This window comes from Balaenoptera physalus, assembly GCF_965194825.1.
Source record: "Balaenoptera physalus genome assembly, chromosome: 16".
In the NCBI taxonomy this organism is placed as follows: Eukaryota; Metazoa; Chordata; class Mammalia; order Artiodactyla; family Balaenopteridae; genus Balaenoptera; species Balaenoptera physalus.
In genome coordinates this window covers 34,102,590-34,390,947 of record NC_138898.1, presented here as the reverse complement: position 1 = coordinate 34,390,947, position 288,358 = coordinate 34,102,590, and the positions used below count along the sequence as shown (strand labels likewise).

The 288,358-nt window shown below is 41.1% G+C and overlaps 4 protein-coding genes across 10 annotated transcripts; 3 read left to right on the top strand and 1 right to left on the bottom strand.

The window, feature by feature from the left end:
* The first annotated feature begins 85,074 nt into the window (after positions 1-85,074).
* PROKR2 (prokineticin receptor 2) lies at positions 85,075-104,571 on the top strand. 2 transcript variants are annotated; one of them, XM_082431767.1, is made up of 3 exons: positions 85,075-85,239; positions 87,353-87,954; positions 94,123-104,571. In XM_082431767.1, exons 2-3 carry the CDS (start codon positions 87,497-87,499, stop codon positions 94,817-94,819), a joined length of 1,155 nt encoding a protein of 384 aa, XP_082287893.1. In that variant the 5' UTR covers positions 85,075-85,239; positions 87,353-87,496; the 3' UTR covers positions 94,820-104,571. The 2 variants fall into 2 exon arrangements, with proteins under 2 accessions (XP_082287893.1, XP_082287894.1); XM_082431768.1 differs by lacking the exon at positions 85,075-85,239 and having other exon boundaries at positions 86,120-87,954.
* A 69,938-nt stretch (positions 104,572-174,509) lies between these two features.
* On the bottom strand, positions 174,510-235,263 carry CDS2 (CDP-diacylglycerol synthase 2). Of its 3 annotated transcripts, XM_082431433.1 has the most exons (14): positions 234,890-235,262; positions 191,886-192,030; positions 191,280-191,416; positions 189,896-189,992; positions 189,044-189,141; positions 186,817-186,956; positions 185,069-185,127; positions 184,368-184,450; positions 181,999-182,086; positions 181,429-181,497; positions 180,388-180,540; positions 178,771-178,890; positions 178,226-178,329; positions 174,510-177,967 (listed from the first exon to the last, which is right to left on the bottom strand). In XM_082431433.1, exons 2-14 carry the CDS (start codon positions 191,982-191,984, stop codon positions 177,835-177,837), a joined length of 1,380 nt encoding a protein of 459 aa, XP_082287559.1. In that variant the 5' UTR covers positions 191,985-192,030; positions 234,890-235,262; the 3' UTR covers positions 174,510-177,834. The 3 variants fall into 3 exon arrangements, with proteins under 3 accessions (XP_082287559.1, XP_082287561.1, XP_082287560.1); XM_082431435.1 differs by lacking the exon at positions 181,429-181,497 and having other exon boundaries at positions 234,890-235,263; XM_082431434.1 differs by lacking the exon at positions 191,886-192,030 and having other exon boundaries at positions 234,890-235,260.
* Positions 235,264-242,898: 7,635 nt separating this feature from the next.
* Positions 242,899-248,727, top strand: PCNA (proliferating cell nuclear antigen). Its single transcript, XM_082431439.1, has 6 exons — positions 242,899-243,358; positions 244,224-244,321; positions 244,484-244,551; positions 245,680-245,874; positions 247,216-247,339; positions 247,427-248,727. The coding sequence occupies exons 1-6, from the start codon at positions 243,138-243,140 to the stop codon at positions 247,504-247,506; spliced, it is 786 nt and encodes a 261-aa protein (XP_082287565.1). The 5' UTR covers positions 242,899-243,137; the 3' UTR covers positions 247,507-248,727.
* Positions 248,728-249,224: 497 nt separating this feature from the next.
* TMEM230 (transmembrane protein 230) lies at positions 249,225-287,645 on the top strand. Of its 4 annotated transcripts, none has more exons than XM_082431471.1 (5): positions 249,225-249,373; positions 251,319-251,439; positions 252,778-252,900; positions 263,089-263,166; positions 277,652-287,645. In XM_082431471.1, exons 2-5 carry the CDS (start codon positions 251,341-251,343, stop codon positions 277,682-277,684), a joined length of 333 nt encoding a protein of 110 aa, XP_082287597.1. In that variant the 5' UTR covers positions 249,225-249,373; positions 251,319-251,340; the 3' UTR covers positions 277,685-287,645. The 4 variants fall into 4 exon arrangements, with proteins under 4 accessions (XP_082287597.1, XP_082287598.1, XP_082287595.1 ...); XM_082431472.1 differs by lacking the exon at positions 277,652-287,645 and adding an exon at positions 263,833-267,991; XM_082431469.1 differs by lacking the exons at positions 263,089-263,166; positions 277,652-287,645 and adding an exon at positions 255,547-257,984.
* Positions 287,646-288,358: the final 713 nt, after the last annotated feature.

Below are 288,358 nucleotides of genomic sequence, written 5' to 3'. Positions count from 1 at the left end.
CTCAAGTCTCTCATATGTAAAATGAGCATTTGAGGTTAGAGAGCTCATTTTTCTCTGAGATGGGATTTTTCCAGCTTTAGAATCTAAAGGGTTTAGAAATACTTAGAGGAATAAATAAGGCTACTGCTTCTAAAAGCCCAATGGTATTTCTTTTTTAAAATATTTATTGGAGTATAGTTGCTTTACAATGTTGTATTGTTTCTACTGTACAGCAAAGTTAATCAGCTATACGTATACATATATCCCCTCTTTTTTGGATTTCCTTCCCATTTAGGTCACCACAAAGCACTGAGTAGATTTCCCTGTGCTATACAGTAGGTTCTCATTAGTTATCTATTTTATTTATAGTATCAATAGTGTATATATGTCAGTCCCAATCAACAAATTCATCCCACTCCCCTTTCCCCCTTGGTATCCATACATTTGTTCTCTATGTCTGTGTCTCTATTTCTGCTTTGTAAATAAGATCATCTATACAAATTTTTTCAGAATCCTCATATATGCATTAATATATGATTTTGTTTTTCTCTTTCTGACTTACTTCACTCTGTATGACAGTCTCTAGGTCCATCACTGTCAGTACAAATGATTCAATTTCATTCCTTTTTATGGCTGAGTAATATTCCATTTATATATATGTACCACATCTTCTTTATACATGCCTCTGTTGATGGACATTTAGGTTGTTTCCATGTCCTGGCTATTGTAAATAGTGCTGCAATGAACATTGGGGTGCATGTGTCTTTTTGCATTATGGTTTTCTCTGGGTATATGCCCAGTAGTGGGGTGGCTGGGTCACGTGGTAGTTCTATTTTTAGTTTTTTAAGGAACCTCCATACTGTTCTCCATGGTGCTGTATCAATTTCCATTCCCACCAACAGTGTAAGAGGGTTCCCTTTTCACCACACCCTCTCCAGCATTTATTGTTTGTAGATTTTATGATGATGGCCATTCTGACTGGTGTGAGGTGATACCTCATTGTAGTTTTGATTTGCATTTCTCTAATGATTAGTGATGCTGAGCATCCTTTCATGTGTTTGTTGGCAATCTGTATATCCTCTATGGAGAAATGTCTATTTAGGTCTTCTGACCATTTTTGGATTGGGTTGTTTGTTTTTATGATATTGAGCTGCATGAGCTGCTTGTATATTTTGGAGATTAATCCTTTGTCAGTTGCTTCATTTGCAAATATTTTCTCCCATTCTGAGGGTTGTCTTTTCATCTTGTTTATGGTTTCCTTTGTTGTGCAAAAGCTTTTAAGTTCAATTAGGTCCCATTTGTTTATTTTTGTTTTAATTCTCATCACTCTATTTCTTAAGTTGGAAAAGGAGAGAACATGGAACGTGTTCTTACAAATAATATTCTAGGCTTGGTACCAATTAGCTATGCAACCTTGGCCAGCTTATGCAACTACTCTGTGCCTTGGTTTCTTTGTCTGTAAAGTAGGGACAATAATAGAATTTTCCTCCCATGGGGTTGTCAGGAGTGAATGGGTTCATATATGCAAAGATACAAAATAGTGTTGGATATATGGTAAGTGTCCAATAAAGGTTAACCATTCGTCATCATCATCTTCATATTTTCCTTCTTAATCATTGAAAGATAAGGGAAGGAGTTTTACTAGTCATATTGTTTGTTTTTTCAATATTGAAAACAGCCTTTATTTTCCAGTAATACAAATAACACACATTCATTGCTTTAAAAATTCAAAAAGTGGAGAAAAGAGTAAGGAAGTATTTAGGAAAAGAAAGAATTCTGAGACTCTCAATACCTGAAGATAACCACCATTTATATTTGATAGCTAACCTTTCATTACTCTCTCTCTCTCTCTGCATATACACATATATACTTTCAAAGATGGGGATTATGCTATACAAGTTGTTTCATCATGACAACTTTTACTTGTTTTTAGTCTTTTTCCTCTTAGCTCCCACTCCCTCTTCTTCACCCTTCCACAATTTTTTCTATGCTCATTTAATCATACACATGTATGTGTTCACAGATAAAAAGTTTTTTAACTGCTTTATACATAAAGGATAATCATACATATATGTATATGTACATGTATTATATAGCTATATACCTGCATGTTTATTTTTCTCACTTTATAACAACAAAAATCATGTAGCTATTGTACACATAATATGTGTATAATAGCCAGGCACTCTTCTAAACATTTACATTTGTTTTATCAATTGATATAATTCTAATACATATGTTTAAAGGCAACATGACCCTCCCTGGAAAGAATGAATTACCATTTATTAAACCAATCACCTATTAATGTGTACTCATGATGTTTAAAATATATTCCCACTTAAAAAAGAGTTAAATGTCAGGAAGTAGGATCCAGTAAAAATATCCTAGGATATTATCCTCTGATATCCTAGGATATTTCTCCTAGAACATTTCTAGGGTGAAAGACATGTGTACTTTCAATTTTACCTGTAGTGGTTTACCCTTCTCCACTGAGAGGGAGACAGAGCAGTCATGCCCCATCATGTCAGGGGTTTCTGTGACCTTCTGCAGACATGACTTCCAGAGTCCCATCACATCATGCAAAAGCACAGTGAATGGACACACAGACAAGGGGGGAAACATGGCACCTTCCAGCTCTAGTAACTCCTAGGGCATCCCAGCCAGGCCCCTGCACAGGAGGACCATCCTCCCAGATTTGCATCTCCCCCTATACAAGGTCCAAATTCAGTATCGTTCTGCAGAGTATAGAACTCAGGCCCAGGTGGAACAGTCACAACTCAATTCAGTGATAATGATTAAATCTTTAAAAATAATCCTGTAAATGTAGATATGTAAGCTATTGAATAATTTAGTGATTTCCAGAGTTTCCAAGACAAACCTTTTAAACAATGCATTCATTGTCTTCCAGGACTCCAGCAAACAAAAGCAGACAACAATAATGACCAGCCAGACACTTTACCTAGGGCAGAAACAGATATCTGATTCTGAAGGACACCCGGTAGGCATGAGGGTATGAACAAGTAGCTCGCTCTGCCCAGAGAATGAAGAACAAGCTAACAAGATAGAGGGGGACCCCTTTAATGATGGCTCATACAAGAAGCCCACGAGTGGCATCTCACACAAGATCACAGAAAATAAGAACTCTCCACTCCCAGGAAGGACTGCTCAACAGCTATGTATTCCCCCAGAAGGCTGAGTGAGCCACAGAAACAGGACTGTGGTAAGAGCTTGGCTGCCCCAGACAGAAACCCCAACATCTACCTCCTGATCTGAAAGATAAAGATGATGCTTAACCCTCTCACCTCCATCACGTCCCAGTTGCTTGACAAGGTGGACCTGCTTTCTGTGGAGTTAAGCAGAACGAAGAAGCTGGTGAGTCCCATGGAGATAAAGCCTAAATCTCAGGCACTCCTTTACCCCCAAAGGCCAAACATGGCTATCAAATTCTAACACATTGTGGACCAGAACTTGTTGCGTGATGTTCCAGTTATCTCTTGCTGTATTAAAAAAAAAAAAAAAAAAAAAAAAAAAAGCTTAGTGGTTTAAAACAACAACTGTCATTTTGCTCACAAATCTGCAATTTGGACAGGGCTTAGAGGGTGCAGCTCATCGCTGTTCAATGTGGTATCGGCAACTCGACTGGGACTGAATATTCACTTTCAGGATGGCTCATTCACTTGGCTGGCAGGTGGTGCCAGCTGTCAGCCTGAAGCTTGGCCAGAGTTGGCATCCTGGGGCTTCAGTTCCTTTACACATGTGCTTCTTTTCAGGTCTTCTTGAGCTTCCTCACAGCACGGCATCTAGGTCAAAGAGTGATTGTTCCAAGAAACCTGGGCAGAAGCCAAAAGCTTTCTTATTACCTGGTCTTGGGAGTCACAGAACATCTCTTCGCTGCGTTCTTTCAGACAAGCCAATCAGTACGTTCAGCTCAGAATCAAGAGGAGGAGAATTAGCACACACCTCACAATGGGGGGAGTATCAAAGAACTCACTGCCGTATCTAATCCACCACTGGTGGTGACTTGCATCAGGCTGTATAGCTCTTTTTACAGAAGTCTCAGTTGTGTTGGAGCTGTGTGTCTCTTTGCCTTATCAGTAGAATGCCAGGCTCACTCTGTTAGGAAAGAACACTGGATGATGATATGAATATATACAGACTTTGAAACCCATATTCACCAATTCATTATCTGAGCTGTGTCTATCCACTGTCCTCGTACCCTTGTAAATCTTTATAAACAATCCTTTAACCTACCTACCTTTTAGGGACTTAACGCCTAAGAAACTCTCTAACCTAAACTAAATACATCATACCAGAAACTTGGAAAAATTAGTGGACTCATGCAAGGAGTTTATAAAATCCTTGTGGTATTTTACAAGTTTAATAACCTAATGTGTAATTTTTTTGCTAACTTAGAATATAGCCACAGTAGAAACAGTCTGGGAATTGTCTTCATCTGGACAACTATACTTCAATTCTACTAGTTATATGTCATAAACTTCCCTCCTGCTCACAGCAGCCACTGTTCATTTGCACAGGATCTGAAATTAGAATACCTCATGTGCAGCATAAATCACTAACTTTGATGGAATTATTTTGGACATTTTGTATGAATTGTTTGTATGGAAACTGTAAGCCCAAGTTATTAAAATTTAGACATGCACAGGGATTTAATGAAGCACTCTTTCTAGCTTCTCTCCCTTACACACACACACACCCTACAACTGCACCACACATTTCTTCTTGATTAAAAAAAAACCCTCAAGTGAAGTAAAGGAGACTGCATTCAAGTTCTTTGGAGCTAGACAGAAGAACGAGCTGGAGCAGCCATGACATTCCCAGTTGGTTTCCCTTTTGGGCCTTCTCTACACTAAGTTCCTCCAACAGAGACACACACAGGCCCGACCCAGGGATGGTTGTGGCACTCTGCACCACGGAAGCAGTGCTTACCTCTCAGAAATGCCCAAAGAGGATTCTAAGCCTAACAAAAATTGTCTTGATTTCCAGAGAAGGAATATGGACCTACCACTCCAAAAGCAAAATTATCTATTAATTTTTAAAAACCAAATCTATGCTTGTCTAGAGAAATCAGGAGGATCTAGGAGTTTAAAAGATCTCTTTGGAACCCAGACAATGCTACAAATTTTCTGAAGCTGTTGCTTAGTTGTTTCCTTAACGCTATTACTGTGTAGGACTTCTCCCTCCAAACTATGAGAGTGCATTCCAGTAAACAATGATGCACCAACAACTCCAGGAGCTGCTCCACCCTCTAGTCCACCCTATTAGGAAATATCTTCAGATCCTCTTCTACCTTCATCCCTATGTCTTTATATCTCTAGAGGTGGCTCCAAGCAATAGTAGAACAGAATATTTACTATTTTTTCAGAATTTAATGTGTTACAGAAAATTTGTTGTTGACCATCATTTTTCCTCTTCTAAATGGTTTAACTTGATTATTTGATGTTTTTGTCTTTCTTTGCTTTTGTTTTTGTGTCACAAAGACAAGAGAAGGGACACAGATGTGTTCTAAGGTTATATAAAAGTACAATAAGTCACCATGAAAGGCATAGCCATTTCCTCTCTCTGTAAGTTTTAAAACGTTGTGTGAAGTTAGTTGTGCACATACTAACTCTTCCCACCATGCTTCAGTTCACTTTAGCCAGTTCTACAGAAACTTTCTGCAAGCCCTTGTGTGTCTTTCCTTGTGTGTCTCATGGGATGTGCAGGCAACAAAGGAAGCCGCATTCAGGACCCCCTTCCCACCTCATCCCAAGACACCCCTTAACCTGGGCCCAGGCTGTTCTGCTCCTCACGGGCAGCCCGACTGCTGTGCATCTGGCCCTTTGTTAAGGGTGACAGCAGCCTAATTGCATACTTCTTTTCTTATCATAGCAAAATTTTGGCATTCCGTGCAAGCTGTTTTGCTGTATAATGCACCATCTGGTCCTCTGTGATAAGGAAATAATTGATTATTTTGAAGACTCTTGACTCATCCTGCCTGCTGCACTGTATGAAGAGAGAGAGGTCTAAACTTGCATGACAGCCCTGCTCTCATTAAAATGAAGTAAGCGGCTGCAGCTTTGGAAGCCACAGTTCCCTTCTAATTAATTTTTTAATAAATAGTGATAAAGTGATTACCATATGCCAGGCACTGTTCTTTTGTTTTTGGTTTTGTTTTTATTTTTCAATATTTCTGAATTTATCTCTAAATAGTAGGATATATATATATTTTTTAATTGAAGTATAGTTGATTTACAATATTGTGTTAGTTTCAGGTATACAGCAAAGTGATTCAGCTATTTTTTTTTCGGATTATATTCCATTAATATAATTCTCTGTGCTATACAGTAAATCCTTGTTGTTTATCTATTTTATGTATAGTAGTTTGTATCTGTTAATTCCACACTCCTGATTTGTCCCCTCCTCCCTCCCTCTCCCCTTTGGTCATTTTTTATGTTTGTGAGTATTTTCCTATTTTGTATATAGATTCATTTGTATTATTTTTTAGATTCCACATATAAGTTATATCACATAGTATTTGTCTTTCTCTGTCTGACTTACTTCACTAAGTATAAGATTCTCTAGGTCCATCCATGTTGCTGCAAATGGCAATATTTCATCCTTTTTTATGGCTGAGTAATATTTCATCATATATATCTATATCTATATACATATATATATGTATGTATGAATGTATGTATGTATGTATATCAATCACATCTTCTTAAGCCAATCTTTTGTTGATGGGCACTTGAGTTGTTTCCATGTCTTGGCTATTGTAAATAGTGCTGCTATGAACACTGGGGTGCACGTATCTTTTCAAATTAAAGTTTTCATTTTTTTCCAGATATATGTCCAGGAGTGGGATTGCTGGATCATATGGTAGCTCTCTTTTTAGTTTTTAAAGGAACCAGCACACTGTTTTCCATAGTGGCTCTACCAATTTACATTCCCACTAACAGTGTAGGAAGGTTCTTTTTTTTCCACACCCTCTCCCACATTTATTATTAAGTAGACTTTTTGATGATGGCCATTCTGACTGGTGTGAGGTGATACCTCATTGTAGTTTTTATTTGCATTTCTCTAATAATTAACATTGTTGAGCATCTTTTCATGTGGCCAGGAACTGTTTTAAGGACTTTACAAATTAGCTCATTTACCCTCAAAATAACCATATACTACAGGGAAGGAGGGAATCAGAAGGCTTAGGAATGTTCTGGCTCTTGATCTAGATGTTGGTTTCCTGGTGTGCTCAGTTTGTGAAAATTTGTCAACTGTATGCTTATAGTGAATGTACTTATGTGTGTTGTTCTTCAAAAGAATTAAAACAAAAATTTTGGTGTAGTAGACGCTATTCATTTTACCCCTTTTACAGATGGGAAGATTGGGGCCTAGAGCTGGCTTATGATCACATAGCTGAAAATGGTACCCCCAGAATTAGAAGCCAGACAGTCTGATGCTGAACTCCAGGCTCTTACCCCTGCCTCATGCTGCTCCCCTGTGTTCAGTGTTCTGGGGGAGAGCTGAGGGTGAGGGAGAGAAATTAGAAGCACCTGTCCTCTCACTGATGAGCCCTACAGTGAAACCTCCTCCTCTGGTCACCAGCCTACTCATTTATTATAGCTTGTTCTCTCAAGAAATAAGTTTCAACACAGGAACCCAAGAAAACAGTGCTGGCTTGACCCAAGTGAAGCTGCCAATACGGTGAGCCTGAAGGATGAGAAGGACATCACAAGGAATGTGGGCAGCATGGGGAGCCAGTTACAGGGTGGAGGGGACTCAAAGTTAAAGATGTGATGGATCACCATGAAGCAGGGAATAAATTTGTCAGGAGTGGACCCCAAGGAGAGCAACAGGAGATGTCAGGTTACTGGACCCCCACACTGGAGCCTTCCACTTACCAGGTTCTTCCCCCTCCTTGCCCCAAGTTGACTTTGAGTGAAATGAGATAGAAGACAAATAGATTAACAGCCTAGAGAGTATTTAGGCAGACACCATACTCACAACACTTCTCTACCCAGCTCAAAAAAAGCCCCACAACCCACCTAAGGGGGGAAATACCAATAAGCAAAGCTTCCAGAGCACATACTGAGATTACTAAGAGCTCAGTGTGGCTTCTTCTACCCTCTCTGATGCATCTTCAGATATGGATCACACATTCCTAGTGTCTTTATCACCGTTTCATCTTCATCAACAAGAACAGCAATGACACTGAAGCCTTGCTCTGTCCCAGGAATTTCACTCATGTTAAAAAAGTCAAAAACAAAAAACCGAAAGCCGACTATCTCCTTAACCATGTGCTTAGGAGCCAAACGAAGCACAAGTATACAGCAATTACAGCACTGGGGGGTAAGTTCTTATAGGGAATGTCTACGATGCTATCTGAGCTGAGATGTGCCCGTTAGACAGAGAAGGCTCTGAAGCCATAATACACTGGACCCTCATGCAGGAGTTTAACCTCTGCTGCTTGTAAAGATTCAAGGGCAAATAATTCCTTGGGAGGTGATCTCAGGAAGCGCTGGTAGGGGAGTGGGGAAGTGAGACAGAGGAGGAACAAGAGTCAGCCCAGGGAGTGTGAGGGTGTCCACTGTGGGCAACTGGAGCTCTGTCATGCTGGGATCCTCTGGGAGGCTGCACAAATCACACTGGAGTTGTCTGTCACTTCACTGAGGATAATTGCCACCACTTGTGACTAGCCCTGCCCATGTGTCAAGCACACTCTAGGTGAAGAGTCAAGAGGTTTGCAGAAGGAAGCCCCAGAAGCAAAGCAACGGACAGTCTCAGCTGCATCTTTAAACCCCAAAAGCCACCTAGATGGGTTTAGAATAAGGCATCAGCCACCAGAGTCTTATTTCATGATCAAGTCATCCAGTCGTGGTGTGTCAACTCCCTCTTCTACTTCCCATTATGGGTGGGTCCAACCGTCCATGTATGGAGGCCACTAGAGCCAGCCTGGCAAGAGCTACCTGGAAGGCTCTGAACCCTGCTTCAGGGCACCAGGGCAGTGACAGGTCTGCATTCTTGATTTCCAGAATTTTCTTTAAAGGGCTGGAGTAGACCAGTCTCTACAAAGTAGATTCAGATCTACGGGTTTATTCTAAGAATAAGGTCAACTGGAAAAGTAAGAAGTCAGCATTTTCCTGAGCAAGCTGACTCAAGGTAACCCTTTATACATAACATATTCTTCCTGTTTGTTATTGTCCTTTCCTGAAGTGTACTCTTCCCAATTTCTTCCCAGATCTTCCTCAGATTGGAGTTCACTGTTACTTCATTCACGTGTTATTTTCTCCTCCCCATACCATTGCCATGAAGGTGGAGAGAGGGCTTATGGCCAAAGCAACTGAGAGTGGGGCATGGGTCAGGCAGTTGCAACAAAGATCTGCCTCAAAAATTTTTTTAAAATTCTGGTTAACCTGAAAATGCAAAGAACAGGAGAACCCCTGAGTACTAAGGTTAAGGTTGTCCCTCAGCTGGGGAGGAGAAATAAACTCTCCTACACCCATACAATAGAGTACTGATACACTGCGACGGAAGTGGATCTCAGATATATTCAAGAAGTTGCATACTGCAGGATTCCATTTATATTACATTTTTGGAAAGGCAAAACTATAGGGACAGAAAATAGATCAGTGGCTGCCAGAGGCTAGAGGGAGAGGGAGGGGCTGACTACAAACAGGACCAGCTTCAGGATCGAGTGGCCTTAGGGCTGTGTGCTCAGAAAGGTCCCGTGCTTAATTTAATGCTCTGCTGTTACTCTCCTGAAATTTTAATCATTTTATCTTTAAACTTATGCTTTGTAAGTGAAGTCTGGTGGATCAATGGAATATGCCCATGAGTAGAGAAGATATATGTGCAATATTCTTTTTTAAAAATATTTATTTATTTGTCTGTGCCGGGTCTTAGTTGCGGCACATGGGATCCTTGCCACCACGTGCAGGATCCTCACTGCAGCATGCGGGATCTTCAGTTGCGGCATACCAGATCTTTAGTTGTGACAGGGGGGATCCCTCAGTTGCGGCATTCATGTAGAATGTTCAAGATGCCTCATGAACACGAAACTTCAGATCCACGACATTATGGGATTACAGCTGTTACTGAAAGGGGGACCCCTTCCAGGGCCCGAGAGTGGGTTCTTGTCTAACAATCTGAAATGAATTGTCTGTGGAGACACACGTACAGACAAAGCAAAAGACTTTATTGGGAAGGGGTACTTGGGTGGAGAGCAGCAGAGTAAAGGAACCCAGGAGAACTGCTCTGCCACGTGGCTTGCAGTCTCAGAGTTTATCGTGGTGGGGCTAGCCTTTTGGGTTATTGATGGCCAATCATCTTACTTGGCCCAGTCTGACTCAGGGTCTTTCCTGGTGGCACGCTCACCTCTCAGCCAAGATGGATTCCAGTGCAAGGGTTTCTGGGAGGCTGGCAGGACATATTTTGGGCTAGCATCTCCTCCCTCGTTCTGGCCCTTCCTGAATTTTCCTGGTTAGTTTTTGGTGACAGCAGTGTGTTCTTTACTGGGACCTCCTGCTGTGAGACAACTCATGCAAAGCAGTTATTATCATGCCTGGCCGAGGTGGCGGTATCAGTCAATGGTTCCCTAACACAGTAAGAATCAAAGCAAATACAAGGAAAGCCTGTTACAGGACCTGCCAGCTCCATAGGGTGTTGGCAGAAAGTGTGTATATCTAGAAGCAAAATTAAAATTATTGAGTTAGTTTTCTTACTTACTGAACCAAACTTGGGTCTGCTTGCTCAGGCGCAGTAAAGCCAGTCTACTGACACTGGATTGTGGTGAAGGAAAGTGCAGTGTTTATTGTAAGGCACCATACAAGGAGTCCAGGGTAGGTAATGCTCCAAAAATCCTGAACTCCCCGATGGGTTTCAGGGAAGTATTTTTAAAACCCAGGTAAAGGAGGGGAGTTGCATGTTATGTGATCAGCTCACGCACAATTCTCTGATTGGTTGATGGTGAGGCAACACGGTGGTGTCATAGGAGTTAACATTATCAATCCTCAGGCTCCAGTAGGTCTGGGGGGTACTGCTCATGGTCATCAAGTAGTTGGAATCCTCCATTTGGTGAGGGTTTAGCATATGTAAAACAGCTCAGGAAATGTGCATCTGATACTGTTATCTAGATACCTCAGAGAGGAGCTAAAGCAGAGGACATGGGGGGAGGGGTCTTTCTCTATGGGGAAGGCCCCTTAGGGTCCTGCTTAGTTACAGTTTTATGCAGCTTTCCATCATTCTATTTAGAACAAAATACATATGCATGCTGAAGCTATGAAACATAAATTGCATAATTTCACTGATACCACATACCACTTAAATGCTCTTATATTTGCACTTAAAACTGGCATCACACAGAATGAAAATGAATGATAAAATTTATACTAATAATGTAAATTTTTAATTTTTCTTTACTTAGTACATTAACTAGCAAATAAAAAACACCAGACAAGTCAAATGAAACTGCAAAAGAAATTTAAAAGATTTATACTTTACTATCTTTACTGCTTCCCCCATTTTTGCACTTTGCAAGGGCCCCCAAAATTGTGGAGCTACCCCTGACTATAAAGGAGCAGCCTTGGGGAACTTGGGGATGTGATAGAATCATTTTATATCTTGACTAAGGTGGTGGCTACACTCACATGAAAAAGGATGAGTTTTACTGGATATAAAGTATACCATAAATTTTTAATGGGAAAAATTGTTTAAATTAAGGGCTGATTGTATATGCCATTTATGGCTTTTACTGATGACTAGAGTTCAATCCAGTGAGCCAGCTTCTGAGTTTGTAATATGTAGAAACCACTGCCCATTATGACAAAATAATGAGTTCTGAATGCCCACTTTTTAAACTTTCGGAGATTCATGCTAACCAAAATTTCCTGCCTTCTCAGAATCCCTGCCTGGCTTTGCTTATTTTCCTCAAACAGAGCAGGCTGCCAAAGAGCAGCTTCCCCAGCAGCAGAGCATCCTGGGATGGGGGACACAGATGGAGGCTTTTTGCAGCGGGGACAAGATGCTTACAGCCTGACATCTGGAAGATTCATGGGACATAGTTCCTCCTGCAGGGGAGGCCAGTGTTCTCTTGAGACCATGTGGGGGACCTCTGAAGGGGCCTGAATACTCTCCTAAGATCTCCTTCTCAGGCTCAACTCTGGCATCACCCTGCAGGGCACAGCAGAAGCTCTGAAGACTGGAGTCTCCTGTCTTTATTTCATACTGTTCTCAGGCATGGAGTTGCATCTCTTCCAAGGTTCCTTTAAAAACTCTCAACCAACTAGTGAATCCCTCTAACAAGATGAGTTCTTGGTAACATTTGTCTCAACAATTAAGGCTCCATCCCATTTCCTTCCTTCTACCTGAGGGGATCTGGGGTCTCAAGAATGGAAGCAACTTGTCAAACATCATATACTTGCCAAAGAGTGAGCCCAGAATTTGAGCCAAGGTCTGAGTGACACCCCCCACTCCCAATGCATATACATCCCCAATCTAGCAGTAGCCAAAGACATCATTAATGTACTAGAGTTGAAAAACTAACATTCTGGGTGGGGGTGTGGCAGGTGGCTGGGCTGCATCATTCACTTGGTGGTTTGGCTCCCACAGAAGCAAGTGCAGCTTGATGTGGGCTCTGAGGAAATTGGGCATGCCTGGGGTCTCAGGTGACTTCCTTCGATATTGGACTTCTGGGAGGAAGGGCTGCATGGATGGGAGGGAAAGGGTAGGGAGGAAGCAGAAGACAGCTCACAAATCCCAGGTTGATGCAAATGTGACACTTTTCTTTCCTTTTAAAGAGCTTCCAACCTTCAAGATGGCAGAGGAGTAAGACGTGGGGATCACCTTCCTCCCCACAAATACATCAGAAACACATCTACATGTGGAACACCTCCTGCAGAACACCTACTGAACACTGGCAGAAGACCTCAGACTTCCCAAAAGGCAAGAAACTCCCCACGTACCTGGGTAGGGCAAAAGAAAAAAGGAAAAAAGAGAGACGAAAGAATAGGGATGGGACCTGCACCTCTGGGAGGGAGCTGTGAAGAAAAATAAGTTTTGACACACTAGGAAGCCCCTTCTCTGGTGGAGACAGCAGGTGGCGGGGGGGAAGCTTCAGAGCCATGGAGGAGAGCACAGCAACAGGGGTGCAGAGGGCACACTGGGGAGATTCCCACACAGAGGATCGGTGCTGACCAACACTCACCAGTCTGAGAGGCTTGTCTGCTCACCTGCAGGGGTGGGTGGGGGCTGGGAGCTGAGGCTCAGGCTTCAGAGGTCAGACCCCAGGGAGGGGACTGGGGTTGGCTGTGTGAACACAGCCTGAAGGGGGCTAATGCACCACAGCTAGCTGAGAGGGAGTCCAGGAAAAAAACTGGACCTGCCTAGGAGGCAAGAGACTATTGTTTTGGGGTGCATGAGGAGAGAGTATTCAGAGCACCGCCTAAACCAGTTCCAGGGAAGGATGCAAGCCACAGCTATCAGCGCAGACACCAGAGACAGGTGTGAAATGCTAAGGCTGCTGCTGCAGCCACCAAGAATCCTGTGTGTAAGCACAGGTCACTAACCACAGCTCCCCTCCCAGGAGCCTGTGCAGCCCACCACTGCCAGGGTCCCATGATTCAGGGACAACTTCCCTGGGAAAATACTGCACAGCACCTCAGGCATGCAACACCATGCTGGCCTCTGCCACCGGAGGCTCGCCCCACATTCCATACCCCTCTCTCCCCCCAGCCTGAGTGAGCCAGAGCCCCCGAAGCAGCTGCTCCTTTAAACCCCTCCTGTCTGAGTGAAGAACAGATGCCAGAGGGCAACCTACATGCAGATGCAGGGCCAAATCCAAAGCCGAACCCCAAGAGCTGTGTGAACAAAGAAGATAAAGGGAAATCTCTCCCAGAAGCCTCACGAGCAGCGGATTAAATCTCCACAATCAACTTGATGTACCCTGCATCTGTGGAATACCTGAATAGACAACGAATCATCCCGAAACTGAGGTGGTGGACTTTGGCAGCAACTGTAGAATTGGGGTTTGCTTTCTGCATCTAATTTGTTTCTAGTTTTATGTTTATCTTAGTTTTGTGTTTAGACCTTATTAGCATTGGTAGATTTGTTTATTGATTTGGTTGCTCTCTTCCTTTTTATATATATTTTTTCTTTTTTCTCTTTTAGTGACTGTGTATGTGTATGCTTCTTTGTGTGATTTTGTCTGTGTAGGTTTGCTTTTACCATTTGTCCTAGGGTTCTGTCTGTCTGGTTTTTTTTTTAATATAGTTTTAAGTGCTTGTTATCATTGGTGGATTTGTTTATTGGTTTGGTTGCTCTCTTCTTTTTTTTAATTACTTTTTTTATAGTATTTTTAAAACTTTTTTTATTTTAATAACTATTTATTTTATTATTATTTTCTTTCTTTCTCTTTTCTCCCTTCTCTTTTTTTTTTTTTTTTAAAGATTTATGGATTGATTGATTGATTGCTACGTTGGGTCTTCGTTTCTGTGCTAGGGCTTTCTCTAGTTGGAGAAGCGGGAGCCACTCTTCATCACGGTGAGCGGGCCTCTCACTATCGTGGCCTCTCTTGTTGCGGAGTACAGGCTCCAGACGTCCAGGCTCAGTAGTTGTGGCTCACGGGCCCAGTTGCTCTGCGGCATGTGGGACCTTCCCAGACCAGGGCTTGAACCCGTGTCCCCTGCATTGGAAGGCAGATTCTCAACCACTGCACCACCAGGGAAGCCCCTCTCCCTTCTCTTTTGAGCCGTGTGCCTGACAGAGTCTTGGTGCTCCAGCCGGGTGTCAGGCCTGAGCCTCTGAGGTGGGAGAGCTGAGTTCAGGACATTGGTACACCAGAGACCTCCTTGCCCCTCATAATATCAATTGGTGAGACCTCTCCCAGAGATCTCCATGTCAATGCTAAGACCAGCTCCACTCAATGACCAGCAAGCTCCAGTGCTGGACACCCCATGCCAAACAACTAGCAAGACAGGAACATAACCCCACTCATTAACAGAGAGGCTGCCTAAAATAATAACTTCACAGACACCCCAAAACACACCACCAGACGTGGCCCTGCCCACCAGATGGACAAGATCCAACCTCATCCACCAGAACACAGGCACTGGTCCACTCCACCAAGAAACCTACACAACCCACTGAACCAACCTTGCCCACAGGGGACAGACACGAAAAACTACAGGAACTATGAACCTGCAGCCTGTGAAAAGCAGACCTCAAACACAATGAGTTAAGCAAAATGAGAAAACAGAGAAATACACAGCAGATGAAGGAGCAAGGTAAAAACCCACCACTCCAAACAAATGAAGAGGAAATAGACAGTTTAACTGAAAGAGAATTCAGAGTAATGATACTAAAGATGATCCAAAATCTTGAAAATAGAATGGAGACAATACAAGAAATGTTTAACAAGGACCTAGAAGAACTAAAGAGCAAACAATGATGAACAACAAAACAAATGAAACTAAAAAGTCTCTAGAAGGAATCAATAGCAAATTAACTGAGGCAGAAGAACGGATAAGCAGCCTGGAAGATAAAATAGTGGAAATAACTACTGCAGAGCAGAATAAAGAAAACAGAATGAGAAGAATTGAGGACAGTATCAGAGACTTCTGCGACAATATTAAATGCACCAACATTTGAATTATAAGGGTTCCAGAAGAAGAAGAGAAAAAGAAATGTACTGAGAAAATATTTGAAGAGATTATAGTTGAAAACTTCCCTAATACGGGAAAGGAAATAGTCAAGTCCAGGAAGGGCAGAGAGTCCCATACAGGATAAATCCAAGCAGAAACACGCCAGGACACATATTAATCAAACTATCAAAAATTAAATACAAAGAAAAAATATTAAAAGCAGCAAGGGAAAATCAACAAATAACATACAAGGGAATCCCCATAAAGTTAACAGCTGATCTTTCAGCAGAATCTCTGCAAGCCAGAAGGGAGTGGCAGGACATATTTAAAGTGATGAAAGGGGAAAACCTACAACCAAGATTACTCTGCCCAACAAGGGTCTCATTCAGGTTCAATGGAGAAATTAAAACCTTTACAGAGAAGGAAAAACTGAGAGAATTCAGCACCACCAAACCATCTTTACAACAAATGCTAAAGGAACTTCTCTAGGCAGGAAACACAAGAGAAGGAAAAGACTTACAAAAACAAACGCAAAACAATTAAGAAAATGATAATAGGAACATACGTATCGATAATTACCTTAAATGTAAATGGATTAAATGCTTCAACCAAAAGACATAGACTGGGGGCTTCCCTGGTGGCGCAGTGGTTGAGAGTCTGCCTGCCAATGCAGGGGACACGGGTTCGAGCCCTGGTCCGGGAGGATCCCACGTGCCGTGGAGCAACTGGACCCGTGAGCCACAACTGCTGGGCCTGCGCGTCTGGATCCTGTGCTCCGCAACAAAAGAGGCCGCGATAGTGAGAGGCCCGCGCACCGCGATGAAGAGCGGCCCCCACTTGCCGCAGCTGGAGAAAGCCCTCGCATAGAAACGGAGACCCAACACAGCCAAAAATAAATAAATAAATTAATTAATTAAAAAAAAAAAAAAAAAAGACATAGACTGGCTGAATGGATACAAAAAAAAAAAAGACCCAAATATATGTTGTCTACAAGAGACCCACTTCAGACCTAGGGACACATACAGACTGAAAGTGAGGGATGGAAAAAGCTATTCAATGCAAATGGAAATCAAAAAACAGCTGGAGTAGCAATTCTCATATCAGAAAAAATAGACTTTAAAATAAAGACTGTTACAAGAGACAAAGAAGCACACTATATAATGTTCAAGGGATCAATCCAAGAAGAATATATACCAATTGTAAATATTTATGAACCCAACATAGGAGCACCTCAATACATAAGGCAAATGCTAACAGCCATGAAAGGGGAAATCAACACTAACACAATAATAGTAGGCGACTTTAACACCCCCTTTCACCAATGGACAGATCAACCAAAATGAAAATAAATAAAGAAACACAAGCTTTAAATGACACATTAAACTAGATGGACATAATTGATACTTATAGGACCTTCCATCCAAAACAACAGAATACACTTTCTTCACAAGTTCTCATGGAACATTCTCCATGATAGATCATATTTTGGGTCACAAATCAAGCCTTCATAAATTTAAGAAAATTGAAATCATATCGAGTATCTTTTCTGATCATAAAACTATGAGAATAGATATCAATTACAGGAAAAAAAACTGTAAAAAGTACAAACACATGGAGGCTAAACAATGCACTACTAAATAACCAAGAGATCACTGAAGAAATCAAAGAGGAAACCAAAAAATACCTAGAAACAAATGACAAAGAAAACACGACAGCCCAACACCTATGGGATGCAGCAAAAGCAACTCTAAGTGGGAAGTTTATAGCAATAAAATCCTACCTCAAGAAACAAGAAAAATCTCAAATAAACAGCCTAACCTTACACCTAAAGCAATTAGAGAAAGAAGAACAAGAAAACAAAAAAACTCCCAAAGGTAGCAGAAGGAAAGAAATCATAAAGATCAGATCAGAAATAAATGAAAAAGAAATGAAGGAAACGATAGCAAATATCAATAAAACTAAAAGCTGGTTTTTTGAGGAGATAAACAAAATGGATAAACCATTAGCCAGACTCATCAAGAAAAAAAGGAACACTCAAATCAACAGAATTAGAAATGAAAAAGGAGAATTAACAACTGACACTGCAGAAATACAAAAGATCATAAGAGATTACTACAACCAACTATATGCCAATAAAATGGACAACCTGGAAGAAATGGACATGTTCTTAGAAAAGCACAACCTTCCAAGACTGAACAAGGAAGATACAGACAATATAAACAGACCAATCACAAGCACCCAAATTGAGACCGTGATTAAAAATCTTCCAACAAACAATAGCCCAGGACCAGGTGGCTTCACAGGCGAATTCTATAAAACACTTAGAGAAGAGCTAACACATGTCCTTCTCAAACTCTTCCAAAATATAGCAGAGGGAGGAACACTCCCAAACTCATTCTATGAGGCCATCATCACCCTGATACCAAAACCAGAAAAAGATGTCACGAAGAAAGACAACTACAGAGCCAAATCACTGATGAACATAGATGCAAAAATTCTCAACACAATACTAGCAAACAGAATCCAACAGCACATTAAAAGGATCATACACCATGATCAAGTGGGGTTTATCCCAGACATGCAAGGATTCTTCAATATATGCAAATGAATCAATGTGATACACCATATTAACAAATTGAAGGAGAAAAACCATATGATCATCCCAAAAGAGATGTAGAGAAAGCCTTTGACAAACTTCAACATTCATTTATGATAAAAACTCCAGAAAGTAGGCATAGAAGGAATTACCTCAACATGATAAATTCCATATATGACAAACCCACAGCCAACATCGTTCTCAATGGGAAAAACTGAAACCATTTCCACTAAGATCAGGAGCAAGATAAGGTTGCCCACTCTCACCACTATTATTCAACATAGTTTTGGAAGTTTTAGCCATGGCAATTAAAGAAGAAAAAGAAATAAAAGGAATGCAAATCGGAAAAGAAGAAGTAAAGCTCTCACTGTTTGGAGATGACATGATACAATACATAGAGAATCCTAAAGATGCTACCAGAAAACTACTAGAGCTAATCAATGAATTTGGTTAAGTAGCAGGATACAAAATTAATGCACAGAAATCTCTTGCATTTGTATACACTAATGATGAAAAATCTGAAAGTGAAATTAAGAAAACACTCCCATTTACCATCGCAACAAAAAGAATAAAATATCTAGAAATAAACCTACCTAAGGAGACAAAAGACCTGTAGGCAGAAAAATATGACACTGATAAAGGAATTAAAGATGATACAAACAGATAGAGAAATATGCCATGTTCTTGGATTGGAAGAATCAACATTGTGAAAATGACTATACTACCCAAAACAATCTACAGATTCAATGCATTCCCTATCAAAGTAAATTGTATTTTTCACAGAACTAGGACAAAAAAATTCACAGTTTCTGTGGAAACACAAAAGACCCCGAATAGCCAAAGCAATCTTAAGAAAGAAAAATGGAGCTGGAGGAACCAGGCTCCCTGATTTCAGACTACACTACAAAGCTACAGTAATCAAGACAGTATGGTACTGGCCCAAAAACAGTAATATAGATCAATGGAACAAGATAGAAAGCCCAGAGATAAACCCATGCACATATGGTCACCTTATCTTTGATAAAGGAGGCAAGAATATACAATGGAGAACAGACAGCCTCTTCAATAAGTGGTGCTGGGAAAACTGGACAGCTACATGCAAAAGAATGAAATTAGAACACTCTCTAACATCATACACAAAAATAAACTCAAAATGGATTAAAGACCTATATGTAAGGCCAGACACTATAAAACTCTTAGAGGAAAACATAGGCAGAACACTCTGACATATATCACAGCAAGATCCTTTTTGACCCACCTGCTAGAGAAATGGAAATAAAAACAAAAATAAACAAATGGGACTTAAGGAAACTTAAATCTTTTGCACAGCAAAGGAAACCATAAACAAGATGAAAAGACAACTTTCAGAATGGGAGAAAATATTTGCAAACAAAGCAGCTGACAAAGGATTAATCTCCAAAATATACAAGCAGCTCATGCAGCTCAATATCAAAAAAACAAACAACCCAATCCAAAAACGGGCAGAAGACCTAAATAGACATTTCTCCAAAGAAGACATACAGATTGCCAACAGACACATGAAAGGATGCTCAACATCACTAATCATTAGATAAATACAAATCAAAACTACAATCAGGTATCACCTCATACTGGTCATCCGATGGTCAGAATGGCCATCTTCAAAAAATCTACAAACAATAAATTCTGGGGAGTGTGTGGAGAAAAGTGAGCCCTCTTGCACTTTTGGTGGGAATGTAAATTGATACAGCCACTATGGAGAACAGTATGGAAGTTCCTTAAAACACTAAAAGTGGAACTACCATACGACCCAGCAATACCACTACTTTGCATATACCCTGAGAAAACCATAATTCAAAAAGAGTCATGTACCACAATGTTCATAGCAGCTCTGTTTACAATAGCCAAGACATGGAAGCCACCTAAGTGTCCATTGACAGATGAATGGATGAAGAAGATGTGGCACATATATACAATGGGATATCACTCAGCCATAAAAAGAACGAAATTGAGTTATTTGTAGTGAGGTGGATGGACCTAGAGTCTGTCATACAGAGTGAAGTAATTCAGAAAGAGAAAAACAAATACCGTATGCTAACACATATATATGGAATCTAAAAAAAAAAAAATCGTTCTGAAGAACCTAGGGGCAGGACAGGAGTAAAGATGCAGATGTAGAGAATGGACCTGAGGACACGGGGAGGGGGAAGGGTAAGCTGGGACGAAGAGAGAGAGTGGCATTGACATATATACACTACCAAATATCAAATACATAGCTAGTGGGAAGCAACCACATAGCACAGGGAGATCAACTTGGTGTTTTGTGACCACCTAGAGGGATGGGATAAGGAGGGTGGGAGGGAGATGCAAGAGGGAGTGGATATGGGGATATATGTATACATATAGCTGATTCACTTTGTTATACAGCATAAATTAACACACCATTGTAAAGCAATTATACTCCAGTAAAGATGTTTAATAAATAAATAAATAAATAAATAATAAATAAATAAATAAATAAACAAAGCTTCCATTCAGACTCTGTTCAGTTTCCCCCAAAGCATATTTCTTATTCCTGGATGTCATGAGTGAGAACTCAGACTCCTGTGTCTTCCTGTCTTGGGGAGATGTTTTTGCCCATAATATTCATGAGCAATTGGAACATAAAAAAGTGAAGTGGAAAAGCCAAATCAAATGCCAGCTTGGTGCAGACAGTTGACTGCTCCATGCCTCTGTCAGAGCAACCCTCCAAAGCCAGACTTCCTGAAGCCAGGTATGCTCCTTGGCCATGGAAAGGAAGGGTACAGAGCTAACAGGGATATAGCCAGTCTACCATAGGAGTGTGGTGCACTAAATACCCAGAAAAGAGATGGGTCCAGTATCTGAGTGAGCCTTGACCACCCAACACATATTAGGAAACAGGTTAGAAAGTCAGGCAGGGGCCTGGCAATGAATACCAAGATAGTTCCTAAAAATGAGTGTTCTCCAGTCATTTCATATACATAATCATGATAGTTATGATTCAAAATCTCAATTGCCCTAGGCTAGAAGCTTTCTATACACTCCTGTTTAGGCCTCAATTCGTACTCTACTCAGGTATCTCCTCAGATCCCTGCTACCATTCCTGAGGGCCCCTCCCCTGACTTCAGGGTGCTTTGCTTCCCATCTTTTGCACCTGTGTCACTTTTTTTTCTTCCAGTTTTACTGAGATATAATTGACATATAGCACAGTATAAGTTTAAGGTGTACTGCATAATGATTTGACTTCCATACATCATGAAATAATTATTGCAAATTTAGTGAACATCCATCATCTCATATAGATAAAAAATTAAAGAAATAGAAAAAAATATTTTTTCCTTGTGATGAGAACTCTTAGGATTTACGCTTTTAACACTTTTGTATATAACATACAGAAGTGTTAATTATATTAATCATGTTGTACATTATATTCCTAGGGCTTATTTATCTTATAAATGGAAATTTGTACATTTGACCACCTTCATTCAATTCCCGCTCCCCCACCCCCACCTCTTGTAACTAAAAATCTGATCTTTTTTTCTATGAGTTTGTTTGTTTGTTTTTAAAGTATAATTGACCTACAACACTATGTTTTTTTGTTTTGTTTTTTTTAATCAGTCATCAATTTTATACACATCAGTGTATACATGTCAATCCCAATAGCCCAATTCAGCACACCACCATCCCCACCCTGCCGAGGTTTTCCGCCCTTGGTGTCCCTACGTTTGTTCTCTATATCTGTGTCTCAACTTCTGCCCTGCAAACTGGTTCATCTGTACCATTTTTCTAGGTTCCACATACATGTGTTAATATACGATATTTGTTTTTCTCTTTCTGATTTACTTCACTCTGTTTGACAGTCTCTAGATCTATCCACGTCTCAACAAATGACTCAATTTCGTTCCTTTTTATGGCTGAGTAATATTCCATTGTATATATGTACAACAACTTCTTTATCCATTCGTCTGTCAGTGGGCATTTAGGTTGCTTCCATGACCTGGCTATTGTAAATAGTGCTGCAATGAACATTGGGGTGCATGTGTCTTTTTTTTTTTTTTGGCTGTGTTGGGTCTTTGTTTCTGTGCAAGGGCTTTCTCTAGCTGTGGCAAGCGGGGGCCAACATGTGTCTTTTTGAATTACGGTTTTCTCTGGGTATATGCCCAGTAGTGGGATTGCTGGATCATATGGTAATTCTATTTTTAGTTTTTTTTTTTTTTTTTTTTTTTTAATGTCTGAAACATTTATATTAACATATTTCCATACAAATACAAATATAAGATTTTTAGAAATTTCATGTAATGTCTGAAACATTTATATTAACATATTTCCATACATATTTCCATGCAAATACAAATATAAGATTTTTAGAAATTTCATGTAATGTCTGAAACATTTATATTAACATATTTCCATACAAATAACCCATTGAAAGTTTAGTATTAGTTGTTTTGTTTGCTTTTTTATACTGCAGGTTCTTATTAGGCATCAATTTTATACACATCAGTGTATACATGTCAATCCCAATCGCCCAATTCAGCACACCACCATCCCCACCTCACCACAGTTTTCCCCCCTTGGTGTCCATATGTCCGTTCTCTACATCTGTGTCTCAACTTCTGCCCTGCAAACTGGCTCATCTGTACCATTTTTCTAGGTTCCACATACATGCATTAATATATGATATTTGTTTTTCTCTTTCTGACTTACTTCACTCTGTATGACAGTCTCTAGATCCATCCACGTCTCAACAAATGACTCAATTTTGTTCCTTTTTATGGCTGAGTAATATTCCATTGTATATATGTACCACAACTTCTTTATCCATTCGTCTGTTGATGGGCATTTAGGTTGCTTCCATGACCTGGCTATTGTAAATAGTGCTGCAATGAACATTCGGGTGCATGTGTCTTTTTGAATTACGGTTTTCTCTGGGTATATGCCCAGTAGTGGGATTGCTGGGTCATATGGTAATTCTATTTTTAGTTTTTTAAGGAACCTCCATATTGTTCTCCATAGTGGCTGTATCAGTTTACATTCCCACCAACAGTGCAAGAGGGTTCCCTTTTCTCCACACCCTCTCCAGCATTTGTTGTTTGTAGATTTTCTGATGATGCCCATTCTAACAGGAGTGAGGTGATACCTCATTGTAGTTTTGATTTGCATTTCTCTAATAATTAGTGATGTTGAGCATCTTTTCATGTGCTTCATGGCCGTCTGTATGTCTTCTTTGGAGAAATGTCTATTTAGGTCTTCTGCCCATTTTTGGATTGGGGTGTTTGTTTCTTTGATATTGAGCTGAATGAGCTGTTTATATATTTTGGAGATTAATCCTTTGTCTGTTGATTCATTTGCAAATATTTTCTCCCATTCTGAGGGTTGTCTTTTCGTCTTGTTTATGGTTTCCTTTGCTGTGCAAAAGCTTTGAAGTTTCATTAGGTCCCATTTGTTTATTTTTGTTTTTATTTCCATTACTCTAGGAGGTGGATCAAAAAAGATCTTGCTGTGATTTATGTCAAAGAGTGTTCTTCCTATGTTTTCCTCTAAGAGTTTTATAGTGTCCGGTCTTACATTTAGGTCTCGAATCCATTTTGAGTTTATTTTTGTGTATGGTGTTAGGGAGTATTCTAATTTCATTCTTTTACATGTAGCTGTCCAGTTTTCCCAGCACCACTTATTGAAGAGACTGTCTTTTCTCCATTGTATATCTTTGCCTCCTTTGTCATAGATTAGTTGACCATAGGTGCGTGGGTTAATCTCTGGGCTTTCTATCTTGTTCCATTGATCTATGTTTCTGTTTTTGTGCCAGTACCATATTGTCTTGATTACTGTAGCTTTGTAGTATAGTCTGAAGTCAGGGAGTCTGATTCCTCCAGCTCCATTTTTTTGCCTCAAGACTGCTTTGGCTATTCGGGGTCTTTTGTGTCTCCATACAAATTTTAAGATGATTTGTTCTAGCTCCGTAAAAAATGCCATTGGTAATTTGATAGGGATTGCATTGAATCTGTAGATTGCTTTGGGTAGTATAGTCATTTTCACAATATTGATTCTTCCAATCCAAGAACATGGTATATCTCTCCATCTGTTGGTATCATCTTTAATTTCTTTCATCAGTGTCTTAGAGTTTTTTGCATACAGGTCTTTTGTCTCCCTAGGTAGGTTTATTCCTAGGTATTTTATTCTTTTTTTTGCAATGGTAAATGGGAGTGTTTCCTTAATTTCACTTTCAGATTTTTCATCATTAGTGTATAGGAATGCAAGAGATTTCTGTGCATTAATTTTGTATCCTGCAACTTTACCAAATTCATTGATTAGCTCTAGTAGTGTTCTGGTGGCATTTTTAGGATTCTCTATGTATAGTATCATGTCATGTGCAAACAGTGACAGTTTTACTTCTTCTTTTCCAATTTGTATTCCTTTTATTTCTTTTTCTTCTCTGATTGCCTTGGCTAGGACTTCCAAAACTAGGTTGAGTAATAGTGGTGAGGGTGGACATCCTTGTCTTGTTCCTGATCTTAGAGGAAATGCTTTCAGTTTTTCACCATTGAGAATGATGTTTGCTGTGGGTTTGTCATATATGGCCTTTATTATGTTGAGGTAGGTTCACTCTATATCCACTTTCTGGAGAGTTTTTATCATAAATGGGTGTTGAATTTTGTCAAAAGCTTTTTCTGCATCTATTGAGATGATCATAGGGTTTTTATTCTTCAATTTGTTAATATGGTGTATCACATTGGTTGATTTGCGTATATTGAAGAATCCTTGCAACCCTGGGATAAATCCCACTTGATTGTAGTGTATGATCCTTTTAATGTGTTGTTGGATTCTGTTTGCTAGTATTTTGTTGAGGATTTTTGCATCTATATTCATCAGTGATATTGGTCTCTAATTTTCTTTTTTATAGTATCTTTGTCTGGTTTTGCTATCAGGGTGATGGTGGCCTCATAGAATGAGTTTGAGAGTGTTCCTTCCTCTCCAACTTTTTGGAAGAGTTTGAGAAGGATGGGTGTTAGCTCTTCTCTAAATGTTTGATAGAATTCACCTGTGAAGCCATCTGGTCCTGGACATTTGTTTGTCAGAAGATTTTTAATCACAGTTTCAATTTCATTACTTGTGATTGGTCTGTTCATATTTTCTATTTCTTCCTGGTTCAGTCTTGGAAGGTTATAGCTTTCTAAGACTTTGTCCATTTCTTCCAGGTTGTCCATTTTATTGGCATAGAGTTGCTTGTAGTAGTCTCTTAGGATGCTTTGTATTTCTGCGGTGTCTGTTGTAACTTCTCCTTTTTCATTTCTAATTTTATTGATTTGAGTCCTCTCCCTCTTTTTCTTGATGAGTCTGGCTAATGGCTTATCAATTTTGTTTATCTTCTCAAAGAACCAGCTTTTAGTTTTATTGATCTTTGCTATTGTTTTCTTTGTTGCTATTTCATTTATTTCTGCTCTGATCTTTATGATTTCTTTCCTTCTGCTAACTTTGGGTTTTGTTTGTTCTTCTTTCTCTAGTTCCTTTAGGTGTAAGGTTAGATTGTTTACTTGAGATTTTTATTGTTTCTTGAGGTAGGCTTGTATAGTTATAAACTCCCCTCTTAGAACTGCTTTTGCTGCATCCCATAGGTTTTGGGTTGTCGTGTTTTCATTGTCATTTGTCTCTAGGTATTTTTTGATTTCCTCTTTGATTTCTTCAGTGATCTCTTGGTTATTTAGTAACATATTGTTTAGCCTCCATGTGTTTGTGCTTCTCACCTTTTTTCCCCTGTAATTCATTTCTAATCTCATAGCATTGTGATCAGAAAAGATGCTTGATATGATTTCAATTTTCTTAAGTTTACTATGGTTTGATTTGTGACCCAAGATGTGATCTATCCTGGAGAATGTTCCGTGTGCACTTGAGAAGAAAGTGTAATCTGCTGTTTTTGGATGGAATGTCCTATAAATAGCAATTAAATCTATCTGGTCTATTGTGTCATTTAAAGCTTCTGTTTCCTTATTTATTTTCTGTTTGGATGATCTGTCCATTGGTGTAAGTGAGGTGTTAAAATCCCCCACTATTATTGTGTTACTGTCGATTTCCTCTTTTATAGCTGTTAGCAGTTGCCTTATGTATTGAGGTGCTCCTATGTTGGGTGCATATATATTTATAATTGTTATATCTTCTTCTTGGATTGATCCCTTGATCATTATGTAGTGTCCTTCCTTGTCTCTTGTAACATTGTTTATTTTAAAGTCTATTTTATCTGATATGAGTATAGCTGCTCCAGCTTTCTTTTGATTTCCATTTGCATGGAATATCTTTTTCCATCCCCTCACTTTCAGTCTGTATGTGTCCCTAGGTCTGAAGTGGGTCTCTTGTAGACAGCATATAGATGGGTCTTGTTTTTGTATCCATTCAGCAAGCCTGTGTCTTTTGGTTGGAGCATTTAATCCATTCACGTTTAAGGTAATTAACGATATGTATGTTCCTATGACCATTTTCTTAATTGTTTTGGGTTTGTTTTTGTAGGTCCTTTTCTTCTCTTGTGTTTCTCACTTAGAGAAGTTCCTTTAGCATTTGTTGTAGAGCTGGTTTGGTGGTGCTCAATTCTCTTAGCTTTTGCTTGTCTGTAAAGCTTTTGATTTCTCCATCAAATCTAAATGAGATGCTTGCCAGGTAGAGTAATCTTGGTTGTAGGTTCTTCCCTTTCATCACTTTAAGTATATCATGCCACTCCCTTCTGGCTTGTAGAGTTTCTGCTGAGAAATCAGCTGTAAACCTTATGGGAGTTCCCTTGTATGTTATTTGTCATTTTTCCCTTGCTGCTTTCAATAATTTTTCTTTGTCTTTAATTTTTGCCAGTTTGATTACTATATGTCTTGGCATGTTTCTCCTTGGGTTTATCCTGTATGAGACTCTCTGTGCTTCCTGGACTTAGGTGGCTATTTCCTTTCCCATGTTAGGGAAGTTTTTGACTATAATCTCTTCAAATATTTTCTCTGGTCCTTTCTCTCTCTCTTCTCCTTCTGGGTCCCCTATAATGTGAATGTTGTTGCATATAATGTTGTCCCAGAGGTCTCTTAGGCTGTCTTCATTTCTTTTCATTTTTATCTTTATTCTGTTCCACAGCAGTGAATTCCACCATTCTGTCTTCCAGGTCACTTATCCGTTTTTCTGCCTCAGTTATTCTGCTATTGATTCCTTCTAGTGTAGTTTTCATTTCAGTTATTGTATTGTTCATCTCTGTTTATTTGTTCTTTCATTCTTCTAGGTCTTTGGTAAACATTTCTTGCATTTTCTTGATCTTTGCCTCCATTCTTATTCCGAGGTCCTGGATCATCTTCACTATCATTATTCTGAATTCTTTTTCTGGAAGGTTGCCTATCTCCACTTCATTTAGTTGTTTTTCAGGGGTTTTATCTTGTTCCTTCATCTGGTATATAGCCCTCTGCCTTTTCATCTTGTCTGTCTTTCTGTGAATGTGGTTTTTGTTCCACAGGCTGCAGGATTGTAGTTTTTGTTGCTTCTGCTGTCTGCCCTCTGGTGGTTGAGGCTATCTAAGAGGCCTGATGGGAGGCTCTGGGGGTAGAGCTGACCGTTGCTGTGGTGGTCAGAGCTCAGTAAAACTTTAATCCACTTGACTGTTGACGGGTGGGACTGGGTTCCTTCCCTGTTGGCTGTTTTGCCTGAGGCAACCCAACACTGGAGCCTACCTGGGCTCTTTGTTGGGGCTAATGACAGACCCTGGGAGGGCTCACGCCAAGGAGTACTTCCCAGAACTTCTGCTTCCAGTTCCCTTGTCCCCACGGTGAAATAGAGCCACCCCCCACCTCTGCAGGAGACCTTCCAACACTAGCAGGTAGGTCTGGTTCAGTCTCCCCCAGGGTCACTGCTCCTTCCCCTGGGTCCCGATGTGCACACTATTTTGTGTGCGCCCTCCAAGAGTGGGGTCTCTTTTTCCCCCAGTCCTGTCAAAGTCCTACAATCAATTCCCACTAGGCTTCAAAGTCTGATTCTCTATGAATTCCTCCTCCCATTGCTGGACCTCCAGGTTGGGAAGACTGACGTGGGGCTCAGAACCTTCACTCCAATGGGTGGACTTCTGTGGTATAAGTGTTCACCAGTCTGTGAGTCACCCACCCACCAGTTATGGGATTTGATTTTACTCTGATTGCGCCCCTCCTACCATCTCATTGTGGCTTCTCCTTTGTCTTTGGATGTGGGGTATCTTTTCTGGTGAGTTCCAGTGTCTTCCTGTCGATGATTGTCCAGCAGCTAGTTGTGATTCTGGTGTTCTCGCAAGAGGGAATGAGAGCACGTCCTTCTACTCCACCATCTTGGTTCCTCTCTCTCCTATAAATTTTTAATATCCTGCTTATATCGCAATCGTTGGTCAGTCAAATCCACAGGGCAATTCTCCTCAAGCAGCAATCAGGGGTCCATGGAAGAGCGTGCCTCAGGCTGGTGCAGCGTCACGCCAGCCTCTGCCGCCCCAGAGGTTTTCTTGATACAGGAATTGTGCAAGTGCCATAAACATAGAGAGGAAATGTGGAGATATTAGCAGTGTTTGTACCAGACGTTTCCTATGTCCTTACCAGGGCTGCATTTCTCTTAATTTCTGCCCAATCTCCAACCCTAATACTGATTTAAAACCAAATCCCCTTTCAATCCGTTTGGCTTAAGATAGCCAGTGGTAGTTTCTGTTGGTTGAAACCAATCTCCCTGACTGGTATAATAAAAATTTTTCCTACCCAAATCACCTCTTCTCAAGACTGTGATACGTTAATATCTCCAGCCTTTCCTAGAATCAGTTGGTTTCCAGATTATTCTCCATCTGAAACTCTGACTACTGTAACATGGATATAATTCATAAATAGCCCTCACACTTTCCCTCTTTAGTAGTGGGGGTGAGGGAAGTGTATGAACACAGAATCCTATATATATTTGACCTTCCTATCACTTGTTCCAGAACATCGTATAGGATGGATCATTTGCATCATGCAAGCAATAGGTATGTCTTTATATTTTAATACTACTTTCAAAACTTGAATATTTTAATCAAACTACACCCAGAGATTCTGTATATGCCTATTGGAGCATGCAGAAGAGGGGACAAAGGCTCTTTAAGAACAGTGACAATTTTTTAAATTTCCCTTGTATTTTTCTGAAAGGAAATTCTTATGTAAATAATTGTGTTTTAGCTTTACTTATCTCCTAAAGTACATTTAATACTGTTTTAAGAGTTTACATATTAAAAAATTTATTGGTTCAAAGTCCTGGGAGTTGAGCAGTTCCTGCCTTGAGGGACAAAGACTCAGCAGTCTCCTTGGTGGGCACACTGTTTCTCTTGAGTCCAGGCTTTGCTCATGCTGTTCCATCTGCCTGGGACATCATCCCAAGCCCAAACTGTCCCCTGTTCTTCCTTGTCTGATGCCGACACATCCTGCCATTCCTGGCTTCAATGAAACTTCTCAGAAGTCTCTCTCTGTCAACCAGTTTTCCATCTGTCAACACCCTGCATTTCTCCCTCACTATGGTTTATTTAATATCTGTCCTTGCTCAGAATCATGAGGGTAAGCACAGTGTTGCTCACTGCCAAGTCTCCAATATCTAGCTAAGTGCCTCGTACATGGCTCTCAAAACATTGTGCACTGAATTGAATTAGTAGAGAAAAATAGAAAGAGGAAGAAAATCCACAGGAGACAGAAGGAATTCAGTCTGAATATGCTCCAGGAAAAACAGTCAGGGCCACAGGGTAGGAATGTCTCCATCTTCCATAGTGGACCCATCCCAGTTCTGAGAATGGCTTGCTCCTGTTTTAGGCTCTTGGGACTCCCATCACTTCTCTTCCCTCTCCACCAGGACCAGCTGTCTGCAGGGCTTTCAGCTTGTCCGTGGAAAAAGCCCAGACAAACAAGTTCACAACCTGAGTCCAGCCAACCACACACTAACCAGGTGTGTGGCCTTGGGCAGGCCACTCAGGCTCTCTGGGCTTCATTTCACTTATCTGTCAAAGAAGATTACCCAAAAGGACCTTGAATGTTCCTTTCACCTCAAACCCCAGGAATCTCATTTGGATAGAGTTGTGACAGGATTTTCCATTAAACCGTAATCTGAGTAATGGAAATAAAACCAAACCTTGCAACTCTCAAAAGGGTTATTCTTTCTTATTATTCTTTCTTCAACTATCTTGTAAACTATAATGGAAGTGGGGCTGCACCATGTCATTTTGGGTTTGAATAATCACTGATTATGCTGATCTGTTTTTCTGTTCCTCCCTCTTTCTGATTACTTATCTAAAATGCAGGTTAGGCTGTGCATTTGTAATAAGTATTTGAACTTTTTGGTAAGAAGCTGTAATGGTTTGTAAATGTCTTCATTATGAGTTTATAACATCTCCTAGATGGTCACCTTACTCAGTAAAATCACTTCCTCAAAAGCTCTGCCCATGTGTTTACTAAATGGGCTTATGGAGAACAAATAATCACACAAAAGTTTTCTCTTCCACAGAATTCCAAAGATGATTTAAAAGCCCCCCGACCACCAGGAAAAAAAAAGGTAAAACCACTATTTCAGAAAAAACAATTGGGTGATGTTCATGGATCAAAAATAATTGTATTGCAGTACTTAGAAACATTAGCAAGCTGTATTTTAGAATACTTTATAAACTTCTAATCATTTTCAAGTGCTAATACTGTTACAAGTGATGTTTTGGAGATTAATTCACACAACCATGTGGGTCACTAACATTCCTGAGTCCATGCATTGAAAACAAGAGATTGGACCCAAACCCCAAATTATAGACTATAAAAAATAGGCTGTAGGAAAATCACATCAGGACTCAAACATCTTACAACACCCACCAGTATTTTTAGAAATTTTTATGGAAGTATAATAACACAGATACAGAAAAGTGCACAAATGCTAAGTGTACAGCTTGACACATCTTTTACAAAATGAACACACCAGCATCATGAGCACTCACTGCAAGAAACAGATCATTACCAGTTCCCCCAAAAGTCCTTGTGCCTTCTTCCAGGCACTTCTCCCTCCACGATGACTTCTGAATGTGGTGACAGAGAAAGGCAACTGAGAAGGTATGGTTAAGCCAAGAATGGCAGGATAAGTAAGATTTAGACAGAGAAGTGTAGGGGGGCAGGCTGGGATGGGGACAGCTTCCCAGGGAGGTGAAGCATCATGTGCAAAGCATCACAACAGAGATTTCTTGAGTCTGTGTTTGTATTTTACATAAATGGAATCATATAATATGTACTCTTTTGTGTCTGGCTTCTGTCATTCAATATTTTGTCTGTAGCTCTAAATCATTCATCCTCATATCTATATTCCAGTGTGGGAATATACCTCAATTTGTTTATCCATTCTGTCATTGTGGGCATTTGAGTCACTTTCAGTTTGGCGTTATCACAAACAGAGCTGCCCCACCAGTATTTTTATTGACGGATTAGATGTGATCTTTGCCCAGTAGTTCTGAAGATGAGCAAATGAGTGTTATAAAACCAGTGAACTCGAGCGACGGTTCTTAACAGCAAGTATGACCAGCATCTGGAGGCTTCTTTAAGCCCAGAGGGCTGGGCCCTACCCACAGTGTGTGCTTCAGTAGGTCTGTGGTGGGGCCTGAGAATCTGTGCTTCTAACACATTCCCAGATGATACAGAAGCTGCTGGTCCAGGGATTACACTTTGAGAGCCACTGAACTAAAGATATTTGTAGAGCTTTGCCTCTATAGGACCAGATATTATTGAGAGCACTGAATGAAGGACACAGGCAGCCTGCAGCAATTCCTAAGCCCAGACTCATTTTCAAAATCTCTCCAACTTTATACAGCTCTTACACAGAAAATTATTTCTCCCTTCCATGGGAGCAGGAGATCTTTCAGTTTGCAAGAAACAGAACCCCATTCAGGTTCCCTCAGGGGATTTGGATTTTTTAAGGAGAAACAGGGAGTAAAGCAGCCCAGGAAATAATTCCAGGAGCTGCTCAACCAGGCCTTACATAGTTGTACTTGACAAAGTTGAGCAAATGAATCACCTGGGTATCTTGGAAAAATGAAGCTCCTGAGTCAGGAGGTCCAGGGTAAGACCCAATATCCTGCATTTCTAAGGAGCTCCTGGGTGATGCTGATGCCAATCCGCAGAGCCACAGAATAACAGGGTGATAAAGAGTGGAGTGTTCTTCACCCCTAATGTAGGCGCTGCAGCTGGTTATCTGCTGGCAGCTCTTAGGACACTACAGGATCTCAGGAAGTCCTCTCAGCTCAGACTCAACATCTCCTTCTCTGCTCTTCTATTTAGCTCCTTCCTCACTCTCCCACCACTGACCTTTCTGCCCCATACCTTCTACTTCCTCATGTCTTCTGTTTAGTGAGACTTCTCCTGCTGCCTGCTCTTCACTTCTGTTTCTAGATCTTACATTTAAATTCCCCAACAGAAGATTTAATTGGGTCAGAACATAAGCTTTTCTGCATAGGCTATTCTTGTAGGGCAGTCCTTGCACTTCAAAGGCCAGGTCATACCTACCTGTGGGTCAGAGGTGCCGATCATTGGCCTCATTAGTAGTAGTCTGAGAAACATGGGTGTGGAGTACAAAGAATGATGACCTTATCGGTGGTTCTTGGCCTTGGCTGCACATTAGAATTACCTGGTGGAAGAGGGGAAAGGAGGAGGGCATATAAAAAATACCCAGGCCAAAGCTAAAACCATGGAAATTCTATTGGCCTGGAAGGGGGCATTTATTATTGCTATTTATGAGCTCCCCAGGTATTTCTAAATACCAGTCAATGCTGAGAGTCACTTACTATATTATGTTACTAAGGCTGTTGTAACAAAGTACCACAAACTGGGTGGCTTAAAATAATAGAAATTTGTTCTCTCACAGTTCTGGAGGCTAGAAGTCCAAGACATTGACAAGGCCATGCTCCCTTGGAAAGCTCTAGGGGAGGATCCTACCTTGCCTCTTCCAGCTTCTGGTGGTCCCAGGTGTTCCTTGCCTGTGGCAACATCACTCCAATCTCTGCCTCCATCTCCTCATGACCATCTATACTCTGTGTGTTTCTGTGTCCAAATTTCCCTCTTCTTATAAGAACAACAGTTATATTGGATTCGGGTCCATCCTAATAGTCTCATCTTAACTTGATGATATCTGCAAAGATCTTGTTTCTGAATAAGGTTACATTTACAGGTACCAGGGGTTAAGATTTCAACGTATCTTTTGGGGAGAAATAATTGACCTATAATATTGAGCTTTATATAAGAACCTCTCAGAAGGGGGTTCCAGCTTAGGCAGGCATGCTAAGAGTGTTCTGGAGGGGGTAGTACAGGTGACTGTCACCTTGCATGACCTGTGCTTCCCACATTCCTTCCTCCCTGTCCAAAAATAAAGCTACCTTGGAAATCAGTAGTCTCAATTTTCCCACCCAATTTTGAGAAAGTCACTCATTCTGCCCACTGTGACCTTGACAATCAAGAAAACAAAGCCCATATTTGATGTCTACATTCGGAAGGTAGTTAGTTGCTCCTACTACCTTAGTTTACTCTCACTTCAGAATCGCAAAGAGAGAGCACTTTGCTAACATAATTAGCATCACATACTTTGTAAGAAAATCACAACTCTTCAAAATACCAAAATATATCAAACCAAAACAAAATTTTTATGATCAGAAAAATCTGGCAGGTTTGTCAGGTGTATTCCATAAATAATGTGGTTTTACAATTTTGCAGGAATTATGGGCTCCCTCCATTATTATAAGGACATGAATGTGGAGAGATTCTTCATATGTCACTAACTTTTTCCCATATTGACATTTAAGACATTTGCAAATTACCTGAGAAGTGTAAGAATGTTTCAATATTCCCTGAGGACTGGGTGAATAATACTTCAAATGTAAATACAATTACTACCTCCCACTCTTAAAAGTCATCAGTTATATAAATAGTGGCCCAGAGCTGATTCCAAAGCCTAAGAGTGATTTTGGTTTAGAGTTGGCTGGGCTACAAGACTACCCAGATACCACAGAAATCACATTTTCCAGAAAAAAGCAAGTTTTAGCTGTGGCATTGGCCAAACAACACATTCAAAATGATGGTCATAAGCAACCTGGTCCTGTGTGCTCCACCAGCGCCCTTCTGGGACCATAGAACACTGGGGTTCTCCAAGCACTCCCTGCAGTCAGCCCAGCAGCGGCTCCAGGCCCCACGGAGCTGCTCCCCTCACCCACTGCGCTCAGCCCCGGTGTCCTCAGCTGGAAAATGAAAATCATACTGCTTGTCTCATCGTACTGTTTTGAGCATGTCAACTGAAAAAAATGCACAGCAAGAGTTGTGAGTAAAGTTTTCTTTGGGGCAAAATGAGGACGATGGCCTGGGAGACAGCATCTCAGATGGCTTTGAGGAACTGCTCTAAAGAGGTAAGAGCAGAGGTCAGTATATATGTGACTTTGGTGAAGGGGGTACGTGCAGTCAAGCACATATTTTGGCAGAAGGTCACTACTAGTCACAAGGAGCAAATGTCTCCATTAATGATTTATGTGTTTGTCTAGATATGAGAAGATGCAAGAAACTGGGCTCATAAAATCTTCTCCTGAAAATATCTAATTGTCTGAAGGCCTGTTCTGCCAGTTTTTCCCTGATCTCCGCCCTGAACTCCTTTCAGGGTGTGTTGAAGGTCAGCAACTGCAGTAGCTAGTGACTTCTTTCTTCCAGAACTAGATGGTGAGCAACAATTTTTAATTGGCAACCATAAATCAAAACAACAGATTAAAGTGCTTAGCACAGTGGCTGTCACACAATGGAAACTATAAGCTATCGTTTCTGAGATCACAGTTGCCATTTGCTTGCATAATTTATGTCTGCATATGTGCAGTGTATTATCCAAGAAGAATGTCCCATGTTCACCACTCTTTCCCCTGAACCAGAGTTCTGTTTTCCTGCTCTATGGTGACCTTCCAACTTTTTCATGTATCAAAATCAGCCAACCACCATGTCATGAATTACCTGTGTCCTGCACTGTACTAGGATTTTGAAAAATACAAAGGAACAGAATGCACCCTCCTGGCCTCAGGCGGTTTACAATTTTATATGATATGAGAACTGGGTACATCTAATTGGGGATCAAAAGAGGTGGGAGAGGAGTTATTTGATTTGGGGGAAAAAGGGAGAGGGCTTGGTGAGAAGTGCATTCCAGACAAATGAAACAGCATACAAAAAGGCCAGGATTAAGGAATGCAGAAACCTAAAGAAAGTAGAAGGAAGATAATAAAAACAGAGAAAATAATGCAAAAATGTTATTGAAGAGAGAATGTCTGTGCCATTCTTGACACTGAATAGACAGGAATCCACAGATTAAAATATTCTAACAAGCACGCAGTAAAATAAGTCTAGTTTTCCACATGGGTTGAGGAGGTGCGGTTTAAATTTACATTCACTTATCACAGTGCAACTTCAAAACAAATGATACCTTAGCAAAGGAAACCATAAACGACAAAAAGACAACCCTCAGGATGGGAGAAAATATTTGCAAATGAAGCAACTGACAAAGTATTAATCTCCAAAATATACAAGCAGCTCATGCAGCTCAATATCAAAAAAACAAACAACCCAATCCAAAAATGGGCAGAAGACCTTTGGAGAAATAGACATTTCTCCAAAGAAGATATACAGATTGCCAACAAACACATGAAAGGATGCTCAGCATCACTAACCATTAGAGAAATGCAAATCAAAACTACAATGAGGTATCACCTCACACCGGTCAGAATGGCCATCATCAAAAAATCTACAAATAATAAATGCTGGAGAGGGTGTGGAGAAAAGGGAACCCTCTTGCACTGTTGGTGGGAATGTAAGTTGATACAGCCACTATGGAGAACAGTATGGAGGTTCCTTAAAAGACTAAAAATAGAACTACCATATGACCCAGCAATCCCACTACTATGCATATACCCTGAGAAAACCATAGTTCAAAAAGAGTCATGTACCACAATGTTCATTGCAGCTCTATTTACAACAGCCAGGACATGGAAGAAACCTAAGTGTCCATTGACAGATGAATGGATAAAGAAGATGTGGCACATATATACAATGGAATATTACTCAGCCAGAAAAAGAAACGAAACTGAGTTACTTGTAGTGAGGTGGATGGACCTAGAGTCTGTCATACAGAGTGAAGTAAGTCAGAAAGAGAAAAACAAATACCGTATGCTAACACATATATATGGAATCTAAAAAAAAAAAAAGGTTCTGAAGAATCTAGGGGCAGGACAGGAATAAAGACGCAGATGTAGAGAATGGACTTGAGGACAAGGGGAGTGGGAAGTGTAAGCTGGGACGAAGTGAGAGAGTAGCATTAACATATAGACACTGCAAAATATAAAATAGATAGCTGGTTGGAAGCAGCTGCATAGCACAGGAAGATCAGCTCTGTGCTTTGTGACCACCTACAGGGGTGGGATAGGGAGGGTGGGAGGGAGATGCACGAGGGAGGGGATATGGGGATATATGTATACATATAGCTGATTCACTTTGTTAAACAGCAGAAACTAGCACAACATTATAAAGCAATTACACTCCAATAAAGATGTTAAAGAAAAAATACATGATACCTTAGTGGTAGGTCAATTGGCCCACTTGTCAATGAAGGATGGAGCATGAGGCAGCTGTGAAATTAATATGCATTGTAGTTGTTTGTGGACACTTCGAAGACACTTACAGCCCCAGGCTCCTCTGAGGGCTTATTAAAAATAAAAATAAAAAAAGGATAAAGATAAAACTCAAAAGCAATCAGAGTGGAAAGCAAGTCAGCTACAAAGGACCAAGAATCATATTGACTCATGTTTGTCTTTTGCAACTTGCCTGCAAAAGTCACATGAATAGTGACTATCTTTGGGGTGCTGAAGAAAAATAACTTTGAAACAAATTGAGATGTTCTACAAATGGCTCAGCTCTTGAGCAGTTTGTTCTTTGCCAATTCTTGATGATTTTCTTTTCTTGTCAGAGAAAGAAATCAATAGTATACTATTATTTGCATTTTAGAAACACGTCCAAATGTTACAATAGAATATGAAGAATACTCTGGAACTGAATTCAAGCAAAGAGTGCATACGAATTCATTCATGGCTCCCTCCCAGGTTGAAACACTTGACTCTCCAGCTTTTGAGTATGGTGCTCTTGGTGACTGCATCCAACAGAGTGCTGAATGTGGTCTTCCAGGAGAATCCTCCATAATTTCTGTCTCTGTTAAATCCAGATATGCAGATCCATCTGAGTGAGCAATCAAGTGTTTGCTGCCATGCTCAGTATATATTGTGAATTAGGAATTTCTTATTTTTTTAATAAATTTATTTATTTATTTATTTATTTATTTTTGGCTGCATTGGGTCTTAGTTTCTGTGCGAGGGCTTTCTCTAGTTGCGGCAAGTGGGGGCCACTCTTCATCACGGTGCACGTGCCCCTCACTATCGTGGCCTGTCTTGTTGCGAAGCACAAGCTCCAGATGCGCAGGCTCAGGAGTTGTGGCTCACGGGCCCAGCCGCTCCACGGCATGTGGGATCCTCCCAGACCAGGGCTCGAACCCGTGTCCTCTGCATTGGCAGGCGGATTCTCAACCACTGCACCACCTGGGAAGCCCCAGGAATTTCTAATTTTAGAAGGACTAAGACAAGAAATTGATGGAATATGATAGCACAACTATTCTATCCTTGAGCTTTGACAAAGGCATAGAAAATACCATCTTGTTGATATGAAATAATTATTTTCATTTCTTTTAAAAAACACATGCTTCATTGTGTTATAAGATTGTGTTGAATTGTTTCTTCCTAATTTACCTATAATCACTAATCCTTTTGAATAATGACATCCAATAAACGATTCACAAATGACAAAAATGGAAAACTACTGACTTAAGAATGAAGTCTAAACTCTTTAATGTACCAGGAAGTGAGCCTGCTTGTGGTCTGTTCCTCAGCCACCTTTTCAGGGTTATCCATCTCTTATTCTACTCTCCAGCCTCACCAGCTAGCCTGTGGTTTCCAGAATGCGCCATGCTGACTCACACCTCCATGCCAATGGTCACCAGCCTGAAACATCTTTCCCTCTCCTTCCCATTTCCTTCCCTCCCTTAAACTACCAAATTTCCATCCAGAACCAGTCCAGAGTCACCTCCCCTACCTAGTTTTTCTAACATGCAAAACCTGATGATTTTCTTTTCTTGTCAGTGAAGAAATCAATAGCATATTATTATTTATATTTTAAAACCACATCCAAATGTTACAATAGAATATTAATACTCAGGAACTGAATTAAGAACAGGGCTCTGTCAGCTCAGGGCCACTGGTGCTCAGACCAGGAACTGCTGGGTTGGGCAGTGAGCACAAATGGGCAGTAACTGCCCAGCTTTGGAAAGTCACCATGAGATATTCGAATGTACAGGGAGAGGAATAACTCACCATCCAGGGCTCAGAAGCCTTGCTGGGGACTTCCCTCGTGGTGCAGTGGTTAAGAATCCACCTGCCAATGCAGGGGACACGGGTTTGAGCCTTGGTCTGGGAAGATCCCACATGCCGTGGAGCAACTAAGCCTATGAGCCACAACTACTGAGCCTGCGCTCTACAGTCCGTGAGCCACAATTACTGAGCCCACGTGCCTAGAGCCTGTGCTCTGCAACAAAAGAAGCCACCACAATGAGAAGCCCATGCACCACAATGAAGAGTAGCCCCTGCTTGCTGCAACTAGAGAAAACTCATGCACAGCAATGAAGACCCAACGCAGACAAAAACTAATTAATTAATTAATTAATTATTTTTTAAAGTTAAAAAAAAAAATGTCAGGTATTGCTTAGGAACAATTTTTAGAAGTAATGCATGCCGGGCCAAAATGGGATACATGAGTCTGGAATCAATCTGAAGTGGAACCAGCCACATTTTCATAGACCAGTATCTTTTTCCTGTTTTCCAACTGAATCTCGGATGAGTGGTTTCAGAAGTGGAGGGATTGATGAGTGATAATGACAGTTCCCATGTTCCCTATGGCTTCTTGGGAGGAAAGCAGAAAGCACCAAAGCAGCATGACACCAGGACATTCCCAGAAAGGGCACTAAAAGGAAGAGCACGACACTTTCTGTGCCAGTTAATTTCAAAAGCCAAAGTGAGCTCTTAGACCTGGTGGTCCACACATGGCAGAGAAGTGCTGACTTTTGCAGAAAGATGCCCCTTGGAGGGACAGGGCAAGAGGCCTGGGCTCTCCCTACACCTGGGCTCTCCCTACCCCTGCCTCAGGCAGACTTGTGTCCAAAGACTCCCTGGCACATAGTATGAGAAAACTTCAAAAACTCTGAGGTTTTTGCTCTTGTTCTTTATTTTTGCCTAAAAGCAAACTCAGAAAATTCAGACCAGGTTAGAAAATGAAATTTTATCATTTCAGTTGTAGTGCAAATATCCAAAACATTTTCTCCGACTTCTTATCTTGGAAGTTCAAACTTATTATAATTTGATAGTACAGAACAATGAACATCCTTATACCATTTGCCCAGAATCACCACATATTATCATTTAGTTACATTTGCTTGCTATTTTTTTTTTTTTTTACTGAAACTAATTGAAAGTAAGTTGCACAATAACAATAGCCCCACAACCCCGGGGGTGCATGTGACCGGCTACTCTTGCCAAATGTCCTGCAACCTGGTGCCAATCACTGTGCCTCCCACCCCAGGATTATGTTCAGCCAGCCACCTCCACTGAGGGACCCACTACTGGGAGCCAACTACTGACCCCGTGTTCATGGGAGTGTGCTCGGGCTGTGAACATGCACACCTCCTATCAAAGGGACAACAGCCAGCACACACTGAGGAAAGAGACAGCAAGCACACAAACCAAAAACAGCCCTCATGTAAAAAAAATATTAAACCCACACAAGCTATGCAGGGATGCTCCCACATATAAATAGCCCTCCAAGACTACAGTGGATAAGTGTTTCTCCTAAACTCACAGAGTAAGAGAAATATAAGCAAAATGAAAAAGCAGAGGAACTACTCTCAGTTAAAAGACCAAGAGAATTCACCTAAAGGAACAAATAATGAAACAGACCTCTTCACTCTAACAGACGGCCAGTGCAAAAAGGAGATAATGAAAATACTGAAGGAATTAAGAAAGGCTATCGAGAGAAATGCAGATTACTGAACTAGAAATGATAAGGAAGAGCCAGGAAAAGTTAGAAAATTCATTTGCTGAGATAAAAGCTGAGCTCAAGGCAATGAATAGCAGAATGAATAATGTAGAAGAAATGAAAAAGAAATGAAGGAAATGATAGCAAAGATCAATAAAACTAAAAGCTGGTTCTTTGAGAAGATAAACAAAATTGATAAACCATTACCCAGACTCATCATGAAAAAAAGGGAAAAGACTCAAACCAATAGAACTAGAAATGAAAAAGAAGAAGTTACAACTGACACTGCAGAAATACAACAGATCAAGAGAGATTACTACAAGCAACTCTATGCCAATAAAATGGACAACCTGCAAGAAATGGACAAACTCTTAGAAAAGCACAACCTTCCAAGACTGAACCAGGAAGAAATAGAAAATATAAACAAACCAATTACAAGAACTGAAATTGAGATTATGATTAAAAATCTTGTCCAGCAAACAAAAGCCCAGGACCAGATGGCTTCACAGGCGACTTGTATCAAACATTTAGAGAAGAGCTAACATCTAGCCTTCTCAAATGCTTCCAAAATATAGCAGAGAGAGGAACATTCCTAAACACATTCTATGAGGTCACCATCACCCAGATACTGAAACCAGACATAGATGTCACAAAGAAAGAAAACTACAGGCCAATATCACTGATGAACATAGATGCAAAAATCCTCAACAAAATACTAGCAAACAGAATCCAAGAGCACATTAAAAGGATCATACACCATGATCAAGTGGGGTTTATCCCAGGAATGCAAGGATTCTTCAATACATGGAAATCAATCAATGTGATAAACCATATTAACAAATTGAAGGGGAAAAACCATATGATCATCTCAATAGATGCAGAAAAAGCTTTCAACAAAATTCAACACCGATTTATGATAAAAACCCTCCAGAAAGTAGGCATAGAGGGAACTTACCTCAACATAATAAAGGTAATGACAAACCCACAGCCAACATCGTTCTCAATGGTAAAAGACTGAAACCATTTCCTCTAAGATCAAGAACAAGACAAGTTTGCCCACTCTCACCACTATTATTCAACATAGTTTTGGAAGTTTTAGCCACAGCAATCAGAGAAGAAAAAGAAATAAAAGGAAGCCAAACTGGAAAAGGAGAAGTAAAGCTGTCACTGTTTGCAGATGACATGATACTATATATAGAGAATCCTAAAGATGCTACTGGAAAACTACTAGAGCTAATCAATGAATTTGGTAAAGTAGCAAGATATAAAATTAATGCACAGAAATCTCTTGCATTCCAATAAACTAATGATGAAAAATCTGAAAGAGAAATTTAGGAAACACTCCCATTTACCACTGCAACAAAAAGAATAAAATACCTAGGAATAAACCTACCTAAGGAGACAAAAGACCTATATGCAGAAAACTATAGGACACTGATGAAAGAAATTAAAGATGATACAAACAGATAGAGAGATATACCATGCTCTTGGATTGGAAGCATCAACATTGTGAAAATTACTATACTACCCAAAACAATCTACAGATTCAATGCAATCCCTATCAAATTACCAATAGCATTTTTCACAGAACTAGAACAAAAAATTTCACAGTTTGTATGGAAATGCAAAAGACCCCAAATAGCCAAAGCAATCTTGAGAAAGAAATACGGAGCTGCAGGAATCAGGCTTCCTGACTTCAGACTGTACTACAAAGCTACAGTAATCAAGAGAGTATGGTACTGACACAAAAACAGAAACATAGATCAATGGAACAGGATAGAAAGCCCAGAGATAAACCCACGCACATATGGTCACCTTATTTTTGATAAAGGAGGCAAGAATATACAGTGGAGAAAAGACAGCCTCTTCAACAAGTGGTGCTGGGAAAACTGGAGAGCTACATGTAAAAGAATGAAACTAGAACACTCCCTAACACCATATACAAAAATAAACTCAAAATGGATTAAAGACCTAAAAGTTAGACCAGACACTATCAAACTCTTAGAGGAAAACATAGGCAGAACACAGTATGACATAAATCACAGCAAGATCCTTTTTGACCCACCTCCTAGAGAAATGGAAATAAAAACAAAAATAAACAAATGGGACCTAATGAAACTTAAAAGCTTTTGCACAGCAAAGGAAACCATAAACAAGACCAAAAGACAACCATCAGAATGGGAGGAAATATTTGCAAATGAAGCAACTGACAAAGGATTAATCTCCAAATTTTACAAGCAGTTCATGCAGCTCAATATCAAAAAAAACCCAAAAAACAAAAAACAATCAACCCAAAAATGGGAGAAGACCTAAACAGATATTTCTCCAAAGAAGATATACATATTGCCAACAAACACATGAAAGGATGCTCAACATCACTAATCATTAGAGAAATGCAAATCAAAACTACAGTGAGGTATCACCTCACACCGGTCATAATGGCCATCACCAAAAAATCTACAAATAATAAATGCTGGAGAGGGTGTGGAGAAAAGGGAACCCTCTTGCACTGTTGGTGGGAATGTAAATTGATACAATCACTATGGAGAACAGCATGGAGGTTCCTTAAAAGACAAAAAGTAGAACTACCATATGACCCAGCAATCCCACTACTGGACATATATCCTGAGAAAACCATAATTCAAGAAGAGTCATGTACCACAATGTTCATTGCAGCTCTATTTATAGTAGCCAGGACATGGAAGCAACCTAAGTATCCATCAACAGATGATTGGATAAAGAAGATGTGGCACATATATACAATGGAATATTACTCAACCATAAAAAGAAACGAAATAGAGTTATTTGTAGTGAGGTGGATGGACCTAGAGTCTGTCATACAGAGTGAAGTAAGTCAGAAGAGAAAAATAAATATCATATGGTAACACATGTATATGGAATCTAAAAAAAAAAAAAATGATTCTGAAGAACCTAGGGGCAGGACAGGAATAAAGACACAGACATGCAGAATGGACTTGAGGAAATGGGGAGGAGGAAGGGTAAGCTGGGATGAAGTGAGAGAGTGGTATGGACTTATATATACTGCCAAATGTAAAATAGATAGCTAGTGGGAAGCAGCCACATAGCACAGGGAGATCAGCTAGGTGATTTGTGACCACCTAGAGGGGTGGGATAAGGAGGGTGGGAGGGAGACACAAGAGGGAGGAGATATGGAGATATATGTATATGTATAGCTGATTCACTTCGTTATAAAGCAGAAATTAACACACCATTGTAAAGCAATTATACTCCAATAAAGATATTTTTTAAATTAATTAAATAAATAAAGGGAGCAAGAGAAAACCAAAGAGGTAATTACAAGTGAACCCCCATAAGGCTATCAGCTGATTTCTGTACAGAAACACTACAGGCCTGAAGGGAGTGGCAAAATATATTCAAAATCTTTTTTTTTTATATTATACTCTTTTAAAATTTATTTATTTCATTTATTTATTTTTTGGCTGTGTTGGGTCTACATTGCCACCCATGGGCTTTCTCTAGTTACAGCGAGTGGGGGCTACTCTTCATTGCGGTGCACATTTTTCTCATTATGGTGGCTTCTCTTGTTGCAGAGCATGGGCTCTAGGCACATGGGCTTCAGTAGTTGTGGCACGCAGGCTCAGTAGTTGTAGCTCACAGGCTCTAGGGCACAGGCTCAGTAGCTGTGGCTCACAGGCTTAGTTGCTCCATGGCACATGGGATCTTCCTGAACCAGGGATCGAGCCCATGTCTCCTGCATTGGCAGGTGGATTCTTAACCACTGTGCCACCCGGGACGTCCTTATTCAAAATCTTGAATGAGAAAAATCTGAAACCTAGAATACTCTACCCAGCAAGTTTATCATTTAGAATAGGAGGAGAAATAGAGAATTTCTCTGACAAACAAAAACTAAAAGAATACAGCAATACTAAACCTGTCCTAAAAGACGTATTGAAAGGTTACCTCTAAATAGAAAAGAAGCAAGAAGATATAGAAAAGAGGAAATCACAACTGGAAAGTAAATCACTTAAGTTACCCACTATACAGGTCAAAAAGAAAGAAAAAATCTATTTGTGAGAACAATGATAAACACAAGGAACAGCCAAAGGATAAACATGAAGATGTAAAAAGGGACATCAAAATCATAAAATGTGGGGAAGGAGAGTAAGAAAATGCAGATTATTTTTCTTTTTCTTTTTCTTTTTTTTAGAATGTGTTTGAGCCTATATGACTATCAGTCTAAAGCAAGATATAGGAGGGATTAACATACTTGAAAAACAGGGCAACCACAAATCAAATACATACAATAGATTGACAAAAACCAAAAAGAAGAGAACACAAGAATAAAATAAAAGGAAATCATCAAGCCACAAAAAGGAATACAAAAAGAAAAAGAAAGGAACAAGGAAGAAACAAAAAATCAACTGGAAAACAAGGTTTGAAATGGCAATAAATACATATGTATGAATAATTACCTTAAAAGTCAATGGACTGAATGCTCCAAACAAAAGACATAGAGTGGCAGACTAGAAAAAAAAAACAAGAGCTTACAATATGTTACTTACAAGAGACTCACCTTAGGGCAAAGGACACACATAGATTGAAAGTGAGAGGATAGAAAAAGACATTTCAGGCAAACGGAAATGACAAGAAAGTGGGAGTTGCAATACTCATATCAGAGAAAATAGACTTTAAAGTAAAGACTATAAGGAAAGATAAAGAAGGACACTATATAATGATAAAAAGATTAATATAAGAAGAGGATATTACATTCATCAATTTATATGCACCTAATATAGGAGTACCTAAATACCTAAAACAAATACTAACAGACATAAAGGGAGAGATCAAAGGGAATACAAAAATAGCAGGAAACTTTAACACCCCACTCACATCAATGGACAGATCTTCCAGACAGAGAATCAGTAAGGCAACAGAGATCCTAAATGATACAATAAAACAGACTTAATTGATATTTTCAGGACATTACATCCAAAAAACCCAGAATACACATTCTTTGCAAGTGCACATGGAACATTCTCTAGGATTGACCACATACTTGGGCACAAAACTAACCTTAACAAATTTAAGAGTATAGAAATTATTTCAAGCATCTTCTCTGACCACAATGGAATGAAACTAGAAATCAGCCACAGGAAAAGAAATGAGAAAAAAAAACGACTATGTAGAGACTAAACAACATGCTACTAAAAAACAAATGGATCAATGAGGAAATCAAAAAGGAAATTTAAAAGTACGTTAGACAAAAGGCAATGAAAACACAACCATACAAAATCTATGGGATGCAGCAAAAGCAGTTCTTAGAGGGAAGTTCATAGCAATACAGGCCTTCATCAAAAAACAAGAAAAATCTCAGATAACAACATAACCTACCACCTAAAAGAGTTAGAAAAAGAATAACAAACAAAACTTAAAGTCAGCAGAAGGAAGGAAATAATAAAGATCAGGGAGGAAATAAATAAAATAGAGATTTAAAAAACAATAGCAAAAATCAATAAAACCAAGAGTTGGTTCTTTGAAAACATAACCAAAATTGACAAACCTCTGGCCAGGCTCACCAAGAAGAAAAGAGAGAGAACCCAAGTAAACAAAATAAGAAATGAAAAGGGGGATTTCCCTGGTGATCCAGTGGTTAAAGCTCCATGTTCCCAATGCAGGGGGCCCAGGTTCGATCCCTGGTCAGGGAACTAAGATCCCACATACTGCAACTAAACCCACACACTGCAACTACTAAGCCCACACACTCTAGAGCTCTTGTGCTGCAACTAGAGAGCCTGTGCGTGCAACTAGAGAAGCCCATGTGCCGCAACTAGAGAAGCCCATTCACCACAACGAAGAGCCTGTGCACTGCAACAAAGACCCAGTACAGCCAAAATAAATAAATAAATAAATAAATAAATAAATAAATAATATTTTTTAATGAAAAAGGAGAAATCTCAACTGATACTGCAGAAATACAAAAAACCATAAGCGAATACTATGAACAATTATATGCCAACAAATTTGACAACCTAGAAGAAATGGACAAATTTCTAGAAACATACAGCCCACCAAAGCTGAATGAAGAAGAAATAGGTGATTTGAACAGACTGATCACTAGAAGTGAAATAGGATCTGTAATTAAAAACAAAAAACAAACAACAAAAAAACCTCCCTACAAACAAAAGTCCAGGACCAGATGGCTTCACAGGTGAATTCTACCAAACATACAAAGTAGCACTTATACCAATTCTTCTCAAACTCTTCCAAAAGATTGAAGAGGAGGGAACACTCTCAAAGACATTATATGAAGCCACCATCACCCTGATACAAAAACCAGACAAAGATACCATCAGAAAAGAAAATTACAGGCCAATATCTTTGATGAATATAGAGGCAAAAATTCTCAACAGAATATTAACAAACACATAAAAAGATCATACACCATGACCAAGTGGGATTCATTCCAAGTTCACAAGGATGGTTCAACATTTGCAAATCAATCAATGTAATACACCACATTAACAAAAGAAAAGTAAAACAACACATGATCATCTCAATAGATGCAGAAAAAGCATCTGACAAAATTCAATATCCATTCATGATAAAAACTCTTAACCAAAGTGGGAATCGAGAGAACATATCTCAACATAATAAAACCAATGTATGGCAAACCCACAGCCAACATAACACTCAACAGTGGAAAGCTAAAAGCCTTCCCACTAAAATCTGGAACAAGACAAGGGTGCCCACTCTCACCACTTCTATTCAACATAGTTTTGGAATCATAACCACAGCAATCAGACAAGAAAAAGAAATTAAAATTATCCAAATTGGAAAGGAAGAGGTAAAATTGTCACTATATGCAGATGACAAGATTACAATATTATTGATAGAAAACCCTAAGGACTTCATACAAAAACTACTAGATCTAATAAATGAATTCAGCAAAGTAGCAGGATACAAGACTAACATTCAAGAATTGGTTGCATTTCTTTATACTAACAATAAAATATCAGAAAGGGAATGTAAAAAAACAATACCTTTTAAAATAGCAACCAAAAAATTATACCTAGGAATAAACCTAACCAAGGAGGTGAAAGACTTATATCCTGAGAACTATAAAACATTAATAAAGGAAATTAAAGAGGATTCAAAGAAATGGAAAGATATCCCATGTTCTTGGATTAGAAGAATTAATATTGTTAAAATGGCAATACTACCCAAAGCAATCTACAGAGTTAATGTGATCCCTATCAAAATACCCATGACATTTTTCACAGAACATTTGTTTCAAAAACAAAGCAGTAGACATAACTCTCCCAGACTTCAGACAATACTACAAAGCTACAGTAATCAAAACAGTGTGGTATTGGTACAAAAACAGACATAAGGATCAATGGAACAGAACAGAGAGCCCAGAAATAAACCCACACCCCAACGGTCAATTAATCTTCGACAAAGGAGGCAAGAATACAAAGTGGGAAAAAGACAGTCTTTTCAGCAAGTGGTGCTGGGACTTTTGGATAGCTGCATGTAAATCAATGAAGTTAGAACTCACCCTCACACCATGCACAAAAATAAACTCAAAATGGCTTAAAGACTTAAACATAAGACATGACACCATAAAACTCTAAGAAGAGAGCATAGGCCAAACATTCTCTGATATAAATCGTACCAATGTTTTCTGACAAGGTCAGTCTCCCAAGGCAATAGAAATAAAAACAGAAATAAACAAATGGGACCTAATCAGACTTACAAGCTTTTGCACAACAAAGAAAACCATTTAAAAAAAAAAGACAACTTATGAAATGGAAGAAAATATTTTCAAATGATGCGACAGACAAGGGCTTAATCTCCAAAATATACAAACAGCTCATACAACTCAACAACAACAACAAAAAAAAACCCAATTGAAAAATGGGCAGAAGACCTTAATAGACATTTCTCCAAAGAAGATGTACAGATGGACAGTAGGCACATGAAAAGATGCTCAACATCACAAATTATTAGAGAAATGCAAATCAAAACTACAATGAGGTACTACTTCACACCAGTCAGAATAGCCATCATTAAAAAGTCTACAAATAACAAATGCTGGAGAGGCTGTGGAGAAAAGGGAACCCTCCTACACTGTTGATGGAAATGTAAGTTGGTACAGCCACTATAGAAAACAGTGTGGAGGTTCCTCAGAAAACTAAAAATAGAATTACCACATGACCCAGCAATTCCACTCCTGGGCATATATCTGGACAAAACTATAATTCAAAAAGATACACGCACCCCTGTGTTCATAGCAGCACTATTCACAATAGCCAAAACATGGAAACAACTTAAATGTCCATTGACAGATGAATGGATAAAGAAGGTGTGGTATATATACACAATGGAATACTACTCAACCATAAAAAAGTATGAAATAATACCACTTTCAGCAACATGGATGCAACTAGAGATTATCATACAAAGTGAAGTAAGTCAGAGAGAAAGACAAATACCATATCACTTATATGTGGAATATAAAATATGGCACAAATGAACCTAAGTGTGTGTCTTCTAAGAGTATTCTCCTACATAGCCATGATATTATTAGCACCCTATCAATAAATAATATCAAATATATAGTCCATACTCAAATTTAATATCAATAAATAATATCAAATATATAGTCCATACTCATATTTTCCCAGATCTTCCCAATAATATCCTTATAGCTTCTTTTTCAATTGAAGATCCATTCTATGATCACACACTGCATTTGATTTTCATGGCTCTTTAATCCTCTTTCATCTAGAATAGTTATTCTGTTACTTTTTGTCATACATAATATTGGCTTTTTGAAGTGTCCAAACCAGTTATTTTGCACAATGTACCTCAACTGTATTTGTTTGGCTTTTTTCCTCATAACAAGATTTGGCTTATGCATTTTTGTCAGGAGCACCACAAATGTGGGATTGTGCCCCTCTCAGTGCATCACATTAGAGGTCACATGATGTCATCTTGTCCCATGATTGGGAATGTTAAGTTTGACCCCTTCCCTAAAGTGATGCCCTCTAGATAACTCCCTTGTAAAGCTACCTTTCCTCCTTTGTAATTAACAAGTAGTCTGAGGGCTGATGCTTCAAGACTGAGGTCTGGGAGAAGACAAATACTGGAGGTGGATCCATCGATAATTCTGTGAAAAAAGAAAATGCAAGAATGTTAGAGAGGAAAGTAAGTGCTCCCTCCCACACCACTTCCCTTTCACACACATGCACACGTGCATACACACTCACTCCATGGATCCCTGGAGATGCTGAGGAAGAAGAATAATGGGATACCCAGCATTTATGGGGTGAGGGTTTGAGCTGTTCTATTTGCAAACTAAAGGAAAAATAACCCAGAATGCTGGAAGAATTGGTAGCATTGAGGTGGCAGGCACCCTGGTAAGTTGTTTGCAGTAATGAACCCAACCTGTCCATGCCTCTCTATCCATGCCCTTTTGTGGTGCCCTCTCACATGACCTCTGAACCTGGCCATATGACTTGCTTTTGTCAATGGGACAGTACCAAATGACACAAGTAGAGACCAAAAAAGTGCACATTAGGATTTGCTCTCTTGCTGTTCTTGGACCTTGAGAAAACCATGTGAGTGACCCATCTAGCCTGCTGGACAGTGAGAGACCACATGGCCCTGGCACTCCCGTCACCACAGTCCACAACTGGAAAACCAGCAGACAAATGAGTGAAGCCATCTAAGACCAACTAGTCCACATCCATCTCACAAGCTGACCTCAGCCACATGAACAAGCACAGCTGAGATCAGCCAAGCCTAGCCCAGATCAGCAGAATGGCCCAGCTGACCCATAGACTCATGAGAAATGATGAGTAGTTCTTAAGCTACTAAGTTTTGGGACAATTTATTATGCAGCAAAAACAAACTGATACAGTTAGGAACTACTCTAATTCACAAACTTTGGCTCAAGATATAAACTGTTACCTGGTTTTTAAAAAATAAAATCCCTCTTCATAGATGATAACGTTTCCCAAAACAAAATTTATACTGAAGCTTTATCAGTATTTTCCAAAAAACTTAAAATAGTTTCAGCAAATTCTAAATTCAAGTGAACTCAAAATCAATATCTTGTGACTTTTTAACTACATGCTTATTTTAGTACAAGATAGACATGTACAGTTGAAGAATACATTGGAACATTCCAAATGTTCTTTAGTTGGGTTATTAACATAAACACACTGTTCAATAGAAATACCAAGCCTCAATGAAGGCCAATCAATTCAACCTCAAAGACTAACTTTGCTGCAAAGGGTTTAAAGTAGTATGAAAATCCCATAGAGGAATGCTCAAACTTTCCTGCATGTTAGAATCATCTGGAGAAGCTTTTAAAAATCCCAATACCCAAGCCACACTCCAGACCAATTAAGTCAGAATCCCTGGGAGTAGTCCCCAGGTATCAGTATTCTTTCACAGTTCCTTGAGTGACTCCAATGCACAGCTAAGCCTGAGAACCAGACCCACCAAATGTGCCTGTATATAAATGTATCAACAGATGTAAGTCATTCTGCAGTTTGAGTAATTGAGAAGCAAAAATACAGCATGTGATCCACTCACTAATACATATTCTACAACAACCCTTTACAAAAGCATCAGAAGACGTGTTTATTCATCTGCAATTTCTACCCATAACAATTTCATATTTTAGGTAATGTAAAAAAAAGATCTGACAACCAAACTTCACAATTATCCAATAATGCTTAATTTTTTTTCTCTTCCAGAGTGTATCCTGAACCATGGAAACTTACTAAAACACTGCAGAAAGTGTTCAGCTACTTAATTTGAGTATTAAATAATGTAATAATTTTCTCAATAGCCCTCTGCACTCCGAGGATTCCCTATTTTGTCACTGCCTGCCTAGCAGAAAATACTTTTAAATCTCTTTTGAAGACTATTCTTGGCTTGCTGTTCTGAGTTCCTTGGCCCTCATATCCTAACAGCTTTATGACTCAACCCCAGGACTCCTAAACCATGTGCATGGAAAGTCATTGCATCTACATTGTGACTTTTCCATAGGGTCTTTTGCTGCTCTGGGATTTTGTCTACATTTTACAACCTGGCTCCTACAATCCTCTGCAGCTCTTTTAGCCAAAGATCTCTAAAATGAGCCAAACTATTTTTCTCCCTAGACTTTTAAAATCTTCCAAGGCTCCTATATACTGATGATGAAAAATCTGAAAGGGAAATTAAGAGAACACTCCCGTTTACCATTGCAACAAAAAGAATAAAATATCTAGGAATAAACCTACCTAAGGAGACAAAAGACCTGTAGGCAGAAAATTATAGGACACTGATGAAAGAAATTAAAGATGATACAAATAGATGGAGAGATATACCATGTTCTTGGATTGGAAGAATCAACATTGTGAAAATGACTCTACTACCCAAAGCAATCTACAGATTCAATGCAATCCCTATCAAACTACCACAGGCATTTTTCACAGAACTAGAACAAAAAATTTCACAACTTGTATGGAGACACAAAAGACCCCGAATAGCCAAAGCAATCTTGAGAACGAAAAATGGAGCTGGAGGAATCAGGCTCCCTGACTTCAGACTATATTACAAAGCTACAGTAATCAAGACAGTTTGGTACTGGCACAAAAACAGAAATATAGATCAATGGAACAGGATAGAAAGCCCAGAGATAAACCCACACACATATGGTTGCCTTATCTTTGATAAAGGAGGCAAGCATATACAGTGGAGAAAAGACAGCCTCTTTAATAAGTGGTGCTGGGAAAATTGGACAGGTACATGTAAAAGTATGAAATTAGAACACTCACTGACACCATACACAAAAATAAACTCAAAATGGATTCAAGACCTAAGTGTAAGGCCAGACACTATCAAACTCTTAGAGGAAAACATAGGCAGAACACTCTATGACATAAATCACAGCAAGATCCTTTTTGACCCAGCTCCTAGAGAAATGGAAATATGAACACAAATAAACAAATGGGACCTAATGAAACTTAAAAGCTTTTGCACAGCAAAGGAAACCATAAACAAGACCAAAAGACAACCCTCAGAATGGGAGAAAATATTTGCAAATGAAGCAACTGACAAAGGATTAATCTCCAAGATTTACAAGCAGCTCATGCAGCTCAATAACAAAAAAACAAACAACCCAATCCAAAAATGGGCAGAAGACCTAAATAGACATTTCTCCAAAGAAGATATACAGATGGCCAACAGACACATGAAAGAATGCTCAACATCATTAATCATTAGAGAAATGCAAATCAAAACTACAATGAGGTATCATCTCACACCGGTCAGAATGGCCATCATCAAAAAATCTACAAATAATAAATGCTGGAGAGGGTGTGGAGAAAAGGGAACACTATTGCACTGTTGGTGGGAATGTAAATTGATACAGCCACTATGGAGAACAGTATGGAGGTTCCTTAAAAAACTAAAAATAGAACTACCATACGACCCAGCAATCCCACTACTGGGCATATACCCTGAGAAAACCATAATTCAAGAAGAGTCATGTACCAAAATGTTCATTGCAGCTCTATTTACAATAGCCAGGACATGGAAGCAACCTAAGTGTCCATCATCGGATGAATGGATAAAGAAGATGTGGCACATATATACAATGGAATATTACTCAGCCATAAAAAGAAATGAAATGGAGGTATTTGTAATGAGGTGGATGGAGTCTGTCATACAGAGTGAAGTAAGTCAGAAAGAGAAAAACAAATACAGTATGCTAACACATATATATGGAATCTAAGGGAAAAAAAAAAAAAGGCCATGAAGAACCTAGTGGCAAGATGGGAATAAAGACACAGACCTACTAAAGAATGGACTTGAGGATATGGGGAGGGGGAGGGGTGAGATGTGACAGGATGAGAGAGTGTCATGGACATATATACACTACCAAATGTAAAATAGATAGCTAGTGGGAAGCAGCCGCATAGCACAGGGAGATCAGCACGGTGCTTTGTGACCGCCTTGGGGGGTGGGATGGGGAGGGTGGGAGGGAGGGAGATGCGGGAGGGAGGAGATATGGGAACGTGTGTATATCTGTAGCTGATTCACTTTGTTATAAAGCAGAAACTAACACACCATTGTGAAGCAATTATACTTCAATAAAGATGTTTAAAAAAAAAAAAGTAACTATATTGTACAAAAAAACGGTAAAAAAAAAAAAAAAAAAAAACTTCCAAGGCACCACTGAACAATTAGTTGCCTAAGTCATATCACACCCACAACATAAGACATGTTGTTTAACAATATTCTCTGAACAAGAAGATAACACACCAGGATGATGGGTTAAAAGAGATTCAGGGGCTTCCCTGGTGGCGCAGTGGTTGAGAGTCTGCCTGCTAATGCAGGGGACACGGGTTTGAGCCCTGGTCTGGGAAGATCCCCCATGCCGCGGAGCGGCTAGGCCCGTGAGCCACAACTGCTGAGCCTGCGCTTCTGGAATCTGTGCTCCACAACAAGAGAGGCCGCTATAGTGAGAGGCCCGCTCACCGCGATGAAGAGTGGCCCCCGCTTGCTGCAACTAGAGAAAGCCCTCGCACAGAAACGAAGACCCAACACAGCCATAAATAAATAAATAATAAATAAATTAAAATCTCTAAAAATAAAAAAAAAAGAGATTCAGAGCTACACAAACTGGACATAGCCAATTCAACCAATTATGCCCAAGTTGTAAATGTGATCATCAGCATCTCCTGCCATGATTTCCCCATCCAGCCCAGAGGTGGTATCGAACACCTTGAACTGAATCAAGTTAGGGTTATTTTGTGGCAGAAAATAGACAATAAAATCTGAAACAGAGAACCTACAAATAGTCCCAATGTCTCAAAGAATATTCTAAGGTCAACTATAAATATATTGACCTCCAACTACAAGAGGAGGTCAATGCCTTGTCATTTCACAAAGGCTAATAGAATGATATTTTGAAATGTGTGTCCAGCTATACTGGGTCTAAAGGGATGGTGAGGGAGGATCAGTGGCTGTTAGCATCAAAGGAAATTGGGAAATTCCATGTCACCAGAAGGGACTAGAAGTGAAACCTGAGTGACTGATGACCCATCAGGAGAGCCTGCTCTGCAGGGAGAAAAGGGAAGCAGGGACTCCTGACACAGCCTGAGTCTTGTCAAACAGGGGGAGGGTGGAGAATGGGGAGGCAAAACAGATGCAGAAAGCCAGCGCTTTCCCAAAATACAGATGGGTTTTTATGTCTAATATGGGAATAAGGATTGACAATTACAAACAGATTTCAGAAGACTGTGAGCCAGTTTATAGGAGTGGGTTCAAACAGACTTTTAAAAGGAAAGATCTGATTGCTTTTTCTGAGTGAGGTATCCTGGTCCATTCAGTAGGGCCAGGAGAAGCACTCTAGACCCTGCCTCACTCCTGCTCCCTCTCCCAGCAGACACAATTCCATATTATCCCAGATGATTCCAGTTTCTAGAATGAAAACCTCCTGAAGGAGAACTCCTGTTCCTTCTTTAATAAACCATTTGTTTCTTGGTGTTGAGGCTCAGAAACCATCGTGTATTTCACTCAGTTGTTTGATGGTAGAAAGTGAGCCCAGGTGATCTCTTTTTTTTTTTTTTTTTTCTTTGCTATACATAGTAACACACATATCAACTTGGATTTAATCACGTTCTTCATACATATAAACAGAGGTTACAGTTTCTTTGTGGACTATGCCAGCACAAAGTATTACCTCCAGCCCCACTGTAACATGATCTGCCTGAAAGAGGTAGGGTGGAAAGTTCCAGAGCTGTTTTTGTTCCTGAGGTGGAGGGTAGAGAGGAGGAGTGCTGTCTCCCCACTCGCCTGCTTGACGGAGTCCATACAATTCTGCCTGCAGCCAGCCAGCTGATTAGACCAGAGGTGGTCAAGGGCTGCCATGTATGGTTGTCTGGGCTGTACCCTGCACAAGGAAAGGAGTGGGTGGGCTCAAGTGAAGCCTGAGTGTGTGCCTTGGGTCAGGGCTCCATCTGCCTGCCTGGAGGAAGAATGCCTTTTCCAAATTAACACAAATGCACCCTGTATGCCTGATCTGAGCTAGGTGAGTTAAATTCTCTTTCTTCCAGGCACATAGGATTCCTGGGCTTTAAAACTGATAAGTCAGATAGAACTGGGTCTGGAACAGGGAGAGAACAGAGCAAACACACAGAGAGGAGAGGGTGCAGAAAACCAGCCTGAGCCCCCAGAATGTGGGGATACAAGCTGCGTAATGATCTCCAGCTGGGATTCTGGACCCAAGAGTTCTGACTTGGGTTCCATGAGATATGCCTGGCTCTCTCACCTAGATTTCCTTCCTTGATATGGGCTGGTTCAAGTGCATTTCTGGTGGTTGCAACTAGTGATGCTTGACTGAGGCAAAGGCCCTGTGAAAAACTAATCCCCAGGTGCCTTTGAGATAGATCATCTGAGTCCCATGCCTGCTCAGTATAACTTCCCCTAATGTTTCTCTATTGATGAAAGTAGAAAAGTGTTTGCCAAGAGCTAGGGAGAAGAGAAAGGGGAAACTAGAGTTTAATGGATTTAGAGTTTCAGTTTTGCAAGATGGAAAATTCTAGAGATCTGTTGCACAACAAGATAAATATGTTTAACACTACTGAGCTGTACACTTCAAAATGGTTAAGAGGGTAAATGTAATGTTATGTTTTTCACTACAATAAAATATATTCATATAAAAGATGATAGACTATTGTTTACTAGTTCTGAGAGTTGCCAGATTTTGTCTAAACCAGTCCAATTGCATAATGAACCCCCTTAGAATGGTAAGTGCTGCCTGCAAAAGAAAAAGTGGAAAATAGTAGTTGTCCTATCAAGAAAACTTTCTACTTCAATAAAAGTAGCAACAATCACTAATTCAAGGCATGAGGTAGAAGCCAGCCTCTAGCTCTGCGAAGCTAGAGCCCACCAGATGGGCTTCAGATAGGTCAGGGTGTTAACCAGCTTTGGAAGGTGCACGGAAGTTAAACAGGGAGATGCTGACTTCTGAACTCCCTGCAATTCAATATCCAGTAAAGCAGATTGAGTTTGTTGGCCTTAAATAACAGGAAAGTTGCAGTCTGAACTCCAGTTTTGCAGATTACAAAGCAAAGGGCATTCTATGGGAATAGACACACCGTGGGGCAATAATGAATATTAGAGATGGCCTTTGCCATTAAAAACAAAATGGAAATTGTGGGAATGGAATTAGAAGAAAGGGCATGGCACCTACTGGGCCTTCAGACATGGACAATGCCAATGGTGGGCTCACTCCTTCACTTCTTAACTTTTTTTTTAATTTGATTTTTATTTTATATTGGGGTATAGTTGATTTACAATGTTGTGTTAGTTTCAGGTGTACAGCAAAGTGATTCAGTTATACATACATCCATTCTTTTTCAGATTCTTTCCCCATATAGGTTATTACAGAATATTGAGTAGAGTTCCCTGTGCTATACAGTAGGTCCTTGTTGATTATCTACTTTATATATGGAAGTGTGTATATGTTAATCCCAAACTCCTAATTTATCCTTCCCCACCCTTTCCCCTTTGGTAACCATGTTTGTTTTCGAAGACTGCTTCACTTCTTAACTTTCAATGTAAGTATAAACATGAACATTTACAATACCACATCTCGGCTGTCTCTTGCCTGCCTTTTCCTCTCTTTCTTTCACTCCAACCTCATCTCCAACTGGGGTGCTGGGGGTCAGCAAATAAAGACGGCATGTCTGCATGGGGTCTCCTTCAGCCCCTATTCCGATTTTGCCATGGGGAAGCCCAGTGGCCCCTGCAGGTCCTGTCTGCACTCTAATCCTCATCATTCCTTATAAAGCATCCCTAGTGGGGCAGGGACAGCATTGTGTGGTGAAGAGAGTGCAGGTATCCTAAGATGGGGCTAGAAGCACGTGTGCAATTCCTGCTAGCATGACCATCCCCCCACCAACTCTCACCCACCTTTCCCTCAAAGTCAAAGGCAAGAGTGTCAGTGTTCCGAGCCTTTGGATGCCTTTTTTTAGGGACATCTTCTATCTCTCCTACTCAGACTGTTTGTGATAGGAACAGTAAGATTTGGCTTCTTTATTCCCAACTCATGCCCAAAGTGATACAAAAGCCAAAAATATGCCACCACCTAGACTGTGCAGACTCCTGAGGGTGCAAGCCACTCCAGTACCTCCCAGCTCTCATCCCTATGAAAACATTCTGGACTTAAATGTTAGTTGCCTTCTGTTTAACAAGAGATAAGTATGTATGATTCAGGCCATTTACTGGGTATATGGTTTCTCAAAACCTACTTCCAGTTCCCTTAACAAGCTGTGCCTTTGGATAATCTGGTATCTCTCATTTTTCCGTCTTTGCCCCAGCTCAGAGGCACTCCACGCTTCACCTTTCAAAGCCTTACACTGACTAGCACAGTGTGTTATATAGAGCCGGTACCCAAAAAACCATGTTAAACTTGTCACTGATTTTAATTTTCTCTTCCTGGTGCCTGTGTGTTTTTTAAGTGACATTTTCAACTAATAAAGGATCAAAAAGTGTCTAAACTAAATTAAATATAGAGAAAAAGCCCAAAACTGAATTTTTTAATTAAAAAAATAAAAGTATTCACACAATCCTGGCTGATATGAGAGACTATAACTAAGAAAACAAAATGCCATTCTGCTAGGAAGATGCTCTGCTGTTTTGAGCTGAGTGCATTAAGGGCCACGTCTTATAGTCAATGATTTACATCACAGTATTTTAAGTTTTTGTCTTGGTTTTTGTGGGAACCTAGGTGAAGAATGAACACTTTTCTGAAGAAGCCAGGAAAACCTTATTGATATATAGAATAAAAATCTACCCACATGGGGCCCAGGTATGTGTCTCCTGAAAAAGGTCTGGGTACACCCTCCACTTAGAGAACTGCCATCATGGCCAGTCTGGGCTGCAACACTCAGAGCCCCCAGATTAAATACGGGTCTTGAGAATCTTGTTCATTTTTATCCTGCTTTGTTCAGCTCTTGCTTCAATACCACACTCCCTTTGAGGCAGGCAGAGTTCACTAGAGCAAGAACATGTGTGATAAATCCTGACCCCAGCCACCTTTCCCTTGCACTAGGGAAACCACAGTTCTCAAGTTAGTGCGATGGGAAAATCTGGGATTTGGAGCCTCATTTGAATCTCAACTCTGCCACCTATTAACTGTCTGACCTTTGCAACTTAACCTCTCCGAGCCTATTCTTTCCTGCATGAAAATATCTGAATCTGTTAGGAGTCCTTGATAGCAAGCAACAGAATCCAATTTTAGGTAAATTAAGCCAAAAATGGAAATTTACATATTGTTAGTTTCTGGTGTACAGCAAAGTGATTCAGTTATTTTTTTCACATTATTTTCCATTATGGGCTATTACAAGATATTAAGTATAGCTCCCTGTGTTATGAGTATAGCTCCCTGTGTTATGAGTATAGCTCCCTTGTTGCTTATCTATTTTATGTATAGTAGTTTGGATCTGTTAATTCCGTACTCCTAATTTATCCCTCCCCTGCTCCCTTTCCCCTTTGGTAACCGTAAGTTTGTTTTCTTTGTCTGAGAGTCTGTTTTATACATAGATTCATTTGTATTATTTTTTAGATTCTACATATAAGTGATATCATATGACATGTGTCTTTCTCTGTCTGACTCACTTCACTTAGTGTGATAATCTCTAGGCCCATTCGTGTTCCTGCAAATGGCAATATTTCATTCTTTTCTATGGCTGAGTAATTTTCCATATGTATATGTGTGTGTATATCTATCTATATATATGCACACATACATATATATACATGTATGTGTATATATCAATATATACTACATCTTCTTAAACCACTCATCTGTTAATGGACACTTAGGTTGTTTCCATGTCTTGGCTATTGTAAATAGTGCTACTATGAACATTGGGGTGCATGTACCTTTCCAAATTAGAGTTTTCAGCTTTTCCAGATATATGCCCAGGAGTGGAATTCTAGATAATATGGTAGCTCTATTTTTCGTTTTTTAAGTGACTTCCATACTGTTTTCCATAGTGGATGCATCAATTTACATTGCTACCAACAGTGTAGGAGGGTCCCAAAAAGGGAAATTATTGAGACAAGGAGGTGCCTCACAAAATAAAAGCAACAGCTGAAGGGGCAGGGCAGGCAGTTCTGGGATCCAAGACACAAAAGATAAATGCGGTGGATTGCTTTGTTTGGCACCAATTATTCACTCCTCCCTTCATTCATTCCCTTTTGCCGTATAACTTTGCAGCACCCTCCCATAGAGGGTGGGGTGACCTCCTCCAAACCATGACTCTGGACTCAGCCATATGACTCGTTTCAGCCAATGGGATTTTAGCAGATGTGATGCAAGGAGAGGCTTGAAATGGCTTCATACATTGAGATTTGCTTGTTCTTGCACCCATGTCATCACCTTGTGAAGGATGTGCTCAGACGAACCTGTTGGAGGATGAGAAACATGAAGTAAAGGGACAGCCAAGAATTATAGCATAACCATGCAAAGTAATGCTCACACAGCAAATGTTCTGGGTGCTCACGCACACACACTCACTATTTCAGTGCATGTCTTCCAACTAACATCACATGCATCTCTTTGCTTGAGGACTATCTCTGACCACAGAATTCTGCTCTGCCCATGGGTTGGGCAGACTGGACAGATTGGGGAATTAACACCTCTGAAGAATAGTCCTCTGCAGATGACTGTGAGCTCCCTCATGCCCTCTGCTGGCAGAACACTGGGGTGCTTGTTCCACTGTCCCAGAGTCGCCAGTTGAATTCAGTTCCATTTGCCCATAGGGGAACTTGCATGGTTTCACACCCTTTATTGGTTACCTTCCCTTCCCTGTCTTACTTTTCTACTCCCCTAACATTATTTCTTGGAATTACCTCCCCAGTAAACTTGATGTGCTCAAATCTTTGTCTCAGGATCTGCTTTTATGGAAATCCAAACTAAGACAGCCTACTTTCACCTTGGCTTGCAAAATGTAATAAGGAAGAAAATTTGTATTCTATTACAAGTTAATCATTAAAGGGAAGTTGCCTATAAGCTTAAATTATACATAATGGCTCATCTCTGGGAGTGCTGCCTCCCAGGTGATGAGTGTTAAGCTAAAATACCTTTGTTTAGCTCACAGGAAACATCCTGATCAGGCCCACCTGTCTGCACCTGACTGCAGGAAGGAAGAAATTAAGACATCCCCTCCAGAGGCTGACCAGAACCAGGAAATGTTTGACATTATTCCCTCCCCTTTCAGTATAAAAGAAGCCTGAATTCTAACTCAGGCAAGTTGGTTCTTTGGGACACTAGTCCACCATCTTCTTGGTCTGCTGGCTTTCCAAATAAAGTCACTATTCTTTGCCCCAACAGCTCATCTCTCGATTTATTGACCTGTCATGTGTCAAACAGTATGAGCTTGGACTCAGTAAAAAAAAAAAAACCAAGGTCACATTCTTTTTTATATTCAAGTCAAATAACTCAGAGCCCTATGTTACCTATAGTGAAAATGTCTTTCTTCCCCCTCCTGAGTCCTCCCATAGTGATCCCATGCATTCCCAAAGCCAGTATGTGTATAATAAAATCCAGGTGATAAGGGTCACCACCAAGGGACTGGATGTGGAGAGGGGGTGGAGGAAGGATTTAGTTTTTGACTTTCTACATTTCTACATTATGTGGATTTTTTTCCACATGCATGCACCCAAACCCTGCCTCAGATGACATCTGAGAGAGGAGTTTTTCTGTCCTTTCCTGAGCTCAGGTAGATTTCAGATGAGCACCTGGATACATCAGCTTTACCTGCAGGAGGAAACACCAAAGAAGCTGAGTGTCAACATAAATCAATACAAAGCACCAGGACTTCCCTGGTGATGCAGTGGTTAAGGCTCCACGCTCCCAATGCAGGGAGCAACTAAGAGTTTGCATGCCACAACTAAGGAGCCCGCCTGCTGCAACGGAGACCCAGCACGACCTAAATAAATAAATAAATATTTTTTAAAAAAATACCCAGTACCTTCCTATAAAACTAAACCCTTTCTAAATCCAACCAAACATAGCTCTTGACTTGAAAGCCTTCAGTCTTTCTTATAAGCTACACTATAGTCATCTCATTCATCTGAACTTTCAGAGAACAAGATCATTACCACCAAGAGGATTTCATTAACTAAACTCTCAGTGAGTCCAGCTTTAATGCCATTGATGACCTGCTTCTTGCAAAGACTTTGCTCACTCAGGCCACTCTCTCCCCACCACTGCCTCATCCTGAGGGTTCTGAAAACCTTCAGAAACAGTTTAAAAACAATCACAAATTTCTGACCAAAAATCTGTAAGCTACCATAGACAGGAAGTGTGCCTGACAGAGACAGAACCTGCTGCCTCATCTCACTGCTGACCATCATCTTCCTGGTACTGCCCTGGAAGCAGATGGAAACCAGAGAGGGAACAATACTCTACCTGGGTCAGGTGAGTCAAACAGCATGTCTTAGAGTCACTCTTCCCAGAACTCTGTGAAAGCCAGGTGGATTGAATGAAAGGTGGAAGCCAGTGCCAATGCACCTTGAACCATTAATTATGCTCCACTTTTTCCAATTATAATTCACAGAGCTTTATTACATTTACTTTCAAAGTTATTAAGTATTTTACCTAACAATGTGTCTACAGTCGATAACAAGGTCACATTCTTAATTTGATTATTAGTTACTTTATGAGAGGCACACAGACACATATAAAAATAACCTGAAGTAATTTCTTGGGAACAGAGCCCCTCCCTACCATACTTTGAATGACTGAGAGGACACCCTGCATTCAGAACTGAGGACAGGTGTGATAGAATGACATTGCTGAGAAATCATGCTTTTGAATATTGACTTTTTCAGCCTCAACATTTGCAGCCCCTGGCACTCACCTCTACCAAAGACTGTTTACCACAAAAGTGCAAAATGGTGAGATCTCTATGGAGTTTGATGTGACAATATCTAGCAGAATTACAAATGATTTTATGCTTTGACTCAGCAGCACCACTTCTAGGAATTTATTATCCAAATTGTATTTGCACATATACAAAAAGATGTTATGTACAAAGTTATTCATTGAAGCACTATTAATTTCATATTATAACACTACATATAGCACTAAATAGCTAAAAAGTGGGAACTAATCCAATTTATAATTTGACAGGCGTATTTTGAAAATATTAAACCAAAATCCAGCAATAGGGAAATTTTTAAAAACTGTGGTATATCCACACAATAGACAATTGTACAATTGTAAAAGAAAGAATGAAGCAGAACTCCATATCTTGATGTGAAAACTTCTAAAAGGGGAATAAATGAGATATATTATTGTATTTGTAAAAAGAAACAAATGAAAAGGGGTAAGGAGAACAAAATAGATGAGGACAGGGTGAGAGTGATACTTCTCAATGTATAATTTTGTGTATGTTTTGATTTTTGAATCATGTGAATTTATGATGGATACAAAAATATTAATGATTACATGATATTTTATAAAAGACCTTTTAATCATGTTTTAATCAAGTTGTGGGAAATTCAGGTTGTTTCCAATTCCTTGTTATACTACACGATGCTGCTGTCAACATATTTGTAGTGAAATCTTTATCTGCTTCACTCATTATTTCCATAGGACAAATTTACAAAAATATAATTTCTGTATTAAAGAATGTAAAATTTTCAAGGTTTTTCATATATATTGATAAATCAAGCCCCAGAAAATCTGTACCCATTTAAAAAAAATTTTTATTGGAGTATAGTTGCTTTATAATGTTGTGTTAGTTTCTGCTGTACAGCAAAGTGAATCAGTTATACGTATACATATATCCACTCTTTTTTAGATTTCCTTCCCATTTAGCTCATTTTTATAGACTATATTTTTTAGAGCAGTTTTAGGTTCACAGCAAAATTGAGAGGAAGGTGCAGAGATTTCCTCTATACTCTCTGCCCCCACACATACAAAGACTTTCCCATTATCAACATCTCTCACCAGAGTGATACATTTGTTGTAATTGATGAACCTACATTGACACATCATTATCACCCAAAGTTTGTAGTTTTACCTTAGAGTTCATACATGGTATTGCATATTTTATGGGTTTGGACAAATGTATAATGACCTGTATCCCCCTTTATTGTATCATATAGAGTAGTTTCACTGCCCTAAAAATTCTCTGTACTCTACTTTTTCATCCATCCCTCCCTGCTAACCTCTGGCAACAACTGATCTTTTTACTGACTCCATAGTTTTGCCTTTTCCAGAATGTCACATCATTGGAGTCATACTGTACGTAAGCGTTTCGGATTGGCCTCTTTCACTTAGTAATATGCATTTAGGATTCTTCTGGGTCTTTTCATGGCTTGACAGATAGCTCATTTCTTTTTAGCACTGAATAATATTCCATTGTCTGGATGTACCTGTTTATTTATCCATTCACCTACTGAAGGACATCTTGGTTGCTTCCAAATTTGGGTAGTTATGAATAAAGCTACTGTAAATATCCATGTGAAGGTTTTTGTGTGGACATAAGTTTTCAACTCCTTTGAGCAGATACCAAGGAGCATGATTACTGGATCTTATGGTAAGGGTATGTTAGTTTTTTAAGAAACCACAAACCGTCTTCCAAAGTGGCTGTACCATTTTGGATTCCCACTACAAATGAATGAGAGTTCCTATTGCTCCACACCCTCACCAACATTTGGTGTTGTCAGTGTTCTGGATCTTGGCCATTCTTACGAACAGATGTGTAATAGTATCTCATAGTTGTTTTAATTTGCATTTCCCTGATGACATCTGATGTGGAGCATCTTTTCATATGCTTATTTTCCATCTGTATATCTTCTTTGGTGAGGTATCTGTTAAGGTCTTTGGTCTACTTTTTAATTGGGCTGTTTGTTTACTTACTGATGAGTTTTAAGAGGTCTTTGTATATTTTAGGAAATAATTATTTATCAGATACAACTTTTACAAATATTTTCTCCCCAAACCAGTGGTTTATCTTATCATTCTCTCTTTATTTTGGAAGAAAAAAAGTGTTTATTTAGGCTATTCACTAGGATCATAATAAATAATGTAATATACTAATGTAATAGCAGATGTTCTTAGGCATTTATCACATTTACAAATATACAACCAACCTGGCTTACAGGGCTGTTGGGACAAATTTGGAAAAGTGTATTTGGCAATACAGTGAAAGTTAACAATCTTAAGACTATCAGACAGATCTATCAGACAGATTCTCTTCCTATCATTTTTTAAAATACATCCTCTATATGTCTATGAATAAATGGTAATGTTCACTTATAGTTTCTACTTTTTATAAACATGCCAGAGCTAAGCCAATTCTCAAAGATCCAGGTTGACAATTTGTTATTTATCAATATTTCTAATGGAAACCAGATTTTAGAAAAGAAATAACAGAGATAAACTCTTTTGTATTTCAGTATAGAGGCTGATATATTGCATGCCAGAATCATTTAAATGATAAACTGTGCCTGAATGAAATAAAACCCCAAAGTACAAGTTTATAAATAGTAACTTTGATACTCAATATAAAAATGCTAGAGTAATATGATGTTTGTAATTTGATAAATGACCAAATTATCTGACTGCAACAGTGATGAACTTTGATTAAAACTTAGTCTTGCGGAGAGGAGCTTCAAGATGGTGGAAGAGTAAGACGCGGAGATCACCTTCCTCCCCACAAATACATCAGAAATACATCTACAGGTGGAACAACTCCTACAGAACACCTACTGAACGCTGGCAGAAGACCTCAGACCTCCCAAAAGGCAAGAAACTCCCCACGTACCTGAGTAGGGCAAAAGAAAAAAGAAAAAACAGAGACAAAAGAATAGGGACAGGACCTGCACCAGTGGGAGGGAGCTGTGAAGGAGGAAAGGTTTCCACACACTAGGAAGCCTCTTCACGGGCAGAGACTGTGGGTGGCGGAGGGGGGAAGCTTCGGAGCCACGGAGGAGAGCGCAGCAACAGGGGTGCAGAGGGCAAAGTGGAGAGATTCCACACGGAGGATCAGTGCTGAGCAGCACTCACCAGCCCGAGAGGCTTGTCTGCTCACCCGCCAGGGCGGGCGGGGGCTGGGAGCTGAGATTAGGGCTTCGGAGGTCGGATCCCAGAGAGAGGACTGGGGTTGGCCGCGTGAACACAGCCTGAAGGGGTTAGTGCACCACAGCTAGCTGGGAGGGAGTCCGGGAGAAAGTCTGGAGCTGCCGAAGAGGCAAGACTTTTTCTTGCCTCTGTTTCCTGGTGCGCGAGGAGAGGGGATTAACAGCACCGCTTAAAGGAGCTCCAGAGACCAGCGTGAGCCGCGGCTATCAGCGCGGACCCCAGAGACGGGTATGAGATGCTAAGGCTGCTGCTGCAGCCACCAAGAAACCTGTGAGCAAGCACAGGTCACTATCCACACCTCCCCTCCCGGGAGCCTGTGCAGCCCGCCACTGCCAGGGCCCCGTGATCCAGGGACAACTTCCTCGGGAGAACACACGGCGCACCTCAGGCTGGTGCAACGTCACGCTGGCCTCTGCTGCCACAGGCTCGCCCCGCACCCCAAACCCCTCCCTCCCCCCTGGCCTGAGTGAGCCGGAGCCCCCGAATCTGCTGCTCCTTTAACCCTGTCCTGTCTGAGCGAGGAACAGACACCCTCAGGCGACCTACATGCAGAGGCAGGGCCAAATCCAAAGTTGAACCCCTTGAGCTGTGCGAACAAAGAAGAGAAAGGGAAATCTCTCCCAGCAGCCTCAGGAGCAGCGGATTAAATCTCCACAATCAACTTGATGTACCCTGCATCTGTGGAATACCTGAATAGACAACAAATCATCCCAAATTGAGGAGGTGGACTTTGGGAGCAATGATATATATATTTTTTCACTTTTTCTCTTTTTGTGAGTGTGTATGTGTATGCTTCTGTGTGTGATTTTGTCTGTATAGCTTTGCTTTTACCATTTGTCCTAGGGTTCTGTCTGTCCGTTTTTTGTTTTTGTTTTTTTTAGTATAGTTTTTAGGACTTGTTATCATTGGTGGATTTGTTTCTTGGTTTGGTTTCTCTCTTTTTTCTTTATTTCTTTTTTTTATTTCTTTTTTTAATTTTTATTTTTTAAATAATTATTTTTTATTTTTTATTTTAATAACTTTTATTTTATTTTATTTTATTTTATCTTCTTTCTTTCTTTCTTCTTTTTTTTTTCCCCTTTTACTCTGAGCTGTGTGAATGACAGGATCTTGGTGCTCCAGCCAGACGTCAGGGCTGTGCCTCTGAGGTGGGAGAGCCAAGTTCAGGACATTGGTCCACAAGAGACCTCCCAGCTCCATGTAATATCAAATGGCGAAAATCTCCCAGAGATCTCCATCTCAACGCAAAGACCCAGCTCCACTCAATGACCAGCAAGTTACCGTGCTGAACACCCTATGCCAAACAACTAGCAAGATAGGAACACAACCCCACCCATTAGCAGAGAGGCTGCTTAATATCATAATAAGGCCACAGACACCCCAAAACACACTACCAGATGTGGACCTGCCCACCAGAAAGACAAGATCCAGTCTCATCCACCAGAACAAAGGCACTAGTCCCTTCCACCAGGAAGCCTACACAACCCACTGAATCAACCTTAGCCACTGGGGGCAGACACCAAAAACAACAAAAACTACGAAACTGCAGTCTGTGAAAAGGAGACCCCAAACACAGTACGTTAAGCAAAATGAGAAGACAGAGAATCACACAGCAGATGAAGGAGCAAGGTAAAAATCGAACAGGCCTAACAAATGAAGAGGGTATAGGCAGTCTTCCTGAAAAAGAATTAAGAAGTATGATAGTAAAATGATCCAAAATCTTGGAAATAGAATGGAGAAAATACAAGAAATGTATAACAAGGACCAAGAAGAACTAAGGAGCAAACAAACAATGATGAACAACACAATAAATGAAATTAAAAATTCTCTAGAAGGGATCAATAGCAGAATAACTGAGGTAGAAGAACAGATAAGTGACCTGCAAGATAAAATAGGGGAAATAACTACTACAGAGCAGAATAAAGAAAAAAGAATGAAAAGAATTGAGGATAGTCTCAGAGACCGCTGGAACAACAATAAATGCACCAACATTCGAATTATAAGGGTCCCAGAAGAAGAAGAGAAAAAGAAAGGGACTGAGAAAATATTTGAAGAGATTATAGTTGAAAAATACCCTAATATGGGAAAGGAAATAGTTAATCAAGTCCTGGAAGCACAGAGAGTCCCATACAGGATAAATCCAAGGAGAAACACACCAAAACACATATGAATCAAACTATCAAAAATTAAATACAAAGAAAAAATATTAAAAGCAGCAAGGAAAAAGCAACAAATAACATACAAGTGAATCCCGATAAGGTTAACAGCTGATCTTTCAGCAGAAACTCTGCAAACCAGAAGGGTGTAGCAGGACATATTTAAAGTGATGAAGGGGAAAACCTACAACAAAGATTACTCTACCCAGCAAGGATCTCATTCAGATTTGACGGAGAAATTGAAACCTTTACAGACAAGCAAAAGCTAAGAGAATTCAGCACCACCAAACCAGCTTTACAACAAACGCTAAAGGAACTTCTCTAGGCAGGAAACTCAAGAGAAGGAAAAGACCTACAATAACAAACCCAAAACAACTAAGAAAATGGAAATAGGAACATACCTATCGATAATTACCTTAAATGTAAATGGATTAAATGCTCCAACCAAAAGACATAGACTGGCTGAATGGATACAAAAACAAGACCCATATATATGCTGTCTACAAGAGACCCACATCACACCTAGGAAGACATACAGACTGAAAGTGAGGGGATGGAAAAATATATTCCATGAAAATGGAAATCAAAAGAAAGCTGGGGTAGCAATTCTCATATCAGACAAAATAGACTTTAAAACAAAGACTATTACAAGAGACAAAGAAGGACACTACATAATAATCAAGGGATCAATCCAAGAAGAAGATATAACAATTGTAAATATTTATGCACCCAAAATAGGAGCACCTCAGTACATAAGGCAAATGCTAACAGCCATAAATGGGGAAATCGAAAGTAAGACAATCATACTAGGGGACTTTAACTCCCCACTTTCACCAATGCACAGATCATCCAAAATGAAAATAAATAAGGAAACACAAGCATTAAATGATACATTAAGCAAAATGGACTTAATTGATATTTATAGGACATTCCATTCAAAAACAACAGAATACACATTCTTCTCAAAGTGCTCATGGAACATTCTCCAGGATAGATCATATCTTGGGTCACAAATCAAGCCTTGGTAAATTTAAGAAAATTGAAATCATATCAAGTATCTTTTCCAACCACAACGCTATGAGACTAGATATCAATTACAGGAAAATATCTGTACCAAATACAAACACATGGAGGCTACACAATACACTACATAATAACGAAGTGATCACTGAAGAAATCAAAGGGGAAATCAAAAAATACCTAGAAACAAATGACAATGAAAACACAATAACCCAAAACCTATGGGATGCAGCAAAAGCAGTTCTAAGAGGGAAGTTTATAGCAATACAATCCTACCTTAAGAAACAAGAAACATCTCAAATAAACAACCTAACCTTACACATAAAGCAATTAGAGAAAGAAGAACAAAAAACTCCAAAGTTAGCAGAAGGAAAGAAATCATAAAGATCAGATCAGAAATAAATGAAAAAGAAATGAAGGAAATGATAACAAAGTTCAATAAAACTGAAAGCTGGTTCTTTGAGAAGATAAACAAAATTGATAAACCATTAGCCAGACTCATCAAGGAAAAAAGGGAGAAGACCCAAATCAATAGAATTAGAAGTGAAAAAGTAGTAGTAACACCTGACAATGCAGAAATACAAAGGATCATGAGAGATTACTACAAGCAACTATATGCCACTAAAATGGAAAACCTGGAAAAAATGGACAAATTCTTAGAAATGCATAACCTTCTGAGACTCAACCAGGAAGAAATAGAAAATATGAATAGACCAATCACAAGCACTGAAATTGAGACTGTGATTAAAAATCTTCCAACAAACAAAAGCCCAGGACCAGATGGCTTCACAGGCGAATTCTATCAAACATTTAGAGAAGAGCTAAAACCTATCCTTCTCAACCTCTTCCAAAATATAGCAGAGGGAGGAACACTCCCAAACTCATTCTACGAAGCCACCAACACCCTGATACCAAAACCAGACAAAGATGTCACAAAGAAAGAAAACTACAGGCCAATATCACTGATGAACACAGATGCAAAAATTCTCAACAAAATACTACCAAACAGAATCCAACAGCACATTAAAAGGATCATACACCATGATCAAGTGGGATTTATCCCAGGAATGCAAGGATTATTCAATATATGGAAATCATTCAATGTGATACACCATATTAACAAACTGAAGGAGAAAAGCCATATGATCATCTCCATAGATGCAGAGAAAGCTTTTGACAAAATTCAACACCCATTTATGACAAAAACCCTCCAGAAAGTAGGCATAGAGGGAACTGACCTCAACATAATAAAGGCCATATATGACAAATCCACAGCCAACATCATTCTCAATGGTGAAAAACTGAAACCATTTCCACTAAGATCAGGCACAAGACAAGGTTGCCCACTCTCACCACTATTATTCAACATAGTTTTGGAAGTTTTAACCACAGAAATCAGAGAAGAAAAAGAAATAATAGCAACCCAAATCAGAAAAGAAAAAGTAAAGCTGTCACTTTTTGCAGATGACATACTATATATAGAGAATCCTAAGGATGCTACCAGAAAACTACTAGAGCTAATCAATGAATTTGGTTAAGTAGCAGGATACAAAATTAATGCACAGAAATCTCTTGCATTTGTATACACTAATGATGAAAAATCTGAAAGTGAAATTAAGAAAACACTCCCACTTACCATTGAAACAGAAAGAATAAAATATCTAGGAATAAACCTACCTAAGGAGACAAAAGACCTGTAGGCAGAAAATTATAAGACACTGATGAAGGAAATTAAAGATGATACAAATAGATGGAGAGATATACCATGTTCTTGGATTGGAAGAATCAACATTGTGAAAATGACTCTACTACCCAAAGCAATCTACAGATTCAATGCAATCCCTATCAAACTACCACTGGCATTTTTCACAGAACTAGAACAAAAAAATTCACAATTTGTATGGAAACACAAAAGACCCCGAAGAGCCAAAGCAATCTTGAGAAAGAAAAACGGAGCTGGAGGAATCAGGCTTCCTGACTTCAGACTATACTACAAAGCTACAGTAATCAAGACATTATGGTACTGGCCCAAAAACAGAAATATAGATCAATGGAACAGGATAGAAAGCCCAGAGATAAACCCATGCACATATGGTTGCCTTATCTTTGATAAAGGAGGCAAGAATATACACTGGAGAAAAGACAGCATCTTCAATAAGTGGTGCTGGGAAAACTGGACAGCTACATGTTAAAGAATGAAATTAGAACACTCCTTAACACCATACACAAAAATAAACTCAAAATGGATTAAAGACCTAAATGTAAGAGTGGATACTATAAAACTCTTAGAGGAAAATATAGGAAGAACACTCTTTGACATAAATCACAGCAAGATCTTTTTGATCCATTTCCTACAGTAATGGAAATAAAAACAAAAAGAAACAAATGGGACCTAATGAAACTGAAAAGCTTTTGCAAAGCAAAGGAAACTACAAACAAGACAAAAAGACAACCTTCAGAATGGGAGAAAATATTTGGAAATGAATCAACAGACAAAGGATTATCTTCCAAAATATATAAATAGCTCATGCAGCTCAATATTAAAAAAACAAACAGCCCAATCCAAAAATGGGCAGAAGACCTAAATAGACATTTCTCCAAAGAAGACATAGAGATTGCCAAGAAGCCCATGAAAAGCTGCTCAAAGTCACTAATTACTAGAGAAATGCAAATCAAAACTACAATGACATATCATCTCACACCGGTCAGAATGGCCATCATCAAAAAATCTACACACAGTAAATGCTGGAGAGGGTGTGGAGAAAAGGGAACCCTCTTGCACTTTTGGTGGGAATGTAAATTGATACAGCCACTCTGGAGAACAGTATGGAGGTTCCTTAAAAGACTAAAAATAGAACTACCATATGACCCAGCAATCCCACTACTGAGAAAACCATAATTCAAAAAGAGTCATGTACCACAATGTTCATTGCAGCTCTATTTACAATAGCCAGGACATGGAAGCAACCTAAGTGTCTATCAACAGATGAATGGATAAAGAAGATGTGGCACATATATACAATGGAATATTACTCAGCCATAAAAAGAAACGAAATTGTTATTTGTAGTGAGGTGGATGGACCTAGAGTCTGTCATACAGAGTGAAGTAAGTCAGAAAGAGGAAAACAAATACCATATGCTAACACACATATATGGAATAGATAAAGTTCTGAAGAACCTAGGGGCAAGACGGGAATAAAGACACAGACCTACTAGAGAATGGACTTGAGGATACAGGGAGGGGGAAGTGTAAGATGGAACAAAGTGAGAGAGTGACATGGACATATATACAGTACCAAATGTAAAATAGATAGCTAGTGCAAAGCAGCCGCATAGCACAGGGAGATCAGCTCGGTGCTTTGTGACCACCTAGAGGTGTGGGATAGGGAGGGTGGGAGGGAGGGAGATGCAAGAGGGAAGAGATATGGGGATATATGTATATGTATAACTGTTTCACTTTGTTATAAAGCAGAAACTAACACACCATTGTAAAGCAGTTATACTCCAATAAAGACGTTAAAAAAAAAAAAAAACAGAGAAAAAAATATGTCATCACTAAACCCAAGGTCATCTAAATTTTCTCCTATGCTATCTTCTAGGAATTTTAGAGTTTGCATTTTACATTTGGGTATGTGATCCATTTTTGTTGATTTTGGGGTTTTTTTAATTTTTCATTTATTTTTTATTTAATATAGTTGATATACAATATAAATTACAGGTGTACAATATAATGATTCACAGTTTTTAAAGGTTATACTTCATTTGTAGTTATTATAAAATATTAGCTATATTCCCCATGTTATACAATATATCCTTGTAGCTTATTTTATACATAATAGTTTGTACCTCTTAATCCCCTACCCCTATATTGCCCCTGCCCCCTTCCTCTCCCCACTACTGGTAACCACTAGTTTGTTCTTTATAAGGGTATGCGATCCATTTTGAGTTAATTTTTGTGAAGGCTGTAATACCTCTGTCTAGATTTTTTTTTTTAATGTGTGGATGTCTAGTTGTTCCAGCATCATCTGTTGAAAAGACTATTTTTCTCCATTGTTTTGCCTTTTCTCCTTCATCAAATATCAACTGGCTATATTTATGTGAATCTATTTCTGGGCTCTCTATTGTATTTCATTGATATATTTACCTACTCTTTCACCAGTACCACACTGTATTGATTACTATCGCTTTATAGCAAGTCTTGAACTCGGTAGTGTCAGTACTCCAATTTGTTCTTCTCCTTCAGTATTGTGTTGGCTATTCTGAGTCTTTTGTCTCTCCATATAAACTTTATTTTTTAATATTTATTTATTTATTTGGTTTCTCTGGGTCTTAGTTGTAGCAGGCGGGCTCCTTAGTTGCAGCACGTTTGCTCCTTAGTTGTTGCATGAGAACTCTTAGTTGCAGCATGCTTATGGAGTCTAGTTCCCTGACAGGGATCGAACCTGGGCTTCCTGCATTGGGAGCATGGAGTCTTATCCACTGTGCCACCAGGGAAGTCCCTCCATGTAAAACTTAGAATCAGTTTGTCAATAGCCACAAAGTAACTTGCTGGATTTTTATTGGGATTGTGTTGAATCTACAGATCAAGTTGGAAAAAACTGACATCTTGACAATATTGGGTCTTCCTATCTGTGAATATGGTATAGTTCATTTATTTAGTTCTTCTTTGATTTCTGTCATTAGAGTTATATAATTTTCCTCATATAGATCTTGTCCATAGTTTGTTAGTATTTCATTTTGTGGGGGAGCTAACATAAATGGTATTGCATTTTTAATTTCAAATTCCACTTGTTCTTTGCTGGCATGTAGGAAAGCATTTGACTTCTGTATATTAACCATGTATCTTGCAACCTTTCTATAATCACTTATTAGTTCCAGGAAGTTTTTTGTCAGTTCTTTTAGATTTTCTACATAGACCATCATACCATCTGCAACACAGATAGTTTTATTTCTTCCTTTCTAATCTTTATCCCTTTTATTTACTTTTCTTGTATTATTGCATTAGCTAGGACTTCCAGTATGACGTTGAAAGCAGTGATGAAAGGGGACATTCTTGCCTTGTTCCTAGTCTTGGTGGGAAAGCTTTCAGTTTCTCACCATTCAGTGTGATGTTAGGTTTTCTGTAGATATTCTTTATCAGGCTGTGGAAGTTCACCTCTATTCCTAGTTTACTGAGGGTTGTTTTCTTTTTTTACCTGAATGGGTGTTGGATTTTATTAAATGCTTTTTCTGCATTTATTGATATGATCGTGTGATTTTTCTTCTTTAGCTTGTTGATGTGATGGATCACATTAATTGATTTTCAAGTGTTGAACCAGCCTTGCATACCTGGTTGTGGGATAAATCCCATATTGTTGCAGTGTATAATACTTTTTATACGTTGTTGGATTCAATTTGATAATATTTTGTTGAATAGTTTCACATCTATGTTTATGAGAGATAGTGGTCTATATTTTTCTTGTAATGTCATTGCCTGGTTTTGGAATTAGGATAATACTGGCCTCACAGAATGAGTTAGGAGGTATTCCTTCTGCTTTTATATTCTGAAAGAGACTGCAGAGGACTGGTGTAATTTCTTCTTTAAATATTTGGTGGAATTCATCTGTGAGCTCATCTGGGTATGTTTTCAGTTTTGGAAGGTTATTAATTATTGATTCAATTTCTTTAATAATGTAGACCTATTCAGATTATTTATTTCTTCTTATGTGAGTTTTGGCAGATTGTTTCTTTCAAAAAATCAGTCCATTTTTATCTAGGTTATTAAACTTGTGGGCATAAAGTTGTTCAGAGTGTTCCTTGATTATCCTTTTAATGTTCATGATATTTGTAGTAACATCCCCTCTTTCATTCCTGGTGTTAGTAATTTGTGTCCTCTTTTTTTTCTTCACTTGACTAGAAGCTCATAACTTTTATTCATCTTCTCAAAGAACCAGTTTTGGGTTTCACTGATTTTTCTCTATTAATTTCCTATTTTTAATTTTATTGATTTCTGTTCTAATTTCTCTTATTTCTTTTCTTCTGCTTACTTTGAATTTAATTTGCTCTTTTTCTAGTTTCCTAAGGTAGAAGCTTTAATGATTTATTTTAGATCTTTCCTCTTTTCTAATGTATACATTCTATGTTACTCAATTTTCCTCAAACCTCTGTTTTCACTGTATCGTACAAATTTTTATGAGTTGTGTTTTCATTTTCATTTAGTTGAAAATATTTTTAAATTTCTCTTGAGAATTTTTCCTTTGACTCATGTATTATTTAGATGTGTGTTGTTTTTTGTTTTTTGGGGTTTTTTTAATTTTTGAATTTTATTTAATTTATTTTTTTATACAGCAGGTCCTTATTAATCATCAATTTTATGCACATCAGTGTATACATGTCAACCCCAATCTCCCAATTCATCACACCACCACCCCACCCCCTGCCGCTTCCCCCCTTGGTATCCATACGTTTCTTCTCTACATCTGTGTCTCAATTTCTGCCCTGCAAACCAGTTCATCTGTACCATTTTTCCAGATTCCAAATATATGCGTTAATATACATTTGTTTTTCTCTTTCTGACTTACTTCACTCTGTATGACAGTCTCTAGATCCATCCACGTCTCTACAAATGACCCAATTTAGTTCCTTTTTATGGCTGAGTAATATTCCATTGTATGTATGTACCACATATTCTTTATCCACTTGTCTGTTGATGGGCATTTAGGTTCTTTCCATGACCTGACTACTGTAAATAGTGCTGCAATGAACATTGGGGTGCATGTGTCTTTTTCAATTATGGTTTTCTCTGGGTATATGCCCAGTAGTGGGATTGCTGGATCATATGGTAATTCTATTTATAGTTTTTTAAGGAACCTCCATAATGTTCTCCAAAGTGGCTGTATCAATTTACATTCCCACCAACAGTGCAAAAGGGTTCCCTTTAATCCACACCCTCTCCAGCATTGGTTGTTTGTAGATTTTCTGATGATGCCCATTCTAACTGGTGTGAGGTGATACCTCATTGTAGTTTTGATTTGCTTTTCTCTAATAATTAGTGATGTTGAGAATCTTTTCATGTGCTTCTTGGCCATCTATATGTCTTCTTGGGAGAAATGTCTATTTAGGTCTTCTGCCCATTTTTGGATGGGGTTGTTTGTTTTTTAAATATTGAGCTGCATGAGCCGTTTATATATTTTGGAGATTAATCCTTTGTCCATTGATTCATTTGCAAATATTTTCTCCCATTCAGAGGGTTGTCTTTCTGTCTTCTTTATGGTTTCCTTTGTTGTGCAAAAGCTTTTAAGTTTCATTAAGTCCCATTTGTTTATTTTTGTTTTAATTTCCATTACTCTAAAAGGTGGATCAAAAAAGATCTTGCTGTGATTTATGTCAAAGAGTGTTCTTCCTATGTTTTCCTCTAAGAGTTTTATAGTATCCAGTCTTACATTTAGGTCTCTAATCCATTTTGAGTTTATTTTTGTGTATGGTGTTAGGGAGTGTTCTAATTTCATTCTTTTACATGTATCTGTCCAGTTTCCCCAGCATCACTTATTGAAGAGACTGTCTTTTCTCCATTGAATATCCTTGCCTCCTTTGACATAGATTAGTTGACCATAGGTGTGTGTGTTTATCTCTGGGCTTTCTATCTTGTTCCATTGATCTATGTTTCTGTTTTTGTGCCAGTGCCATATTTTCTTGATTACTGTAGCTTTGTAGTACAGTCTAAAGTCAGGGAGTCTGATTCCTCCAGCTCCTTTTTTTTCCCTCAAGACTGCTTTGGCTATTCAGGGTCTTTTGTGTCTCCATATGAATTTTAAGATTTTTTGTTCTAGTTCCGCAAAAAATGCCATTGGTAATTTGATAGGGACTGCATTGAATCTGTAGATTGCTTTGGGTAGTATAGTCATTTTCACAATATTCATTCTTCCAATCCAAGAACATGGTATATCTTTCCATCTGTTGGTATCATCTTTAATTTCTTTCATCAGTGTCTTATAGTTTTTTCCATACAGGTCTTTTGTCTCCCTAGGTAGGTTTATTCCTAGGTATTTTATTCTTTTTGTTGCAGTGGTAAATGGGAGTGTTTCCTTAATTTCTCTTTCAGATTTTTCATCATTAGTGTATAGGAATGCAAGAGACTTCTGTGCATTAATTTTGTATCCTGCTACTTTACCAAATTCATTGATTAGATCTAGTAGTTTTCTGGTGGCATCTTTAGGATTCTCTATGTATAGTATCATGTCATGTGCAAACAGTGACAGTTTTACTTCTTCTTTTCCAATTTGTATTTCTTTTATTTCTTTTTCTTCTCTGATGGCCGTGGCTAAGACTTCCAAAACTATGTTGAATAATAGTGGTGAGAGTAGACATCCTTGTCTTGTTCCTGATCTTAGAGGAAATGCTTTCAGTTTTTCACCATTGAAAATGATGTTGGCTGTGGGTTTGTCGTATATGGCCTTTATTATGTTGAGGTAGGTTCCCTCTATGCCCACTTTCTGGAGAGTTTTTATCATAAATAAATTGTTGAATTTTGTTAAAATTTTGAATTTTGTTAAAAGCTTTTTCTGCATCTATTGAGATGATCATAGGGTTTTTATTCTTCAATTTGTTAATATGGTGTATCACATTGATTGATTTGTGTATATTAAAGAATCCTTGCATCCTTGGGATAAATCCCACTTGATCGTGGAGTATGATCCCTTTAATGTGTTGTTGGATTCTGTTTGCTAGTATTTTGTTGAGGATTTTTGCATCTATATTCATCAGTGATATTGGTCTGTAATTTTCTTTTTTTGTAGTATCTTTGTCTGGTTTTGCTATCAGGGTGATGGTGGCCTCATAGAATGAGTTTGGAAGTGTTCCTTCCTCTGCAATTTTTTGGAAGAGTTTGAGAAGGATGAGTGTTAGCTCTTCTCTAAATGTTTGATAGAATTCACCTGTGAAGCCATCTGGTCCTGGACTTCTGTTTGTTGGAAGATTTTTAATCACAGTTTCAATTTCATTACTTGTGATTGGTCTGTTCATATTTTCTATTTCTTCCTGGTTCAGTCTTGGAAGGTTATACCTTTCTAAGACTTTGTCCATTTCTTCCAGGTTGTCTATTTTATTGGCATAGAGTTGTTTGTAGTAGTCTCTTAGGATGCTTTGTACTTCTGCGGTGTCTGTTGTAACTTCTCCTTTTTCATTTCTAATTTTATTGATTTGAGTCCTCTGCCTCTTTTTCTTGATGAGTCTGGCTAATGGTTTATCAATTTTGTTTATCTTCTCAAAGAACCAACTTTTAGTTTTATTGATCTTTGCTATTGTTTTCTTTGTTGCTGTTTCATTTATTTCTGCTCTGACCTTTATGATTTCTTTCCTTCTACTAACTTTGGGTTTTGTTTGTTCTTCTTTCTCTAGTTCCTTTAGGTGTAAGGTTAGATTGTTTATTTGAGATTTTTCTTGTTACTTTAGGTAGGGTTGTATAGCTATAAACTTCCCTCTTAGAACTGCTTTTGCTGCATCCCATAGGTTTTGGATCATCGTGTTTTCATTGTCATTTGTCCTTAGGTATTTTTTGATTTCCTCTTTGATTTCTTCAGTGATCTCTTGGTTATTTAGTAACGTATTGTTTATCCTCTATGTGTTTGTGTTTTTTACATTTTTTTTCCCTGTAATTCATTTCTAATCTCAAAGCGTTGTGGTCAGAAAAGATGCTTGATATGACTTCAGTTTTCTTAAGTTTACTATGGTTTGATTTGTGACCAAAGATGTGATCTATCCTGGAGAATGTTCCATGTGCACTTGAGAAGAAAATGTAATCTGCTGTTTTTGGATGCATTGTCCTATAAATATCAATTAAATCTATCTGGCCTATTGTGTCATTTAAAGCTTCTGTTTCCTTATTTATTTTCATTTTGGATGATCTGTCCATTGGTGTAAGTGAGGTGTTAAAGTCTCCCACTATTATTGTGTTACTGTTAATTTCTTCTTTTATAGCTGTTAGCATTTGCCTTATGTATTGAGGTGCTCCTATGTTGGGTGCATATATATGTATAATTGTTATATCTTCTTCTTGGTTTGATCCCTTGATCATTATGTAGTGTCCTTCCTTGTCTCTTGTAACATTGTTTATTTTAAAGTCTATTTTATCTGATATGAGTATTGCTACTCTAGCTTCCTTTTGATTTCTATTTGCATAGAATATCTTTATCCATCCCCTCACTTTCAGTCTGTATGTGTCCCTGGGTCTGAAGTGGGGCTCTTGTAGACAGCATATAGATGGGTCTTGTTTTTGTATCCATTCAGTAAGCTTGTGTCTTTTGGTTGGAGCATTTAATCCATTCACGTTTATGGTAATTATCAATATGTATGTACCTATGATCATTTTCTTAATTGTTTTGGGTTTGTTTTTGTAGGTCCTTTTCTTCTCTTGTGTTTCCCACTTAGAGAAGTTCCTTTAGCATTTGTTGTAGAGCTGGTTTGGTGGTGCTGAATTCTCTTAGCTTTTGCTTGTCTGTAAAGGTTTTAATTTCTCCATCAAATCTGAATGAGATCCTTGCCGTGTAGAGTAATCTTGGTTGTAGGTTCTTCCTTTTCATCACTTTAAGTATATCATGCCACTCCCTTCTGGCTTGCAGAGTTTCTGCTGAGAAATCAGCTGTTAACCTTATGGGAGTTCCCTTGTATGTGTCATTTTTCACTTGCTGCTTTCAATAATTTTTCTTTGTCTTTAATTTTTGCCAGTTTGATTACTTTGTGTCTTGGTGTGTTTCTCCTTGGGTTTATCCTGTATGGGACTCTCTGCACTCCCTGGACTTGGGTGGCTATTTCTTTTCCATGTTAGGGAAGTTTTCAACTACATTCTCTTTGAATATTTTCTCTGGTCCTTTCTCTCTCTCTTCTCCTTCTGGGACCCCTATAATGCGAATGTTCTTGTGTTTAATGTTGTCCCAGAGGTCTCTTAGGCTGCCTTCATTTCCTTTCATTCTTTTGTCTTTATTCTGTTCCTCAGCAGTGAATTCCACCATTCTGTCTTCCAGGTCACTTATCCATTCTTCTGCCTCAGTTATTCTGCTATTGATTCCTTCTAGTGTAGTTTTCATTTGTTATTGTATTGTTCATCTCTGTTTGTTTATTCTTTTGTTCTTCTAGGTCTTTGTTAAACATTTCTTGCTTCTTCTCAATCTTTGCCTCCATTCTTTTTTCGAGGTCTTGGATCATCTTCACTATCATTATTCTGAATTCTTTTTCTGGAAGGTTGCCTATCTCCACTTCATTTAGTTGTTTTTCTAGGGTTTTATCTTTTTCCTTCATCTGGTCCATAGCCCTTGCCTTTTAATCTTGTCTATCTTTCTGTGAATATGGTTTTTGTTTCACAGGCTGCAGGATTGTAGTTCTTCTTGTTTCTGCTGTCTGCCCTCTGGTGGATGAGGCTATCTAAGGGGCTTGTGCAAGTTTTCTCTAGAAGTGTGTTGTTTTATTTCCAAATATTTTGAGGTTTTCCAGCTATCTTTCTGTTATTGATTTCCAGTTTAATTCTATTGAGGTCTTAGAGTAGACTTTATATGATTTCTGTTTTTTTAAACTGGTTAATGTATACAAGTTCATTGCCACTAGACCTGCCTTACAAGAAATGCTAAAGGAATTTCTTCAAGTTGAAACAAAAGGATGCTAACTAGCAATATGAAAACATATAAACATATAAAACTCACTGGTAAATGTAAATATATAATCAAGTTCAGAATACCCTAATACTGTAATGGTGGTAAGTAAATCACTTTTATCTCAAATATAAAAATTTAAAAACAATTTTAAATGTAACCGTAGCTACAATAACATATTAATGAATGCTCAATATTAAAAGGTGTAAACTATGACATCAGTAGCATAAAATATGGGGGAAGAAGTAAAATTCTAGACTTTTTGTATGCAGTTTAAGGTAAGCTGTTATCAGCTTTAAAAAATATTATATCTAGAAGATGTTTTATGTAAGCCTCATAGTAACCACAAAGAAAAAACCTATAGTGGTTACTCAAAAGATAAAGGAAAAGATAAAGCATACTATTACCCCAAAAAAAAAAAAATCACAAAGGAAGACAAGTAAGAAAGGAAAAAAGCAACTAAGGAACTAAAAAATAAATAGAAAACAATTAACAAAATGGCAATAGTAAGTCCTTACCTATCAATAATTACTTTAAATATAAAAGGACTAAATTCTCTAATTGAAAGACACAAGGTGGTTGAATAGATAAAAAAATAAGATCCAACAATATGCTATCTACAAGACACTCACTTTAGCTTTAAGGACACACATAACTTGAATGTGAATGATGGAAAAAGATATTCCATGCAAATGGAGTATCAGATAAAATGGACTTTCAGTCAAGATTGGTCACAAGAGAAAAAGAAATATACTAGATAGTGGTAAAGGGGTCAATTCATCAAGAATATACAACAATTGTAAATACATATGCACCCAACATTAGAGCACCTAAGTATTTTAAACAAATATTTACAGAACTGAGGAGAGAAATAGACAGCAATATAAAAATAGTAGGGAACATCAGTGCCCCACTTTTCACATTGAACAGATCATCCAGACAGAAAATTAATAAATAGCACACCTGAATAACACTATAGACCTAATGGGCCTAAGAGACACATACAGAACATTCCATACAACAGCAACAAAGTACACATTTTTCTCAAGCGCACACAAAATATTCTCCAGGACATCCTATATTGGGTCACAAAGCAAGCCTTAACAAATTTAAGGAGATTGAAACCATATTTAGTGTCTATTCCAACTGCAATGATGTGAAACCAGAAATCAGTAACAGGAAAAAACTAAAAAATTCACAATTACGTGGAAGTTAAACAACACACTCCTGCATAACCAATGAGCCAAAGAAGAAATCAAAAGGAAAATCAGAAAATACTTTGAGACAAACAAAAATGAAAACACTACATACTAAAACTTATGGGATGTATCAAAAGCAGTCATAAGATGGAAGTTTATAGCAATGAATTTGTACATTAAGAAAAAAGAAAGATCTCAAATAAACAACCTAAATTTACACCTCGAGGAATTAGAAAAAGAAAAACTAAGAAACCCAACATTAGCAGAAAGAAGAAAATAATAAAGATTAGAGGAGAAATAAATAAAATAAAGAATAGAATGATAGAAAAAAAATCAATAAAACTGAGTTGGTTTTTGAAAAGATAAACAAAATTGACAAAACTTTAACTAGACTAACCAAGGAAAATAAGAGAGGACTCAAAAAACAAAAGTGTAAATGACAGAAGAGATATTACATCTTGTACCACAGAAATACAAAGAATCCTAAGGTCACTATGACAACAAATTGTATAACCTAGAAGAAAGATAAATTCATAGAAACATACATACAACCTACCAAGACTGAATCATTAAGAAATAGACAACAGTAGAACAATAGAACAGATCAATGATGACTAAGAAGATTGAAACCATAATCGAAAGACTCCCACCAAAGAAAACCCCAGGACAGGATGCTTTCACTGGTGAATTCTACCACAAATTTAAAGAAGAACTTTTTAAAAAAATTCTAAAATTCATATGGAACCACAAAAGACCTGGAATAGCCAAAGAAATCCTGAAAAAGAAGAACAAAGCTGGAGGCATCACACATCCTGGTTTTAAACTAAACTACAAAGCTATAATAATCAAAACAGTATGGTACTAGCATTAAAAACAGACACACAGTCTAATGGAATAGAATGCAGAGCCCATAAATAAACCCATACACATACACTTAACTAATATTTGACAACAGAGCCAAGAATACCCAGTGGGGAAAAGATAGTCATTTCAATAAATGGTATTGGGAAAACTGGATATTTACATGCAAAAGAATGAAATTGGATCCCTATATATATATATATATATATCACTCACAAAAATTAACTTGAAATGGATTAAAGACTTAAATGTAAGGCCTGAAATTCAAACTCCTAGAGGAAAACACCATGACATTTGTCTCTGTGACCATTTTTTAGGTATAACACTAAAAGCACACTCAATAAAAACAAAAATAAACAAGCAGGACTACATCAAATTAAAAAGCTTCTGCACAGCAATAGAAACAATCAACAGAATGAGGAGGCAGCCTATGGGATAGGAGAAAATATTTGCAAACCATCTATCAGATAAGGGGTTAATACCCAAACTGTATAAGGAATTCATACAGCTCAATAGCAATAATAATAATAATCTGATTTTAAAATAGGCAGAGGGCTGAATAGGTATTTTTTCAAAGAAAACATACAAATGGCCAACATGTACATGAAAAGATGCTCAATATCACTAATCATCAGGGAAATGAAAATCAAAACCACAATGAGATATCACCTCACACCTGTTAGAATGGCTATTATCAAAAAGACAAAGGATAACAAGTGTTGGCAAGGTTGTAGAGAAAAGAGAACCCTGTACACTGTTGGTTGGAACGTAAATTGGTGCAGCCACTATGGAAAAGGTGTGAAAGTTCCTCAAAAAATTAAAAGTAGAACTACCATATGATCCAGCAATCCCACTTCTGGATATATATCAGAAGGAAACAAAACCACTATCTTGAAGAGATATCTGCACCCCCGTGTTCATGGCAGCATTATTCACAATAGCCTAAACATGGAAACAACCTAAGTGTCCATGGATGGATGAACAGATGAGATATACATATAATGGAATATTGTAGAATGGTGGTTGCCAGGGGCTGGAGAGGTAATGGGGAGATGTTTGTTGATGGGTACAAACTTGTACTTAAAAGATGAATAAGTTCTGGATATCTAATTACAGCATGATGATTACAGTTAACAATACTCTATTATATACTTGAAAGTTGATGAGAGAGTAAATCTTAAATGGTCTCACCATCAAAAAAAAAAAATTATGTGAGGTGATGGATGTGTTAACTAACCTTATTGTGGTAATCATTTCACAATGTATACATGTATCAAATCTTCACGTTGTATATCTTAAACTTGCACAATGTTATATGTCAATTATATCCAATACATCTGGAAAAAAAAAAAACTTAAAGAGGAGAAGGAGGGGTTAGTTCTACATAAGGTGAAAGGCAGAATCACATAATGTCACCACCCGAAGGGTTTCTTAATCATCTATTCAGGTATTTTAAGTTGGCAACCCAGTGGGCTATATTCTTTCTGAGATATAGTCTCTTTGGCCAACACAGGGTTTTTGTTTTGTTTTAACTAACCCAACTTTATTTATAAAGTTCTGAAATCCCATCTCTGGAAAGATCGGAAGATCTGACAAAGCAGAGTCCATATTCCAAGCTGTCAATAATCATTGGCTGGGATTTAACAGCAGGGAATCCCTTTAGACCTTCAGTCTCCTGCCACAGTTTCCAGTTCCAATTCTGTAAAGCCAGAGCTTCCCTCTGTGCTTTGCAGCTACCAGTCATCAGAATTAGCAGGTCCTGAGGGTTTAATCCCCTCGCTCAATGTATAAGGAAACCAAGGACCAGAGAGGCAATAGAAATTGCCTAAAATCAGAGCCTGTTGTAAACAAAGTGGAGGGCTCGGGCGTCCCCCTAAAGACAGGAGGAGGCCCAACTGGGATGGTCTTTGAATGACCAAGGACTTTGGCAGTTGTGGACATCTCAGGTTTTAGTGAGGACTTCGGGATCGGAGCCTTGAGCAGGGTAAGCTGCCCCCGGTCCTCAGCTTCCTCCCGGGGGTCTCCTCCCCCACAGCCCCAAAGTCCCACTCTGCACTCGCTGGAGTATCCCCAGCACCAGCTCCCGGAACGATGGAATGCACCCTGGGCTTCTCCAGAAGGAGTCACTGTGTAGCAGGAGCGGACGCTGTCACTGGACTCCCTGGAAGACAGGATCCTCGGATCCTCGGATCCTTCACTGGTGACCCCCTTGGGGCGCCACCTAGGGGGTGCAGAGGGCCTCGCGGGTTCTTCGGAATCGCATTATCTAAAAGGCTAAATGTAAAATAGAGAAGCAGTGGGAAGTAGCTGCATAGCACGGGGAGGTCAGCTCGGTGCTTTGTGACCACCTACAGGGTGGAGTAGGGAGGGTGGGAGGGAGACGCAAGAGGGAGGGGATATGGGCATGTATGTATATGTGTAGCTGATTCACTTTGTTATAAAGCAGAAACTAACACACCATTATAAAGCAATTATACTCCAATAAAGATGTTTAAAAAAAATAAAAGGCTACTGCGTTCCATTCACACGGGCGTACGGAGGGCTCAGAAACTCTCTAGAGGGACCCACCCGCGCCAAGGAGGCTAGAGCTCCATGCGCCCGGCGCCCGGGGAGCACCAGTTGCAGGAGCCGAGTGCCCACCCTTTGCCTCCGCGCAGAGACAGGCGGGGACCCCGGGGCGGAGCCCAGCGCGGGGCGGGCGCACCCGGCCGCGCCCCAGAAGCCGGGAAGAGCTTCGCGGGCGGAGCGCCAACTGTAGCAGGAACCCGGAGACCGCGACTCGCCTGGGAAGCGCGCTGAGCGAGGAAGAAAGAGGAACACCTCCTACGCAGTGCAAGTCCGGGTCCCCGAGGCCGCCAGGGAGACGGGGAAGCGCGGAAGCCTGTAGGTGCAGAGCTCCGCGCAGTCCCGGGGCTCCAGTGGCCGGGTGGGGGGCGTCGCCCGGGCTGAGGGCTCCGATGCCTACTTCTTTCTCTGGGGTCTTCGAGCAGCTTTTCCTGCTGCCGCCCTCGGGATGCGCCCTGGCTGGCTCGCACTAGAGGAGTGGGTGCCGGGAGATGACCGGGCCGGGGACCGTAGGCTGGGACTGGGCAGTGAGGCCGCAGACCGAGGGAGCCAGCGGGTGGGCGGGCGCCAAACTGCAGGGGAGGGCGTGGGCGGGGGGCACCTACGGGAAGGTGAGCAGGAAAGGGGAGGTGTCTCTGGGAAAATTCCCTTTCACCGTCTCCTCCCTCCACCCCCAGTTTTCTTCCCGCCCGGAGATCCCACCGGCTTTGCTTCTCGAGCCTAAATTTCTGACGATTCCCGCCCCTGCCGGGGCAGCGCCTCCGGGAGCCGTGCGGCCGTGCCGTACCGGGTGGTTAATAAGGGAGAGGAAGGACGGGGATCCTGGAGCGGGTTGATCAAGGGCAGGGAGTGCATCCAGCGGTAACGGGGAGGGGACCTGCTCCAGCCTGGGCGCCCGCTGTCTCCTCGCGGGTCCCGGGACAGAAGAGCAGCCGAACGTAGAAGCCGAGAGGGCGCAACTCCCGCTTCTCCGTCTCAGTGTCTGCGGGGGTTGGGGTCTCGCGTGAAACGGAGAGGCGACCCAAAAAGAGGACGCCCCCAGCTGCGGTTTTGAGCCTCCCCTCGGGTACACAGCAGGCAGGCGCGCCGCAGGTTGGAGTGTCCCCGCCACCCTGCGACTGCTGTCCCTTCCGGGAGCAGTTCCTGTCCTTCGTTCTCCCGCTCTTCTCACAGGGCTGGGCCAAACCTACTGTCCAGTTTGGTCCACTTCTTGCTTCCAGCATCCCGCGGCCCTCACACTTGGAGTCCTTTCCAGGTGTGCTAAGAGGTGGGGGAAGGTGGTTCATGGCTGGATGGCCGGGACCCCCATTCTGCAGGTGCTGGACCTGGGTTCTTTTTCCAGTCCCTCAGACACAGCGAACCCAACAGTGCCCAACCTCCTGAGGGCTCAGTACTTCAGAGACTTTATTTCCTCCCCCGCGGGCATCTGGAGGCACCAAGAATGTAGAGGACTTAGGCCATAAGAGACAGGTCAGCCCTCAGGCCCTCCTGGGTCCTCACTGACACTCCCCCCACCCCCCTTGGGTGGCTGTTTTCAGTTAAGCGAGGTCTTGGAGCAGCCACCACTTTCAGAGGACACAGACTTTGGTGACAAGATGTGGTACCTCCCAATCAAGGCTGATTCTGGAAGGGGAGCTGGGGGCCTGGTGAAGGGACAGCTCAAAAGAGTGGAGACAGGGAAGGGAAGCAGACAGAGGACTTCTTTCTAGAGTGGCCCAGCAGCGCAGCAGGAGAATTCCCTCCCACCCACAGGCCCCCCCACCTGCAGAGTCCTGATCAGGATCCTCAGTCATTCCTTCAGCAGATTCCTATCCAGCCCCTACTCTGTGCCAGGCCCTGGGCTAGGCAACAGGAATTTGGTTTACAGGAAAACTGGGATTCAGAGAGCATAAATCACTGGCCCAAGCTGACTCAGCCTGTCCATGTGAAAATGGTGATTTCCAAGTCTGTGGACTGGCCAGGACAGAGGGAGCAGTTCCTGCTTTGGAGGAAGGACCCTGCTGTATCCCCATCCTCTGGCTTCATTGTCCCTGGCCAACAGCTGGCACAATGTTGTGACTGCCATAGAGTCCTGGGCCAGCTGCCTGAGCAGCTGGGAAAAACTTCCAGAAGACCCCTGTGGGGGCTGCTGGGGGGAGGGGGACTGGGCAGTCAAACTGGTCCTGGTCCCTGGACAAAGGGCAAAGATACACATTCTTCTTGGGTGTCTCTGGGGAGTCCAATCCATCCCATGCCCAGTCCCTCTTGACAGCCAAACAGCCAATAGAGGGTTTCCCAATTTCCAGAACTCATGTGTCCTCCCCTCTGTGCCATGGGTAGTTCTGTCTGTGGGTTAGACACTGCGTCTGGTTGGCCTATACCTGGGGGGACTCTGGGAGGATGCTACCAGGTGTTCTCCTATATTTTATCAACTGGTTGTGTCTCCTTCCAGGATCCACGATGGCGTCTTGACTCCCCACAGATGTGGGCAGGGTACTAGGATCTCTGACCTCATGAAAGCAGAGGGTCTGGACCCCCAGCTCAGAGTACTCAGACCCCGGAGACTCCTGCATACCACTCACTGGCAAGCTTCACCATGGCAGCCCAGAATGGAAACACTAGTTTTGCAACCAACTTCAGTATACCCCAAGACCATGCCGCCTCCCTCCCCTTCAACTTCAGTTATGGTGATTACGACCTCCCTCTAGATGAGGATGAGGATATGACCAAGACTCACACCTTCTTTGCAGCCAAGATCATTATCGGAGTGGCACTTGTGGGCATCATGCTGATTTGTGGCATTGGCAACTTTGTCTTTATCGCTGCCCTTGCCCGCTATAAGAAGCTGCGCAACCTCACCAACCTGCTCATTGCTAACCTGGCCATCTCCGACTTCCTGGTGGCCATTGTCTGCTGCCCCTTCGAGATGGACTACTATGTGGTGCGCCAGCTCTCCTGGGAGCACGGCCATGTGCTCTGTGCCTCTGTCAACTACCTGCGTACCGTCTCACTCTACGTCTCCACCAATGCCCTGCTGGCCATTGCTATCGACAGGTGAGGATGTTGGGTAGGGGTAAAGATGGAGGTGGCCCAGGTTGCCTCTTTCCTCACTTCAGCTCTAAAAGTTGGCATTACTCCAGATTCAAATGCTTGTCCATCTATCGAGGCAAAAGGAGACTTGGTTTCTCCAGTTGTGGCTCATGTTCTCCCAAATGTGGACAAGAGGGAGGCTCCTGAGCCTCCCAGCTCTGGGCCATGCCCCCATACACCACATCTGCTTCAGATACAGGCATGTCATATAACCATGAACCTCACCAAACACAAAAGCAAAAGCAGCAAGTTTAGGCAGGTTACTACTTAGAAGCCATGTTAACTAGGTTAGCCAGGGCAGCTTCCAGTCTAGATAGCATGTGCGAAGTTTTTCCTGTAACCACTACCCAAATCAAGATATAGAACATTTCCATCCCCTAGAAAGTTTCCTTGTGCCCCTTACCAGTCAATCCTCCCACCCCAGGCAACCACTGATCTGATTTCTAGCATCATAGTTTAGTTTTGCCTATTTTTTAACTTCATAAAAATGGAATCATACAGTATGTACTCTTGTTTTTGGTGACTTTATGGCAGAGCTGATTTTAAAATAAGATTACAGGGTTTGGTTGCAAAAAAGAGGGAAGGACATTCTTGCCTTTTTTGAATACATCCATGTGCTTATTTGCATATATTTGTGTGAGATGTTCTGTAAGTCCTTGATCTAGTGTAAATTTATAAAGTAAAATTTCTAATAGCAGCTTCAGACAAATCTGACACATGTTTTATTTATGTAAATAGCTGTAGGCCAGCATTGGACCACCAGTGGCCCTGTTTGAGGGGGGCAATTTGTGTCACATCTTCTTGGTCCACCATTGTGAGTTATGCTGAAACTCATTTTGATGTGTTTTTAATCATCTTTTTCCCTTTTATCTCCTTTCAACTCCAGTTTTTCCCTCGTTCTCAGTGCTATTTAGGTCTGTGTTCCTTTTTAATCAACCCAGTGATTATTTTTCATTTATGATAATATAATACACATACAGGTATAAGAGGCATCTTCCTTTTTATAACTTAATTCCTGCAAGAAAAAACAATTTTGTTATCACAACTCTGAGGCTCGTAAGCCCTGAACCCAGTGTTTATGAAACTTACCTATCAACCAACTGCACAAAATTCCCCAGGGGAAATGATACAAAGTATGTTTGGTACAATGGTACAAAGTCAGATTCCTGGGCCCCTACTGAATGGGAATCCCCTGGGCTAGGGCCTAGGCATCTGCATTTTACCCAATCCCTGAATGATTCTGATGTTTACTCAAGTGAGTTACCACTGTTCTCATCACCTTTGTTCCATTGAAACCTTTGTCTTTCTAATGTAGGTGTGGGGTTTTTCTTTCTTTCTCTCTCTTTCTTTCTTTCTTTCTTTTTCTTTCTTTCTTTCTCGCTCTCTTTCTCTCTTTCTTTCTTCTTTCTTTCTTTCCTTCTTCCTTCCTTCCTTTCCTTCTTTCTTTCTTTCTTTCTTTCTTTCTTTCTTTCTTTCTTTCTTTTCTTTGTTTCTTTCAACATGGGAGATTCTCAGGAAGCAACCATTCTGTTACAATACAGAGTAGTTCCTTTTCCACCCCAAACCAGCTCTGCCTCAGTCAGCTTCCAGCTCTGTCAGCAGTTCCACCATCTCCCAGTCACCCAAGCAGGAGATACTACCATCATCCTTTTCCTTTCTCCCTGTTCTACCCCCACCCACACACCCCTACACCAGGTGCAGCCCTACACCAGGTCCTGGCAATAGTCCCTCCAGCTTCATCTCTTGGCAAGTCATGGCTGAACCATCATAATGCTCCTCTAACTTGTCTCTTCACCCCTTCAGGAGCCCCTGACTGTCCCCTGAAATCTATACTCATCCATATTAAGCATCAGAATATCACCACTGAAGAGTCTTTCTAACATGTCTCATTCCTTACAAAACCTCCAAAAGTTTCGATGCTTATAGAACACATGCCAAATCCTGAGTCTAGCACTCCAGAGTCTTTGTAATCTGATGCCAATCTGTCTTTTAATCTCATGCTGTGTCTGGGGACACAGACAGTCTTTTCCAAAGGATACTGTGTTTTAAGCGCAATAACCACTTCTATCTTCATGTTTCCATAGTGCTTAGCACAGAGCCTCAAACCTGTGCCTTAGTTTGGTTTACCCCTAAAATAGACCCTGAGACAAGGATTCATGTGCAGGTAGCCCTCAGGAAGTACCTATAGGGAGATAGGAAAGGAGGCAGACAAGGGAAGGCAGTCAATACAAGCTGTGTTATTGAACAAGTTTCCACTGTGCACAATTGATGCTTATTCCTGCCACAGAACTCTTGGAGCTGGTATAGATCTCACCTCAGAGTTCTCCCAGGAGTGAGAGGTGGGAGGGAACTAGGATATTTACACACCAACCCTTATAAGTCATTTGTGAAGGCCACTCTGGAAATTCTGTGCAAGTTACCAAGAGGACTCTGGAAGCCAGAGAAGGCCTTCCAACAAAGAAATGCAGGTGTTAGCAGGTGGCAGTGGACAGGTATGCACTGAAGTGATAAAAGCAAAGGGATAATAGAGGGGCACCAACAGCATCTGCTACAACCTGGTAGATCCACAGGTTGCTGGGTCCTACTGTGTGCCCAACCTATGCGTATGGAAAATAAAGTAGTAGAAGACACAGTCTTTGACCTCAGGGAGCTTTTCTTCCACACAAAAACTAGAATAATCTAGTGATAAGTGAAGAGTAACTCAGAGAAAGAAAGATGATTATGTTAGTGATGCAGTCTGGGAACGCTTCATGAGGAAGGTGTTGCAATTCAAGTGTGCTATTCTGACCACCTCCTATTCACCCCGTTGATGAAGGCAGGACTCTCCAGCACCAATAGTAGTAGATGACTGAACACACAACACCTGAAACTAGAACAATGAGGGTGAAAGCACTTGGTTGGTCTCATATACTGCCAGCCCAGGGGAGAAGAACACTGCACACCAGGCAGGGTCACATGAGAGCTGTGCTTGGGAATAGAATGAACCAGCAGGGTATGTGGGCAGCAGGGTTTATAGTGACAAGAGGCTGAGGTGACCCTTGGCTCCCATGGGAGGATGTGATTGGCTTGTTTGAATGATTTTGCCAACTGGCAGAGAAGTGAAACCCATTAGGTTGAGGATTGGGGGTGCAGCTATTCCCACTGATAGAGGAACTAGCAGGACAAGAGCCTTTCTCACTGGGTGGAGGGGTATATCTGATGAAAACAGAGGAACTCACAGCTAGGCTTTTGGGGCCCTGTAGATGTCAAAGCAGTATATGGAATTTCAGCCCTTACTATCCAGGACCCTAATAAATAAATAGCACCCCTCTTTCTCACTCACTTTCAAACCAACTGAAAAATAAGGCAAAATGATAAGAAAGATGGATGACGGCCAAACTCTCACTTTTGCTGAGATGACACTAATATTAAATAATGGGCTTGTATCTGTAGGCATGGAGACCACAGCCTACTCAGAATTAGATAAACCTGCAAACCCTGACACAGGCAGCAGCAGAAGAGCAAGGTTCATGTGCAGAGGGCCTAGAAGGGATGATATTTGAAGTCATAGAGAACCCAGAAGAAGAGTGTTGACCTCAAGAAACACACATCCAAGCAGATAGATGGCAACAAAGACTTTGCAGATATCCCTCTTGCCAATGAATGAGTCATGGGAAAAGATGGGTTTAAACAAAGTATTATGGCGTCCCCCATGCTTTCTGTACATTTACCTTCTCAAATAGAATCTTTCAAAAAGCCTGCAAGGTTGTCTGTAAAGTCATTTTTATCTTCCTTTCACAGATGAAGAAACTAAGTCCCAGAAGCATAAGTGATTTATTCAAGGATTTAGGTGCACAGCTGAAATCCAGGGCTTCTGAATAATGCCTAGGCCAGTGTTCTTTATTTTAGTATTTAGCTGATGACAACTCTGAATTTTGGAGCATCCTATAGGATAAGGAATTAGAATTTAAGAGTTGACAACAGATTAAGCAGGGCTGTGGAAGTTCTCTTTGGCATTGGTTACTGAGATACTTTTCATGCTAGAACCGGATTGAGAGAGTTATTAAGTCTTGAATTAGTTCTGCATTATCTAAGGACTTTGAACTCAGTATGATAGGCAGAATAATGATGCCCCCAAGATATCCACATCCTAATCCCCAGAATATGTTATGCCTGAGGGGAATTAAGATAGCAGATGGAATTAAGGTTGCTAATTAGCTGATCATAAAATAAGGACATAAGACTGGATTATCCAGGTGGGCCCAGTGTAATCACAAAGGTCCTTAGATGTGCAAGAAGGAGGCAGAAAAGTCAGTGTCAGAGTGATGTGTTGTGGGAAGGGCTTGCCTGGTCACTGGTGGCTTTGAACATGAAAGGGGGCCCTAAGCCAAGGAATGCAGGCAGCCCTAGACAAGAAACAAATGAGATTTTCCCCTCAGAGCCTCCAGAAAGGAACACAGTCCTACCAACACCTTGATTTTAGCCCAGTGAGACACATGTCAGACTTCTGACCTCTAAAACTATAAGATAATTAATTTGTGTTGTTTAAGCCACTGAATTTGTGGTAATTTGTTACAGCAGCAACAGGAAGCTGATACACTCAGTATCACAGAAAGACAGTGATTGTGAGTTGTCCCTGCCCCATTGAAGGATTGGCTAGCCCATTTGTCCCAATCTCCAGCCCTGTGAGCCTTGTGCTACCCAGGCAAGTCACGCAGGTTAACTTGGAAAAGCTGGGTCCCATGGATGGGTGAAGAACTCCAGTAAGCAATGCTCATTAATATATACAGTTAGGGTGCAGCCAATGGTTGGGGTGGGTTGCAACTTTATCTCATGTCTTCAGAAAGCTGCAAGCTGGGGAGAGCCAGGCTGCCATGAGATCTCCTAATTGAAGTCTATAGAGTCAGAGCTGCCAGTGAGCAAGGGGAAGGCAAGAGCCGATAAAACAATCTCATGACAGACATATTGCCAGGGACAGACAGAAATAACATGGCAGAAGGCCTTCTTGGTCAAGTCAGAAACTTGGAAAGGTGACCAAGGGGTCTAGTTACAAAAGAAGGGTAAATTGGATGGAATTTCTATGGGTGGCTTCCTGCTCTTGGTCATAACCTGACTCAAGCTGCAGGTATAAGGTACATATTCATTTCCAAGGTTGTATTGTTTCTTCCCTAACCCTCATGCCTCTTTTCTTCTTCTACCTTCCTCCACCACCTCTTCCTCTCACTCCATAAAATGCACAGGAATGATTCCAGGGCACTAAATTACCTAAATAGGTGTTGTTAGGTTTTTCTGGAAAGAAGGTATTCAACCTACACAAATGAGCTCATTTCCCACTAAGGGCTCCAACCTCTTTCCCAGGCAGCATTGCTCATTGGAAAGAGCAGGATAAAAGTTTCACGCTGTGTGCTGCTTTATGGTGTCAAGGCAACTTTACACACCTTCTCATCTGAGCTTGAGACAGCACAGGGAGGTGGGTGTAAAAGTTTTGTATCAGGAGCCTGGATTCTGTTCCCTGCACCAAGTGAGCTTGGGCAAGTCATTTACATCTCACTAGATTCCTCAGATTCTACCCTTAGTCCACTCCTGCTCTGTAATGTGGGGTGACACCTGAGGGCAGGAGAGAGAAATTCCTAGTCCACAGCTCTTCTTTCACCTCTACACCAGAAGATATTTAGATTGAAGAGTTTTGAAAGAATTATGTTCTTAGGCAGAATGGCAAGCTGGAAAGCCAAGGTGGTATCAATAGGACTTATAATCATGATAGGCCACATGTACATGCCACACCTAGCACATGCCAAGCATTTCACAAACATTATAATATTTAATATTTACAGCAGCCCTGCAAGGTAGGTATCATTTTATCTCATGTTGCATTTGAGGAAACGAATCTCAGAGAGACTGAGTGATTCACTCCAGCCAAGATTTATTCTGTCTGTTTGACCCAAATCCTGTGCTGTTTACACTAAATCACTCCTCTCCTCCAAATGCCAAATGATGTTGCTAAAATAAGATGAAGCACGTTGACGCTGGAAAATAGATACGTGGGGAGTCATTGTGCCATTTTGTCTGCTACTGTGGGTGTTTGGGTTAGTTAAAAACCAATAATGATTACAAGCACACATCATTATTACTGATAGCTTCCCTCCCCACCAGATATCTCGCTATCGTTCACCCCTTGAAACCACGGATGAATTATCAAACAGCCTCCTTCCTGATCGCTTTGGTCTGGATGGTATCCATTCTCATCGCCATCCCATCAGCCTACTTCACAACGGAAACCGTCCTCTTTATTGTCAAACGCCAGGAAAAGATCTTCTGCGGCCAGATCTGGCCAGTGGACCAGCAGCTCTACTATAAATCCTACTTCCTCTTCATCTTTGGCATCGAGTTCCTGGGCCCGGTGGTCACCATGACCCTGTGCTACGCCAGGATCTCCCGGGAGCTCTGGTTCAAGGCGGTCCCTGGTTTCCAGACGGAACAGATCCGGAAGCGGCTGCGCTGCCGCCGGAAGACGGTGCTGGTGCTCATGTGCATCCTCACGGCCTACGTGCTGTGCTGGGCGCCTTTCTACGGCTTCACCATCGTGCGCGACTTCTTCCCCACCGTATTCGTGAAGGAGAAGCACTACCTCACAGCCTTTTACGTCGTCGAGTGCATCGCCATGAGCAACAGCATGATCAACACCGTTTGCTTTGTGACCGTCAAGAACAACACCATGAAGTACTTCAAGAAGATGCTGCAGCTCCACTGGCGGCCCTCCCACAGCGGGAGCAAGTCCAGCGCTGACCATGACCTCAAAACCAGCGGCCTGCTGGCCACGGAAGAGGTGGATTGTATCAGGCTGAAATGACCCACTGGTGTTTCATAATTGAAAACCCAAAAGCCAGTACTTGGAGCACAATTCACCAATAACCAAGTTCACAGGCTGCTTGGGGAAAGGGCAACTGTGTTCACACCTCACTGCTTTCAAGGAGCTGGAGTCATAAAATGCGATGCAACTAGACACAAACCACAGCAGCTGACATTTACTGATACCTGCTCAACACCTACTGTGTGCACAACCACACCAGCAAGATTAGATAAGGGCAACAGGAGCTGACATTTACTGATTACCTACTGTGCAAAAGTATTTAAATAGTAAAATGAAATGGCAGAAGCCATTGGAGTCATCAAGCTATATCCAGATATTTAGGTGGTCAAACAGAGGCCACAGATGGTTATCTAGACTCATTCTTCATCTTCCCTCATTCTGTATCTGGCCAGTCCAGGAAAGTCAAAGCCTACAGAATGCAGCACAATGGAGATAAAAGGGTGAATTAGAGTGTGGGGTTTACAGCCTCATGGGAAGACAATTCAGGCCAGCACACTGAGCTTTCCCACCCAGATCTTATGACCTCCCTAGAACATTCTCTAGGATTCTGGCTCCCAGAAAAGAATTTTTCTCATAACCAGGTCATTGGTTATCTATAATGGTGTAATCTCAAAGGAAAGAACCAAAAAAATTTCTTTTCCACTGATGCTTGAAAACTCATCATTCTTTTGGGTGAAGACAGACAATCCTGAAATGAGGAACACATCCAGTTCCTGAAACCTTAATGTGAAGGATGTCAGCAGCTCTAGTGTCAGGGAGGAAGGGGACAGAGAAAGGGGTGGAGTTTGCCACTGGCAATGAACATAATCTGTGTGGCCATTTTGCTAAGGCCTGGGCCACTTTTCTAGAACACACCCTCTCTTGCAAAGATGAGCTCTACTTGGAATCCAAAGACCTGGATTCAAGTCCTAACTCATGTGACCTAGATGTTTACTCTCTCTGCATCTCAGTTTTGTTCAACGAAACAGGGATGATGAAAATATTTTCTCTGCCTGCCTTACAGGACTGTTGGGCAAGCCCACTGAGGTCATAGTTTGTAAAAGTGCTTTTCAACTATACAAGTGATGAGAATGGATAAGAGATATTGAATGATTTGTTTAGACCCCATCCACTGTGGCTTATTATGGAGAAACACTCCCACTTTTTCATCCTTAGTCTATGGACCAGTGATCTCTGAACTCTTCTCAGTACAGTCCATCTACATCAGGGCAAAAAAGGAATCCTTGTCCTGGGTTATAAGCAGGAAGATTCAACTTCAGAGTCTCAGTTACCCACACCCCCCCCCTAAACTTTCAGTATCCCTGTGGTCATAGAAGTGTTGACAGTCTTCCCTGCATGTTGCTAAACAGCACACCCCAAGGCTGCCTAAGTCTGATTGTATTATCACACATCTGTGGTAATTGTGTGTAGTTGTCTTCATTTCTTCCTGATTCATTTTGAAGCAGAGTCTATACAAATGGTTTGGGATTGACCCAAATGACCCACATTTGGGCAATTCCTGCTCTTCTATAGTGAAGGAGTTATTTAGTTGTTTGCTTGTCTGTGTGTGTATGTGTGTGTATTTAATTAATTGTTGGTGTTTTTAATCCAACAGTGACGTTTCAACCAACATTTTCCTCCATCACCACCCAGCAGATTCACCTTCAGCCCAATCACTATACCCTCAGAAAATGCAAACTCACTTTAACATTAGGCTAAGCCAAATTGTTTATAAATTCTGATTAGACAAAATTACACAATGAATTCTAAAGCCAAGCAAGTAAATATTGGGGGTTATCTGCATTTCACAAATATGATAACTGCATTTTTATTTATTACCCCTGTCCTGACTCTTCTCCTAAAGATGATTCTTGAGTAGACTGTTACCAATTGTGTCTGTCAAAAGAATTCAATCCCTTTTTCCTTTTTATACTAAAACATACCATCCTCCCTTCATTTAAATTTAACTGAAACAACTTTTGTAAATATTGGTGAGATTTGTGATTTTCCAGTGAATTAAAGTGTTATGTTGTTATCAAATGAAATAATTAACATATGGAATCTTAACCACACTGTTGAAGCATTTTCCCTGTTAATCTTCTATATGTTAGTATATTTAGATCAATGAAGTAATAGCCATTTAAACAATTCAACCTTGAAACAGAGAAGGAAGTTCTTGAAGGCATTTTTAGAACAGTGGCAGCTCACACCAGCAACCAGCCTCATCTTGGTCACGTCCCTCAAGCTGCCAGCCCAGGAGTGTACTCATGCATGCAAATAAATCAAAGAACTGCTACTCCATGCTCACGTTACCCCTTCATTTTAAAATCATCTGGTTTGTTTAATGAAAACTGCTGTTTGCATGGAGACTGTTCATTCATCTAACTGGTGTTAAGGTAATAAATTAATTGCACTTGTGTTTACACTTTTCTTTTCAAGACTAATTAATGCTAAGCTTAAGATACTTTTAATGCACTGAGATATATAAACATTCATATATACTATTACATATTGAAAATTTAATCTCCTTTGGCAAAACGGATCCATTTCCTTGGCCAGAATAAGAGAAGGATGGCTTTGTGATGAAGCTATTAGATTTTTCTTTCAGCATCCAACATCAAAAATCAGTTGATTCTCAAGCTGAGGAAATCAAAAGATGGCTTCAGGCCTTTCATGGATAAAAACCAATTGCAGACTTCTGAAGGAAAAAGTAACACATGGGAGGTGGTTAGAAAACTTAAAGTGAGTTCTATTTCTAGGGGAAAATTTTGGCTTTGAATCATATCTCCTCAATTTAACCATTATCTCTCCCTTGGGCTCAAGAAGACACACACACACACACACACACACACACACACACACACACACACACCTCAATAGGACACCAAAGCAGGAAAAGGCCTTTTAGGTCATGTAATTCAACTCACTCCTTTCTTAGGTGAGAATATCTGAATTTCAAATGAGGAAATTACTTGCTTAAGGATGCACAGCTAACACTAACACTTGCTGGAGCCAAAACATTGCCCCAAGGTCTCACTCTGGTCTAGTGAGCTGCATTCAGTAACTGTCCTCCTGTGTCCAAAGGAGGGGACTTCCTCTAAGAATGTTTAAAAGGCCATTTAAACTGGTTTCTGACCTCCTGGGAGAATCTTAAACTGCACAAAAGATACCTTCCTTCCCTCTGGCAAGCAAAGAGTGCATCCATCCAAGGGACTTCATAATCTAGACCCCAGGGTTCCAGAGAAATCAGAATTACACCAGGGTCACTCTAGCGCTCCTGCCTTTCTTTTCTCCTATTGAGAGAAATGCCCCCTCAGGGAGAGGTCTGAGCACATTTGGCTTGAACATACATGGAACTATTTAGATGTGGTGCTGGAGCCATGTGGGAAAGCAGATTATGAAGAGGGGACCCTGGCCCTAGGAAAAGTAGGTGGTGGGGGAAAGGGCTTTCTCATATTCAAAGGCAAAGCAAGCCCAAGGCCAGAGTGTGCAGTCATCACACAAGTTCCAGCTGGCTGATCCTGAGCAGTGGTCCTTCTTCGTGCCTCCCAGGAACCAAATGCCTTCTGGTCACTAGGTCAGCCTCTCTCCTGAGGTACACCAACCAGGCTACACATCACCTCCTGGGGTTGCTTGAACCACTTACTCCTTTACAGATGCTCAAAGAGCTCCAAATACAGGACAATATTCCCAAGAGATAAGCTGGTGTGAAAAAAAAAGTGTTTGGCACTTTCTTCAGATATAACAAATTGGCGGGAGGTGAGGGATTCATTGGAACTTGTAAAGAATAAGTAATTATTGAATAGAGGGAAGTAGGCAGGGGTTTGCCTCCAAGAAGCAGGTGGTCAGCTCTTGGAACAGAAGGTCATATAGAGGCAAGGTCCTTCCATCCCTTTGTTGACTGAATTTCCACATATGAGTCACAGGCTGAGATGAAAGAGGTCATCTCCAGAATCTTATTTAATGCTGACTGTAGGTTACCAGCTCTGGGTCCAGCTCCTAGGCAGGTTCCTGACACAATATTTTGACTGAACTCTGCAGCAGGGATGGTCCAGTGTGTGCAGAAGAAGGTCTTCCACCCACTCATCCAGTCTCTGTGCTGGCTGCACAAAAATGGGAGTGCAAGCCTGAATCTGAAAGTGACTCTTGAAATGATATATGATTAATTCCATGTTGAGGTTGAGACACTCTAAGCACAAAAATGGAGAGAATTTAGAAGACAGATTCCTTCCAGCCATGGGAATCAGAGAAACTTTGGAGTAGGGAGGTAGTTAGGCAGAGCTCTGGAAGATGGAGAATGGTGGGAAGAGGGTATTCTAGGCAAAGAGGACAGAATGAGCAAAGACATAGAAGAGGAGAAATGAGATAGAATATAAGTGGAACAGCAAATAGTTTGATTTGACAGACACATAGAATGCAGAGTGTTTAAGGGGAGAACAAACTCCAGCAGCAGGATGAAGAAAGAAGTGTACTGAAAGAGCCTGGGATTCACAGTCAGAATCATGTTCAAATAGTAATTCATACTTAACCATGCAAATTTTACTATACCCCTTACCCCTTCATCTATAAAATAGGAATGATAATAGTACTTACATCATAGGATTATACGTGGTTCAAATATATATCTTAGAAAAATGCCTAGCACAACATAAGCAGTCAATAGATATTAGCTGTTATTTTTAGAATGATTAATTCTGGGAACAGAATTTCTCCTAGAGGAATCCAGAGTATTGTGTCACATATAATGGATATACTATTTGGGAATTATTCAACCAGAGTATTTTCATCTTCTGTGACTCCAAGTCTCTAGCCATCTTGGACTCCCAACTGTACCTGGCCAGCTCAAATCACAGGATATCTTCCATAACATAAAGAAGATGCCCTTCCATCATTAAGACTGAACCGGGAAGATTAATGACCCTCAGGAAGGAGACGATGATGTAGGGGAAGTCCCTTCCACACAGGAAGAAGAAAACAGAGCCTACCCCTTCCAGTCCCCATGGTTGTGGGAAAGAAAGAAACAAGTTGGTTAAAGACCATATGCATTTGTCCTTGCTTTCTCCTTCAGGGTCTAAATCTAGGTGGTGGAAGTGAGGATGCAATAGAAGCACCTAAGTAATAGAGAAGCCTAAGATCATGGGGCATGGAGGCACCAATGAAACGCTTGCCCAGGTTCACAGGGGGAGGCCCTAGACCTCTAAGAGGAGCCAAGCCGTGGAGGAAGCTGCAAGACAGAGGAGTCTGATGTAGTGCCTTGATACCTCACAACAAGCAGTGAGGTGTAGGGATCCATAAATTCCCATGTGCCCCACTTAGGGGTCACAGATGGATGGACAGAAGCCTGGGGTTGCATCAGAAAGGCCATTTTGTGTGAGACCTTTGCAATCAAGTACAAATAGCCAGAACCATAGACTCCAAAAGACTAGTTGGAATGTATTATTTTTCAACAACCCATCCTGCAGCATGGCCAGCAAGGATCCAGAATCCATATAACAGCATGTGATTCTGAGTATTCCTTTTATCCTCCTCCAACATGCAGTCACGGAAGCTCCACTATATTTGGAAGGAGTAAGGAGAAGGGGCTGAAATCCAAAACATTTCATTTATCTGAAAGTGGGTGATTTAAGCTGAATGGAGTATACTTAAGTTCAAAAAGACTATATGTTATTAATAGTTAAGTTTAAGTTTGTTCTTTACCTCCCAATGAGACAGGGGCTCATAAAGCTTTGATCAATTATAGAAAAGTCAAGAAGCTATGTTTTCTCCATACATCCAAGTGTCGTGTCAGCCAACACTGCACATATAACAAAGATGAAAAAGCAGCAGAAGATTGGGGACTGGGATGGAGAGAAAAGAGGAAAAGAAATTGAAATCATGAAAGACTATATCTCTTAGTTTAAAAATGTATATCCCCCTAAAAGAAAGCCAATGGCTTTTTGGTGATGGAAGTTGGTGCTATTGTTGAAAATGAAGAAAGAATGAAAATATTAGGTAGGTGAGAAGTTAAGGATCCTTTAAGAAAATGATAGTTCTTAGCCAGAGAATAGAAGTTCAGATACATTAATATAATGATATGTTTGCTTATTCCGATCCATGGCATGAATAAATTGAATATAAGTTTTATAGAGAAATAAGAAGTGATTCACAATACTTCCACAAATGCTACAGCCTGTGGAGAAGATTGCATTTTATGGAAGAAATTATATGCTGTAGTGCTAGTGATACAATTGGGGATTTCCAAAGGTGGAGGATGAGTCCTTCATGAATGTCAAGGCTCTATCTTTTCTTTATCTCAGTTAAGCTTTCAATACTTTGATATTTTGATTAGTTAGATTTACAGATGGTTGGAATAACATTGATTAAAGCACCTATGACCATCTAAAGATTTTATCCATTACTTGACTGAACCTAGAGAAGGCAAGATTATCAAAGGTCTGGACCCCTGAATGGGGATATGCAGTGGACAGGAAATAATTGGATGAATTCCTTCTCATTCGAGCTCACTGTTTGAGCTACATCAGCTAACAGGAAATTTTGCAAAAGGCTTCAAGCAAGATTTGGCATTCTCACTCAGTATGCCTGAAGTTCTGCATTTTTATTTTATTTCAGCAAATGGTTATTGTATCATATAGAGGCAGCTGTGAACTCTGGGAATTAGTTCTCCTCTTTCTCTTCCTCCTCATTACTATCATCACCATCTACCATCTGCAGAGAGTTGAGGGAGTGTCAAGGGGAAGAAGCAGAAAACTGGGGTGGGGGGGGTCCATAGCTGACCCAGGAAAGCATTGCCACCCACAGCTACACTGTTTTCACAACAGTATTTTTATTTTATAATTAGGCCATTGTTTTCCAGATCTCTGAGCTTCACTTAATGAAGGGACAACCCCAGCTTCTGCTCCATGGTTATTCTTATTATAGCAATCATAGAAATACATGGTGTTGATATTTCTGGTTCTCACATTATTCCACCTGAGCCTGACTTCTTTGCTCCAAGCAGGATTTTAGCTAAAAGTATCTCTTAACTTTGGGTTTACAAACCCACTGAAGTAGTTCTGAATGAGCCTTCTATTCCCCAGTACAGTAGGCTGAATAATGACCTCCTAAATATGTCCACATCCTAATCCCTAGGAACTGTCAATATGTAATCTCATGGGAAAGGGAACTTTGTTTGTATGATTAAGTTAAGCATCTTGAGACTAGGAGATAATTTTGTATTATCTGGGGTGAGCCCAAAGTAATTACAAGCATCCTTATAAGAGGAAGATAAGAAGGACAAAGTCAGAAAAAGGAGATGTGGTGACAAAAGCAGAGGCTGGAATGATGTGCTTTGAAGATGGAGGAAGAAGCCACAAGCCAAGGAATGCAGACACCTTCTAAAAGCTGAAGAAAAGCAGCAAAACAAATTCTCCCCTAGAGTCTCCAGAAGGAATGCAACCCTGTTGACACCTCACAAACTCTTTTTGGACTTCTGACCTCCAGAACTATAAGAGAATAAACCTGTGTTGTTTTAAGCCACTAAGTTTGTGTTAATTTGTTAAAGCAATAATAGGAAACTAATTCACCCAGGTACCAATTCCATCACTATCTTTGAGGTTGAATAATCAGTAGTACTTTGGTCCTCCCCAAACTGCATGACTCTGGCTGGATATTTACCCTCCAATATATCAGGGAGGAGAGCTATATGTTGAGGCTGATCTGGAAGGCACATAAGGTACAGAAATGGACAGGAAATACTGCCAGTCAAGGCAGATTAGGGATCAAGTTTAGAGAGAGCAATAAAAGCAGGAGGATCGGGCAGAGTCCAGGCAGTAAGAAGCAAACTCATCCTCAAGAAAAAGCACTTATGTGCTCAGCTCCTCAACCAGTGATGGCTCCATCTCTGTCTCTGATGTGTAGGTCAACAGGGTGGGAGCTGTTTGCCACAGAAAGAGATCAAAGGCCAGGAGAAAATCCTACAGCAGACTGAAGTCAAAGTAGAACTACATGTCTGAATTCCCTCCCACTTGGACACACTTGTCAGACCTTTCAGGCCATGAAGATGTCAGAAAACATGTCAGAGGCCAAGTACTTGCCTCTGTAGACTTCACAGGATCTGCTCTTATGCAATAATTCCAGGATGACTCCTCCTTAGAAATTTAGGAATTCCTAAGCAGGAGAGGTTCACCCACACTCTCCCCATTACCAACTATCCTCACCTCTCTTAAGAGAAAAAAGAAGAGGTGATCAAATTAGGGGAAAGGATAGTAAATAAGAAAACACCTGTATTGCCACCTTCTTTGTTGCCAGGCTCTGTGAGGCACATTTGACATGTGGAAACATGTTTAAACCTCAGTGTCATTTCACTTCATCATTTAAAGATGGTTAAATCACCCAACCCCTGCCCAACTTGGAAGTCCTTGAGGTAGGAGTGAGATCATTGGACAAATTGAAATGTGAGTTGTTCTCTGAGCTCCCCTGTGAATAGCTGCTGGAAGCACAAAACACCTAACTTCATCCAAGAGTTGTTCAAACAATTAGTTTGTAGGGTATTTTTAAGAAATAGATGTTTTTAATGGACAGCCTCTTTTCTATGTACAGTCAGTCCTCATTATTCTCAGATTCTATATTTGTGAATTCTGCTACATGCTAAAATTTATTTGTAACCCCAAAATCAATATTCATGGCACTTTCATGGTCATTCACAGGCGTGTGCAGAGCAGGGGAAAATTTGAGTCACACAACACACATGTTCCCAGTGGAGGGCAAACAAACTGATACTCTGCCTTCTTGTTTCAGCTCTCATAGTGTAAACAAGTGTCCTTTTCATGTTCTATGTAGTGCCATGGTTTTTGCACTCTTATGCTTTGTGGTGTTGGTTTTGCTGTTTAAATGACAGCTGAAGGTCTGTCCAGTGCTCCTAAGCACAAGATGAAAGAGAAAATATATGTGTTAGATAAGCTTCATTCAGGCATGAATTGGAGTACTATGGGCCATGAGTGTTGGTGAATCAACAGTATACATTAAATAAAGTGTCTTTAAACAGAAACACATGTAAAACAAGGTTATGTGTTGATTGGTTGACAAAAATGTTGTGACCAGAAATTTGCAGGAAACTAACCTTATAATTCCCTTAAGAGCATTAGTTCAATATTCACTAAATCACTGTTTGTGGTGGCTTTATAGACATAACTACTGTGAATAATGAGAACCAACTGTAATCTCTCAAGTTCATATTTTGTTTGTCACAAGACATAACTTGAGGTGCTAGTTGAATAAAACCAGAGTCCAAGGTTTGACTTGGTCAAATTTCCACTTTTTGCAGCATCCCTGATGCCCCTCCTTCCTACACATCTGCCACAAATTGAAAGCCCTTGGAAAGAAAGGTCTGCAATGAAAACACACACATTTAACCAAACCACAGACCACACTTTCTGGAGACCACATGTCTAGGGAAACAGTCTTTTTACCCCATTAAAAAAAAACAAACAAACTTGAAAGCTACACCTCATCTGCTCTATAGCATTACTATGGAACAACAAGAAGAAAACCACATGCTGTCCCCATCCTAGAGTGGAAAGGAGGGTAGCCCTTGGCTAAGACCTTGAGCCTTCATGTGGCAATTTCAAAGCTTTTCAAAGTCGATCTTTGCAGAGCTGAGGGAACAATTATTGAGGTAGTGCTATTTCTTACTCCCAGTGGACCCAGGTGCACAGTCTGAAGGGGGAGATTGAGACAAAACAAAGGAGCCAGGAATCTTCCATATAAAAATGTGAAGTTTAACTTCACTGAGGAGAGGTGGTCTTGAAAATTATGGAGCATGAAGGAAAATGTTATTCTTCCTCCTAGTGGGTTTTAACTCTCTCTGACAATTATTGTTTATCTTTGGAGAGAGAAAGAAAAAGGAGAGTGAGAAGGAGGGAGGAAGGGGTAAGGGAGCAGAGAGAGAGATGCCTTTCCACCTGATTCAACAGGCGCTCACTGGAAAATGTGAAGGATGAAGAGGTGTGCCTGCAAAATATGTAGATGGGGAGAAGTTCAGGAAGAAAGAGCTCACCCTGGGCTGTGCTGTGGGAAATGCAATGTCAAAAACTACCTTGCACTGCCCTTCTGGAGCCCCAGGACATTCTCATGGATGGAGTTCCTTAGCACTAGGGAAAGTACTGCCAAGGGGAGAGGGACAGATCCTGGGAGAGACAAATCCCTTGAGTAGATAATAGAGTTTCTAAAAGAGTGAGTGGGAGCCCCACAATGAACATTAAAGAGAAACTGGTGAACCCTTTTAAAGCAAGAAAAAGATATGAATGTCTGCTCTCATCCCTTCCATTCAACCTGTACTAGAAGTCAGCCTAATAAGACAAGGAAACAAACATTACAAGGATTAGAAAAGAAGAATGCCATTGTAATTATTTGCAGATAATATGATTGTCTGTAAATAAAATCCAAAATAATCTAGTAAAACCTAATAAAATTAATAAGAGAGTACAGCAAGGTAGTTGGCTACAAGATCCAGAAACAAAAATCAGTAGTGAGCTTCAAGCTTATCCCAAATTCAAGCCAAGGCACATTTTTGAAGAAGGGACTTAGTCTATCAGAAAGCAATATTTATTATAAAGTTATAGTAATTGGAAGAATGAGGTATTCACAGAAGCGATAAACATATAGGCCAATGAAATAGAATAGAAAGCCCCAGATTACAGACACATGTATGTAGGGAATTGGCAAAATCAGGTTTTCTCCAAAATGTGGAAATCAAGGCTCAAGAGCTAATTTAATCTCAGTAATAGAGAAATAAAGTGAGATTTTAAACACTTGACTTTTTTACTGAAAATTTACACCTCCCACCTACATTTATACTTTATTGTGGAGGTGCTGAAAGGGATTAGGGGACAGGACAGAATAGGGAAATGTGGCTCTGCCCCCCTTTAGCCTTTTCTAATGCAAAGAGAGAGGCAGCAACATCCAATGGGTGGAGGGAGAGTGGTGTCCAGGCATTCCTGTGTCATCAGCAACAAAGGAACAGAGGTGGAGATGGGAGCCATGATGCCCTGGCTACTGCCAGGTGGATATTTCATAAAAGACTTAAAAGAAACTCCCCTGACACAAGACTAGGAAGCTGGGAGCCTGGCCCAAGGATGACTTTACCCAAATCCAGTCAAATGTATAGTACCAGCATAACACGCCGACAACTTACTTCCTAAATATATTCTGCAATTGTCCTTTCTGTGCCAGAGACACTGCTTTCAAGTGTCTTTACCCATCTTTATCACAATAATCCTTTCCTTCCCCTACAAGCACTAAAGAGCCAGCCAAAGCTGCATAACTCATGAGCTGTGATTCTGCCATCACACATTTATCACCAGTTGATTTGTGTCTATTCTTGCCTGCCCCAGATCTCATCCTTATTCAGGCCTCTCTAAGACCATGAGAGTAACCCTAAACCTCCCTGCCTTCATCCATATTACCTGCTCCAGTTTTTCTGGCAGAACTAGCTCACTCTCATGACTCTCAGTCTACTGGCTGGTTCTGGTCTCATGCACAGCTCTGGGTTTCCCACTCCATTGGGACTGAGCCCTGCTGGATGCAGAAGCATTCCCCAGAGTGAAGATGCAACTTTGCTCCCAATGTGGGTATTTCCACTGTGCAAAGACCCCTGCCTCCTCCTTCCCCAGAGGATGTCTCCCATGTTTCATCACCAGCACAGACCAATAACAATGACCTGTAATTTAGACCCATGTGACCCAGCTCTGCTATTGGGCTTGATTCCTGGGTCCTTCTCCTGTATCTCCCAAGTTTGTTATACCTCCTTCCCCCCTCTAACCTGCACCCCTGCTGCCTCAGAAACTAAATTAAGATCCTAGATGCCTTTACTCTTTCTCCATGTGACAGTTGGAATCTTAGTAGGAATTGAATTCAACTCAGCTGGTTCAAATGAAAAGACTTTAATGAAGAGCGTATTTACAGAAGTGTGGGTGGGGATAAGGGAAACAGCAAGGGGTGATTGGTCTCCCAGAGACCTGCAGCAGAGGGCAGCTTTATCACCCTTAGGACTGGAAAGCAAGAGAAGGAAATGGTGACCCAGGAGCCCAATGAGAGCTGGAGCCGCTGGATCCACTGGAGTGGGGACACTACTGGAGGGATGGAACCACTGTCAGAGCAGGGAGTAGTATACCCTAACCTCTCTCTCCTGCTGCCCTCCAGTCTCAGGTGCCTTCCATTGGTCAAACCCAACCAGAATCCAGCTGGCATGTGAGCCAAAAAAAATGCCATCTATAGAGTCAGTCTCCAAGCCCAGAGCAGGGCAGAGAAGGGCAGAAAATGAACCTGGAGCAGGCAAAGAGTACAAGCAGACCTTTCATTTCTCATGTCAGACCTTTCATTTCTCTTGCAACCATGACAGCTTCAGACGTGAGCTCTCCTGGCCTGAGTGAGACCCACTCCTGGGCAGTAGATACCTGGTACTTCTCTGATGCTAGGAGTTAACTGGGAATTTATGGAGAGAGGACAAGGAAGGCATGTCTCCCCAAAGGAAGCTCCCAGAGGAGACACAGGCAGGTGGGACAGAAGCAAAAGGGAGGAAGGCCACAGGACTGAGAAGCTCAAGCCAGGACCCTTTGTTCCGGTTGGTGGGCGATAATCCCTCCTCTCCTTCCAGGGGTGCCAAGCAAGTAGAAGAATGGCTCAGGCAGCCTTGATAGGGAGAGCTGCAGACCATGTAACAATGCCCATTCTAAATTCACATCCTTCATTCTGTTCAAACCAGGGACAGATTCCCAACCCCAGCTCAAACACATATAATTATCCTGCCCTGAGTACGTGTTTCCCTACCTGCATCTCGTATTCTTAGTTCCTTCCTCTCCTTTCTTCCCAGGTTTATGTCATCCCATCGTTTTTTGTTGTCACCTAGTCACAATTTCATGTTCTTTGCCAACTTTTAGTGACTTTAAAAAATATGGTTGCCGGGCTTCCCTGGTGACGCAGTGGTTGAGAGTCTGCCTGCTAATGCAGGGGACGCGGGTTCGAGCCCTGGTCTGGGAGGATCCCACATGCCATGGAGCGGCTGGGCCCATGAGCCACAACTGCTGAGCCTGCGCGTCTGGAGCCTGTGCTCCACAACAAGAGAGGCCACGACAGTGAGAGGCCTGTGCACCGCGATGAAGAGTGGCCCCCACTTGCCGCAACTGGAGGAAGCCCTCGCACAGAGACGAGGACCCAACACAGCCAAAAAAATGGATAAATAAATAAATAATAATTAAAGGTGCTAATAATTAAAAAAAAAAAGACTGAATCCTAATCACTGTACTATAAGCACTTCTCCTCCCTCCACAGTTACCATGACATTACTAAAGGCCAATTTACAGCAGGTTTTAAAAATATATATATATATGGTTGCCATAACGACTCTTGCAAAAATTATGGGCTGGCTGCATTATTCAGCAGTTGGCATATCCCACCTTGGAACGACATCCTGGTTAAAACAGAGACTGTGGGCTTCTATTTTATGTTAACACTGAGGATCAGGGGCCAGAACCAACACACTCACAACCAGCAGGCAGTCACATACATGAGCTCATTTAACCCTTCAACTACCCTCTGAAATATGAACCACTATTAGTCCCATTTTATAGATGAGGTAACTAAGGCTCAGAGAGTTTGAGTAACTTGCCCTGGGTCACACTGCTAGTGAGAATCAGAAGTGAGACAGAAACCCAGGTCTGTCTGAGTCTAAAACGTGTGCTCTTAACTAGTAAATTAAGAGTCTCCTGTAAAAATTACTTCAAAGATCCCCAAGTGAAGACACAAATGTGAGAGATTGTGATGCAAACCTCTAGGAGCCCCTGCTCCTAGCATCCACCCCTCTTCCTCCATGAGAGGTCTGGGGTCTTTACTAAATGATAGTTCTAGCCAGTACAACAACCACCTGGGAATTATAGACAAAGTAGAATTCAAGACAAAAAGCATTATATACAAAAAAAAGAGTATAATTTATATGGATAAAAACATATGTTCTAATAATATTATAACACCTGTAAATGTTAATATCCAGAACAATACATTTCAAAATAAAGGATAACAAAAGAAGAATTTTATTTAGAAAACAAAAGCAAAAAATAAATAAATAAATGATAATTCTATTTTGATAATTTTGATAATTCTATTTCTGGTTGAAGCTGGTGCTCCTCTGATCCTCTTCCTGCCTGAGAACCTGGAGTGTTAACTGGAATGTCTTCCTGGGGTTCAAACTCTGAGTTGCCCCACTATTGTAATCAGATCAGAATCTGACCCCAAGACCAGAGTTCAGATATAAATAGTTGATTAAGAGATAATAAGTTCCTTAATGAATTATATAATTCATTAATTAAGGGGAAACCAGTAAGAAAATAGGGGAAGCAGGATATGGGAGGGGAAGAAGCCAAGTAAGGGACATTGCAGTGGGGCCCCAGGCTCAACCTGATATTATGGGGAGCCCTTGTCCACCTTGGGGAGCTGAGGCTCTGTACTCCCACACCTGTCCTTGGCAAGGAAGGGAAGAGTTTGGGGGAAGGGCATAGAACTCCCAGGTCCCTCTAGCTCTCTTTTGGGCAAGTCAACTCCACCTCCCAAGACAATATACAAAGGGCACACAGTGTTTGCAGCAAAACCCACAGCAGCTGAGGGTGCACATGGAGAGCTGGCCAGAGGGACCTCAGGGCCACACAACAACGTCTACAACACACACCAGTTTCTCTCCTAGAACCAAGAGCCATTACTGTTCTCCTTCAGTGTGACAGACATCTCGACCCTCCTGATGCTGTCACTCTGTCCCCCAGGCAGTTCTGAGGATGCGCTGGTTGCTTTTCCAGCCCTGGCACAGCCTTTGTCTAGCTCATCTCAGTTCTCTCTCTGTCCTGCTGAATGTCTGTGACCTGAGAGTGAGGGATAAAAGCAGCATTTGAAAGGAAGCACTTTTCTCTCCTCTTGTTGCAGTCATTTCTCTGGCTTCCCTTCTGATTCTGTACAGAGCTGCCCCTCGTCTTTGCTTTATGCTTCAGAACAAGACTGAATGAATGAATAGACAGGGCTGTTGGGAGCAGCCTCCCAGATGCGACGACTTGATCCCCAGGCAGCTGGGTGGACACTGGGCTGCCATGGCTGAACCTTTTCAATCTCAACTCAACAGTCTGCCATTGTGCTTTTGTTATTTTTTGTGAGCCTGCTGTATTCTAAGAACATAGAAAAGACCTTTTGTTTTCTCCAAGGAGCCAGGCGGTATGAGGGTGGGGTCATTCTGAGAGAGGTAAACTAAGACAGAATGGGACAGGGCCTCTAACTGCTCCTCATCCTCCCACTGTCTGTCAGTACAGGAGTCATTTCCAAACTACAAAATCAAAAAAGCATGGCTTTTTAAGTCCTGCATTATCCGGGGAAGTTTGGGATCTCATGCATCCCTCAACACACACACGCGTGCGCGAGCATGCGCATACACACACACACACACACACACACAGATACAGCTGAACTGGGTACAGAGTGGATAAATGCCAAATGTTCCCACCGTGATTGCACTCTGAAGCTAAATCCACCTGTGACTTTTGAATTTCTAGATAGGGAATGTCCAGAAAGGCAAACTATCCTGTGCAAAGTCACAGAACTGTTGGTGGCGGACTATGGTCTAGAACCCAGGTCTCCTTGTCCCTGGGTAAGGTCTTCACACTGCACCATCCACGAAAGCTTGTTGTGAAAGGTCATCAGCAGGGTCCAGCTGGGCCCCACCTACTGGGGTGAAGAGAAGATTTGTAGGGGAAGAAATTCTTGAAAACCCGAGAGATGAGTCTCATGGTCTTTCTTAGGGCAAAGAGAATCCTTCCTAGGTAAGGATGCCAGATTTACAAATTAACATACAGGCTGCCCAGTTAAACTTGAATTTCAGATAAACAATGGCTAAGGTTTTGGAATAAGTATGTCCAAATATTTCAACTGTATCTGGCAACCCTATTCCCAAGGTTCCGATGGTTGGGGGGGAACACCATAACTGTCACAGAGCCTTCCTCATTTCCCTGCAGGTGTTCAGGTGTTCTGACTCCAGCAAATGGAATCTGCCTTGTTTTCTAGAATTAGTTCTTGTCTGAGGTAAACACGGCACCAGGGAGCAACTGGAAAAGTCAGAGAGTTAATAGAAAATACAGATCCCAAAACATTTAACCCACACCTCTATCTCTTTGTTATCTGAATTTCTCAGAGAGTAAGAAATAGGCTTGTCACGCTGGAAGATCTACCCATCAAGGATGCCCCTCTAAGGAGGATGCCAAGCAGATTACCCTAAAAGTAGGGAGGTGCTTCACACAGATTTCTTGAGTGAATGAATGAGCAAGCCAGGGCCAGAGCAGAGAGTCAGGAAACCTGACCTCTGAATGATAGCACTCCCATCTTGAGCTGACACCCCAGTTCTCTCCCAACTCAAGTCTGAGGCATATTTCAGAGCTCAATGAGCTCTTCAGACCTCAGTCTTTCAAAACTCCTCCTTCAATGGCAAGGCAAGCTCCTGGATGTCACAGGTCCAGCTCACTCATTTAGGACCCCCCAGGGCCTATGTCAATGCTAGGCACAAGCTGAGAAGCCAATTAAAAGTTGAACGAATAAGATAATGAATGAATGAATGAATGGCATTTCTGACCACAAGGACCTCAGGAGTCTGAGAAACTGGGATTTGGAGTGTGCAATGATAGGAATCCATTACCACCAATCCTGAATCCATTCATTCATTTAATATTAAATATGCTGAGCTTTTGAGGTCCAAACAGGAAAGAACTTCATTTTTCTATTTTCCTTCAAAATTGCTTGGTCCCTACCCCTAGAAAACATCTCAGGCAGATCAACCACTTTCAATAATAAGAACAATCTCATTTTGATAATAACTCATTGTTTAGCTATTGAAAAGTCAAGTTCAATCTACTCCAAGTCAAAACCCCAATCTCGTATGCAATTCCAAGTATCAATTCTCCTTGCAGTTTCTACCAAAACTGTGGCTTGAGGCCTTGCAATGAGGAAGGGGACTGTGAGCTGTTCCACCCTTCCTTTGCTTCATCCCTTCAATGAGACAAAGTAGGAGAAGGAGGGATTACAGAAAATAGGGAAGCATCAATTTACTTAGTTAGTGCTGTTTGTGATTGTCCCTTGGCTATAGAGGTCTTCTCTACATGTCAGCCTCCCTACCTTGCACCTGGTTGGGTGCATTGGCAGGTCCTTTGGAAGTATCCCTACACAAGCCTCCATACTGTATGGTTCTCTGATGTGGGCAATGTACTCTCTGCATAACTTGCATGCCTCCTCCTTTCTAATTCATGCCCAACCAGTTCATCCCAAACACTCTTCCTGCTGTAGTCCCCTCACTTCTTGGGTGACGTCCTATCAAGACTGCTTAAACCTGGTGACTGTTCATAGTGTCCATTTACCCATCCTTGCTTCTCCAAATGCAGAGAGTGCTATCTGCCTGTTGACACCTTTACTCCTAGACCTGCCATCACAGTCAGTGCCAACTAACATTCCACCTTTAGCATGACCTGGTAAGACATGGACTCCAGTATGTTCATGTAAGTCTCTCCAGTCCCAGTTCCCCCGAGAACTCTCACCTCTCTCCTTCCCTGTGGCTACACCAAGATGGAGCCACAGGATTCTGCATCTCAGCAAGCCACCAGCAAGGAAGTAAGAAGCCAAGTGGTGGATTGTGGAATAACCACAGAGAGAAGCGAGGAAACACCATACCAGCTCCCACTAGGCTGAACTCTCCTTTCCCAATGACTCCCCGATAATCATTTCAAATATATAGTCTTATAAATTCTGAAGGTAGGAGAAGGAGTTGATGGCCGCTGAACTTGTTCTAATATTTTCTAGTAAGTCTGTCATAGGTATGTCTAGCATCTATCTTTGTAATGTGGATAAACACATGTTGCATCATCTATTCTAGTACCTCTCTTTGAGAAGTGAAGGTAACTTTAAGTTAGTATCCTCATCCTTAGGGTTTTGCCGAAATTCCATGGCATCCAGAAAAGTCCCTTCAACTTCCTGTTAAAGTTCATTTATTCATTCACTCATCCATCTATTTATTCATTCAACACATTGTTAGAGAGTCCATTACTGAGTGTAGCAGTGAGAGACATGACTTAAGGAATCTAGATGGAATATCTCACTGGGAGAGGGTGTCTGGATCCAAGATCAAACTGAACCAGTAATAAAGGACTTTAAAAACAAAAATGAAACAAAACAGGGTAATCCATGGCCACATTAATATATGTAAAGTCTGACTCTAGGGACATAACAACCACCCGGCGCTCTGAAAATCATACCCCCAGAATAGTGGGGTCCATTTGGGACACCACATCTCCATGAAGGATGTTGACAAACTGGCGTTGGTTGTCAGAAGTAGCTGCACAGGATTGTGAACGGCCTGAAAACCATGCTCTAGGAAGAAGGAGAAGGAGAGTTCAACCAAGAAAAGAGAAGGCCGGAGGGAGAAGCAAAAATAGCAGCTGCCTTCAATGTTTGAAGGCTAGTCATATGAATAGTAACCACACATGAGGGGTATAATCTCAAAGAGCAGAACTACAAACAATAACAGAAGGTTCCCCAGAATACAGATTGGAGTTGTATATATTAACTCACTTCCTAATATTCAGAATCATTTAATTACTTGCACAGCCTGCCAATGAAGATGTAAACTAAGATCTAATTGACCAACTCCTCCTGTCGAGGAGTTGTACAGGAAGTTTCTCTACTGCAATGGTCTTCAATCAGCATTAGTGGAACATGTTAAAATACAGATTCCTGGTCCCCACTCCAAGCTTGAAACCAGAACTTCTGGGAGTGGGGCCCAGGTGTCTACATGTTTCAATAAGCTCCACAAGTGATTCTGAAGAGCCAACCAGGACTGAGAACCAGTGCTCTGCGGGGTGGGGAGACACACTACAGCCATTGCCAACTCCCAGACTGGACAATTTTAAGAGATATTTGGTAAGAAGTTAGTTGGGGTTTTATAACTTAAAATAATGGACTGAACACTCAAATTATCTCCTAACCATCCCCAAACTCTACCCAAAAAATAAAAACAAAAAGACTTTTTTGTGCATGAAATAAATTATTTCTATTTATTTCTTTTAAAATATCCTTCAATACTACATAATAAAATGCATGAATCTTAATTTACTGAGATTGATTTTTACATATGATGCTTTGGTGTAACTATCATCTGTCAAGATGCAAAATATTTCCAGCATCTCAGAAAGCTCTCACCTGCCATTTCCCAGGACTCTCTTCCCCTGCCCAAGGGTACCATTATTTTAATATCTATCACCATAGATTATTATTACCTTTCTTAAACTTCAAACAAATAGAATTATACGTGTGCTATTTTCTGTGTAAATCTTTCATTCATTCATAGATCTCAAAAAGACTTTTTAAAAGGCATAAGCCAGACTCCCTCTTGCGAGAGCACCAGAATCACAACTGGCTTCTGGACAATCATTGACAGGAAGACCCTGGACTTCACCAAGGAGGATACCCCACGTCCAAGGACAGAGGAGAAGCCACAGTGGGACGGTAGGAGGGGCGCACTCAGAGTAAAATCAAATCCCATAACTGCTGGGTGGGTGACTCACAAACTGGCGAACACTTATACCACAGAAGTCCACCCACTGGAGTGAAGGTTCTGAGCCCCACGGCAGGCTTCCCAACCTGGGGGTCCGGCAACGGGAGGAGGAATTCCTAGAGAATCAGACTTTAAAGCCTAGTGGGAATTGATTGCAGGACTTTGACAGGACTGGGGGAAACAGAGACCCCACTCTTGGAGGGCACACACAAAGTAATGTGTGCATTGGGACCCAGGGGAAGGAGCAGTGACCCTGGGGAGACTGAACCAGACCTACCTGCTGGTGTTGGGGGGTCTCCTGCAGAGGCGGGTGGTGGCTCTGTTTCACCGTGGGGATAAGGACACTGGCAGTAGAGGTTCTGGGAAGTTCTCCTTGGCGTGAGCCCTCCCAGAGTCTGCCATTAACCCCACCAAAGAGCACGGGTAGGCTCCAGTGTTGGGTTGCCTCAGGCAAAACAACCAACAGGGAGGGAACCCAGCCCGACCCGTCAACAGTCAAGTGGATTAAGGTTTTACTGAGCTCTGACCGCCACAGCAACAGTCAGCTCTACCCACCACCAGAGCCTCCCATCCAGCCTCTTAGATAGCCTCAACCACCAGAGGGCAGACAACAGAAGCAAGAAAACTACAATCCTGCAGCCTGTGGACCAAAAACCACAGTTACAGAAAGATAGAGAAGATGAAAAGGCAGAGGGCTATGTACCAGATGAAGGAACAAGAAAAAACCCCAGAAAAACAACTAAATGAAGTGGAGATAGGCAACCTTCCAGAAAAAGAATTCAGAGTAATGATAGTGAAGATGATCCAGGACCTTGGAATAAGAATGGAGGCAAAGATTGAGAAGATGCAAGAAATGATTAACAAAGACCTAGAAGAATTAAACAATAAACAAACAGAGATGACCAATACAATAACTGAAATGAAAACTACACTAGAAGGAATCAATAGCAGAATAACTGAGGCAGAAGAATGGATAAGTGACCTGGAAGACAGAACGGTGGAATTCACTGCTGCGGAACAGACTAAAGAAAAAAGAATGAAAAGAAATGAAGACAGCCTAAGAGACCTCTGGGACAACATTAAACGCAACAACATTCGCATTATAGGGGTCCGAGAAGGAGAAGAGAGAGAGAAAGGACCAGAGAAAATATTTGAAGAGATTATAGTCGAAAACTTCCCTAACATGGGAAAGGAAATAGCCACCCAAGTCCAGGAAGCGCAGAGAGTCCCATACAGAATAAACCCAAGGAGAAACACGCCGAGACACATAGTAATCAAAGTGACAAAAATTAAAGGCAAAGAAAAATTATTGAAAGCAGCAAGGGAAAAACGATAAATAACATACAAGGGAACTCCCATAAGGTTAACAGCTGATTTCTCAGCAGAAACTCTGCAAGCCAGAAGGGAGTGGCATGATATACTTAAAGTGATGAAAGGGAAGAACCTACAACCAAGATTACTCTACCCGGCAAGGATCTCATTTAGATTTGATGGAGAAATCAAAAGCTTTACAGACAAGCAAAAGCTAAGAGAATTCAGCACCACCAAACCAGCTCTACAACAAATGCTAAAGGAACTTCTCTAAGTGGGAAACACAAGAGAAGAAAAGGACCTACAAAAACAAACCCAAAACAATTAAGAAAATGGTTATAGGAACATACATATCAATAATTACCTTAAATGTGAATGGATTAAATGCCCCAACCAAAAGACATAGACTGGCTGAATGGATACAAAAACAAGACCCATATATATGCTGTCTACAAGAGACCCACTTTAGACCTAGGGACACATACAGACTGAAAGTGACGGGACGGAAAAAGATATTCCATGCAAATGGAAATCAAAAGAAAGCTGGAGTAGCTATACTCATATCAGATAAAATAGACTTTAAAGTAAAGAATGTTACAAGAGACAAGGAAGGACACTACATAATGATCCAGGGATCAATCCAAGAAGAAGATATAACAATTATAAACATATATGCACCCAACATAGGAGCACCTCAATACATAAGGCAACTGCTAACAACTATAAAAGAGGAAATCGACAGTAACACAATAATAGTGGGCCACTTTAACACCTCACTTACACAAATGGACAGATCATCCAAAATGAAAATAAATAAGGAAACAGAAGCTTTAAATGACACAATAGACCAGATAGATTTAATTGATATATATAGGACATTCCATCCAAAAACAGCAGATTACACGTTCTTCTCAAGTGCGCACGGAACATTCTCCAGGATAGATCACATCTTGGGTCACAAATCAAGCCTCAGTAAATTTAAGAAAACTGAAATCATATCAAGCATCTTTTCTGACCACAATGCTATGAGATTAGAAATGAATTACAGGGAAAAAAACGTAAAAAAGACAAACACATGGAGGCTAAACAATACGTTACTAAATAACCAAGAGATCACTGAAGAAATCAAAGAGGAAATAAAAAAATACCTAGAGACAAATGACAATGAAAACACGACGACCCAAAACCTATGGGATGCAGCAAAAGCGGTTCTAAGAGGGAAGTTTATAGCTATACAAGCCTACCTAAAGAAACAAGAAAAATCTCAAGTAAACAATCTAACCTTACACCTAAAGAAACTAGAGAAAGAAGAACAAACAAAACCCAAAGTTAGCAGAAGGAAAGAAATCATAAAGATCAGAGCAGAAATAAATGAAATAGAAACAAAGAAAACAATAGCAAAGATCAATAAAACTAAAAGTTGATTCTTTGAGAAGATAAACAAAATTGATAAGCCATTAGCCAGACTCATCAAGAAAAAGAGGGAGAGGACTCAAATCAATAAAATCAGAAATAAAAAGGAGAAGTTACAACAGACACCGCAGAAATACAAAGCATCCTAAGAGACTACTACAAGCAACTCTATGCCAATAAAATGGACAATCTGGAAGAAATGGACAAATTCTTAGAAAGGTATAACCTTCCTAGACTGAATCAGGAAGAAACAGAAAATATGAACAGACCAATCACAAGTAATGAAATTGAAACTGTGATTAAAAATCTTCCAACAAACAAAAGTCCAGGACCAGATGGCTTCACAGGTGAATTCTATCAAACATTTAGAGAAGATCTAACACCCATCCTTCTCAAACTCTTCCAAAAAATTGCAGAGGAAGGAACACTCCCAAACTCATTCTATGAGGCCACCAAAACCCTGATACCAAAACCAGACAAAGACACTACAAAAAAAGAAAATTACAGACCAATATCACTGATGAATATAGATGCAAAAATCCTCAACAAAATACTAGCAAACAGAATCCAACAACACATTAAAAGGATCATACACCACGATCAAGTGGGATTTATCCCAGGGATGCAAGGATTCTTCAATATGCGCAAATCAATCAACGTGATACACCATATTAACAAATTGAAGAATAAAAACCATATGATCATCTCAGTGGATGCAGAAAAAGCTTTTGACAAAATTCAACACCCATTTCTGATAAAAACTCTCCAGAAAGTGGGCATAGAGGGAACCTACCTCAACATAATAAAGGCCATATATGACAAACCCACAGCAAACATCATTCTCAATGGTGAAGAACTGAAAGCATTTCCTCTAAGATCAGGAACGAGACAAGGATGTCCAGTCTCACCACGATTATTCAACATAGTTCTGGAAGTCCTAGCCACGGCAATCAGAGAAGAAAAAGAAATAAAAGGAATACAAATTGGAAAAGAAGAAGTAAAACTGTCACTGTTTGCGGATGACATGATACTATACATAGAGAATCCTAAAACTGCCACCAGAAAACTGCTAGAGCTAATTAATGAATATGGTAAAGTTGCAGGATACAAAATTAATGCACAGAAATCTCTTGCATTCCTATACACTAATGATGAAAAATCTGAAAGAGAAATTATGGAAACACTCCCATTTACCACTGCAACAAAAAGAATAAAATACCTAGGAATAAACCTACCTAAGGAGACAAAAGACCTGTATGCAGAAAACTATAAGACACTGATGAAAGAAATTAAAGATGATACCAACAGATGGAGAGATATACCATGTTCTTGGATTGGAAGAATCAACATTGTGAAAATGAGTATACTACCCAAGGCAATCTACAGATTCAATGCAATCCCTATCAAGTTACCAATGGCATTTTTTACGGAGCTAGAACAAATCATCTTAAAATTTGTATGGAGACACAAAAGACCCCGAATAGCCAAAGCAGTCTTGAGGCAAAAAAATGGAGCTGGAGGAATCAGACTCCCTGACTTCAGACTCTACTACAAAGCTACAGTAATCAAGACAATATGGTACTGGCACAAAAACAGAAACATAGATCAATGGAACAAGATAGAAAGCCCAGAGATTAACCCACGCACCTATGGTCAACTAATCTATGACAAAGGAGGCAAAGATATACAATGGAGAAAAGACAGTCTCTTCAATAAGTAGTGCTGGGAAAACTGGACAGCTACATGTAAAAGAATGAAATTAGAATACTCCCTAACACCATACACAAAAATAAACTCAAAATGGATTAGAGACCTAAATATATGACTGGACACTATAAAACTCTTAGAGGAAAACATAGGAAGAACACTCTTTGACATAAATCACAGCAAGATCTTTTTTGATCCACCTCCTAGAGTAATGGAAATAAAAACAAAAATAAACAAGTGGGACCTAATGAAACTTCAAAGCTTTTGCACAGCAAAGGAAACCATAAACAAGACCAAAAGACAACCCTCAGAATGGGAGAAAATATTTGCAAATGAATCAACGGACAAAGGATTAATCTCCAAAATATATAAACAGCTCATTCAGCTCAATATCAAAGAAACAAACACCCCAATCCAAAAATGGGAAGAAGACCTAAATAGACATTTCCCCAAAGAAGACATACAGATGGCCACGAAGCACATGAAAAGATGCTCAACATCACTAATTATTAGAGAAATGCAAATCAAAACTACAATGAGGTATCACCTCACTCCTGTTAGAATGGGCATCATCAGAAAATCTACAAACAACAAATGCTGGAGAGGGTGTGGAGAAAAGGGAACCCTCTTTCACTGTTGGTGGTAATGTAAATTGATACAGCCACTATGGAGAACAATATGGAGGTTCTTTAAAAAACTAAAAATAGAATTACCATATGACCCAGCAATCCCACTACTGGGCATATACCCAGAGAAAACCATAATTCAAAAAGACACATGCACCCGAATGTTCATTGCAGCACTATTTACAATAGCCAGGTCATGGAAGCAACCTAAATGCCCATCAACAGACGAATGGATAAAGAAGATGTGGTACATATATACAATGGAATATTACTCAGCCATAAAAAGGAACGAAATTGAGTCATTTGTTGAGACCTGGATGGATCTAGAGACTGTCATACAGAGTGAAGTAAGTCAGAAAGAGAAAAACAAATATCGTATATTAATGCATGTATGTGGAACCTAGAAAAATGGTACAGATGAGCCAGTTTGCAGGGCAGAAGTTGAGACACAGATGTAGAGAATGGACATATGGACACCAAGGGGGGAAAACTGCGGTGAGGTGGGGATGGTGGTGTGCTGAATTGGGCGATTGGGATTGACATGTATACACTGATGTGTATAAAATTGATGCCTAATAAGAACCTGCAGTATAAAAAAACAAACAAAACAACTAATACTAAACTTTCATTGGGTTATTTGTATGGAAATATGTTAATATAAATGTTTCAGACATTACATGAAATTTCTAAAAATCTTATATTTGTATTTGTATGGAAATATGTATGGAAATATGTTAATATAAATGTTTCAGACATTACATGAAATTTCTAAAAATCTTATATTTGTATTTGTATGGAAATATGTATGGAAATATGTTAATATAAATGTTTCAGACATTACATGAAATTTCTAAAAATCTTATATGTTCTGATATAATGTTATAAGTAATAATTCTAGTTATTACTTTAAAATGTATATCTCAGAAATAACTAATTTTCTTGTCAACTGCATTATTATGAACTCTCATCAGATCTTTAACCGTGGTCATTTTTAAGTCTTTTGTCATTTACAGACAGTTCTGGGTGTACTCTGATGATTTTGCAAATATGTTCCTATAAAAGGGTTTCATCTTCAAGAAATTCATGGAAAAGACTCTGACAAGTACAGGTTTCTGGTAACTGACTGTACTGCTGAACTGAATGAATAAGCATTTTCAGAACTCTAATGAAAAACTGATGAACTCATAAAAGTGCTAACAAAAGATCAAGATGAAAAAAAAATTAATTACATGGGACTGAGTGAACTGATGAGGATGAGTATAATTTTTGTGACTTTCTGTCTGAATTTAAAAAAAAAAAAATCCCACAGGGACTCAGAGGCAAAGAATATACAAATCAATTTTCACTGCAAAGTAAAGGAGCTGTTACAGTGGAGGATTACTGGACTGAATGTCAATATTATGACATAGTATGAGTGTGTTTCATGTTCGGTAATTGCAATCATTGTTGCTTTTGTTGTGGTCATCCATGTACAATGCTTGGTGTCAGTCTATTTATCTCTTGTAAAAATAAAATACAGTGTGTGTGTGAAAAAAAAAAAAAAGACATAAGCCAAAAAAATGAAGACAGCAGGAGAGGAAATGACAGCCACCATATTTTGGAAGCTGGATCACAGTAGGATGTATGGTAACTGAGTTGGTAGACATGAGAAAGTGGAATCCAAAGTCAACAGTGGGAAAACCCAAAATGCAACCTACTTTACTCAGCAGAAACCCAGAAAGTTTCAGGACTGAGGGTGATGCTGAAAACAGAATGAGGATGAGAGCCTAGTCGTAAGCAAACAGACGTCCAGATTCTCCTCTTCAGTACCAGCCAAAGACTGAAGGACTGTTTTTCCTGGAGAAACAAAGTGCAGACACCAGGCACAACTGTGGGCAGGAAGTATCTTACCAAAAACTGGAAAATAGGCAAAAATCTGTCTACATACTGAATGTTGACACTCCAACCCTATTCCTCCTCTTGTTCCCTGAATTCTGGCAGCCCAGTTAATACCACTGGAACTGGACAGACAAGCTTTCTTCTCTGGAGATTGGCCCAGCCCAAAGGGGAAAGACGTAGAGATAATGACATGGAATTTCCCTTAAAAAATGGTCCAGCCAGGTCATTCTATGAGACCCACAGGTCAACAAGGTCACCCACAAGCACAGAACTTCCCATCAATATTAGTGACCTGCACTTCAATGTGAGCAGACAAGCAAACATCTGAGGAAATCCAAGGATAGAGACAAAAATAATAATTAGAAGAAAGTAACTCAAAGGAGACACATATATATCTGATATATAAATATATATAAGCTATACAAATATATAAATATATTAAAATATACTATTTATATAAATATGTAATATAAATTAAATATATAATGTACTATATGTATAAATATACCTCCCGGTCATCTGTGTAACTCTGATGTACTCCTTTTAATTACTGCATAATATTCTGTAGTGTTATTATACCACGTTCAAGCATGCTTCCATTTGTGGGCATTTTTATTCCTACTTTCTTCTGGCACAATATTGTAATAAACGTTTCTGTACCAATTTCCTTTTGTATAGACTGGCAGTTCTAGTTCATGGGATAGATTTCCAGGAAGGAGTTACAAGGGGGCAAAGGTAGATGTATTTTTTAAATTTTGTTTCTTTTCACTCAGGTGTAATTTATGTACAGTAAAATACACAGTTCTTAAGTGAATGGCTTTGTAAAGTTTTAAGGGGTATATATATATATATATATATATATATATATATATATATATATATATATATATATTTTTTTTTTAATTGTGGTAGATAGATGTTGCCAGATTGTGTGTATAATTCACATTTCAACAGCAAAGAGTGAAAGTGCCTTTTGCCCTCACATCCCTGCCAGTGATTTTTTTTCTCTAATCTGATAGGTATAAAGTGATATTCATTGTTACTTTTTTGCATTTCCCTGGCTGCTAGTGAGTTTGAACCTCTTGTCACTTATGGTTTAACTATGAATTTGCTTCTCCAATAATCATGTCTTCGAATCTTTGCTCATTTCTTTTCTGATGGGTGGTTGATCTTTTCCTTGTGAATTTGTAAGACCTCTTTGAATATTAATGATATTAACTCTGTCATCTGCGTTATTGATATTTTTCTCAATCTATCATTTATCTACTAACATTGTCTATGGTTCTTTTTCTCCATAGAAGGCTGTTAATAACAGCTAAGGGTGGAAGGGTGATGTGGGTAAAGACCTGAGAAGAAAGAAGGAAAGGGACAGGTAAGAAGAAAAAAAATACTACATTTGAATTAAACCCTGTGCATTTATGTAAAATTACATATCAGTTTAAAGAAATTAAATGCAAAGATTTAAAAAAATTTTAAAGAGATAACGGTACTGCTTTTCTTTTTTTTTTTTTTTTTTAGTTTTTGGCCACACTCCATGGCATGTGGGATCTCAGTTCCCTGACCAGGGATCAAACCCACGCCTCCTGCACTGGAAGGCAGAGTCTTAACCACTGGACCACCAGGGAAGTCCCGGGACTGCTTTTCTTTTTAATTAAACTCTTTATATTGAGATAATTTTAGATTCACATGCAGTTGCAAGAAATAATATAGAGACATTCAATATGCCTTTTACCGTTTCCTCCAATAAAAACATTTTGTAAAACTATAGTAAAATATCAAAACCAGGTTACTGACATTGATACAGTCAAGATTCAGAACAGTTCCATCACCACAGGAATCCCACATGTTGCCCTTTTATAAGCACACCCACTTCCCTCCCATTCTTGCCCCCTCCTTAATCCTTGGCAACCACTAATCTGTCCTCCATTTCTATAATTTTGTTCAAGAATGTTATATAAGTGGAATTATACAGCATGTAACTTTTAGGATTGGTTTTTTTCATTTGGCATAATTTTCTGGCATAAGATTCATCCAGATTGTTGCATGTATCAATTGTCATTCCTTTTTTAATGTTGAGTAGTATTCCATGATGTGGATACACCATGGCTTACATAACCATTTACCCATTGAAGGACATCTGGATTGTTTCCAGTTTGGGACTATTACAAATAAAGCTGCTATGAACATTTGTGTACAGGTTCTTATATGATAAATGCCCAGGAGTACAATTGTGAGGTCATATAGTAGTTGCATATTTACGTTTTATGAAACTTCCAAACTATTTTCCAGAGTGGCTATACCATTTTACATTCCCAACAGTGACGTCTGAGTGATTTAATTTTTCCAGGTGCTCACCAGTGTTGGCTATTTTCACAATTTATTTTAAACATTCTGATAGGTGTATAGTGATATATCATTGTGGTTTAAGGCATAATTTGGGAATGGAAATCCCAAGCTGTTATGGGTTCATGCAGCCCCATCCCCTATACAGCCTCCCTACTCAGGCCAGCACTCACTCAGAGTCCCTGGCCATGCCAGGGACACACTCTGCCCCATACAGCACAGTGGCCAGGAATCGCAAGTGCCTGTCTTGTCTCTCCTAGAGATGGGGAAGGGGTTGGATTTTGTCATTCCTTAACACCCTCTTTCTCATGAATACTTGGAAATGAGGTGGATTACACTTGTTACACTTCCAGCTAACCAGAGCTCTTTCAGGATTAAATAAAATAAAAATCTCAAAAATATGTTACACACTTCCCTGCTTCTCAACATTTTATTAAGGACTCAGGATCACTCATGTACTCATCCATGCCACAAATATTTGTTGTGGTCTTCCATACAAAAGTAATCACTACTATAAAACATAATGTAACATGATGGTTAAGATTACATTGGAATGCCACTGGAAGCCAGTCTGCTTAGGTTTAGAGACTCAATTCCCACCTTCTAGCATATGGCATTGGACAAAGTACCTAACTTCTCAATGCCTCAGTTTCCCCACAGCTCATGGGATTGCTGCAAGGGTTAAACTGGAATAATTCTGATGAAGAGCTTAGTGCAGTGCCTGGCACATATTAGGACTCAATGAATGATAACTATTATGATGACCATTTGGGGGTGCTTACTCTATGCAAATCTCTGCTCTAGCAGATTGACTTAAATTATCTCTTTTAATTCTCACAGAGACCACACAGAGTTGATGCCAAATTTTCATAAAAAGTGTAACTGAATCTTGAGGAGACTCTTCTATGTACTGGATTTGTGTTAAGTGATGCAAAGAGGGGGAATAAGATGCTCTCAGTCCTGTCAAGTTTGTGGAAGAGACAGAAAAAGAACACGGCAATGATCATCCAGAGTGATGGGTGAGTGGAAGTGAAAGCATAAACAAAGTCTGTTTTGGAGTCCCAGAGCCATTTATCAAACAATTCACTCCTTCCTCCTCTTGCAATGGCACCCAATAGCACATCTTATGTTTCCATGGACTGTGCTTCTGTTTCTGGCTCTTTCATGTTTCATCAGTCTAGTTTTCTCTCCCTGTGGCAATATCACATTGCCTTAATGACTCCAACCTTTAATGTCTTGATATTTAGTAGAGCAGAACCTTACCACTACCTTGTTCTTCTCTGACAAGAGGGTCTTGGCTATTCTTGGGTTTTTATTCTTCCATATCAGCCTGTTGGGTTCCAGAATAACTTTATTGGAATTTTTCCTGGAATTACATTGTATTTATAGCTCAATTCTGGGGAAATTGACAACTTTATGGCATTGCACCTCCCTACCCATAAACATGGCATTTCTCAGCATTTGTAAGATATTCCTTAATATCTTTCAATAAAATTTTATCATTTTTCCTGTAGTAAGGCTTGTTCTGACAGGTGAAAATCCTGAGTTTACATGGAAAGCCTCCTTATCTTAATTTCCAAAGTGATCATATAGTTTTCACTGATTTTCATTGGTAGTTGGCTGCTGCTATAGGACTTCAAGAAGAGCTCTTCGGGCTTCCCTGGTGGCGCAGTGGTTGAGAGTCCGCCTGCCGATGCAGGGGACGCGGGTTCGAGCCCTGGTCTGGGAGGATCCCACGTGCCGCGGAGCGGCTGGGCCCGTGAGCCACAACTGCTGAGCCTGCGCGTCTGGAGCCTGTGCTCCGCGGCAAGAGAGGCCACGATAGTGAGAGGCCCGCGCACCACGATGAAGAGTGGCCCCCGCTTGCCGCAGCTGGAGAGGGCCCTTGCACAGAAACGAAGACCCAACACAGCTAAAAATAATAAAATAAATAAATAATAATTAAAAAAAAAAAAAAAAAGAAGAGCTCTTCAGTCTAGGTTTTCATAATGAGGTGCAAAGGCTGGGAGGAAACATCATCCCCAGGAGGTTTTTAATTAGTTAATTTTCTCATCCACTTTTTCATGGGGAAAAGAAAATGATCACTGCTTAAGCAGTGTTCCAGGATTTAAATAGGTTTTCAAAAGTTATATTCTTTCACTTTTCCAACAGACACTTTTACTCCATGTGCTTGGCACCATGTTGGAGGCTACCAGGGAGGAGCAGGTAGGAAGCACATTGTAATTTGTCCCTGTCCTCCTAGAATTTACAATGCCCCTATATTTTTTTAATTGAAGTATAGTTAATTTACAATGTGTGTTAGTTTCAGGTGTAGAGCAAAGTGATTCATATATATATATATGTATATATTCTTTTTCAGATTATTTTCCATTATAGGTTATTATAGGATATTAAATATAGTTCCCTATGCTTTGGTAAACATAAGTTTGTTTTCTATGTCTGTGAATCTTTTTCTGTTTTGTAAATAAGTTCATTTGTATCATTTTTTTAGATTCCACATATAAGTGATATAATATGATATTTGCCTTTCTCTGTCTGACTTACTTCACTTAATATGATAATCTCTATGTCCATCCATGCTACTGCAAATGGCATTATTGCATTCTTTTTTATGACTGAGTAATATTCCATTGTGTGTGTGTGTGTGTGTGTGTGTGTGTGTGTGTGTGTGTGTGTGTGTATACACAAATACCACATCTTCTTTATCCATTCATCTGTCAATGGACATTTAGGTTGCTTCCATGTCTTAGCTATTGTAAACAGTGCTGCTATGAATATTGGGGTGAATGTATCTTTTCAAATTAGAGTTTTCTCCTGATAAATGCCCAAGAGTGGGATTGCGGGATCATATGGTAATCTATTTTTAGTTTTTTAAGGAACCTCCATAGTGTTCTCCAGAGTGGCTGCACCAATTTACATTCCCATCAGCAGTGTTCATTTTTCTCCACACCCTCTCCAGTGTTTATTATTTGTAGACTTTTTAACGATGGTCATACATATCCATATAGAGACAAATCACCATTTGTCATTTTAAATTCCACAGCCCAGAGCTTCAAGCATTCCAACCACTGATTTCAGCTTGTTCCTCCCATTTGGCCCAAGAAAAAGTGATGATGATGCCTGAAAATATGGTTCTTCTTCATCCCCACAACATACTTTCCAAAAAACTTTTGCCACCCCTTCTTTATGAAACCAGTGGCTTCCTTTCTTCTATCATCTTATCCCTCATAAAGAAGGAGATGAGTGTCTCTTCAATACACTGATTGACTTTTTCTTGGCGTGAGTTTCTTGTATTATGTCAGGTAGTACTATCTCTATCATAAGCATTATATCTCTAATTGGAGAACAAAAGACTTCACCTGCTGTTAGAGGAATTTTATGTCAGCATTGGAGGAGATACTTTTTTGGAGGAGGAGACCTAACAAAGGAGAAGAGAGAAGTTGAAATCTAGTGGTCATGTACAGCCCAGAGGAGAAAAAGATTGAGGCTGTCCCACTTGCACTAATGAAAAATAAGCCTAGAGTATGGGATAAAGGAAGAGGTATGCACATCCCCCTGCCTGTAACTTCCCAAAGGAAAAATAATTTGAAACTATGAAATATGATAAAAACTTACCAAAGTGTATTGCATATACCTTTTGTAGGCAGATAAATTGTGAAACATAAGTTACATTTCCCTTCTGCAACAAAACAGAAGTTATAAATCTTTCATCAATGTAGAAAAGAAAATGTAAGATCACTTTGGTATAACTCAGCCAAGTACATTGTTCAGATTATGCTATCTCTACATCCCTGCACCAACTTCTTCATGTTGACACATGTGCAGTTCTCTGTTGCTTGGTTCACACACTTCATATTTTCCCTTCAGTCACTAGACCTTTTAGGCATGTTTGGCTGCGGTTTCCTTCCAGCACTGCACTGTCTAATACAGTAGCCATTAGCCACACATGGCTATTTAAATTTTAACAAATTTAAATTGAAGACTTCCCTGGTGGCACAGTGGTTAAGAATCCACCTGCCAATGCAGGGGACATGGGTTCGAGCCCTGGTCCAGGAAGATTCCACATGCCATGGAGCAATTAAGCCAGAGCACCACAACTACTGAGCCTGCACTCTAGAGCCCGCGAGCCACAACTACTGAGCCTGCGTGCCACAACCACTGAGGCCCCCTTGCCTAGAGCTTGTGCTCCACAACAAAAGAAGCCACTTCAATGAGAAGCCAGTGCACCGCCACAAAGAGTAGCCCCCACTCGCTGCAACTTACGGAAAAGCCCGCGCTCAACAACGAAGACCCAGTGCAGCCAAAAATAATTAATTAATTATTTTTAAAATGGAGGACATTTTAAAAAAATTTTTAATTGAGCAAAATTTAAAATTCAATTCCTCAGTCACACGACGCCACATTTCAAGTGCTCGCCAGTTACATGTGACCAGTGGCTACTGTGTCAGACAGCACAAATATGGAACATTTTCTTCTCTACTGTACAGTGTTGTTCTTGATAATTGGAAAAATTTGAAAATCATATTAGAACAAAACTCTCTCTCTTTCCTCCCTGATACCTCTCCTCCCTCCCTTTCTACCACAGCCTCTTCTTACATCTGGTTCAGAATTCCTAGAAGAGATTGGATAGGATTCTCCAGGGTTAGGGGGTGTGAAGAAACCCTGAACTCTACAGCAATGACCCCAAACTTCTTATAAAGCACCCCATCGATAAAAATACTTGAGCTGCAATAAAGGAAATTTTAAAAGGATGAACTGAGTATGAAATAAACATTTAATAAATAGTTTTATAAATTCATTCATTAATAGGTTAATAGTTTATTATAATAAATAGTTATTAATATAGCATTAAAATATACTTATTGTTAGTATTTTGAATTAAACATAATTCAATACACTTTACTTTTCTAAATGTTGATTTAACATTTTGTGATAATATTATAGAAGGTCTATTTCTTTCAACACTTGCATTTGATTACTGTTGTATCTGAAAAAGACTTCTCATAAAAAGTAAATGTAGTAAGGACATCATTGAATGTGCTCTCCCAAATTGTGATACTCATTTTTCAGCCTCTTCCACCACCAAATATGTAAAAATTCACCATATTCCCTGAGGTTCTTGCAGACTAGTCAGAAGTGTTGTATTCTTCTGTATTTAGCAAAGTGTTTCAGTACAAAACCTACCGAAATACTTCATTTGGAAAGTTTTAAACAGCTCAACAGTTCTGTTCCCAAGTCCCCCCACCCCCATTTTTTATTGTGGTAAAAAACACATAAGTAAAATTTATTATCTTAACCACTTTTAAGTGCGCATACAGTTCAGTAGTGTTAAGTATATTCACATTGTTGTGACTGTATCTCCAGAACATTTTCATCTTATAAGTATGAAACTCTATACCCGTTAAACAACTCCTCTTTTCCCCCTCTACCCTGCCCCTGGTAACCACCATTCTACTTTCTGTTTCTATGATTTTAACTATTTTAGATACTTCATGTAAGGTCCTCAAGGTTTATCCATGTTGTAGCATATGATGAAATTTTCTCCCTTTTTAAAGCTGAATGATATTCCATTGTATGTACACACCACATTTTGTTTACTCTTTCAACTGTTGACAGACGTTTGAGTTGCCTCTGTCTCTTAGTTATTGTGAATAGTGCTGCTATGAACGTGACTGTGCAAATATCTCTTTGAGATTCTGATTTCAATTCTTTTGGATATATACTCAGAAGTGGAATTGCTAGATCATATGATAATTCTATTTTTTAATTTTTTTATTCCATTTTTCCATAACAATTGAACCAGTTGCATCTAACAGTGTACTGTGGTTCTAATTTTTCCACATCCTCACCAACACTCATTATTTTCTGTTGTTTTTGTTTGTTTGTTTAATAGTAGTCATCCTAATAGGTGGGAGGTAATATCTCATCATGGTTTTGATTTCTCTGATGATTAGTGATATTGAGCATCTTCCAATATACTTGCTGGCCATTTCTATATCATCTTTAGAGAAATATCTATTCAGGTCCTTTGTCCACTTTTTTTCCTTTGTCCATTTTTTAATTGTGTTACTTGAATTTTTGTTGTTGAGTTGTAAAAGTTCTTTATATATGCTAGATATTAACCCTTTATCAGCTATATGATTTATAGGTATTTTCTCCTATTCCATAGATTGCCTTTTCAGTCTGTTGATTGTGCCCTTTGATACACAAAATTTTTTAAGGTTGATGTAGTTCCATTTGTCTGTTTTTGCTTTTGCTGCCTCTGCTTTTGGTGTCATATCCAAGAAATCCATGCCACATCTAATGTCATGAGTTTTTCCTCTAGGTTTTCTTCTAGGAGTTTTATAGTTTTAGGTCTTAAGTTTAGACCTTTAATTGATTTTGAGTTAATTTTTGTATATAGTGTAAGATAAGGGTCCAACTTCATTCTTTTGCATATGAATACCCAGTTTTCCCAACACCATCTGTTGAAAAGACTGTTCTTTCCCCAAGATCTTGGCACCCTTGTCAAATATCCTATGACCATAACACAAGGATTTATTTCTGGGCTCTCCATTCTATTCCATTGTTCTATTTGTCTGTCTTTATGCCAGTACCACACTTTTTTGATTACTGCAGCTTTGTAATAGGTTTTTTATTCACTTTACAGAAGTATAGTTGATTTACAATGTTGTGTTAATTTCTACTGTAAAGCAAAATGATTCAGTTATACATATATATACATCCTTTTCATATTCTTTTCCATTATGGTTTATCACAGGATATTGAGTATAGTTCCCTTCCTATACAGTAGGACTTTGTGGTTTATCTATTTTATTTTAAATTTTTATTGGAGCATAGTTGATTAACAATGTTGTGTTAGTTTTACGTGTACAGCAAAGTGATTCAGTTATGCATATACATGCATCTATTCTTTTCTTACATTCTTTTCACATTTAGATTATTACAGAATATTGAGCAGAGTTCCCTGTGCTATACAGTAGGTCCTTGTTGGTTATCTATTTTAAATATAACAGTATGTACATATCAATCCCAAACTCCCAATCTATCCCACCCCTCACACACACTCTTCCCCTTGGGTAACCATAAGTTCGTTCTCTAGGTCTGTGACTCTGTTTTGTAAATAAGTTAATTTGTATCATTTTTTTAGATTCCACATATAAGGGATATCACATGATATTTGTCTTTTTCTGTCTGATTTACTTCACTTAGTATGATAATCTCCAGGTCCACCCATGTTGCTGCAAACGGCATTGTTTCATCTTTTCAGTGGCAGAGTAATATTCCATTGTATATATGTACCACATCTTTATCTATTGATCTGTCGATGGACATTTATGTTGTTTCCATGTCTTGGCTATTGTAAACAGTGCTGCAATGAACATTGGGGTGCATGTATCCTTTCAAACCATGTTCTTCTCTGGATATATGCCCAGGAGTGGGATTGCTGGATCATATGGTAGCTCTGTTTTTAGTTTCTTAAGGAACCTCCATACTGTTCTCCATAGTGGCTGTACCAATTTACATTCCCACCAACAGCGTAGGAGGGTGCCCTTTCCTCCACACCCTCTCCAGCATTTATTGTTTGTAGATTTTTTGATGATGACCATTCTGACTGGTGTGAGGTGATATCTCATTATAGTTTTGATTTGCGTTTCTCTGATAATTAGTGATGTTGAGCATGTTTTCATGTGCCTCTTGGTCATCTGTTTGTCTTCTTTGGAGAAATGTCTATTTAGGTATTCTGCCCATTTTCTGATTGGGTTGTTTTGATATTGAGCTGCATGAGCTGTTTGTAAATCTTGGAGACTGATCCCTTGTTGGTTGCAACATTTGCAAATATATTCTCCCATTCTGTGGGTTGTCTTTTTGTTTGGTTTATGGTTTCCTTTACTGTGCAAAAACTTTTGAGTTTAATGAGGTTCCATTTGTTTATTTTTGTTTTTATTTCCATTACTCTAGGAGACAGCTTGGAAAAGATATTGCTGCGATTAATCAAATTGCTGCGATTTATGTGTTCTGCCTATGTTTTCCTCTAAGAGTTTTATAGTATCTGATCTTACATTTAGGTCCTTAATCCATGTTGAGTTTATTTTTTTGTATGGTTCTAATTTCATTTTTTCTACATGTACCTGTTCAGTCTTCCCAGCACCATTTATTTTTTATTTTCTTAACATCTTTATTGGAGTATAATTGCTTTATAATGGTGCGTTAGTTTCTGCTTTATAACAAAGTGAATCAGCTATACATATACATATATCCTCATATCTCCTCCCTCTTGCATCTCCCTCCCACCCTCTCTATCCCAGCCCTGTAGGTGGTCGCAAAACACTGAGCTGATCTCCCTGTGCTATGGGGCTGCTTCCCTGTAGCTATCTATTTTACATTTCCCAGCACCATTTATGGAAGAGACTGTCTTTCTTCCATTGTACAGTCTTGCTTCCTTTGTCATAGATTAATTGGCCATAGGTGTGTGGGTTTATCTGTGGGCTTTCTATCCTATTCCATTGATCTATTGATTTATGCTTAAATCAATAAAACATAAACATTGATTTATGTTTCTGTGCCAGAACCAAAATGTTTTGATTACTGTAACTTTGTAGTATAGTCTGAAGTCAGGGAGCCTGATTCCTCCAGCTCCATTTTCTTTCTCAAGATTGCTTTTGCTATTCAGGGTCTTTTGTGTCTCCATACAAGTTTTAAGATTTTTTGTTCTAGTTCTATGAAAAATGCCATTGGTAATTTGATAGGAATTGCATTGAATCTGTAGATTGCTTTGGCTGGTATAGTCATTTTGACAATATTGATTTTTCCAATCTAAGAACATGGTATATCTGTTCCATCTGTGTCATCTTCGATTTCTTTCATCAGCATCTTATAGTTTGCAGAGTACAGGTCTTTTTTCTCCTTAAGTAGGTTTTTCCTAGGTATTTTATTCTTTTTGATGCAATGGTAAATGGGATTGTTTCTTTACTTTCTCTTTCTGATCTTTCATTGTTAGATTGTTAGTGTATACAAATGTAACAGATTTCTGTGTATTAATTTTGTGTCCTGCAACTTTACTGAATTCATTGATGAGCTCTAGTAGTTTTCTGGTAGCATCTTTAGGATTTTCTCTGTATCATATCATGTCATCTGCAAACAGTGACAGTTTTACTTCTTTTTCAGTTTGGATTTCTTTTTCTTCTCTGATTGCCATGGCTAGGACTTCCAAAACTATGTTAAATAAAAGTGGTGAGGGTGAACATTGTTGTCTTGTTCCTGATCTTAGAGGAAGTACTTTCAGTTTTTCACCATTGAGTATGATGTTAGTTGTAGGTTTGTCATATATGGCCTTTATTATGTTGAGGTATATTCTCTCTGTGCCCACTTTCTGGAGAGTTTTATCATAAATGGGTGTTAAATTTTGTCAAGAGCTTTTTCTGCATCTATTGAGATGATCATATTGTTTCTATTCTTCAGTTTGTTGATGTGGTGTATCACACTCATTGATTTGTGAATATTGAAAAATCCTTGCATCCCTGGGATAAATCCCACTTGATCATGGTGTATGATCCTTTTAATGTACTGTTGAATTCAGATTGCTAGTATTTTGTTGAGGATTTTTGTGTCTATGTTCATGAGTGATATTGGCTTGTAATTTTCTTTTTTTGCAGTTTTAGTATCAGGGTGATGGTGGCCTAATAGAATGAGTTTGGGAGTATTCTTTCCTCTGCAAAGTTTTGCAATAGTTTCAGAAAGATAGGTGTTAACTCTTCTCTAAATGTTTGATAGAATTCGCCTGTGAAGCCATCTTGTCCTGGACTTTTGTTTATTGGATGTTTTTTAATCATAGCTTCAACTTCAATACTTGTGATTGATCTGTTCATATTTTCTATTTCTTCTTGGTTCAGTCTTGGGAGAATTTCTAAGAATTTGTCCATTTCTTCCAGGTTGTCTATTTTATTGGCATATAGTTACTTGTAGTAGTCTCTTATGGTCCTTTGTGTTTCTGTGGTGCCTTTGTAACTTCTCCTTTTTCATTTCTAATTTTATTGATTTGAGTCCTCTCCCTCTTTTTCTTGATGAGTCTGGCTAACGGTTTATCAATTTTACCATTTCAAAGAACCAGCTTTTAGTTTCATTGATCTTTTCTATTGTTTTCTTTGTTTCTATTTCATTTATTTCTGCTCTAATCTTTTTGATTTCTTTCCTTCCATTAACTTTGGGTTTTGTTTGTTCTTCTTTCTCTATGGCTTTACGTGTAAGGTTAGGTTGTTTACTTGTGATTTTTCTTCTTTCCTGAGGTAAGATTGTATTGCTATAAACTTCCCTCTTAGAACTGCTTTTGCTGCATCCCATAGTTTTTGGATCATTGTGCTTTCATTTTCATTTTTCTCTAGGTTTTTTTTGATTTCCTCTGATTTCTTCAGTGATCCATTGGTTGCTTAGTAACATATTCTTTAGCATCCACGTGCTTGTGCTTTTTACAATTTTTCTTTTCTTGTAGTTGATTTTTAATCTCATAGCATTGTGGTCAGGAAAGATGCTTTATATAATTTCAATTTTCTTAAATTTCCTGAGGCTCGCTTTGTGGCCTAGCATGTGATCAGTCCTGGTGAATGTTCTATGTGCACTTGAGAAGAATGTGCGTTCAGCTGCTTTTGGATGGAATGCTCTATAAATATCAATTAAATCCATCTGGTCTAATGTGTCTTTTAAGGCCTATGTTTCCTTACTGATCTTCTGTCTGGATGATCTCTCCATTGATGAAATTGGGGTGTTAAAGTCCCCCACTATTATTATGTTACTGTCATTTCTCCTTTTGTGGCTACTAGCATTTGCCTTATATATTGGGGTACTCCTATGTTGGATGCATATATATTTACAATTGTTATATCTTGTTCTTGGATTGATTTCTTGATCATTATGTATTGTCTGTCTTTGTTTCTTGTAACAGTCTTTATTTTAAAGTCTACTTTATCTGATATGAGTATTACTACTCCAGCTTTCTTTTGATTTCTATTTGCATGGAATACCTTTTTCCAACCCCTCACTTTCAATTTGTATGTGTCCCTAGATCTGAAGTGGGTCTCTTGTAAACAGCATATATATGGGTCTTATTTTTGTGTCCATTCAGCCAGCTTATGTCTTTGGGTTGGAGCATTTAATCCATTTACATTTAAGGTAATTATCAATATGTATGTTTCTATTGCCATTTTCTTATTTGGTTTAGATTTGTTTTTGTAAGTCTTTTTTCTTCCCTTCCTATTTTTTTCTCTTCTCCTGTGATCTGATGACTAACTTTAGTGTTGTGTTTGGATTCCTTTTTCTTTTTTGTGTGTGTATCTATTGTAGATTTTTGGTTTGTGGTTACTATGAGGTTTTGATATAGCAGTCTATATATAAACAAGATTGTTATAAATTGCTGGTCTTTTAATTTCAAATCCATTTCCAATATCATGCATTTGTGCTCTCCTCTTCTCACAATTGCTGGTTTTGATATCATATCTGTGCAGATGATTTCTTACCTTTACTTTGTATTTACCTTTACTGGTGAGCTTTTCCATTCATAATTTTCTTGTTTCTAGTAGTGGCCTTTTCTTTTCCACTTAGAGGAGTTCCTTTAGCATGTGTTGCAAAGATGGTCTTTTAGCTTTTGCTGGTCTGTAAAGCTTTTGATTTCTTCATCAAATCTGAATGAGAGCCTTGCTGGGTAGAGGATTCTTGGTTGTAGGTTCTTCCCTTTCATCACTTTAAATATATCATACCACTCTTTTCTGGCCTGCAGAGTTTCTGCTGAGAAATCAGCTGATAACCTTATGGGAGTTCCCTGGTATGTTATTTGTTGCTTTTCCCTTGTTGATTTTATTATTTTTTCTTTGTCTTTAATTTTTGTAATTTAATTACTATGTGTCTCGGCATGTTCCTCCTTGGGTTTATCCTGCCTGGGACTCTCTGTGTTCCCTGGACTTGGGTGACTATTTCCTTTCCCATGTTAGGGAAGTTTTCAGCTATTATCTCTTCAAATATTTTCTCAGGTCCTTTCCCTTTCTCTTCTCCTTCTGGGACCCCTATAATGTGAATGTTGGTGTATTTAATGTTGTCCCAGCAGTCTCTTAGACTGTCTTCATTTCTTTTCATTCTTTTTTCTTTATTGTTTTATGACAGTGATTTCCACCATTCTGTCTTCCAGGTCACTTATCCAGTCTCTTATGAGGTTACTGCTTTATTCCTTGTGTCCTGGTGCACACAGGACCTTGTGTATGCCCTCCAAGAGTAGAGTTTTTATTTCCCCCAGTCCTGTGGAATTCCTGCTGTCAAACACTGCTGGTCTTCAAAGCTAGATTCTCTGGGGGCTTCTCCTCCCATTGCCAGACCCGCAGGCTGGGAAGCCTGACCTGGGACTCAGGACATTCACTCCTCTGGGAGAACTTCTGTGGTATAATTATTTTCCAGTTTGTGGGTTGCCCACCTGGCGAATATGGGATTTGATTTTATTACAATTGCTCCCCCTCCTACAATCTCATAGTGGCTTCTTCTTTGTCTTTGGATGTAGGGTATCTTTTGGGGTAGGTTCCAGTGGGGTTTTTGTTTTGTTTTGTTTTTTTGTTTTGGGGGGTTTTTTGGCAATGGTTGTTCATCAGTTAGTTGTGATTTTGGTGCTTTTTGAAAAAGGAGTGAGCTCACGTCCTTCTACTCTGCCATCTTGCCAGCCAATCTTTAATTAGACTACATTTTAGATTGTGGTTTCTAGGTGTTAGGCTATCTGTTGGCTTACCTGACTAATCTACCCCTTTGATAAGACTGGTTCTTATATTTTTCCTTTAAAAATACTGAAAAGAAATTTGTTGGCAGGGAGTGTAAGGGAGGGCTGAGGTTGCTCTGCCACAGTGAGGTGAGAGCACTGAGATGGAGAGGATATGTTTTGAAATCAAGACATGTGAGTTCTCCAACTTTGTTCTTTTTCAAAATCGTTTTGGCTATTCAGGGTCCCTTGAGAGTCTATATGAATTTATGATAAATTTTTCTATTTCTACAAAAAAATACCATTGGGATTTTAATAGGGATTGCACTGAATCTGTAGATTGCATTGTGTAATATCCTAACAATATTAAGCTTTCCAATCCATGAACACAAGATCTATTTTTATTTATTTCTGTCTTCTTTACCCTCTTTCAATAATGTTCTGTAGTTTTCAGCATAGAGGTGTTTCATCTCCTTGGTTAGGTTTTTTCCCTAAGTATTTTATTCTTTGTTATGCTATTGTAAATGGAGTTGTTTTCTTAATTTCCTTTTCAGATTGTTCATTGTTTTTCCCAATATTTTTTAAGTGTAGCAGTAGGAAAGTTGGTAGATGACATTTGTATTTCTTTTATCAATAAAATAATGTAACAATGGAAACATTCAAAATGTTCTCTCCATACATTTTATTCAAAAAAATATCTACTTTCTTCCTCAATGCTCAAACATCATCTTCACCTTGATGGCATGGATTTTGCTTATTAATTTTTATTTATTATAAAAACTCATTATGAGCTTTTATTTTCAAACATACAGAAAAGTAGAAAAAATGGTATAATGATCTGCCATATATGCATTACCTACACTTAACAATTCTTAACATTTTGCCAGATTTACTTCATGTGACTTATTGCCAAGGTATTTGTAATAAATTGCAGACAATGACATTTTACCTCATATCACTTTCATGTGTATCTCTAAAAATAAGGACTTTCCCAACATAACCACTATATCATTATCATACCTAACAAAATGAACAATAATTCCTTTATATTACCTAATACCCAATCCATATTCGAATTTCCCCGATTGCCACCAAAATATCTTTTGCAGTTGGTCCATCTGAGCTAATACCCACCCAAGGACTACATATTGCATTTGGTTGTTCAGTCTTTCAAGTTCCTCTTAATCCAAAAACAACCAGACAGCACTAAGTTCAGGAATGTGTCTGGACAAGACAATGCTAGCCTGGGGAGGCAGAGGGGACACAGAAGGCTATGTTCATAACTGAGGGTACTGGGACCTGTTAATAGTATTGTATATCATAAACTCCAAGAGTGACGAAATGCTCCTGGCTCTAGTGCAGAACTAACTATGTACGTCTGGAGCCAGAGAGGCAGGCTTCCAGAAGTTCTGATGGAATCCTCACTCATCAGATGTTGTCATCTGACACTGCATAGCTCTGTAAGAAGATTTAGTGCACAAGTTTATACCTCTGTGTGGCTCAGTTAATGTTCCTAATCTCTTTGCAATGAATTCTGACTATGCCAATTCCTCTCCATTCACAAGATAAGTGAACCTTGTCGATTTACCCATCCATGTCTGTTTCTTGGCTTTCTGCCAATCTGAGCCTTCTAGTGTCATTTGTCAATTCTGTTGCTAGTCATTTGTCTTCCCAGGCTCCCAAACTTGAAATATTTGTCTTGTTTTAAAGGAAAACTGTGTGATTTATCTTTAAGTTAGAAGCTCTTTTACAAATTTTGCCACCAGATAACCAGTGAACTCCTGTGTAGTCAAATGATTTTCATGCTCATGTTTTTAAAAATGTTCTCATGCAGTGAGCTACATCAATGGAGCATTTCTGGTTTCCACCTCTTTGCTGAAATGCCTCATCTCTGAAACAGTGATGGATGCATTTTTTAATGGGATGTTCAATACCCTTTCTGTTCCCCTCTCAAATCAAAGCAGATGATTCTTGGTGGCTACAAGGTTTTTGATTATTACTTTCCATTGAACAGCGGTTTTATTCAAGAAGGCATTATTGTTGAGACTATTATCTTATCTACTTCATCTTTCCTTTCATAGCTCATCAAAAAGTAGCTCTTGCATTTTATTACTGACAGAGTTTAACAAGCACTACAAGCTGGGACACATTAGGAACATCTATCTGTGCTCTTTTCAAACTGTAATGCAAATTTCCCATGTGTACAAATTGTTTTAATATTTCCAAAATCTCCAGAAATATTTTCTAGGTGTCTTCCATATATTTTCTGACCAAGGACTGCATTTTACTTTTGCTACCATATTGTTTCCATATATTCTTTCAATCACTTTTATTCCAGTAGGATGAGACAGTGTTTTACACAATGGCATGTAGCTTTTCATCTTTTACTAATAAATAGAAAATATCAAAAGAGGCTCTGTAAGTATTTGTCATTAAGTTTAATGAAATTTTGTCACATTCTGAATCAGGTTTCCCATGACTTCCAAAACAAAACGATGAAAAAGTATAGCGCTTTGGATTAGGCTCACTCTATTCCAGTATGACCTCATCCTAATTACATCTGCAAAGACCCTATTTCCAAGTAAGGTCATCTTCTGGGGTTCAAGAGGTTAAGACTTCAACATATATTGGGGGGAGACACAATTCAACCCATCACAGAACTCTAAATAGTTGTTGGAGGGATAACTATGAACCCTCCCAGCACTAACATCCTATATGTCTATAAATGAGATGAACCATGTGAAATTCTGTCAAATCAAGAAGCTACACATGTAAGATCACAGTGGCTATGCCTTTTGACTCTTGGTGTGGATGATGTCGACTGGAGATATCATTCTGACCTCTTGCTCTGTCATCAGATTTGGTTTCATCTGGACCCACTTGGGCTGACCTCTGGCTACTGTTAAATCAAAATGTGTAATTGTATCCTCTAGCCATAGGAGTGCTCTGTTCAAGGACCTTTCTTCCTACCTGTAGAAATAATTGATGTTCACAATAAAAGGCCAGTGACACTGCAAGTTCAGGGAATATCTTCTGAATTATCAAAGAACAACTAAATTATCTTCTGAAGAGTGTTCCTGTTAAATGCATTTGAGTAATTTCTTTGAAATTTGTAGTCTCAGGGTAAGCCCCTTAAAAACAGAGGCTGAGACAGGACTTGGGTGTGCATGATTTATTGACAGTGACTCAGGAGAAGAGGAGTGAGAGAAGCAAAGGGGCAGAGGAAGGAGCTGAGCAAGGGTGTGGTCTCGGCTGGAGTCTAGCGTCAGCCTGGTCCACAGGGAGCTCTGAAGCATGAACTGTACCACATAGTCCCACCAGAGAGCAAGGGGACTGGCCTTTTGTACCCCCATATCTGTCAGTCATCAGCTGTGGGCTGCCGGAGGAGTGGAGGCATAACTTCTCAAGCAAGGAAGCTCCTGGACGAGGAAAATTCTGCATAGAGGGGGCAACTGTGAGTCATTACCTGCTAACACTCACAGCAGCTGAGAGATGGTTACACTGGCTGTTAAAGGGCATCAGCATTCTGTACAATTGGTGATGTGTATGGAGTAGAAAGGATGTGTGCCTGGCACCGTTATGGGCTGAATTGTGTCCCCCTCACCACCACCAAATTCACCTGTTGAAGTCCTAAGCCCAGTACCTCAGAATGTGACTGTATTTGGAGATATGTTCTTAAAGAGGTAATTAAGGTTAAATGAGGTTATTGGGTGGGCCTTAATCCAATAGGACTGATGTCCTTGTAAGAAGAGATTAGGGGACTTCCCTGGTGGTGTAGTGGTTAAGAATCCACCTGCCAATGCAGGGGACACGGGTTCAAGCCCTGATCTGGGAAGATCCCACATGCCGCGGAGCAACTAAGCCCGTGTGCCACAGCTACTGAGCTTGCGCTCTAGAGCCCATGAGCCACAACTACTGAAGCCCGCGCGCCTAGATCCCGTGCTCCGCAACAAGAGAAGCCACCTCAATGAGAAGCCCGCACACCACAACAAAGAGTAGCCCCCGCTCGCCACAACTAGAGAAAGCCCGCGCACAGCAACGAAGACCCAGTGCAGCCAAAAATAAATAAATAAATTTTTTTAAAAAAAAGAAGAGATTAGGACACAGACACATACAGAGGGAAGGCCACATGAAGACGCAGGGAGAACACAGCCAACGACAAGCCAAGGAGAGAGGCCTCAGAATAAATTAACCCTGCTGACACTTCGATCTTGGACTTCTAGCCTCCAGAACTGTGAGGAAAATACATTTCTGTTTAAGCCACCCAGTCTGTGGTACTCTGTTATGGCAAACTAATACAGCCACCTATATTCATTAGCTCCCCGAAAGCTGGGATGTGTGACTAGCCTGGAAATCTTATCTCCAAACCTGCTAAAAAACCTTGACCATAGTGTTTCATTATGCCCACTGTCCAGAGGCCCCCAGTAAACATAAACTCATCTAACACTCTACATCTGTGGAAACATGCTTACATTCAGGCATCTCATGAGTGTATTTCCCATACCCATATCAGGGTAGTTTATACAGCCAGGAAGCAGGCTTTGTTTTGCTAAGAATTATGAATGTGAGAGCTCCTGCATTAGGGTGGTTTGAATAACAGTGGGAGAGAAAAGCAATTAGACCAGGAATGTTCACTGTCTTCTGTTTATAGAACGTCTTCACTCTGTAATGGTGTCAGGGGATATCAAAACGTCCTTGATGGACGAAGGCTTTGTAACAACACAATCTTACCCAGAGACTTATTGATGGTTGGATTATGATGAGAAATTACTCAAATAGTTGTTGATTCCTGTTGTATTGTGTGGGGGAAACATACGGTGCTCTGATTTTACCATCATCTTCAAAACAATTGGCAAAGAGTCACTTTTTGGTAAGGAACTGCTGTAGGTTTGGATACATGTCACTGTTTACGGAAATAAAGCTAATTTTTAATCACCTTTTTCATAATGGGAACAAAGAGCTGAGGAGACTGAAATTCCCACAAATTCAATGTCCTTTCCTTTCCTCTCTTCCGTAGACCCTTAAGCAGATAGCAGTGCTGGCTCCTCAGAGTTTCTTCAGTTTTTACTTCCCTGTCCATTGACTGATGGAATACCAGTGAAGACGGGAAATGGCAGGCTCCAGAGGAAACAGGAGAGAATGGGAAGATGTGTACCACAAACTAGATCGTGCAATTCTCATTTCATCTTAAACTTGAGCTTCAGAGCTTGACTGGGGCCAGTGGATCGAAGTTTCCTGCAGTTGGCCCGAGAAGCATCACCCAGGCTTCCTGACCTCTCATTTCTGTTCACGGGTCCTCAGATGAAGCCCTATACCTGAGGCAGATGTCCATCATTCCCTAGATTTTACCCCTACAGCTGCTCAGAATCTTCTCCCTTAACTCTGTGGGGATTTGGGGGGCAATTTTTCTGCCCAGGGGACATCTGACAATGCATGGAAACATTATCGGTTGTCTCCTGTGGGGGACAGGGGAGTTGCTACTTGTATCTAGTATATAGAGGCCAGGGGTGCTGCTAAACATCCTACAATGCATAGACAGCTCCCCACACACAAAAGAATTATCTGGACCAAAATGTCAATAGTGGGAACTCCCTGGTGATCCAGTGGTTAGGACTCCATGCTCTCACTGCCGAGGGCCTGGGTCTGATCCCTGGTCGGTGAACTAAGATCCCACAAGTCACGTGGTGCGGCCAAAAAACAACAAAACCCAAAAAACCCCAAAATGTCAATAGTGCTGAGATTGAGAAACCCTGCTCTAACTATTCTTCATCAGAAACTCCCTGCTCCAGCCTTTTATCTTACCTTCACCTACATTATCCATCTATGCATCTATCCATCCAGTTCATAAACACTCACCAAGTGCCTTGTCTATGCCTGGAACTATACCATTTACTTTCAAACACACATAGAACAAGAATGATAAAGTTTTTAATTGAAGTATAGTTGATTTACAATATTGTGTTAGTTTCAGGTATATAGCATATATATTGTATATATATATTCAATATATATATATTGAATATATATATTGAACTATATTCAATATCTTTTAACAATCTGTAATGGAAAATAATCTGAAATTCTTTATATATATATACATTATATACACATATATATACACACATATTTTATATACACACATATTTTATATACATATATATATTCTTTCAGGTGTACTGCAAAGTGATTCATATATGTATCACTTTAAGAATGATTGTTTTAAACTATAGATTGGTAACTAATAAGGGCAATAATTCAGAGAGTGACTTGACTTTAGATACTTGTTGGAACGTTGTGTGTGATAGATGGGCTGGGCTAGTGGGATGCCTGCTCAACATGGTGTTGGCTGGCTCCCCTCATGCATTGCGGTCAGCTCATGGTCAATGACCTCACTCACACTGTTGATGACTGGCTGTCGGCAGGGACAATAAAGGTCCCTTTGTCAGAGTATGTGTTGCTCATCCTTCAGTGGGCTCATTCACGTAATGGTTGTTGTAGGGCTCCCAATAAGGTTATGTAGGGCAAGTTTCATTGTGCAAGCACTTTTCAAGCCTCTGTTTGCAATGCAAAGTAAGTCACATGGCCAAGCCAAATTTCAAGGGGTGAGAAATAAACTCTACTTCTTGATGGGAGGAGCTAAAAAGTCACATTGCCAAGGGGTATGGATACAAGGAAAGGAAGAATTGGAGCTATTTTGCAATCAGTCAACAAAGAGTAATTTATTAATCTTTCTTTCTGGTTCCTCTCCATGACCAAATACTGGGTTCTTCCCAGTATTGGTTAACAACTATTTCTCACTTTCACATTACTTAAGACTCACCCCAACCCCATGTGGGTTGGCCAGGCAAGTTTGGTTTGTGCCGTTGTTGTTCTTAGTTTATAAGTGCAAAACTTGAGTCTCAGCAAAATAGAGTTTTAGCCCAAGTTCAGAAGCTAGTAAGTGACAGAAGTAGACCATAATAATGGCCATCATGTGTTGACTGACCACCAGGTGTCAGGCACTAGGCTATGGACTTTCTTAATCCTCACAACACCCCTCTCATGGATCCCATTTTACATATGGGTAAAGTGAAGCTCAGAGAGGTTAAGGAACTTGCTCAAAGTCACACAGCACATAGGGCTGAGACTTTAACCTAGGACTTAAATGCAGATTTTTCTGATGCCAAGACAAGTGATCTCTCAATATAACAGGGTCATTGTAAAAATTGGCTGAGTCCTTGTTGAACCATTAGGTGGCCCCATATCCATGGTAGAGCAGGGCAAAGCTATAGTTAGCTGGGACCATCTCTGAACTAAAAGCAATTTCCCTACTGTCTAAGCTGGTACACAGGACAATTGAAGAGCAAGGTCCACCACAACCTCAGTGGGACTTACAGAGCACACTACTGTTTCTTCATGGAGATAGAGGCTCAGGGTAAGAACCTAGATCTCACATCTGCTGACCTTTAACAGCACCCCATCCTTTGATCAGCACCCCAGCTTAGGTGACATCTGTTAGTATGAATGATAGAGCCTCATCTGAGGTTGCAGGAGAGGCAGCTGGGAGAAATAGTAGTTTTGCTCGAACTATTGAAGTCAAAACTCATGGAAACAGGAGGAAACACAATATTCTTTTTCTTGATATATTTTTCTACTTACAAAAAGCATATGTAAAACACTGAAAACATACAAATAGTATCTTTCCAAAAACTCCAAATCACCTTCTTCTAATGTACCCATTATGAATATGGCCATGCCTACTTTCCCCATGTTTCTGTATATGTAAACATGTATAAATCATATATACAAATATATGATTTGTAAATATATTTTAAATATATTTAAATAACAAATATTTACCATTTTTATATAAATATATTAAATATTTTAACTTTGTATTTTAAATATTTTTAAATGTACAAAATATTGTTTTTTAATATTTAAATATTAAAATAGAATATTCAAATATACAAATATATGATTGAATTTTGTGTATAAATATTTAAATTGTATATTACAAATAAAATTTTAATATTATAAATATTTAACATTAAATATTTATAATACAATATTTAAATACACAAATCTATGATTTATAAATATATTACACAATGTAAATTGAATATTGCAAGCATGTGTTATGTGTATGGAATAATTTACAAATTTATATCTGCCTATATACTTATGAAAAATCAGGACCACCGGTACCTTCTGCTTTGCAGTCTTCAATCTACTGTGAATATTTCCCCCATAAGTCAACATTCTTAATCCATCATATTGTCACACCGTGCTCATGTAGCTGGATCCCAGGGTCGGATGTTTAGGTGGACAGACTTGCAGTTAGTTGCGTGTGGGGATTTTCCCCCCTTATCTTTGAGGCAAAGAGTTGGTCTGGGGTGACCAGATGGAGATGAGGACTGAGAAGGAGAGCAAAAACCTCTGTGGCTTGTGCCCCCTCCTCACGCCTTCTTCTCCCTCGAGCCCACACAGGGGCCCACATTCCTTGAGTTAATTAGAAATGCTTGGGGAGCACAGAGTGACTGTGGAAGATGAAATATCTCAAGGTTCCATGGAACATGAAGTTGCATGGGATTGCTAGTCTAGTTGGGACATGGAGGCTAACATTTGTATGCTAGATATTCAAGAAAAATTACAAGTGCAAGTGTATGCTTGAGGCTGATTGGCAATTTGAGGCTATATGCTGATTTTTTAAACAATAAGATTGAGAGTCCTGGGCTTCCCTGGTGGCGCAGTGGTTGAGAGTCTGCCTGCCAATGCAGGGGACACGGGTTCGAGCCCTGGTCTGGGAAGATCCCACATGCTGCGGAGCGACTAGGCCCGTGAGCCACAACTACTGAGCCTGCGCGTCTGGAGCCTGTGCCCAGCAACAAGAGAGGCCGCGATAGTTAGAGGCCCGCGCACCGCGATGAAGAGTGGCCCCCGCTTGCCACAACTAGAGAAAGCCCTCGCACAGAAACGAAGACCCAACACAGCCATAAATAAATAAATTAAATTAAAAAAAAAAAAGATTGAGAGTCCTCATCCTTTCTCTTTTAGAAAATTTCCAGGAAGAAGGAATATTAGTTTCTTGTACAATTTGTATCTCAGCTTGTCATCATTCATGTGGCCAACAGACAGTATGTCTTACCCCAGATGCTCTGTGAATGAACAGCACTTTCCAGCTGTGGCTTTAAGCCTTCTTAGTACACCTGAAGCTCACTTTTGCTCATGTGTCAGATGTAATGAGGAAAATACTTTTTTTTTTTTTTTACTGTTTTGCATTTTTCTTTTTTTAAAAATATCTTTACTGGAGTATAATTGCTTTACAATGTTGTGTTAGTTTCTGTTGTACAACAAAGTGAATCAGCTGTAAGTACACATATATCCCCATATCCCTTCCCTCTTGATCCTCCCTTCCACCTTCCCCATCCGACCCCTCTAGGTCGTCACAAAACATCAAGCTGATCTCCCTGTGCTACGCAGCAGCTTCCCATTAGCCATCCATTTTACATTTGGTAGTGTATATATGTCAATGCTACTCTCTCACTTCGTCACAGCTTCCCCATCCCCCGCTGTGTCCTCAAGTCCGTTCTCTACATCTGTGTCTTTATTCCTGCCCTGCCACTAGGTTCATCAGTACCTTTTTTTTAGATTCCATATATGTGCGTTAGCATACGGTATTTGTTCTTCTCTTTCTGACTTACTTCACTCTGTATGACAGACTCTAGGTCCATCCACCTCATTACAAATAACTCAATTTTGTTCCTTTTTATGGCTGAGTAATACTCTATTGTATATATGTGCCTCATCTTCTTTATCCATTCATCTGTCGATGGACATTTAGGTAGCTTCCATGTCCTGCTTATTGTAAATAGTGCTGCAGTGAACATTGTGGTACATGTACATTTTTGAATTATGGTTTTCTCAGGGTGTATACCCAGTAGTGGGATTGCTGGGTCATATGGTAGTTCTATTTTTAGTTTTTTAAGGAACCTCCATACTGTTCTCCATAGTGGCTGTATCAATTTACGTTCCCACCAACAGTGTAGGAGCGTTCCCGGAAAATACATTTTTAAACTGTTTGCAGTTTGAGCAACAGCTCAGACTCAGAAAAGTGAGCAAAATGTGCAGGGTGAGATCTATTGTTTTGTTTAGCCAAGTGTCTTGATAGGTGGGGTTCGTAGAGAGGGTAAATATCCCTGAGGGCATAATTTAGGTGAGAGGGGTGAGGATAAGGAACAGCTAAATCATGCTGCATAATAATTTGAGAGTTGACTGCTGGGGCCTGGGGACTGTGGGAGGATGGAGATTGTGGGAGGATGCACTCAATCCCAGAGAAAGGGGGGCCTATGGAGGAAATTCATAAGCTACTCAGTTCCGTGGAGGTGGCATGCATAATGGGTGACCGAGCAGAAGTCAAAGAGCAACACCTTAGGTGGGTCCTCCAGAAGCTGACCCTGAGATAAGAATTTGAGTGCAAGCAAATAGTAACTAGACTTATCATGGTGATAATTTTTTTTTTTAGCCTTTTTTTCTTTTTATTTGGTTTCTCCCCTGAATCAACATTCCTCTCCCTTCCTTTCTCTCCACCCAGATTACCCATATTGACAGCACAGTTTGCATCCTTCCATATTTTAGTGTAAATATTTTAAATATTCCAAATTTTCCTTCAAAAATTTAAAACCAATTTGCTATCTTACTAATGAAGTATTAAAGCAGCTATTTCACAGGGTAACATATTTTAACTGGAGCTTCTTTTATTCCTAGTGAGTTTATTTTTTTAGATCATTAATTCCTTATATTACTCTTTTAAAAAAAAAAACAAATGCTCTATTCTTGTTTCAGCCCTATTTCTTTTTGCATTTGGATGCAATTTCTTTTCTTATTAATTTTTAAAATGTCAAACAGGTTGCAAATGTTCTTTCTCAGTTTTTTGCACACATGTAAAGTTTGGCCAATTTTTTTCTTATTGTGGTAAAATATGCATAACATGAAATTTACTATCTTAACCATTTTAAAGTGTACAGTTCAGTGATACTAAGCATATTCATATTGTTGTGCAACCATCACCACCAGCCATCGCCAGAGCTCTTTCCATCTTGCAAAATTGAAACTTTGTCTCCATTAAGCAATAATTCCCCTTCCCTCTTTCCCTCAGCCCCTGGAAACCACCATTCTACTCTGTTACTATGAATCTATGTTATATGTAGATATCACATACAAATGAGGTCACCCAGTGTTTGTCTTCTGTATCTAGCTTATTTCACTTATAGTATAATTTCCAGGTCAATCCATGTTGTCACAAATAGCAGGATTTTCTTCTTTTTTTAAGGCTGAATAGTATTCCATTGTGTGTATATATAACTCATTCATCTGTCTATAGACATTTAGTTTATTATTTCCATAAATTGGCTATTGTGAATAACACTGCAATGAACATGGGGGTGCAGATATCTCTTCAAGATAGTGATTTTATTTCCTTTTCATATATACCCAGAAGTGGGATTGCTGATTTTTTGGAGGAACTGTTTTCCATAGTGGCTGCACCAATTGACATTCACACCAACAGTGCACAAGGGTTCCCTTTTCTTTACATCCTCACCAACATTTGTTATTTCTGGTCTTTTTTATAATAGCCATCCTAATAGTGTGAGGCAATATCTCATTGTGGTTTTGATTTGCATTTCCCCAATGATGAGTGATGTTGAGCATATTTTCATGTATTTATTGGTCATCTCTATGTCTGCTTTGGAAATATGACCACTTTTTTAACATAGAAAATTTAGATACTTTTCATTAATTTTATTAATCTTTACCTCTATGCTTTCCTTCCCCTAAGATAATATATTTATATTTACTTTTTCTGCATATTTTCATTTTTTAATGTTAAATACTGACTTATTTGGAAATTTATTTTTTTTTAATTATGTGAGCTGGATTCCAATTTTATATTATATTAATGCAAATACTTTCTGTAAAAAGTAAGCATTTCCCCTAAATCTAACTATTCTCTTTCCCAACTCTGCTCTTTCAACTGTCAAGATTTTTAGTTTTGTTACTTTTTGAATTGGCTATTAGTATTTGTAATTGAGTAAATTAAGTTATATGTAATGTTATACCTCCCCCATTTAAGATTCGAGCTCCAGATAATGGTTTAACCAATGATGTAGATGTCTTCTTTGTTTGAAATGACTTGTATTATTTTTCTCCAGGTAAATACCGAGAAAACCAGACTTGGTCAAACCAGTGGTCCATTCACTTCATCTTTGAAAATCTTTCCAAGCGGTAGCTTTGAAAGACTATAGCCTTTAAAGATTGTATGATTAAAAAGTATAGTCTTTATCATATAGTCCTTCTAAGTTGTTGGGTTTCTGGAAAAAAATTTCAGTACCTCCTAATAACACGTTAGATCATGGTGATAATTTTGTAATGTAAAAAATAGCAAATAACTATGTTGTACACCTAAAATTAATATGTCAATTACAATTCAATTTTTAAAAAATTGAAAGCAGATTATTAGGGAGGTGATCCTAGGAAACATTGGTGAGGGGAGTAGGGTGAGTGATGTAAAGATGGCAGAGAGTGGTAATGAGCAGGATGCCACTCTGGGCAACTGGGGCTCAATCTTGCTGGGAGACAGCACTGAACACACCTCAGAGCTATCCCACCAGAGGGGCAAAGGGGCTTGGTTATTTATCCACCAACTCTTATACATCATCAGCTGAAGGCCACTCCCAGGAACACTTACTCCCCAGAACTTCCAGCCTCCCCCAGTGTGGAAAGAAATCCTTCAGGCATACATATGATCCAGCAATCCCACTCCTGGGCATATATCCAGACAAAACTACAATTCAAAAAGATACATGCACCCCTATGTTCATAGCAGCACTATTTACAATTGCCAAGATGTCCACCAACAGATGAATGGATAAACAAGATGTGGTACATACACACAATGGAATACTACTCAGCCATAAAAAGGAACAAAATAATGTCATTTGCAGCAACATGGATGGAACTAGAGATTAACATACTAAGTGAAGTAAGTCAGAAAGAAAAACAAATACCACATGATATCACTTATATGTGGAATCTAAAATATAACACAAATGAACTTATCTACAAAGCAGAAACAGACCCATAGACATAGAGAACAGACTTGTGGTTGCCAAGGGGGAGGAAGGGTGAGGGAGGGATGGAGTTGGAGTTGGGCGTTAGCAGATGCAAACTATTATATATAGAATGGATAACAAGGTCCTACTGTATAGCACAGGAAACTATATTCAATATCCTGTAATAAACCATAATGGAAAAGAATATTTTTAAAAAAGAACATGTATATATGTATAAATGAATCACTTTGCTGTACAGCAGAAATTAACACTACATTGTAAATCAACTATAGTTAATAAATAAATAAATAAATTCATTCTTCCAATCCATGAAAAAAGAAAGAAAGAAAAGAAGGAAGGAAGGAAGGGAAGAGAAGAAAGAAAGAAAGAAAGAAAGAAAGAAAGAAAGAAAGAAAGAAAGAAAGAAAGAAAGAAAGAAAGAAAGAAAGAAAGAAAGGAAGGAAGGAAGGAAGGAAGGAAGGAAGGAAGGAAGGAAGGAAGGAAGGAAGGAAGAAAGAAAACCTTCAGGCATAAAGGCACAAGAACTTGCAGTAGAATGCAGTCAGCATGTCCTAGAATGGTGAGTGCCAACTTGGGCTGGCCACTGATGGTGTCTGCTGCAAGCAGCTGAGCCTGGGACTCACCAAAGGAACACAATCATTAATTGCCTTGATAATATAGTCTCGTTGAAGATTGGTCACACAAAAGCAAAAATGGAAAAAAAACCAACAACAACTAAGATTTATGAGATTAAATTCAGGAATTACGAGCCCCAGATCATCCAGTTCAAAACCATTATTTTACAGGAAACCATAGCCCAGAGGATTTCATGACATCTTTTGTCCATACGGTCAGATTATACATACAGCAAGAGATTAGGAGGTGAGGCCAAAACATTGAACCTTCCACGCACCTGGAAATCCATGAAGGAAGTGATTTCAGTGGCCAGGAGAGATGGTTGCTGATAAATTCATAGAATGAGCCCTTCTAGGTTCCCATTCTTCACATTTAATCTGTATTTGCAGGGCTCTTACTATGGCCCAGGCACTGTTCTAGGTGATGAGGACACAACAGTGAGCAAAGCAGGCAAGCTGGTGACTAACACAAATCCTTGAGCTTGTCTTACAGAATAGCAGATAATGGAACAGCTTGTTTAAAAACAAAAACAAAAAAAACCCTGCTTGTAACCTGCCTTTACTGATTAAGCTCACTTTAGTTTTTTGTGTTGTTTTGTTTTGTTTTTTCCTTTAACTGCATACCCTCCAAGCTTCACGTAGTTTAAGTAATATATCACAAGACCCCTTAACCACCCCTATAGATAACAACTTTGATGTATGGGCCACTATAGTAACAAAGGGTTTAAGTTGTTTTCCAGGAACTTGGAATCAGTCCCTGTTCAGTTCAAGCCAGCTAAAACTGGTTGGGACCACTGACCCTAAAACTGGCCCTGCACAGGTGTCCAAAGAATGATCTTTTGATGTCAGAGGGCCAAAATCTCCACCCTCAGATCATGCTAAGTGCCTCAATTTTTGAATACTCATCCCACGAAGAAGCATGTAACTCAGATAAGCTTGTGTAGAACACAGATTACCTCACCTTTTCCCTACCTTCAACCACACTTTCTCACCCTAAGACCATATTGCTTGTCCCATAAATGCCCCAATCCTCTCACTATCAGAGAGGTGAATCTGAGACTTCTTCTCCTGGCTTGGCTGCCTTGCTCTGCTGCAAAACTCGGCATCTAAGGATTTGCCTAGCTGTGCATCAGGCAAAACAAACGGGTTCAATAACAGTATCAATAAATTAAAGCCAGCCAATTATCCTGATACTTTATGCATTGAATTCCTGGAAAATACCTGCCACCCCCAGCCCATACCTTCTGCAGGTCTTGCATGGGCTGGGTACAAGCTGACCATTTAAAAGGACAGAATAGTTGGATGAAATATTGATATCAGGAATTATTGGCCTATTTTAGAGATGGAACTATCATGGAAATTATTTTGCTACTGTTTATAAGCTGTTGTGAGAATCTCAGACCATGAAACTGCCACAGGTGACAATGGCATCTTTTGTGTCACACATGGAACAATCATCTGCATGCCCTCCCATGCCTTGGGTCCAGCAACCCACATCTTCCCTAAAAGCTATTGTAGCAGGTGATGTCAGTGCCCCACCCATCTCTCCCTGACCCTCGCCATTCCTGTGCATACAATGGCTTCCTAGATCAAGCACTTGTGACTCTGCCTGAGAGCTACATCTGGCTGCAGGAATGTTCTCAGCCCACTGGCACAGCTGGTAGGATGTGCTGGAAGATTTGATGCCCCCAGAGGCTCTTCTCAGCCAGTAACAAAGCAGGTTGGAGGAACTTCCTCACCTCTTAGTAGTGACAACTCTAAGGAATGTGCTCTCCATAGTCTCCCAAGTTTCTGCAGGGGGATTAAACCCCAGTAGCCCCCAGCAGCAACCTGCTCATTAATACACACTTTTCTGTCTCACCTCACTGTGCCAAGGCAGGTTTGTCCTTGTCTCAGTGTCTGCTTCTGGAGAAGCCCAACCTAAACAGCAGCTTAATGGATTAGTTAAGTTGAGTCTTCCTTTAAGTCTTCAAGTCTAGTTCTTCAGACTCCAGTGTAAACAGGAAGTATTGATAATTTTCACAGAGGAATTTAACATATGCAAATGACGTTCAAATCAAGCCCACTCAGTTGGCAGAATAAGAAGTACTATTATTTCTGCAAACCTAATAATGCTGACGCCCACCAAATGCCAGAGAAAGAGACACTGTCAAAACAAAGATAACAGAAAAAAACCCTGCAAAGCAATCAGCCCTGGCCAGTGTAATCGCCTCCCAGGTGAATAAGATGAGTTCTGATTTCCAAAATGGGTAGAGGGAAAGTGAGAAATGTTTCAGATGTCTCCCCTCTGAAAAACCCTCCGCCATCTTCACTGGGTTATGTTCCCACTCCCTCAAATCTCTCTCCACCTCCATAACAACCTCTGTCCTATACTAAGTGGTGAGATTCTTACAATGACACCCTGTCCACCTATTGTTGGCCAAGGCTCACGTCTAAGACTCATTCCTGATTCCTCTTTCCCCCACCACCATGCATCCAACTCACCAGCAAGCCCCACTAGTCCTACCTCTAAAATATATCCCAAGGGCCCCATGCCTCTCACTTTCCAGCCCTACCACCCAAGTCCAAGTCGCCATCAGCACCCCCACCTAGATTACTGTATTAACCTCTTACCTGGCCATGTCTGCTCCAGGAGTCAGTTTTGGTAGTTTGTGTCTTTCTAGGAATTTGTCTATTTCATTTATTTAATTTGCTAGCATACAGTTTTTTATAATTTTCTCTTATAGTCCTTTTTATTTCTATAAATTGGTAGTTATGCCCCCTCTTCATTCTTGATTTTAGTAATTTGGATCTTCTTTTTCTTGGTCAGTCTAGCTAAAGTTTTGTCAGTTTTGTTGATTTCTGTTTGTTGGTTTTCTCCATTGTTCTCCTATTCTCTATTTCATTAGTTTCCTCTCTAATCTTTGTTATTTCCTTCCTTCTATTTGTTTTAGTTTTAGTTTGCTCTTCTTTTTCTAGTATCTTAAGGTGGAATTCTATTTTAATGTAGGCATTTACAGCTATAAATTTTCCTCCAAACACTGCTTTAGCTTCCCTCCATACATTTTGGTATGTTATGTTTTCATTTTCATTCATCTCAAAGTATTTTCTAATTTCCTTTGTGATTTCTTCTCTAAATAACACACTGGTTATTTAGGAGTGGTTGTTTAATTTCCACATATTTGCGAACTTCCCAAATTTCCTTCTGTTATACTGTAGTTGTGAAACTGAGCAGGACCCTATGGGGCTCCTGAGCACAAAAGCCTGTCTATGTCCCCCATTTCTTGTTTGCAGGAAATAGGCTTCGTTCAGCCTCAATGACCTTCCCTGAGTTTCAAGGGGCAGGTTCAAACATTTGCTAATTAGGGAAGGGAGGGGATGTGAAGACACAGAGGAGCAGTCAAGAAACAACAGTGCAGCCTTGGGGCAGGGTCCTGGTTCCCACTCAAGGGGTATACATAACAATATCTTTGAGCTGTTTTGCAGGTACTGAAACCCCTACCAGGTGGGAGAAGTTAGCTGTATGCTGCCTGCAAGCACGTAGACCCCAGACCTGTTAGAACCAGATGGTTGATGTTGCTAACTCCCAATTACCTCACCATCAACCAATCAGAAGAATGTCCATGAACTGATCATGCCCTCCTCTTTGAACCATTAGTATAAAACTCATCACTACCCCCTCCAGGTCAGGACACACAGTTTTGAGGGCATTAGCCCACTGTGGCCCCCTTTGCCTGGCAAAGCAATAAAGCTATTCTTTTCTACTTTACCCAAAACTGTCTCCAAGATTCAGTTCAGTACTGGTGTACAGAGGCCAAATTTCAGCTACAGTTGGAGAACATACTTTATATGATTTCAATTGTTTTACTTCTATTAAGGTTTGTTTTATCCCTAGTATATGGTCTGTCCTGGAGCATGTTCCATGTGTGCTTGAAAAGAATGTGTATTCTACTATTGCTGGGTAGATTACAGATGTCTGTTAGGTCTAGTTGGTTTATAATGTTGCCCAAGTCTTCTATTTCTTTGTTGATCTTCTGCCTAGTTGTTATATCCATTATTGAAAGTGAAGTATTAAAGTCTCCAACTATTATTGTTCAATTGTCTATTTCTCCCTTCAATTCTGAAGGTTTTGCTTCATGTATTTTGGGGCTCTGTTGTTAGGTGAATATATATTATAATTGTTATACCTTCCTGATTCATTGACTCTTTTATCATTATAAAATGGTCCCCTTTATCTAATATTTTTTACTTTAAAGTCTATTTTGAGCGGTATTAGTATCACCACTCCAACTTTCTTAGGATTGCTGTTTGCATGATATATCTTTCCCCTCCTTTTATTTTTAACCTATTTGTATCTTTGAATCTAAAGTTTGTCTCCTATAGACAGCATATAGTAGGATCATGGTTTTTTTTTTTATCCAGTCTGACAATCACTGCCTTTTTCACTCCATTTGCTATTCTATCCACATTTAATATTATTGATATAGGTAGATTTACATTTGCCATTTTACTTTTCATTTTCAGTGTCTCATATCTTTTTTGTTCTCTGTTCCTCCTTTCCTGCTTTCTTTTATATTATGTAAATATTTTCTAATGTAACATCATAATTCCTTTATTGATTTTGTTCACTATATTTTGAGTTATTTTCTTAGCTGTTGCTCTAGGGCTTACAATATACATCTTAACTTGTCAGAGGTACTGACTCTTCAGCACACCATGCATTGGGTTTCTTTCTTTCTCTGTCGCAAATTTCCTCAACCCCTCCTAATTTTCAAAGGCCACCTCCCAAATAAACTACAGGCACTCAAATCCCCCTAGAACCTAAGGGAAACTCAACCTAAGATGAAAGGTTCAGCTCGAGCAGGGTTAATGCTCTCAACCTCCTGAGAACTAACAGGAATGAAGGAGAAAATAAAAAAGAAAAGAAAAAAAAAAAAAAAAAAAAAAAAAAGAAAAGAGTTTCTATTTTTCCCCCCCTCCAGGCAGGACACAGCACATGCTGAACACTGAGAAAGGAGGCAGAGTTGTTCTGACATCCTGAACATACCCGAAGAAACTGGGTCCTTTTGAAAGAGGAGGGAAGGGGACACGGCACAACCTTTAAAAGAATAACGTAGCCACAGGACATGACAAAAACTGGTTAGAACCAACTAGGCCCAAGATGGAGGAATATTCAACTTCCAGTAGACCTTGAGCCTCATTATATGCTCATTGTAATACATTAGCTGAATGACACACCCACCGGTGCCATGACAGTTCAGAGCTAACCATATAAGACCAAAAAGTGGGCAGTGGTCCAATTCCTGGAAATCCCCACCCTTTCCCTCAAATAGTTGGAATAATCCTCCAACTCATTAGCCTGTGAAATTACCCAGCCCATAAAAACTAACCAAGCCATATTTCGCAGCCTCTCACCTTCTGAGATGGCCCACACTCTGTGGGTAGAGTGTGTTTCTCTCTAAATAAATCCACTTCTCACCTATAACTTTGTCTCTCACTGAATTCTTTCTGTGATGAGACATCATGAACCAGAGCTTCATTAAGTCCTGAGACCAGGTATGTGATCTCAATTAAAAGACTGTGGGTTCAAGTCCCAATCTGGTTTTGGCCAGATTTGAGTCCCAGTCTGAGTTGCACAGTTTCACTTCCATCATTTATTATAGGAAGACAGAACTTCAACCTGGTGTGTCTCAGCAGGTGCAACAGCTGTGGCTTGGACAGGTTTGTACACTGTGCCTTGGGCCACTGCAGAAAGATAACCATTATGTTTTCTCTATTTGGGGCCAGCCAGTTATAGCCCTAAACCCTTCTTGGAGTGGCTGGGCACAAAAGGGGTGCTGCCCTGAGGCATAGGTAGCCACCACCAATCCTTTTTAAATCTATAGCTAAAAAATGAAGCATACTCTGACTTTCAAACATGGCATCAGCACTCTGCCACCTTATAGTCAAGTGCCATTAGCCAGATTTTTCATTAAGACCTCAGGCTTCAAATAATTTGGGAGACAGTTTGATAACAAAGAAAGAGTAATTGCCAAGCAGCATCTGATTGAGGGGCCAGGACCTGTAAAGAAGATTGTCTTGAGATCCTTGACAATACACTTGACCAAGTTACTAAAACTTTATGAACCTCAACTTCAGAATCTATGAAATAGGTAGAATGTTACTTAGCTCATAGGGATATCATAAGGATTAAATGAAATGGTACAAATAAAGGCTCAGCCACAATACTTGGTCCATGGAAAACTTTCATAAATGTCATTGATGATAAGCTACTTATAATCCTCCCCACAGTGTTGTAATGGTCCATTTTAAATGTCCGTCTCTCATGAATTGGGAGATTGGGATTGACGTTGTATACACTACTGATACTATGCATAAAATAGATAACTAATGAGAACCTACTGTATAGCACAGGGAAATCTACTCAATGCTCTGTGGTGACCTAAATGAGAAGGAATCAAAAAAGAGGGGATATATGTATACGTATAGCTGATTCACTCCAATTTAAAAAAACAAACAAACCATGAAGTGTAATAACAATGTTGTGTAGATTAGGCACAGTCAATCAATACACCTCATGCTTATTAAAGATTTGTTTTCGTACTAACAAGGGTAGGGAATGATTTACTTGCCCTTGCATATGTTTTTGGTGAATAAATAAAAGGATAATTCCAAGCAACTGAGTTTTTTCTGAGTCCTTTAAGTACTTGAGGCCCAAAGCCCACAGGATAAGGAAATGGAAGGGAGAAGAGGGGGAAAAAAGAGAAGGAACTATCTCTGAGCCCTCTGTACAGCAACTTTTCCATTTCCCTAAATGCCTTCTGGTTATGTTCTCAGGGCTACCACACCTCCCCCCACAGTGTCTCATCAGAATCTTAATCATCACCAATTGCCAATTTCACAATCTTAACAGTTTGACAACAGAAATCAGCTGTCAGTGATGCAGAGGAGACCTGTTTTCCTCTCCCACCCCATTCCTATTCTGCAACCACCACACCACCTCTCCTAATCCAGGTGATACGGGCAAGGCAAAGGAGAAATATCAGTTACTCAATGAGGAGACAGGCTTTCTGGGGACACTCAGCAAGATAACAGCAGGGCAAATGAGGGAGTTAGCCCACCACCCAGGAGGAGCCTGACAGACAGGAAAGAAAGAGAGAGAGAGAGAGAGAAAAAAAAGAAAGAAAGAAAGAAAGAAAGAAAGAAAGAAAGAAAGAAAGAAAGAAAGAAAGAAAGAAAGAAAGAAAGAAAGAAAGAAAGAAAGAGAAAGAGAGAGAAAGAAAGAAAGAAAGAAGGAAAGGAAGGAAGGAAGGAAGGAAGGAAGGAAGAAAGAAAGAAAGAAAGAAAGAAAGAAAGAAAGAAAGAAAGAAAGAAAGAAAGAAAGAAAGAAAGAAAGAAAGAAAGAAAGAAGGAAAGAAGGAAAGAAGGAAAGAAAGAAAGAGAGAAAGGAAGGAAGGAAGGAAGGAAGGAAGGAAGGAAGGAAGGAAGGAAGAAAGGAAGGAAGGAAGAAAGAAAAGGAAGAAAGAATAATAAAACCATAGATGGGCTTAATCATAAACCTCACTAGGACTAGAACCAGGTCTTGCTGTCATTGCATCCCTCAATATACCTAACACAATAGTCTTTTAGTCTAATTTTCCTTTTTTTTTCTTTTATAGTTAGCTCTTTTGTATTCTGGTCAAGAAATGTTTTCCTACTCAAAGTCATGAGGTGGTCTCCTATGTTTTCTTCAAAAGCTTTATTGTTTTACCTTTCTCATTTAGACCTACAGTCCATATGGAACTGATTTTTTTAGTATAATGTGAGGTAATTTTTTCACATGGATGTCCAATTGATGCAGCCTATTTATTGAAAAACCACCCATTTTCCACTGTACTACCTTTGTCACAAATAAAGTGACCATATATGTGCAAGTCTGTTTCCCAGTTTTTAATTCTTTCACTTTATTTACCAATTTAAAAATTACTACCTATGTTGCTAGTTGCTTCATCTTTATGCAGCAGGTGCTTGATACCAATGGTATGCTTTATTTTCAAAAGGCAGAATAAATGCTTGATTCTTCCTCTTTGTTTACTAGTTTTAGAAATAGATTTGGCTTACTAGCATCCTCCAGTGGTGATCAACTGCATTTTTAAAGTATTGTTATGAATTCATGTACTTAAAATTTAATTGATATGTTTCAATACACTGCAGTTATCCTCATTGATGTTCAAAATGTCCCATCTTTGGGAGCATCTTCTTGCTAGTTCTGAGGCATTTTGATATGACCCTGTTGTGGGGTTTTTTTTGTTTGTTTTGTTTCTTGCTTTTTGTTTGTTTTGGCCATGCCATGTGGCTTGCAGGGATCTCAGTTCCCTGACCAGGGACTGAACCTGGGCCATGGCAGCAAAACCCCGGAATCCTAACCGCTAGGCCACAAGGGAACTCCCAGCCCCGTTGTTTTTTAATAGCACCCTTGCTCTCTGGTATGTTTGCAGCAATAGATAATGGACAGGTAGAGAGCCGTTGGTTGGGTGAAAAGTCCACAAGGTTGACTGGTGGCTATGGAGAGTTCAGTGTGAGCAGCAGGGAGGTCCAGACCCAAGAGTAACTCCCCCATCCACAATGGGACCATCTCTGGGGTGATATGAAAGGGCCAAGCACATGGATCAGGATGAAAAGAGGGAGGGATCACTGAAATAACAGATAATATTTATGAAAATTTACTATGTGCCAGAAACTAATCTAAGCTCTTTACAAGTGCTAACTCATTTTATCCTCACAATATCATGGGGTGGGCACTATTATTATCCCCACTTCACAGAAGAGGAAACTGAAGCACAGAAAGGTTAAGTAACTTGCCCAAAGCCACCAGGTCACACAACCAGTAAATCATAAAAGTCAGGAGCTGATCTCAGTTGCTCTCCCAACCAAAATAGCAAAGAAGACAAACCACTTCTCCTTCATGGGTTTGGTAAGGATGGCTGTGGAGGGAGATTTCAGCACAGGTTGTGAGTCTGGACAATGCCGCGAAACGTTCAGCCAGCATTCCAGGGTGAATTTTCATTCCAACTGGCCTTGGGGTACCCGAGGTCAGTAGACTCAGATTCCCTCCCCTTCCTTCCCAAGGGTGCTCCCTTCCCTGTGCCCCTGCCTTCACTGGAGTGTTGGTGCCAGTTCCTTCCCCTGCATCCCCCAGAAATTCACTTCTCAGGCCAAGGTGGCAATATTGCAAATAAAAGTTTCTGATGAGTTATTAGTAGGTGCTTGGTGCTGGATAAGTACTTTGCATATTTTCTCAATTACCTCCATTTTATAGAGGAGAAGGCTGAGTGGTTGAGTGTTTCGTTCAAGGTCACAAAGTCAGTGACTGCTGGGCCAGGATTCCACCCAGATATGTCTCACTCAAAAGCCTTGCACCTTGTGACCCACTGCTGCCCTCTGCTTGGTGTGGGACAGCACTGCCCTGCTGTACTGGGTACCAAGTTTTAACTACAGCACACAGGGTGCTGAGCGGTTCTATCTGATGAAGGACAGGCTGGGGGTGGGGAGGGGGGAAGCAGGTAGGGTAGTTCTGGTTCTCAAAGCCACTGCAGAGCCCATCAAATTGCATCAGCCATAACTATATGTATCATTTTGCTATGAAGAACACTATTTGGATAATTGGTGAAATCTGAATAAGGTTACATAACAGTAAAGGGGCATGATGTCTACAAATTTCAGTTTTTAAAAGTGCATGTGTGTGTGCATGGAGAGAGAGAAAGAGAGACTAATTGAACAAATGTAGTAAAATGTTAACATCTGGGGAATTTGGGTGAAGTATGTAGGGAATTCCTTATACTGTCATAACTTCTCTGTAAGTCTGAAATTACTTCAAATAAAAAGGTTAATCATTGTACCTTCAGAAAGCCAACCACCATAGCTCCCCAGCTTGCTGGGACTTTCTCTGGTAACTGATAGGGTCCGTGGGAGATTGCAAATTTATTATCCACAGGGGTACCTCCCTGGCTCCTCTTCAGGTTGACAATCATGACAATCTTGGTAGGCAGGGAGTATAGGGGCCCTGGAGATGACAGGAGGAAAGAAGCTACCTTTGAGCAGTAGCTCTCGGGGTCTTCAGTTCCCATAGGACCCCATGTGCACCCCCTCCAAGGCACAAACATATTCATATTCACAACTACAGGCAATGATAGAGAACTCCCAAAAACGATAAACTTGTGTGTGTCCAGACACTGGTTAGCATAGCGAAGGGGCTGGAAGGCATTTCTTGTGAGGAAGAGTGAAGAGAATAAGATGAGGAGCTTGGGAAGAGAAGGCTAGGTGGTGAGGGGAGGAGCTGGCTTGGGGGCACATGAGAAATATTCTAGACATTTGTCAAACAAACGGAAAGCAGACTCAGTCTGTGAAATGCAAGACAGAATGAACTGGGGTGCTGCCTGGCCATCAACATTTTTTAAAGTTCCTCAGGTGAGTCTAATGTACACCTAAGTTTGAGAATCATTGACTTGGGATGCTCTAAGGTTCTGTGAATCTCAGAGAAATCAGACCATGTGGACAAGACCAGAGCGCCAGTATTTGCTACAGGAATGAACAACTTCAATTACCCTGGTCAAATGGAGATCAGAATTTACCCTGAACGTAGTCTCAGACTGATGGATGAACTTTTGACCCCAAAAGTGTGCTGAGATATCTTGTTAAAATTCAGAAGAGACATAAAGGGAAGTGGCAGCACAGTTTTACTTCATTTTTTTTTTAACATCTTTATTGGAGTATCATCGCTTTACAATGGTGTGTTAGTTTCTGCTGTATAACAAAGTGAATCAGCTATATATGGATATCCCAATATCCCCTCCCTCTTGCATCTCCCTCCCACCCTCCCTATCCCACCCCTCTAGGTGGTCACAAAGCAGTGAGCTGATCTCCCTGTGCCATGCAGCTGCTTCCCACTAGCTATCTATTTTACATTTGGTAGTGTATATATGTCAGTGCTACTCTCTCACTTCGTCCCAGCTTACCCTTCCCCCTCCCCATGTCCTCAAGTCCATTCTCTACGTCTGCGTCTTTATTCCTGTCCTGCTCCTAGGTACATCAGAATCATGATTTGTTTTAGATTACATATACATATGTTAGCATATGGTATTTGTTTTTCTTTTTCTGACTCACTTCACTCTGTATGACAGACTCTAGGTCCATCCACCTCACTACAAATAACTCAATTTCGTTTCTTTTCATGGCTGAGTAATATTCTATTGTATATGTGTGCCACATCTTCTTTATCTGTTCATCTCTCAGTGGACACTTAGGTTGCTTCCATGTTCTGGCTATTGTAAATAGAGGGGCAATGAACATTGTTGTACATGACTCTTTTTGAATTATGGTTTTCTCAGGGTGTATGCCCAGTAGTGGGATTCCTGGGTCATATGGTAGTTCTATTTCTGGTTTTTTAAGGAACCTCCATACTATTCTCCATAGTGGCTGTATCAACTTACATTCCCACCAACAGTGCAAGAGGGTTCCCTTTTCTCCACACCCTCTCCAGCATTTATTGTTTGTAGATTTTTTGATGATGGCCATTCTGACTGGTGTGAGGTGATACCTCATTGTAGTTTTGATTTGCATTTCTCTAATGATTAGTGATGTTGAGCATCCTTTCATGTGTTTGTTGGCAATCTGTATGTCTTCTTTAGAGAAATGTCTATGTAGATCTTCTGCCCATTTTTGGATTGGGTTGTTTGTTTTTTTGACATTGAGCTGCATGAGCTGCCTGTATATATTAGAGATTAATCCTATGTCAGTTGCTTCATTTGTAAATAATTTCTCCCTTTCTGAGAGTTGTCTTTTTGCCTTCTTTATGGTGTCCTTGGCTGTGCAAAAGCTTTTAAGTTTCATTAGGTCCCATTTGTTTATTTTTGTTTTTATTTCCATTTCTCTAGGAGGTAGGTCAAAAAGCATCTTGCTGTATTTTATGTCATAGAGTGTTCTTCCTATGTTTTCCTCTAAGAGTTTTATAGTGTCTGGCCTTACATTTAGGTCTTTAATCCATTTTGAGTTTATTTTTGTATATGGTGTTAGGGAGTATTCTAATTTCATTCTTTTACATATAGCTGTCCAGGTTTCCCAGCATCACTTATTGAAGAGGCTGTCTTTTCTCCATTGTATATTCTTGCCTCCTTTATCAAAGGTAAGGTGATCATATGTGCGTGGGTTTATATCTCTGGGCTTTCTATCCTGTTCCATTGATCTATATTTCTGTTTTTGTGCCAGTACCATATTGTCTTGATTACTGTAGCTTTGTAGTATAGTCTGAAGTCAGGGAGCCTGATTCCTCCAGCTCCAGTTTTCTTTCTCAATACTGCTTTGGCTATTCAGGGTCTTTTTTGTTTCCATACAAATTGTGAAAATTTTTGTTCTAGTTCTGTGAAAAATGCCATTGGTAGTTTGATAGGGATTACATTGAATCAGTAGATTGTTTTGGGTAGTATAGTCATTTTCACAATGTTGATTCTTCCAATCCAAGAACATGGTATATCTCTCCATCTGTTTGTATCATCTTTAATTTCTTTCATCAGTGTCTTATAGTTTTCTGCATACAGGTCTTTTGTCTCCTTAGGTAGGTTTATTCCTAGGTATTTTATTCTTTATGTTGCAGTGGTAAATGGGAGTGTTTCCTAAATTTCTCTTTCAGATTTTTCACCATTAGTGTATAGGAATGCAAGAGATTCTGTGCATTAATTTTATATCCTGCTACTTTACCAAATTCATTGATTAGCTCTAGTAGTTTTCTGGTAGCATCCTTAGGATCCTCTATGTATAGTATCATGTCATCTGCAAACAGTGACAGTTTTACTTCTTCTTTTCTGATTTGGATTCCTTTTATTTCTTTTTCTTCTCTGATTGCTGTGGCTAAAACTTCCAAAACTATGTTGAATAATAGTGGTGAGAGTGAGCAACCTTCTCTTGTTCTTATTCTTAGATGAAATGGCTTTAGTTTTTCACCATTAAGAATGATGTTGGCGGGCTTCCCTGGTGGCGCAGTGGTTGAGAATCTGCCTGCCAATGCAGGGGACACGGGTTCGAGCCCTGGTCTGGGAGGATCCCACATGCCGCGGAGCAACTAGGCCTGTGAGCCACAACTACTGAGCCTGTGCGTCAGGAGCTTGTGCTCCGCAACAAGAGAGGCCGCGACAGTGAGAGGTCCGCGTACCGCGATGAAGAGTGGCCCCCGCTCACCGCAACTAGAGAAAGCCCTCACATAGAAACGAAGACCCAACACAGCCAAAAATAAATAAATAAAGAAGCTTTCATTAAAAAAAAAAAATTATGTTGGCTGTGGGTTTGTCATATATGGCCTTTATTATGTTGAGGTAGGTTCCCTCTATGCCTACTTTCTGGAGAGTTTTTATCATAAATCGGTGTTGAATTTTGTAGAAAGCTTTTTCTGCATTTACTGAGATTATCATATGATTTTTCTCCTTCAATTTGTTAATATGGTATATCACGTTGATTGATTTGCGTATATTGAAGAATCCTTGCATTCCTGGAATTAACCTCACTTGATCATGGTGTATGATTCTTTTCATGTACTGTTGGCTTCTGTTTGCTAGTATTTTGTTGAGGATTTTTGCATCTATGTTCATCAGTGATATTGGCCTGTAGTTTTCTTTCTTTGTGACATCTTTGTCTGGTTTTGGTATCAGGGTGATGGTGGCCTCATAGAATGAGTTTGGGAGTGTTCCTCCCTCTGCTATATTTTGGAAGAGTTTGAGAAGGATAGGTGTTAACTCTTTTCTAAATGTTTGATAGAATTCGCCTGTGAAGCCATCTGGTCCTGGGCTTTTGTTTGTTGGAAGATTTTTAATCACAGTTTCAATTTCAGTGCTTGTGATTGGTCTGTTGATATTTTCTATTTCTTCCTGGTTCAGTCTCGGAAGGTTGCGCTTTTCTAAGAATTTTTCTATTTCTTCCAGGTTGTCCATTTTATTGGTATATAGTTGCTTGTAGTAATCTCTCATGATCCTTTGTATTTCTGCAGTGTCAGTTGTTACTTCTCCTTGGTTTGAGTCTTCTCCCTTTTTTTCCAGCTGAGTCTGGCTAATGGTTTATCAATTTTGTTTATCTTCTCAAAGAAATGGCTTTTAGTTTTATTGATCTTTGCTATCATTTCCCTCATTTCTTTTTCATTGATTTCTGACCTGATCTTTATGATTTCTTTCCTTCTGCTACCTTTGGGGGGTTTTTTGTTCTTCTTTCTCTCATTGCTTTAGGTGTAAGATTATATTGTTTATTTGAGATTTTTCTTGTTTCTTGAGGTAGGATTGTATTGTGATAAACTTCCCTCTTAGAAATTCTTTTGCTGCATCCCATAGGTTTTGGGTCGTCATTTTTTCATTGTCATTTTTTTTCTACGTATTTTTTGATTTCCTCAGTGATCTCTTGGTTATTTAGTAGTGTATTGTTTAGCCTCCATGTGTTTGTAATTTTTACAGGTTTTTTCCTGTAATTGATATCTAGTCTCATAGTGTTATTGTAGGAAAAGATACTTGATATGATTTCAATTTTCTTAAATTTACCAAGGCTTGATTTGTGACCCAAGATATGATCTATCCTGGAGAATGTTCCATGAGCACCTGAGAAGAAAGTCTAATCTGTCGGTTTTCGATGGAATGTCCTATAAATATCAATTAAGTCCATCTTGTTTAATGTGTCTTTTAAAGCTTGTGTTTCCTTATTTATTTTCATTTTGGATGATCTGTCCACTCGTGAAAGTGGGGAGTTAAAGTCCCCTAGTATGATTGTCTTACTTTCGATTTCCCCTTTTATGGCTGTTAGCAGTTGCCTTATGTATTGAGGTGCTCCTGTTGGGTGCATATATATTTATAATTGTTATATCCTCTTCTTGGATTTATCCCTTGATCTTTATGTAGTGTCCTTCTTTGTCTCTTGTAATAGTCTTTATTTTAAAGTCTATTTTGTCTGATATGAGAATTACTACTCCAGCTTTTTCTTGATTTCCATTTGCATGGAATATCTTTTTCCATCCCCTCACTTTCAGTCTATATGTGTCCCTAGGTCTGAAGTGTGTCTCTTTTAGACAGCATATATACATATCTTGTTTTTGTATCCATCAGTCAGTCTATGTTTTTTGATTGGAGCATTTAATCTATTTACATTTAAGGTAATTATCGATATGTATGTTCCTATTACCATATTTTTAATTGTTTTGGGTTTGTTTCTGTGTGTCTTTTCTTTCTCTTGTGTTTTCTGCCTAGAGAAGTTCCTTTAGCATTTGTTCTAAAGCTGGTTTGGTGGTGCTGAATTCTCTTAACTTTTGCTTGTTTGTAAAGTTTTTAATTTCTCCGTAGAATCTGAATGAGATCCTTGCTGGGTAATCTTGGTTGTAGGTTTTTCCCTTTCATCACTTTAAACATGTCCTGCCACTCTCTTCTGGCTTGCAGAGTTTCTGCTGAAAGATCAGCTGTTAATCTTATGGGGGTTCCCTTGTATGTTATTTGTTGCTTTTCCCTTGCTGCTTTTAATATTTTCTCTTGTATTTAATGTTTGATAGTTTGATTACTTTGTGTCTTGGTATGTTTCTCCTAGCTTTATCCTGTATGGGCTCTCTGTGTTTCCTGGACTTGACTATTTCCTTTCCCATGTTTGGGAAGTTTTCAACTATAATCTCTTCAAATATTTTCTCAGACCCTTTCTTTTCCTCTTCTTCTTCTGGGACCCCTATAATTCAAATGTTGTTGTGTTTACTGTTGTCCCAGACATCTCTGAGATGGTCCTCAATTCTTTTCATTCTTTTTTCTTTATTCTGCTCTGTGCTAGCTATTTCCACTATTTTATCTTCCAGGTCACTTATCCGTTCTTCTGCCTCAGTTATTATGCTATTGATTCCTTCTAGAGAATTTTTAATTTCATTTATTGTGTTGTTCATCAGTTTGTTTGCTCTTTAGTTCTTCTAAGTCCTTGTTAAACATTTCTTCTATTTTCTTCATTCTATTTCCAAGATTTTGGATCATCTTAACTATCATTACTCTGAATTCTTTTTCAGGTAGACTGCCTATTTCCTCTTCATTTGTTTGGTCTGATGGGTTTTTACCTGACTCCTTCATCAGCTGTATATTTCTCTGTCTTCTCATTTTGTTTAACTTACTGTGTTTGGGGTCTCCTTTGTGCAGGCTGCAGGGTCGTAGTTCCCATTGTTTTTGGTGGAGTTCCCTCACCCAGTGGGTGAGGTTGGTTCAGTGGGTTGTGTAGGCTTCCTGGTGGAGGGGACTGGTCCCTGTGTTCTGGTGGGTGGGGCTGGATCTTGTCTTTCTGGTGGGCAGGACCGCGTCTGGTGGTGTGTTTTGTGGTGTCTGTTAACTTAGTATGATTTTAGGAAGCCTCTCTGCTAGTGGGTGGAGTTGTGTTCCTGTCCTACTAGTTGTTTGGCATGGGCCATCCAGCACTGGAGTTTGCTGGCCGTTGGATGGAGCTGGGTCTTAGCATTGAGATGGAGATCTCTGGGAGAGCTCTCGCTAACTGATATTACCTGGGGCTGGGAGGTCTCTGGTGGTCCAATGTCCTGAACTTGCCCCTCCCACCTCAGAGGTTCAGGCCTGACACCAGGCCAGAATACAAAGACCCTGTCAGCCACAGCTGCCGAATCAACTAGCCCTGAAAATGGATGGCGCTGGAGCGTGGGGCCCACACCCGCCATCGCTGGCAGTGGAGAGCGCGGGAGAGGGTCAGGAGTGGTGATGCAGTGTAAGGTGTTGGGGGGGTAGGCGTCCTCGTGCATGCCCCTCGTTGTGTGCCCCTCCCACCACCAAATTTTACTTCATTTGAGGGCTCCCTGGGTTTTGGTTGATTTTGGAACTGGCAATGTCCTTTGGTAAATATGGGGAGGTGATGGGTTTTGATTTAGTTTGTCATGGCTAGGCCATCAGTCCATTCTCTGTGGCTTTCCACACAACTGCCTGTCCCCTGAATAACCAAATATAGATGTCACTCTTGTGTCCATCTATAGGGGTGGGATAGGGAGGGTGGGAAGGAGATGCAAGAGGGAGGAGATATGGGGATGTATGTATATGTATAGCTGATTCACTTTTTTATACAGCAGAAACTAACACACCATTGCAAAGCAATTATACTCCAATAAAGATGTTTAAAAAAAAGTCACTCTTGCTTTGTTTCCCACCCCCATCTTCCCCCAAGAGACCAAAAAGGTGATTGTGCATTTCCTCCTCCAGAACTGCAGCCTCCTTCCCCAGGAGGAAGCTGGTCTGCTGTCAGACAGGAGTGGGGCCACCTGAAGACAAGATCCATCCAGGCCCTTGTCCTGGCCTGAGAGCTAGATTGTCTGAAGCTCCCTGAGGAAAGAAAGTCTCTCTGAAGGGATGAAGGGAGTGGCCCTCACTGAAAAGAATTGGATCCCCAAGTCAAGAAAGAATGGCAGGGGGTGGGGGGCTCAGCTGTGGACTTCAACTCTTTTTTTAAAAATAAATTTATTTATTTATTTATTTATTTATTTATTGGCTGCACTGGGTCTTCACTGCTGCGCGTGGGCTTTCTCCAGTTGCGGTGAGCGGGAGCTACTCTTCATTGTGGTGTGCGTGGCTTCTCTTGTTGCGAAGCACGAGCTCTAGGCGCACGGGCTTAGTTGTTCTGTGTTATGTGGGATCTTCCTGGACCAGGGCTTGAACCCGTGTCCCCTGCATTGGCAGGAGGATTCTTAACCACTGCACCACCAGGGAAGTCCCTTTTTCTTTTTTTAAGATTTTTTTTTTTTTGATATGGACCTTTTTTTTTTTTTTTAAGTCCTTATTGAATTTGTTACAATATTGCTTCTGTTTTATATTTTGGTTTTTTTGGCCACAAGGCATGTGGGATCTTAGCTCCCCGATCAGGGATTGAACCTGCACCCCCTGCATTGGAAGGCAAAATCTTAATCACTAGACCATCAGGGAAGTCCCTGGACCTCAACTCTTCATCAATGATCTCATCCAGTATCCCGGCTCTTACAGAATAATAGCCACATTGTGACCACCCCCCTGGACTGGACATCCCCAGATGGACATTTCACAGGTATGTCAGACCTACTGTGTCCAAATCAAAATCCTGATCTTCCCTCTCTGTTCCACCTCCCACCCCAATTCTGTCTTCCCACCACAGCCTTCTTCAGGTCAGAAAAACAGCAATGCCATTCTTGCAGTTGCCAAGGCCAACAACGTCACAGCCATCCTTGACTCCTCTTCTCTCCCAGGCCACACAGAATCCTTCAACACATCCTGATGATCTGACCATTTCTCACTGCATCAACGGAGCTCAGCCACCATCCTCTCTTGCCCAGATTGCTGCTGCTCCCTCCTCCCACCCTTGCCCCTCTGAAATCAAGTCTGAGTGCAGCAGCCAAGTGACCCTTTGAAAACAAACATCAGATCAAGTCACTCCTTGGCTCTTAACTCTCCAACAGCTTCTCATGTTGTTCATAGTAAAAGCCAGTGGCCTTGGCCCTGCTTAATTACCTAGTCTCTTTGGGACCTCATTGCCTGCCACGGCTCGCTCCCAATTCACCCTGCTTCATCCACGACTGCTGTTCCTCGAAGGCACAGGTGTCTGCACTTGCTCTGCACCTGCCTGGAACACCCTCCCCCACCTCCCTCAGGTGTGTGTCCATTTGCCCAAACATCACTGTGGTAGCAAGCCCCTCCTTGAGGGCCCTATTTACAATTGCAAACTCTCCTCACCAGCATTCCGTTTCCCTCTCCTGGCTACAGTTTCTCCATCTAACATGGCTTTTTCACATGTTTGCCACCCTCTCCAAAATGAGCCCCTTGAGAACAGGGACTGTGTCAGCTTTATTTTTTGCTGCATCCCCAGAGTCCAGCCAGGGCCTAGCACAGGACAGGCACTCCACGAGTGTTTGTCGAATGCATGGAGAGGGTCAAGGCCTGAGTGCGGGGGCCCTGAGGTGGCAGAATGTCAGATGCAGACAGCTGCAGGGGTGCCCAGGGAGGTGGGTGCTGACACACTGACTGGGGAGTGAGTGGATGGACCTCACAGGCCTGGATGAGGAGAGCCTTCAGTAGATGGACTGAAGACCCGGAACCCCCTTGTCTCTGGCACCACACGAGCCCGTGGGAGCAAGGCAGTAAGGGAAGACAAGTAAAGCTGGGGTTCTCATCAATGGTGGAAACTGGTGGCTTGGAGTCACATTTTGTTGGATTTAGGAAAGTAAATGCAGTATCTTTTACACCTTGAGTGTTGGGAAGCAATTCATTCCAGAAGTCCCACCATTTAGGGTCCCTATAGGTGAGAAAGGCAGAGGCTCCTATCCAAAAGGCAAGTTATCTAGAGGTCCCACTGGCCCGAGGCATTAGCCCCCGGACTTCAGAGCCAGGGCAGCCCCCACCCTCCCACCAGGGCCCACAGTCCCACCAGGAAAGCAGTCCTGGGGTGGGGAGCACATAGGTCTCCCGTGTCAGGTGCTGCTGACGGTGGGACAGTAAGATGAGCAGGAGTTAGGCAGCCGAGGTGAGCCAGGGAGGGAGAGAGGAGGAATCAGGCAGAGGAAACAGCACGTGCAAAGGCTAGGAGATGAGAGCGCCTGGGACAAAGAGGGGACAGCAGGAGTGTGGCTGTGAGAGGGCAGGACCTGAGCGTGGGGTCAGATCTCAGCAACAAGCCTCAACTAAGGCCACAGGAAGGCGCCAAGCAGAGAAATCTCACCCCAGCTATTGTGTAAGGAATGAATGAGCGGAGGCAACGAGGCTGCAACGAGGCTGCACGGAGCCAACTGGCAGTCAGGATGAATCTGAAGAATATTTAGAAAGTAGAATGGGTAGGCCTTGGATACTGATGAGATCACTCCTAGTAAAGAACCGATGGTGGTGAAAGAACACCGGATTGGGGCAGGTAAAGGAGGAGGGCCTGGGTCTGGCCATGCAAAGTCCACACGAAGAGGCCTCACAGGCCCATGAGGGTTAGGAATGTGGACTTGGGAATCGCAGGATTGTGGTGACTGAAGCCCTGAGAGTAGGCAAGAACACCCAGGAGAGCATTCAGTGGGGAGAAGAGTCTCAAGCAGAATGCTGCCAGCAGGAGGAGAGATGCCCAGAAAGGCAACTTAGAAGGAGCAGCCAAGGCAAAATGAGGAAAGGTGGAAAGCCAGAGAGCAGGTGAAGGCCAAGGGCAGAGGATGCCTCTAGAAGCAGGGAGTGGTCGGCAGCACCCTGGGAAGTGACGCTGGTTCCATACAGACAACCTCCCACATCTCATACCAAGTCAGCACTCCCCCCATCAGATACCACAAACGATCTAGAATTTAACAGATGTTTATTTGTGTAGTAGGAAGATTCAGGTATATAAATAAGGTGAATACTTTCCAATGTACAGTATATCATGATCTGACACTTCATTGAAAAAGAATCAGTTCAATACTGATCAGACAGTGCACAGAGAAAGGTCAACTGGGGCAAAAACACATGGATTTACTGAAATGACAGAGGCAGGGCCAGGACAAACTCGGGGCCAATCTTGGCAGCACAGACACTGCAGTGGGCTACATTTGACTACCTGGCACTCCCCAGTGGGGCCAGGGAAGCCATTTCTATGTTTTGGGGAACTTTCTCACTAAACAGGTCTTCAGAGTGAACAGACTGAGGAAGTGCCTGACTCACCCAACACCACCAGGCTTCCCAACAATTCTCAACAGAGGGGCCGCTTGTCTCTAACACTTTGGTCTTCCCCTCCTGTTTTGCAAAGTATTAAACACCAATAAAACTTAAAACTTGGTATCAGCATCGACTCCAGAAGAGAATCCACAATCCATGAGCGTTGAATGTCCCTGGATGGGTGAGCCAAGTTTCTGTTCCCCCACCCACAAGACACTCAGGGCTGGCCTCCGCCAGCTGCAGGACTCCTGGCCTCTCCTCTGCCTGTGCTTCTCCTGCTGCTGCCCCCATGGCTTCTCAACAGTCCTCTGGCCGGACGACAATAAACCACTGTATCCTGACACTGCCTTTTGTTCTCTTGGCTCCAAGTCCTTTGGTTATGTTGGCCCTGATGTCTGCTCAGCTCTTTCCCTTTGTAATCAGCTCCCAGACACCCAGCCAGTGTGACATAAGGCAGCAACACAGTGCTGTGTGGCAGCCACACGGTGCTGTGTGTGTGTAGGATTCAAATGCAACAGAACACAAAGGACATCCTTATAAAAACACGTATGTACATTCTCAACCCCCTTTCTATTCTGGCATTCCCTGGCACAAAGCCAGCAAAACCAGCACATGAACCTAACAGAGGTTGCTCCAGCAACCGAGGACAGGGACTGCGCTATGGATGACGTCAGCAGAGAATCCCACCCGGGACAGAGTCACCAGGTGGCTAAACCCAACTACAGACTCTGAGCGCTACGTAAGGGTCTCCTGACACCTGGGAGACCACTGCAGCAGCATCTTCAGCCCAAGGCGCAGAGGGCCCTTGCCCCTGGCTTGGAGCCATTTTCTCTACAGATAAAAAGCTGCCTGGGTCCATTAGATGCAACAATGAGGGAGGAAGTGCCTGGCCTGGCAAGCACGGGTCCAGAGGAGCGGGAGGCAGGCCCAGATCAGTCCATCACCGCAGCTGCTCACTAAACCCCCACAACTGTGCTCCTGGTTCCTGTCATAAGCAACTAACTGAAGGGGAGAGACTACCCTTTAAACACATGGGCCTTTGGGTCTAGTCTTCATTCCCCACAAACACTCAGGAAACAGCCCACAGTCAAGCCAGTGGTTCTAGGTCATTATTATTCTATTGGCTTGAGAACTTCATGGATCCATCAACACCATTCCTTCAAAGTGAAGAATGAGCCACCTCAAACACACCCTCCCCAACTCCTCCGTCTGCATTCAGAAAACTAATAGTTTTCATTTTTCATTAAACCGGTGCCTATTCTCCCTTCATTCATGAATCACCACTGAGATCCTCTGCTAACCTAGAATCCAAGAGAAACACCCCCTATCATCTATCCCCAAGTGGTCACCTGTGTCTACCCTGTTAACACTTTTAAGAAAGCAAGAAACACAAAGCCCCTGACCTGTTATGTGTAAGGACATGAGCGAGAGCTTTAGGCCTTCCCTCTGTACTATCATCTACTACAGAGAAGCTCTCTCTCTCTCCCACTCCTCTTGGGCCCCGCGATGTCTGCTCACACGGAGGACTGCTGCAGGTCCCTGAGCTGTGTGCACAGAGCACAGTTCTTGGCAGAGGGGGACATGGGGTCCAGAGCAAGTCACAGATCAGCCCTTACTGCCCAGGAAGTGGAGGCACCACCAGGCAAGAGGAAAGGGCCTCCTTCCCCATGGCAAGTCCAGACCAGGGGCAGCAGGAGGTGAGCAAAACCTCAGGCAAACCATTCCTACCAGGAACGGAGAATTCTGGAACTTGTCCACATCCTCTCTCCTTTCATCAGGCTGGCTTTCTAAACGAAGTGGGAAGTACCCAGTCGCTGTAGATGGGTGTTAAGGTCTGGACTGCTTCTCTCAGAAGGAGAGTATGGTCACTTTCTAGACTTTGAACACCCAGGCTGTGTGCAGGGCAGGGGCAGTGTAGTGGCTGAGAAACAGTCTCCAGCATCACACAACCCTGGGTTCAAATTACCAGCTGGGTTCAACAAAAACAACTACCATTTATTGAGAGCTTACTATGTGCCAGGCACTGACAAATATTTACATGCATTACCTCATAAAATCCTCACAACAATCCCGAAAGGGAGCTGCTATTATCAGAGCCAGCTGGGTTGGAATTGTACCTAGTAACCTGCCCAAACCTAGGGCTATTTGAGCCCAAAGTCTATCTTAACCACTGCACTTTGCCTGTCATGGTGCCTCATTTTCCTCATGTATAAAATGGAGATAATACCTGATCAAAGGTTGTTTTCCGGATTAAAAGGGATAATGCATCCTTAGCACTGTGCCTGGCACATATTAAGCACTATTACTATTATTGCAATTATTATTAATAAACACACTGCTGGTAACTTAATGACTTGAGAATAAAAAGGAGCCTCATCATATAGGCATTTGGTAGAAGAGGGGAAGGGGGGCAGGGTTTTCAAAGAGCCAATGGATTTGAAAGCCACTGGCCATAAAATCCTAGACTTCAGATATTCTGGCATTCTAGTCTCATAAATCATCTACATGTTCTAAAATCCCAACACTTCAGCACCCAAAGTATACCTCCCAAACCACCCTCCCAGCTGAGATCTCTTTGCCTTTGAAAACATGGCATACATACAGACAGGTGAAAGCCTTACTCTATCAAGAGGCAGCCCCAGGTAAGCACAGCAGCCTCTACCCACCTGAGAGGCCAGGTGAATAAGGTTACTGCTGGTCAGCCTGAAAGGGGGGGGCGGGTGGGCAGTGCTGGGAGGAACAGAAAGATGGGGCCACCTTCAAATGGAAATAGGCAGTCAACAGCTGGGACTCCATTCCTCACTGAGAATGGGCCCACCTTCTACAGGGAATGTGGGTGAGCAGAGTTCAGGACCAAGAGGAGGTGGGCCTAGAAGAGCCCTTAAATAAGCCTCATTCATCACCACTTGGTCCAAGCCCAGCACCCTATGTAGGTCGTGCCACAAGGGCCCCACCCAACAAGGGAAAACAAGTTAGGAAGTGGGAGCAGGTAATCTCTTTAAAAAGTGAAAGCTGGGTAACTGCGAGCATGGAAGGTGATCAAGGGAAAAGAAAGTTAGTTTTCACCAAGGACAGAATAATGAGGCTCTGCCCACGAACCAGACCCTCTCTTCAGGAAGCTGATGGTTTGTTCCAGCCGCTCTTTCGGAGCCCCTGCTGACAAGCACAGTGAGAGTCGGCCCATGGTTTGTTGTCTTGCAATGTGTGTATGACAGTCACCTGGACATCCTTCTGTGGAAGAACAGCACCCTGGGCCTAAGGGAAACTTCCCACCCTGACTGTGGAAGAACAGAAACCCTGGGCCTAAGGGAAACTGACCCTCCCCACTCCACCCCTTCCTCAGCACATAATCACAACACACAAGAAAGGTGGGCACAGACGAGAGTTACTCCCAAAGACAAAAGGCGATGGTGCCTAAGATATCAGTGACACAAGAAGACGTTTCAGAGGTGCCACATCTAGTACAGTAATGCAAATCTACTTCCTTGGAAACTGACCTTGGGCAGGCTTCTTATGGAGCAAGGCCACTGCTGTCCAGTTTTCCAAGCAATGATGCTCTTTGCCCTGAGTCAGTCACACACACCCCTGCCCCCCGCAATGTCAGGGATGCTGCTGATCCTGCCAGGGGCTCACTGACAGTCTGAAGATGTGAACTTAAGGATCCATTCGAATCAGCCTCCAGCTAACTCGGCAACTAGCTCATTCAAATCAAAGGGCCTGTTTAGTCTCCATTAAAATATATTTTTGGAATCTTCTTATACAATATAAGTTACAGGATAAAAAGCCCAGTGGGGAAAAAATAAATACCATAAAATGATTTCAGAGTCTACCTGTGTAAGGCTAAGTTACATTTTGCCCCTTCTGAGACATTAGTTTCAAACATACATAACAGAATTATACAACACTAGAAGGAAGTACATCTTAAATACAGTTAAACTATACCTACTAAAATGCTCAGAGTATGAAACAGGCAAAAAGTAATAAACATAAATAAGGCCCAAGCTGCCTTAGAGGGTTTCACTTTCAGAAGCAAAACATAAATGTGTACTTCTTCGATGCTGAGAGCAACTGAGAGGGTGGCACATGCACGCAAAGGGAAAAGGCGCGGGTGTCCTGCGAGCAGTCACGAGAATTCGCCAGGGAGGACACCAGGTCCAGCCCCTGCAGATGCTCCCTGGTTTCTTTTTCCATCAGCTCCTTATGTCACCAGGTAGGAGCTAACAGCAACTTAAGCTCCAAACGTGGCACACAGGTCGGCCCTCCTGAGCTTGCCGGAAGGAATGCTGCACTTTCCCAAAGGTGAGGAGGCCCGGGGATGATAAGTCCTTGTCCTGCTGGTGAGCACAACCACCATGTGACCCTGGGGACGCGCCCCCCTGGCCCTCAGCTTCCTCATCAGCAAAGGGCTCATGCCTCTCACCTGAGGTACCTCAGAAGGCTGCTGTGAGAATGTACAGGATTCAAATTGGAAAACAAAACAAAAATCTCTAAATCAGGACTGCACAATATGTATGAACACAAAATCAAATGGGAAACATAAAACCATGCATGGGAGTTAGAAACTGAATCCACGACAAGGGAGGGCACACAATTTGTCACATTTTATTTCTCACAAAAAAAATGGATCTGAAGCAAGTTATGCCACTCATTAAGATCTGCACAGCTGTGTGTTATAAGTCTCTGGAAACTTGTCTGTTTGGTGAAAGATTTTCAATAAATGGAAGAAAGAAAAACAATGTGCTATATAGACACAAGGTGGCATCAGTCTCCTGGCTACTGACTACGAAATTCCCCTATTTCACCAGAAAGCAGGCAGGGAATCAAAAGAAAACAAAATCCCGCTGACCCTCGGGCTTTCTTGATGGCAGCTCTGTTGAGCTTCCAGCTGCCGTTTCCCGGAACCCCCATCAGCAGCCACGTCCACAGAAATGTGCCAGGCTCCCTGATCCCAAAGGAACACCTATTCAAAGGTGGCTCTCTGCTGCCGGGTCCCAGCTGAGACTCCCTGCTCCCAAGGACCCACCATCTGCCCACAGTGGGGTACCATGAGACAAATGTGGCGCCATTTCATCTCTGGTTTGGGGAACCAAGTTCATTCTGCAATCAGAAAACTATATTCGTTACTAATCACCTCCACTCTTTAAGACTTATTGCTGAGGACAAGCATTTTAAGGACAAGTATTTAGAAAAGGCCTGTAAGTACTTGCTTTTTGGGTGCCCAGGACATGACTCAATACCTGCAGCAGCCTCTGGTACATGTACTTGTTCAGCCAGAATGATGGAATATGGGAATTAGAAGACAGCTCAGAAAATGAGGACCCACAGGGTGATGTGTCTGTCCTACCTAGCGTCATACAGCCAGCACTAAAACCCCACGCAAAAACACATTTTGTTTTTAAAGGGGCCTTGGACCTGAAAAAGAAAAGCCATGTACTGAACTGGAAATAAAAGTTCAGAAGAAGGAAGCTGTTGCACGTGGAAGGTCACACAGCGACTGTGAGCTGAGACATCACGAGGGGTCTGGCCCGTGCTGGACGCTTCAGTGATCTGGGCTGGCTGTGAGCATCCACGGATGCAGTGAGGCTGAGATAAACAGAAATAGAGCAAAGCAGCACCAGCCCAAGGTGCTGAAGCAAGCTGTTACACCCTCATTTGGCAATGAGAACCAATAATGGCACAGAATAATGGAACACACTTGGCCACCAAGCTCTCTCTCCTATACCCCCTTGCTTATTGTCCTGACAAAGAACGTATATTCCAAAAGTCAACCTCACTCCTCTAATTAAAAGGAAACAATAAATAAGTCACAGTTGAAAAGAAAAAAGGTCCCCCTGTAAAATACAAACTACATTTAAACTGGTCACATTATACAACAAGTGTGCATTTAATCTTCAGAAGCTTCAAACCTCTAATTGGGTTGGGTTATGCAGAGTTGTAAGCAGGACTTTGTGGTTTCAGTGAAGAAGTCATGGTACAACTGAAATCACTGTAAGAAATAAGTGATTTTTAAAACACACACAGATACACACTTGCCTTAAGAGTTATACATACATATATATTATATATATAATATACACACACACACACACACACACACACACACACACACATAACACAGCAGCTATGTGGGTGGTCAGCAAGGCCAAGGGCATGGGCATGTGAAAGAGAAGCCCTCTGCTCCCTGCCAAATGGGGAAGCCCCCAGAAAGGATTCAGCAGCAACAAGTCTACAGCACAAACGTGAACGACATCATCCCTGAAAAGACCCAGTTAGCCGACTGCCCTATAGAAGCCACTTGAGCCTAAACCCTGTGAGAAAAGGCCCAATTACAGTATATCCTACTGCATACACTTGAAATAGTACAGTGTGGCTTTTCTCCAGACTATTATAATTTTTCATGCTTTCTGAAAAAAATAAAAACTGAAACCTTCTTTCAGTCTGTGATGAAGCGAGGTGAACCCATATCATAAAGCAGAGCTCATACTCCACAGGATTTGTGAACAGAATGCTTATCTGATTAATAAGTCTTCATCCCTTCAGCCTCAGGAGGTAACACTCCTGTAGCTCCAAGGCAGGGATTACTGAGAAGCCCAGGGAAAGCGCTCCAGTAGTAAAGACATCCAAGCTGTGCACCTCTTCCCTGCTGGGGGTCAGCTACAAAGAGAGCTCGGTGGGGGCTAAACTGGATGAACACAGATGAATGTCCACTCTGATCAAGCCCAGATATGGAAGCTCCAGCTTGGGAGCTAGAAGCACCAAGTAGGTGCTTCAGAGCTGGGCAACACTGTCTTCCAGGTTGTTAAAAACTTCGGTTTTAAAAATCCAAATGGTTTTACCCCCATGACTTTTTTCCAACTCAAAGCTGTAGGTTACTTACAACCCAAATCATAATCACATAGACTGTACACACAGATTTTTTTTTTTAAATCCACAAATAAAAAACACTGTTAAAAAAAAAAAAAAAAAAAGACAGTGAGTTGAAGTCTTGTCTTTGTCCAGCTGGGCTTGCCCTGGAGCCCTGCCCCTCACTCAGCCCTGTTACTGCTCTCCTGGCCCTGGGTGGTCCCTATTCGTCCTCTGTGGCAGCTGTCAGCATCCCCTTGTCAGTCAGGTGAGACTTGAGCATGTTGAAGATGTGGAGCTGCTGATCTGGCCTCAAGGTCAGGAACTGCTGAACCAGCTTACTCGGATTAGGGCCCCTGGAAGAGGATGAAGAAACAGCACTGAGCAAAGCAGGGGCCAAGCAACTTCGAGTGCCTGATTATTCAAGTAGCTGTTCCCTCTCTGGATTCTCTACTAATGGAGGGTAGGGGTCCTCAGGGAATCCATCACTAATAGCAACTGAAAACTGCATTCACATTTGGTTTTTTTCATTCAAACTGAGAAGTAGCTAAAATTCTAGAATTTCACCACACTTACAAATCCACTAACTTGGTTCAGATGGAAAGGTACTATACCTGATAAAACTGGCAATATACACATTGACAAAGGTGGCCATCAGATACTGGCAGTCAAAGCGATCCATGATGCCTCCATGGCCAGGAATGGTATTGGCAAAGTCCTGTTAGAGGAGGGGAAGGATTGATGAGCCTGGCCTCAGCCAAGTCAAAGCCTGGCTTATGGTCCCACCTCAATGTCCAGCTACTGTACTGAATAGCTGAGGGCAACAGAAAGTGAAAAGTAAGTATTGATTCAAATGCTGAAGCTATAATAGTACACAATCTTATTAAATTACAAAATGTTTCTTTTGAAGAAAGAATATATTAACAAATATACTGAAAATCCAACCACTGAATTTTCTTAGAAACAATGTATCTTCCTTTAACCTACTTAAATTCCGTGCATGGGTGAAGAAGAGCACACATTAATAATCAGGGTTCATAGCTTGATATTTTGAAGGGGGTGGTGGCTGATGAGGTGGGACAGGAGGAGGAAGGCAGAAGACGGGTGAAAAGGGGCCCAGCTAGGAGACAATGAGAGGAACAGAAAAGGGTTTTCCTACTTTGATTTTAAAGGCTCGCTTGAATCCACTAGCGAAGAACCCTCCAAAGGGGCCAATGAGTGAAGCAAAAGTGGAGAGGGCAATGCTGTGAATCTGGAAGGGGTACATCCGGACTGTTTTCTGAAAAGAATAAATGAAGTCAGTCGAGATGCCTGCAAGCCCAGGCTTATTACTTGTTAACATTAAAAAACAAACAAACAACAACAAAACCACCTCTTTATGAAACTATTTCTCTCCCCCAACCCCAAAAAAATTTAGGAAGAAGACTGGTTTGGGGCTTTTTGTTTGTTTTTGGTAAATCTCTAATATATGGCTTAATAGAGGACATTAAGGTATTACGCATTCAGTCTACAGCAATATGATGTTTTGGTTGAAGTGTATGAAGAAAATCTAGCCCTACAAGGATACGTTGTTGAAAAAAGGAAGAGTATTTTAGCACCGTCTTTTCAGAGAATTATGGGTATTCTCTGATACTACACCAGAACTTAAGCGGTAGTTTTCTAAAAATTTGGTGCAATGTGGAATCTAAAAGCCTATCAATGACCGTTTTGTACTCTGACATTAAAATCCATTGGTCTATCTTGCACTTTGAATGGATCGTTTACCTGTGCATGACTGTGTAACACCATGCACTGGCCATTTCAAAAATACTGGTTCACTGAGTTACACAAATCTTTCAAATGTAGACAAATTTTGCCATACAATGTCAAAATGTCATATGTTAAAATCACCACAGATCCCTCAGAAAAGCCTTTAAGTATTAAGAAGCTGTCAAACTTACAGTAGTAGGTATACACTTTCCAAAACTCTAATTTGTACTTGAAAGCCAAATTTTATTGTTGGTAACAACTACTGTCAGTTGTTTTCTTGAAGTGACAGACTCACTTTGTTCCTTTTCAAGAAAAATGTCTGCCAAAAATCCAAATCTGAAAAATTAGTTTGTTGGTTCTTTTCAAGTAAAAATTATGTCCCCATAAAAAAGCCGCTAGTTCAGCTCATAACTCAAGCAGGTGCACACGCAGTCTTCCTTTAGGTAAGCACTGTCCTGCAGCATTTAGCAGAAGCATTTTATGTATAATTTCCATTTTGGTACCAGAGCATTAGAAAGGTGTGTATTCAAGGGTCAAGATTTAATAAAATTAATAATTTTACTATTTCATCAAAGACACTCTTAAGGTGAGCTGGCTGAGTCTTCCTGTGAGTACGTGGCATAATGAATTCAATGACAGTCCAGTTTAGTGCCACTGCCTTCACTCATGCTAAGTAAGGTGCCAGCACTGCTTTTGCACCATCATGGCAAATGTTGACAAAGTGAAAAAGTGAAACTTTCTTCATTATATTACGAAGAAAGTACAGACCCCCTGAGAGGAAAAAGCACAGACCCCCTTCCAAAAGCACACTTTCAGAACCCTGGTCTTAATGATTTAAAGAGGGAGGAAATGTCTCCTCCTGTCCTCACCCTGAACTGACTTGAGCAATTCTCCAACCTGGGGCTTACAAGCTTGGGGGAGGGAGGAAGCTAGCTGTTTTTGAGGGAAGGCAGTGGTGGAGAGGGGGCTCTCTCTTTGTAGTCACTATGCAGCCAAGGATCATTCGCCCCATGTGAGTGGCACATACCCAGCCAATGACCGACTGGATCACCCCAGGAATGTTGTACTCCTGCAGACGAAACAGGTCCGAGGGCTCACAGTCCACAGTGAAGCTGTTGGTATCATTGTTGTACTCCACGGGGCAGACAAAGCATCTGTACCCGGACATCACATAGGACAGCTGAGGATGAGAACAGACAGACAAAGGAGACAAGTTCCAGCCATCTTGCCTGGGCAGCACGCACCTGGTTCAGCCAAGTCCCTCACAGTGCCTAGCACCCTAAGTGCAAGCTATGCACTAAATCATAGGTTCATATTTCACCATATGTGTATTTTACCTGTATCTGGAAAAAAAAAATGAAAAAGAGGCTGATGGCCCACTGAGGCCTCAATGTACTTGCTCCAACAACCAGGCCCTGAATAAACCCAGGAAAGACCTGAGGGAATTTGGGCAAAGAACTACAAGAAGTTTCATCCCATTTGGAGGAGCGATGGTCCATTTTTCTCAGGATCCCTTAATTCAAAATGGCAGGTGGTGAGGGGAGCGGTATAGTGAGAGGGAGACAACCAGGAGGGGAGAAGGCTGAAGAGCAGTAAGTAGGGAGTCAGCCCTGAAGGGCAGCTGGACAACTCTGAAAAGGGGAGAGACTGGCCTGAGGGTCAGAAGCAGCAAATGGTGCTCTAGAAAGGGCTGGGAGATCATTCCTCTCCAGGCAAGACACCCACAGGAGAAAATCTGGGTTAGAATGGCATATCCCACCTCACCTCTTACTCTCAGGCAAAATATCAAATGCCTGGACAAGAATGCCATCTCCTGAGTGTTGCCAGGCCTCAGCCTGAGAGGAGTACAAGGTGTGCACGGCCCCCACTCCTCTACTGCTTAAAGACTGGCAGATAAAGGACAGTTGGCGCTGCCCATGCCATGTTCATGCCCCGCTACAGGGCAAGGTTGCCATTCAGCAGGACAGAGTCCTTGGCCTCGGGGGACATGCTCACTAGCCGTGGATGGGCTTTGAAGGTGGGTGGGAGGCCTCTGCCCATCCCCCACCCAGCTGGGAGCACCACCTACCAGAAGGCCAAATACCACAGTAGCAAAGCAGCCCCCAATGAAGCCTTCCCAGGTCTTCTTCGGGGACAGCTGTGGACAGAGAGCAAGTTCTTAAAAAAAGGCATTTTGATAACTCTAGCTTTGGGAATAATGATTAACTGTTAAAATTCTACTATTAAAAAAACTCATTCAATTAAACCCCTCACCTTCTAAAATACCCCATACTTGGTTTCCTTGTTCCCTGCCTGATAGCCCTCAGTTTCCTATCTGTTTCAATTGGCCAAATAATTTAATTATATTATAAAACAGCAAACTAATGATAACACTCAAATTCAGATCAAAGCCACAAAAGTGTGCCTACGCCGTCTATAAAAATATTTTCCCTACTAGCTCTTTTTTTTTCCTATGAGTAGTTGTCAAGTCTTCCTCTGGCTTTTCTCTTGAAGCTAATTTATTACTAGCCTTTCATCAGGATGACATAAAGATGTACACACCAGCTAGATCTCTTCTGTCTCCTAAGCTGATCTACTCATAATTGAAAGCACCACCCTCCCCTCACGGTGATGGTCCGTGTTAGGGTGATCCACTTACCTTGATGAGTGGGGTCCGACCAAAGAAGAAGCCAAACATATAGGCCATGATGTCATTACAGATCACACAAGAAATGGGGACAATGAACCTAGGAAATAAACCAAAGTAAGAATCAATGCTACCAAGACGATAATACCTCAGAAGTCCACAAAACCATGCGATTCATAAATTTCAGTACCACAATAACCCATATAGTACTTATTAACCATTAAGGAATAAGTTTAAAAGAAATAAAATGCCACATAAGCCATACCTAGTACCCGGCACATAGCAGCATTCAAATGTTTACTGAATGACTACTGAATAAATGGAGGTGGTATTCTATAAAATGTCATTTGTTCTTTTTTCATTATAAAGTAATATAAAAATTTAAAGTGTAAAGAAAAGAAAAAATAAAAAGTTGCCTGTTTCCCCTATCCCTATCTCCATTCTCCAAAATAACTACTTTTAATCATTTCTGACTTTTCTTCTTCTAGCAGTTACCTCCATAATCCTAAGTAATACATTTATTATCTATTTCATAATTTACTTTTTTTTTTTTTTTTTTTTTTTTTTTTTACTGTTTATTACTAGCTCTAGTGAGCCCAACTTTTCCCCAGGACTACACTGAGAGCAAGACCAAGTACATATAGCCAGATTTCTTCTCTGCCTCCCTCTGCTGGTCTGGTCATCCCCACCACGAAAAAAAAGGGACAGTTTCCAAACTTGTACCATCTCTCTCTTCTCACTTTCTGCTCTCTGACAGTCACTTTTTTCAAATTTCCTCTATTACAGTTTAACATAACATACATAAATCCTAGCCCCGCAACTACAGGCAATATTTTCTGACTTCCTGCTTGTTAAGGTAGGGATTTAGAGCACCTGTATCCACCCAACCACCCATAGTATTTACTTTGTTGAGGCTTCTAGCAACATTCTCTGCTCTGCACCTATAATTAAGTCTTGAAGGTTCAGAACGTCTAAAAACCAATAACTAGAGATTTTAATATGATTCACTCTAGAACCAAGTGGTATGTCTAGCCCTAAAGATGAGAACTTAGCATGAGCCCCTCTTTAGAATTACTTAACAAAACTCCGAAAGAGAGGGAGAGTACATCTCCTCAGGCCATTATCATTATTTTAAACATAATAATGCCCTAAGGGGAACATTTAGATGAGCTAGTCTCTGTTCTAAGCACTTTACATATTTTTACTAATTTATTCCTCAGGCAGTGGGTATTACTGTACCTTCACCCTGAAAACAGGAAACAGAGGCACGGTTTGGGATCTTTTTTTTTTTTTTTTAATTTATTTATTTATTTATTTTTGGCTGTGTTGTGTCTTCATTTCTGTGCGAGGGCTTTCTCTAGTTGCAGCAAGCGGGGGCCACTCTTCATCGCGGTGCGCGGGCCTCTCACTATCGTGACCTCTCTTGTTGCGGAGCACAGGCCCCAGACGTGCAGGCTCAGTAGTTGTGGCTCATGGGCCCAGTTGCTCCGCGGCATGTGGGATCTTCCCAGACCAGGGCTCGAACCCGTGACCCCTGCACTGGCAGGCGGATTCTTAACCACTGCACCACCAGGGAAGCCCACAGTTTGGGATCTTAATCACAGTACTTTAGCACCTCATATACACAAGGATATGCCTTCACATTTTCACTAAAAGCATAGCTTCTTCAGTCAGCCTACTGATTTCTATCAATGGTGATAGATTTCCTGCTGAAACCATTGCATTTGTGGAATAAAATCTACTAAGTATGTCATTCTTTTGACACACTGCCAGATTCCATTCGCTAATAGTTTATTTAGTATATCTATAATCATAAAAGAAATCAGTTTATCATTCTTGTTTCTCCCTATGCTTTTATCAGTTTTAATATTAAGGGGTGGATAAAACTCAGCTGCTATCATTGGTCATTTTTTCCAGGTGTGGATTCTTATGCAATTTTCAAAGTTCTTTTATAGTTACTGATCTATTCAAGTTTTCTTCTTCGTGATTTTTACTCGGTGACCTTTTGTCAGGAAATCATGATTTTTTCTTCTAGATTTTCAAATTTGTTGCCATATAGTTTCATTGTCTTTGATTCTTTAAATATCTCTACACCTGTTAGTCTAGAACCGTGGTTCTCAAAGTGTAGGTCCCAACCAGCAGGATCAGCATCACCTGGGAATGTACTAGAAATTCAAGTTCTCAGGCCCCACCCCATAGCTACTGAAGCAGAAACTCAGGAGTGGGGGGGCCCAGCAACCTGTGTTGCAACTAGGCCTGCAGGGGATTCTGATGTAGCTCAGGTGAGAACCTCTGGCTTAGACAGTTAATCAGGGTTTCTCAGCCCACCTATACGAGAACACCTACAAAATAAAAGGAAAAATCCCCCCAACATCACTCACCAGATCATTCCTTCAAACAGGTTGTGGATAACAAGATGTGACTGGGTTACAACAATCAGTAATGTTACATGGGTCCAGCCAAACTGCAAAAGAAGATAAAGGATAAACTTTACCGTTACCTTTTCTATAAACTTTATAGAAAATTGCTTAGAAACAGGTAGGAAAGATATCTGCTTCTGTACCTGTCTAACAGGAAGTGAAAAGGTATAGAACAGGCCTCTGGGAAGAACTATGTTCCCCAGCTACGGTTGCCATCAAAAGGAGGGCCCATATGGCCGACCAGTTAGTCCTTCTATGCTCCAAAAGCCTGGGTATTTCTCATTTTCTTAGTAAGTATTTGTTGAGTGCTTAGGACACTCAAAGAGGGGATGTTTTTAGGTTGAGGGAGTGATATAGTAGGCAGGATATCTACGGGCAATGCTTAAAGCTTCACCTTGAGCCTTATCTGGAGGCCACCCTCAGGTCCAGAGGGCAAAGACTACTTAGGGTGTAAATTACGTAACAGTGATTGGGTCTAGGTGGATAAACAGCCACCAAACTTCACTGGGGATGCCTCCTTCATCCTCTAGGTTCTAGATGCATAAGAACAGACTGCATTCCAGGGTTCTGATTTATCACAGAAGGGATGAGAGGCCTGTGGAGTTTCCACAGAATTTCACTTATGCCAAGAATTTTGACACTGATGCACATATTTCCCTTACCATGTAGAACTGCAGTCGATAATGCTTCTTGACCAGACTCAGCACAAACATGCAGAATCCTAGTTTGAGGAAGAGGAGGAGAAAGGGCGAAATGAATCACATTCTGCATTTATCTTTGTCCTAGTCATTTCCTTTAGCTGTGTTAAGCAGTCCTTTGCTAATTTCCTGGCAGCAGTTAACCAGGGCACAAATTCATAGCCCAAGGGAATAAAACCAGCTAAGCAGTCAGAAGGAAAAAATGACTCCTTCAAGACAATTAAAGGAAGGCAATATTTTAAAATCTTGCAGACTACACTCAACTTAGGACACTGTTCACCAGATAGAAATGTTTTGATCCTAGAGCAGGGGCCGACAACAGTCAGGCCAGCTACCTGTTTTTATAAACAAACTTTTATTAGAACACAACCATACCTATTTGTTTACATATTGTCCAGGGTTCCTTTTGTGCTACAATGGCAGAACTGAAGAGCTGCAACAGAGACCCTATGGCCCCCAAAGCCTATAATATTTATTATCTGGACCTTTTAAGAAAAAGTTTGCCAATCTCTGTCCTAAAGAACAAGCAGAAGGGGGATCCAACTGGTACGGGGCCAAGGCCATCCTTGCATCTCTCTCCTACTGACCCATATGACCAAACTCTCCAGGAAGAAAAGGGATTTTACCCATAAGTGTGCTGGGTCCCTCAAAAGCAGCCCTGCCCAATAGAGAGCACATCACTATTCAAGACCCCTGGCCTCCCTTTGTGGGGCTGCTCCCAGGCTCTGAGGAGCCTCTATCCTCAACACAGCAGACCTCTCGGAAGTGGACTTCATATTTTAATAGCCAGGTGTCATTCACAGAGCCAAGTATTGCTATCAAGCTGATGAACAACAGGTAAGACTGAAACTTATTAGGTCAGAACAAATTTCTCATATGCCTCAAACTGGCTTTGAGGGTAACTATGAAGAACGCATTACTAGCATTACTGTACAGTCTTAACTGAGTTTAGATTGACAGAGCACTTCACTGTTTGTCAAGTTGCAATGTATCTGATCAAATCCTCACAGTAATGCTCCTGTTTTAGCTTTAGATTACAGAAGAGCTAACTGAGATTCAAAGAGTAAGCTCCTGGCTCCTTTGAAGTCACAGGTCTTTTTAAACCCAATCAATAAAATTTCTAATACACTGCAATGTCCCTTTTTTTTAAATTAATTTTTATTGGAGTATAGTTGATTTACAATGTGTGTTAGTTTCTGCTGTACAGCAAAGTGCATCAGTTATACATATACATATATCCACTCTTTTTTAGATGCTATTCCCATATAGGTCATTACAGAGTACTGAATAGAGTTCCCTGTGCTATACAGCAGGTTCTTGTTAGTTATCTATTTTATATATAGTAGTGTATATGTCAATGCAATGTCCCTTTTTATATACAAGTTCCTGGGTGGTTTTTGTTTCAGTCACACTGCAGAATCTCTGCCAAGAGGACAGTCAGGACACGACCATGCTATGCAGTCCTCCAACAGAGGCTGGAACACAAGGACAGGTGGCACAAACTCAGCCTCCACAACCACACAAGCCCCTTGGTCTCATTTCTCTTAGTAAAAAGCTGCTACAGCTCACGTAAGGCAGAACCCTTAGCTCTGCTCCCCTAAGTGGTCAGAGTTAATGTCATCAAAACCTTACATTGACCAAGAAATGCCCCAACTCAGCAGACATGCAAAAACAAGACATACACAACAACTGGTGAGCTGCTTGACGCATACCTGTTAGATAGAGAGTAAAGGAAATGAATCGGTGGTATTTACTGAGAATCCGCAAAGGTTCCTCTCTCTGGACCAGAGTGAAGAAGTAATCTGTCACTGTTTCGCCATAGAAGAAATAATTTACACACAGTAGAAAGTACCTGTAAAAGAATACAGGTCACTGCCAAGGGAAGCACATGTGGCCCCTCCTTTAAAGCGAGGCTGTTAGAAAGCCTCGAGGACCAGAGGTCCACCTGACCCCCAAGACCCCCGGGGGCAGCAGCTCACACAGGGACAAGCAGACCACCGTTCCCTGTTCTCTGGTGACACTGCAGGTGAGACGTTTATCTAGAAATTTGTGGCTTTCATTCACTCTCCATTTATCATAAACTTGGGACTCAAGTTTTTGCCCCTTCTGTAGCATTACCAGGCCTAACTTAACACTCAAACCGTAAGACAACCCTCTGAAAGGCACCTCATCCTGCCTCCGAAGTCTTACTTCCACTCTTCCTGACACAAACCTTGAACACCTATCAAAATGGACTTCTCTGGCTTTGCCACCTGTCTGCTTGGTTCCCTTCTTTTCCCTGCCTGGAATATGCTCTTCGCTTACCCAGTTTATCACTCGTTGCTCAAATACCATTTTCTTCATAAAACCTTGCATGACCTAACATGATATCTGCCTCCCCTGCATTTATTTCTATAGTACAAAGTATTTGTTCCTTCCACTAAGCAATTAATTATGCTTCAGACTGTCTTCCTCTCTGATGCCTGGCTTTGACACACAAACCTTTCACTAGCACTAACTCTTCATTTGTTTATAACCTCTCTCCTCTACTGGAAGGAGCTCTGAGGAGGGAGAAGACATGGCTCATATACCTTTGCGGCCTCACTGGTGTTTCTGAGTACGGGAACCAGCAGCCCCACTCTAAACACTCAACAAGGATCCAGACAGAGGAAAGAGGGGAGAGCTTCTCTCTCCCATTTTTTTCTTTTTTTTTTTTTAATTGTGGAAGTTCAAGAACTCCGATACTGGGTTTGTTTTCTGTTATGTGAAAAATACTTCCTTTGTACAGTGACCAGAGTCAGGGGTCAGACATCCTGAGTATGTTAACAAAATTCATAAGATTGCTTTCCAGCTATAGAAGACCCACAAGAGAGACCTACATCTTAACCCAGGTGACAAGCACAGGCCCTGTGGAGACTGCGAGGCAGCTTGTGCTGCTGGATGCCGAGGAAGCGTCTCTCAGAAGTATGTGTCCAGGCCAAGTCCGAGCACATCAACTCCCTTGGCCATAACCAAGTTGCCGGGGCCCAAAACACTACTCTTCGGCCTGGTAAGTAATGAAATCAATGCCAGAGACCCAGCTCAGCAGGGTGAGAAGAGTCTATATTTGCCCCAAGTCTTCTCAGGGCTACGCAGTGCTCTGCTCACATGTCACCACCTGAGAAGAGTGTGGTCAATACAGCAGCGAGTTTCAGATCAGGAAGGGGTCTCGGACATCATCTGCACTATAGGTTTTGATCCTGTTTTTGCTTCAAGATAGCCAAACCCAGAATTCCCTGGTGGTCCAGCGGTTAGGACTCTGTGCTCTCACTGCTGAGGGCCCAGGTTCAATCCCTGGTCAGGGAACTAAGATCTTGCATGCAGCGTGGCGTGGCCCAAAAAAAAAAAAAAAAAAAAAAAAGGCGCCAAGCCCCTTCCTAGGAGGAGAAAGCAGAGTTCCTCTGAGGAGCCCAGATCCCCTGCACTCAGTCTCACTCTTGCCCACTGGCACCCAAGGAGCCTCCGAGGAACTAGGGTTCCAAAACCACAGTTTGAAAAGCACTGACTAGGTCTCAACCATCTGTTTTAAGGGTGAGGAAGTCAAGTTCCAGAGACAGCAACACCAGCACTGACAACTCCCAGATGACTCTTGTGGGATGCTGAGATACTAGAGCATGAAAAATGTACTGATCTAGAAAAGGGGGGCCATTGCGCAGAGTCTAAGGAATCCAAATACTGATGCAAACACGGTCACAGATGCAGTTGGTCTGGTTTCTTCTGAGGAAGAGTCCAGACTCCGGGTAACTACTCAAACGCTCCTCACAGGCCAACCACACAGTCCGGCCTATGCAATACTTGGGTCTCAAAGGCACTGTGAAGGTCCATGGCCATCACGGCCTCCCTCCCACCATGACTGTAAATACCTACCACAAAACACTCGTTCAAATCTGTTAAGGGTTTCCGTGGGGCTAAAGAGCTTACCAGCTGAGGGTTCTGAACCAGGGCAGGTCATAGGAGTGGTAGACATTGTAGCCAATAGTGATAATCTCATGGAAACACTTAATCTGAACACACATCACCTGTAGGACACAAAAGAATTAGAACACTTGTCAACTTCCCAATTCTTATGATCTTTGGAAACAGAAACCAACAGGTCAAGGGCCTTCAAGAAAAAACACTATATTTAAGAACAATGTCAGTCCTTCAGTGATTCTGCTCTCCTCCTTTCTCTCTCACACCACCCCACAGGGCAGTGAGGCCCTTTAAGTCACACAGAGTAGATGCAATTTCTCACAATAAATATATGCTTCTGAAACTTCAATTAACTTTTTATTGTAGAACACCCCCCTCCTCGGGACTCAATATCTTCCATTCTTGACTTTGAATAGAAATACATACTTGAAAAGTCCCAACTGCTCTGCTCAGCACTCATCTGTTAGTCATTTGACCCTGTCCATGACAGTGGGAAGACTAACAGCAAAGTACTGTGGACTGGGATTTCTTAACAAAAAAGTCCTAAACCTAGGAGGGAGACTCCAGGAAAACAAGAAACAAAACCAAGAGTCACACAGAATCGTAGCCAGGGTCCCAGTTTGATCAAAGAGCTGAAGTAATAAAATCAAATTTTAAAGTGATCTTTAATTCACACACAAATGGCCCTCCAGTTGGCTGCTGGAAGGTGAGAAATCACAGCTATTCTAAGGCAGATGTGGTCTGAAGAGCCTGGACCCCAAGTGATTCCCAGAACCAACCCAACACCTGGCACATAAAATGACCAGTCCTGCAGGGAAAAGTGAAGGCAAAACTATAAAACAGCATATAAATGGCACTTACAATCATCATTAAAACCATTGGTCCCAGGTAAATGATGATGAAGAAAAATGCAATCATGGCCAAAGTCAAGATGCCTCTCACCCACCAGTTCCTCCATCTAAGTTAGAGAGGAGGGGAAGGAGAAAACATGTCAGGAGCCCAGAAAGAACTGAGGCACAAACCCAAGGGGGATGGTTCTTCCTGGGTTGAAAGGGCCCTGAGGTCAATCCTTTCCAGGAGTATGTCCTTCACCTTGACAGAGGCAGTAGCCCAGCAGCCACATGCTGGGAGGAGCAGGGCCACCAGAGCCATCACATCATCCACGCTAAACTCAGCAAGTGCTCCAAGGTCCACAGAAAAACACACCCAGCTTGTGTCTTAACAAAGGAATCAGGCAAAAGACCCAAGGGAACAATGCCCTCTACTTCTGTATCTACTTGGGTGGCTTCTATGGGCTTCTCTATCTGAGGAAAAAACTATGAACATTTTTCCTGCAGCAGAATCCTAAATTGCTCTGACCCTGCATCGCTATGGTGATAACAGTATCAAACACAGTGGTAATAATAGCTATCATACGTATGTACCTGGCACTTCTATAAGGACTTTACATGTATTAATTGATTCAACCCTCAACACCACTAGCTTTTACAACAGATGAAGAAAGGAACGCACAGTTCATACACCTGTGAAGTGCTTAAGCTGAGATCTGAATCCTGGGAGTCTGTCTGGCTCCAGAACCCATGCCCTTAACCATTGCACAATACAGCCTTTCAAAGGGACAAATGTGTGGGAGGCATGCCCAAGAACACTCTCAGATAATGTTTTGGGGTCTTATAGTTTGCCTTTTTAATCTGCCCACGCAGCTGGTATCGGAAGGACCAGAATCTCAAGGGAACAAAATTTTAACCCTGAATTCACCCAAGTTGAGATGTTTCTCAATTCTTATAGGAAAATTCAAGGAATGTCCACAATGTATGTGTGTGAGAGAGGGAAAACTGAACTCTTAACTAGAAACTTGGGCTCCTCAGTGTAAAGCAAGCTGCCCATTAGTCACAAACCCCAAGGATCATTCATCTTCATGTGCTGTGTCAGTGACCACCCCCATATCCACACGTTCCTCCTCCTTGGACAGCACCTCCCAGACAGCCTAGAGCACCCTTCAAGGCCAGATCCACCCAGGCGGCACTCGTAGTCACTGTTAAGCACTAGATGACACTCAATGCAGCCCTAGGCAAAGGCAGGGGAGACTGTGGCCAATGAAAGTGGGCAGGCCTGCACCTCACACTCTAATAAGATGTGGGCTCCTGCTACAAGACTGTGGGCTCTCTAAGGGCTTCGGGTCTTCCATGGCACTTGGAGACAGTGCAAGCCCCCAGCAAGCAGTTGCATCATTAAGCCAAGGTACCTTGAAGACAAGTTGGAAAGGGCCCTGTTGAGGACCTCTGGGGTATCGTCTACAGAGGTTGGTAGGGTGACGGCTTCCACTCGGCTCTCACTGTCCGATGCAGTCTCTCCATCTGCCTTTGCTTCTGCCTCCGACTCCTACATAGCAGAAAAACAGAAGAGGAAAAGGTCACAAGAGCTGAGTAGGATACTGGGTGTACACATCCAAAAAGACCCATCCACCTTTGAAAACCCCTCTCCATCAACACCTAAGTCACACAGGGAGCAGCCCCTGCTCTGCCACAAGCTATGGACTCTCAGAACCACCAAGACATGCTGGGCTCTCTCAGGGAAAGCCGGGTATTCAGGCTATTGCCCCCCTCAACAGGGCTCCCCAAAGTCCACAGTGTTACTTCCAGACTTCACAAGAACACCCCATAAGGAGGCTAGCCCCACTCAGTGTGGAAGCCCTATGGGACCACTAACTCAAGTCACTGCTTCACCAGGACTGGTGTGCACCACTGCCCTCTCCCTGCCACCAGGCCTGGGCATCAGCAGACACTTCGATGTCACTCACAGAGTTGCCACCAGGCCCCAGCCACATAAGGAAATGCTCGCAGGAACTCACCCTGCTCCCCAGCCTGTGTGGAGGGACCAGAGCCATGCCAACAACAGGTTCTCCATCCAAAGTACCATGGAGCAGGCTGCTCTGCATCCTAGGGACCATCCTTCTACTCAGAGCTTTTATTTCTTAGGAGAATTTAGAATAGCTGCTGTGAGAAGAGGTGCAGGAGAAATCAAATCACTTGGAATCAGAGTAACAATACTACATAGTATTTGAATAGCCCTCCACAGTTTTGAGAGCATCTCCCACACCTGTGAACATCTGAGCAGCTCTGGGAGGAAGGGAAGGAAGACAGAAAGATCCCTGTTTACAAATGAAGAAACAGGGGCTCTGAGAAATTCGATGGCTGGCCCCAAATCTCCTACTAACCAGGTCTCTGACTTCAGTGTGTTCATCCCACTAGATTTCCTTTTATTTAAGCATCTCGGAATCCATTTTATTCTTCAGTAAGAGATTCAGAATAAAGTAAACTGAAAATGGCAAAAGGATGTTTCACCAAAGTGTCAAAGATTTCATTACATACATGTGCAAACAAAAAAAGTTATATCTTTCTTCAAATTGGACAATTTGAATTTCCCTGATGACTAATAAATATATGAAACTGAGGATCCTTTCACATGTTTCTTGGCCATTTGGATATCGTCTTCTGTGAAGTGTCTGTCAAGTCATTGGCCAGTTTTCTACTGAGTTTTCTTGCTTTCCTTTTTATTGATTTGTAGGAGTTTTTTTTAATATGTTCCAGATTTAAGTACTCTGTGTCACTAACCTGTTCCTCCAGCCTTCTCTAACCCCCACGCCCTACCTCAGTCCTTCCCTCTCCTACAATCAGACCTTCTCCCTCCCACTCAGCACTGGCCACAACGGGGACTTGGTGGGAGATGTTATAATTGTCTTCTGCCCCAACTGACCATAAGGTCCCTAAAGACAAGGATTATAACACCTTTTTCTCAGGATATCCTCATGCCTGGCGCACAGATACTTACATAAAATACTTACAAATATATGGAAGGATGGTGGGAGGAAGAGAGGAATTAATTCCAGGTGTGGTAAAGCTGCCCCTGCCCTCATAGAGACAGCTGTTTCTAAATAAACTTACAACTGATAACACCACAAAACAGAGGCTTTAACTACTGCAGAACTGCTGATACAGAGACAGCAGGCTTTGGTAAAGAACTTATGGAGGCACTTTGCTGTACAGCAGAAATTAACACAACATTGTAAATCAACTATACTTCAATTTTAAAAAAAAAGAACTTATGGAGGTGGCCTCATCCGTAGGATCTGAAGGGAAAAGCCACAACTTCCGATGATGGGGTCAGTGCTCCTTCCTCCGCTACGCTTAGCCAGTGGCTCTGGACAAGTCACCCAAGTGTTGTACTCTGCTTCCTCACCTAATAAAAGGAGCCCAGAAAGGACCCTCCTTATCTGGTAGGGGTTCCCTAGAAAGATTTAACCAAACCCCCACCCAGAGCTGTGTCCTATTCCACTGCCCCACAAGGTTCTGAAATGCATGGATAATGTGGGATTATCCCTCTCTAATGAGACTGCGTGAAGACTGAGGCATTTGGAACAGCTCTTCATTCTTCACGTTACCATTATCATCCTCTCCCCATCAGCTACCATCAGGAATATGAGGTAACGATGCTATGGGATTATCTAGATCTGACCCCTAAACCAAGGGGCTTCAAAATGCAAGTACCAGAGCCCCACCAAGGCTTCCCACAGAAGTCGTCCAGGAGTACCTAGAAGCCACAGGGACTGAGGTGAGCACAGCAGGCGAGAGGACACAGGCATGCGTGCATGCACACACACAAGCCCTAGCACAGTTTATTTTTAACTTATCCATCCTGTTGTCAAGGAAACTCACAAAGGCTGCTGGTTCCCCAGGCTAGGAAGGGCCGGAAGGAAGCCAGGCAGAGCCCCTGCAGGGGAGGGGCAGGGAGCTCCGGCTCGGTACTAAGTCTCTGGACTTTGCAGGCCCTTTTACGAACGTTAGCCCAGATATCGCCATATCCGACTCCTCTCCTTCCTTGCTAGGAAGAAGTGCAGTGAAGAGAGGTATCCTGAAGCAGAAAGTAGTAAAAGGACAGAGAGAAATGTTACAAAGATGCTGTGACTGTTGTTACTGTCAAGACATCAGGGGGCCTGGGATGCACAACTAAGAAATGAAGTAAATGCCCTAAAGAAACAAGCCTGAAGATTAACTTTCCAGGTGTCACCTGCCTGTAAGCAAGTAACTCACTCCAGGGTCCTGGATAAGCATCCTCAGAGCCCTTACCTGGAGGTCTCCTCAGAGCAGGAGACAAACACCTACACAGACAGCCACTCTCCCACAAGCTGAAACAGAGCCAAAAAAGGCAGAAGGGCAAATTCCTGTGCGGGAGGGAAGAGCACAGCTGGGAAGACATGGATCAGGGTGGGGCAAGTCGGCCAGCTCTCCGGGCTCCAGGTGGGGATGTCGAGAAAGCAGGGCAAGGAACAGAAACCTTGGAGAACCTGGAATCCTGCGGTGTTCTGGCTCCTCCCCATGCACGGGCAGGGCCTTCCACTTGGGCCACTCATGCCCGAGTGAGGAGGCGAATGCTGGCGGCAGCTTCCATAGTGGGCCCAGAAGGAGGCAGAAACCTGGAGCCCAAGTTTTCACCCAGGAGAAAGTGGCACACGAAGGACCAAGAGTCAGAGATGTCAAGCGCTTCACTGGTTTGCTCCTCCAGGGGATGGTGAGACAGGCAGACGTCAAGGAAGACTTTCTGCAGGAGGCAGTGGCGGCAGCCAGTCAAATCCCAGCTCTGGTGCTCATGACACTCAGCACAGGCCTCCAGTCTCTGGTCTTACCACTGGGGAAAGGACCCCCTACCTCAGACGGTTGTTGGGATGATCAAATGCAACATCAGTGAAAGTCTATTAAAACTATAAAGGGACTGAATAGCAACAGGCACCTGCTGCACCCATACCCACACCCACCCCCCAGTAGGCTGACCATGGCACACAGGACAGGAGCCCAAGAACCCTAAACACCTACCCCAGGCAACTGGGCACCCTTCCCAAGGAGGGTAGAGTGATGAAAGAATGGTGGTTATCAGGCTTTGCTGGGGCCCTGGACTAATCAATTCTGTGAGCTCAGCATCTGCCTGCTTTGCTTCCTCTTTCCTGTTTTCCATTCATCCAACAGGCGGCCCCAACTCAAAAATGATCCACTTCTCAAAGCTCCCATGAAAGGTGGAGGTCTGAGACACAGGCAGCAGTACGTGGCTGTGCTCCCTGACGGGGGATGTGTATAGCACAGTCCACTGAGGTGTGGGAGGGAATATTAGGACTTATTTCTATTTAGCTCATTCAGCTTTCCTTTCCTGTGCATGCTTTATAAGGGACCTATCAGCACAGGTATATAACTGAGTGAGTCTGTGCAAGCTGGGGCACATGGTAAAAACATCACATACATGTTGGACACGGTGGTGTGTCAGTGACTGTGGTCTTCTTGATTCCCACTGCACTGGGCAGTGCCTGGAACATAGCAGGCACCCGAAGATTTGTTGGACTAATGAGCTAATTAATTCTACTTAACCTACCACGGACCAAAGTGTCTGTTTGCACTGAGCATATGACAGAACCCGCTTGGATTTCCAGTTCGTGTGGCCCTTGCAGCAGGGCCAGACTAGTGCCCACTCTCATCCCCTCTCCCTGCTGACTGGTGGGTCTGAGGCCTCAGCTCAGTAGCTCTGGGGCCAGAACACGGTGGCGGCGAAAGGCTGCCTTGCTGCCTCAAGCTGTATCAGCACGGCTCCCAGGCATCCCCTCCTCCTTCCTTTCTTTCTTTTCAACCCAAGGGCCCAGATCAGAGGCTGAGTGGGGCAGACCCTGTCTCTCAGATTCTCTCTCAATCACCACCCATCCTCCCACAGTCCAGCAGCCATTTCTCAAGGGGGTTGTGGTGCTGGTGTAAACAGGAAACAAGAGCATTGCTTTAAAAGGAAAAAAAAAAGTTCTCTCTGAGGCCTCCTTCCTTCTGGTTCACTAAGACTCTACAGGGAAAGGCAGAAGCACTTCAGGTGAGGGACACATGGAGAGTCTTGGGTACCAAGGGCTCAGGTAAGACCTGTCAACATTCTTAGAGAAACTCATGCCTGAAAGGCTTCCCCTACCAGCCTTCCAGGGTCCCTCAACCTCCTACAGCTGCCCAGACACCAATGAACTAGGGCTCAAAACAGCACAGAAGGCTTCCTTCAACACAAGCAAGAGAAGGCAGCGAGGGAGGGCCAGAAGGAGCAGTAATGGTGGGGAGAGGGGAGGTCCCTGTGGTCAAGGTCTGGCTTCCTGGCCTGAGAAGGGACCTGGCTTGGTCCGGAACAGCATCCGTAGGACTCATTTTCAGTTATAATCTACTTAGAAAACCCTAAAGAGAACCCAAGCAGTTTAGAGAATACTAAGCTGCATTAAAACTCCTAAGTTTCATTTACTGAGTGACTTCACAGCTTACACAAACTATTTTTTGTACTGCTTTAGATGCAAATTACAAACCTTGTCCTGGAGGAAAATCATCAGGCTGAGCCTAACCTTTCCACTAAGTATCATGCCTGCCATCTTCTTAAACAAGCCCTGTGGCCAGTTGCCAGGAAAACTGGCTCCCCCACTTGTAAGGAAAGAAATTACCAGAGACAGGTTTATCCTTAATATAAGTGTAAGGGACCTATGTGTCCTTCTTACTGAAAAAGCCAAGTAGGCTTTCATCTGAGTTCCTACTGGGGGAAAAAAAAGTGTGTGTGTGTGTGTGTGTGTGTGTGTGTGTGTGTGTGTGTGTGTGTGTGTGTGTGTTTAGTGTTTGGAACAGCAAAGAAAATATTTCTAGCTTTTTCTAATGCTAACCTCATTTGACAAGTTCAATTGTCTGAACAAAGGATCAAAGGGGAAGAGCCTGGCTCTGAAAGTTTAGAATCATCCCTAGCATGGCCATATCCTGCCTTCAAAAGCCTCATATCAGTAATGTGATCCACAGAAAATGCATTCAACTACTCCAGATGGACTGCTTCCTTAAAGTACCTCCACACCAAAGAGCTCTCCAGAGGACACGGAAAGACACACATGCGGGAGGTTCAGCTTTTTAAAACCTAACTGGCTCTGAACCGTTTCACCCACAGACAATACTATTTACAATGAGCCACAAGGGTCTTTGCAGAGAACACACCACTGCCAGTCTCGGGCCCAGATAGGGCTCCTGTGGGAGGACAACTGTTCCCAGGACACCAGCACTGGGAGCCTCCCACGTGCTGCCATTCCCCTTCCTCCCCCTCCTCGGAGACCTTGCTCCACTGATCTCCCCTCCCTCCCCTCTGTCCTCCCGCCTCCCCCTCACCCCTGGCCCTCATTTACACCATTGCTCATCCAAGGAAAGCACCCTCTTCTCCACTTCACAGATGAACCTTTGGGAAGGGCTTTGAACACACCATCCCCCTCCCTTGACGGACCTTCACCCTTGACTGGCTTTCATTCCTCCCTCAACTGACCTTCATTCCTCCCTCAACTGACCTTCATTCCTCAAGCCACACCAAGCCACCTTCATCCCCGGGCATTCCCAGTCCTCCACCACCGGCACAGCCTTGCAGCGGCTTTTGATGCTATTATCGAGAAACACTCTTCCTTGGGCTTCCAAGCAGCACATCCTCCTGGTTTCCCACCTGCCTCTCTAGCCAGGCCTTCTTTAGCCAGCTCCTCCTTGGCAGCTTCCTCTTCTTCAGTCTGTCCCTTAACTGAGGGACTCCACGAGGTTCTGTGCTGGGCACTCCTCCTGTTCTACTGCCCACTCTCCCTGAGGAATCTCATTCACTCTGATGCCTCTAACTGCCTCTTCTTGAGCTTCAGGCCCACACATCCAAACATACTGGATGTCCCCACCTTGGATGTCCCAAAGACACCTAAAATTTTCTGTGTGTTCAAAACCAAATTCATTCCCTTTCCCCTGAATTGGCAAGTGAGAAAGGTGGCCATCATCCTTGGTGCTTCCTGCCTTGGCTCCTATCACCAGGTCTGGGATCACTACCTCCAAAACAGCTTTTAGCTCCATCTATTCATTCCCCTTGCCTCTAGACCTCCCTTAACTCAAGCCAACATTGTCCCCCCTGGATAACTGTGACAGCCCAACCAGCCACCTCATCTCCGGCCTTAGTCTATTCCTACCTCCACTCTACTCTTCACACTGCACCAAGAAGGATCTTCCAGAAAGAAAATCTGACCACATCAACTCCCTGTGCAATACTCCTCCTGGAGCTCTCTGGGCTAAACTGAGGTGATTTTTCCACCTCTAGCAGTCTAAAGGATAGACTAAACTACAGGACAGATCTAAACTTTTTTTTAATGGTCTACAAGCCCCTTTGGGATCGTGGTCTTGTATACCCTTCCAGCCTCGTCTCTCTCAGCCATTCTGAACTACAGTCAGTTCCTAAAACAGGCGGTACTTTCTTACCTTAGGCCTTTTGCTCATTCTGTTCCTACCTAGAACAGTCTCTGCAAATCACCCTCTTCAGAAACTCATCTCTCTTCTGGCCAATTATAATTTACTTCAGATCTCAGCTAAGAGATCCCTTTCTCTCCAAACCTTCCCCAGCTGCCATGTGTCCCAGTGGCCCCCATCCTCCCTCAAGAATGCACCCCACACTGTATGGTCTCCTCCTGTATACCACAACCTGGGTAGGGGCAAGGGGGAAATGTTGACTTCCTCACCACAGTACCCCCTACATCTGGCATGGTGCCTACAGAGAAGACAGTAAGTCTCACCACATCTGCCTAAGCAGCCACAGCCAATCATTCAGACAGGACCCAGGGTTTACTAGATTGGCAGACAGCCGAGCGACATACAGCAATTCAACATTTTCCACGCTCTTAAAAGCACTATATGAGGCATTATAGGGTTGCAACCCACTGTCCCACTGTTCATCTCCTCTTCTTTCTTAGAACAGAAGCCCTGATTTTTAGCTGGGCTTAGAACCAAGACTGCATTTTCCAATTCTGGTCAATGAGATGTTAGCAGAAGCGCTGTGTGCAATTCTACCATTTTTCCTTCATGCTGACTGGAATGTGGAAAGGCTAGTTGAAGCTCCGGCAACCATCTTGGCCCATGATGTGAAAGCCACCTATTACCAATGACTAAGCAACAAGATAAAAGGAGGAGATCATCGAGGACAACTATGTAGCATGACAAAAGTGGTATGGGTCCTGGACTGCTTATTACATGAGAAAGAAGGGCACTTCTATCTTGGTAAGCTACTGATATTCTGGGTTTTCTGTCATTTGTGGCCAAATACATAAGTGATAGAGGGGACTCAAAGAAACACAGGATTTGTGATAGAGGTATGTCTGAGGAGGAGTTCAGAAAAGGAAGACACAGCCTGCTTGAATACAAGGTTTTCTAATTCAGACAGACACTGCTGGATTAGGTCCCAACCTCCTCAAAACTGCTCTCTCATACATTAAACCAAGAGTTTGGATGACATAGGATAATTCCTGTTTGTTCTTTCTCCCAACACTCTCCTACCTCCCCCCGTTAAAGCCTCCCTCTGGAGTAAATGTATTTGTTTACTAAAAGAACAAGCATACAACTCTAACCTAGTACCAATCATCATCAAAAGACATTACTTAATTCAGGATAGAGACTACCAGAGCTGGAAAAATCACCTCTGTCTCCTGGGAGGCTCTGCCCACAGTTCTGTTCTAATGATACCACTTGTTTTCCACTGTCCTCCAGAGTCAAAGCAAGACACCAAAAAATTAGAAGCCCTGCTGGAGTCCAATAGGTCCTCTTATCATCAGTTACCTAGTCAGGCATCTCTATCAGTATTTAAGAAAAAATGAGTCCATCCTGGGGGAGAAAGTAATTTTTTTAAAGTTTCCTCTTTATTAGAATAAGGCTCTTGCAAAGAAGAAAGTTTATCAAATATTACCAAAAGATCTAATAAGATGGGAAAGAAAAATATATTTGCAATCTCAAAACTGGGCTCAAGTGTACTCCCTAGACCTCAGCCAAAAAATGAAACCAGGACCAGCTGCTGGATTCCACATCTGATGAACCCCTAAACCATAAACCGACATCCAGTACCTGCCTCAGTGTCATGCATCTCCAACAGTTCTTACTACAAAGATTACTAGACAAGGTAAGTGGACATGAGAGCTAATGTCCCCAGTAGCTCATGCCTCAAGCTCCCCTGCCCCTGTGGGTGGGCAAGCACCCTGAGCTGTTTACAGTATTGGAATAGTATAGTGTCACTTTTTTTTAGTGTCACTATTCCTGATTCATAGCCAACAGTCATAGAAACAAGTGCCAATCAAATATATTGAGGAACAAGAAATTAACAGTGTTCGCAACCCAAAATTTCCATATTAGTTGTAGAAGAAATTATGAGAGCAACAATGCAAAATAGTTTTTGATAAACCACTAAGATCCCTGGGAAAAGATGAAATAGGAAAATGAGAAAGCCGTTTAAGAAATATAATACTCCTTTTGTCATTTACAGACAGTTCTGGGTGTACTCTGATGATTTTGCAAATATGTTCCTATAAAAGGGTTTCATCTTCAAGGAATTCATGGAAAAGACTCTGACAAGTACAGCTTTCTGGTAACTGACTGTACTGCTGAACTGAATGAATAAGCATTTTCAGAACTCTAATGAAAAACTGATGAACTCATAAAAGTGCTAACAAAAGATCAAGATGAAAAAAAAATTAATTACATGGGACTGAGTGAACTGATGAGGGTGATTATAATTTTTGTGATTTTCTGTTTGAATTAAAAAAATATATATACCACAAGGACTCAGAGGCAAAGAATATACAAATCAATTTTCACTGCAAAGTAAAGGAGCTGTTACAGTGGAGGATTACTGGACTGAATGTCAATATTATGACATAGCATGAGTGTGTTTCATGTTTTGTAATTGCAATCATTGTTGCTTTTGTTGTGGTCATCCATTTACAATGCCTGGTGTCAGTCTATTTATCTCTTGTAAAAATAAAATACAGTGTGTGTGTGTGAAAAAAAAAAAAAGAAATATAATACTCCTAATGATCAAAGATGGGACAATTTGAGCATTAAAATAAATAATAAACCAAAAGTGATTTAACACAAAAATATGAAAATCTGAGTTCATAATGATAACTGTGCAAAGCCACAGAGACCACCTTTGAAGGTTGCTGGGACACCAGATCATCTTTTGAAAACCAATCATTAAAAGGAAAAGTGTGTTTATCACGCCCCTTCTGTACAATGGGTACAAAGAAATTGATTAAACTATTGTCTTTTGTCTTTGAAAAGTTCCTTTAATACAAAGGTTAAAAAAAAGAGTTCCTGGTCAGCTCAACTGCATAGGACTTTCAGATATCCAGTACCTCAGCAGAGAAAAACCAATGTGCCCTCAAGTGTGATGTCCCAGGCTCTGGGGACTAAAATGAATCTAAAATTTCTAACACATGAAGTAAATAAAACAACCTCAAAGATGCCAAATCGAATGGACGTTCCAGTCTTCATCTTATGCAGGTCTTCTTCACCTCTTGGCAATATTAGATCTAGTTGACCACTTCAATATTCTTCTCTCAGCTTCCACGATACATACTTTCCAGTTTCTCATTCTACCTGACTGGCTGCTCTCAGTCTCCTATGCTATTTTCCCTCTACCTGTCCTCCAAATGTTGATCTGGCCCTGGGCTCAATTCTGGACCCACTACACTCTCTCCCTTAAGTATTACCATCCAGCCCCTTGGCTTTAATTACCAATACCATGCCAACAACTCTGAAGATTGTATCACCAACCCCAACCTCTCCTCCAGCGCCAGACCCAACTGCTATATTTCCAACTACTTACTGACATCTCCACTAGAAAGTTCTCACAGGCATCTCAAACATATCTGAACAGCACTACTGACATTACCCACGAAACTGTTGATCCTCAAGTGCCTAGCTAGCCAGTTGATGGCACCATAATCTATATCCTGCCTAAGCCAGAAACCCAGGAGTCACGCTTAATTCCTCTCTCCTCATCTTTCCCCAGGTACTGGACACTGCAGCTGACTCCCTCCTAAAATCCATTCTACTCCCCTTGCATGGTGTGTAGTACCTGTGCAAAACAATCATTTTAATCCCATGCTCTTTTCCACAGCAACAGGTTCATGAACAGGCATTTAACCCCAGCATAACCCAATGGGGACCATGACGGTCCTGGAGTAAGCACTTGGCCTAAGATTAGTATAATCAAATTAGAACTCTAGAATCAGTTAAATGACTGTGGGGAGAGACACTTGAGCTCTCTTTCCCCCACCAGCCTCAGGAAAAGGGGAACAGGTGGAGAGGCAGAGCCCCAGGTGCTACCGGCACTAGCCTGCATCTTCATGGGAGTCTTCGGATGATGCCAACACCTGAAAGCCACAGTGGAGTGAGGACCAAGAATGGCTTAAGCCAATGAATTGCATGATCTGCATGATCTATTATCTGCAACTGAAAAACAATTCAAGTTCTGTTGGTTCTACAGCCAAAATATATATCAAACATATCCTTTCTATCTCCTTGGTCACTAGGCTCATCCCAGCCCCCATTATCTCTCACCTGCAACAGTCTCCTAATTGCTCCTTCCACCCTCCACTCTCCTCACAAATAGCCAATGATCTTCCTAAAATACCTACCAGTGCATGCATCTCCCCCATTTAAAACCCCTTTAATGACCTCTCACTACCTTAACTTACCAGATCCCAACCTACCTCTCCTAGCCCTTCCCTGCACCAGTGATCTCCAGGGAGGATGGACCCACAGTCACAGTGGCCTTTCTGCTGTCTCTCAATACACTGAGCTAACTCCTGACTCAGAGCCTTCACCCTGACTCTGGAATGTTCTCACTGCTCAATCAGCCACCTCACTCAGTCTCCATTCAGATAGTCCCTCCTCAAAGAGGGCTTTTCTGACCACCCTACTTAAAAGAATGGCCCAACTCCACCTCCATCATTCTCTATCTCCTTAGAATGCTTTCTTTTCTTTATAGCACTTACCAATGCCTGAAATTTATTATCAATAAATTTGAAGGCACTAGGGAATGCATACCGCTTCAACCCGTATCTGGTCTTGATAAACATTTTTCCTAAAGTAATACATATTCCTTAAAGATAACTGGGATATGCATCTTTAGAACCTCCAAATTATCCAGAATAATTAACGTTCTGATGTATTTCATGCTAGTCTTTTTCTACGTATACATGTTTTTGGGGGGATAATAGCTGTAATCACACTGCACACCCAAGTCCTGTTTTGCTTCCTAGTCACCTCTGTCATCAATGACTTAGGTGAAACCACTGATGGCAGACTGATAAAACATGCAGGCGACACAAAGCTCAGAAAGATAGACAAACACTTAAAAATATCAATGTGCTAGAAAGATGGGCCAATTATACAAATATAAAATTAGACAGCAATTAACAGAAGACTTCAACCACCAGTTCAGAAGCACGAATTGAGGGAGATATAGCTTAACAGTAACATCTACACCCGAAGACTTAAGGACTTTGGTTGGCAATCACAGATTAGTTTGAATAACAAAAACAAACAAAAGCAAAAACTGATCCAATCGGTTCAAAACAAGATAACAGGCCCAAAATGGAGTCACTTATGCTAAGTTCCCATCACCAAACCGAGACTTAACCTACAACTTTGGCTCTCCTAGAAATGGAATCTTAAACCAGTCAGTCAGGAGTTACCTAATCAGCACTACTTTGGGTAATGTGCCTGACAGATCCCTGCCATCTCCTAAAGAAAAGTAACTTTGCAGTAACTAATCTACTTTTTTGCCTAGTGTTAAGTCCCTTGTTCCCACTCTCTCCTGCCTATAAAAGTCTTTCATTCTGTACTGTTCTGGGAGCTCATTTCTGTCTGCTACACTGGATGCTGCCTGATTCATGATCATTGAATAAAGCCAATAAGATCTTCAAATTTTACTCAGTTGAATTTTTAAAAAAAAACAAACAAAAAAAAACCTTAGGTTGTATTAACACAGGTATGGTCCTGCTCTACTTAGCGTTGGTCAGACCTTACCTAGGGGCAAATATGTCCAGTACAGAGGTTAAAACAGTAAGGAGATACAAAAGGAACAAGACTGTAATAGAAATAGATGAAGAAACCAGAGAGGCTGAGCCTGGGGACTACTGAGAAATGAACATGCATCACTGCACTGATAAAGCAGAAACAGGTCTTATGTCCCTAACCAAGGAAAATTAGTAGGTAAATTATGGTAAACCAACTTTCTGTGCAGCTATTAACAAGACAACTATAAACACCATGCAGCAACATGAAAAAGGCAGAATGCAAAATTATGTCTATATGGGGTTTTAACTACATAAAGCTTGAAAACAGTTGACATATGTATCAGTTATCAATCTATTGCCTCTCGGACTGGATCTTTGGTGATACTGCTGGGCTTGGATCAATCCTGGTATACTGCACATGCAGTGTTTTAATACCCAGCTTTGGTTCTCCCTTTTGTGACAACAATTCTTTAACTTTGTTTTGGGGTAATCCTCTCTCCACCCCCACCCGGTGTAAGCAGGTAATTTATAACTAATTAGAGCACTGTGCTACCTAGACCATAACCACTGGGTCAGAGGTAAACACATGACCCAATCATAGCAATTCCTTGTACTTCTTCTGGAGCCCCCAAGAAGAAGGCATAACCTTGTCAATGGGACCTTCCACCTGCTGGAAAATCCTGTAACCATGTGAAACCTAGAAATGAAGCCAACGTGAAGGAGAGCCAAGAGATGGAGGGAGACTGGGGCTTGATGACATTGAGGCACTAGATTAAACTAGGCCTGAAGCTAGAACCTCCTTGGTCTTTAAATTACATGAGCTAATAGAGCCCTTTTCCCTTTTAATCAAGTTTGAGAAGCTTCTTGCATTTATAACTGAAACAGTCTTATTTTCTTCCTCTCCTCACACATCTGTTCTTCTTCCCCACACTTCCTAAATGCCAGTGTTCCCCAAGCTTGTATTTCTGTAGTGCAGTGTACTGCACCCTTAGTACCATCAGTCTCTCTTCTATGGACCTACCTTCCATAACACTAGATATAGCCTCTCTCCCAAGCTATAGCACGACATTTCAACCCGTCAGCAAGACACCTCTATGTCCAACCAGCACCTGAAAACTCAACAGGTCCAAAACGAACCACCTCCTTTACCACCCACACTAGCTCTTCCTCCTGTTTCTATCAGAACCTAATCTACCTGAGATGTGCTCCACAGGGAACAGTGACCTCATCACCACCTCCAAATCCCCCTCCCTACACCTCATCAGTCCTCAAACTGTGATCCTAACACTCCAGGGTTTCTCTTTATTCCCACTCTCACCCCTAGTATGCTTGCTAAAGTTTGCATGTCAACCCTTCTCTACTACGCTGGCCTCCCAATTGATTTCTCCACTAATTCTTCCCTTCTCTAACTTATTCCCCACACACTCCCAAATTAATCTTCATAAAGCACAGCTCTGATTACACCCCTCCTCCACTCATTTTTGCCTAGTGAATTAATGACAAATGGCCTCTCACCTCAGGTCCTCCAAGATCCGTCCACTACACCCAGCACAAACCACATGCTCCAACCAAGCACAGCTACTCATTGGCCCTAATTACCTCCCACCCTGCTCTCTTCTCCAGCTTTGTTCCCAGCCTTTTTTCCTCCCTGCTCATCCTTCAGGTCCCATCTTAGGAGCACTAAGACTCCTCAAAGAACGTCTTCCCTGATTTCCACCTACATTAAACAGGAAAAAAAAAAAAACACCCCTCCCCAAAATAAATTGACTTCCTAGAAATCTATGAATATTACATTACATGGCAAAAGAGTAAATATTACCTTATATGGCAAAAGGTGTGTTAATTAAGTTAAGGATCTTGAACAGAGGTGTTTATCCTGATTATCCAGTTGAGCCCTAAATGGAATCACATGTATCCTTATAAGAAAGAGGCAGAGGGAGATCTGATGCAGAAACAGAGAAGACAACATGAAGAAAGACCAGAAAGAGAGAGTGAGAGTGAGAGTGAGAGAGTGAGTGAGTGAGAGAGAGAGAGAGAGAGAGAGAGAGAGAGAGAGAGAAAGAGAGAGAGAAAGAGAGAGAGAGAGATGTGGCCACAAGCCAAGGGATGCCAAGATGTCACCAGAAGCTGGAAAGGGGCCTGGCATGGATTCGCCCCTAGAGCCTCTTAAAGGAGTATGGTCCTGCCAATACTTTGATTTCAGGCTTCCAGCCTCCAAAAATTGTGAGAGAATAATTTCCTGTTGTTTAAAGCCACCGGGTTTGTGGCAATTTGTTAGAACAGCTCCAGGAAACTAATACCCCACACTGCTCACCAGTTTCCTCTTCCAATAAAGTTCCCACAGCATGTTATGCGTCCTTCCTCCCACTAATTTTTGCACTTTGTAGTCATGTTAAGAGGGCATAATCTTAACATCATCTAATTTAGATTTCAAGCTCATCAAAAGTAAGGACTGCCCTATTCATCTTTCTTTACCTTGAGTGCTCCTTGCCTAGAAGCTGGTAAAAGCTCAATTAGTGTTTTTTTTAAACTCACTGAATTTTAATCAAATTCATCAACCTTTATCTACAAAACCTAGAATAATGGCTGCCACCATTTGGGTAGGAAAGACAACTTTAGAGCTACAGTTACACAATTACAACTAATGACTAAAAGGACTACATTTTCAGCCCTTCCCAAAGATTAAAATTATTTGGGGAGGGACACCCATAAAACCCAGGTGATAATGAGCTGTATTTCAGGACAGCAACTAATGTGTTGTCAGGAATAAAGAATAAGTTGGCAGAGTGAAACCTTTTAAGCCCAAAATGGTTCAATGCTGCAAGAACGTATAGGTACACTCATTTCCCTTGAATAATGGGAAATACTCCAGGCAGAATCAGAACACATCTGTCCTTTAAGCCAACTGGACTGCATGCTGGAAGGTCCCTTCCAATGCTTACACTTTGAAATGCTACCTTCATATTAAGAAACACCTGCTTTATTCTTCTTTGTAAGATCATTACTACCTGAAATTATTACACATTTTTCTGTCTCCTCCACTAGAACATAAACTCCATGTGGAAGGGACTTTTATTTACTGCTATATCCCCATGGCCTACGACACTGCCGGGTACATAGAAGGTCCTCAATAAATGTCTCTGTACAAAGGGAGGAAGGGAAGAAAGAAGACAGCTTAAGGAATGACTAAGGAGTTATCCACTTCTGAGTCTGTAGGTTAAAATGGCAGGCACAAATATCACACCACAATAGCCAACCACTTTGCACAAAATGTCCCCATCTCATGTCTGCAGGTTCTATGTGGAAGGAATGTGAAAGTCTTAAGAATGTCATAAGGATGAGCCATCAAACAGGAGAACAGAGGTGGGTAGCAGAACTGAGAAGACAATCTCAAGCAGCTGCTGACTGCCTTCCCCTCCATGCATTTGTGCAAAAAAGAAATACCTGCCTCCTGCAGCTTGGGCTTCCAGAAGCTGAGTTCTCCACCAAGCTAGTTTCTGCCCCAAGCACAGACAGATAGATGCATCAACCAAAGAAGATATTACTCGCCACCTTAATAACACAGGCAACAGTGACTGGTGGCCACTTATTCTTCACACTGAACAGGCAGGCTGTCACCTCTACCCAACTCTGTCTCAGCTGAGGGTTGAGGTTTGATGAACAGAATAAACTCTAACATCTCTGTTATCTGGTATTAAGGAAAAACCTGCTAATCCACAGTGAAATTTCTAGATAACCAAAATGTACCTGCTTCATCAATAAAAAATGGTTTTCTTTTAAAGCTATTTAAAAGCAAATCTTCTACCCAAAAATGATTACGCACCTCTGCAACAAGGATGCTTAACCTATTAGTCTACGTTTCCTTTGTTAAAAAATAAAATTCAACAAAGTATATTTTAAAGATCTTTTTGGCTGTATTCAATCATGATCAGGCAGCATCCAACCCAGCAGAAAGAAATAAGCTCCCAGGAGCTGCACAAAATGAAAGGCTTTTATAGGAAGAAGGGAGTGGGAACAAGGAAACTATACTAGCAAAAAAGTAGATTGGGGGAATTTCCTGGCAGTCCAGGGGTTAGGACTCTGCGCTTCCACTGCAGGGGGAGGGGTTCAATCCCTGGTCAGGGAAATAAGATCCCGAATGCTGTGCGCAGTGAGGCCAAAAAAAAAAAAAAGGTAGACTGGTTATTGCAATATTACTTTCCTTCAGGGAATGGCAGGGGTCTATCAGGAGATTACCCTAAATAGTGCTGATTAGGTAACTCCTGAGTGATTGGTCTAAGATTCCATTTCTGGCACAGCCAAAACAGTAACTAGGTCTCTTTTGGTGATGTGGAGCTTAGCATAAGTGACTCCATTTTGGGCCTACTGTCTTCTTTTTAACACCTTGAATCCCCATTGCTCTTCCACCTGTGCAGATCCCAGGAGCTAATGAATGAAGAGACTGTCTTCCCCAATAATACAGAACCTGTGCTTTAGTGCTCAGGTTTGAATCCTAGAGTTTATCCTCCCTCACTATCAGGCTACTGACATACTTGCCTTGAGAGCATTTCCAAGCTGCCTCTCTCCCAGAGAACTCTATCAGGGGTAGAGCCTCTATCCAAGGCTCTGAAAACTAGGCCTGAGCTAAGAATGGACAGAGCCAGTGAACTGTTCACAGCCTGAGAGAGTGCTCAGGCTCAGTGCCCAATCAAGGACTTCTGGGCATAGACTGTGGATATCAGCCCCAGCTGTTCTCAGAGCATTTACTCCGAGAGGTCCTGGCTGAGAGCAACAATCTCTTAACCAGAAAGGCTTGAGGACAGCTCAGTACTTAGGCCTTACAGGTAGGTGAACCTGAGAAAGACATAGGGCAGGAAGAAATCTACCCATAGGCTTCCACAGGCAGGGAGGGAAATCCAAGTCACCACAGTGCTCTGCTGCTCAGTGAGAGTGGAAGCTGTGTTCATGCAGTCCAAGTTGCTTGTCACACCTGCATGCCATCATTGAGACTCAGGGCAGGCCACCCCAAAATATGCCACAATGGTATATTGATTATTTTGAATTAGTTATTTAAGAAACGGCCAATGCAAGAAGGACACTCTGACCCTCCTTGCTGTCCCCTGAAAGCAGGAAATAAACCTCTCATGTGTAAGGTGCACTCCCTGCATCTGGAGCTTTAGGAGGACACCCTTATAGCCAAGTGACAGGGAATTCAGCCAAGAAGCCTATATAAACAAACCTTGTTAACTTCTTTAATTTACTACCCCAAGCCCAAACGCTGTTTACATTCTTCACTAATTGGGCACCGAAAACCTAAGCTTCTTCATCCTGTCAATTCTTCACAAACTGTCTAAAAAGTATAAAAGCTGCCTGCTGTGGCCACTTCTTAGGTCCCATTCCTATGGGACCTCCATGCGCATGAATTAAAATTTCCTTTTCTCCTGTTAATCTGTCTTGTGTCAATTTTATTATTAGTCCAGCCACAGAACTTAAGAGGGGTAGAGGGGGAAATTTCCTCCTCCCCAACAACAGTAATTTTTAGTTTAGCCTTTTTATGCATTTAAACTTTTACTTGATATTCTGTAGCATGTCCAAATTTTGTGCATCTGAACCATTTAGTTTTACTGTCTTTTTATTTTCATAAATTCTAAACACTTTTCAACAAATGTTGGGATTCATACTAAGCACATCATGTATTAATGCAGCATGGTACTTCAATACTAAAAGTAAACACTGACCTGCCAATGTTTTCTTTTTGCTCCACTACTCTAGTCACTAAGCTCAACAAATTCCTCCTGAAACCAGAGGCCTGGTTCAGACCGCCCAGCCAGTTGCTAATCTTCACAGCTGACTTAACACCACTCAACCTCCTGACCACTTTACGTCTAGGAACAGCCACGTCTGACAGCAACTGGGAGTTTATGACCAAGTAATCATAAGGGAAAGCTGTGCCTTTGGGCTCTGCTTGCTTTGTTACCCCAGTTTTGCCAGCCTGCCAGGAACCCCCATGACGGATCAACCTGCCTTTACTGCAGCTCATGGGAACTACAGAAATCCAAGACAAGGAGCCCAACTCCAGGGACTTCATCTGCTGAGGAGATAGCACCTAACCAGGATTTGAACAGTCAATTTCCACAGAAGCATGGAGAAGGGAGGAGGATGAAGAAATGGGGTGCAGGAGTCAAGAGGGCTCCACAGAGGAGGCTGGGGCTGAGCTGGGCCTCAGGGGACAAGGGATCCATGCCTCACAGGCCTCATACCAGTGTAGCTTCCAGCCTGCTTGCAGCCTGCAGGGCCTGAGCTGGCTGAGATGTCCCTGCTTCCAGTTTGCAGGCCCCAAGGAACTCAGTGACCACTGTCACCAGCTCCTTTCTCACAGACTGGTGCAGAGTGAGGTAAAGGCTTCCCCACTGCCCTCCCACAGCCCTCCCACAGCCCTGTTGGCTAACCCTGAGACACTCATAGGTCCTCCTGTGTTAGGGACTCTCTGGCCACACCGTGGAAGAAAAATGACTGAGGAAACGAGGAGGCCACAGAGGCAGAAGGCTAAGGCAAAGAGCATGGAACTCAGATTCAGCCCACCTGGGTTCAGATTATAGCTTGAATTTCAAGGCTTTTTGCTCATCCCTATAAAATAGGAGCCAAAGCTTCTGATAACCCAGCAAGCCCACTTCTAGACATGTATACAAGTGGCCGGCTGGTCACTGCATGGTCAGGCCTTGTAATAATATCACAGGCCTACTGAGCACCCCGCTGCCCAAATTCCTGCTAGGCTATCACAGTGGCATGTCTGTGAAAAATGGATAATCATTTCCAAAAATCCTTTAAGAACAATACCAGTTTAGATCTTTCAACTTCTTTTTTTTTTATTTTTTTTATTTTTTATTTTTTTTAAAGAATTTCACTTTATTTATTTATTTTTTTGGCTGTGTTGGGTCTTCGTTTCTGTGCGAGGGCTTTCTCTAGTTGCGGCAAGCGGGGGCTACTCTTCATCGCGGTGCGCGGGCCTCTCACTATCGCAGCCTCTCGTTGCGGAGCACAGGCTCCAGACGCGCAAGCTCAGTAGTTGTGGCACACGGGCTTAGTTGCTCCGCGGCATGTGGGATCTTCCCAGACCAGGGCTCGAACCCGTGTCCCCTGCATTGGCAGGCAGACTCTCAACCACTGCGCCACCAGGGAAGCCCCTCAACTGCTTTATTAAAAAAAAAAAACCCTTATAATTAGTAAGAAAAATGTGAACATACCAACAGAAAAATAAGCAAAAGAGAAAGACCATTTGCCAAATACAAATAAATATTTACAAATATTTGTAAATGATGTAAAAAAAAATGGCCACGAGAAACCATTTTCCTCACATCAGATTCAAAGAATAGATAAAAAGAATATTCACTGTGGACCAGGTGGGGCAAAAACCAGTGCACTCATGCAGTACTCACGGAAATGTAAATTAGGACCACCTTTCCGAAAGGCAATTTGGAAATAGGTACAAAGAGCCTTTAAATGGTTCACATCTCCTCTGATCTAGTCATTCCATTCTGAGACACTACCCTAAGTGAATGTCTAGAGAAACACAATTTATGAGGATGTTCATCACAGCATTATTTATAGGAAGAAACAAGTTATATGTCCAACAACAGAAGATTCTGCCATGATCTATTCAACAAATATAGGGAGGAATGCCAAGCAGCCATTTTAAAACCACAGGAAAAAGATTAGCAGGACATGATGAAAATGTTAACAGCAGTTATATTCTGGGTAGTGAAATTAACGTAGTTTACATTCATTTATACTTTCCTGTCACCTCCACATTTTCCACAAAACGAGTATTGCTTCCATAATTTAAAAAGTACAAAATGGATATATCTAAGTCTCTCACTCCTCTTGTGCTGACACCTTTACTGGCTTCCCCTAAACTCTGTGGCAGGGCACTCAAGGCTTCCCCATTGTACTTTGGGACCCTTGACTCATTCTCTGTCCATCCTTCCCAGCAGATTCCTGCTCCTGCAACTCAAATGTCACCACCCCTGCACCAAGCCTTTTCCTCTCCCCCTGCCCAGGCGGTGCTAAACATCTCAGAATGATGAGTGAGTGAGCCCTGGCGTCACACACAGATGAACACACGAGGCAATATGAGATTCTTTGAAGCAACCAGAAAAATCAGCCCTAAGATCAGCTTCCACAACCACATTACCTGTGCCGAACTCATCAAAGCCAAGAGAGATTAGTGGACAACAAAGTCTGGAAAATCCTGAGCCAATTTCCCTGAAAAGGAAGGACCCTGAAAAATCCCAAACCATCCAATCTCAAACCATTCTATCCCCTTTTTGATCCCCAGGACACTAAAAATCTTTGTTTCTTCAATTTCAAATTTCATTCTAGTGTTTTGGATATCTTAAGACCAATGAGAAATGTTAACAGTCATGTTAGAACAACAAACTGAATAATCAGAATAACTCTTCCCTGAGATCTAGGAAACAAGATGTCTAACCAAATCTCCCAGGACTCAAGCAGGACCCTACAGAATAATGAGATGTCACCTGTCTGATGGAAAGTCCCTAGGAGAGGCTATATCTACAGAAGAAATGGTTTGTCATAAGTTCTCAAAAAAACTACTCCCCAGGGGCAACATTTCGATAGACCACTATGTGCTAAGTGAAAAGTGTCTGTACAGAGAATTCTGTGGAACAGACAGGAGATAGAAATGGCAACTGTTCAAGAGAAGACTGGGTGTTTGGCTGACATCCCTGTAAGAAAACAAAGCTCATGTGGCCCTTGGTCTCCCAAAACTACAGGAGGGGAAAGACATCAGCCCAAACATAGCACAGACAGGAACCTAGCGGGAGATTCTATTCAAAGTAGCCAAAGATCAGCAATGAAGGGGCTTCTACAAACACCTTCACACTCAATGCAGGATGAGACACTATAAACCACAATGTAAGGGAATAAAGAAGATTTATACTTTTGGAGTTAAGCCCATGGCAAAAAAAAATGGCCAGAGGCAATGAGAACTCCAGCCAGCCAGTCTCCACATGTAACATAATGAGACTATTTCTCAATCTTATCCTTTAGTTATTTTTCCACCAAGGACCTCTTATTTTGAAGACTGTCTATTATTATTTTGAAGACTGCATTTATTAGTAACTGATTTGTTTCTCCAAAGATAACTGCCGCATTGCACATCCTCCTTAGGCTCTTTCAGGTTTCAATGCCAGCCCTGCCACCTCCAGCAAGTTACTGCTCCAACACACAGGAAACATACATTTCTGCTGCAATAGCGGGAAGGGGGTGCATGGGCAATGATAACTTTTATCCAAAGGCATCTTGTTAAAGCCACACCATTTCTGGCTATTCCCACACAATTTTGTAAGAATTCAAGATCATCATTTTAAACAACAATTACTGCTCCATCCTACAGAGAGATCAAAAGATATAAATTAGATGATGATAGACAGGAAACCGAGGGCCTGGTTCTTCCTCTAGTTTTAGAAAAGTGGTGCTGGACATCCATCTTGGGAGATACTAGTATGCAGTGACTTTTCTACATATTACTCCTTTGTTTGCCAAACATTTATGTACTACACCATCCAAAAGATGCCTATGCCTCCAGGGTTCTCCCACTGAGGAGCAGGCAGCTGCCTGCGCTTGACCCACAGCCCCTTCCTTCCTATCCCCAAACCTGCAAAACAGTCCCCCTTTTCTTGTTTCCTCACTTCCCATGAATCAGCTGCCTGCCACCACTGGAGGAGACCCTCAGCCACCACTGGTCTCCTCTACTCTCTGCCCTCATTTTCTCCCAGCTTTTCTTTTTCATTGCTTAGCAGATCTGCTGCCAATTTTTGATAGGCATCTTCAGGCCTTTGGAAGTGCTCAGAGGTCACTGGTTGCCCCAACATCCATTCTTCCTTTTTTCCCATTGTAATAGAACCCCAATGCTTAGCCAAGTACATGACCATTTCCCAGCTTCCCTTGCAACCAGGCGAGGACAAGTGACAGAGTGTGGCCAATAAGCTGTAAGCAGAAACAGTGAGTGCATTTTCTAGGAAATATCCTTACAGGAAAGGAGCAGGCCTCTTCTTCTCCTGCCCTTCTTCCTGCTTTCTGAAACATGGATGTGATGGCTAGAACTGCAGCAGCCATACTGTACTAGAGGCAAAAGTCACATACTCAGGGTGGTGGAACAGCAAAAGAAGGAACCTGAATCCTTGACACTATGAAGCTGCTGGAATGCTGACCTCTAGACTTCTTTTTTTTGTGAGAGAAATACACTTCCATCTTGTTTAATCCTCTATCATTTTTGGTTTTCAGTCACTTGGAGTTAAACAGGGCAAGAAGCCTGAGATTTTGCTAGAATGTTTAAAGAAATAGGTTATAAACACACAGTGCTAGGCATTTCGAAAAGCTACATAGAGACTAAAAAATGTCATAAAAAAGAGCTTAGCAAAATCCATAAAATGGCAAATGTATGTATAAAGATTTACTGTTCAAAAAACTTAGGTCCCATCACCTTCTGAGATACCATCTTCCATAAAATGATTTTTGGGTCACTGAGAGAAAATATAGGGGCAGAGGATAAACCACATTTACTCCTTATTCTACTTGACATCTCCATGGCACTTGTTCTCTCAGACTTTGGTAGCACACCACACTCTCCTTCACTGGCCTCCTACCCTGTCTCCTCTCCTCCATCAGACAACTCCAACCAAACGCAGGCACTTCCCAGGGTCAGTCATCAGCTCTTTGCCTTTCTTGCTTGTCAGAAGCAGAAGCCCAGAATTCAGTGTTCACCAATCAAGAGGAACCAATTTTATTTTCGCCACACACATAACACAACAACAAAAAAAGTGTTGCAACCACCTGCTTCTAATGTTGTAAGATGAACTTGGTCTCGCAAAACTCAAAACTCCCTGTTGAAGAGAGCAGACAGAGCCCATGCCCTTTGACCTCAATATCCCACTGAAATCAATGTCAATGGGTACAGTACGTAATAAAACCATGGCCTTAGACGAAATATTAGGGAACAGAGATCATCAGTGGATGAGATTTCAACAAATTTCTGGATGACAAAGTAGACTGAAGAGCTAAGATGGATGGAATAAAACAGAAAAAAAAAAAAATGCAGCCAAGAGATTATATAGAAGAAAGGCTCCAGGCAAAGTAGAAGCCCTCTGCCCTCTGAAACCCTGGAGGAGCTCTGGACTGAGGTCTGACATATAAGATGGTGGATGAGATTTAGGGAGCTCTGCTCCCCACCCACTCAACCTAAAATGAAGCCTATCAGGCAACAGACCCCATCTAAGCACACAGAGGTCAGGCCAATTCCCATTCAGGACACAGGTGGGCCAAGACACTGCTGTGTGTCTCTCCCATTCTCTCCATGTCTGAATGGGGTTGTCCTGCCCACCTTCATCCTGTCCCTCTTCCACAACTGTACTTGAAGGGGCAAGAGATGACATACAGATAATAACTCTTTCATGTATAGTCGCCAGACCCAATGAGGAGACTGCTGGATATCAAACTGCATGCGAACTATGAGCCACACACAATGACTAGTGACTGAATGGAGCTTTGTGCTGCCTGCTTTGGGAGGAAATGACTGAGTTCTGCAAGCCAGAAGAGAAGACTGGATCAAGCAAGCACACCCTGCAAACCCTCCCCAGCTAATGTTTTCCTGGGAAGACATACATGGATTAATATACACTTCATAGACTGCACATGATCCTCAACATGACATTTTCAGTCAGTGTTTATAGAGAGAAAAAAATGTGTATTAATGTCCCGAAGATCCATTCAGCATTTTAACAGAACAATGCATTGGGGAAATGTTTTTGGTTACATTTCAAACAACACTGGGAGAACATCAGAATCATTACACATTTTGAATAGTATATTAAATTTCAAAAGAGATGTGTGATCTCCAAAGGTACTGATACTTTGAGAGTCACATTGGCAATACATGCCTTGTGAAGATCCGATGAGAAGCTTCCTTTTATTTTACTTTTTCTGGCCATGCTGCACAGCTTGCAGGATCTTAGGTCCCTGACCAGGGATTGAACCTCGGCCCTCAGCAGTGAGAACGCAAAGTCCTAACCACTGGACTGCCAGGGAATTCCCGAGAAGCTTCCTTTTGAAAAACTGTCCTGACATATATCATATAGCACCATACAAAGAAAAATTTAATGTAACCACCAGGAGTATAACAAAGCTTCATTCTGCAGTTTTTCCATCCTAAAGCATGGTCCACCATGGTCCACCATGGTCCATAGGAAGATGAAAGCCTGCCAGCTCAGGAAGATCTACAGTAGCACCAAAACAAAGATAACTTGATTGCCGAGTCTGACAATTCACCTCATGTGAACCATCATTAGGGTGACCTATAATGTATCCTCCAAACTGAGACACTTGAGGGCAAAAGGGCATCTCTTTTTCCCTCAAGTGTGTCACCCTATTCATTGCCCAACTCATCCACACCCATCAATAATGACTGTCTCAACCCTTCCCTTCGTTGGTGAGTAATACAGTTCATTAAAGCAGCAGTTCTTGAATTTTTTCATCTTAGGACTTCTTTACACTTAATTATTGAGAACTTCAAAAGCTGTTTATGTAGTTTATATCTATCAATACTTGCCAATATTAGAAATTAAAACTGAGGTTTCTAAAATACAAGAATACATAAATATGGCAGTTCCTCAAAAAATTAAACATTGAAGTACTTATGACCCAGCAATTCCACTTCAGGATATATTGCCCAAGAATTGAAAGCAGAGACTCCAACAGATATTTGTAGACCCATGTTTATAGCAGCATATTCACAATTTGGGTTGTTTGCAGTTTGGGGCTACTACAAAGAACACTGCTTTTAATCTTCTAGAACTTGTCTTTTAGTGAACATATGTACAGATTTCTATTGGGTAATCACCTAGGAGTGGAACTACCAGATTGTAAGGTTTGTATATATTTAGCTTTAGAAAATATTGCCAGGACTTCCCTGGTGGCGCACTGGTTAAGAATTCACCTGCCAATGCAGGGGACACAGGTTTGAGCCCTGGTCTGGGAAGATCCCACATGCCGTGTAGCAACTAAGCCCGTGCGCCACAACTACTGAGCCCATGTGCCACAACTACTGAAGCCTGTGTGCCTAGAGCCTGTGCTCTGCAACAAGAGAAGCCACCGCAATGAGAAGTCCATGCACCGCAACGAAGAGTAGCCCCCACTCGACACAACTAGAGAAAGCCCGCACACAGCAACGAAGACCCAATGCAGCCAAAACTTAATTAATTAATTTTAAAAAATAGTTTTAAAAAAAAGAAAGTAAAGAAAATATTGCCAATTTTCCAGAGTGATTATACCAATTTATACTCCCACAAACAGTATATAAAAGTTCCATTTGCCCCACACACTTGTCAAACCTTAGTATTTTCAGTCTTTTTAATTTTAGCCATTCTGGTGGGTGTGTAGTGGTATCTTATTGTGAGTTTTGCTTTGATTTTCCTGATGACTAATGACATTGGATATATTTACTGACCATTTGAAGTACCCATTTTTCTACTGAGTTTCCTTTTTAAAATTCATTTTGTAGGAATTATTTATAGATTCTAGATATGAGTCCTCTGTCAGATATATTTTTTATAAATATCTTCTCATTATCTGTGGCCCTCCTTTTCACTCTCTTAATAGCACAGTAAATAGAATTTCTTAATTTTAATGTAGCTCGAATTGTCAATTGTTTCCTTTATAGTTAGTGCTTTTTCATAGGGACTTAACATCACTATACCATTATATCACATCTGAAAAGTTAACAATTCCTTTATATTAAATATCCAATATTTGAACTTACCCAATAATTTCATTTTTCTCTTTACAGCAGTTTCATTGAATCAGGATCCAAATAAGGTCCAGATATCATTAATCTGTCTTAAGTCTTCTAATTTGTAGGTTTTATCCTCCATATATCTATATCTAGTGCTTCCCCCTTCTCTTTTTTTTTTTTTTTTTTTTTTTAAGTAAGGGAGGTGGGTCTCCTTGCCATTTATTTTCTAAAGCAACCAGGTCATTTGTCCAGTGCTGTTTCTCATCGTTCCTCGAATCTCCTGTAAACTAGCAGTTAGAACTAGAGTCTTGAAGAGTTTGGGGTATGATTTTTTTGACACGATTCTTCCATCAGTAGTATTGTACATATAATTCCATCAGGAAATACACAATAACTGGTTGTCTGTGATGGTAGTAGCATTGATGGTTATTGTCTCTTTTCAATTAATCCAATGGAGTGTGAAAATATTAATATTCTATCACTCCTTTTCCAATTATTCTATAAAGAGAAACTTCTAATCAACTATTTGGTTACTCAAAGGTACAGTTCATGCAAGAAAGGCATAATGCCTCAGAACAACCCCACTCTAAGTCCTATTGTTCAGATGAGAAAATTTAAGCACATTAGTGGTAGAGTCAAGTTATAAACCAAGCAGTCCAACTTGAGAATTTGTGCTTGTAACCACTAGGCCAAAATGCCTCTCCTAAAATCAAGAAACGAGTGAATACTCAGTATTCCTTTCTGGGGAGAGACCACAAGGTCAAATACTCTCATGCAGTTACGGTGACTACAAATTTACTGCAGAAGAAAATATACTATTTGTAACAAAAGCTTAAATAATGTACATCCTTTTTGAGTTGGTAGTTCTAAACATAGAACTTATCTAAGGATATGCATGTGCAGAAAGTTGTGTGTGTGTGTGTGTGTGTGTTAAATCGAGGGTATTTCCTATAGCTTGCTTACAACAGCAAAAAACTTAAAACAACTTAAATGCCTGATTGGTTCAATAAGTTAAGGTACAGCCTCAACAAAATGACACAAAGCCACTAAAAATGATAACGGGTCAAAATGTTTAAAGACCTGAACTATATTTAGGGCATATTCTTCTGTTAAAAGTGAGTTACAATAGTACACATAGTACAGGAATGTGCAGTGTGTATAAAAACAAATATTAACAGTGGTTATCTCTGAGTAGCAGGATTACGGTGATTTCTTTTTCGTGCTTTTACAACGATAATCTTTTATTTTCACCTATGCCTTTCAAAATTAAAAATAAAAATTTGAAATACTGTTTGAAAAGAACCTTTATGAACCTTAAGGATGTGGGAAAAAGTTCCTGACAGCATAAAAAGGCAAGCTATCATCTAGGAGCTCTATGATGTCATATCTTATATTTAAGTCATTTTTTTTTCCCCCAACAGATTTTTTTTTTAATTTTTTATTTATTTATTTTTTGACTGCGTTGGGTCTTCGTTGCTGTGCACAGACTTTCTCTAGTTGCGGCAAGTGGGGGCTACTCTTCGTTGCGGTGCGTGGGCTTCTCATTGTGATGGCTTCTCTTGTTGTGAAGCATGGGTTCTAGGCACATGGGCGTCAGTAGTTGCGGCATGCAGGCTCAGTAGTTGTGGCTCACGGGCTTAGGTGCTCCACAGCATGTGGGATCTTCCCGGACCAGGGCTCGAACCCACATCCCCTGCACTGGCAGGCAGATTCCTAACCACTGCGCAACCAGGGAAGTCCCTATATGTAAGTCTTTAAGCCATTTTGAGTTTATTCGTGTGTATGGTGTGAGGGAGTGTTCTAACTTCACTGATTTACATGTAGCTGTCCAGGTTTCCCAACACTACTTGAAGAGACTGTCTTTTCTCCATTGTATATTCTTGCCTCTTTTGTTGAAGATTAATTGACTGTAGGTGCGTGGGTTTATTTGTGGGCTCTCTATTCTGTTCCACTGATCTATATATGATTTTGTGCAAATATCACACTGTTTTGGTTACGGTAGCTTTGTAGTATTGTCTGAAGTCTGGGAGGCTTATGCCTCCAACTTTGTTCTTTTTCTCCAGGATTGCTTTGGCAATTCTGGGTCCTTTACGGTTCCATACAAATTTTAGGATTATTCTCTTCTAGTTCCATGAAAACGTCATGGGATCACTCCCTCTTGAGAGAGCATCGGAATCACAACTAACTGCTGAACAATCAATGACAAGAAGACACTGGAACTCACCAAAAAAGATACCCCACATCCAAAGACAAAGGAGAAGCCACAATGAGATGGTAGGAGGGGTGCAATCACAATAAAATCAAATCCTATAACTGCTGGGTGGGTGACTCACAAACTGGAGAATACTTATACCACAGAAGTCCACCCACTGGAGTGAAGGTTCTGAGCCCCACATCAGGCTACCCAACCTGGGGGTCCGGCAACAGGAGGAGGAATTCCTAGAGAATCAGACTTTGAAAGCTAGTGGGATTTGACTGCAGGACTTCAACAGGATTGGGGTAAACAGAGACTCCACTCTTGAAGGGCACACACAAAGTAGTGTGTGCATTGGGACCCAGGGGAAGGAGCAGTGACCCCATAGAAGACAGAACCAGACCTGCCTGCTAGTATTGGAGGGTCTCCTGCAGAGGCAGGGGGTGGCTGTGACTCACCATGGGGACAAGGACAGTGGAAGCAGAAGTTCTGCGAAGTACTCCTTCATGTGAGCCCTCCCAGTAGCCCCACCAAAAAGCCAGGTAGGCTCCAGTGTTGGATCACCTCAGGCCAAACAACCATCAGCAGACAAGCAGATTAAAGTTTTACTGAGCTCTGCCCACCAGAGCAACACCCAGCTCTACTCACCACCAGTCCCTCCCATCAGGAAGCCTGCACAAGCCTCTTAGTTAGCCTCATCCACCAGAGGGCAGACAACAGAAGCAAGAAGAACTACAATTCTGCAGCCTGTGGAAGGAAAACCATATTCACAGAAACACAGACACAATGAAAATGCAGAGAACTTTGTACCAGAAGAAGGAATAAGATAAACCCCCAGAAAAACAACTAAATGAAGCGGGGATAGGCAACCTTCCAGAAAAAGAATTCGGAATAATGACAGTGAAGATGATCCAGGACCTTGGAAAAAGAATGGAGGCAAAGACTGAGAAGATGCAAGAAATGTTTAACAAAGAACTAGAAGAATTAAAGAAAAAAACACAGAGACAGCAGAAGCAAGAAGAACTACAATCTTACAGACTGTGAAACAAAAACCACATTCACAGAAAGATAGACAAGATGAAAAGGCAGAGGGCTATGCACCAGATGAAGGAACAAGATAAAACCCCTGAAAAATAACTAAATGAAGTGGAGATAGGCAACCTTCCAGAAAAAGAATTCAGAATAATGATAGTGAAGATGATACAGGACCTCGGAATAAGAATGGAGGCAAAGATCGAGAAGATGCAAGAAATGTTTACCAAAGACCTAGAATAATGAAAGAACAAACAAACAGAGATGAACAATACAGTAACTGAAATGAAAACTACACTAGAAGGAATCAATAGCAGAATAACTGAGGCAGAAGAACGGATAAGTGACCTGGAAGACAGGATGGTGGAATTCACTGCTGCAGAACAGAATAAAGAAAAAACAATGAAAAGAAATGAAGACAGCCTAAGAGACCTCTGGGACAACATTAAACGCAACAACATTCGCATTATAGGGGTCCCAGGAGGACAAGAGAGAGAGAAAGGACCAGAGAAAATATTTGTAGAGATTATAGTTGAAAACTTCCCTAACATGGGAGAGGAAACAGCCACTCAAGTCCAGGAAGTGCAGCAAGTCCCATACAGGATAAACCCAAGGAGAAACACGCCAAGACACAAAGTAATCAAATTGGCAAAAATTAAAGACACAGAAAAATTATTAAAAGCAGCAAGGGAAAAACGACAAATAACATACAAGGGAACTCCCATAAAGTTAATAGCTGATTTCTCAGCAGAAACTCTACAAGCCAGAAGGGAGTGGCATGATATACTTAAAGTGATGAAAGGGAAGAACCTACAACCAAGATTACTCTACCCGGCAAGGATCTCATTCAGCTTCGACAGAGAAATCAAAGGCTTTACAGAGGGCTTCCCTGGTGGTGCAGTGGTTGAGAATCTGCCTGCCAATGCAGGGGACACGGGTTCGAGCCCTGGTCTGGGAAGATCCCACATGCCGCGGAGCGACTAGGCCCGTGAGCCACAACTACTGAGCCTGCGCGTCTGGAGCCTGTGCTCCGCAACAAGAGAGGCCGCGATGAGAGGCCCGCGCACCGCGATGAAGAATGGCCCCCACTTGCCGCAACTGGAGAAAGTCCTCGCACAGAAGCGAAAACCCAACACAGCCATAAATAAATAAATAAACCCAAAAGTTTAAAAAAAAAAAAAAAAGCTTTACAGAGAAGCAAAAGCTAAGAGAATTCAGCACCACCAAACCAGCTCCACAACAAATGCTAAAGGAACTTCTCTAAGTGGGAAACACAACAGAAGAAAAGGACCTACAAAAACAAACCCAAAACAATTAAGAAAATGGTCATAGGAAAATACATATTGATAATTACTTTAAACGTGAATGGATTAAATGCTCCAACCAAAAGACACAGGATTGTTGAATGGATACAAAAGCAAGACCCATATATATGTTGTCTACAAGAGACCCACTTCAGACCTAGGGACACATACAGACTGAAAGTGAGGGAATGGAAAAAGATATTCCATGCAAATGGAAATCAAAAGGAAGCTAGAGTAGCAATACTCATATGAGATAAAATAGACTTTAAAATAAAGAATGTTACAAGAGACAAGGAAACACACTACATAATGATCAAGGTATCAATCCAAAAAGAAGATATAACAATTATGAATATATATGCACCCAACATAGGAGCACGTCAATAAATAAGGCAACTGCTAACAGCTATAAAAGAGGAAATCAACAGTAACACAGTAATAGTGGGGGACTTTAACACCTCACTTACACCAATGGACAGGTCATACAGACAGAAAAATAATAAGAAAACACAAGCTTTAAATCACACAATATGGCTTCCCTGGTGGTGCAGTGGTTAAGAATCCACCTACCAATGCAGGCAACACGGGTTCAAGGCCTGATCCAGGAAGATCCCACATGCCACGGAGAAACTAAGCCCGTGTGCCACAAATACTGAGCCTGTGCTCTAGAGCCTGAGAGCCACAACTACTGAGCCACGTGCCACAACTACTGAAGCCCGCACGCTTAGAGCCCATGCTCTGCAACAAGAGAAGCCACCTCAATGAGAAGCCCACGCACCACAACGAAGAGTAGCCCCCCTCGCCACAACTAGAGAAAGCTCGCACGCAGCAACAAAGACCCAATGCAGCCAAAAATAAATAAATAAAATAAAATAAAAATAAATAAAATTAATTACACAATAGACTAGATAAATTTGATATTTATAGGACATTCCATCCAAAAACAGCAGATTACACTTTCTTCTCAAGTGCACACAGAACATTCTCCAGGATAGATCACATCTAGGGTCACAAATCAAGCCTCGGTACATTTAAGAAAATTGAAATCATATCAAGCATCTTTTCCGACCACAACACTATGAGATTAGAAACCAATGACAGGGAAAACAACGTAAAAAACACAAACACATGGAGGCTAAACAATACGTTACTAAATAACCAAGAAATCACCGAAGAAATCAAAGAGCAAATCAAAAAATACCTAGAGACAAATGACAATGAAAACACGACGACCCAAAACCTATGGGATGCAGCAAAAGCGGTTCTAAGAGGGAAGTTTATAGCTATACAAGCCTACCTAAAGAAACAAGAAAAATCTCAAGTAAACAATCTAACCTTACACCTAAAGAAACTAGAGAAAGAAGAACAAACAAAACCCAAAGTTAGCAGAAGGAAAGAAATCGTAAAGATCAGAGCAGAAATAAATGAAATAGAAACAAAGAAAACAATAGCAAAGATCAATAAAACTAAAAGTTGGTTCTTTGAGTAGATAAACAAAATTGATAAACCTTTAGCCAGACTCATCAAGAAAAAGAGGGAGAGGACTCAAATCAATAAAATTAGAAATGAAAAAGGAGAAGTTACAACAGACACCGCAGAAATACAAAGCATCCTAAGAGACTACTACAAGCAACTCTATGCCAATAAAATGGACAACCTGGAAGAAATGGACAAATTCTTAGAAAGGTATAACCTGCCAAGACTCAACCAGGAAGAAACAGAAAATGTGAACAGACCAATCACAAGTAATGAAATTGAAACTGTGATTAAAAATCTTCCAACAAACAAAAGGCCAGGACCAGATGGCTTCACAGGTGAATTCTATCACACATTCAGAGAAGAGTTAACACCCATCCTTCTCAAACTCTTCCAAAAAATTGCAGAGGAAAGAACACTCCCAAACTCATTCTATGAGGCCACTATCACCCTGATACCAAAACCAGACAAATATACTACAGAAAAAGGAAATTACAGACCAATATCACTGATGAATACAGATGCAAAAATCCTCAACAAAATACTAGCAAACAGAATCCAACAACACATTAAAAGGATCATACATCATGATCAAGTGGGATTTATCCCAGGGATGCAAGGATTCTTCAATATACGCAAATCAATCAATGTGATACACCATATTAACAAATTGAATAAAAACGACATGGTCATCTCAATACATGCAGAAAAAGCTTTTGACAAAATTCAACACCCATTTATGACAAAAAACTCTCCAGAAAGTGGGCATAGAGGGAACCTACCTCAACATAGGCCATATATGACAAACCCACAGCAAACATCATTCTCAATGGTGAAAAACTGAAAGCATTTCCTCTAAGATCAGGAACAAGACAAGGATGTCCACCCTCACTACTATTATTCAACATAATTTTGGAAGTCATAGCCATGGCAATCAGAGAAGAAAAAGAAAAAAAAGGAATACAAATTGGAAAAGAAAAAGTAAAACTGTCACTGTTTGCAGATGACATGATACTATACATAGAGAATCCTAAAGATGCTACCAGAAGACTACTAGAGCTAATCAATGAATCTGGTAAAGTTGCAGGATACAAAATTAATGCACAGAAATCTCTTGCATTCCTATACACTAACAATGAAAGATCAGAAAGAGAAATTAAGGAAACAATCCCAGTCACCATTTCAACCAAAAGAATAAAATACCTAGGAAAAAACCTACCTAAGGAGTTAAAAGACCAGTTCTCAGAAAACTGTAAGACACTGATGAAAGAAATCAAAGATGACACAAACCGATGGAGAGATATACCATGTTCTTGGATTGGAAGAATCAATATGGTGAAAATGACTATACTACCCAAAGCAACCTACAGATTCAATGCAATCCCTATCAAACTACCACTGGCATTTTTCACAGAACTAGAACAAAAAATCTTAAAAGTTGTATGGAGACACAAAAGACCCCAAATAGCCAAAGCGGTCTTGAGGAAAAAAATATGGAGTTGGAGGAATCAGACTCCCTGACTTCAAACTATACTACAAAGCTACAGTAATCAAGACAATATGGTACTGGCACAAAAACAGAAATATGGATCAATGGAACAGGATAGAAAACCCAGAGATAAACCCAGGCACCTATGGTCAACTAATCTATGACAAAGGAGGCAAGGATATACAATGGAGAAAAGACAGTCTCTTCAATAAGTGGTGCTGGGAAAACTGGACAACTACATGTAAAAGAATGAAATTAGAACACTCCCTAACACCATACACAAAAATAAACTCAAAATGGTTTAAAGACCTAAATGTAAGACTGGACACTATAAAACTCTTGGAGGAAAACATAGGAAGAACACTCTTTGACATAAATTACAGCAAGATCTTTTTTGATCCACTTCGTAGAGTAATGGAAATAAAAACGAAAATAAACAAATGGTACCTAATGAAACTGAAAAGCTTTGGCAAAGCAAAGGAAACTACAAACAAGATGAAAATACAACCCTCAGAATGGGAGAAAATATTTGCAAATGAACCAACGGACAAAGGATTAATCTCCGAAATATATAAACAGCTCATACAGCTCAATATTAAATAAACAACCCAATCAAAAAATGGGCAGAAGACCTAAATAGACATTTCTCCAAAGAAGACATACAAATGGCCAAGAAGCACATGAAAAGGTGCTCAACATCACTAATTATTAGAGAAATGCAAATCAAAACTACAATGAGGTATCACTTTACAGCAATTAGAATGGGCATCATCAGAAAATCTACAAACAACAAATGCTGGAGAGGGTGTAGAGAAAAGGGAATCCTCCTGCACTGTTGGTGGGAATGTAAATTGATACAGTCACTATGGAGAACAGTATGGAGGTTCCTTAAAAAACTAAAAATAGAATTACCATATGACTCAGCAATCCCAATACTGGGCATATACCCAGAGAAAACCATAATTCAAAAAGACACATGTACCCCAATGTTCACTGCAGCAGTATTTACTATAGCCAGGTCATGGAAGCAATGCCATCAACAGACGAATGGATAAAGAAGATGTGGTACGTATATACAATGGAATATTACTCAGCCATAAAAAGGAACAAAACTGGGTCATTTGTAGAGACGTGGATGGATCTAGAGACTGTCATACAAAGTAAGTCAGAAAGAGAAAAACAAATATCGTATATTAATGCATATACGTGGAACCTAGAAAAATGGTACAGATGAACCGGTTTGCAGGGCAGAAATAGAGACACAGATGTAGAGAACAAACGTATGGACACCAAGGGGGGAAAGTGCCGGGGGGGTGGGTGGTGGTGGTGTGATGACTTTGATTGACATGTATACACTAATATGTATAAAACAGATAACTAATAAGAACCTGCTGTATAAAAAATAAATAAAATAAAATTCAAAAATTCAAAAAAAAGATGTCATGGGTAATTTGATAGAGACCAAAGGCAAAAATTCTCTGACATAAATCCCAGCAATGCTTTCTTCGATCAGTCTCTCAAGGCAAGAAATAAAAGCAAAAATAAACAAATGGAACCTAGTCAAAGGTATAAGCTTTTGCACAGCAAAGGAAACCATAAACAAAATGAAAAGACAACCTACAGAATGAGAGAAAATATTTGCAAATATTTGCAAATGATGCAATGACAAGGGCTTAATTTCCAAAATATACAAACAGCTCATACAGCTCAATATCAAAAAAAGAGCCCAATCAAAAAATGGGCAGAAGACCTAAGTAGACATCTCTCCAAAGAACACAACAGGCACATGAAAAGATGCTCAACATCACTAATTATTAGAGAAACGCAAATCTAAACTACAATGAGGTGTCACCTCACACCAGTCAGAATGGCCATCATCAAAAAGTCTAAAAATAATAAATGCTGGAGAGGGTATGGAGAAAAGGGAACCCTCCTACACTGTTGGTGGGAATGTAAACTGGTGCAGCCACTATGGAAAACAGTATAGAGGTTCCTTAAAAAACTAAAAACAGAGTTACCATATTATCCAGCAATCCCACTCCTGGGCATATATCTGGAAAAGACAAAAACTCTAACTCGAAAAGATACATGCACCCCAATGTTCACTGCAGCACTATTTACAATAGCCCAAATGTGGAAGCAACCTAAATGTCCGTTGACAGATGAATGGATAAAGAAGATGTGGTATGTATATACAATGGAATATTAATCAGCCGTAAAAAAGAATGAAGTAATGCCATTTTCAACAACATGGATGGACCGAGAGATTATCATACTAAGTGAAATAAGTCAGAAAAAGAAAGACAAATATCGTATGATATCACTTATATGTGGAATCTAAAAAAATAATATAAATAATATAAATGAACTTATTTACAAAGCAGAAACTGACTCACAGACACAGAAAACAAACTTATGGTTACCAAAGGGGAAGGGAGGAGAGGAGGGATAAATTAGGAGTTTGGGATTAACAGATACACAATACCATATATAAAATAAACAACAAGGACCTACTGTATAGCACAGGGAACTCTATTTCATATTTTCTAATAACCTATAATGGAAAAGAATGTAAAAAACAATACATAGGGACTTCCCTGGTGGCGCAGTGGTTAAGAATCTGCCTGCCAATGCAGGGGACAAGGGTTCGAGCCCTGGTCCGGGAAGATTCCACATGCCGCGGAGCAACTAAGCCCGTGTGCCACAACTACTGAGCCTGCGCTCTAGAGCCCACAAGCCACAACTACTGAGCCCGTGCGCTACAGCTACTGAAGCCCATGTACCTACAGCCCGTGCTCCACAAAAAGAGAAGCCACCGCAATTGGAAGCCCACGCACTGCAACAAAGAGTAGCCCCTGCTCGTCACAACTCGAGAAAGCCCGCATGCAGCAACAAAGACCCAACGCAGCCAAATAATAAATAAAAATAAATTAATTTAAAAAAAAAGTATAGATATATGAATCACTTTGCTGTATACCTGAAACTAACAGAACACTGTAAATCAACTGTATTTCAATTAAAAAAAAAAAAAAAGGCAAGCTATCAGACCATGCATGGTAGCATTACAGCCACGTAGCAATATGCACAGGAGGGATATGCATTTGAACAATGGTTGTTTCTCTGAATCCTGGGATTGTAGGTGGATTTCATTCTCATCTGCACACATTCCTGTGATTTCTACAATACATACATGCCTGATGAAGTACTGAAATGGGGAAGATCTAAAATGGATTTTGAGAAAATAGGACTTAAATAGTAGAGGTGGAAAGAGGGGTGACAGAAAATGAGCACATTTCCTAGGGTTGGAAATAGCAAGAGCCAAGATCCATGTCAGAGAGGCTCCAAGCAGGAAAAGGGGCTGGTTAAGAAACAAGGCCATAAAGGACCAAATTTAAGAGATCTGAAACAGGGGCCATAAAAATTTTTTTCCCTTCTGTAACTCATAGGGTAGTTTCAGAACTGTACAAAGAAAGGTCAGGTGGACGAGAAGGGGCTGAGAACAAATCCTGAAGGGAGGGAGCTCAATTAGAAGGATTTACAACAGTTCAGGCGTCAAGTCCTGAACTATCTGAAATAAGCCAGAGCAATAGATAAGGAATCCAGGTGTTATCTGATGAGAACCTGTGACCTGGACTGGATGAGGGAGCAGAGACACAGGGACTAATGGACTTCAAGCTGGAGCAGAGCACACGGGAGGAGGAAGGTCAACGTCTAAAACAAGAAAAGTCAAGTTTGAGACAAACTAAGTTTGTGTTGACTGAGGGACGTATACCTAGGAATTTCCTGCAGATCACCGAAACCACAGGACTAGCAGGACACAGACTGTGGGGACAAGGCTCTGAGAGTCGTCCACTGAGGGATCCAGGTCAGTGACAGATATCCTCTCAACATCTCACCCAAGAGCAGAGAATGTTGCCAGTAAATCCCAGGTCTCAAGGGCTCTTTCAAAAACGCAGCAAAGTCTTCACAGAGCAGCCCCAGGCTGGACCTGTGGTGACTCTAATATAAAAGAGCTGCTGCCAAAGGGCAACAAATCCAAAGGACAGTTCAGGTCCTTTCGCACCAGCAGCAGGTGCTCATGAGCACCCTGGCAGGGGTGTGCTGCTGCTGGGGAGGAGAACCAGGCAGGCAGCAAGGAGGCGTTCACAGTGTACACTCTGCACCTTTCAAATTCTGAACCACGCACGCACTGTCTAGTCAAAATAACATGAAGTTTAACTTTCTTTAAAAGGTCACTCAACTGAGTGGGCCCTATGCCATCCCCACTGATGAGGCAAACAGCCCAAGAACAAAGATCATGGACTGGCAGGGCGAGCTGCCTAATGGGGACCAGGCCGGCCCTGGTTGGCGCCACACCACTGCCGCAACCAAGCAACCACTGCGTGGCAAGGCCTGGAAGGCAGGAACTTAGCCCAACCCCAGGAACAAATCAGTATTCTTCCAAGGAGAGCTTGGCAAAATTAACAGTCAAGAGTCTCTTTTCCAAACCAGAGGCAGTCTGTAAGTGAAAGGCTGTGCTCTGTCACCCCCAGCAGCCTCCAGCACCAGTCAGGAAGGCTGGGGAGGCTGTCACAGCACAGGGAGCAGGTTAAGAAGCTGTGTGCAGGAGTTACTCAGCAAGCTCTCTGCAAAACTAACGAAGTCAATACTCTTCACCTGTGTGGATCCCAGGAAAGACAGCAGAGTGCACAAATCAGAAATAGTGATGCACAATTTTTTCAAACAGTTTAAAGGGTGATTATTTGCACTGTGAAATTAGGAGAGTCATTTCAAAAGTTTCCCAGATGCATTCAAAATTATATGATTTCTTTAAATCAGTGGAGAAAGAATGGATTATTTGGAGTCAAAATTGATATAAAATCCTGGACCCTTTCCTCATGAGCGCAGACACCAGCCCTCCCTCAGAGCTACTGAGACTGTATACAGCAGACCTTGGATTCAGTGAATGTTCTAAAGAGAAAATGTGTTAAATACTGAATGACTGATCATCGCTAGAACAAACAGTTCTAATACTTAGAGCCATCAACCAGAAAGCATTTATTCCGAGCAGCCTCACATGCATCTCAGAGTGAGGAACCGACACCTTGCTGGGAGTTTCTTTCAAGGATACCTGAGTGGCTGCCCCATGGATGGACTTAAAATGTATAAATCACCAGTTTTCTTTCCAATGACCAGGAAAACCAGACCTAGTCAACTTTTTCTACCAAAAAAAAGTTTTCTCAGATTGTCAACATTCACATATATATATATATATATATATATATATATATGCACACTCACACACACGTGTGTGTATATATATATATATATTTGACATTTTGAAAGATTTTGCTATTTTTCTGATTTTGTAGCCACATAAGAAAGATAAGTGATATTTGGGCTTCTTTTTTTTTTAATCAAAGTCAATCAATGCAGAAGCGTTTAAAGTCTGTAAATTAAGTTTGTATCCTACAAGGCAACATTATGCAACATAATGAGTAAAAAGGAATCAGAAGACCTTCATACTGTTAACCACTCTGCATCTAAAGAGCTGTGTGACCTTGAGCAAGTAACAAACACTCTGGGCTTCGGACATCCTCTGCAACCCCTAAAATCCCTTCTAGTTCTAACATCTGATGAAAGCAATTTAATATTTTTTAAAAATGTTAAATGCTAATGAAATATCATAAATTTACGCAAACATAAAACATTTTCAACAAAATTAGCTTTTTGAAAAAACTAATTTTAAGTAGTCATAAATTGGAAATGAGTTTTTAAAATAAAATTATACTGTTTGATCAACATAAATAAGCAACTTAAAATACTGGGTTATAGGACAAATCAATCTTTCCTCTTCTCTTCCTATTTAAGTCTGGGAGCCATAGTCAAGGTTTACTGATTTTTCAATACCCAAATTATTTCTCAGTGTAAAAAAAGCTTTAAAGCATAAAGCATTTCTCCTACATCTGAAGTAGTCATAGCTCTGAAAATAAGATTTTATTATTTCAGTAGTTCACTCTTAAAGTCTATCAGAAAACCACGTTTAATTATTCATCACTGTTCTAAAATATGCTATGAAGGGAAGATAATTGCATGCAGCAATGTTCCTTCTACAGCTAAAGTCTGACTGTGATTGAGCACTGAAAAATTCAGTAAGAAAATGAACTGAAAAGACGGGTCATAGAAGGCCAAGCTTTGTCTATAAAACTTTCTTTAAAAGGCGATAAATAGGAAAAGACTACTCTAAACACTTATAACTTGAAGATTTAATAATCTTCCAAGAGTAGAAGGTGAATATTACAGGGTTTTTTCCTATAAAACTATATTTCAGGGCTTCCCTGGTGACGCAGTGGTTGAGAATCTGCCTGCCAATGCAGGGGACACAGGTTCGAGGCCTGGTCCAGGAAGATCCCACATGCCGCGAAGCAACTGGGCCCATGAGCCACAACTACTGAGCCTGCGCGTCTGGAGCCTGTGCTCTGCAACAAGAGAGGCCACGACAGTGAGAGGCCCGCGCACCGCGATGAAGAGTGGCCCCCACTTGCCGCAACCAGAGAAAGCCCTTGCACAGAAACGAAGACCCAACACAGCCAAAAATAAATAAATTAATTAATAAATTTAAAAAAAAACAAACAAAAAACTGGCTCTTCCCTGTTAGTTTGTTTAAAAAAAAAAACAAAACTATATTTCAACCAGAAACAACAATAGCTAACACATTATCACAATGCGACAATTCCTGTTCTACATATGTAACATGCATACTCATTTAATCCACATGAATATCCTCTGAAGCATATGCTACTTTTTATCACCCTCGTTTTAGAGATGGACAAGCTGAGGCTTTCATACAAGTGATTTGCTCAAAGTTACACAGCTGGTAAGTGGCAGAGTCCAGGCTCAAGACAGATCTAGCTGACTCTTAAATCCCTGCTCTTAAAACCATCAGTCTTCAGTTAAAATTTAAACTCACCTTTCTAAATGATGTCTCTATTTCCTCTCTATACTGGTTTCATTGACCTAGAAAAGAAGCCTTGAAATGAGTAAAGCTCTAGTTTAAATAGCACTCCAGCATCTAAGTACAGCAGAAAACCCCAGAACCTTCATTCTAACCTCCAAAACAAAGTCTCCTGAAATGCCAACCCAATCATAAATTTTAAGATGCCAATCTTTGGGCCCACATTTCATTCTTGTCTTTCCTAAGCTCCACTGGAAAAACATGGATCAGTGGGAGGAAGACCACTTCCAAAGCTTAAATTCCAAGTTTCTTAGTTTGGCAACAATACTGTGCTTTGGGAATTTAAAATTATAAGCACCGTTCCCAGAGGAAAACGTTTCCTTTATTAGCAATTGGCTTTGACAATTCCATTCTAGGATGCTAAGTATAACAAAATACCTTCTGACTTTTATAATAAACACATTCCCCAGATTATTTTGAAACGACTGTCTATTTATAAGACACTTTGCCACAACAGTTAAGCAACTGAAACATTTTTTTAAATCTTTCAAATTTGTTCCAGTTCTTTTAATGAATTGACCTAATACTGTTTTCTGAATTCTTCTACTATGAAATAAGAAAGTTCCCATTTCACCATTTATTTCCCTAAAAAGATATCCTTGTTTTATTAGTTCTAATTTTCTTAAATTTTAACCCAAGAATATCAGCAAAGCCAGAATCATGGAAGTTTGAAATCCCATGCATGGTAATCAGAAATGTTGAGCAATGGAGCAACTGTCTTGTTCTGGGCTAATGGACTACATTAGGCTTTTAACAGAAGGCAAGTAGGTGCTGTGTTTGTGGAGCAACAAGCACTTAGTGAACCTCAAAGCCCCAGGCATTCTGTCATCATATAAGCAGCTTAAGTGCAGTTGTAAAAGTTAAGGTACCTTTAGCTGGATAGTTCCTCATATCCTCCCAACCTACAACAGGGGATGGGAAAGTACTTAAGAATCAACTGGCACTTTTGTCTGGGAGATGGATCCAAGTAGTTAGGTGGGGAGGGTAGAAACTTTGTTTCACCTCATAACCTCATGGTTTTTGGGTATGTGGCTTTGCTTGTTTTTACCACTAAGTAAGTCTAATTATTACAAATAGCTTTTCAAAAGTACAACCCACTAGGTATCATGCCTTCTTTTTTTCTACCTCTTCTCACACCTTCTAAAACCACAAAGTCCCATTAACATCAAGTCTGATCTCTCACCCTTAAACAGGGCTACACAGCCTCCAAATATCTGTAAACTCCCCAACAGGCATATGCAGTGTGGCAACAGGGCTCTTCCAGGCCCAGCTAGGGTATTTAATGGGAAGATTAGAAACTTCAAAGTACCTTGTCTCTGTAAGCGACTCCTAAACTTGCACCCAAGCCCTAAATTTTCTCCAAAACATACTGTAAAAATCAGTATGGAGAGTTCTCCTTGGGTGATCCACTATCATAACCAACAAAATTGTTTAAAATCCCATTATCTTTCATCCAAAACATTCCTTCCAGTATAACTGCTGTTGACATCCTGACACCTAATCTTGTGCTTTCTTCCTTCCTGATATCTCCCTAATGTTCCTTTCCTCCAGTTACCAAAAACGGAAAGCTACATAAATGGGTGCTGTGGGCCTAGTGTAGAGCAACAGGGATTGGTGGGAACAGCTGTTCTTCAGTTCCAGCCAAACGTTAATCAGGTGGGAATGTGATGGCAGATCTTCCAATGATCCAAAATAGGCAATAAATTCAGATTGTTGGGAGAAATATTCTGGTTTTTAAAGCAACACAGGGACCAAAGAAAACAACTGCAGGTCACCTGTTGGCAACCCGCGAGTCAACCAGTCTGTTTCATTCTGGTCCATGCTCCCTCAGTCCAGTCTACACATCACTGTCAGATCAATTTACCAAATAACACTGCTCCTGACCACTGCTAACTCCAGGCTCGAAATACTACCACTAAGTTTATGCTGTCATTCAACGTCCACAGTAACATAATGACTCCTCACCTTCCTCAACTGCCTTACACAAACCTTTCACTTCAACCAAGTAAGTCTACTGCCCTCATCCCTCAACCCCAACCAGCTACGTCCCTGCCAAGATGGCCTCTGTTCTACCCTCCTCCTCTACCCCATCAACGCCCACATCTGAAGCAGGAAACAAGCCCATCTTTGGGGAATATACCTTCCAACACCTGCTGACTGCATGAATTAAGAGACTTCTCTGCTTAAAGCCAACAGATTTAACTTTCGAGAAGGGGTTTAAATCTCCTAACAGGCAAATCACATGGCCTTGTCTTGTTACACCTCCACCCCCAGATAACATTTTAAAGAAGATCAGAGAGGCTAAGTCACGCTAAGAGGAGTCTTTCCGGGGTCTCGGCGTCTTCACACCCAGGAAGGCCTCGGGGAGATGGATTGGCGTAGGACCCCGCAACCAGCCCTGCGAGGGCTGCGGACGTGCGCAACCCCCCGCGCTCTCCTTTCTGCGCCCCGGAGATACCACCCCCAACTGGACCCCAGAGCCATGTCCCCGGGACCCCGACCTGCTGAACCCTGCCGCGAGCTCCGCGGGGCCCAGCACCCGAGGACCCTTCCCGCCGACCAGGCCCAGGGCCGCCGACGGCCGCGCAGAAGGGTCAGATGGCAAGACGACCCCTCTGCGCGCGCCCCCGCACGGACCTCCGGGGGACTCCTCTGCCCCGGCCGCGCCCACCCGATGCTGCCGCTACCTTGTCCTCGGGCGGTGCGTCCGGCTCGCGGGCCATCCTCTGCCTTAACTCCGTCATACTGGAAACACCAGCGCTTCGTCGCTGCGGCCGAGTGGCGCAGCCGCCGGGGCCGGCAGCTCAGCGCGGACGCGCGCGGACTCTGCTCGGCCAGCCCAGCGTCGCCTAAGCAGCGCGCAGCTTCGCAGCGGCTCCTGGCCCCACCGCAGCCCGGCCGCCAGCCCTGGAACTTGGCCCCGCCCGGTGCAGCCACCGCCCTTTCACCCGGGCACAGCGCGACCAGCCTCCTCCACCCCAGGCCCACCAGCTCCTTCTCTCGGGAGTGCCCCGAGCGAGCGCGCACGCGCACCGCGGCCATCACAGCCCCGGAGATACACCAATGGCGCGAATCCGTCAGAGAGGCGGGGCGGGGGGCGGGGCAAGCGGAGAGGAGTGGAGAGGTGTGCATTGGATAGCAGCATCAGAGGGCTGGAAAAGGCGTGCGTTTCTGAGGGAGACTAGTCAATGGGAGCTCGGGAACTGGAGCCCCGGGTCTTAGAGATAACAGCTTGCTGGGGGCCATGGGCTGCAGCCCCGAGGCTCCAGCCGGCCTAGTGCTTGCTGCCCTCGGCTTCTTGTTTTCAAAAGCCAGGGATCTTCCCTCTCACTGATAAGCAGACGCTTGTTAGGCCCTGAGCGGAAAGGCCTGGGGAACCCACCTGTGTAAAAGGAGGAGATTACGTGATAAGGAAGTGAAAGCCAAACTTAAGTCTGCGTTGCTTTGCCAAGTTATCTTCCATTTAGTGAGCGTTAATTATGTGCTGGGCCCTGAACTATGTAATCTCTTTAATGTATCTCATTTTATCTGTACAACGCTTGGAAGTGGATATGATTTTCATTTTGCAGCTAGGGTCTTCCACGGTTATTCAGCTTTCTTTTCTCTCTTCTGGACTATTGAAGGATATTTTTTGGACAGGAATGCTGCCTGCTTTGTTCACAGCCCGATCTCCTATGTACCTGACGCATCCCAAGTACCTATTTAATAGATTTAAAGTTTCTCCTGAAAGAAAATGATTTAACCAAGGTCTCATGGCTAGAAAGTGCCCACTAAGAATACGAACACGGATCTGTTACCAACGCCCTCTTTAACATACTCCCGGCCTTCCTAAATTCATTGTTAATATCTGTGTTGCTCAGCATTGCCTTCAGCAGTTCCTGTTCGCTGCCTTTAAGTGATGTAAGACAAGTATAAAATGGGGCCCCTTCCCTAAGCATATTGTAATTTAACAAGGAGAGAAATTTGCACACATAGGAGTTGCAATTTTGTGTTAGCAATTTTGACCTGAACTGTGAGGTTTGGGGAAAGTAGTGAGAATTCTGAAAAGGGTGTTATATTTTCTTGATTTCTATAAAAGTATATTCCCAAGTGCCTATAACACTGCTTCAAAGTGACAGTAAAATAGGTATGGAGGAACACTGAACTCAGGGTATGCTTTGTTCCCTATTAACGCACAAATACTTGGTTTTTTTAGAGAAACAGACCACTCCCTTCAGGCCATAATTTATTTAGAGAAAGCTGTGCTCTTTTGTTTTATTTTGTCTTTTGTTTTAATCTTATTTATAAAAGTAAATAACATGGGACTTCCCTGGTGGTCCAGTGGGTAAGACTCCAGCTCCCAATACAGGGGACCTGGGTTCGATCCCTGGTGGGGAACTAGGTCCCGCATGCATGCCGCAACTAAGAAGTCCACACGCCGCAACTATGAGCCTGCATGCCGCAATGAAGATCCCGCGTGCCTGCAACTAAGACCCGGCGCAGCCAAAATAAATAAATAAATATTCTTTAAAAAGTAAAAAATAAATTATTTTTAAAAAGTAAATAACATGCTGATGGTAATTTTAAAACTCTTTTAATCTGTTGGAGACTGTGTGACCACCATTTTGACTAATGTCAGCGATCACCTCTTGAACTAAAGACCAGACACTTCTTGGGTAAATTAAGCAAGGTTTATTATCTAAAGGATCTAGAAGGATGTCAACACAAAGTCACAAGGTCATCCTTTAAGACAGGTGGAAGTGTTAGTAACCAGATTCTCACTTTTACGGAACATAATTGTGAAAGGTCACATCCGAGTAAGCATCTCATCAGTCCTCCTAGAACCTCAGCTGTTTGCTTTGAAACACAGCCTAACTGGAGAACCAGTGCACGTAGATCAGAGTTTCAGAACGCACAGTATAATTAATAGGGTAGATAACTCCCTACAGTTTGGCCCGAACAAACTTCTTATCTGTCATACTCAGCCCTCCCAAGCTAATGGAGCTCAGACCAGGTACAATTCTGAAGTCAGTATTGTGGTAAACAGGGATCAGGTATTCAGACCTCTGGAAGTCATGTTAACGGTCTTTAGGCAAGCTTTAGAGCCTTTCCCTCAACTGTAGGAAGAAATTAAAAGTAAAAATTCCCTCACCTCCAGCCCAAAGAAGAATTTTGTTCCTTTACATTACGTTACACCTCCTCCTCTACCCCTGATTTTTCCCTTCAATAGAAATACCTCATAATAATAGAATACTTCATAATAGCTCTTTCCTCTAGGGTCATTTCTTCCAGGCTTGTGACATATCTTGTATATGGTGATTCTTTTCATTGCACTCCTACCATTATTTTTAGATTAGTATAGGTAACTAGCATGAGATTTTTAGTCCCCCAGAGTGTGCAGGCTGACTGCAGGCTCAGCATAAGTGGGCAGGTATTGCTATAATTATTATCATTCTATAATAAAAACACCTCCCACCATCTTGATAATTTGAAAACTGCATTGGGACAAGTGACAAGAAAATTCTTCAGTTCCCCAAATAGTGTTTTTCCTCTCTTAGAGGGGAAGAACTGTCAATCAATGAATTATTTAAACAATACATTAAAAAAAAATTGTCCATAAACAAAAACAGACTTGATCTGCTCTTTTTCTTGTCCTTCATATTGCCTTTCTAGATCTTATCTTGACAAGTGTTCTCAGAAAGCTAAAACTTCTTATTCAGTTTAATGAGATGACATGCAAAATGGAATTGAGAATGGGCTAGGCAGAACTGTCTAACATCTTAAAGTTTCAAAAATGCAAATCCTGCATTCCCACAAACTTGTAGACCTATTAGATTATTAGACAGTCAATCTAAACTATAATTTCAGTCTTTTCTCTGACAAAGCATAGGTCTTACTTTTTCAAACCAATAGTCTATATGGAGGTGCAGGTGGCTTTAAGCATAAATATTCATCAATTGATCACACATGCTGAAACAGTACTTTTCAGTCCTAATTATTTATTAGAATTACCTGGGGAGCTTCTAAAAATGCCAATGGAGGGCCTATCCTAGACCAACTAAATAAGAATCTCTAGAGATGGAACCTAGAGGAAATAGGCTTGTTTCTTTCAGTTTGTTAAGCTCCCCAGATGAGTCTAATGTGCAGCCAGGAATGAGACTCAGTTTAATACGTAATATCATCTTGTAAAGAAATTTGCCAGAAATTATATTAAATAGTTCACAGCATTTTTCTCTCCCAGCATGCATTAACATTTTCTGACCAAAAATACATGTTTGATGAAGAAATTGTGGGAAATGCAGAAAAGCATAACGAAAAGTATTAAGATCATTTGTGGTAGCATCAGCCATGATTACTGTTAATATCCAAATTATTGCCTTTTAATTCTATTTTCTGTGCACTTACACTCAGATATAATAATTTTAGAAAGTTGGGATACTATTGTTTATACTGTTTCATAACCCGACTTTTTAACATCAAATGCCATTTGGGAATGGTACTTGAAAGGCTTTATAGTATTCCATCTTACAGATTTACCATAATTTACCTAACAGAGACCATATTGTTAGACCTCAAGATTATTTCCAATTTCAGGGGAATTGTTAATAATTCTATAAGAAACATTCTTAAACATGCCTCATCTTGGTAAGTAACTCTGATTACTTCTTTGGGAAAAAAAAAATCCTATAGATTGAATTTCTGTGTCAAAGACTAAATAAAAAATTCCAAGGATTTTCATACACATTTCCAAATTCCCACTGGAAAAATTATACCAATTTATACTCTCATCTTCAAGTCATGACAGTGCCCACTTCCTTATATCCTTCCTAAGAAATGGGTGTTAACACAAGTTTTACTAATTCAGTAGATTAAAATTTTATCTCCCTTTAATTTATGTTTCTTTGCTTATTAATATGCTAACCATTTTTCATACATTTACTAAGACTGGACCTTGGGCACTAGAAGCCAGGGACCTCTGGATTTTGTTTAGATACATAAAGTGCCTTTTTATTCAGTTTGAATTGGGTTCTCTGTTGTGGAAACAAAGTATATTAACCAACACAAGTTTTTAGGCACACTGAAGTTTTAAAACTTATGTAGTCATTCCTTATGTTTTATGGGTGTTTTTCCTTTTATGTTTAGAAGCCCACAGCAAGATCTCTTAAATATTTACCAAAAAAAGAAAAATATATATTTACCAAAATATTTTTCCATTTCTTATTGTGTTTACATTTATTTGAATTTTAATTATTTAATCTATCTGGAAATTATTTCAGTAAACAGTTATTAGGAAGAGTCTATAGCTTTACTTTTTCCTAGAAGTTTAACGAATTGTTTGGTCATAATTTAATTCATTCTTTCTCTCACTGATTGAAATAGCTCCTTTACTAGTTGTTAAAGTAATCCTCTTAAAACAGAAATTGGGGACTTCCCTGGTGGCGCAGTGGTTAAGACTCCACCGGCCAATGCAGGGGACACGGGTTCGATCCCTGGCCCGGGAAGATTCCACATGCCGTGGAGCAACTAAGTCCGCGTGCCACAACTACTGAGACTGCATGCCACAACTACTGAAGCCTGTGCGCCTAGAGCCTGTGCTCCACAACAAGAGAAGTCACTGCGATGAGAAGCCCACGCACTGCAATGAAGAGTAGCCCCCACTCTCCACAACTAGAGAAAGCCCGTGAGTAGCAACAAAGACCCAATACAGCCATAAATTAATTAATTAATTATTTTTTTTAAAAAAAACCAGAAATTGTCTCATGCCAAAGACCTTCTTTTGATAACTTTCCTTTTCACTTATGGAGGGCTTGTAAAAGGCTGTAAGACCGCAGCCCTGCCTCTCTTTGCAACCTCACCTTGCACCACTCTCCCCATTGTTCAGTGTGTTCCGGACACATCAATCTTTGAGTCCTATTGTATGTCAATTACATCTCAGTAAAACTGGGGAAAAATACTTATAAAAAAAGCTTTGAATTTTAAAACAAACGACTACCTGAACACTTTCTAAGCATGCTGTCCTTTTTAAACATGTTATTCTTTAAGCGTAGAATACTTTCTCCCACTCTCCAAACAGCTAGTTTCCCTGGTAAACTGCTACCTCCACAGAAGGCCTTCCCTGACCACAGGTCATAGCCATTCTTAAGTCATGGGTGGAGTTTAATTGCCATTTAAAATACCTTCAAATCACACTTCGATTTGGCATTAAACCAAAATGTTATTATGTAAGCAGAAAGCACAGAAACAGAGTAGTAGAGTATACATTCGTTATTAGTGAAGCAAATGTTTCTCACTGGAGGAATGAATACATTCCACATTTTGCAAAGGAACTGATACACTAAAAGGACCTGGAGGGACTTCCCTGGTGGTGCAGTGGTTAAGGATCTGCCTGCCAGTGCAGGGGACATGGGTTCGAGCCCTGGTCTGGGAAGATCCCACATGCCGCAGAGCAACTAAGCCCATGTGCCACAACTACTGAGCCTGTGCGTCACAACTACTGAAGGCCGCACGCCTAGAGCCCATGCTCTGCAACAAGAGAAGCCACTGCAATGAGAAGGCTGAGCACCGCAATGAAGAGTAGCCCAGCTCACCACAACTAGAGAAAGCCCATGCGCGGCAACGAAGACCCAACGCAGCCATAAATAAATGAATAAATAAATACTTTTTAAAATAAATAAATAAAAAATAAAAGGACCTGGAAAGGAAAATACCTACAAATAGATGAAACCGTTGTGTTTTGATATAAAGATGTATGCAAAAGGATAGTTGATCATACATAGAGGAAGTTAGTGCTAGTATCAAAATTTACGAATGGGTGGCAGAGACTTGGAAGAAATTCCAGAGACAATAGAGGAGCACTCTTAAGAATGCTGCATCATCCACACCCTTGACGGCAGAGTATGATATATGGAAAAACAGCAGTATCAGTAACTGAGTGAGAAACTGCATGTGAAGATATATTACAAGTGCTCTAACCAATATATATATAGTGTGTACATATTATGCACATGAGTGATATATGATATAAATTTTTTTTTTAATGTGATGATCCATTTATTTATTTATTTATGGCTGTGTTGTGTCTTCAGTTCTGTGCGAGGGCTTTCTCTAGTTACGACAAGTGGGGGCCACTCTTCATCGCGGTTCGCGGGCCTCTCACTATCGCGGCCTCTCTTGTTGCGGAGCACAAGCTCCAGACGCGCGGGTTCAGCAATTGTGGCTCACGGGCTTAGTTGCTCCGTGGCATGTGGGGTCTTCCCAGACCAGGGCTCGAACCCGCGTCCCCTGCATTGGCAGGCAGACTCTCAACCACTGTGCCACCAGGGAAGCCCATATACAAATGTTTTTAAAAGTCTAAAAGTTCTTTTGATAATTACAAAATCGACATTCTAAATGATAAATCATATGATAGTTTGATATTTTATTTTCTTGTGCTACATAAAATAATGGAGCATCTTACAATTTAAGGTACCTTAAATTCAGTGAAATAGATACACCTAATAAAATTGCTAGAGGGAGAGAATAGAGTAGGGAAAGGCAATTTTTGAAGGCATAATGGTTGACAATATTCTAGACTTGATGAAATACATGAATCTTCTGATTGAGTTATACAAAATTCCCTGAACAGAAAAAATAAAACTAAATCCACACCAAGATACACGGTAGAAAAACTAAAGAATTCTACAGACCAAGGTAAAATATTAGAAGCAACTAAAGAGAAATGCTGTAAACAAAGCAAAAAAGAAACAAAGGGGGGATATTTATAATAAGATTATTAATATATGAAGTACTCCTTTTAATCAATAAGAATAAGACAGTGGTCAAGAACTATATGAACGATATCCAACTTGCACCAATCTTTTAATACGCAAACTGAAATTTCCACACAAGCACAGATTTAAAAACGAGATTGCTAATATCTATAGAAAGAAAAATTAGGCGAAATGAGCATGCTCGTAGTCTTGGCTGAAATGTAAATTGCAATCTTTTATAAGTCAATTTAGTAACATATATCAAAATTTTAATGTGTATGCTCTTCGATCCAGCAATACTTCAAGGAGTTGCCCAAATTACAAGCACTTTGTAAATTGGTTACATACGTAGGATATTACGCCATCTTTTTAAGAGGTGCTGATACAGAAAACATGTACCTGGCATAAAATTACACATGCTTTATTAAGTACTTTGCAGAAGTGTCTACGGTATAAATTCATTTGTTTTTTTTTTAGAAAGTATATTTGTTGAGAAAATAAAAAAGCTTAGGAAGTTGCATACGGTAAATAATACGAGTTTGGTGTGTATGCGGCGGAGGAGGTTTAAGAGCTGGTGGTCAAGACAACTGTTTTTTTTATCATAACTGAACACCTCTTAAAGCAGCACTCTTTAGGCTACAAGGTGGCTCTTCCTCCTAGCAGGCTGGATTTGCGTTTCACTTTCGAGGCCGGAAATTCCCTACCCCTCAAGAGGAAGATTAAGCACCACGAAGACGCAGTTCAACAACCCCCCACTCTAGGCCTGACCTTCACGCTCGCCCGGACTTTTCTAACGTCCGGTTCCGGAACGTGACAAAAAGGCGGGGATTCCCGCCGGTCGCCTATCAGCCGGCCCTCAGAAGGCGCAGCGCTCATGCCCCGCCCCCACGTTCTCACCCTCCAATAGATGTTAGGGGTGGGGCGGGCTTCGTGCGGAGCAGGGACACGATTGGCTCTGCAGTGTCTCCGCCCAGGCAGCAGGCGGGGCAACGTGGTGACGTCTCCACGAGGGGCGCGGGGTCGTAGCGCGCGCTCGCAGACGCGGCAGTATTAAACTGCTGCAGGCGAGGCGGGCTGGTTGTTGGTTTCCTCCGTGTCAAGCATTCGTGAGTCAGTTTTCCAGCTCGCTCTCATCTTCTGAAGCCTAAGCCGGCTACACCTTCCTCCTTCCTTCCGCCAGCAGCCGTGTCGTTGCGACTCCGCCACCATGTTCGAGGCGCGCCTGGTCCAGGGCTCCATCTTGAAGAAGGTGCTTGAGGCGCTTAAGGACCTCATCAACGAGGCCTGCTGGGACATCAGCTCGAGCGGCGTGAACCTGCAGAGCATGGACTCGTCCCATGTCTCCTTGGTGCAGCTCACCCTGCGCTCCGAGGGCTTCGACACGTACCGCTGCGACCGCAACTTGGCCATGGGCGTGAACCTCACCAGGTGAGCCCCTTAAGCAGCGGATAGCCGGGCCCTGATCCACCCTTTCTGGCTCTTGGCGGGAGCGCCTGCGAGCCGGGCCCTCATTGGCTGGAGTGGGCCGTCTGCGCCTTCTCATTGGCCTGCGGCACCGGTGGGGCGGGACCCAGCAGAACGCGCGGTTCGGAAAGCCCGCGCTGGCTGCAGCGCGAACCGGCTCTTTCCGCGCCAAAGTTACAAAGCGGGTGGTGGCGGGAAAATGACGGACTTCTTTGCGGTGCCAGGAAAAGACTGTTGCAGAGCTCTTTGGTCATTAAGTGCAGGTGGCCTCGGATGCGAAACCTTGGTGCTGGTTGACTTTAACTGCTTTATAATGTGTCCTAGTTCTTTCGCCCTAACTAGGGCCAAGAGTATTTCTTTTACTACTGAGTTGCGGTGAGCACCCCAAGATCCCGGTTTGAGGAAAATTTTCTCCAGGGCAGTGCTTTCAACTTTTGACCACTACCTGTCTAGTACATACACATGTTTAAATCTTAAAGCTTGTGAGAAATATTTACCCGTACTACATGCAGTGTGTTTTAACAGGTTTATTAAATCGTTTTTAAAGATCGTTGGCCCAATAATTTACTTCACCAACCAAAGGGATTTGCAGTTCATAAAATACTGCTGTTTTATTTATATACAGAAGTGAAATTGCTCTTGGTGGGGGGGCTGTTTAGGTTAAGTATAAATACTACCAGATTGCATTCCAAATGGCTGGACCGGCTTACACATGCCCCTGGAGTACGTTTCTCTAACTCACCAATTCGGCAGATGGTCTAATGGTTAAAAGTGGTACCTCCTGGTTTTAATTTGTTGATTTTAAACCCTTTGTTCTTCTGTGTTCTAGCATGTCCAAAATACTGAAATGTGCTGGCAATGAAGACATCATTACACTAAGGGCTGAAGATAACGCGGACACCTTGGCACTAGTATTTGAAGCTCCAAGTAAGTCGCACCCTTCTACTGACTTACGCTAGAAGAAATTAAAATGTAGTGTCAGTATTTCCCAAGGCTGAGAGAAATTTAAGATAATGTTTGTGATGACTGTAAAATATACCTGATAGTTGTAAACTTACATGTTCTTCAACATTTGGTTTCTTTTGGTAGATCAAGAAAAGGTTTCAGACTATGAAATGAAGTTAATGGATCTAGATGTTGAACAACTTGGAATTCCAGTGAGTATCAAAGTTTCTGATTGAGCATACTGTACAGTCATGATAGTTACAGAAGATATATTAATATAATAATTTAAACCCTACTTCCTAACAGAACTTTTTCTGTATAACTGCTCATGCATGTTCCGGAGTGGGGTATTTAAGACTGACGTATTTGTCATTTTATTAAGTTATGGTGTTCTACAGTGGCTTATTAGTTTGAATTTATTTCTGCCAAGTGAATATTTACATTAACCTCTGCATCTTTTTTTAAATTATTATTTCTAGAGTGCTTGATTTTTTTTTTTGTTTTTTTGTAGATCTTTATTTTTTTAATTTTATTTTTGGCTGCGTTTGGTCTTCATTGCTGCGTGTGGACTTTTTTCTAGCTGGGGAGAGGGGGGCTATTCTTCATTGCGGTGTGCAGGCTTCTCGCTGAGGTGGCTTCTCTTGTTGTGGAGCATGGGCTCTAGGTGTGCAGGCTTCAGTAGTTGTGGTACTTGGGTTTAGTAGTTGTGGCTTGCGGTCTCTAGAGCGCAGGCTCAGTAGTTGTGGCGCACGGGCTTAGTTGCTCCACGGCATGTGGGATCTTCCAGACCAGGGCTTGAACCTGTGTCCCCTGCATTGGCAGGCAGATTCTTAACCACTGTGCCACCAGGGAAACCCGAGTGCTTGATTTTTATTGAGAGAAGATTTTAAAGCTATTTTAGCAGAAATTCATTATGGTTAGGTTTATCAACATCAAAAGAGAAGAGATGTTCGGATGTTTAAAATGCCTAACATCATATTCTCTTGTTTTGGAAAGCAGACCTGTTTGCGCCATCATCACTGTGTGCCATACCCTAATGGCCTCTTGATTTAGCCCTACTGTAGGGTGATAAGGTGGAGGCTCTTGTTCCCGGGATAGTGCATTTACTGTTAAAAGTTTAAGCTCTAATTTGTTTTCTTAGTATGGTTATTCTTACAGCATACTTGTTTTATATCTGCATTTATTTTTTGAGTGGTTAGAGTGTTAAGAAATTACACAATGAGTGATATTTCAAAGTAATCAGAAAATCTTGAATTCTGAGTTCTTGTGTAGATGCTGAGTCTTCAGAAAGTGAGGGTGCCAAATCTTTCATTTCCATGACATTTAAATTTGTTTTATAGGAACAAGAGTACAGCTGTGTAGTAAAGATGCCTTCTGGTGAATTTGCACGTATATGCCGAGATCTCAGTCATATTGGAGATGCTGTTGTAATTTCCTGTGCAAAAGATGGAGTGAAATTTTCTGCAAGTGGAGAACTTGGAAATGGAAATATTAAGTTGTCACAAACGAGTAATGTTGATAAAGAAGAGGAGGCTGTAAGTAGTTTTTAAGTAAACAAAATACTTTGAAGAAGAATATTAGGTTGTGTCTTAGCCTGCTAAGGCTTCTATAACAAAATACCATAGACTGAGTGGCTTATAAACAACGAAAGTTTATTCACAGTTTTGGAGATTCGGAAGCTGGCAGATTTGGTGTCTAACGAGGGCCTGCTTCTTGGTTCACAGACAGCAGCCTTCTTACATGGTGGAAGGGGCAAGGGAGTTCTCTGGGGTCTCTTTATAAGGGCATTAATCCCATTCATGAGGGCTCTGCCTTCCTAACGCTAAGCACCTCCCAAAGGACCCACCTCCAATACCACCATATTGGGAATTTGATTTTAACGTGAATTGGGGTGGTGGTGGGGGCCACAAACATTCAGTCTTTAGCAAGGTAATTGCTAAAATTAAAGAAAACTCTAAAGAAAAACAGACAATTTGCATTTCCAAGTAAATAATATGTGAGAATTGAAACTTGAAATCTGCAAGTGATCTTATAGATGCCATCTAACTTAAATTTGTGAGAAGGGAATGCAAATTTAGTGCAACCTTTATAAACTGTAGAACAACGGGTTTGTGTATCAAACCCACACATACTCTTAAGGATAGGATTGCGAGGCTAGCTTTAGCTTTCTGGAGGTACTTACTATGTTTTTACCAAATAATTGAGCAACCCAATAGGATCTAGTTGAGGGGAAAATCTAGCTGTTGTGAGTTCTTATGTAATCCTTGTATTAACTTTTAAATAGAGTTTAAAAATACATATATTAGTAACAAATATATATTAGTAACAAAACTCCAGGGGCTGATTCTCTTCTCCTAAATTATATTTCACTCCCCTGCCAATCTTGATTTTTGTTCTTCTCTCAAATGTTACTTAACCCATAGGGAATTCTCTGGCGGTCCAGTGCTTAGGACTCCGCACTTTCACTGACGAGGGTGTGGGTTCGATCCCTTGTCGGGAACTAACATCCCGAAAGCCGCACAGCTAGAAATTTTTAAAAAAGGAAAAAATTCACTCATAAATATTTTAATTTATTCGTAGTGTAAACATTTTATGACATCTAAGAAAATTATATTAAGGAATTTTTCACTATTCCTACTTGGTTATTTCAGTTTGTTTGAATCAAGATTTTAATAAGGTCCGTACATTACAGTTCATTGAGATACGCTTCTTAAATTTCTTTTAGTCCATTGGTTCTCTCTTCAATTTCATTTTCCCTCTATTACAATTTTATTTGTTGAAGAAACTAAGTCATTTGTCAGTGTATGTTAGAAATGAATGGGTTGTAGCTTTCTTGATGTTTTTCAGTATGATGAATCTTTTGTTTTCCCCCTAAGGTTACCATAGAGATGAATGAACCAGTTCAGCTAACTTTTGCACTGAGGTACCTGAACTTCTTTACAAAAGCCACTCCACTCTCTCCTACAGTAACACTCAGTATGTCTGCAGATGTACCCCTTGGTAAGATAATAAACTTGTTGAATCTTGTTTTGTAGGTAGTGTATGTGGTACTTCTCAGTAATTAATTATATTCCTGTTTTCTTTCAGTCGTAGAGTATAAAATTGCTGATATGGGACATTTAAAGTACTATTTGGCTCCCAAGATCGAGGATGAAGAAGGATCTTAGACATTCTTAAAATTCAAGGAAATAAAACTAAGCTCTTTGAGAACTGCTTCTGAGATGCCAGCACATACTTAAGTCTCTTTTGTCTTTGTACCTCTGAGTACATATGTAGATATTGTTTTCTGTAAATAACTTTTTTTTTTCTCCATTCTCTACAGTTTGTTCAAAGAGTAAAGTCCAAAGTCAAATCTGGTCTTGTTAACCTAGTAATAACTTTGCCTTACCTAGGAATACTCCTTATAATTTTTATAAACAAAAGGGTTTTGACTGTAAATGCAGTTTTAAGTATTGTTTTCAATTTAAATAAAAGTCATTTGAATTTCAAGCATCACAGGACAGTGCCTTCATTTGGACCACGATGGTTGCAAGTATCCTAGAGAATTCACAATTCAAGCAGCTCACGTAAATGAGCTTATTTTTTCAGTCTAGAGCAGGTTGATATGACATTAGATACAGTGATAAAAAGTATTCCAAATACAGCAGGTGACAAAGTATTTTGGAGGATTCATTTGCCAAACTTATTTTGGTATTCTGACTTGAGCTCAAGAAATGAAAGGGGAGAGTAGAACAAATATATAATATTTTGTCATTTTTGCTAAGCAGAAACTAACACTTCACAGAAGCTTAATGTACCCAAAGTTCTGTCAGCTTTATAAGACTAGCATTGTTACAGGGCAGTGTTTCATTAGCCTAGGGAGCTTGTACAGGAGTCTTGGAAGTTTTAGTAGATCTGATAGGTCCCAAGGAGTATGTCTGTGCAAAAATAATTTCTCTAGTGTAAGTAGCCTTTTGTGGGGACTTATTCCCTTAAAGGATGAAGGTGGCTTAAATTCCATGGATGTTGGATTCAACCAAGAAAGTGAAAAAGGCCCAGCAGTAATTGTGCTACAAGGTCACAAGTTGGCATGCTGCATATTGAGAATTCCTTTATTGTAGTCCTTTTTTCTGGTGTATTTTGTGTTTGGTGGATTAAATGACAGATTTCTGTCGTACTTGCAGTGATGGTAGAACTCACTGTATCCGGTAACTATTCATTACCTTCTGTGTGCCTGGGGTTGGGGAAGGATATTGGCTGCAAAGGGGCCTGATGGAAATTTTTGGAGTGATGAAAATATTTTATCTACGTTGTGATGATGGCTCTAAGACTATATGCATCTGTCAAAACTAATCCAATTGTACTTTATAATATGTAAATTATACTATAATAAAGCTCGACATTTTAAAGAGTTTCACGTGTTGCAAAATGTCCCTTGTGGCCAGACCTCTTACCGGGGTAAGGCCTGAAGACGAGGAGCGGGAAACTGAAGCGCAAGAATGTGGGGCTACTCGAGAGTAGCGGGTGGGGTATAGGGCGGCAGAGACGGCGGCGCGGCCCGGGAAGAAGGCCTTCCCTGGGCATAGGGAGACCTGACAGCTCCGGCCTTCAGGGAGCTTGGCCGGCTCGGCTTCCGCCGCTCAAGGCGCCACTGAGCTCCCTACACTACCCTAGGGGCCGGAAAGAAACACGTAGCCGTCTAGCCCTGGACCTGTGACCCAGGCGGCCCGGTTACCTAGGCAGTCGCCCGCCGCGGCGGAGGTGGTCGGCAGCCAGCCCAGCCCACTGCGCCTCCAGAAACCCCACGGGGCGCGCTCCCTCTGCGTAGCCCTAGCAACCCGAGCACAAGCCCGAAACCGGACGGGGAGTGGAACGGGGAGGCGTCGCTCCCTGTGACGCCACGTCCGGCGTGCTGTCTTCCGACACGCCATTTCCGGCTCCCAGCTGGTCTGGGGCGGGGAGGCAGTTGGGGGAGGCGTACTGTGAGGTCTCCGGCTCGCCTGCTGCGAACCGTGAGCTAGCTGTCTGCGCGCGGGCGGCCTGGCCCGGGCTCCGGTAAGGCGTGCGTGCGGCGGGGCGAGGGCGGAAGAGCTCGACTCAGGTTCGCGGCGTGGCCCAGACTGCGCTCCCTGCCGAAATCAAGCCCCGAGTCCTCTGTGTGGAGCGTTCGCCCTCCCGGGGCACGGCTGGCCTTTTTCCAGAAACTGGATTTTGTTTTCCTTCTAAAATCATGTCGGTCCTTATTTCTCTTGTTGGCTCGGTCTGGAGGCGGGCAGGGGAGTAGTGTGTAGAGGCGCGTAGTGCGAGGCACTGTGCTAAGTGCTTTGCTGATGCTTTCAAAATTCTTGCAGCATTCAAGTGCTGAGGAAATTTTGGGGTTGCGGTGAGGCTGGTAAAAAAGCCTGTTGGGAACTTGGGCTGGTACCGGAAAACATTGATTTACTTTTTTCCTTTCCACTCTTTTAGAATTATTATTCTTTGCTACCAGTAAGCATTCGTCTCCCCTCTCCTTCACGCTCTGCGCTTTTTTATGTTTTGATGCGGTTTATGAAGTTAATGTCAGAGTATGTAAACTATTTTTTTAAGACTAATACAAATCAGAGGTGATTAAATGCTCTCAAACCCCCCACTTATTGGTAGTTTGGACTTTAAGTTTTATAGAATTAAATTTAGATTATCGTGTAGTCGGGATCGCAACACCTAAAAACATAGTATTTGACGGAATTTGATCTAACCCTTTTAGAAAAGCACGTAAGTAAGCATACTCTTATTTTTTCAATACTTGATTTCTGCTTCAGTATATAATTACTAAAAAGGGACATGAGCATTTAGCACCAATTCCTTTATAATGCTAGTTAATTTAGGTTGACTGCGGGCCACTTGAAACAGCTCATTAACATTCAGTATTAAGTATATATAAAGCACTTAAAACAGTACCCGTCACTTAATACTAGGTAATTGTTAACTGCCATTATAATGATGATGATTATTTGCAAAATGTCATACCAGAGGAAGGCCGGTCTTTATGTTTTATGTTTTTTTTTTATGTTGCCCTTATTGAAATACTTAATTTTGTTTTTTTAAAGATATGTTTCACTTTTAGAAATCAAATAGCTTCATGATCAAAATTTACTTGTTTCATTCACATAACTTTGTGATTTTATGGAGGAAAAGTACACAAATTAAAATGTTTTTCAATTTAAATGTCATTGTTTTTTAATCTTATCTACTGTGTTTAAACTGGTGACATAATAACCGTGATTTCATTACTGGAGTCAGCTTTGACTATTTTGAACAAAAACCAGGTATTCAGAGTTTTTTGTTTATTTGTTTGTTTTTAATGTAGCTGTAGAAGTAACCTGGAAAGTGCAATCGCTGCTTTCAGTGCTTGGGGTGGAGCAGAGAGGCAGGCAAATCAGAGGACCCTGGTACAACACTGGATAAGCCAGTAGCTTATCCAAATTTACAACAAGAAGTTTTACAGATCTTTTGTATTAAAAGGATGATATCTGTCAGAGGGAAATAGGCAAAATGCTGATGTGAATGTATTCCATTTCCCACCCTCTCTCCTCTCTCCCTGACAAATAAGAGAATCACTTGAGTATATGCTCCTCTTGCTTTTTCTGGAAGCAGGGACGGGGGACAGGCAATACTATACTATAGCAGAATGGTTGAAATGCCAGATGGACTTGGATTTAAGTCACCACCCTTTCACCTACTCACCGTGTGACTTTGGAAAAATTAGGAGGCAGAGAAACATTGGTGGCAACATAAACATGAGGTCTGGTTCTTGGCAAATGTCTTGATTCTTATTCTACCAGGACAAACCAGAGTAGATGCATAATGAGAATGCTTTCACTTGTCAAATGAATATCAGGTTCTAAGAGCAATGGAGCCTAAATTGCCAGTTGCTAGTATGACATTGCAGCCCAGAACTCCAGTACGTATAACAAACACATCGTTGTAGCCTGCAGACAATAATACTTTTCTTTGTTTTCAGACTGTAACTGTGTCAGCGTGTTATGATGCCGTCTCGTACCAACCTGGCTACTGGAATCCCCAGTAGTAAAGTGAAATACTCAAGGCTCTCCAGTACAGACGATGGCTACATTGACCTTCAGGTAAATGCAGAAGGGACCTGATGAGATTGGCTGGCTCTGTTTCTGCTCAGTTAGCAGGGAAACCTTCCAGGTAGAGGTTTTGCTCACTGTCCCTAGATATTAGAGGGAGCAGCAGGAAAGAAACTCTGCTCTGAGATTTTCAGCCATAGCCTGCAGAAGGAAGGACCTTGGCAGAGCAGTTTCGAACCAATATAAATATTGTCGAAGAAATTTTAGTCGTAATGCCAGAGTTAAGTAGTTGCAAATTCTGTGTAGTTTATCTGGAAACAATCAGATTGTCTTTTGTTAAGTAGAATTTTTTAAAGACTATGTCATCAGTTTGTTTACACTTCAGTCAAAACCACCAGTTCATCTTTTAAGGGAGAAACTAACTGCTAAAGCCAGCAGATTGTGGGAATCTTCCTTCTTTCCTGATGTCATGAGATCCAATTTATTAAAGGTATTCTTTGTGGCAAACAGTAAGTAAAACAGAGAATATTTATTAAGTTTGTGTCCTACCCTGATCATTGTTTATAAAATAGTTAATGGTGTAGCATCTCCTTTTGCCCACTTCCCTTTAGAATAGAATATTTTAGGTGGAACCAGGACCGAAGAGGAAGTGTCAGGAACCCATCCTTTTAAATATAAACAAATCAATTATTCTTTGTACTTTTTGGACCCACACTTGAAGGAGAGAGTTTTGGGGTGTTTTTTTTTGTTTTGTTTTTTTTTAAGTGCGTCTGGGAAGCTTCCAGTCAGTTAGGTCAGACACAACCATGAGCCAAACCTCAGGAATTTGTCTCTGAATCTTAACCTTGAATTGAACTTGTTAATAAGGCAGGTTATTTGCCTTGTGGGGCAGGCAACTAATGCTTTAGAAAAAGTTTATTTTAAAACCTTTGACTATATGCCAGCTTAGCTTTGAATGCCAGAAATCACTTATTTTCTTTCTTATTTTCCAGAGCATGATGTACACTCTTAATCCCTGTAGATTAGTACAGCCTTCCATGTGCCAAGACACGTTTATTAAAAACATGTCTAATCAATGAATGACCATAAAGTGTCTTTTGTTTTTGTAAGAAAATAATTTTTTTACGGTACAATGAATGGTCTGTGGAATGAGACTAAAACGAGAAAGAATAAGAGTCTGGGACTCCCTCCCTCAAGTTATTGTTAGAGCAATAACTAGAGCTTCATCTCCTGCCAGTCCTTTTCCTTTCTCTCCCAGAGCTGCATTGGGTAGTAGGACTTACTTCAAGACACACCAAGATTGGTTCCTCTTATCCTCTCTGCTTTAAAGTGTCTGAGCCCTGGTATATTCATAATGCTCTTCCTTGTCTTTTTTTGTTTCTCTTTCAGTTTAAGAAAAGCCCTCCTAAGATTCCATATAAGGCCATTGCGCTTGCTACGGTGCTGTTTTTGATTGGCGCCTTTCTCATTATCATAGGCTCCCTCCTGCTGGCAGGCTATATCAGCAAAGGGGTAAGCTGAGGGGCTTGTGGGATTGCCACGAGATGTTTAAAATGTGAGCCAGGACTCACATTTTTATATTCAGTTTTATATTAATATTGAGTACAGTATATTCCAGCAGAAAGGAGAAAAGGGTTTTTTTTTTAGATTTTGTTCTCAGATAACAAGACATATTTCTTCCTTTGAGATTCAACAAACTTCTCCCACTGTTCCTATGAGGTGGGTGTGGCAGGTAGGCAAATTTTCCCTCTGAGATGTTGGGCAATTTTCCCACCATCTTAGTTTGGAACAGCAAAACTGAGCCTAGCTTTGAGGATTCCTGACTGATAAAGGCCATAACTGGAGTAGAATGCTGTTATTATAACTTTGCAGTTATACTACTGTAGTTAGTGTTTGGGGAGAAGCAGTGAGGCTTATATAGGTCTGGGGCCACTGACCCAGCCAGGACTTCTGGCTCATAGATCAGATCTTTCTTAAATTGGATTTGGTTGGAGTTCCTATTGAGCTTCAGTACGATACCTTAGAAACCTAAAGTAGTTTTTGATGGTTCTTTCTTTTGGATTGTATACAGATGCTTATACACAGCATCTAAATTGTTCTAAAGTAATACTGACCATAGTTCACATCTGTTCTTCAACACACACCAGGCCAGGGGATGATGGTCACATTGGTCTGCAGAAGGAACAAAGCCAAGAGCTAAAACTGGGGGCATTATCCTTGTAACTGGGAATATTAACACTGTCACAGTAAAATGGCTACGTTTGGCTTTTGAGACCTGTATCCAATTTGCCTTAGGTCCTAAACTATTATGTGGCCACCAGAGGCATACTTGGTCCTGTCTAAATTTGAACATCTAACTTCAGGACTGTGCCTTCAGTTAACTTTCATTGCAACATGCATTGTTAATCCCAGGGGTATAGTCAAGATTCTATTAATGATGTAAAAATTGAGAGTGGAGGTGAGCTCCACATGCAACAAATATCACTTCACCTTGTGTGCTTTATAAAAGACTACTTTATAAATAAGGATAAAGGTGTTAATTAAGAAAATCACCTAATAGATTGTTTTGGTTTTTAGTTTGGAGTTCTTTTCACTATTATTGCAGACATTTCAAACAAAACAGAAGTAGATGAAATAATATGAACCCCCACCGTGTATCTACAACTCGGCATCAACAATTATGAATGTTTTGTTTCATCTATCCCCAACTTTTTTTCTTGTATACTAAAGCAAATACCAGATTTACATTTGCTGGTAAATCTGTAAGTGTGCATCTCTAACAGTTTTTACATTAATCTAGGAGCGTTGTCTTGATACCATTTACTTGTTTTTCTGTTCCTCATATTTCTTGCATACTGTTAGATTTAGGGACTTGCTTAGATTTAGTTCTACTTTAGCTTTGTTTTAGAAAGAATATTTCATAGGGGTGCTGTGTATTTGCTCTTGCACATGGGTTCTCAAACTTAAGCGTCTATCAGAATCACTTGGCAGACTTGTTAACACACAGGTTCCTTGACCCTGCTCCCAGAGATGCCAGTTTTGTAGGTCTAGGGTGAGGCGTGAGAATTTGCATTTCTAACAAGTTCCCAGGTGATGCTGGTGTTCCATGGACCACATTTTGAGAACCATTGCTATAGCATTACATTAGGAGGCACAAAATGGTTGTCCTAATTTTTAGTTGATATTAAGATTGATTACTGGGTTCAAGTGTCTTCAGCCTAATTGATTTATCATAAAATGAATTACCTTTTTCACTGATGAATCCAGTTCTATCATTTTCCACGTTTGTCAGCGAAAATTCTTCTGGAACTTTCTCAAAACCATTATTTGGTTACCCTGAAATACAGTATGTATAGTGAAGGTAGGAAAAATGTTTGATTATTTCTCTTTAATTATCAAATTTTTATAAAAATACACCTAGCAACCTCAAAAGGTAACCAAAGAATTGTTAGTATCACTGTAAGCTTATCATCTTTTTACATATTTGTGCTTCAGTCAACTATAGTCTGTATTCTTTTTAACGTATAAATTGTCCCATATTTGGTCAGTAGGAGCCTCTTCAGGTTACTCCTGTCTTTTCTTTTTTTGAATATTTCTTTCTTTCTTCATTTGGTTGTGCTGGGTCTTAATTGTGTCAGGTGGGCTCCTTAGTTGTGGCAGTTCGTTGCATCATGCATGTGGGACCTAGTTACCTGACCAGGGATCAAACCCAGGCCCCCTGCATTGGGAGTGTGGAGTGTTAACCACTGTGCCACCAGGGAAGTCCACTACTCCTGTCTTTTAAAGCTGACCCAGGTTAGCCTTTGATAGCTTTCTTGTTTTCTGGCCCAGCAAATTATCCCAGGCCCATCTGTACATTCCCTGCCCCCTCAACTCCTAGACAGCCATTTCTCTAAGGAGCTCTGGTTTCTTTATGGGAAGTGGATACCTATGGTTGAACATGGATAATTTCTTTATAATTTTTAGTACTTTGTAGTTTTTCTGCAATTGATAGGGAGGCAAAGAGATGTAAACCTTTTGTCTTGGTACTGTATTACCAAAAGAAAGTGCTCTGAAAAGTATGTGATAACTGATCTATGGATTGGACCCATGGCTTTATTTTATTTTAAAATTTATAACTTGCATGGTACTGATGTGTTTGCCTCCTTCTGCCACCAGGGGGCAGACCGGGCTGTTCCCGTCCTGATCATTGGCATCCTGGTGTTCCTGCCAGGATTTTACCACCTGCGCATCGCCTACTATGCATCCAAAGGCTACCGGGGATACTCCTACGATGACATTCCAGACTTTGATGACTAGCACACACCTCAGCCCTGAAGAAAAGAGTCACAGATGGGACTGAGCCCACCTTTAAGACATTGAGCAGATACTGTAGCTAAGGGCTAAGGAGTTCTGCGATTTGCAGATGTTTAACAAAACAGTGGCCAGATTTTATGGGTCCATCCGAAAGATGTTAACTAAGCTTACAACTATCCATGTCATCAGGACAGTTTCTATTTTTCATCTCCTGGCCCTGGCAAAAGCTCCTGACAAGTTTTTCCACGTGAATATGTATCATGAAAAGTAGCAATGTTAATTGTATGGGAAAGTGGGAGGTTATTCTGTAGTGGAATGTGTTGCTGCCACCACCCTTTTTAGAGTTGAGCATTCTTTTAAATAGTCCTCATTGTCAGTATGTTCTTGTGGCAAATGGAAGAATGCAGTATGTCAGATTTCTTATTACTAAGTAATTTATTTTGAAAATATGTAAGTGTCTTATCCCCATACTCTAACTTTGTGTTCTAGTGGAAAACCGTGGCAAAATCAAATATCAGTGGGGTGCATCTATAATATTTTTTACTTGCTTTCTTATTAACAGCAACTAGGAATTTTTTAAACCTCAGAGCAAATTTTCAAACTGTAAACACATTCTCTGTTCACCAGTCCTTGGCCAGCTCTGATCTGGTTCACTGACAGGTTGGCCAGCGTATAATTTGGATCATTCTGTCCTTTGTATATCTAGATGTTCTGTATATCATACCTTTAAGGACAAGACTTTTGGCTGTTTCCTAAGGAAAAAATGTAGATAAGTGGTTATTATTTATAGTTTTTAACACTGTTGTTAGCACCTCATATTATGATGTCATTCTGCTGAAGATTTTATTAAGAACTGGCCTGGATCTCTAGACGACAAGACTGCCTTAGTTTGTTTCTGTTTCCTATCTTGCAAAAAATGGCTTGTATTCAAAAGAAATTAAAATGTCAAAATCTAAATCCTAGGCTTAAAAGATAACTTTAAACCTATTTTAGAAAACGTTTTAGTAATTATATGATATCTTTGATCCCAATACCTAGGACTACCTTCATTTTTAGATAACTGGCATTGTGCATTAGACTGTTTTCCAGTCATTCTTTTACTCTGAAGTTATGGACTTGGATGATTAGAAGCCTGCAAGTGCCATTAGCTGAGATTTGGAGGGCTGTGGGTAGAGCAAGGTTATTAGGGAAGATGACTTCAACTTTGGATGTATTAAATTTAGATGTCTACTTGACATCCAAGTGGAGATGTTGAGTAGGCAATTGCAATGTGCAGTTTGGAGTTCAGGAAGGGAGTCTATGCTGTAGTTAGAAATTTGGGAGTCAGTGTTGGGGCGATATCTAAGGGCCATGGGGCTGGATGAGATCACCCACGGAGTGAGTACAAATGGGAAAAAAAGCTAGGCTAGGACTCAGGAAGTGAGAGACAAAGAGAGGGTAATCGGAAGTAGCCTTCAAGGTTAGGTGCATTTGGTAATGGGAGGGTAGGCTGGGGAGTCCGGTAGTCTAATTAAAGTTCTTGGGCCTTGACAGTGAAGATGTGAGGAAATATATAAAGCTTGATCCTGGGCAGTGTTTGCAAAGCAAAGCTAAGACCAGAAGGTTTTGGCCAAACTAAATTATTTTGTCCTTTTTATAAGGGTAATGATGCTGCTAGTAAGGGGGAAAAAAAATCAAAATGGAACGGTGGGGAGAGTAAACAGTCCATTCCCATGGTTGTCTAATTAAGTTTCTTGTATACCCTTCTAGAAATGTTCTAAGCACATATCTATCCTTTTTTCAAAAAACAAAAACGAAAACTCGGACTCCCATTGTATAGCTCCATAATTTGTTTCCCACTTACTCTATTTTGTGTATCTTGCCGTATCCACAGAGATCAGCCACATCCTTTTTTTTTTTTGGCTGCATCATGTGGCTTGTGGGATCTTAGTTCCCCGACCAGGGATTGAACCCGGGCCCCCTGCCTTGGGAATGTGGAGTCTTACCCACTGGACCACCAGGGATGTCCCTCTATTTCATTTTAATACTTGGAAAAACCCTGAGTTGGGTAAGATTCTTAGGTAATAAGTTGATATTTGGGACTCACATTTAAGCAAAGCCTGAATTTCCCTTACCGAGTATGAAAGCCAAATGCCTTTAGGGGCTGGACAAGTAAAGGAATGGAGGGCAGAGGGATGGCTAGGATTAACGGGAACCAAGGTCAATTGTCAAATGTATATTTTATCTAAAAGCAGCCTCCCCGCTCCTTCTGAAGTGTTGGCCAAACCATGTGCCCTAGCTTTATAAAGCTTTTCTATTTATTTATTTATTTATTGGCTGCACTGGGTCTTTGTTGCTGTGCGCGGGCTTTCTTTAGTTGCATCGAGCAGGGGCTACTCTTCGTTGCGGTGCATGGGCTTCTCATTGCAGTGGCTTCTCTTCATTGCAGAGCACGGGCTCTAGGCACACAGGCTTCAGTAGTTGTGGCACGGGGGCTCAGTGGTTGTGGCTCGCGGGCTCTAGAGCACAGACTCAGTAGTTGTGGGGCACGGGTTCAGTTGCTCTGCAGCATGTGGGATCTTCCTGGACCAAGGCTCAAACCCGTGTCCCCTGCATTGATTCTTAACCACTGTGCCACCAGGGAAGTCCAATATAAGGATTTTCTTATTTGCAACAATAATTATGTCTCTCAGTCATTTCCAAAGCTAAATCCTCCCCAGTTGCATCAGCTATTCTACATGTGATGGCAGTTTTAGACCCATTTCTTCTGGATAAGCTTCACCTGGTCAATGTGCCAGAAGCATATTGATTGCTTCCTTTCTGCCCAGAATTTTAGGTGCTGAGGGTACAATAGGAAAGGATAAGACTTGGTCCGTGAGGAGCAGAGGTTGCAAACTAGTGGCCACAGATGTTGGCCAGAATTGTTTTAAAAATGGTAAAGTTCACCTGATCTTGATTTGGGCTTTTCCTGGAAAATCAGTAGGTTTTTCTTGCTGAGAGGCAACCAACTGGAGCAAAGTAGTAGTGAAGCAGCTTTGAGCAGAGTTCTCCAGTTCACTGCCGTCCCCACCACTGCTTGGTTACTTTTGTACCAAACCTTCTAGTTTTCTTCATTAAGGGCAAAGAGTGTGTCTTACAGTCCCACAAAGTCTAGCACAGTGCTTGTAGGGATTTAGGTTTATTGAATGAAGAATCAAGGTCAAGAGTGTGTTTCTGTCCCAGGACACGGTGTTCCTTTGAGGTACAGACAGATGGGCTGGTACCATTTGATTCAGACTTTCCTAAATGACCCTCTGTCAGCTGCCTGGGAGGCCAGCTACTCTGTAGACAGATTTGGTGCTCCCTGGTGAGTCAACTCTCTTCGTGGCACCCTCTGCTCAGGCCATTGAGCCCAGTTCACAACCACCTGCAAGTCCCCTCCTCCAGGGTTATGCAGTGTCCCTGCTGGCTCGCACAGAGGAGCGTCCATTACTGGTGCAGTGAGGGAAGCTGGTAAAGGGACAAGAACAGCCTTGATTTTCTGCTGAGCTTCAAAGGGCCATAAACCAAATCAACTCACCTTATTTGCCTTGCTCTGTCATCTAATTTCCCATCCCGAGGCTCCTGGCCTCACATGTGTGGTCAGTTATGGCTTAGTGCCAGGGTGGGAAGGGCATAGACTGAGTCTTATTTGCCACAAGGTATTGCACAAATTACTTCTGGAGCCTCGGTTACCTTGTAATGTAGGGATAAACCAGTTCCTACCCTGTACGGTAACTGTGAGGAGTAAATAAAACAACGTGGGAAGGTGCTTCACACAGAGCCTAGCACTCAGTAAGTGGAAGCTGCTGTTTGAGAGTGAAGAAGTTCACTCCTTTGGCTTCAGGGAGTAGTGCCTGGGGTGAAGCTGAGGAGGAGAGGAGAGAGCTCATCTGTTATCCCTGATGCCAACCTGAAGAACCTGCTGTTCCATGGCAGAGCGACCCCGGAGCCAGGGGCCAGAGCCAGCACAGCAGTCAGCCCCACCAAGGCAGGGCTCCCTTCCCTGACAGCTGCCTGTGGGAGGGGGTGAGGAGGTCTCCAGACCCTGCCCTTCTCCAGCATGCAGCTGCTCCAGTCCTCTGGTTGAACAAGAGAGGAAGGGGAGGACCAAAGCATCCCACTGTAGCCAACACGTGGGCCACCGGAGGCCCTGCAGGGAAGGCTGTGCAGATGAGATGATGCAGCTGGAGTATGGTCAGACCACCTCTCCCTGGAGCTTGTTCTTCCCTCCCCTTTCTCCCATGGACCCTGTTTGCACCTCTTCTCTTCCTGCACTTCCCCTTCGCAGTCTTGCCCCTTGCTATTCAAAGTGTGGTCTGCGGACCAGCAGCATCAACAGCATCCTGGAGCTCGTTGGGTAGGCAGAATCTTGGGCCTACCCCAGACTGCTAAACCAGAACCTGCATTCCAACAAGACCTCTGGGGGACCATTGCCTGTCAGTGTCTGAGAAGCACTGATCTGGGGTATCCCATGCCTCAGTCCATCCCCTCCCTTTAGGACTGGACCTCCTCTGGTAGCGCCAATGGCTAGGAGTAGGGGCACCCAGAAGTTTAGCCCCTCCTCCTCCATCCACCATTATTCTCCGGCTAAAACAGTAACCCCCAGTGTCCTGGGCAAGCTTCATAGAAATGGCACAGAAACAATGCAGGAAAGCTTTGTGAAGATCCATTTTTGTGAGCAGTGAGAAATCAAAAGAGAAGTCCCACAGATGGGGAAGGTCTGTGGCAGGAGTGGAAGTATGCTTTGGTGCTCTGAAGGCCAGGGGAAGGGACAAAGTGTACTTTATGACCCAATGAGAGACAGGATGTTTTGTCTTGGTTTCTGGGGGAGGCAGACCTGGTGGCTCAGGAATTTACCCTGAACACTGAGGTGCTGGCTTTCCTCCCTGTCTCCGTGGGTCTCTAATGCCTCCAGTATTTCATTCCTCTCACTAACTTGGGAAGAGCTGACTAGAAAATGCTCCAGTCTGGGAGATAAAGGTTCTTGGCCAAGATGCTAATCCTTCAAAAGGGTTTTCTCTCGGATTGATGGCCGCCGAGTTTGCTCTGAGATCACCACCCACAGGACCACTATCCCCCTGCAATTGAAAAGATGGCAGCAGCAGAATCACCAACACAGCCTCGGAGGGTTTGTGGCCTGGCAGAGTTGAGAAGATGACTCGTCCCAGGTGGGAGGAATGACCTTGCGGAGCTGGGGAAAGTCAGATCTCTGTGGACATAGCTCCCGGCTCCTGCCCCTGGACTGCAATCTGAACACTTTAACTTAAGAGGTTACTGACAGGAGACTTGCTGAGAGCTCTGTGTCTGCTTCTTGGGGATGTCAGAAAATGCCAAGTATTTTCCCCATTTAATGGAGTCTGAAACCACAGTGAGACCAAAAGAGCCATGGAATGATGCTGGCCCCAGATCAAGGACTCCTGCTCATTCTGAGCATTGACTCAAGGTGGTATTCCATTGTGTTGCTCTCCCAGGTGTTTGCATCCTGCCTCCAGCAAGGAGCCAGGGAGTCTTCTCTTTCCTCCAGTCTCATCTCATATTAATGGCAGTAAAAGAAGTTAACTTCTCAAGTTGCAGAGATTCAGATTTTGCAGTCTAGAAAAGCAAGGTAGGCACAAAGTCCATGAAGTCACATGCAGTGTTGGCAGAGTGGATCCACATTTACTTACCAAGCCTCAGGTCACCAAAACTTGAAACTTGAGAGGACTTCGGGGGCAAAATATCTCTTTATTAAAACATCTCCAACATTAACCAGAAAAGTAGACCACAAGCTTTGAAAACAAGTCTGTCTTTTTGTGTGTTTGTTTGTTTTGGCTGCACCATGCGGCTTGTAGGATCTTTTTTTTTTTTTTTAAAGTATTTGTTTATTTATTTATTTATGGCTGTGTTGGGTCTTCGTTTCTGTGCGAGGGCTTTCTCTAGTTGTGGCAAGCGGGGGCCACTCTTCATCGCGGGGCTTGTAGGATCTTAGTTCCCCGAACAGGGATTGAACCTGGGCCACAGCAGTGAAAGTGCCGAGTCCTAACCACTGGACCGCCAGGGTATTCCCAAGTCTATCTTGATACAGTTAGATCTTCCATGTGTCTTATTGGTCACAGCTTTAACCTTTGTTTTATCTCCAGACTTTGATTTAAATTTGCCTATTAATACACCTTGAATTCTACTTTTAAGTTTATCCATGAAATATTTGGGGGCACCCACTATGAACATTTGCTAGGCCTCAAAAGGGAATGTCCACTTCCTCCAGAAGTTTGCAACATACTTAGAGAGAAAGAGATCCATACCTGAACTAGCTAAACAAATGCAATAAGTAATATTAATAAATGAGTAATTTAGAAAGTTTTTGCTCTGCTAAGTGGATTGGAGAGGAAAGGAGGATTAGCAGGCCCTGAAAAGCATCTGTCTGAGACAAGACTCAAGCTAGACCACAGGCAGGTGGGAGGGAAACTTGGGCTGGTCCCAAACTGGTAATGGGTACTGTGGTCTGGGTGCCCAGGCTGGGCATTGGGAGAGCTGGGGATTAAGGTTGCCAGAGTGACACAGAACTAGGTTGCGACCAGCTAAGGAATGAGGAACTTTGATAGCTTTCTTTTTAAATTTCGTTTTATTTTTCTAAAAATTATCAATGCACATACCTTAAAAAGTCAAATGGGGGGCTTCCCTGGTGGTGCAGTGGTTGGGAATCTGCCAGCCAATGCAGGGGACACGGGTTTGAGCCCTGGTCTGGGAAGATCCCACATGCCGCGGAGCAACTAGGCCCGTGAGCGACAACTACTGAGCCTGCGCGTCTGGAGCCTGTGCTCCGCAACAAGAGAGGCCACGATAGTGAGAGGCCCGCGCATGGCGATGAAGAGTGGCCCCCGCTTGCCGCAACTAGAGAAAGCCCTCACACAGAAACGAATACTCAACACAGACAAAAAAAAAAAAAAAAAAAAAAAGTCAAATGGTTCCACCAGGCTTGTCATGAAAATCAGTAGTCCTCTGCAACCCCTCTTCCCTTGCTCCCCAAGAAACAATCACCTTCAATTCTTCCAGCTGAAACTTTTTGTGTTGACTTTGCTATCTCCACATGAAATATATTACCACTTAACAATATTTCAGTATTAGGCCTAATCAATTGATTTTATCCAGTGGGAGGTGGAGATTTTGCTCTGTTCCCTCATCGTCTCCCATGATACTCACATACTTCCAGGCCCTCCATTTTCTCCATATAATTGTGTCATTTTGGTTGGATCAGTATTAAATGTTGACATTACCAAGAATATATAGACCTTATTTGCAGCTAAGCCAGGACAGATACTTTTAGTTTTTCCTGGAATTAACAATCTTGCTTTGTTTGTTTGTTTACATAATTTTCTGTGTATCTATCACTAATTCAAATTGTTGCCATTTGTATGTATCTCCTAGTATTTCATCCATTTCGTCTTGAAGAGCTCTGTCCAGAGCCTGCTGCCCTGTTCTCCACCTGCTCATGCTACTTCACAGGTGAGGATGTGACTGCAGTTCCTTTGGGGGTCCTGTGTGACATATGTGGAGATGTCTGGTGCCACTCTGATTCTAGGTTCTTTATTTTGCTATTATTTTTCTTTCTAGATGCTTGTAGGTTTTCACTGTACTGAAATCTCACGATGATGTGTCTTATTGTTGGTTCATTTTTATCCAGCACCCATTATCCATTACACCAGGTGTTCCAGATCCTTTCAGTCTAGGAACTCCTGTCTTTCAGTGTAAAGGAATTTTCTGAAATCAATCATCCTATAATTTCATTCACTCAGATGTCTCTGTTTCCTATTTCTGGAATTGTTTCCTTAAATGTTAGTCTTTATTTTTTCTCTCCTATTTTCCATATTTTTGTCTTTTTTCCATATTTTATCTTTTTATCTCCTTCATGGAAGATTTCCTCAGCTTTATGTTCCAGCTCTTCTGCTATACTTTTTGTATTTTTGCTATCATGGTTTTGAGGTCTAAGGACTCTGTTTTGCATTCTGGGTGTTATTTTTGTAGCAAGCAATTTTTATTTTGTGGCTGTAACATCTTTTCTTGTCTCAATATGTTCTCCTATCAACATAAAATCTTCACTTATCAGCACAGTAGTCAGAGTGACCCTTTTAAAATGTGTCATATCCTGTCATTTCTCTTAAAATCCCACAGCAGCTCCACATCTGACTCACAGGAAAAGCCGGCATCCCTGCAATGCGATGGGGCCCAACACGGTCTCCCCCTCACCTCCCTGTCATCGGCTGCTCTACCTCTTGTTCACTCTGCTTCAGTCACACCAGCCTTCTCAGTGCCCCTTGACTTCTCTGAGCCTGCTCCCAACTTAGAGCCTTGGCTTTAGCTGTTCCTTCTGTCTAGAATGCAGAAAAAAGAAACAGTGAGTTAGAAAGTGACAATTGCTATGGAAGAAGAGTTGAGCAGAATGGAGACGAGGAATGCTGATGCTAGGGATGGATGTGATGGAAATGTGAGTAGGCTGCAGTATTAAACAGAGAGGCCAGGGAAGGTCTTACTGAGAATATGCAATTTGAGCAAAATCTTGAAGGAACCAGCTCCATGTTAAAATCTCTCTGGACACAGCCAAGACTGTGGTAGTATCTCTGGTCACCAGGGTTCCACCCAGGGTTTTCCTACTACCTGGCCAATTTTCAGCCTTTGAAAATTAATAATTTAATTTATTTAAATGTGGAATTATATTAAATAAAAGAGTAAAGACCTCCTTTATAAACAGTATGCCCTTGTATTCTTCCAAAAAAAATTCAAATATAAAAATATATGCAAATACTTTTTAAACTCTTTTCATTGTGAAATATAATACATATACAGAAAAGTGGGGTGGGAGGGAGATGCAAGAGGGAGGCCATATGGGGATGTATGCATATGTATAGCTGATTAACTTTGTTATACAGCAGAAACTAACACACCATTGTAAAGCATTTATACTCCAATAAAGATGTTACAAAATAATAATAATTAAATTAAAAAAAAGAAAAGTGCACAAAACATAAAGGTATGGCTTAAATTTTTATCATAAAAGTGAAAACTCGAGGAAGTACCTCCCAGGTCAAGAAGCATGACATGGGCATCCCAGACAGATGGAGCAGCACAGGCAGCATGGTAAGAGGCAACAAAGCAGTCGTGGCCTGAGAACTGCCAGGCTTCTTTATGGCTGGTAGGTTGTAATAGGAGAGGCCTTGGGAGAGGATGCAGGCAGGTGAGATCTTGGAGAGCTCTCTGTGCAATGGGAGAGAGTCTAGCCTACTGTCCCCTATCCCAGCTGGGGGTCCAGCCCTTCTCTCCACTCTCAGGTCATCCTCTAAATCTGGTAAATAAACCTAGAGAAAGTATGACTTTTCTTCTGTGTCTGAGACTAGAAGATTAGAACAGGAAACCTCATTTTTTGATCAAGCTCATCAAACTCCTCTGACACTGGACAAAAACAGACTCCTTTGGGTAAAAGATGAGAAGAGGCACTTGGCTCATGAAAAGATTCAGGAACACAAAAGAAAATGGATCAGAAGTGGAGGAGAGAGGCTTCCAGTAACAGGGGAAACGTGTACAAAAGGAAGATTCATAATTGTACTTACAAGTGAAACTCAGGATTCAGAGGTAGACACTCAGAGAAGAGAATATTAGGTACGATTTTATGTGAGAGTTTATAAATGGAAATGAAATGTATTATTAAAAATATGAATTACTAAAATTGACTCAGGAAGAAATAGAAAATCTGAATAGACCCACTAACTCTAGAGGATGGGAAAAGGGTCCTCAAAGGTTTTAGTTGCCCAAATTTTCAGGTTGGACAATAGTATGGAAAATTTTTGGCAAAATCTTCAAGAAAGGTAATTAAAAAAAAATTTTCCCCAGGCATATTTTATTATTTTTTCCCTTTTAGTTACAATTTTTGTAATGAAAGTGATTTCTTGTTCATTCTTTTTTTTTGGCCACCCCATGTGGCATGAAGGATCTTAGTTTCCCGAACAGGGATTGAACCCATGCCCCCTGCAGTGGAAGCGCAGAGTTCTAATCACTGGACCACCAGGGAAGTCCCCCTCATTCTTTTTTTAAAATTTATTTTATTGCAATATAGTTGATTTACAATGTGTTAATTTCTGCTGTACAGCAAAGTGATTCAGTTATACACATATATACATTCTTTTTCATATTCTTTTTCATTATGGTTTATCACAGGGTACTGAATATAGTTCCCTGTGCTAATCAGTATGACCTTATTGTTTATTCATTCTATATATACTAGTTTGCATCTGCAAACCCCAAACTCCCACTCCATCCCTTCCCCCACCTTACTCCCCCTTGGCAACCACAAGTCTGTTCTCTATGAGTCTGTTTCTGTTTCATGGATAGGTTCACTTGTGTCATATTTTAGATTCCACATATAAGTGATATCATATGGTATTTGTCTCTCTTTCTGACTTACTTCACTTAGTATGGTAATCTCTAGGTCCACCCACGTCGCTACAAATGGCGTTATTTCATTCTTTTTTATGGCTGAGTAGTATTCCATTGTATATATGTACTGCATCTTCTCTATCCACTCAAGAAAGATAATTTTTACGTTCTAGAATCTACAGCATGAGAAAAATTTAGAAGCATCAGTATTCATTTTATAAGCCTAGTATAACCCCAATATCAAAGCTTGTCCAAATGAATATTTTTAAAAAGTACACATCAATCTCACTTATGAATATTGATTTTTAAATTGTAAATAAATTATAAGATCAAATCCAGCTGTGGATTAAAACAAATAAGCAAAGTCAAAGGTATATTAAGAAAATCTATGATGTACTTCATTACGTTAAAGGAGAAAAATCATATGACCCTCTTGATAGATGCCAAAAAGGCATTAGATAAAATTCAACATGTATTCCTGATTTAATAACAAAAGAAATTAAAACTCTCTGGTCAGCTTCAAATAGATAGACCTTAGCATAATAAAGAATATGAAGAATCAACAGCAAATGCTATAGAGTAAAATACCAGCTGCATTCTAATTAAAATCAGAAATAAGGTCAAGGTGCTCACTAACACCTGTTATTCTGGTTAAAGCAAAAGCAGGCATGAATCTCAGCTCATAGACTCAAGTTTGCAAGAAGTTAGGTGTTCCAGTTTTTTTTTTCTGCTTTTTAAATAATTTCATTGAATTTCAATCATGAGTCACTTATATATACCAGATGATCGAAATTTACTCTTGGTCATTATGAGAGTTCCCCTTCCTGCCAGGTTTGCCATCTCAGTTGGAGTGGGGAGGTATCTAATACCAGGGAAGGGAAGCAGCTGGCCCATGTGTATCCACAGTGGCATTTGCTGTGATGTACTTTGTCTTGTCTAAACCTCAGATGTTGGTCCATACATATAGCTGTGGCGTTGTTGCTTGTTCTCAGCTGCACAGTTTCTTAAGTTCTCTGTCTCTCAGCTCCTTCTGCACCCCATTTGGGCACCTGAGAACGTTAGGTGACCCTTGTGCCTACATAGTGGGAGTGTCCCAGGTTCGTCACTGCCTTTGGGCTCCTTCTGGACACACCTCAAATTATTCTGCTGCTCCCACCCCCATGCTGGGGTGCGTGGGAATTGTGTGGGCTTTCTCCAGTCCAGCTGTCCAGCTCTGCCCATAGCCTTTTCATTTCTCAAAGAAATGATACAAATATGCTGCTTCCCCGGCTCTACTTAGAGAAAGGGCAGGGTCCCTTCTGATTCCAATTTCCCAGTTTATCAAGGATACCTCTTGTTCTCCTGCTGGCAGCTCTCCCCTTCCACCCCCCACCCTCTATTTATGTCAATGCTTGGGCTTCTGGGGGAGGGGGACAGGATGGATGCAGGGACACATTGAAGTTTTGAACCCAGTTGCGTCCCTCTAACTCTTCTCTTTTCTCTGAATCCAGAGCCTTTTATTTAATCTAAAGAAACACTAAACTAAAGCACATTAATCTAAACATCAAATAATTTGTAGTGAATAACCTTTAGTTTAACTTCGAATTGTCATGAGTTAATAATTTTGGTTTATACCTCTGTTCAATGAGATGAGTCTGCCAATCATGCATTTGGATGTTGTGGCAACAACAAATTGCTGTAAAGGGTTATAGATGCTTGCTCTCAATATCTGTACTTAACTCATCATGGGCCAGTGACAAACAACTCATGGACCAGCCATGGTCCAGAGGCCACATTGAGTAACTTGATACAAAGGCTTGGTCACCTCCACATATGCTTTTCTAAATCTGGTAGACATTTGAAATTAAAAATTCCAAGGACTTGGAGACTTCCCTGGTGGCACAATGGTTAAGAATCCACCTGCCAGTGCAGGGGACACGGGTTTGATCCTGATCTGGGAAGATCCCACATGCTGTGGAGCAACTAAGTCTGTGCACCACAACTACTGAGCCTGCACTCTAGAGCCCGTGAGCCACAACTACTGAGCCCACGTTCCACAACTACTGAAGCCCGTGCGCCTAGAGCCCACGCTCTGCAACAAGAGAAGCCACCGCAATGAGAAGCCCACACACTGCAACGAAGAGCAGCCCCTGCTCACCGCAACTAGAGAAAGCCCGCGCAGCAAGGAAGACCCAACTCAGCCAAAAATAAATAAATAAATAAATTTTTTAAAAAAAAAGAATGTAGTTGTGGAACGGAGAAGAGCGAAATGTGGTGTCGAGAGGGACAGTCAAGAGTAAGGGGGACGAGGGAGCCCTTTTCCAGTTTCCCTCACCTTGGCGCATCAACCCCACAAGGAGGCTGGAACCGTGCAACTCAGATTGGGGCTTGAACCCATGGTCTTTTTTTAAAAAAATTAATTAATTAATTTATTTATTTATTTATTTTTGGCTGTGTTGGGTCTTCGTTTCTGTGCGAGGGCTTTCTCTAATTGCGGCAAGTGGGGGCCACTCTTCATTGCGGTGCGCGGGCCTCTCACTATCGCGGCCTCTCTTGTTGCAGAGCACAGGCTCCAGACACGCAGGCTCAGTAGTTGTGGCTCACGGGCCTAGTTGCTCCGCGGCATGTGGGATCTTCCCAGACCAGGGCTCGAACCCGTGTCCCCTGCATTAGCAGGCAGATTCTCAACCACTGCGCCACCAGGGAAGCCCTGAACCCATGGTCTTTTGATTGAGCTCACACACCTGGTCTCAGGACTTAATGAAGCTCAGGTTCTTGATGTCTCGTTGCAGAAAGAATTCGGTGAGAGACAAAATGATAGGTAAGAAGTGAATTTATTTAGAGAGAAACACACTCCATAGAGTGTGGGCCATCTCAGAAAAAGAGAGAGACACCAGGGTACGGAGTTGTCAGTTTTTATAGGGGTGGGTAATTTCATAGGCTAGTGAGTGGGAGGAGTATTCCAGCTATTTTGGGGAAGGGGTGGGGATTTCCAGAAATTGGGCCACTGCCCATTTGTTGACATTTTATGGTCGGCCTTGGAACAGTCATGGCGCCTGTGGGTGTGTCATCTAGCATGCTGATGTGTTACAAGGAGTGTTTACTGAGGCTTAAGGTCTAGTGAAAGTCTCGTCCGCCATCTTGGACCTAGTTGGTTCTAACCATTTATGTCATGTCCCAAGGCTATGTCATTCTTTTAAAGGTTGTGCCCTGCCCCCTTCGCTCCTGTTTCAGAACTAGATCTTTAGGAAGCTCCAGCTCATGCTCTTACAGCCTCATGACCAGCAAAGAAAAAGGCTCTTCCCTGCCAGCTTCAGGTAGAAAAATCCCAGAGAGTGTTCTGCTTGGCCAGTGTGGATCATGTCTCCATCCCTGCAACCATCACCATGGACAGGAAAATGGGGTTTTGCAAACTCCCCAAGAACTACATGGTTAGAAAGTAGGGAAGCATTTCCTAAATGATAGTGGCTCTGTTCTGGCCAGACAAAACAATAAATGGTAACTGCACTTGTGAGAATATAGGCTTGGCTGCAAGTGACAGAGACCAAAAATAATACCACCTTAAACAGATAGAAATAGTTTTTTTCTCTCATAAAAAGGTCCAAGATGGTATAACATCTCAGCTCTGTCAGGTTGCCAGAAGCTCTGGCTCCTTCTCACTTCTTGCTCTGCCCTTCCTGATCTGTGTTGCTTTTGACCACATGATTCAATATGGCTCCCCAGCCCTCTGCATTCCATCACTGTAGTGGAGGAAGGGGGAAAGAAGAGGGGGAGAGTATACTCCTTCTCTTTATGAGCACAATCCAGCACTGAGTCCCATGGCCACATCTAGCTGCAAAGGAAGCTGGGCAGAGCTGACTTTATTCCTGGCAGCCATGTGCCCAACTAAAAATTGTTATTCTGGAAGAAAGGGGGAAGAAATATTGGGAGACAACTCGTCTCCAAGACTCTTTCCAAATATTATAATTATGAGCATTTAGGAAAAAGACTACTGGGATTCAAAAAAATTGGTTGACAGGCCACAGTGAAAAAGGACCAACTTAAAGTAATATTTCTCAGTCACATCTTACAAAATGCTTCTTCTAAGGCATGCTAATAGGTGTGACAGGAAATCAGAGTTCCATGATCAAATTAATTTGGGAAATGCTGGGCTAAATACTAGGGGTTTTTGTTGTTGTTGTTGTTGTTCTTTTAATCACATGACTTCTGTGATGCCCTCATGGACACCATGACACACCTGGGAGGACACAGATTGCATTCACACTTACTGACATCTCCAGGAGGAGTGTTTTCAGGAAACCAGTTGGAAAATATTATCTTCAAAAAGGGTCATCTTTTCCTCCAGCTCTCTAATTGGCATTTTTCCATTGTAACTCCTACATTAACAAAGATAACCACCATACGCATGGTCATTTTCCAGTTTGTTTCTACTAAAACTTTTGTGTAGGCCCCAAACTGGGTCAGCTTTGGAGAGGTGGAGAGACTTGTGCACACAGTCCCAAAGGTAGGAAGGAAACAGCATCTACCTCAATGGGGTGCTGACTAGATTGATGTGACTGAAGCCAAGTACATGCAGAGTTGGTTAGTGTCAGATGATGACAGACTAGGTAAATAATTTGACTATCCAGCAGGCACTGAGGAGTCCTTGAAGGTTTTTGATCAGGGAAGTGATATAAGTATATTTGTATTTTAGCAAGATTATTTCATGGTAGTAGGTGTAACAAACTCGAGATGGGAAGAGGATGTACAAGTCACTTTTGTAGCCAACCAAGTTCACATGGTACCAGGCCCAAATGTTTCTCTGTACCCTCTAGCAGATTTGGCTGGTTAGGAGGGACCTTGAAGACAGGGCAGTGCAATTCAGCGGGTAGAGCCACAGCCCCTTAAGAATGTCCTCAGACGATAAGCTTCTATCTTCTGGAATTAAGGTGACCCCAGGTCTGCAGTTCGGCACGTCTCGGTACTGTTTCTCCCACTGTTTCTTAGCCTCAGCTCCATTCACAGCTCTGTCTCTGTGGGCATCCCTATTATTTACATCCCTGACCCTGATTCCTGGACCTTGGGAGAGGTTAAGTTGCCCTTGAGAGTATCACAAAGGTCCACAAGGATGGGTGGTCCAAGGGCTATTCTGGGCATGTAGATGGTCCCAACACAGACCACAGAAGGCCAAGGTCTGCTGGCTTTGTGCAGGCCAAATGTAGGCCTGTCAAGCCCCCTAAAATGGGGGAACAAGAGCATGAATGAGTCAAAGCTTTCTTGTGTTTACTTTTTGGCATGGTTTCCTACAGAAGGACTCCGAAAACCTCCACGTGGCCATCATCTGCCCATCACCATGCTAAAGTTGCTCCAGTGAACTTAGAGGCCAAACTTAGTGAATCCTGGGTCTTGAGACACATAAGAGGCAGCATCAAGGCAGGCCACTGCTCCTGCTTGGGTGAGCCAGATTTTTAAATTTCAATGTTTAATTTTCTTTCTTCTTTTTCCCTTTTGCTTTTATATTGTTGTTATTGAAGAATAATGCAACATTAAAAAATTATGCATAAAAATAATTACCCTCAGGGAATTCCCTGGCAGTCCAGTGATTAGGACTCAGTGCTTTCACTGCCGAGGACCCAGGTTCAATCTCTGGTTGGGGAACTAAGATTCCGCAAGCCATGCAGTGCGGCCGAAAAAAAAAAGAAAAGTTACCCTCAGCCCTTTCCCTTAACACAATCCCACATGTTTCATATTTGATTCCAGTTTTTGTCACTGGAACATATTTTTGTACATAATTGTATTCATAGCACACATGCTATTCTGTACCAATTTTTAAACTTGGCATTAATTAATTTCCAGGTTGCTTGAAAGTATAACCATAGTTTTTATTGAAAAGATAACCTAAAAACAGTAAAAAAAATACTTTTTTTTTTTTAGAAATACTTTTAAAATTACCAGTCCTCTTAACCTTCTATCCCAGTCTTGTTTCAGCAGGGTCAAGAATTTATGTTCTGGAGTCCATTAATTTGAGGCTCAACTTCTGGGTCTGCTGCTGAACGTTTTGTGTGAAATTATAGAAATTACTTGACATCAGATGTAAAATTGACATAAAATTATGGTTGTAGGGAAGAGTAAGTAAGATAATGTACATGAACTATCTGACACATGCTTGGTCATGGTAAACTTTCAACAAATCTGAGTTCCTTTTCTTTGCCTTTCCTATACACATGTATTTCTTTTTTCTTTTTTAATTTATTTATTTAATTTATTTATTTTTGGCTGCATTGGGTCTTCATTGCTGCACATGGGCTTTCTCTATCTGTGGCGAGCGGGGGCTACTCTTCATTGTGGTGTGCGAGCTTCTTATTTTGATGACCCCTCTTGTTATGGAGCATGGGCTCTAGGCACACAGGCTTCAGTAGTTGTGGCTCGCGGGCTCTAGAGCACAGGCTCAGTAGTGTGGCGCACGAACTTAGTTGCACCACAGCATGTGGGATCTTCCCGACCAGAGCTCGAATCTATGTATCCTGCATTGGCAGGCGGATTCTTAACCACTGCGCCACCAGGGGAGTCCAATTTTGCAATTATTAATTAAAGTTCCCAATCTGGAGAACCGTTAAAATACAGAGATTATCAGGGTAGGCCTGATCAAATCCCACAGGCCCTTTAAAAAACAGCAGAAGAGGCAGAAGAAAAAAAGATTCTTCACATAAGAATGACTTTACATGTCATTCCTGGTTTGAAGACTGTGGGGACCACATGAGAAAAATGTGAGTAGCATTAAAGAACTGAGAGTCAGCGGCCAGTGTGGAACAAGCCCTCAGCCCTCTCACAACAAGAAATTGAATTCTGCCCACACCCGAAGGAGCTTGGAAGTAGATTCTGCCCCAGTAGAACCTCCAGAGAGGAATGTAGACCTGCCCACACTTCAATTTCAATCTTGGTAGACCCTGAGCAGAGGAACCAGCCAAATCTGCCCAGATGCCTGATCTATAGAGAAGTGTAAGATAATAAAGAGGTGTTGTTTTAAGCTGATAAGTTTATGGTAATTTTTACGCAGCAGCAGGCAACTAATACAATGCCTCTTCTCAACCACCTTAGTTCTCATATATGGTTAGTAATAACTTTTGATGCTTCATATTTCAAATCCTTCTGCAAAGGATAAGAGTTGTTTATAATAAGGTGAATCCATTTTATTATGGACCTATTTGTGTGTTATCATTAATTAAAGGATGTGCCACAGATTCTGAAAGCAATGTGCATGTAAAAAAAGCCTTTTTGGATCAGGAATACCCACAAAGAATCACTACTATACTCCTGAAACAGCTTGGTTGAAAACTGGATATTTATCATAGACAGTCATTTTTCAGTAGAAAAATTTCACAGAAATTTCACAGAAATAAAACATAACTAGGTACATTATTAGCTGTATGGGACCATGGACATAGCTTTAAAAATTTCCCCTTTTTCCTGATGCTGGAAGCCCTCTATTTGCCTCGACACCCTAACTAGATGGGAGATAACTAAATGTGTCTGCTAGTCGGAAGCATTTCCTACAAAGTGTTTTATACTTTTTCTGTATCTTTAGTCTTTTCTTAAAAAAAAACAACTTTCTTTTTGGATAAATGATGCAAATTCATTTTATGAAAAGCAGAATATATTAGATGAGCAAAAGGGAAAAACATTTACCTGCAATTTCACCATATGTAGGGAAATAAACTCTCATATATATAACACTTCTTAATACTTTTCTGTGTATCTCTCTCTATATGCACATATTGGTATCTATATTCATCTTGATATACATATATATAATTGCTATAATTATGAATCTATACATTCTTATATGTATATTCAGGTCCCAGTCTTTCTCCAGCTCCCCATCTCCACACCCGTTTCTGCATCTGTCTGTGTATTTGTGTGTTCTTGACTTGCTCCTGCCCTGCATTAAGCCACACATGGTCTAGTGATCCATACTTCCTGGGCTGAGACATTCCCTAATGACGAGTCAAATATATTCCCACTTCCAAATTTTACCATCCAAGTTTTACCGGGCATCTAAGGATGTGATCTTCTGATTTTTGAGTACTTCCTGACAACCACTCCATTGCCATTCACCTGGAAACAAGACATTGTCAGCTCCTAACAAATAAGAAAGAACAAAAAAACAAACAAAAAATCCCATACATCTTCTGAGAAGTCTATTTCTTTTCCTCTGCCACACTTGCTCCAGAGCAACCAACAAAAACAGTAACAAACAAACAAAACCTGCCAGCTATTTGCCCAAGAGGAACAAAATCCTTTTATGCAAATATTTGTTAAGTCTTCTCCCACTCAATAATTAAATACTGCTTTCGACTTCTACCTGGATGAATGGAGCCAATGTAGTGGAAGAGTACCACCTGTCACCTGCCACAGCCCTTAGCGCTAGTGCACCTGGAACAGGGGTATGGCAGATTAGGTGCTGGGCTGTGCTTTCTCGCCAGTGAGATGCCTGGGTAATCAAGACAACTTCTTCAGGGTTCTCTTCCTTAGATTTCCTTCTTTCCCTGTATCACTTCCCCACTTCTTCCTGGAATCACTTCCAGACAAACCACATACCCAGAACCTACTTCTGTAGGAACTCAAACTAAGACTGGCTGGAGGTCAATGGGAGCACCTAGAAGCTTTAAACAGGGGCTCAGATGTGTGTGAGTTGGCAGCTGGGGACCCTAGTGGTCAGGAGATGGTAAACAAAGAGGTCAGTCAGGAGATGAAGACACTCATGTCTGAGAGGGGTGATGAAAGCCAACCCAAGTCAGTGATGTTCTGTCTGATCCCAGAAACATTCAAGGTGTAAATTTCATGAATTACAGGTGTGTGTAACTCTGGAAGGAGGTTCTTTGGTTATGTTTGGGGTTTTGACATATTTGTTTTTAAACACATGCTCTTTTCCTCTGCTTCCCAGTCTTGCCTTTCCTGGAATGCTCCAGAACTCTAGGAGGACAGAGCAGCATTTCACATCCTCCATCAGGGAAGGCAGCATCCTCCAAGGAAGAATGACTCCACCCTGACGGGCCAGCATAGTGACCCAAGGGCAGTCGCAGCCCAGTCCATAAGGAGGCCTGCCACGTTGCAATGATGTGTCACCTACTTGGTTTACTGGCCATAACTAGCCTGACCATAACTTAGCAAAACTGTGAAGTTTCCCAGTCTGGGCCAGTGTGGGTGTATGGGCAGAATAGAGCAGGGGGTGAGGGCAGAGGCCTGGGCAGAATGCCAAACCTGAGAAATTTTGTGGGCTACTACATGGCGGCCTCTTGCTACCCTTACTCAGTTTGGCTCTTGCTTCTCTGATCCTCACAGGGATGGAGTTTCCAGTGCAGCCCAGCCCCCATCATGGTACCGCCTATCCCCAGTGCAACTCCAAGCTGACCTACAGTTGTAGTATTGGCACGACAGGGGCATGACCTGCACCCGAACAACCAGTGAGTCACAGCCTATGTGGGCCAGTCTGTGGGCTGATCACTTCCTGTTCTTCATGCTGGAGCCCTGCCCCAGAGCTCAGTCATTAGACAGGCCCTGGTTCTAACCCAGTTATTCCAAAAGTATCCCCGTGTGAGTCCAGGGAGCCTGAGAAGCTGGTGGCCGTAAGGGGCCTCTGCTCTGGCCGCCTGGCCTCCTCTAGGCCCAGGCAAACAGGCCATACCAACTGCCTGTCCCCAGCCTGCTGTCTCTAGGAGATTATCAGAGCAACTTTGCTACCCATAACAATAAGGGCTGTTGGTAAAAACAACACACTGCTAAGGGAGGTGGATCAGGGACATCAAAGAAACAGAATTCTCTGTTCCAGTCCCCACCAACACAAAGCATCAGCCTCATTGCTCCTTGTCAGGAGCAATGTCTGGTCCACCTCTCAGACATGTCTCTGGTCCACCTCTCAGGCATCTGAGCCTGAGATGTTCCCTTCTTTAGCAACATAGGTCATGGCATTCATGAATCATTCCACTTTGTTAGGAAGTTATTCCTTACAATGAAACCAAACCTGCTTTCCTATATTTTCCATCATTTCATATGTTTATTGTATATTTGTATTTCATTCACAAAATATCGTAACTTTTGTTCAAATTTTTAAAGTTATTGCTATAAAGTTGTGCCAATTTTTTTTTTTTAATTTTTATCTATTCATCCCCTACCAGGGATTGAACCCACGCCCCCTGCAGAGGGAGCACAGCACAAAGTCTTAGCCACTGGACTGCCAGGGAAGTCCCAATAATTTGTTCTTAATTAACATTTTTCAAATGTTAATTTTGTTTTTTCCTTTTTTTCTTTGATAATACTTTTCAACCATGTCTATTTTATTGTTTTTCCTCCAAATAATTAGTATTTAGTTTTATTTAGGGGTTTTATTTGTCTTCATTGTATTCATTTCTGCTTTTTATAAATATCTTTTTTTTTCCTGTTGTGTTTACTGTTTTTTTTTTAAAATTTTTTTTATTTTTGGCTGTGTTGGGTCTTTGTTGCTGTGTGCGGGATTTCTCTAGTTGCGGTGAGTGGGGGCTACTCTTCATTGTGATGCGCAGGCATCTCATTGTGGTGGCTTCTCTTGTTGTGGAGCACAGGCTCTAGGTGCACTGGCTTCAGTAGTTGTGGCGTGCGGGCTCAGTAGTTGTGGCTCAGGGGCTCTAAAGCGCAGGCTCAGTAGTTGTGGCGCACGGGCTTAGCTGCTCTGCGGCATGTGGGATCTTCCTGGACCAGGGATCGAACCCGTGTCCCCTGCATTGGCAGGCGGATTCTTAACCACTGCACCACCAGGGAAGCCCCATTTCTACTTTTATCTTTAGTGATTTCTGCTTATACTTCCTTTGGATTTATTTCACTATTCACTTGCTAACTTCTTAGGTTGAAAACGTAATTCATGGGCTTCCCTGGTGGTGCAGTGGTTAAGAATCCGCCTGCCAATGCAGGAGACACAGGTTTGAGCCCTGGTCCAGGAAGATCCCACATGCTATGGAGCAACTAAGCCCGTGCGCCACAGCTAATGAGCCTGTGCTTTAGAGCCCGTGAGCCACAACTACTGAGCCCATGTGCCATAACTACTGAAGCCCACGCACCTTAGAGCCCCTCTGCAACAAGAGAAGCCACTGCAATGAGAAGCCTGAGCACCACAACGAAGAGTAACCCCCACTTGCCGCAATTAGAGGAAGCCCGCAGGCAGCAACAAAGAGCCAACGTAGCCAAAAATAAATAAATTTATATAAAAATAAGAAAACGTAATTTATCTAATGCCAGTCTTTCTTGTTTTGTCATCAATGCACCCGTGGGTATTCATTTTCCTGACTACTGCTTTGACTGCACTCCAAGATGCTGACATGTAGCTCTTTAATTATTGTTTATTTCTGAATAGTTTATAAATAAAAAAATTTTCCTTTTGGAAACAAGAATCATTTAGAAAGCTTTTCCAAAATTTCCAAGTTAACAAAATTTTGGCTAAATTTTTCTTACTTTTTAATTCTATTGCATGGTGGCCAGAGAATATGGCCTGTGTGACTTTTCACTTTTCTGTAACTCTAATCTACCTGTCTCAAGTCTGTTCTCTGATCCCCCGATTTTTGTTCCTTTTTCACAGGATGCTCCAGTGAACATGTGCCAGCATTACTGAGCAGTTCCTGTGGAGAGAGAGGGGTGTGGTTCTCCCCTGGAGCTTCCTCCATCTTAAGCTATTCAACTGCCCCACCTTTCTGACCCCCATCCCATCACTGTCATGTGTTGACACAGGAAAGGAAAATCTGCTCTAATTTAGAAATTCACAGTAGGACATGTGTGGCTTGCCTCCAATGTCCTGGGGTTCATCTCTGGAGATGTTTGAATCCCTCTTTAGTAAATCTAGGAAATCAACATGGTGCTCATCAGACTGCAGGCGCCTCCTCTCTTTTTCCTTGAAAACTGTACCTCTCTTAATGTGTTTCAAAGATAGCTTTGTCTTTTTCATGGCCCGGACCATAAACTAAAACCCCAAGCCAGTGTTTCCCACACTGTGTTCCATAACATCAGTCCTGTAGATATTAATATGTGATATACAGAAATGGTTCTGTTTGGGGACTGCTGAATTAAAGAGAACTGACTACAACGGGTACCCTCAGAGCCTCTGTATTTTCTAGTGCATTAATTGACTTAATAAGAGGAAGGGAGAGCATGGTTTTGTGTCTCAAACTAATGTGGAATGCAACCTTTCTGTGTGACATCAAGGGTAATGTTTCATAACAGACACTGCATGCCACTGCTATTCTCTTTTTTGTTGTTATTAGATGTTTATTTTTACTTTTTAAAATTTAAGCACAGTTAACACAGTGTTGGGTTAGTTTCAAGTGTACAGCAAAATGATTATTATACATACATATATGTTTATATGCCACTACTATTTTCAGATATGCTACTATGAAGTCTTTTGTTTGTCTTGGTCAAATTTTCTTTAGCTCAATGGTTAGAGCCTGTCCTTCACTCCACCCTCTCAGTGTGCTTGTATCGTGATTCTGCAATCCAGTGTTTCTGCTACCCCCCTAGAATTCTTACTGTATGCACATCAGATCAGCCTGCCACCTATGTTCTCATGAAGTGCACAGATAAACCCTTTGGAAGAACAGGACCAAGGACAGAGGCTTGCAGTGTGCCTCTGAAATAGGGAGGACACACACATTTCATTGGTATTTGGTAGATGCTGCCTAAGCCAGCGCTTCTTATACTTCTTTGTGCAGGTGAATTACCTGGGAATATTTCTTAAATGCAGACTCTGATTCAGTAAGTTTGGAGTAGGGTCTGAGATTCTGCATTTCCAACAAGCTCCCAGGTGATGCTAATGCTGCAAGCCCTGGGACTACATTTTGAGTAGTAAGGTATTAGAGCACTGAGTTGAGAAGGATTCTAAGGCTACATTTGTGCTCATTGGGAAAGAGTGCCATGATCAATTAGTAATGTTTGCCATGAACAGAGGAATGAGTTGTGAATACATGCCATCTTTGTCCTACAGCTCTCTCTCTATGTTGAAAATGATTTATTATTCAAGATAGTAGAGAAAATAAAAGTCATAACTAAGAACGTTAAGCAAGCATGAAAATGGATGTCTATATATTCTAGATGGCATACATTCCAAGATGTATTTTTATATTTTTAAAAAGGCAAAGTTGGACTTTTCCCTGCCATATTTGCTAGGAAGGCCCAACTCCATCTTTTCTGAAGTGGGTCATTAGGTTTTATCATAGGGATTTTTATCAACTGTTGCTATCCAATCAAAGAATCAAAATAAAATGATGCTGCTATATTACGAAAAAAAAAAAAAAAGGCAAGGTTGGAGAATGAACTTTACACTACTTTCCTATTTGTGTAAAACAATAATATACTCTGACAATACCAAGAGTTGATAAAGCTATAGAAATTTCTTATACTGCTAGTGAGAATATAAGCAGGTATAACCACTTTGGAGAACTAGCTGGCATTATTATTAAAGTTGAAGGCATTTGTACTCTATAACCCGGTAATTTCCCTTCTGGGTACACACATGAGAGAAATTCATGCACCTATGCACCAAGACCCATGGACAAGAATGTTCACAGCAGCATTGCATTTAACAGCCCCCAACTGCAGACAACTCAAATGTCTATCAAGAGGACATTAAGATGGAAAAATTAGAAAATTTTTAAGTGAAGAAATTGTAGTAAGTTTCTTTTTTGTTGTTTTATTGTTTTGTTTTGTGGTAAATTTCTAACGAAATACTACATGATAATAAAAATGACAAAACTACAGCTATGTGCGGATGAATATCACAAACAAAATGTTGATTGAAAGAAACAAGACTCAAAAGACAATACAAGACTCAAAGGATTATACAGACTCCATTCTGTAAATTTTGAAAACAGGAAAAACTAAATTATATCACTTAGGGATATATATGAAGATGCTAAAGTTTTTGTTTTGTTTTGTTTTGTTTTTAAGGCAAGGAAATAACTATCACAGAAGTCAGAATCATGGGCATCTAAAAGGATGAGAAGTTATGACCAGGGAGGGGCACACAGGGAGCTTTGGGAAGGGAACTTCTCATTTCTATTCCTTCACCTGGGTGTTGATGAGTTTTTTGTTTTAGTTAAACTCTACATGCAAGTTTTTTTGTTTCTTGTTTTGCATTTTTCTCTATGCTATATACAACACATGCTATATATAACAAACTCATATATTTATAAACATGTGTGATTATTTGTAGAGAATTTGGAGGGAAGGAGACACAGAAAACTGGTAATCATGATTGCCCTATAGAGGAGAACTGGGGGTTGGAGTATCCAAATGACAGGTTGACTTTTCATTTTATTTCTTTTTTTTAAAATTTTATTTATTTATTTTTATGGCTGTGTTGGGTCTTTTTTTCTGTGCAAGGGCTTTCTCTAGTTGTGGCAAGCGGGGGCCACTCTTCATCACGGTGCGCGGGCCTCTCACTATTGCGGCCTCTCTTGTTGAGGAGCACAGGCTCCAGACGCGCAGACTCAGTAATTGTGGCTCACGGGCCCAGCTGCTCCGCGGCATGTGGGATCTTCCCAGAGCAGGGCTCGAACCCGTGTCCCCTGCATTGGCAGTCAGATTGTCAACCACTGCGCCACCAGGGAAACCCCTCATTTTATTTCCTGAGTTCAGATTGAGGGGTTCTTTCTATTAAAAATAGTTAATTAGAAACCAGTATCTCCCACTGCCTACCTCTCCCCCAGCTCCACAAATTAAAAAATAGCACCATTCTACTTATACATAGAGCCTGTGACTGACATTATTCCATTTGCCAATCTCTAATCTCCCTCATATTTGGACATAGGGGAGGATTCCAATTCCCTGTCCCCTTAAAGTTAGGTATGACCATCAACTTGCTCTTGCTAATGAAATAAGGACAAAAGTGACATGTGCCTCATCTAGGAAGAAGCAACTAACAATCAGTACATGTCCTCCATCTTCCTTTCTCTCTGTGGTGGTGACCAGTGGTGTTTCAGATGGGGCAGCCCTGTTAACTTGTTTCCTGAATTGCAATGTACATGTAATGTGAGTGAAAAATAAACTCTAGTTTTGAGCCACTTAGATTGTTGTTTGATACTGCAGCTTTACCTAACCTATACTGACTAAAACAGAGCCCTCATTTTTCCAAGCACACAGTTTCATGAAGGCTTGAGCTCTAAGTACTTATTTCCCCTTTGATGACCATACTCACACATCCATCTTTTAACCTATTCCCTCTAGGAAAAGATTAATGACCGTGCATGATCATGGTGGTTTCTTTTGCTGTCCAAAAGATGAAAGTCAGATCCTGTGAAGTTTAAAGAAAAATCCAAATGGATGGTCATCTATGGAAAGGACTGTCTTACACATTTCCACATAGGTAGACTCAGGTGAGGGATAGTATGGTTCCTTGTGGGGAGGAAAAGAATGGAGGTTAGAAGAGGGACAAAGGAGGCTGATGAGGCCTACTCAGTCATGAAGGGATCTTTCTAACCCAGTTCCTCTGCATTTATTTCCCCATAACCCTGAAGACCCTCCTAGCCTGGCCCTGGAGAGAGGATGCAGAACCTGGAGGAGGGTCTACCTGTCAGAATGGGGTATCAGAAATAGGGAAGAGGGGGCATTTCCCAAGAGTGACTGGGCCATGCGTGTTCTCTAATGGAAGGGACATGTGAGTTGAGGACTTAGAAGACTTAATAACTAAGTGGATCTGAATATCGGCCTCTTCATATATCCCTGTTAAGTTTGCTTTTACTTGTTCAGCCCATCATTCTAGCCCATGGGAATTGCCCTAAAACATGGTATTATCATCTCATGTAGTAACTATTCCTTCAAGCTTGAGTCATTTACAATTTGATAAACATTTTTTCATTACAAACCACTGATTAATACGTTAAACAGACAAGGACAGTACAGGCTTCCATGGGGCACTTTTAAAGAATACGAAAGTAAGACTCCTTTAACAAAGGATCCACACAATTTCTTGATTATGTGCACAAAGGTATCTCAAATTCAGATAGCTTATTACCATACAAAAGTATAGGGAAGTATTGGGATTTGGCTTGTAGCAGGGAATACTATGTAAGGCTATGGGCTTTTATCTTTGAGATCCATGAGCATCTTGAAATATTGTTAAATAAATGATAATATTGATTAAGCTATAATTACTGCTGGTGATGTGTCTGAAATTCTCTCTTCCTTCTGGGCATGCATACAATTTTTTCCAGCCCTCAGGATTTTAGGAACAACCTTTGGAATGTATCACATAAGGTCTACTAATCACTTGGTTCATTGTGTTTTTTTTATTTCTTTTATCATGTAGTTATATAAAAAGATACATCTTATCTTTCAGTCTAGTTGTAGTCATCAGCCTTCAAGAGGGTTCTCATGATAATCACTTCATGGTATTCTTGCCCTTGTGTAGTCTCCTCTCATCTTGAAGCAAGGCTGGCTTGTGTGATCAATAGAATATGGCAGAAGTGATGGTGGGTGTCTTCCAAAGCCAGATCAGAAAAGGCAACACAGTTTCTGCCTTGACCTCTTACATTGCTTTCTCTGGGAGAAGCCAGCCTCCATGCCACAAGACCATTCAGCAACTTTATGGAGAAACCCATAAGGAAAGGAACAAACTTGCCAGCCATGAGAGAGCCCTGGCCAAGCCTCCAGGTCACTGCAGTCCTGGCTGACATCTGTGACCTCAAGAGAGATCCTGGGTCAGGAACACCAAGCCAAACAACTCCCAAATCCCTGCATGGCAGAAACCATGGAAGATGAAGTTCATCACTTCAGCCACTAAATTTAGAATATTTGTTACACAGTGATAGTAACTAATGTACAAGTCCTTGAGCTCATGGTATTAATCAATATCCTTAAGATTGAAGATTTGGCAGGGGATAGTGTAGCAAACAGATGGAAAGTTAGGTTAGGGACAAGCCCTGCTTACCAGACTTAACAAAAAAATTCTCCCAGAAGCTTTTCTGGCTAAATCCCAGTACTTCCTACCATATGCATGCAGGAAATCAGGCTCTTTCTGCCCCTAAAACATGTTTAGTTCAATTCATGAGAAATTTAGTGAACACCTGCTATGTGGCAGGTCCTGTGTGAGATTCTGGGGATCCAAGGACAAGTCATACTGCTTTTCCTCCAAAAGCCCATATTTTAGCTGGAAAGGCAGCCTCACATACAACTAATAAGTGGGTAGTGAAACAGCAGTTCCTGCCATGCTGTGATAATGGGGCTGGAGGGCTTGGACCAGAACGGGGGCACACAGGTGGTGAGACCTTAAGAAAAAGCAACGTCTTCCCAGATGAAGTGAGAATGCAAGGGTAGGAAACAAGCATTCATTCTAGGCAGAGAGGGCAGGCAACATGAATTAAAAACCATCTGATGAATCTAGGGGACTGGAAGGTTGAGGTGGAGCCAGTCTGGGAAGGGCCTTGAAGGCCATGCTAAGGAATATGGACTGTCTCCTGTAAGCAAAGAAGGGTAAGTGATTCAGGATGGTATTAGGAGCAACCTGGGTGGTTATTAAAAGGTTTCAAGCTGGACCAAAGTTAATCCTAATAGTTTTACAGAAAGGCACCATACGCTTCTATACTTTAGTTGAAGCTAAGAAGAATTAATAGGGACTCCCTCAATGGTTAAGAATCCCCCTGACAAAGCAGGGGACACAGGTACAAGCCCTGGTCCAGGAAAATCCCACATGCTGTGGAGGAACTAAGCCCAGGCACCACAACTACTGAGCCTGCACTCTAGAGCCTGGAGGCACAACTACTGAGTCCGCGTGCCACAACTACTGAATCCTGCACACCTAGAGCCCATGCTCCACAACAAGAGAAGCCACTGCAGTGAGAAGCCCATGCACCGCAATGAAGAGTAGCCCCCGCTCGCCACAACTAGAGAAAGCACTTGAGCAGCAATGAAGACCCAACGCAGCCAAAAATAAGGTTAATTAATTAATTTTTAAAAAGAAGAATTAATAAACAGAAAAATTTATTCAAAAGCTAAGTTAAAAAAATTTATAGATTAATATCAACAAGACATATGAACAGTAAACTTTGCTGTTATAAACAAGCGCTACACATACTGTATAGCACTTTGGGTCAAACATATTTAGGAATATTTGCACCTTCAGTGGCTATAACTCTATATATTAGTGATATAAATATATTATCTTTGTCACGGCATTCTAATAAAAATGTGACATACAATTGAGTGCATGAACACCAAGTATTAATTATTAATCTTAAGCTGGTTTGGGTTCAGCAAATTGTTCCTAGTAAAGTGTAAATTTTTTTTTAAAGGATGCATTTATTATAAGGATATGAGGTACATCTTTATAACACAGAAATGCACTAGGCTGCAGGAAGGGTCTGGAACTAAGAGGATGAACAAGTCAGGAATCCAGGTCATAGTTCCTCTAACCTCTCTCATCTTTGCCTTTCTTTGCATTCTTGTTCTTCTTATTCTCTTTTACTTTGTCTTCCTTCTCTTCCTCCTCCTCCCCCTCTTCCTTCTCTCTTTCTCATCTCTGCAGATTGGCTTTCTCTGCTTCTTGGGCCTTACTGCTGATGGCTGCAGTGGTGTGCTGGAACTAGGTCTTACAGACTCTTGAAAGAAAATTGTTATTTTCAGGAATTTTGTAGTCTAGCTCTTAAACACACCCATTATTAAAAATTAAATTATAGGGCTTCCCTGGTGATGCAGTGGATAAGAATCCACCTGCCAATGCAGGGGACACGGGTTCGAGCCCTGGTGCGGGAAGATCCCACATCCTGCGGAGCAACAAAGCCCCTGCACCACAACTACTGAGCCTGTGCTCTAGAGCCCAAAAACCACAACTACTGAAGCTCATGTGCCACAACTACTGAAGCCCGTGTGCTTAGAGCCCGAGTTCCACAACAAGAGAAGCCACCACAATGAAAAGCCCGCACACCACAATGAAGAGTAACGCCTGCTCTCCACAACTAGAGAAAAACCCGCGCGCAGCAACGAAGACCCACCGCAGCCAAAAATAAATGAATAAACTAAATGTATATTTAAAAAAAATAAATTATATAGGGACTACCCTGGTGGTGCAGTGGTTAAAAATCCACCAGCCAAGTATTCTTCAGTATACAGAAATCAATCAATGTGATACACCATATTAACAAATTGAAGGATAAAAGCCATATGATCATCTCAATAGATGCAGAAAAAGCTTTCAACAAAATTCAACACCCATTTATGAAAAAAACTCTCCAGAAAGTAGGCATAGAGGGAACTTACCTCAACATAATAAAGGCCATATATGAGAAACCCACAGCCAACATCATTCTCTATGGTGAAAAACTGAAACCATTTCAACTAAGATCAGGAACAAGACAAGGTTACCCACTCTCACCACTATTATTCAACACAGTTTTGGAAGTTTTAGCCACAGCAATCAGAGAAGAAAAAGAAATAACAGGAATCCAAATCAGAAAAGAAGAAGTAAAGCTGTCACTCTTTGCATGTGACATAGATAATCCTAAAGACACTACCAGAAAACTACTAGAGCTAATCAATGAATTTGGTAAAGTAGCAGGACACAAAATTAATGCACAGAAATCTCTAGCATTCTTATACACTAATGATGAAAAATCTGAAAGAGAAATTAAGGAAACACTCCCATTTACCATTGCTATAAAAAGAATAAAATACCTAGGAATAAACCTACCTACGGAGATAAAAGACCTATATGCAGAAAACTATAAGACACTGATGAAAGAAATTAAAGATGATACAAACAGATGGAGAGATATACCACGTTCTTGGATTGGAAGAATCAATATTGTGAAAATGACTATACTACCCAAAGCAATCTACAGATTCAATGCAATCCCTATCAAATTACCAATGGCATTTCTCACAGAACTAGAATGAAAAATTTCACAATTTGTATGGAAACACAAAAGACCCTGAATAGCCAAAGCAATATTGAGAAAGAAATACAGAGCTGGAGTAATCAGGCTCCCTGACTTCAGATGATACTGTAAAGCTACAGTAATCAAGACAATATGATACTGGAAAAAAACAGAAATATAGATCAATGGAACAGGATAGAAAGCCCAGAGATAAACCCACACACATATGGTCACCTTATTTTTGATAAAGGAGGCAAGAATATTCAACGGAGAAAAGACAGCCTCTTCAATAAGTGGTGCTGGGAAAACTAGACAGCTACATGTAAAAGAATGAAATTAGAACACTCCCTACCACCATACACAAAAATAAACTCAAAATGGATTAAAGACCTAAATGTAAGACCAGACACTATCAAACTCTTAGAGGAAAACATAGGCACAACACTCTATGATATAAATCACAGCAAGATCCTTTTTGACCACCTCCTAGATAAATGGAAATAAAAACACAAATAAACAAATGGGACCTAATGAAACTTCAAAGCTTTTGCACATCAAAGGAAACCATACACAAGACGAAAAGACAACCCTCAGAATGGGAGAAAATATTTGCAAATGAAGAAACTGAGAAAGGATTAATCTCCAAAATGTACAAGCAGCTCATGTAGCTCAATATCAAAAAAACAAACAACCCAATCCAAAAATGAGCAGAAGACCTAAATAGACATTTCTCCAAAGAAGATATACAGATTGCCAATAAACACATGAAAGAATGCTCAACATCACTAATTATTAGAAAAATGCAAATGAAAACTACAATGAGGTATCACCTCACACCAGTCAGAATGGCCATCATCAAAAAATCTACAAACAATAAATGTTGGAGAGGGTGTGGGGAAAAGGGAACCCTCTTGCACTGTTGGTGGGAATGTAAATTGATACAGCCACTCTGGAGAACAGTATGGAGGTTCCTTAAAAAACTAAAAATAGAACTACCATATGACCCAGCAATCCCAATCCTGGGCATATACACTGAGAAAACCATAATTCAAAAAGAGTCATGCACCACAATGTTCATTGCAGCTGTATTTACAATAGCCATGACATGGAAGCAACCTAAGTGTCCATCGGCAGATGAATGGATAAAGAAGTTGTGGCACATATATACACTGGACTATTACTCTGCCATAAAAAGGAACGAAATTGAGTTATTTGTGGACATGAAGTCTGTCACACAGAGTGAAGTAAGTCAGAAAAAGAAAAACAAATACTGTTTGCTAACATATATGGAATCTAAAAACAAACAAACAAACAGAAAAAACGGTTATGAAGAACCTAGGGGCAGGACAGGAATAAAGACACAGATGTAGAGAATGGACTTGAGGACATAAGGAGGGTGAAGAGTAAGCTGGGACAAAGTGAGAGAGTGGCATGGACTCTGTCCGTGAGAGTATATATATATGGACTTATATATACTACCAAATGTAAAATATATAGCTAGTGGGAAGCAGCCGCCTAGCACAGGGAGATCAGCTCCGTTCTTTGTGACCACCTAGAGGGGTGGGATAGGGAGGGTGGGAGGGAGATGCAAGAGGGAGGAGATATGGGGATATATGTATATGTATAGCTGATTCACTTTGTTATAAAGCAGAAACTAACACACCGTTGTAAAGCAATTATACTCCAATAAAGATGTTAAAAAAAAAAGAAGAATCCACCTGCCAAAGCAGGGGACATGGTTCGAGCCCTGGTCCAGGAAGATCCCACATGCTGCAGAGCAACTAAGCCCATGCACCAGAACTACTGAGCCTGCACTCTAGAGCCTGCAAGCCACAACTACTGAGCCCCTGTACCACAACTACTGAAGCCCGTGCAGCTAGAGCCTGTGCTCCCCAACCAAAGAAGCCACCACAATGAGAAGCCCGTGCACCACAACAAAGAGAAGCCCCCACTCACTGCAACTAGAGAAAGCCCACACACAGCAACAAAGACCCAATGCAACCAAAATAAATAAATAAATAAATTTTAAAAATTAAATTATACAAATTAAAAATACATATATTTTATTAAAACTGAAAGTAATAAATACTTGAAAACCATCAATTCCTAATTATGTATTTTACTACATTTTCTATTGTCTATGCTCTGGAGGCTATTTGTGTCTATTTTATCTGTATGTTGGAAATATGATACAATGGTATAGCATTGTGCATCTATTTCTAAGTCTGCATTTGGTTTATCTTCATGTCTGTAGCTAGAAATTGGCCATGATAGGAAAATTTACACCACAGAAACTGGCAGAAATTATCATCAAGACTTGATTCGAGACAGCAGAAGCAAGAAAAACTACAATCCTGCAGCCCGTGGACCAAAAACCACAGTTACAGAAAGATAGACAAGATGAAAAGGCAGAGGGCTATGTACCA

Coding starts and splice junctions, on each gene's coding strand:
- CDS2 (XM_082431433.1), bottom strand. CDS start 191,984: ATGGTCCCTAGGATGCAGAGCAGCCTGCTCCATGGTACTTTGGATGGA. Junction 189,993..191,279: donor CTTTCCAACTTGTCTTCAAG/GTACCTTGGCTT, acceptor TCTCTAACTTAG/ATGGAGGAACTGGTGGGTGA. Junction 182,087..184,367: donor CTGTTTGAAGGAATGATCTG/GTGAGTGATGTT, acceptor TTTATTTCCTAG/GTTCATTGTCCCCATTTCTT.
- PROKR2 (XM_082431767.1), top strand. CDS start 87,497: ATGGCAGCCCAGAATGGAAACACTAGTTTTGCAACCAACTTCAGTATA. Junction 87,955..94,122: donor CTGGCCATTGCTATCGACAG/GTGAGGATGTTG, acceptor CCTCCCCACCAG/ATATCTCGCTATCGTTCACC.
- TMEM230 (XM_082431469.1), top strand. CDS start 251,341: ATGATGCCGTCTCGTACCAACCTGGCTACTGGAATCCCCAGTAGTAAA. Junction 251,440..252,777: donor ATGGCTACATTGACCTTCAG/GTAAATGCAGAA, acceptor TTTCTCTTTCAG/TTTAAGAAAAGCCCTCCTAA. Junction 252,901..255,546: donor CAGGCTATATCAGCAAAGGG/GTAAGCTGAGGG, acceptor TTCTGCCACCAG/GGGGCAGACCGGGCTGTTCC.
- PCNA (XM_082431439.1), top strand. CDS start 243,138: ATGTTCGAGGCGCGCCTGGTCCAGGGCTCCATCTTGAAGAAGGTGCTT. Junction 244,552..245,679: donor TTGAACAACTTGGAATTCCA/GTGAGTATCAAA, acceptor TTTGTTTTATAG/GAACAAGAGTACAGCTGTGT. Junction 245,875..247,215: donor TTGATAAAGAAGAGGAGGCT/GTAAGTAGTTTT, acceptor TTTCCCCCTAAG/GTTACCATAGAGATGAATGA.